At 38.9% G+C, this 239,570-nt stretch overlaps 12 protein-coding genes, 2 non-coding genes and 2 pseudogenes across 16 annotated transcripts; 12 read left to right on the top strand and 4 right to left on the bottom strand.

Annotated features, from left to right (window-relative positions):
- Positions 1-1,327: 1,327 nt before the first annotated feature.
- On the top strand, positions 1,328-4,148 carry LOC132149118 (fibroblast growth factor 21-like). Its single transcript, XM_059558064.1, has 4 exons — positions 1,328-2,167; positions 2,496-2,573; positions 2,869-2,972; positions 3,579-4,148. Exons 1-4 carry the CDS (start codon positions 2,041-2,043, stop codon positions 3,888-3,890), a joined length of 621 nt encoding a protein of 206 aa, XP_059414047.1. The 5' UTR covers positions 1,328-2,040; the 3' UTR covers positions 3,891-4,148.
- A 19-nt stretch (positions 4,149-4,167) lies between these two features.
- Positions 4,168-10,482, bottom strand: LOC132149114 (potassium voltage-gated channel subfamily A member 7-like). Of its 2 annotated transcripts, none has more exons than XM_059558060.1 (3): positions 10,274-10,482; positions 8,628-9,332; positions 4,168-5,847 (listed from the first exon to the last, which is right to left on the bottom strand). In XM_059558060.1, the coding sequence occupies exons 2-3, from the start codon at positions 9,312-9,314 to the stop codon at positions 4,936-4,938; spliced, it is 1,599 nt and encodes a 532-aa protein (XP_059414043.1). In that variant the 5' UTR covers positions 9,315-9,332; positions 10,274-10,482; the 3' UTR covers positions 4,168-4,935. The 2 variants fall into 2 exon arrangements, with proteins under 2 accessions (XP_059414043.1, XP_059414042.1); XM_059558059.1 differs by having other exon boundaries at positions 10,278-10,481.
- A 3,238-nt stretch (positions 10,483-13,720) lies between these two features.
- LOC132149112 (17-beta-hydroxysteroid dehydrogenase 14-like) lies at positions 13,721-16,641 on the top strand. Its single transcript, XM_059558055.1, has 9 exons — positions 13,721-14,201; positions 14,305-14,343; positions 14,437-14,540; positions 14,927-14,993; positions 15,189-15,280; positions 15,378-15,482; positions 15,567-15,634; positions 15,765-15,861; positions 15,944-16,641. Exons 1-9 carry the CDS (start codon positions 14,114-14,116, stop codon positions 16,085-16,087), a joined length of 804 nt encoding a protein of 267 aa, XP_059414038.1. The 5' UTR covers positions 13,721-14,113; the 3' UTR covers positions 16,088-16,641.
- Positions 16,642-17,564: 923 nt separating this feature from the next.
- On the top strand, positions 17,565-33,273 carry bcat2 (branched chain amino-acid transaminase 2, mitochondrial). Its single transcript, XM_059558062.1, has 11 exons — positions 17,565-17,767; positions 19,246-19,320; positions 19,808-20,008; positions 23,627-23,737; positions 23,885-24,004; positions 24,090-24,253; positions 25,407-25,549; positions 31,270-31,355; positions 31,659-31,799; positions 31,918-31,992; positions 32,106-33,273. The coding sequence occupies exons 1-11, from the start codon at positions 17,750-17,752 to the stop codon at positions 32,145-32,147; spliced, it is 1,176 nt and encodes a 391-aa protein (XP_059414045.1). The 5' UTR covers positions 17,565-17,749; the 3' UTR covers positions 32,148-33,273.
- Positions 33,274-34,627: 1,354 nt separating this feature from the next.
- LOC132149111 (interferon-induced 35 kDa protein homolog) lies at positions 34,628-40,834 on the bottom strand. The gene is made up of 10 exons (XM_059558053.1): positions 40,717-40,834; positions 40,202-40,230; positions 40,040-40,111; positions 39,801-39,959; positions 39,595-39,711; positions 39,228-39,372; positions 35,749-35,855; positions 35,447-35,633; positions 35,254-35,360; positions 34,628-35,168 (listed from the first exon to the last, which is right to left on the bottom strand). The coding sequence occupies exons 2-10, from the start codon at positions 40,211-40,213 to the stop codon at positions 34,968-34,970; spliced, it is 1,107 nt and encodes a 368-aa protein (XP_059414036.1). The 5' UTR covers positions 40,214-40,230; positions 40,717-40,834; the 3' UTR covers positions 34,628-34,967.
- A 2,757-nt stretch (positions 40,835-43,591) lies between these two features.
- Positions 43,592-50,005, top strand: LOC132148589 (progranulin-like; annotated as a pseudogene).
- Positions 50,006-55,213: 5,208 nt separating this feature from the next.
- Positions 55,214-59,891, top strand: LOC132149110 (RUN domain-containing protein 1-like). Its single transcript, XM_059558052.1, has 5 exons — positions 55,214-55,871; positions 57,333-57,491; positions 57,622-57,820; positions 58,779-58,874; positions 58,942-59,891. Exons 1-5 carry the CDS (start codon positions 55,491-55,493, stop codon positions 59,811-59,813), a joined length of 1,707 nt encoding a protein of 568 aa, XP_059414035.1. The 5' UTR covers positions 55,214-55,490; the 3' UTR covers positions 59,814-59,891.
- A 2,375-nt stretch (positions 59,892-62,266) lies between these two features.
- Positions 62,267-64,546, top strand: LOC132149109 (large ribosomal subunit protein eL27-like). Its single transcript, XM_059558051.1, has 5 exons — positions 62,267-62,336; positions 62,904-62,986; positions 63,085-63,254; positions 64,037-64,147; positions 64,459-64,546. Exons 2-5 carry the CDS (start codon positions 62,906-62,908, stop codon positions 64,505-64,507), a joined length of 411 nt encoding a protein of 136 aa, XP_059414034.1. The 5' UTR covers positions 62,267-62,336; positions 62,904-62,905; the 3' UTR covers positions 64,508-64,546.
- Positions 64,547-82,125: 17,579 nt separating this feature from the next.
- On the top strand, positions 82,126-92,613 carry LOC132149106 (probable mitochondrial glutathione transporter SLC25A39). 2 transcript variants are annotated; one of them, XM_059558049.1, is made up of 11 exons: positions 82,126-82,307; positions 82,748-82,807; positions 85,497-85,547; positions 86,787-86,896; positions 86,985-87,052; positions 87,604-87,728; positions 89,601-89,774; positions 89,868-89,977; positions 90,550-90,631; positions 90,826-90,906; positions 91,692-92,613. In XM_059558049.1, the coding sequence occupies exons 1-11, from the start codon at positions 82,223-82,225 to the stop codon at positions 91,808-91,810; spliced, it is 1,065 nt and encodes a 354-aa protein (XP_059414032.1). In that variant the 5' UTR covers positions 82,126-82,222; the 3' UTR covers positions 91,811-92,613. The 2 variants fall into 2 exon arrangements, with proteins under 2 accessions (XP_059414032.1, XP_059414031.1); XM_059558048.1 differs by having other exon boundaries at positions 82,131-82,307; positions 90,823-90,906.
- An 833-nt stretch (positions 92,614-93,446) lies between these two features.
- On the top strand, positions 93,447-97,383 carry LOC132149105 (large ribosomal subunit protein uL3). Its single transcript, XM_059558047.1, has 9 exons — positions 93,447-93,589; positions 94,347-94,539; positions 94,754-94,922; positions 95,263-95,398; positions 95,927-96,113; positions 96,332-96,492; positions 96,591-96,692; positions 96,806-97,021; positions 97,280-97,383. The coding sequence occupies exons 1-9, from the start codon at positions 93,587-93,589 to the stop codon at positions 97,319-97,321; spliced, it is 1,209 nt and encodes a 402-aa protein (XP_059414030.1). The 5' UTR covers positions 93,447-93,586; the 3' UTR covers positions 97,322-97,383.
- Positions 96,169-96,266, top strand: LOC132150857 (small nucleolar RNA U83B). Its single transcript, XR_009436034.1, has one exon. It is a non-coding gene; the product is annotated as a small nucleolar RNA U83B (small nucleolar RNA).
- On the top strand, positions 97,076-97,211 carry LOC132150854 (small nucleolar RNA SNORA54). Its single transcript, XR_009436031.1, has one exon. It is a non-coding gene; the product is annotated as a small nucleolar RNA SNORA54 (small nucleolar RNA).
- Positions 97,384-109,607: 12,224 nt separating the features above from the next.
- LOC132149107 (voltage-dependent calcium channel gamma-2 subunit-like) lies at positions 109,608-187,107 on the bottom strand. The gene is made up of 4 exons (XM_059558050.1): positions 185,537-187,107; positions 135,280-135,363; positions 112,726-112,866; positions 109,608-110,645 (listed from the first exon to the last, which is right to left on the bottom strand). The coding sequence occupies exons 1-4, from the start codon at positions 185,760-185,762 to the stop codon at positions 110,101-110,103; spliced, it is 996 nt and encodes a 331-aa protein (XP_059414033.1). The 5' UTR covers positions 185,763-187,107; the 3' UTR covers positions 109,608-110,100.
- An 18,648-nt stretch (positions 187,108-205,755) lies between these two features.
- Positions 205,756-220,058, top strand: LOC132149104 (apolipoprotein L4-like; annotated as a pseudogene).
- A 5,698-nt stretch (positions 220,059-225,756) lies between these two features.
- Positions 225,757-228,306, top strand: LOC132148587 (amine sulfotransferase-like). Its single transcript, XM_059557287.1, has 6 exons — positions 225,757-225,926; positions 227,015-227,220; positions 227,369-227,495; positions 227,622-227,716; positions 227,823-227,997; positions 228,086-228,306. The coding sequence occupies exons 1-6, from the start codon at positions 225,785-225,787 to the stop codon at positions 228,211-228,213; spliced, it is 873 nt and encodes a 290-aa protein (XP_059413270.1). The 5' UTR covers positions 225,757-225,784; the 3' UTR covers positions 228,214-228,306.
- A 2,414-nt stretch (positions 228,307-230,720) lies between these two features.
- On the bottom strand, positions 230,721-239,135 carry LOC132149103 (eukaryotic translation initiation factor 3 subunit D). The gene is made up of 16 exons (XM_059558046.1): positions 238,989-239,135; positions 238,026-238,151; positions 237,870-237,915; positions 237,597-237,733; positions 237,401-237,486; positions 237,244-237,316; positions 235,872-235,993; positions 235,649-235,781; positions 235,366-235,513; positions 233,936-234,066; positions 233,739-233,824; positions 231,817-231,946; positions 231,595-231,737; positions 231,314-231,506; positions 230,910-231,003; positions 230,721-230,810 (listed from the first exon to the last, which is right to left on the bottom strand). The coding sequence occupies exons 2-16, from the start codon at positions 238,146-238,148 to the stop codon at positions 230,797-230,799; spliced, it is 1,659 nt and encodes a 552-aa protein (XP_059414029.1). The 5' UTR covers positions 238,149-238,151; positions 238,989-239,135; the 3' UTR covers positions 230,721-230,796.
- Between the last annotated feature and the right edge of the window lie 435 nt (positions 239,136-239,570).

Genomic DNA, 239,570 nt, shown 5'->3' with positions numbered 1-239,570 from the left:
GTGTTATGTTTCCACAAAAGTATTAAACTGCACAACCATTTAAAAACATTAATAATAATAATCAAGTTTCTTGAGCAGAAAATCAGGATATTTGAATGATTTCTGAAGAATGGAGTAATGATGCTGTTGTAAAAATTTAATAATATTTCCCAATATTAGTGTTTTTACTTTATCTTTGATTAAATAAATACAGCCTTGGTGTGCATTAGAGACTTAGAAAACATTGAAAATCTTACCGACCCCTAACGTTTGATTGGTAGTGTAATACGATAAAACAGAAAAGATTGATATCTTAATAGTGTCTCCTTTGAAATAAAATAAAGAGCAAATAGAGACTTTTGCTGAAGTCAGGAAAAATAAGAGCCGAATTTATTGTAAAGAGTTTCGGACCACATCCTACAATGTCTCAAATTGTGCTCAGATTTGCCATGATCCCAAAGTCTACAATCAAGCGTCTCAGATTTCAGTATGAATTCTCAATTCCTCATCAAATCCTTCCCCAATCATAAGCAATGGATATTATAGCTCTGTAATCTTACTGTACATCAGCAATCTCATTTACTGTTCATTTGTTTGGGTTAGTATTGCTGAGACAGTTCTAAAAACTCTCTCTTAAGCTATAAAAATAACAAAATTTTCCTTCCTTTACCATTCTTGAATTATTTTGATGTTAATATTGTTGTCATTTGCTATTATGGAGTATCTTTATTGTCTAGTGTTGCACTTGAACTAGTAAAAATTAGCGTGTGTTTTGTCTGACTTATGTATTCATGTATGAAAGACTTCATTTCCCATGAATTCTGCTGCTGTCTATGGGGTTGATAATAAAATCTTAACGATTTATTTAACTTATTGAGTGGTTTGTCCTTTAATGCCTTTTGTGTAAGAGTCGATGTCTACCATGAGGCACGTTTAAATCCCATCTCGCTCCACTGGGCGAATAGAAATCCCTACATGCACACAGAGTCAAAGTTTCCCCACACAATGATGAGACAAAGACATCAAAACACTTAATCCGCTCAAAGAAGAGTGAGGGAGAGAGCGGCAGATGGCCAGAAAGACGTCAGTCCTCCTCATTCGTCCCAGGACAACAGTGAGGCGGGAGACAGATGATTACAAGGGACCCTGGACGTCACAGAGACTGAATGCGAAAGCTTAAAGGAGTTGTATTAGGATGAAAGAGCAAAATGGCAATTGGGGAAAAGGATGTGAGTTTTTCAGGGACTCTGATTCTATGATAAAAGACATCAGTCAACACTTGATGGAGTCAACCTGTCTAATTACACCTCAGTATTAACTGTCTTGAATCATTTACATCTAACAAAGATTGAGAGACCGGGTTAGCATGAGTGTGCTAACTTTTGTTAAGATAAGACTTGCACTCTTTTTCTGATCCTTACTTGATGCCACACTGCCCTCTCTAGCTGGCGGGACGGTAGTGTCCTCACGTCCGCACAGATGAGCACGAAACCCCCTTTGAGTGCTTTTTATTGTCTCTTATCTGTTCTGTTTAAACTGCCACCTCCACTCCCATTTCCTCTTAATACTGGGAAATAAATTAAGGACTTTATATGAAATAAACAGTGAATAATCTGCAATATGCAAACTAATTTACTGTATGTTCTCCTCTTGATCCAGAAGTCGGGTTCCCTGTCCTCTGAGATCAAAGACGTGACTGACATAGCCGTGTGAAGATTTACCATCAGTTTATCCTCCTTCATTTCCTGAAAACAAGTTTGTTATCATTTTTCCTTTTCGTACTGGAGTGACTCATGTATTTTCTGTCGCTCTCTCGTATAAATACGAGTTTACAGGGACATGTCTTCGGTGTAGACCATCTCAGCATCTGGAGGGCTTGGAGATATCGCTACTCAAGTGTTTTTTTTTCACAAATGGGAGTTATCCTCTTTGTTTTTATATATCATTTACATTTTAAGTCAGTTTTAAGGTTTATTATTACAGTATATTATATTTGATGATATTTTTACTTTTGGATCCCACCTGTTTGTATTGAAGCCCACCTGGTCGGTTCGGTCAATCATGCTTTTTACCAGTTTTTTCCTTTTTTTTGCTCTGTTTCCTCCTCTTCATTGGTGTATGTATGTTCCTGAACATAACGTGCTTCTGCCGTTCAGCACACAAGTCAGGGAACGCTTGCTCTACACAGGTAATCTTCACCTTTAACCTATTTCAGTAGCTGCAGATTAGTTTCTGCTTCTTTTTGTTTGAGCTGCACTGTTAAGATGTTAGGATCCGCTTATTGTGGATAACTGTGACATGTGGTGCTTTCTTCTGTCAACATGGCTATCTGGAATCAGTCAATCCTTTTTACTTGGTGTGGTGATGTGACAATAAAACCTTTTACTTCAGGGAACTTATTTTGCACTGCAACTGTACTATGGTTTTTTATTCCTAAAGAGCAAAGACTGCCTTGAGGTAAAGGCAATAAGTGTGTTCATGTTTCTATGTGTGTGTGTGTTTTTTGTCCATTTTAGAGAACAGAAAGCATGGGCTGTTCCTTGAAATGAAGCCTGATGGCTCCGTCCGAGGGTCCCCAGCAAAGAAGCGCAACTGTAAGCAAGTGCTGAAAACATGAGTTATAGAGCACAGTTTACTGTAAGAGTAGTATTGTAATCATGTAACCATCATTATAGCCTTACTTCTCAGAACACCTTATCAGAAAAGATAACGATTCACAATACCTGTGATAGCAAGGGTTATGCCAATAATAACAATAATAGTTTCCCTTTTGGTTAGATGTTATGAAAATATTTTATAGTGGCAGTGGTTGTTAATATAGAGGGCCAAAGGTGATGTGTGAATGCTCACAGCGCTGACTGAAGTGTGGTGTTGTTTGCCGCTCTGCAGGTGTGCTGAACCTGCGCTCGGTCAAAGCGGGTGAGACGGTCATCCAGAGTGAGGCTACATCTCTCTTCCTCTGCGTGGATGATAAAGACAACTTGAAAGGACAGGTCTGAACATACTAACGTCTTCATAGATTTAAAATATCCAATAGATTATGCTTCTTTTTAAGAAGAAATAAATCTGAAAATATGACAATTAGTTAAAAAGACACCATTCTAGTGTAGCAGAAAGCAGTGTATACATAAAATGGATGCTAGTATTTACTATGTTTCCATTTAAAAGCAAACTGTACAAGCAAAATATGAAATTTTATAATATAGAATTGTATTAAAAATAATTGAGCAAATTATTTATACCTTAAATAGTTAAGGTTTTTAAGAAAATTAATACCTTTATTTAGCAGTGAGGCATTTAATTGATCAAAAGTGACATTTATAATATTACAAAAAATATTTCCAATAAATGTTTTTTTATTATTATTATTATTATTATTATTCAAAATATCCTGAAAAAATTTATCATGGTTTTTACAAAAAAATATGCTGTTTTCAAAATTTATAATAATTATCAGATAATGATACTGAAAATGTTGCTTTAACCATCACAGAAACAAACTGCATTTTTTAAATTATAAAAAAATTATATAAAATTATGATATAACAAATTGACCAATCAAATGCAACCTTGGTACTGAGTTTTTTTTTTTTTTCCAGCTGCATTACTCTGAAGGAGACTGCACCTTTCACGAAGTGCTACTGGAGGATGGATATTCTTATTTTCTTTCTCCACACTCTGATCGTCCTGTGTCGCTCCACTCAAAGCAGTCTGGGCAGAAACACAGTGCCCCACTTTCTCGGTTCCTCCCTGTTATGGATTATCTGTTGGCAGTGAGAGAGGTCGGCCACATACAGGAGGTGAAACATTATATTAAGGACATAAATCTGGACTCTGATGACCCACTAGGAATGGGACATCAGTCTCAAATCCAGACTGTCTTCAGTCCCAGTCTGCATACTAAGAAGTGAGGTCTGGAGAACATTGGTTATGGAGGCATGCTTTACATTAACACTGGACTGCCAGATTTAAAATGTTTTGTTACTGTATTTTTTTTTCCCGAAACTGTATTTATTTGAACTTATTTATTTATTTGTTATGGTCTAAAATTATTAAAATTACCTTAAATATTGTTATATGAAACAGCATATGATTAATTAAAATATGACTCTTTTAAAGACATGAGATAGCAGCTGGAGAAGATTCCACTTTCAGTTTGTTTGTTCGTTTTGTAGATCACTGCGCAACTTCTTTATGATTTTTGTGTGATTACAAATTTTAATAAATAGTACACAAACATGGCTCAGCGTTATACAATTCATAGAGCACACACAAATTATATATTACATGTTTTCCTAAAAGGTTTTTGAACACACACACTCACGTCATTTATTCACAGCATTTCAACAATGTCAGAACAGCAGTAACACAAAACTGTTCCAGATGAATGATGCTTAAGACTTTATCCATTCATTGCACAAAAAATCCCTGGTACATTCATGGCTGCAACCCGGGTGACAAAGTTCATGCCATTTAAGTGACACCGCATGGCTCTTCTTCCTACGAATAAGTCCGATATATATGTCGACAATTCCAGTAAGCAAAGGTTCAAATGCTTTTATTGCACAACACAGCTCAGCTTATCCTCAGCTATTTTTTCAAATGCACTGAGAGGCGCTCTCTGAATAGATACAAATAGTTTCACAAATAAATACATTCAATGATTTAAGGTTTAAGATCGTGCAGTCAAAATAAAAGTTTGGTTCCCAGAAACTTAGGAAACATTTCATAGATGTTTTATAGATAGGCAATGTTTTTTGTAACTTCTTCATACCTTTCATTTGGAAGCTGCATCTGCATCTTCTTCTCAGCCTCTTTTTCGGTCGTTTTCTGATTCTTGCATTTATTCCTTCCCATCATCCCCATATATTCAGTGAGTCACAGCGAGGCAGTGTCCTTTAAACATGGCACAGGACCACCTCCATCTCTCATTCCTCTTCTTTGATCTCTAGTCTCTCAGACTTGAGTGACCAGCGGGTAAACGCTCCCTACACTTTGTACTCCGGTCGGACCCACACAAAGCCCAGCCAGGAGAGTCCCATTTAGAGGGGCACAGATCCCCCTATAGGCCATGCCTCCTTCGAGAGGAACGCGGTCTCCCTGTTCCCCAGGCCCTTCCTCAGCATCTTCTCCTTCTTCCCCACCTTCTTCCTCCTCCCAAAGGGATGTGCTGACGTGTGTGTATTCCTGGTTGTCCTCACACTCCATTTCACGGTGGTAGAAGTAGCTGAAGTTGGAAACAATGACGGGAACGGGAAGTGAGATGGTCAGCACTCCGGCGATGGCGCACATGGAGCCCACCAGCTTTCCGCCCACCGTCATCGGGTACATGTCGCCGTACCCCACTGTCGTCATCGAGACCACAGCCCACCAGAAGGCTTCTGGGATACTGGTGAAGGCCGTTCCAGGGTTGTCCACCTCAGCAAAGTACACGGCCGAGGAGAACAGGATGACTCCGATGAAGAGGAAAAAGATGAGCAGCGCCAGCTCTCTCAAGCTGGCCTTCAGCGTCTGGCCCAGGATCTGAAGGCCTTTGGAGTGGCGAGACAGCTTGAAGATCCGGAAGACTCGAACCAGACGGATGACCCTAATGATCGCCAGGGACATGGACGGCGTCGCTCCCTTAGACTTGGCCAGCTCTGTGCCGAGCGTGACGAAGTAGGGAATGATTGCGAAGAAGTCTATGATGTTCATCACATCTTTGAAGAAGGACATCTTACTGGGAGAACAGGAGAAACGCATCATTAGCTCAAACGAGAACCAGCAGATACACATGGTCTCCACCAGGAAGAATGGATCTTGAAAGGGAGAGGACATTAGGCTGTGCAAGGTACTGTTTCCAGCCAGGATAGCCTGGTATGACGCTTGCTGCAAAAGAGACAGAGAAAAGAAAAAAGATAAGGATGTAAAATTAGATATGGAAATTGGATAGAAATTATGACATTGAAAAACATATTAAGCACAGCCAGAGTATAAAGTGCATTTTGTGTATTCAAGGTATGTTAAGGTATAATCCTTAAACGTGTAATAAAATAAAAGATAAAACAAATAAATAAATAAACAAGCAAAGAGGAAGCAACAGAGTTTGTAATAAAACCTGAATCAATATTGGCTTGGCTTTTCAGAGGTGCGAGAACTCACAGGGTTAAAACTTGACCCAGAGATTTATTATTATTATTTTTTATTTTATTATTATTAGTTAATCTCACCTAACAGTTAAGAATCTCTATCGAAAAGATAGACATACACGTAGCTCTCTAACAGTAGGGTGAATTCGTTATAACGCAATCCTGCCCACTGTCTAGTGTTTACAACTTGTAATGTTTGTAACTTTTATTACATCATTTATTTAAAAACAGCAGTGTTTGCAATAAGTCAAAACAACAGCATAATTATGAGGACTTGTTTATCTTAGTTTATTCAATGTAGATTTTAATGCTTCCTCCACGAACCACATTCACTCAGAGGAGCAGAGCATGCAGCTTTATTTATTTTTAGTGTTACATACTGTAGCTTTAAGTTAATAAAAATGTTTAATAGAAAGCTAATTTCTGAAACTACTTTTAAGGCCAAACATGTTTTGCCTAACAAGTGCCTGACTGAAACAAATTGTTTGCCCATTTGACACCCATTCTTGAGTGAAGCTGAATGTCCCAGTACATGACCTTTCACTCAAAGGTCAATCATTTTTTATCTTTATCACTCTGACTCCATAAAAAAATGTAAAAGGGTAAAAGGTAACCATAGTAGGGGCATTTTCAATGCATCCATAAACACATATAACCTAACTTACGTTTCCAGTCGTATAACAAAGCTAAACGTGTTTGGATGGAAAACAGATTTTTAAATAGTAAGACAGGAGATTAGAAGATATGACATGTGAGATGTGAGCTCGTATGATCGTGTGGTGGGTAATCTTGTCTCTGGCTAGCTGGCTAGTAAATGTTCCCTATCGTAGCGCTTACTTAGATTTAGCTGAAGTCATCATAAGTTGTGAAAGTGTGTTTCCATTCCTATTTCAGCATTTGAGGGTGTCTGTTTATTAATACAAGCTCCTGTGTCTGTGTTAAAATGCTCTGAAGGGGTGTCCTTACTCTAAAAATAACGCCTTAGATCTCTAAGGTGAAACTTGAGAATGTACCATCTCTCTCTCATCTGCTTTAGTTTACTGGTCTGAGCCATGCAGAATTACTGAGCTGATTTGGCAGTATGTTGAGGTTGCAGTCTTGTGCCGAAGCCGTTGGGAAACTAATTTGATACTCTTTACTAACTTTCCCTCATTGCTCCCAACCCACACTGTGTCTCTCTATATCCCCTCACTCGATCAAGCACAGACGCTCTTTCATACTGTCACCTGTCATCTGGTCATTTCTCATCTCCTTCCCTTTTTTTCTATCTGTGTAGGCCAGTTGCATCTCTCCAAGGACACGTCACTTGACTTTTTTCCAACCCCCCCAGTGTCTTTACTCCAAATCTGTGTATCAGATTTAACGACACGTCTAAAATAATCTCAGCAATAAACCTACACTCTCTTCTGCTCCTGAACTTTTCATCTGCTGTTTTCTTTTTATGCAACCTCTCACATTTTAAACTTCCCTTATTTGTGTGATTTGAAATGTGTGCACATTTTTTTGTATTTGTATATGAAACTATATGTAGTCAGTAAGAATGCCTTTGTGTTCAAAATAGTTTAGCGTTCAGCATTAAGCATTGTTTTTACATTTGTTAGAGATTCAGTATGCAGTGTACATTTACACAGCACACTACTTGGATTCATTTTTGCACTAAAATTCAATGTGGCAACAGAACAAGTCAACCATTAAACATGTAAACATCTCAGTCAAGTACATTGAGAATATTAAAGAAGGTGCAGACACTTTAGCAAAATATCGCTGGAATTCACAGAACAACAGTAAATGTGACCACACATATAGGCTTTAAATTAAAATAGTTATTGATATATTTTAATAGTATAGTAATAGTAAAAATATAATAAATGTTGTAATATTAAAGTTGCAACATAACGGAAGTAGCAAAAGACCCTTCCTTCCATATTGTGATGTACATCTAATTTAAATGGATTAACTAGAAAAAAAAAACATGTTGGGGACTTCTGTTAGCTGGTTGTTGATTGGACGAAGGCGGATCTTAATGAGGTCAGTAATTAAAAAGTTCAGGATTTATGTGGACTTAATAACTGGAGAAATACATCACCAGAGAGAAGTCTTTAGTTTTTCCCCAAGTTATAAAATTTTGATTAAAAAATTAAGTCAAAAAAAAAGAAAGAAAAAAAGAAACATATCATAGATTAATCGATTCACAGTAAGATCAATGACATGCACTCTAATAACATTCTTAGCAAAGAGATAGGGTGAATTTTCTTTTCATGCTAACTTTAAATAATATATTAATATTAATACATTTGGTTTATGCTCATTCATCTTTATATGCGCAGCAACCCATCTGCTTCATGCTAACAGCCATTCTAACATTATTTCATATTAATGTTTTGTGCATTATGTGTACTTTTTAATGAAAAAAATAAATCCTGCATTTTCTGTATGGAAATATGAGCTGATAACAGTTTGCTAGTGCAGACACATGGTCAAACACTGTAATACTGCCATGTCTTTTACTGCTCTTCTCACCTCTCTCAGCTCCTTCTCTACTCTGAAGTCAGGCAGCGTCTCCAAACAGAAGATGAGGATAGAGACCACAATCACCATCACGCTGATGATGGCGATGATACGGGCACCTCCAGAGGACTCGGGGTGCTCAAAGAGCATCCACAGCTTGCGCTGGATCTCATTGTCTGGCAGGGGCCGAGGCTCCTCCTTGGGGAAGCCCTCATCCTCTTTGAAGCGAGCCATGATATCCTCTCCCAGCTCATAAAAGCGCAGTTCATCCATGAAGACGTCCAGAGGCACACTGGCAGGCCGCCGTAACCGACCTCCAGACTGATAGAAGTAAAGGATGGCATCAAAGCAGAATCGGTTGCGGTCCAGGAAGATCTCGTTTCGGAGTGGGTCAAAGTAGCGCAGACGCCGCTGAGGGTCACCGAGCAGAGAGTCAGGGAACTGGGCCAGGGTTCGAATCTGTGTCTCGTAGCGCATGCCTGACACATTGATGGCCAGACGTTCAGACAGGGCCCAACCTCCCTTCCACATTGAACCAGATCTTCGATTCTCTCTCTTCCTCTCACCCTTCTCTTTGTCACCCTTTTCTGCCTTGTTGCGCTGGTCCTTGAGGTTCTTGTCAATTTCACTGATCTCTTCCTCTTCTTGTTTTTTGCCCTCTGTTTCCCTGTCTGGTTCTTCTCCTTCTCCTTTGTCCATCTTTCTTGTTCACTCAGTCTGTTTTATTGAGTAGAAACACAATATTTTCAGCCAATCATGAACCCAGCGGTCAAAGGTTTGTTAAATTGGTGTTTGATCGAAACTATCATTCAATCAATCAATCAATCATATTAATCAATCAATCAATCAATCAATCAATCTAGTATATGCATATTTAAATGAAATGTAATTTACATTGTATTAATTGCATTACACTCGGAAATTGCTAAAAAATGGGAATAATTACAAATAACAAAAAACATGTTGAATTTTATAAGTAGAAAAACTGAAAAACATACTCCAATATTTTTTTTCATTTACAACTAAATAATATTTACAGATTATGTGTAATGCAATTTAATTTAATACATTTAAATAAAAAAACACATTTATAATGCTAAATACTTTTATCTATTTTCAAATTGGTATAGTTGAATTAAAGTGTGTAATAGACTGTGTAATAGAAAAATAATCTGCTCTACAACAAGACATGTATACAGTCCCGTTCCAGTTATGTAACTGAAGATGATACTTCTCCTGCCGTTCCATGAAATCATATACAAACATTTCATGTACTCTATCAGAACCCTGTGTTAACTCCCAGAGACAGATCCATTACCACTTTGAACCTCACCCTAAGAATAAGACTACAAGACTTCAGACAAATAAATAAAATAAAATATTAATCAATAATTAAATAAATACATTTGTCAAAAAAATAAAAAATCAAGACTATTAAACCATCCCTGTTAACAGAACCAGTTTATGTGAGGACACCAAAACATCCTTTCAGTATAAAACAAGTGTAAAACAAGACTTAAATGGAGGTAAGGGGCAAAAATGTTCAATAAAAGTGTCACATTCCCTTGCAAGTAAATATCTCAGAAAAATCTGAAATTTGGTATTGAGGTTTGGTTCTCTGAAAAGTTTCTGAGAAGACACCCTGTTTGTCCCTCCACTTACCCTCTGCCACTAGTGTCCGTAAATCCAGAAAAGTTACCCCACGCTATCCGTGATTCTTCCCTACCTTCACCACACCATGAGCTGTTTATCTAGTGTCCCCCCTTTCTGCCAGACGGTCTACCCTATGAGTCCAACAGGAGGTGTTTTCTCCTGTACCCGGTCCTCCGCTCAGTCAGTGCTCTAAGGATACTTAAACCTGTTTGTAGGTCACTGTCTTCACTCCCTCTCATGCTCACTGCAGCACTGGGGAATGCTGTCGTGCTGAAATTCAATACAGAGCCCCTCGTGCCCTCATCAGCTCACTGTCTGAAACATCTTAAAATGCCTGTCTCTCTCATTTTATCTCTTTTATATTTGTTATTCTTATATTTATTTATTTTTACTTATGAATGACAGGTTTTTGCATTTTGTTATTTTATCCCTCCCAAGCAATTCTGCCAGGAAACAAAATAATGAATTATTCAGAATATAAAAAAACCTACAAATATTATTATACATAATAATGACCAAAATTAAGGTTTATATTTAAAACGTGTATTGGAAAGGATGTGTGGATTAGTGTATCCTAATAAAAAAAAGAAAAAAATGAAAGGTTTTCAAGTCACTTGTGTATTTTTTTTATAGTACATTAGTCATTCCGTTCATGATTATGAATAAAAATATATATGTAAGGGATAATCAATGGTTTGCCGTGCATTAAAAGATTTTAAATAAAGATTTTAAAAAAAGGCCAAGAATCACCCGATGTGTAGCAATCTGCAATCCCCGACCTCTCTCTCTCTCACTGTGTTTATGTGCGCGTGGTGTGTGTATCATTTAAAGCAGCGCATTGATATAGAACGGTGATTAAACTGACTTGGAACTACCTGTTCATTAAGTAAGGAATAATGTACATCCAGCCGGTTGTTCTTGCAGAATAGACCCCGACAGAGTGATCAGGACCCCGATGCGAAGCGTATCCGATGCTCTAGCCACCTCAGCTGGCTCCTCTCGATGTGGAGGAGCAGTGGCTCTACTCTGAGCACCTCCTGAGTGGCCGAGCTCCTCACCCTATCTAAAAGGGAGCACCAAGCCACCCTACGGAGAAAGCACATTTCGGCCGACTCATGATAATAGGTGAGAGTAGGAACGTAGATCGACTGGTAAATCGAGAGCTTCGCCTTGAAGCTCAGCTCCTTCTTTACCACGACAGACAGGTACATCAACCGCATCACTGCAGAAACTGCACCTATCCACCTGTCAATCTCCCGCCCCATCCTTCCCTCACTCGTGAACAAGATCCCAAGATACTAGAACTCCTCCACTTGAGGCAGGAGCTCTCCACCAAGCCACCCTTTTCCAGCTGAGAATCATGGCCTTGGACTTGGAGGTGCTGATTCTCATCCCAGCCACTTCACACTCGGCTGCAAACTGTGCCAGCACACGCTGAAGGTCCTGGTCTGATGAAGCCAACATGACAACATCATCAGCAAAAAGCAGAGATGAAATCATGTGGTCCCCAAACTGGACACCCTCCAGCCCCTGGCTGCGCCTAGAAATCCTGTCCATAAAAATAATGAAGAGGACCGGTGATAAAGGGCAGTCCTGCCAGAGTCCAACATGTCTAACTTACTGCCGACAATGCGAACCAAGCTCCTGCTCCGGGCATACAGGGACAGATGTGGGGGCAGGGGCAGCTGTGGACCTGTAGAGAGTTGGACCTGTAACCCGAAGGTCACAGGTTCGAGTCTCGGTGCTGGCAGGAGTTGTATGGGGGGGGGGGGGTGAATGAACAGCGCTCTCTTCCACCCTCAAAACCCTTGAGCAGGGCACTGAGCCCCCAGTTGATTACTGGGCGCTGGATCTATAGCTGCCCACTGCTCCGGGTGTGTGTTCACTTCTCACTACTGTGTGTGTGCACTTGGATGGGTACTCCCGGAGCACCCCCATAGGAGGCCGCAAGGGACATGGTCGAATGCCTTCTCCAAATCCACAAAACACATGTGGATTGGTTGGGCAAACTCCCATGAACCCTCCAGCACACCGGCGAGGGTATAAAGCTGGTCCAGTGTTCCACGACTGGGACGAAAACCCACAATGTTCTTCCTGAATCCATGGTTTGACTATCGGCCGAATTCTCCTCTCCAGTACCCTGGCATAGACTTTCCCAGGAAGGCTAAGGAGTGTGATCCCCCTGTAGTTGGAACACACCCTCCGGTCCCCCTTCTTAAAAATAGGGACCACCACCTCAGTCTGCCATTCCAGAGGCACTGTCCCCGACCACCATGCATTGCTGCAGAGGTGTGTCAGTCAAGACAGCCCTCGGCTTCTGCTTCCTCAATGGATGACATGTCGGTGCGGTTGAGGAGATCTTCAAAGTATTCCTTCCACCGTCCCAGTTGAGGTCAACAGTGTTGGCAGGGCACTGCTTTTGCCTCGTGAGGCACCATACAGTTTGCCAGAATCTCTTCGAGTCTTTCTCCATGGCCTTACCAAACTCCTCCCAGACCCGAGTTTTTGCCTCCACAACCACCCGAGCTGATACCCATCAGCTGCCTCAGGAGTCCCACAAGCCAGCCAAGCCCGGTAGGACTCCTTCTTTAGCTTGACGGCATCCCTTACTTCTGGTGTCCACCACCGGATTTGGGGATTGCCTCCTTGACAGGCACCAGAGACCTTACGGCCACAGATCAGAGTGGCTGCATTGACAGTGGAGAACATGGTCCACTCGGACTCAATGTCTCCAGTCTCCCTCAGAATTTGGTCGAAGCTCTGCCAGAGGTGGGAGTTGAAAACCCTACCGGGGGCATATAGCCCTGGACAACATAGCTCTTAGGATCATTCGGGTACTCAAACCCTCCACCACGATAAGGTTGCCGTTCAAGGAGGAGATAATAATTAGCAACAGTATAAAAAATACATAGATTTAAATAGCTTTAGCAGTTTAATGGTTCAGTTTGTTCCATATTTGAAAAGGTTTCCATATTAAAATTGACATCAGCATTATAAATACTAATGTAGCTATTTTTGTGCTATTTTGTGAATAATAATAATTATTTATTTAAAAAATGTATAATTTTAATTATGATTTAGCCTGGTACTTTTCATTAGCCTATATGATACATAGAGACTTTCAAAACAAATATGTCACAGTTTTAAATGTATTATTTATTAGTATTTCAGATTTTCCCTAGCTGGTGTTCCATAGGGAGCGGCGGTACTTTGAATATCAATATGATGTAATAGAAGAATAATGCACACATATTTGAATTGGATATTTCCAAATATTTAATTTTTTCTTTAATAATTTTTATTCTTCATGATACTTGTATGACTGGGTATTTAAAAAATGTAATTGAATAAGTCTGAATGAAAACTTACTCGTAAACTAAGATCTGGGGGTTCGAACATTGCGACACGCGCACGTGATTGGCCAAAAGTGAGGTTTCGTTTTTCGCTGATCACGTGATTCTCTGAAAACAACACGCGCTCCGGCACAGAGCTTCCTGAGAAATTGCGCTGCTTGCTTTGAAGCTTCAGTGTCATATGGACCAAAGAATTGGGAAACCCGGAATTGGATCATATTACAGACGATTCAATCGGACTTGGCGAACTGGTTCCTCAAGTTGACTGAATAGCTTCAAAATAACGATTCGTCCAGGAAGAGATCATCTCTAGTTGACACACACTCACGACATCGGTAACTTACTACTCTATCAGATGACTTCAGTACATTAGGAACCGCTTACTCGAGCAGACTTGTTAGTCCCGTGCAGAAATCTGACATTATCTTCATTTGCTGCATAAGTAACTTACACATAATTGAGCGTATAACGTAACGTTACAGCAGTAGTAGCATGGCTTGTGCTCAGCGTTATGTCAACAAAGTTGTCATCGTTACTGGGGGCACTAGAGGCATCGGAAGGGGCATCGTTAAAGTGTTTGGTAAGGGTTTTTAATATTTATCTTTATATTTAATATTATATTATATAATAATATTTAAAGAAAATGGAGAGTAAGTAAAATTAAATTCGTGTTTGCTTTGCAGTGCAAAACGGAGCCAAAGTTGTGTTCTGCGCACAAGAGAGTATGTGATATGATTTAAATAGCCTTTTACGTTTCTTTCACCAGTAAATGCAATAACGTTTCCTTTTCTTTTCCTTTTTTTTGTAATCGTCAGCACAATTGTCAGCTGGTCAGTCTCTTGAGTCTGTGCTGAATAAGGAAGGACCGGGATCGTGCTCGTTTGTGTCATGTGACGTGACAAAAGAGGATGACATCAAGGTATCCTCAGGCGTTCATAATAACACTTTTATCTTTCCCTTTTCTTCTTAAACTTGTGTTTACATGAGAGCAAATACATAATTGAGAGGAAACGGATACAATAATAGTAATACTTAACTAATAAGTAATTAACAATTGAACTTTTAAGGTTTTTTTTTATTTTTGAAAAGGTCTCCATATAAAACTTGAGATCTGTATTATTTAAAAATATAATAATGTAAAAACCTTTTTTGTGCTGTTTTGTGGGTTAGGCTTAAAAAAAATAATTAGAATTACAATGTTTTTTTAATTTTATTTTTATTATACATAAGGACTTTCAAAAAAAATTTGTCATAATTCTAAATGTATTGTTTCATTCATTTTAATTGTCATATCTTATCTTGAAGCGATTAATCAATGTGACAATTGAGAGATTTGGACAATTAGACTGTTTGGTGAACAATGCTGGGTGGCGTAAGTCAAAAAAAATTTTTTTGTACTTTGAACTTTTTATTTGATTTATTTTATTTTAACCACAGACTTTTAGATTTATTTGGAGAAAATTCATATTATTTATTTGGTTTTTTTTAAATAGAAATAATTTTCTTTCTAAATAAACTGTCTAATAAATTAATAAAGAAAGTGATTTTTATTGAAATCCTCCATCAGACCCCCCTCACAAGACCACAGATGAAACCACTGCAGAGGAGTTTAGAGACCTGCTTAATCTGAACCTCATCAGTTACTTCCTTGCTTCAAAGGTAAGGAAGTTATGTAAAAAAAAACTTTGGTCTATTTACTCATGCAGAATGACAGATTTTTTTTCTTTTTTATCCTCTTTTCATTACCTTGGGTCAGTATGCACTGCCGTATCTGCGTAAAACACAAGGAAACATCATCAATTTGTCCAGCCTTGTCGCCTCAATAGGTCAGAAAGACGCGGCTCCCTATGTGGCAACTAAGGTGAGTTTCTTTGCTTGTCTTGAGTGCTTTACTTGTTCATCTCACAAGTTGGAAGTAACAGTAATGCTTACATATATCCACAAGGGGGCCATCACTGCCATGACTAAAGCAATGGCTGTGGACGAGAGTCGCTATCAAGTGAGAGTGAACTGGTGAGTGCCAGTCCCCCTGACATCTAAAGCTCTCCCTTACTACTTTTTTTTATATCTTATCTATTTTTTTTAATCCAATTGAATTTCTGTCTGTGAACATGCTGTTTACTAACATTCAAACTCATTATAGCATCTCTCCAAGCAATATAATGACGCCTCTGTGGGAGGAGCTTGCAGGCAACACAGAAGATGCTGCTGCCACTGTTAAGGGAGGAGAAAACGCTCAGGTAAGTGTTCATGAGGCTAAATGAGCAATTGAAGAATAGTGTTCTGCTGAATATGTTACAGTAACATACTTCTACTCAACAGCTGATTGGTCGAATGGGAACGGAGACTGAGAGTGGATTAGCTGCCCTCTTCTTGGCAGCTGATGCCACTTTCTGTACTGGGATAGATTTGTTTCTAAGTGGAGGAGCCGAACTGAACTACGGCTTCAAAAGCCAAATACCATAACAAGACCGTGATGGAAAGGTCCATGAAATGACTTTGCAGATTTTTCTAAATCATTGCACCATTTCAAATCATTGTGCAAACTGATCTGCACAACTTTTATTTGAACAAGTTTAAGCTTAATGTTAAACAATCACACAAGTTTACTTAAATTCTAAGCCATTAAAAAAATATATTTTTCTTGCCATTTCATACATTCATGCTGCTTCATGATCAGGTAAATGGTGCAATAATTGTTCAATTTAAATTTAAGCCAGTTGTTTGTATATCTAATAGCAATATAGCTTAAGTCTTAATTAATTAATCTAAATGCTGAGTTTTTCATTTTTTTAATGCAAATATTATTTCAATATTATATGAAAGGGAAATGAAAATGAAAGTGCAAAGACTTACTGATGTTTACATGTAAACATTCCCTGGACAGTTTGTTGGACAATGATCCAATCTGAACTGTGACGTGATGATTTTTCAAATCTTTAATGATTCTTGACAGGTTGTGATATGCTTCATACATTGTATTTCTAAAATGATTTCTATTAATTAAAAAGCTTAATTTACATTGTTGTCTGATTATTTAATATTAGCTATTTAGAAAAGTATGTCAGAACTTCTTTAAAAAGCAATCTATGGGGTTTATTCTGAGATAATAATATAAGCCAAAACGTGCAGTGTTGATACTGTTGTGAATCTTTTGATATCTAAATGTTGTTGCCATTAAAAGTCCTTAACTGTATTAGACGGCTGGAAATGTGCTGCTTTTTTTATGGTATATGCAAGTTAAAAGACAGTAAATAATAATTACTGGAGAGCTTATATTATCCAATAATAAAGACTGATGAAAATTTAGATTCGAGTCAGAAAATTTAATTCAAAGAAAAAATATACTAAATCCATTAAATATGCAAATGGTAAACTAGGTTTCTGTGCAATCTAAAGCTACACAGGCTTGTTTACAATAGCGACCAACACCGGTGACAGGCTATTTTTATTTTCATCAGCTCAAGGTATTGACATAAAACATATTTCTTCAAATGTCCAAAAGCCAATCATTTAACAGGATCGGACCAACGCCTCATAAACTGGCCAATGAATGGAGTATTTCCTCATAACCTTGTTTAACCCGTTTAACCCCGCTGATTGCGTAGATTTGACCCCTACTCTTTTATCCAATCAGATGCGAGATCTCCGTCACGCCTACCCTTCGGGTTTATTTTTAACCCTTTGATGGATGGGAATAGTTTTGTTTGTAACATTAATGACCTTTAAAATTCATATAAAGACGATAAATATTATGATATGTAAACCGACTTTTAATTAAACCATATCATATGAGTGTTGAGAAAATATCTTACCAATTTTAGAAAGCCTGTGTAGTTTCCAGCATTTAAACTTTTAAGGCTATATACCTGACATAATAACATTTAAGATATTCCAAACGAACCTTCTGATGCAAATATCACTCTGGCCTGTGTTGAAAATTATGCGAATGGGCTTACATGAAAATTGAAGAAACTTTAATCGATTCAAACCCTGAGCACATTGCTTCTATTTTCTTAAAGGGTTCAATCCGGAACGCGGAGCTCATCGAGTCCCAGGCTGTTGCTCCCACTCGGACTAGTTTACCATTCATCTCATCTCATCTCATCTCAGCACAGCACAGCAGCGATGGCAGCGGTCAGGACGGTGAGTTCAAAGATCATTTGGCTTATCCCCCCTGCCACATCTCCAAATTCTTCTGTCAATAATTAACGGCTCTGTCTTAATTCTCTCGACGTAGATGGAGTTTATTTAACAGAACGGAATTAAGCAGCTTTAACCTGCATATCATCGTCGTTGCAAATCGACAACTCGCAAATTTCAATGATCACACGAGCAGGATGCATATTTCTAAGGGTTGGATTTTATATATGGATAAAACATCAGAGGGTCATGTGTTGATTGTGACTCTGAATTGCTGTTCATACGCAAATCTGCCTGTTAATAATCAGTAACTCGGATTAACGCTTGCGTCGTAAACGAGAGCAGCATTCCACGTATTTCCGTACAAACGCACGAGCCTATGGCAGGCCGTTGTAACAACAATTCATAAAAATATACTAAATATATATTTTTTAATGTTTCCAGACCAAAAAAACTTACAAAAATATATGATTAATCATTATTAATAATACTACTATAATGACTAGTTGGGTTTAACTTTCACTTGCAGCAAGATACTAGTATTCTTTCCAGTAATAGTATTCAATGTTAATGAGTCACTAGCTGGTTACTGTTTGCAAATATAATCAGTAGAGATCTGTGATATTAACTCACTTCTGCATAATCCAGTTGTTGCTGATACATATTTTTGTTTCACTTGTAACTTGTCATGCAATGTTTGTACTATAAAATGTTGATTAGTCATTACATATGTTAGTGAAAAGCCATTGTAAATTATGAGATAAAAACATCAGTTTCATAGTAGTGTCCTAATACTAAAAATACGTAAGAACTACTAAAATGATAGTTACTGGTAATTCTGGAATGCTACTTGGAAGTGAATTGTTGCAGCTTTTGTCTTTGAACTCTTTTCAGATTTAAGTTTTCTACCAGCGACTTTGGCAGTGGTTAGTAGCCAAGAGATAACTGAATGAATAATTATTATAGTGAAGTTGAAAATGATACTAGTCACTACTTAATAATAATTAAAATAATACTAGTAGCAAAATTATATGCTAGTTAGGTTTTCAGGAACTAATGGTTAAACATCTTGCCATAAGATATTTTTGCCTCCCAAATTATGCCAGAGTTTTGGCAAGGTCTCCTGACAGAGCTATCCTGTAGCCCTGTTATATTATTTATTTTGTAAACAAATGTCTAATAAAGCACGAAAACGAAACCGTAATAAGAGTAGGACTACTGTGTCTTAGAGTAAAAGAGGCAAACACACATTTCCTTTCATGCTTTACATATTCACTCAGAGTTTTATAGCTGTTAAAAGCACTGCTACTGTGAGAGGCAGCTGTCTCCTTGTGCACAAATGCAGGTATGTATGGCTTGTACATACTCAACCTTCACATCTCACGAGGGCTAAACAACAGCTGTCAAGAAGAACGTGTTCTGTGTCTGATTGGGTTATGAAAGGAAAAGGTTGAAGTCACCCCCTGTTTCTGTGTTTTAAGGCACTGAATGGACGCTTTCTTCAGCCTCTCTCCCGGTCATGTGGGTCGTTGCGGTTCGTCAGCTCTTCCTTTAAGGTATTGAAACAAACCTGTTGTGCCAGGTTTATGCACCGCTTTTTTTCCATGCCACCACAGGTCAGCCTGGGCCTTCAGGTCTTGTGATTATGTGTGTTTGTTTCAGTTGGCTCAGAGTTTACGGTTACAGTTTTGGGGCAATGCAGGTCTTCCAGACCTGTGAAGTTGCATTTTCTGAAGTGTTAAGTAGGCCACGGTGTCACTTTTTGGGATCTGACATCTCTTTTCCTTGTGCTTTTGCCTTCTTGCATGCTTTCTTTTTTCCAACACCCCCTTCCCCTCTCACCGCAATTTTAATTCAATTCAATTCAGTTTCAATAAGAGGTTGACTGGCACGATGAATCCAGATTAATTTTTCAAATGCATGTGCAATCAGTGATAATGAATAAACTCCTCTCCACGTGCCCGCTTTACTCCCCGCCCCTCTCTGTCTGTCCATTTTCCCTTCCTCTTTTTCTGTCTTTCTCTCCCGGTTTGTTTGTGTCAGGCTGCAGATCTTACCATAGAGAGGAACCCTGTACTGAAGCCAAAGCCAGACCCCTCGACCCTCGTGTTCGGCAAGCAGTTTTCAGACCACATGCTGACAGTCAGCTGGTCTGCAGCAGGAGGATGGGAGGCACCTCAGATCAAGCCCTTCCAGAATCTGTCCCTTCACCCTGCTTCCTCAGCCCTGCATTACTCCATAGAGGTGAGCCTCATGGTTCCTAGCATCTTTTTTTCTCATTTAAGTTGACTTTATTTCCCAAGTATGCTTTTTTATTTTTTTTAATCTGAATTCTGTCAGATGCTGCGCCCCAGCAAACTGTGGAAATCTAGAAATGAAGTGTCTGCACTATATACTATATACATCTCCTTGATATTGTGATTGCAATTAATAATTTCTTAAAATACTGTATAAAATTATTAATATTTTATGTATGTATGTATATGTTGTTTAGAATTCTTAATCTTATACATTTGTATAATGTTAATTTTAAATTATATTAATCTTGATGAATATGTAGTTAATTATGAAGCTTTACAGTGATTTTTTTTATGCAATATTGCTGGGATCAGTCATTTTATTTTTGTTGAAATAAATTAATGAAGAATGTAAAACATTGGTCAACTAAAAAAAATATTTCAGATAGATGCTGTTCTTTTCTATATTTACTACATTTTTTAGGAATCCTGAACAACAACAATAAAAAAGTTTCCACAAAAATATTAAGCAGCACAACTATTTTCAACAATTTGAGCCCCAAATCAGTATATTAGAATGATGTCTGAAGGATCATGTGACACTGAGTCATAAAAATCAGTTTTCCATCACAGGAATACATTTTAAAATGTAAAGTCGTGGCCAAAAGTTTTGAGAATTACATAAATATTAGTTTTTAAAAAGTTTGCTGCTAAACTGCTTTTAGATCTTTGTTTCAGTTGTTTCTGTGATGTACTGAAATATAATTACAAGCACTTCATACGTTTCAAAGGCGTTTATCGACAATTACATGACATTTATGCAAAGAGTCAGTATTTGCAGTGTTGGCCCTTCTTTTTCAGGACCTCTGCAATTCGACTGGGCATGCTCTCAATCAACTTCTGGACCAAATCCTGACTGATAGCAACCCATTCTTTCATAATCACTTCTTGGAGTTTGTCAGAATTAGTGGGTTTTTGTTTGTCCACCCGCCTCTTGAGGATTGACCACAAGTTCCCAATGGGATTAAGATCTGGGGAGTTTCCAGGCCATGGACCCAAAATTTGAACATTCTGGTCCCCGAGCCACTTAGTTATCACTTTTGCCTTATGGCACGGTGCTCCATCCTGGTGGAAAATGCATTGTTCTTCACCAAACTGTTGTTGGATTGTTGGAAGAAGTTGCTGTTGGAGGGTGTTTTGGTACCATTCTTTATTCATGGCTGTGTTTTTGGGCAGAATTGTGAGTGAGCCCACTCCCTTGGATGAGAAGCAACCCCACACATGAATGGTGTCAGGATGCTTTACTGTTGGCATGACACAGGACTGATGGTAGCGCTCACCTTTTCTTCTCCGGACAAGCCTTTTTCCAGATGCCCCAAACAATGGGAAAGGGGCTTCATCTGAGAATATGACTTTGCCCCAGTCCTCAGCAGTCCATTCACTATACTTTCTGCAGAAGATCAATCTGTCCCTGATGTTTTTTTTGGAGAGAAGTGGCTTCTTTGCTGCCCTTCTTGACACCAGGCCATCTTCCAAAAGTCTTCGCCTCACTGTACGTGCAGATGCGCTCACACCTTCCTGCTGCCATTCCTGAGCAAGCTCTGCACTGGTGGCACTCCGATCCCGCAGCTGAATCCTCTTTAGGAGATGATCCTGGCGCTTGCTGGACTTTCTTGGACGCCCTGAAGCCTTCTTTACAAGAATTGAATCTCTTTTCTTGAAGTTCTTGATGATACTATAAATTGTTGATTTAGGTGCAATCTTAGTAGCCACAATATCCTTGCCTGTGAAGCCATTTTTATGCAACGCAATGATGGCTGCACGCTAGGGCTGGGACAACACGTCGAGGTCATCAATGACGTCGACGCAAAAAATACGTAGACGCAAATTATGCGAATCGATTCGTCGACCTGTTTTTATTTTTCTAAAAAACGTTTGCAAAATGTTTATGCTGAATATACGCGATGGCCGGATCAACATTCTGTCCAACGTTATATAACCAATCCAGGGGTTTTTCTGCATTGATCTTTTTTTTTGGCGGCTGTCAAAGCCTTATTTGATCGGTGAGTGATGTAGAATAGAATGACTGTGCTGCGCCTGACAGGGCGCGTACGAGAGCGAGCCCCGGCTGTGCGCGCGCACTCACAGTCTTCAAACAACACAAGCGCTTCTTGCTCTCTCTCTCCCTTGTGCATATTAATCAAAATCATTAAACACGATAGAAAAAGGGCGAAACACCAAAGTTTCACGCGCGCTCGCGCACTCACAGTCTTCAAACTACACGAGCGCTGTCTTGCTCTCTCTCTCTCTCTCTCTCTCTCTCTCTCTCTCCCTCGTGCATATTAACCAAAATCATTAGACACGATAGAAAAAGGGCGGAACGCCAAAGTTTCACGTGGAGCATTCAGAGATTTTTTTTTTCTACATGACAGGCTGCTGGCTCCCACTGTTAATTTTTATTTTTTATTTTTTGGAAAAGCACTCTCTGTATTAGCTTAAAGCCCTCAAGTTTACATTTTTTACTGTATTCTTTCAATTGCTCTAAACAAGTATTTTGGGTGAACTTTTTTATTGAATGCTAGACATCAAGTTGTTGTTATTTTCATCTGAAAGAAGAACTGTTTTTCAGTAAGCTAGGCCCTATGTGTTCAGTAAGCTTGTTTCAGTAAGCTATGTGTTTTCAAGGCTTCAAGGTTTTATTGAATGCTATCTCTATACAAGTGCAAAGTAATGCATTCTTAGTCAGTCTTTTATTTCGTAATTTTAAGAGCAATAAACATATATTGCAATGTTAAGGAATTCCATGTTTTTTTTCATTCAGATATGTAAATCAACATGTATAAATTGTTAGTAGTCAATTAATGGGGAGATAATCGAAATCGAATCGGTCCGATAAAATTAATCGTTAGATTAATCGATGCATCGAAAAAATAATAGCTAGATTAATCGTTTAAAAAAAGAATCGTTTATCCCAGCCCTACTGCACGCGTTTCTTTGCAGGTCACCATGGTTAACAATGGAAGAACAATGATTTCAAGCATCACCCTCCTTTTAACATGTCAAGTCTGCCATTCTAACCCAATCAGCCTGACATAATGATCTCCAGCCTTGTGCTCGTCAACATTCTCACCTGAGTTAACAAGACGATTACTGAAATGATCTCAGCAGGTCCTTTAATGACAGCAATGAAATGCAGTGGAAAGGTTTTTTGGGATTAAGTTAATTTTCATGGCAAAGAAGGACTATGCAATTCATCTGATCACTCTTCATAACATTCTGGAGTATATGCAAATTGCTATTATAAAAACTTAAGCAGCAACTTTTCCAATTTCCAATATTTATGTAATTCTCAAAACTTTTGGCCACAACTGTGTTCAAATAGAAACAGCTATTTTAAAATATAATAATAAGCTTGTTAAGGCTGAGTAATCTTATTGGCACAGCTAGTATTTTCATGAATGTTCTGCAGTTATTTGACCTTGTCTTAATATAGGTTTATTTAATAAGATCCATTTTAAACGGAAGGGAACTATAGATCTTGCTGATAATGTTTAAGACTAATTTCCAAAGTTTATGCATTTCTTTTATTAAATAATTTTTGTCTGATATTCTGTTTTATTCTCAGCTATTTGAGGGCATGAAGGCATTCCGGGGAGTAGATAACCGTATCCGTCTTTTCAGGCCGATGCTGAATATGGAGCGCATGTACCGGAGCACGGAGAGGAGCTGCCTGCCTGTTAGTCTTTATCTTATTCCTATGGGCATTACTTCAGCTTATTGACTGATGCTCTGGGATATTATCACATTTCCACTTAGACAATCTGTGTGCAGTATCCTCTCCCATCTCCATCAGCATATTCTCTCTCTCTTTCATCTCTCTTAGTTGTTTGAGAAGGACGAACTGATAAAGTGTATCAATAAGCTGATTGAGGTCGACCAAGAATGGGTTCCTTACTCCACAGACGCCAGCCTGTACATCAGACCAACCTTTATAGGAACTGAAGTAAGAGACTCTAGATATTAAAATATCATTTGTTGAATGATTTTGATCTTTTTATCTTTATTGGTGACCCGTCTTGTTTTTGCAGCCTTCTCTAGGTGTGTCTCGAGCGGGTCATTCTTTGCTCTTTGTCATCATTGGGCCCGTTGGACCTTATTTTGCCACTGGAGGCTTTAGTCCAGTGTCGTTGCTGGCAGATCCTCGATATGTCCGGGCCTGGAGGGGCGGTGTTGGAGAATACAAGATGGGAGGGTGAGTTTTCACAAAAGCTTGGTCACATTCTATTGCACACATTTTAAGTGTTCTACAATAATAATTATAATGAAAATATTTTTTACTGTTGGCAAATAAAGTCCCCTTGAATCTCAAATTTAAATTATTATTATAAATTTTTTTTTTTACTGTTTTTTTTTTTTTTTTTTTTCTCTTTTTTGTGCTTGTTCATACAATGGCAGTGAATAGCAACCACAGTAAATAAAACAGTGTTTTTTTGTTTTGTTTTTTTAGTTGCAAATGTGTCACCGATTGGTCACATGTGACACATGCTACATATTCCAAGTGTTATGGGGTTATACAACAGGGTTTGGTGGGAAAAACTAACTGAAATGTAAAAATCCTGACTTTGGCAGTTGGTCTTCTGTGCATTCATGAGCATTCATCTATTAGCACTGCAGTTCAATCCAACTTGCCCAGAGATCCAAACTTTGTCTGGTTTACCCCAAAAAATTAAAACAGAAACATAAACTCTAATTCTTTAGAACCATTTTGTCTGTTATATAGTTTTCATAAGGGTATACCATTAATCGTTCTGTAGTATTGCAAGTGTTTTTTGAGCATTTCATTGGTATCCTGTTGCAGGATAGTGATGCATTTTAATGGTGAGATCATGAATGTCAGAAGAGCATTTAAACTTCTGCTTTATTTGTTTGTCACACTATTGACCTTTGAATGCCATTTTTTCTTACCATTATTGTGCCACTTTGGAGTCTTATGAGCAGCTTTTCACATTCTGGTTATTCAGAGAAATTCAGTACTTTGCACAGGCTGCAGTAGGCTGGTCATGTTGCAACTTGTGATCATGGTAAAGTCTTTGCGATCTACTAAACCCTTTACACTTATGCAGCTCTGGTTTCTGTTTATGTGCCGTATCTCTTCCTACTCTCTTATCAGTCCTTATCTTACTCTCACATTATGCATTTAAAGCTCACTTCAGCAAAGCTTGTGCTGCTGTCCTGAGGGTTCAGATTATCTGATATCTGTTTATATTATGAATTGAAGTGCTTTCGCTGTTCATTATAAATCTCTTCCTTTAAAATGTTTGGTTTCAGTGTAATAATCCAGGTTTTCCATGCCAGTGTTTTATCACCTGAATGCAACTCTGTGATTGTGGCTGTATGTTTCTTAGTAACTATGGGCCGACGATTGCTGTTCAGAGCGAGGCGGCCAGGCAGGGCTGCCAGCAGGTCCTCTGGCTGTACGGAGAGAATGAGGAGATCACGGAGGTCGGAACCATGAATCTCTTCATCTACTGGACCACAGAGAACGGAGGTGAGAGGGGGAGTAGCTTCTAGAAACTTTGAACTAAAAGCTTCTGCTTCTGTGTGTTTTAGGTGAAAAACTGTGTGGTAGGACCAAAAATGTGCTTCTTTAAAGGTACACTTTGTAACTGTTGGCACTGTAGCGGATAGTAAACAAAACTGCATGTGCCTTGTGGAAAAAACATTGTAGCCAGAGCTACTTCTCTCTTTTCATGGATATGACGATCACTCAGGCACTTGGCTTCTCCGCAGTGGTTGTCGTCCCAATAGATCTAAAATAGTCTGAATATAAACCCTTATCATAGGCATACTGACGTGATTCAGGATAAGATAAAAACACAGTTTGAAAGATGGATTCATGATGTACTTGCTCGTTATGTTAATGTAGTAAATTTGGAACTAATATAAAAAGAACCCGAATGTAGGGATCCTTTAAGTGCCTTTGTTTACACAAATAGATGTTGTGGTTCTTGTTTCTGTAGACAGTATTTTTTACAAGGGTTATGTTATTTTTTAGGAATAAAACAGCAGCATGCTATTTTTGTGTGTAAAAATACCTCTCAGCGTATTTTTTCTGCAGTCATGAAACAATTGACAATATGAGAGAATCGTGATTTGCAGGCCTAAAAATGTCTTGAACAACATTTTAAGCTATGCAAATTTCAAACATGAACAATTCTGTAAAGTATTTAATATTTTTATTTTTTTTGTGTGTGTGTGTGTGTAGCCTCTATTAAGTGATTTTAAAAAATCCTTATTTGATAATCATGAAGGAATAAAAAAGTTATGGAAAATGAAAAATGAATAATCCATGAATAATGACTGTCTCCCTCTGCTGGTGATAAAATGCATTTTAATGCATCTTATTGTTCATTAGATATAGAAAAGAATCACCTCCCCACTCTTAAAATAATCACATTTTGTTGCTTTGCAGCCAGAAATTAAGACAGACACAGTTTTTGTTTCATCCTGCTGTATTAACTCACTGCAACTTATACCATCCAAGTGAAAGATATAACATCAAAATGTCAAAAAAATAAATACAGAATCACTGAGTTAGAAAAAGGATAACCCCACTCCTAAGAATGACTCAGTCAGGTGTAGATATGGCACACTTGCATAATGGCACACAAAGCTGTGTTCATTGTGATCAGCTCAACATGAAAAGAGTTTTCCTGGAGCTTTTCAGTCCTTGTTACTGCAGCTGAAGCAAACAATGGGTGGCAAGACCTTGTCAAAAGATCTCCAGAATAAAGTTGTGGACAGGCACAAGTAAGGAGACGGGTATACAAAAATTTTTTCAAAGGCTTTATTATTGCCTAGAAGCACAGTGAAGTCTATTATTAAGAAGTGGAAAATATTTGTTATAACACAGACCCTCCATGGATCAGGACGTCACTCCAAACTGAATGAAAGAGCAGGAGGAAACTGGTCAGAGAGGCGACCAAGAGGCCAACAGCAACTGAAGAGTGGTCATTGTGTGCATGTGACAACAATATCACAAATTCTGCACAAATGTGGCTTGTATGAGACTACAGTCGTGGCCAAAAGTTTTGAGAATTACATAAATATTGGAAATTGGAAAAGTTGCTGCTTAAGTTTTTATAATAGCAATTTGCATATACTCCAGAATGTTATGAAGAGTGATCAGATGAATTGCATAGTCCTCCTTTGCCATGAAAATTAACTTAATCCCAAAAAAACCTTTCCACTGCATTTTATTGCTGTCATTAAAGGACCTGCTGAGATCATTTCAGTAATCGTCTTGTTAACTCAGGTGAGAATGTTGACGAGCACAAGGCTGGAGATCATTATGTCAGGCTGATTGGGTTAGAATGGCAGACTTGACATGTTAAAAGGAGGGTGATGCTTGAAATCATTGTTCTTCCATTGTTAACCATGGTGACCTGCAAAGAAACGCGTGCAGCCATCATTGCGTTGCATAAAAATGGCTTCACAGGCAAGGATATTGTGGCTACTAAGATTGCACCTAAATCAACAATTTATAGGATCATCAAGAACTTCAAGGAAAGAGGTTCAATTCTTGTAAAGAAGGCTTCAGGGCGTCCAAGAAAGTCCAGCAAGCGCCAGGATCATCTCCTAAAGAGGATTCAGCTGCGGGATCGGAGTGCCACCAGTGCAGAGCTTGCTCAGGAATGGCAGCAGGAAGGTGTGAGCGCATCTGCACGTACAGTGAGGCGAAGACTTTTGGAAGATGGCCTGGTGTCAAGAAGGGCAGCAAAGAAGCCACTGCTCTCCAAAAAAAACATCAGGGACAGATTGATCTTCTGCAGAAAATATAGTGAATGGACTGCTGAGGACTGGGGCAAAGTCATATTCTCCGATGAAGCCCCTTTCCGATTGTTTGGGGCATCTGGAAAAAGGCTTGTCCGGAGAAGAAAAGGTGAGCGCTACCATCAGTCCTGTGTCATGCCAACAGTAAAGCATCCTGACACCATTCATGTGTGGGGTTGCTTCTCATCCAAGGGAGTGGGCTCACTCACAATTCTGCCCCAAAACACAGCCATGAATAAAGAATGGTACCAAAACACCCTCCAACAGCAACTTCTTCCAACAATCCAACAACAGTTTGGTGAAGAACAATGCATTTTCCAGCACGATGGAGCAAAAGTGATAACTAAGTGGCTCGGGGACCAGAATGTTGAAATTTTGGGTCCATGGCCTGGAAACTCCCCAGATCTTAATCCCATTGAGAACTTGTGGTCAATCCTCAAGAGGCGGGTGGACAAACAAAAACCCACTAATTCTGACAAACTCCAAGAAGTGATTATGAAAGAATGGGTTGCTATCAGTCAGGATTTGGCCCAGAAGTTGATTGAGAGCATGCCCAGTCGAATTGCAGATGTCCTGAAAAAGAAGGGCCAAGAAGGGTCGATAAAAGCCTTTGAAATGTATGAAGTGCTTGTAATTATATTTCAGTACATCACAGAAACAACTGAAACAAAGATCTAAAAGCAGTTTAGCAGCAAACTTTTTGAAAACTAATATTTATTTAATTCTCAAAACTTTTGGCCACGACTGTACACTTAAATTATTTGGCCTCAACACCAAAATATATGTCTGACGGAAATCAATACAGCTTATCATCCAAATAACAGCATTACTATGGTTAAGCAAAATACTGATACAAGTGTTTTTTTGTTTTTACGTTTACCTTTATTTAACCATGTTAATCGGTTGAGAACAGGTTCTCATTTGCAACCGCGACCTGGCCAAGATAAGACGCAGGGTACAAGGCAACATGAAGTTACACATAACATACTGACATTCAAATACACATTCATAAATATAGAAGACATTCAGATTCAGTTAAAAGTACTGGACAATGCATAAAAATAAAAATGTAAAAACTTAATAGTTTAAAAATATAAAAATGGCAGTGCAAGAAAAATAGCAGTAGGATAATAGTATAGTCCAACATGGGTAAATTAATAATGTGCAAATAAATGCAATGACAGCCATTCAGTTGAATATGTGCAAAAAATACTTAAGGCTTTGTTCACAAAGAGAATCAACATGTACAGTGGTCTGTCAGTAAATTTGAGAGTAAAACTTTAAAAGTAGTGATCGAAACAGTAGATTCTAATTTGAGAGACTTTTGTAAAGTGTTCCAATCATTTGCAGCAGAAAATTTAAAAGAAGAGCGGCCAAAAGAGGTGCGGGCTTTTGCAGGGTCTAGAGAGATATATTTACTCTAACGCAGGTTAAATGCAGGCACTGATATGGTTATTAGAGTACTTAGGTAAGATGGTGTTTTGCCTAATATGGACTTGTAAATTAACTGATACCAGTGATTTAGGCGCTGGTTGTGTAACGAAGGCCATCCAACTACTGAGTAAAGAGTGCAGTGGTGGGTGTTGTATGGGGCTTTAGTAATAAAGCTAATAGCACTGTGGTTAAAAACGTCCAATTTCTTGAGTAAAGAATTAGAAGCAGTTCTGTAGACAACATCACTAAAGTCAAGCATTGGGATGATGGTCATTTTCACAAGGGCCTGTTTTGCAGGAAGTGTAAATGAAGCTTTATTTAGAAATGGAACCCCAATCCTGGACTTGATCTTTGACTGGAGATGGTTTATGTGGGTTTAAAAGGAAAGCGAGGGGTCTAGCCAGACCCCTAGGTATTTGTATTTCTCCACATATTCCAGCTTAGACCCATTCAGGGTGGTGATGTTTATTGGACATGAAGATACAGAATTTGTCCGATTATAAATCATGCATTTTGTTTTACTAGAGTTTAAAGACAATTGAAGATCACAGAAGGCTAATTGAATGTCTTCAAAACTCTTTTGGAGTTTTTCTAAAACATTTTCCAGTGTTGAGCCTGAAGTGTACAGAACGCTGTCGTCTGCGTAGAGATGAATAAGAGAGTTGCCCGCAGCACGAGTGACATCATTAATATAAACCGAGAATACCATCGGGCTAAGAATCGAGCCCTGGGGCACCCCCATAGATACAGCCAGAGGCTCAGATAGCAGACCCCTCAGATTTAACACACTGAAATCTATCATTGAAATAATTAGAAAGCCAAGAAAGGCACGTGTTTGAGAAACCCAGGGCCTTAAGTTTTCCAATAAGAATACTGTGATTGACAGAATCAAAAGCTTTGGCAAAGTCCATAAAAACAGCAGCACAATGTTGTTTTTGGTCAAGAGCTGTTATAACATCGTTTAGGACCTTTAGTGCTGCTGAGGTGCACCCACCTCTGAAGCCAGATTGCATATCAGAGAGGAAATGATGTGACTCAAAAAAAAGAAGGGGTCCAAATTGTCAAGTCCAGCTGATTTGTTTGGGTCGAGGTTTTGTAGCTCTCAAGACCTCTTCAGTTTGTATTTCAGCAAAAGAGAATTGTCGGTGGTTAGAACCAGGTGATAACATAGGTGCTGTTACTGCTGTATAGTTGGGCCATAGTGAAGTGCTTATTGAATCCCTCTGTTATAGTGGACTTGTTGGTGGTGATGATGTCTCCTAGCTTTAAAGCCGTGGGCAGTTGGGTGGAGGTGTTCTTGTTCTCCATTAATTTGACTGTGTCCCAAAACTTTTTAGAATAATTACTGCAAGAAGCAAATTTATGTTTATAGAAGCTAACCTTAGCTTCCCTCACTGCCCGTGTGTATCGGTTTCTGGTTTCCTTAAAAAGCTGCATATCATGAGGATTAATTGAGGCAAGTGCAGTCCGCCATAGAATGTTTTTGTGCCTGCTGTGGGCAGACAATTCTGGAGTAAACCAAGGACTATATCTGTTTTTAGTTCTGAACTTTTTAAAAGGAGCATGCTTTTTCAGGATAGAAATAAAAGCATCCTTAAAAAAGAACCAGGCATCTTCCACATATGGTATCAGGTCAATGTCCTTCCAGGATACCTGGGCAAGATCTATTAAAAAGGCTTGCTCACTGAAGTGCTTTAGAGAGCATTTGATGGTGATAAGAGGAGGTCTTTTAACTGCAGACCCATTACGAACATTACTAGTGGGTGATCTTTTTCCAACTCAGTGATTCAGGTTTTTATTTTTTATTTTTATTTTTTTTTGACATGTTATATCTTTCACTTGGATGTTATAAATTGCAGCGAGTAAATGCAGCTGGATAAAACAAAAACTCTGTCCATCTTCATATCAGGCTGTAAGGCAACAAAATTTGATTATTTTAAATGGGGGCGATTTATTTTCTATACCCACTGTATTTACTGACATAAGCGTGTGTCTTTGTAGAGAAAGAGTTGGTCACCCCTCCACTTGATGGCGTCATTCTTCCAGGAGTCACCAGACAGTCACTTCTAGACCTTGCCAGAGAATGGGTGAGAAATAATAATGGAAAAGGGGAAGTTTCTCAACTCTTAACTTCATGTGTTCTCTAAAACATTAATATCTATCTAAGGTTTGCTAGACTGCAGAACCATATTTGTATGTTAATATTCAAATAAATGACATGACAGTGACACATTAAGGACATAGCATTCTTTTTAATACCATGTGAGGCTATGGTAAATGAAAACGGTAATTGTGCAATAATGTGTTACACATCAAGTACCAAGATGTCTGTTGCCATGCCTGTTTTACAGTTCTGCCATAGTACTGTAAGAGTTGTGTGTCTTCTTCAGGGGGACTTCAAAGTGACAGAGCGCAGAGTTTTAATGAAGGAGCTGATAGACGCTTTAGATGACGGACGGATTCTGGAGGTGTTCGGTTCGGGCACTGCATGTGTGGTGTGTCCAGTTGGCAGTCTGCTCTACAGAGGACAGGTAACCAGGAAATGCACACTTTGCTTCTCTAATGCAAATGTCATCTGATAGCATCTTGCAATAAGCATTTGTAAATTTATTGAAAACACTGCTCTTTTTATTTGTTTAAATCATCTAGACTTACCAAATTCCCACAATGAAGAATGGTCCGGACCTTGCTAAGAGATTCCATAAGGAGCTCACTGACATCCAGGTAGAGAAGGTTTTTGAATGGCCCTTGAATTCATATTAAATTATTTTTTTTAATTTTCCTTTCGTTCCATCATCACACTGTCTTATCCCTCTGTCCTGTTTCTCTGTGTACAGTATGGACGCACTCAGAGGGACTGGGCACCTGTGATCGTCTAACCGATCTGAAGCTGGTTTCATGTTTAACCTCATCTCAAGTGTTTGTGTGTAGACTAAATAGATGGGTGTTATTCTACAGTAACAACCTTTCTAAACAGAAAACCACCTATTACATGTATGCAGTCTTTCTAAATGACCTTACATACTTGCTTGCATATTCATATGGTACAATTTTAGCACTAGAGATCGTCCTTAAACCTGAGCACAAGCGTCATAAGCAAATATGTCCTTGCAATAGTTACTGATTCAATCTTTAAACTTTTTTTTATCTTGTTTTACCAAAAAGTCTTGCTGTTTCCCTTTTGTCTCCTAAAATGTTATTTTCCTACAACTTTCATGTGTATTAACATTTCAAATTTCATATAGCGGGAATGGTGCTATGAAATCAGGCCGTTGAGAAGGATCAGACTTCTGCACATAATCATTTTAATGTAAATGTTCATTGATGTTCATGAGCTGCTTGTTTGTGTAACGCAAGAGAACAGATGTCATAATTTTCTTTCTTACTAGCAAGAGGACAGACATTCATTCATTTTGCATCAATTTTAAACGGTTGTTTTTTTTAAAAGACACTAAATTGATTTGAAATTATTGTCCATGTAGGGAAGTACAAGGACAGTGTGTTATCACCAGATATAGATGATTTAAAACCATGAGCTGAACTTATGCATGCACAAAGGGGCTTCAGGACGGCCCGGACCTAGTACCTCTAGAGACCACTAGAAAAGTCTTGATGTGATCGTTACTCTGCTCTGTGTGTGTTATCTATATGATATATTTGGAACAACAATGTGACCTATATGTACATGTGTTTGTGAAATATTGAATGTTCACTGAACATGTAGAATGTATCGGTTTTAACTTATTCCTGGTGTTGTTTTAATGGCTAGAATAGCTATCAGCTCATGAACCCTCCTTGTTTCGTTTTGTTCCCTTCATGCACTCCACATCTCTTCTGTCTAAGTGCCTGATGGAGTTGGCTTTATCTTTCACATTTGTCTTTATTGTGGTGAGGGGGCTGCTGCTGCACACATGATTGGTTTGTTTTATTCGAAGGGTTTTCAAAGTAGATGTCTTTACTTTTTCTGTTACTGTATTTTTTCAAATAAATTCAGTTTGCATCCAATATGTAATATGCTTTTGCTTCAATCACCTATAAAGGTCTAGTTTGCTTTCATGTGTGGTTATTAAAGGGTTAGTTCACCGAAAAATGTAAATTATGTCATTAATGACTCATCGTTCCAAACCCGTGAGACCTCCGTTCATCTTCAGAACACAGTTTAAGATATTTTAGATTTAGTCCGAGAGCTCTCAGTCCCTCCATTGAAGCTGTGTGTACGGTATACTGTCCATGTCCAGAAAGGTAAGAACAACATCATCAAAGTAGTCCATGTGACATCAGAGGGTCAGTTAGAAATTTTTGAAGCATCGAAAATACATTTTGGTCCAAAAATAGCAAAAAGCTACGACTTTATTCAGCATTGTCTTCTTTTCCGTGTCTGTTGTAAGCGTGTTCAAAACACTGCAGTTTAGTGATATCCGGTTCGCGGATGAATCACTCGATGTAACCGGATCTTCTTGAACGTGTTCATCTTCATTTCTCTCTTCACAGCAGTTCAGTCAGTGTACTGTTTGAGTAAATGTATTACTCCGGGATATTGGTTTGAACTCTGAGGGAGTGTCAGCCACATTGAAAAAGTTAACAGCTTAAGTCATTTGTGGATTAATGCGTACTGGAGACACTAACCGTTTCAACCGATTCAGTTCGATTTGGTGAACTGGTTCAAGAAGATCCGGTTACATAGAGTGATTTGTTCGCGAACCGGATATCAACTAAACTGCAGTGTTTTGAACGCGCTCGCAACAGACACGGAAGAGAAGTCGTAGTTTTTGCTATTTTTGGACCAAAATGTATTTTCGATGCTTCAACAAATCCTAACTGACCCTCTGATGTCACATGGACTACTTTGATGATGTTGTTCTTACCTTTCTGGACATGGACAGTATACCATACACACTGCTTCAATGGAGGGACTGAGAGCTCTCGGACTAAATCTAAAATATCTTAAACTGTGTTCTGAAGATAAACAGAGGTCTCACGGGTTTGGAACAACATGAGGGTGAGTTATTAATGACATAATTTTTCATTTTTGGGTGAACTATCCCTTTAAGAATACATTTTGATCATCATGATAGTGTTTTTTGAATAAAATATCAAATTTTAATTTATTTTAATATATTTATAATAATCTCTAAATATAAATTATAACTTAAAACTATTTTGCTACAATAATGAGATTCACCAGTGACCATGACTGACCAAAATAAAAGCATATTGAAAACAAATATGCTTAAGGGTCATGTAAAAAAAAGACATTCTTAAACATAACCTTCTCTTTCATTGTACAGAATATCTTTTCTTTTGTGTTTGGATTAAGCTTCATAAGATTCCTATTAGTGTATCATAAACATCATAATGATAGTTTTGATTACCATTTATTGAAGACTTCGTTCTCTATAAGTCATAACCCAATATGACCAGATCTTTCATCATCAAAAGTCAAGAAATACAGCTAAGAATTGTAAATAATAAAAATTTGTATCCATTAAGTATAATAATATATAAAGTACATTCGATAATAGGTAAAGAAGTCACGATTACAGAAAATAAGAGGTGAAGGGATCTTTATACTATATAACTTTCTGACAATAGACCCAAATCAGGAGTTCTATAGAGTCTGTTAAGAATGAATGATCTGTTTAATTGAAGGCAGCATTCAATTTCTGGGCTGTAGAGGTTTTGTAGCATCCTCACACACTCTAGCTGTCTTTAGGAGAGTCCTCATCAAACAAAGCCAGGGTGGTGTGACCTGGAGGGTTGTAGATGATGCCTTCCACCTCTCCGCCACCATTGGCGCTCTTCTGGAAGTGGATCTCCAGGTTGTCCTGCAGGTTGTCTTTGTCCATGATGTCAGGGATGCCCGTCAGCAGCACTGTGCGCAGGCACACTGAGTCACAGATCTGAAAGGGAGCAACAGTCAGTTCACATCATAAACAACCCAGTATTAATGGTTTAAAGTATTGTGACATACTCTATTCTTCTTACACTCATTTGTGAAATCTCGCCATTGAGGAATGGAGTGACCTTCACCCTGTACTTCCTCTTACCAAAGTCTACCTCATGATCTTGTTTGTCGGAGAGACCTTTGGCAACTGAAGACAAATGAAAACAGAATTTTGAAACACTTCAAGCATCTTGCACTGAGATGTGTCAGACTGAATGTATTTAGTTGACTTACTATTATCATCTACAAAAGTAATGACCACAGTGCCAGAGTCGTGCAGCATGTCCTTGTCCTCCACCTCACCGCCCCCATTCCTTGTCCGAGAGAAATGGATGTCCAGTTTGTCTAGTACTTTCTCCTCAGGTTCTTCCTTTGGCAGGTTGGAGACTAGGATTCTGCGTGGGCACACCTGTGTTTCCATCTAACAGATGGAGAGAGAAACAGAGTGTTGTTTTATATCCTGTTAGTCCATAGGAACACAATGCAATGCATACACAATCCATCTTTGTAAACGGATGTCAGCTTGTCTCTATTACCTCAACATATTCGGGTACCAGGAACTGAATGGGTTTAGCCTGGACGGTGATGGTACAGTCCCCGAGTTGCACCGAATGATCCTTTAGGTTCAAGATTTTCTGAGCCACTAAGATGTAGTATCAGAAGAGATTTGAAGAGAAGTTAATAAAGCAATAAGCTATACAAGAAGCCCTGATAGGCCTATGTGTTACAGTCATTTAAATGATACTGAAAAGTGTCTCGGTGTAAAAATCAATGGAAGTGATTCATAAGCCAAGAAACCCTCTAGGGGTCCTCAGATAATTTTCTTATTTTATTACAACCTCTAAACAACATCTTTTCTTCTTGGAGGAACCAAGGTTTCTACAGAAAGAAGGTTTCTACTTGGGATATATGAGACAGCCTAATTTAAAAACTGTGATTTCTACAGTTGATAAATAATTATTGATAAAATCTTAAAAAGTGATGGGCATTTTTAAATGTATAAACATTTTTCTGTCTATGCTCTAAAATGTTTAATCAGGTAGAAATCCTGAGCAAAAAAATATTTTAATAAATTTAGAAGTGTTTTTTTCTTTTTTTTCTATACTTCTATACTTTACAAACAACTGGAAGAGTCATGTACATGCACTGGTTCAAAAGAATGGGATCCCTGAAGACCAGTGGCCTGTAGCACAAAGCCGGTTTCAGTTTTAAACCAGGTAAGTTTGCATTTAGTTTGAGAAGAGTTTTCGGGCTCAAGAAGGTGGACTGGTTTGAGTGGGTTTCGTCACCACGGTAACGTTGTACTTGGTGAAATCATCCACTCCGGTGTTAATCACAAACTCTGGATCAAACTCTGAGTTGACTGAGAGCATTTATATCAAGCTTTATGAGCCTGCTGAACCAGGGGCCTGTTCTTCATACGTCGCGTAATACATCCGAGATGAAATGACACATCCAAGATGATATCATCGCACTAATCAGGACCTGGCTAATTCAGTTCTTCGAACGCATCTGTTGTTGATGATTAGTATGGCTGAATTAAGTTATCTGAGATTACTGCGCATTCATGGGTTGGTTTAAAAGGGGCTATATGTCAATACTCGAAACCACGATCAGCAGTGCAGCCATTGGCTGGCGGCAGGATACTTGCCAATACTTGCCAAATTTCTTTTATAAGGACTTTTATAAGGAAACAGCACATACAGTACATAAATGTTATAATAGATAAATGAAATGTGCACTGTTTTTATTTTATTACATTTTTTACATGATTTCCAATTATTTATATTCACGATTTCTAATATTTGTACAGACTTTATATTTTTATTTCAATGTAGCAATTAGTATTTCATTTAATTTTATCTTTGAAACAGGTTTGTTATGTGAGAGCATTAATTAAAGTTTCAAGGGTCAAGATCCTTTTGTCTGCATCTTGATGATGCGCTCCATCAAGCCACTCCCATAATAGCTTTCAGCACTCAAATTGATGCACGACTCTACATTATATGTATAGCATGTTTGTAAGACTAATACAGTTATGTAATTGTAATTATTTTTTTTATGACAAATAAATATTTCACTTAGTAAAACTGGCTGTGTTTATAGTATTATAGACTTTACAATGTTATTAGCCTATATTACATTTAAATTAATTTTTTAATTATTATTTTATTATTATTATTGTTCCTGGATCAGTAGGATGCTCCTTGCAACAAAGTAGCGGTGGCTGGGACAAATTTTAAGTATCTATTCTGCTTAAAAAGATGCATTATAATACTGTTTACATGAAATAAGCCTGCTCCCGAGCTGTTGCTATGACAGCAACTCCAGGATGAGCTTCGAAGAACCAACCAATCCAAGATCAAGCCAAATCAACAACAATCAAATCCAGCTAACTGAGTTAGTGACATACAAAAATTGGCCCCTGATCTAAACCAGGGGCCCGTTCTTCGTACGTTGCTTATTACAGCCGAGATCAAATGACACATCCAAGATGATATCATCGTGCTAATCATGATCCGGCTAATTGGGTTCTTCGAACACACCTGTCGTGTATGATTAGTATCGCTGGATTGAGTTATCTGAGATAATTGCGCGTTCATGTGTTGGGTTAAAAGGGGATATGTATCGATACTCGAAACCATGATCAGCAGTGCAGCGATTGGCTGGTGGCAAGACGGCAATGTAATGACGTCATATAATTTAAAATGACACCCGACGAAAAACTTGACAAATTTCTGGACTTTTATAAGGAAACAGCCAAGCAAACAAAACTACATAAATGTTATAATAGTTACATGAAACAGATAATAGATGCATGTTTTTATTTTATTAGAATTTTTTTCATGATTCCCAATGATTTATATTCGCAATTTATAATAGTTGTACAGTCTTTACATTTTTATTTCAATGTAGAAATTATCTATTAATTTCATTTTATATTTGGACAGATTTGTTACGTGACAGCATTAATGAAAGTTTCTTAAGGGTCAATATCATGTTATCTGCATCTCCTGCACTCCATCAAGCCACTCTTATAATAGCAGTCATCACTCAAAATAATGCACGACTCTATTATCTGTATAGCATGTGTGTAAGACTCACATTATGAAGTAATAATTTTATGACAAATAAATATTTCAGTGAGTAAAACTGGCCGTGTCTATAGTAGGCTGTTATGGACTACACAGCATTTTTATATTATTTTTAAATAATTTTTTTAATGATTATTATTTTAAATTATTGTGCCTGGATCAGTACGATACTCTTGTAATAAAGTAGCGGTGGTAGCAGACTTATTTTGAGGATCAGTTCTGGTTGAAAAGAAGCGATCTAATCCTGTTTACATGAAATAAGCCTGCTCCCGAGAAGGTTTAAGCTTACGGACCTGTTGCTATGACAGCAGCTCCGGGATGAGCTTCGAAGAACCAAATGATCCAAGATCACGCCAAATCGTCAACAATCAAATCCAGCTAACTGAGTTAGCGACGTACGAAGAACGGGCCCCAGGTTAGATTTGTTTGGTTTTGTCAACTCTAAACTTACTTCGAAACTCTGAGTTTGTTCATTTTGCTTCGTGCTACTGGCCACAGGTCCTAAAACTTAAATAAAAATATTACATTTTTACATTTTAATTCAGTTATTTCAGTTACTTTTAGTTATTAATTTAAAGAAACAATGATATATTAAAATAAGTTAAGATGGGGACCTTAACTTATAGGGTTAGGAAGTATCAATATCTTGTGGACACTGCAGTAGCTTGAGGTCAATGTTGTTTCTGGTGCCAAAGACTTTGTTAAACTTATATTCTATTTTGTTCATGTTTTCATTGTGTTTTGGTTCTGTCTTCTTTGTTTTACCATTTGACCTCTGTTAAATTACTCATTTCATTCACCTGTTGTTTAGTTGATCATCTCCTTTGTTTCAGTGTATTTAAGCCCTTTAAGAGTTCTCTGAACCTTTAAGCACCTTTGATGATGTTTCTGTGATGATGCTAGTTTGGATCATTACATACCATCCTCTTCTTCAAAGGTGATCAGTGCTGTCCCACCCTCCATTGGATAAACTATGCGGGGCTTCACATCAAAACTCACAGCATGCGCTCCCTCTTTTGTATTTCCTCGAAACACAACCCTCCTCTCAGGCACCGCTGTAGAGATCTGTGGAGTCAGTGTGGAGCCTTGTTAATCCCACAGTTGCTAATGTGTCCCAATTAAGCATTGAAATTAAGCAAGTTCAAATTTATATGAATAAAAGGGAAAATGTTTAAAATGTTTAGATTATTATTAAAAAGTATTTCAACATGTATTGAACTGATATATTGTAGAGCCAGTAACTGAAGCTAAGATAAGCATGAATATATATATTTTGACTCTGTAAACCTCAGTTTGCTTTTTCAGACTTGTGTTTCTTTGGTCCAGGTTATGCAATTCCTCCTTCACTTTCAGGATCTCCGTCTGCAGGTCTGCGTTCTCGTCCTGTACAGCTTTGCACTTCACCTGCACACAGGGACCGAATACAACCGATTGTTTTTTAAGTCTATAGATTAGGATATAAAATGATTGTCTGTATTTTTACTTATACATACTTTCTCTTTCTGAATTATCATATTACGTTTCTTTTTTTCATCCTCAAATGACGATTTCCTCTCATCAGAACGTTTTTTAAATTGCTTGGCAAAGTTGTTGTTATTATCTATGCCATCTCTCAGTATTTTTTGTTCTGCCAGCAATGCTTCATGCTGTGTCTGGACAGATGAGAGGACATAAGGATTAATGGTTTGTATCCTGGTTGACAAGTATCCCGGTTTACGAGCCACTCACACACCTTGTATTTGCTGATCTCCCTCAGTACATGGTCCAGACATCTCAAAGACTCACCATCCACAAGGCTATAATCCTGAGTGGACAGACAAAATGACAAACAGGGTCATTGTACTGAATAGAGAATCGAATGAAAAAAAAGTCTTCGCCAGAATACTTCCTTTACCTCAGTAGACATTATACCTACGCAAGAACCTGTGAACAGACAACACTGTTTTAGACAGAAATCAGACATAACATGTCTTTGCAACCAATGTAAAAACCTTTAAGAGCTGGTTTTCATCAGATCTTGGACATTTCATTCGTGTAAATTGAGCTAGTTAATTCACTTTAGCGTGTTAAACATGACCGCTTGAGTTGTTAACGTCGCAAAAAGTTGCTTTATAGAAAAAATATTAAACCATGTATTAAAGCCAGCAGACAAGTTTTTGTTGTGTTTACTATTTGTTTTGTTCGTTTTGTAAAATGTTGAGGAAAATGTTGACTTTAAACACTTTCACTTGTCATATAGCCTACCTTGCGTCTGTCACAACTTTTTTAACAACAAACCACTTTAACAACAAACCATAAAGCGACTTCCGTGACTATAACTTTTAGTAGCAACCACTTTATACTTTTTTGTTTTGTCATGTTCATTTATTTCCAAATATTACTAAATTAACAGATGAGACAAATACATACCGTGACGAAGCAACACGTAGCCTACTTAATACGTTTCGCTTTCGTTTCAAGTATGATGTGATCTATTTACTAGGTCTATATGTTCACAGTGGTGGCGTCGATAGTAGCCATAAGGCACAGTTTCTTTAACACACGTTGGGTTTCCATGTTTTATGGGGACATAAGGCTACACTGTAAATTGTATTTTCTATCCCTTACCCTACCCCTAAACCTACCGCACACAAAACTTTCTGCAATTTTTGATTCCCAAAAAAGAATATTCTGTATGATTTATAAGCTTATTTCCTCACTGGGACCAATAAATAATGTCCTCACAATTATGTATTCAGTCATTTACATTTCAAACATCGTCATTTTGCTCGGGCTACATGCAGTCCTCTTCTCTGCAGCGGGTCAATGGCAGGTTCGTGCAGGTGATCGGGACTCTGGGCATCTTCTGGTATTTTTCGGAGTCAGAAAAATCTGTCTTAAAGGCCGTGTTGCAAGGTTAATTTTTTAACAAATTTGTGCAATTTGCTTGTTGGTAATAAACATTTAAACTGTTATCCATTGTATTTTATGTTGTTGGGTATCACAAAACGGAATATAATACGAAAAAGTAGGTACTATCTTACAGCGGTCTCCTTTCCCCTACAATGCATTGCATTACGTCACGTTGGGGAGAGAATTTACCAAAGCCGCCTTGAGAGCATTGAGAGTGACTAGAGAGACGAGTAGTAGACGTGAGTATTCAGATAGCGCAGATTATAGATAAATAGATAAATACATAGATATATATATATAGATAGATAGACTACATATATAGATAGATAAACAGACAGATAGATGGAGAGATATCGACCAACAGCGACCCAAACACACTCACTTCCCTACAGCACAAGCTTTTCAGCGCAGTTTCCATGGGACGACACCGCCCACACAAGCACCTGCCAAACACAGCGACACACACGCGGCTACGTTTGCAACAACATTTTCACCGGAGGACGAGATAAACGCTTAGAAACGTCCATATAGCAAACATGATGCCTTGTATTTCTAGATGACAAAGACAAAGTTTACCAGTACTACGACACTATGAAAAAGGTTACCGGTACTTATCTGAACTAACGTCATGATCACTGCCACTAGATATAAAGAATTTTTTTTTTACTCGGTGCTACTCAATGACAGTAAAAAATAAACACAATTATATATATATATATATATATATGTGTGTGTGTGTGTGTCGTTATTGTGCACTGCTGCTCGTAGACTAGCTCCAGTGCTCATTGCTGCGATGCTAAATGATAGCAACTCACCAGGACACTTCACCAACTCTCCACTAATTCTCCTCGGACCATGCATAGGCTTTGACGGACATCAGTTCTTGGCAATTCCTCATTTGCCCTCATTTGGCTCGATCGAAATTACACGGCTGCGGATCATACATGTTGGCTCTTGCCACCTCTTCGCTGCGTTCCAGGCAGGTTTTTGAGCTCGTAATCACTAACTACTAACGACTTTGTACCGTTCCAGGCAAGTTACGCCAAACTTTCTGAGCGAAAGGAATTGTAACTAGATTTTATTTATTTTATTGCAACGTTGCATTGACCTAAAATCGTTTTTTCAACGTGTACCACTTGCATAAACACTGCATCCGTAGGCAGTATTATCCGTAGGGGCTGTCATCGTTGTTTCGCGTGCTGTGTGACCTCGGAACTCGGAGTACATCGATCTAGTACGAGACACGAGTTCATGGGTGGGAAGTCACGGGTTTGATTGCCGTTCCATTGCACTTTTTTTTCGGGTTTAAGGTTGGGGAAACACGGGTTACGGGCTGCCTGGAACGCGGCATCATACTAGACTGAGCTGAGGCTACCTTTCCTCGACTTCTCCCCAACGTGACGTCATCACCGTGTTGGGTAAAAAACCCGTTAATACCAAAAACTTAAAAAATAGGTATTTAAGACCATTTTTGAGACAATTTAAAAATGATATACATATCTTGAGTGATTTATGTACCCATTAATCGAAAGTGAGTGGTGGTTAACCTGCAACATGGCCTTTAAATTATGCCTAACCTAACTCTGAGACCTAAATCTTAAGGACAGTTTAGCAGGTGCATGCATGACCAATACGTGGGCCTACTTATATTCTGATTGTTCTTTAATACAGTATCTTGGAGAAAGGGACGTTTCATTTTTGTCTTTTGTTTTTACTATGGCGCCAAAAGTCGAATATTAGTGTTTTCTACGGGACTGTAGGTTATCCAAAACGTTGTTTCAGCAATGTGTTCAGGTGCCAGGTTTCCATTTTTTCATATTCAGAAATGTATAAAAAGCTTTTTGACATATTATACAATTTTCATATACTAATGGTCAGAAGACGTTTTTATTCAAAGTGACTTTAGACTATATATATATATATATAAATTATTATTATTTATTTATTTTCTGACGGAAAAAGATTCCATTACATTTCCAGGGAATCCAACACGGATGACGCCTCGTATTAACGGACAGTTACATTATCCAAAGGCTTTCCTCTAATGTAGGCGGAGTTTGAGAGAACTCTTTATTTAAGAGGCAAACATATTAACTCCAGCAGTTCAAGAAAGTTTCAAGGGAGCACGGTAGGTCTTGTATTTCCATAATTCGTTTCAGACGCCCTTTATGCATTTTCAAACAGCATGGAAGTTATGTGCAAAAGTGCTTTGCTCATTGTGTATCATTTTTACGTGTCACTTCATAGAAGATTTTTTTTCTTATAATGAACTAACTCACTTTTATGTTGTGCATTTAATGTTAATAAACTGTAAAAGAGAATTAAATGGAATGATGCATTTAATAAATTTCTCAATTATTTTATTTTGATCTAAAACGTTCTTTTGACAGATTTGTAATTTGGAGCCCACGGATCCACAAATCCACCTGTTCATTAAACATTTCAGAGTAAGTTGAATTGAAGTGCATCCTCTCTATTTCTTTTACTTTAGAAGAGGTTTATTGTTTCTGACATGAATTAATTTGAGCATTATTCTCAGTTGGAAATAGCTACAAAATTAATCAGTGAGTAAAAAAAAAAAAAGTTAAAGTACCACACTCACAGTTACCCCTTTTTGTGAAATGGAAGTTTAGGTGCTAAAACCAGTCTATCAGTCACAATGTGGCTTGGCATTCATAAGGAAACGGCACACTTTAAATTAACTGGTGCCCTTGGTGTGCCCTCAGTCAGAAATAAGAAAATAAGACACTCTCCAACTGTATAACAACAGTTTTTTTGCTGGCTTTGAAACTCTTTTTTTCTCAAACATTTATAAACCTGAGTTTTAGTTATTGTTTCTGGGGTCAGCGTAGTTTATCTGGTAAGCTTTTGCTTCAAATTTCTATATGTGGAAGAGGAAGTGGTACACTAAGTAAAATCATAAACTTGCACTGTTGTAGCTCAACAATACAGTGATTTATACATCTGAAAAGGTTTGTTAAATTGTGACCCTGCATCCGAGACGTGAAGGTCTGATGCTTACAGTATTCCAAATTAATGAAAGTTAGAATTTGCATTTTCTGCTTAAACACATCAAACACTTTTCACATAACTCTCTCTCGTTCCATCCAGATGTTGAAAGTGACATTAGGCCTCGCTCTGGTGACTCTGGTTGCTTGCTCGCAGTGCCCCAACAATGAAGTCTGTGACGTGGGCCAGACATGCTGCCAGGATCCCACCGGAGACTTCAGCTGCTGTCCTTACCATCACGTGAGCAACTAAACTAGTGACAGAAACATAAAGACAGTTTCATTTCAGACTATAGTGCCAGGTATTCTTCTATAAATATAATAAAGGTCGTAGAAAGTAGATCAGACAAGACAAGAGAAGGTAAATTGTACACTGATATGGAAGACTGTTCCGCGGTCACTGGTTTTTTATGCTCTGTCAGATATTCCTCAATAGCACCCTTTTTTTTAGACACATTCACACTGTAAGTTCATGTAATAAGCGTTATGATAAGGCACTTGTAGTATCAACATGCAAATTGCTATATGATGACTTTGCTATTCAAAGAGCTCAAAGAAATGAATCCAGGAGGTTGTGTCAAATGTCCAGTTTCAGTATTGGTCAATGAACTGTTTACAGTATGTTTGTGTGAATAATCAGCTCATACATGTAGGCCTGTCACGTTAACAACTTTTTGTTGTGCGATATATTGCCCCAAAAATAATAGCAATAAGCGATATTATTGTCTTTTTAAAGACCATTTTATGCCACTAAATAAATAATCATCATGTAACAGCATAATAATGCAAGAAGGCCTACACACTTAAAAATGACAACCAACTTTTAATTTTTAAGAATATTTAGATCATGGACATTAAGTATCAAAATACTAGATACCTTATAAAACCTGAATAAATAGTAAGTAAACATTTTCTAACAAAAATAGCAAAGTAACAAGTAGAAAAAAAGAAAAAATGCATTGAATGAGAACTTGAATGGAGATTTATCCATCTACAGATTTTACCCTGATCTTCTTTTCTCTGTAAATTAAGGGTGCACACTTTTGCTGAAAAACACAATAACTACTCACAGCAGATGTCTATGCACAAAGGCACAGGACCCTAAACAAGACCATATCTGCAGATTAAACTTTTTGTTTTGTAGAAGCATTTTTTTTATTTGAACTAGCACCTCACTCATGACTATAACATGCTTTGTACAAGAAGCTGCAAAAGTCACAGGCAAAAGTGGAATGTCCAAAACATGATGAAAAATGTTTAAGTAAATATAATGGGCAATGTATTGTGTCACCCAAAATTATTGATGTCATGTACATATATCGCGTGATAAGTCGATATATTGATTATTGCGACAGGCATACATACATGTGTATAATTATTTGTGTGTGTGTGTGTGTGTGTGTAGGGTGAGTGCTGTGAGGACCACCTGCACTGCTGTCCTGAAAGCATGCTGTGTAGTGTTGTGGACTCCACGTGTATAAACAGCACACATACACTGCCATTAGTGGAGAGGATACCGGCTAAACGGACCGACCTTCCCAAAGTGAGAAATTATAAAAAGAGTCTAAATAATAGTACTTGTAGTAGTGGTTTGTTATGATATAAAGTTCACCCAAAAATGGAAAATTCTGTAATAATTAACCCCCCCCCCTTCATTTTGTTCAAAATCTGAAAGGAGATATTTTGAAGAATGTTGGTAACTAAACCAATGTGGTAGCCATTGAGTATTTTTTTCCATACTATGAAAAATGAGGGTGAGTAAATGATATTTTGGGTGAATTGTCCCTTGTTCCTCAGTCGTTCAGAATGATTCCCTCATTACCTGCAAGTGAAGACGACATCACCTGTCCTGATGGCTCCTTCTGTCCTGCTGAGTTCTCCTGTCTGCTGATGGCTTCATCATATGGCTGTTGTCCTGTAGCACAGGTAAGTTACATTATCACAGGAATATGGGCCCAAACCACCAGCTTCTTGTCCATGACACGGTGTATTGAATGACCTCTCACCTGGTCACAAAAGAAGTGTGATGCTGCTAAAACATAGACCCTTAGAGATGTATACTTTTCTATACTTTTTTTGGTATAAGAATATATACTATGTTCTTCTCTTTTTCAGGGCCTTGTGTGCTCAGACGGGAAACACTGCTGCCCAAAAGACCACGAATGCAGTGCAGACAGCAGTTTGTGTGTCAAACTAAAAGGTATGGAAGAGACTGAAGGAATGAACGCGGACTAGAGACTTTCATTCCTTTATTTAAAGGAGATCCCATATAAATGTATTACCGGTTTACAGTAGTAACACTAACTGTATTCATTATGATAGGATATACATGTAGTTCATGGTGTTGGCCTGTGATTGTTCTTAGAACCAGTCGAGACTGTTCTTTGTGGAAATGGGACCTCAGAGTGTCCCGTGGACACCACATGCTGTGAGACAGAAGATGGTCAGTGGGCATGCTGCCCCATGCCAAAGGTAGTGGCACAGTTCAAATACAGTAATATGTGCAGAGACATGCAGACACTGAGTTCTCAGTTCAGAAAATGAAGCTGTTTTTTTCACAATCGAAGAAATATTTAAATCAATATGCATTTTTGAAACTGAATTTCTTCTATATTTGGAATATTTATCCATTTATTTAAAAATAAATAAATAAATATTATATAAATTTATATATATATATATATATATATATATTGATCAAATTATGGAATCCTTGTTGAATAAAATTATTATTTTCTTAATTTGTTTATGAATATATTGACTTGCATTCCTCTTTGTGCCATTTGTGTTTTCTGTAGGCTGTCTGTTGTGATGATAAAATCCACTGTTGTCCAGAGGACAGTGTCTGTGATGTTGAAGGCTCCAAATGTATGTCCACCAATCAGGAGCTGCCAATGTGGGCCAAGTTCCCTGCTCGTCTTAGAGCTGAATGGGAAGATCACAAACGTAGGCTATTGTCCGAGGGAGTTATTCATTTTCTTAAAACCTTCACTGATATAATTCAGCATTTTCTTTCTTTGTCCCTATTCTTCAAAAGCTGCAGAAATAAGGGCTGAAGCTGAACTCACTACAAACAGACAAATCACTACTGCTGGCATCCAAATGACTACACTGGCTGGTGCACTCCCCGAGAGTATGTGCATATTTGTACATACATACATGTTTTTTATGTGCATATAAATAATAACACTTCTTAAATGGTTTTTGTTATTGCCTTCTGTTCATTCAGCCTGTGATGTTCTGTGCAATGACACTGCAGCCTGTCAAGATGGAAGCACATGCTGTATAACTCAAGAAGGAGAATGGGCCTGCTGTCCTCTGCCACAGGTAAGTCACCCACTGACACTAACCAACCCTGATGCAGAGTTGTGTTTTGAGTTAAGTTAAAGCTGTGTGTTAATTTTCTCTGTAGGCCGTGTGTTGTGAAGACTTCATCCACTGCTGTCCTCATGGTACGACATGTAATGTTTCTGCCGGGTCTTGTGATGGGTCTTCAGGCTCTAAGCCTTGGCTGGAGAAGGTGCCTGCTCTCCCTAAAGCAGGTCAGAGGTCACCTGGGAACGTGAAGTGTGACTCTAGCCACGTTTGTCCTGACTCCAGCACTTGCTGTAAGAACACCGATGGAGACTGGAGCTGCTGTCCTTTGCCTGAGGTACAGTATATCTCAGAGATATCTCATATGTTTCTATCTAATCTTGCATGAGTAACCAAATGAGAAAATACACACTGCACTTACAACTTTGAATTTTATTACTCTGGTGATATCCCTCAGTCCCTCTTTCACAATGATGTCCTTCAAGTGTTCAGCAAAATTTTATTGAGAAACCCAACTGTGTAAGACCTCTTATCAGACAATTACCCTATTGCCTCTTTTACTCAGAAAGGATGCCTTTATTTGATCAAAAGTAAGTAAAACAGTACTATTGTGAAATATTAATTATAGAATAAAATTATAAAATTTTAAATAACTGTTTATTTAATTTTATTTTGATATACAGTAATTTAAAATGTCATTTATTCCTGTTATGGCAAAGCTGAATTTTCCAGGCATCAGCGTCACATGGTCCTTCAGAAATCATATTAATATGTGGATTTGGCACTTTAGAAATATTTGTGCTACTTAATATTTTTATGGAAACCAATGATAAAATATTTAAAGGATCCTTTGAATAGAAAGTCCAAAAAAAAGCAGCATTTATTTGAAACAGAAAATTTTAGTAACAGTATAAATTTATTTCCTGACACTTTGGTCAATTTAATGCATCCTTGCTGAATGGAAATTAATTTCTTAAAAAAAAATTTACTCTAAACTTTTAAACAGTGGTGTATGTAATTAAGTTAATTTTTGTCTTTTTTTTTCAAATGGTATTAAATTTGTTTTGCAATTTTTAAACAAATCTAGTTTTAAAGGAGCATGTTGTGAAGTTCAGATACCCCATAAGTTTTCAGCTCGTATCTTTTTCTCTTTTTTTTTTTTCCACAGGCTGTATGTTGCACAGATGGTGAACACTGCTGTCCAGTTAACTATAAGTGTGATGTGACCAGGGTGTCTTGCATCAAGGGAGATGTGGTGATCCCCTGGTACAATAAAGTTTCTGCTCTAAGCACACCAGCTCCAAGCTTGAATCTCGGTGCTGTTGAGTGCGACGAGGAGTCAAGCTGCTCTGCAGATTCAACCTGCTGTTATCTATCCATGGCAGAATGGGGCTGCTGCCCTCTTCCTGAGGTAAGAATATGTGTAAGTGGACTGGCTACAAAAAATCTATTAACATTAAATATATTTAATACACCTCTTATATGCCATAGGCTGTTTGCTGCCCAGACCAGGAGCATTGCTGTCCCAAAGGCTACAAGTGTGATCTGCGTAGACGCTCCTGCATTAAAACCACCTGGCTGCATGTGGAAATAGTCCCATTTGCCCACATTGGCAGCCAAACACTACAGTCGAGCATCTCAGAAAAAGACATTCAGTGTGGAGAGGGATATAGTTGCAAAGACAGTGAGACCTGTTGTCCAACCTCCCAGACCACCTGGGGCTGTTGCCCATCTCCAAAGGTAATGCATTAAACCTTAAAACAATACTTCACCCAAAAATTACAAATTTATTCTCAATTACTTAATGTTATAATACTTATATGGATAGAAAGGAAAAAATGTGTCATCATTTACTTGCATCCATGTTGTTCCAAAGTTTCTTTCAGCTGTGGAACACGAAAGAAGAAGAATTTTCTTTCTGTCTGTATTTTTTTATTCATACAATAAAAACCATTGGGGTATCTTTTTTAATCGTGCATGTTTGAAACAACATAAGGATGAGTAAATAATGACAGAATTTACATTTCTGAGTGAACTATCACTTTAAATCTTACATGTAACGCTATATCCTCAAAGTTTAAATTCATGGAAATGGTTTAAAGATGTTCCAGTGCATAAAAGCTGCATCAAACAATACATTTCCTTTGAATATGTTAATGTAAATGGCCACACTGTCTTGTGATCTTAGTTCTATTGACTTTTCTGTATATTCAAATGACAGTCAAATTGTAAATGTTTATCTTAGTCAGGTTCCAGTTTTTGTTCTTGTACTTTCCCTCACTCCTCTCTTCCCTTTGTTATTGCTCTCTGTGAAGGCGGAGTGCTGTGATGATATCAAACACTGCTGCCCTGCTGGATACAAATGCGGCGAGGGCGGAATTTGTACTTCAGTCTTAGGCTTTAACTGGAACAACTGGAACAACTGGAGGGCGTTCTTCTCCAAGAAGAAACGAGCTAGTACTCTGTAAAAAAAAAAAAAAACACCTGGGTTGTTCCCACTCAGTGGGGTAAATGGCCAAAACTACCCAACGTGTCAGATTTTAAGAAGAAATTTAATTTATCAAAGTACTAATCAGAAACACTCAGATGTTTAATTTGCATGAGAAAGTTTCATTAGGGCTGTATGTGATGGTTAATATCTGTTCCCATTGTCTATCATCAGTAATACCAACTACATTTTATCTACTGAGCCATTTTACACTGTACATTTACACTAATACTTTCCATTTTAAGAAGGGATAATTATAAGTGTAAACTGTTCATCATTTTTTTTGGTTTTGGTAACTGTTCGGTTTATCTGAAGAATAATTTGACTATGGAATGATGAAAATATGAAACACATATGCATAGATTATCTCTAGTCTTAACACACTTCTGTCATTTTAACTTGTCATGTACAAATATCACTGGCCTCTCTCTATGGTTTACAGGTTACATATTTTCAGACTTGATCTTGTGTCTCGTGATTATGAGCACATATTAAATTGGTCTCTTCAGATAACAAACATTACCTTTTCTATGTAACTTCCTTATTGCAGCTCTTTACCATTAGTTGTGTAATTGTCTTCTTTATTGATTTAAGTGCTGGTTTTTCAACAGTTATGTTGATTATGTTGAGACCATTGTGAAAGACAACTAAAAGATATCTTAAGTAAAAATGTGACCAATCTGAAACCTTGACAGCTCTAAAAAAGAAATAAATGAGAGAAATGAAAATGGTCTGTCTTTTGAACCTTCTTTTCACTTTCAAATTGATCCAAATTCAAATGTATTAAATGCATTTCAAATTTATATATTGAGAGAGCTATATATATTGTTTACAATAGTTAGAAAAAGTAATATTTATTTTATAAAGATATATAATAATTGCAAATAGGTTTTTTTTCTTCCAAAAATGAAGGTATGTTTATCATTTTTGTATATAAGAAAGTAGAAATTTTATGTGTTGGTAATCTTGAACATACATCAGCATGCTAAGAACTTCCTAAGATGACAGAAAATGTCTTTGGGAAAAGAAGAAAATACATTTGAAGTGTAATTTGACTGATTAGTTTGTCTCAGGTCAGGTCCCATTACATTACATGGAGAGGCCTTCTCTTTTTAGGACACACTTGTGTCAGAGACACTAGTCACAGGCAGAGGGCAGCAGAACACAAGATAACAGACTAAAGAACCCTTCAAACTGTTGCTGCAGCCAAGTAGGGCTCGCTGCAGCCTGCGGTGGACATCCAACCCCGCCCACATCCAAGCGTGACGTCAGATACCCCGCCCACATCCAAAGACGTCACATATCCAACCCTGCCCACCCGGATGTGCCATCATAAACCGCGCCTATATCCGTCTACGTCACGTTCTCATTAAATTTCAAACAGGAAGAAGCGTCGAGAAGACTGAACTGAAGAAGTTTGTGATGTTTTTAATCGGTAAAAGAAGGAAATATTGTTTTGCGATCGCCAGAAAGAAGAAGAAGTTGTTGTTATCTGTATTTGCCAGTTGCCCAGAAGAGGAAGAAGTTATCTGCCATGGCTGTAAGTAATGAAAAATTCGGTTTTTAGCCCAAAAGTGTTTGTCACACTCACTGTATGTCTCTGCTTAACGTTAATAGTTAAAATGGTAAAATGTACACATTAAATTATCAATTAATATTTTGTTAGACATGAAGTGAAACGATAGCACACAGGCACGTTATAAGGCTACCAACACTGCTGTGTTTACTTTCATAATGTCTATAATGCTCCTAACTGTATCCTGATAAAATGTATGTGCATTGATTCATCCTTCATGTTTTTTTTTTTATATCCCTGACACATAATACTGATCTCTCTCTCACACACACACACACACACTCACACTTCACCTCTCTCACATACATGTACTCCCCTGGCCCCATGCAAAACACATGGAATATATTTAATGATATACACTGACAACTCTTGCACAATAACTTGTTTGAGCAACCACACAATTCACTATGTCTTACTATGTCTCTGTTCGTGGCAAATCTTTGTATCCTTCTATATACACATAATATTTATCATGTTTTACAGGATCCTACACCTCTGCAGTCCAAACCTGATCCAGAACAGTTCTGCCGTGATGGGGGGGTTTGAATGTCCCTGCTGCAGTTTCACCACTGAAGAGAAGTTATTTTTTACACTTCACCTTCTAGAGAACCACATAAGTCATGCAGTGGACCATGGAGGTATGGTGAGAGCATGTCTTTAGATAATGATTGGTTTTTGTGTTTTTAAATCATATATGCATGTATATGTATGTTGTATAATCTAAATATGTATGTGAATCTCAAAGAACAACAAGATGAACTGTAGTTTCTTGGGAACCACTAAAGTGATGAGAATATTGTTGTTATTTATCTATGTGTGTTTTGTAACTTGCTGTGTACACTCTACACTTTTGTTAATTTTTTTTTCTACAGGTTACTTCATCTTAAAATGAATGGCCCGTGGAAGATCATTATAACCAAGGTACGAGAATGCAATCATCAGTTTTTTTTTTCAGTCCTTGTTCTGTAGTTTTATGTATAAAAAAAAAAAATAATTATACATTTAAATATTTGATAGAATATTCCAACCCAGAGAGAGGGACTGGATTGTGGTCTGTTCATGCTGATGGTAAGCAGTGAATTACAGATTCTGAGCAGTTATGGGGATGGCAGAAGTTTAGTTTAGTTTACATGCAGTATTTAGATGAATACGGTCTAGTGTTATCTGTACGTTACAGTAAATTGGTGTCAGTTAATTTCAATATTTGAATTTTCTCAATGGTATTTGTTGTCTGTTTCAGTATGCACTCTATATGGCCCTGGACTGGACATTTGACTTTAGCCAGGTGATGACCTCAAATTTTCTTTTGGAAGGTTTTCCTTTTTTATTTATTTATTTTTTCCAGAAGTTTTTTCAAATGCATTCTCAGTTTTTTATTTTGGGTTTTATCTGTTAGGATGACATCCCTCAGCTCCGAAGGTGGTGGTGTAGTTTGCTCTTGCAAAACATGTCCCATCCAAGGTACACACAACTGGTTAATGAAATGAAATTGAATCTTCTGCATTCAAACTACCCAGACACACTAAATGTTTCCTCCTAGAATGTTAGGCACTGCAGTAGCAAAACTTTGGAGAGGCCACAATGTTGAATGTTTAGAAATGTGTTGAATGCTTTGAGTGGTTGGAAATACTAAAAAGATGCTCTACAAATGGTCCATTTACCTAACCTTTGAGTCTGTCTTTAGGTTGTCAGAGTCCACCATCACCAAACAGCCAGCTAGTACGGAAACTGTGATGGGTCAAGATGACAGTGATGAGGTAAAAACATTTTTTTTTTTTGTGAAAATAATTATAGTAATTTTAGATTTACCCCACAAACACAGTTTATTTTTTACTTTCAACAGAAGATCGAAGAGGAACTGAAGAGGAAGTTCATAAGGGACATTGGTGTAGCATGGTGCTGGGTTCAGAGCCACTGTGAGCTGTTCCATGGAGAGGTGACAGAGCCTGAATTTCTCCAGATGGACGAAGAAAAACAGTCTAATATAATCAAAGACTACCTGAAAAGAGAGACTGAGAAAGCAAGGGATGCCTGTGTGTTTGTCTTTGACAATCGCGAGGATATGGAAACGTTCTTATTAAAATGTGTTGATGAACAGGGGCTGAAAGTCAATAAAATGTTTCTGGGAGTTATTTAATTTATAATAATTTATTTACTCTACATTGTTGAATATTATTGTTTTGTGAAATAAATATAACAATACCCAAGGGATGTCTTTTTATTGATCTTTATGCATCCGTAGGACTTGGACACATTTTTATATATATTTGTGTTGATGGAAAAAGGCCCAAAAGTCAATGCCATGTTACTTACATAATCTATCAAAGCAACCAATGACTTAAGCCTATGTATGTGTAGCTTAGTCTATATAGAGAACCGTCAATCCTATCATGCAAATGTAGTTGCTCTTTTTTGCGAGGTGATACATTTTTTTTTTCCATGCTATAAAAAATATTAGTGTGTAGATCATAATTGTTCTTGTATATAATTAAAAGGAAAACAAAAATACTTAAAACCAAATGAAGTATATAAATTTGCCAATTTCAGCAACATTTTTTTTTTATTTAAAATGAAAGAAATTTGAAAAATAAACACATTTAAAAAAAAGCAAAGAGGGGAGGATTCCAGTTATTGCATAACACCCATATTTATCCTTAAAATAGTGATATGATCACTAACATTCCTACCTTATAAGTGAAACATATTTTTAGAGAATTAGATAAATAAAAATGCTTTAAACAAAATTGTCTACTTAACTTTCATATTGTCTAAGGTATGTTACAATCGATCATAAAATATGTGAATTTGTCATTTACATAATCGAACAGCGGAAGGTATAAATATTATATTAATTTACCTAAGTATAATCAACCAATGCAGGCGTTTTACCGGCTGTTTGGATGAATTTACTTCCATACATTAGAGATGTGGCCTAGGTTTAATTTGTACTATTTAAATTTATTTAATACAAGTTATTTAACCTGTATTAGTAAAACGAAAGATAACATTATTTAATTTGATCCCCGAAACAATATACTTCCGATAAAATTGATTCAATTTTGTTTACGTCTTAAAATTGTACTTTGACAAAATGTTAATAAAAAAAAAAAAAAAAAAAAAAAAAACATACTTCCGCCATTTTTGCACATGCGCACAACACATGAGTTGTCACCTGGCATCACCCGATGACGTATTTTTACGTATGGCATAGGCGTGGCGTCTGACGTCACACTTGGATGTGGGCGGGGTTGGATGTCCACCGCAAGCTGCAGCGAGACGCTCCTCGCTGCAGCTGGGATCTCCCAAATCAACATAGGATGCGTTTCCCAAAAGCAAAACTGATAGTTTACCAATATAATTCAATAGAACTTGCAACCATAGTTATCTAACAATGCTTTTAAGAAAAGTAGCCCTGGTCGATAGTGCTAATACAAATCTCTGCTGGGACAGAACAGTCCAATGGTGTGTTTTTGGCACGCAGTCCAAGCCACTGACACTTACGGTAAACATAAAACAAACACACAGAGAACGGAAGGAAGCGTAAATATGTACAGAAACGCTTAACAAACTGTAAAGCCGTCGATTTAACTGAGCGTTTCTCTGACGTCATTACGCAGTAACGTAAACATCCTGCCCACACATTCGTTGATACATAGAACATTTTGATGGAACGCACGTTTGTTGGTATTGTGGTGCGTTGGTTCCATCTTATCTCAAGATCTTAGTCGTTTCTATTACGTTGCAATGTTTTCTGAAGGCGCAAGTGCTACTCTGCGCTGCACCTGCTAAAGCTGTTGTTGCGTACATTCTGAGTTCACGTTAAAACAATTGCGCATCGGTTGAGTCGGTCGAGGTTGTTTTCAGTTAAAGGACAGCCAGGCTGTCTGCCTCAGCTACCAATCACATGTCGACGGAGGATCTGTCCACTTCCGACAGCGAGGCTGCCATCGCGGGAGCCGGGGAGCGCTGGGCGCCGGTGGGAGCCGTGGCCAGCCCGGATGATGAGCAGTGGAAGAGGGGCACGCGAGCTGGCTCTGTCTCGTCCAGCGATCCAGACCTGGTATCCAGGCTGAGGAAGCTGCAGGATGAGCAGGAGCAGCTGAACTCGTCGCTCCTCGCCTTAACGTCTCACTTCGCTCAAGTGCAGTTTCGGCTGAAACAGATCGTCCACGCGCAGAGCGACGAGAAAGAGAGGATGCTGCTGGAGCTGGAAGAGTTTGCCTTCAAAGGATGTCCTCATGTTATAGGCTGCAGGGCACAGGATGCTCAGATGATGGAAAACTCTGTGAGTTTCATTGTTTTCTGTAGTAGTGATCTCTACCCTGCAGGGAATAATAATAATAATATAAAAAACATAGTAAACCAACCAAGATCTCCCAAGAACCAGCTGGCAATCCATCTAAATACCAGCCTGGCCACACTGAGGTCCAGCTAAGATATGACTCTAAACAAGTGCTTGTAGGAGAGTGGCATGAAACCCTTTCTAATACATGTAATATACAGGAGGGCTTTTCAATCTTTTAGACACCATGGGCCCTAAATATGATCATCCTTGTGTTAGGGACCCCATCCTAAATTTGAAAGACATTTATGTCATCTCCTGTATAAAGACCCAAATTACACTGTGGACAAATTATTATTATAAATGTGTCTAAGTTATTATTTGGGAAAATATTTATTTTCTATTACGTTACATTATAATTTTTTTCCTACTTGTTATAGTACTGTACTGTTATATTTATTTATTTACTTATTTTTATCTATTCTAATCTAGTTTTTAGTTATTTATTTGTTATCTTATTTTTTTTATTAATTATACATTTTCACATTTTTTACACTGTTTTTCTGAACTTTTCAGTGGACCCCAGTTTGAAAACCTCTGATCTACAGGGTCATCAGTGTTATTTTGTTTTCAGTAGGCCTGCTTCAACAGTCTTCAATAGTTCCTGTAACAATATGCACCTGTGACACCCACCCATTATAACACAAACCCCCTTTCATTTACACATGATCAGCCTATACAATATATCTCCGTGATGCCCTCGGGAATCATTTCTATTGTTGAAAGGCATTTTTTGTGACATTCAAGTAACTTATCAACACCCTCTTAAAAATTATCAACACAGTATAGTGACACAAATTACAGTAAACACTATACAAGTAACATCTGAAAGTCACTCTTTCCCTGTATTTCTTCCTGCTGGAGTATCTTGTTGCTGTCATTAAAATGCATTAATTTCCTCTTCTTTCCTCCTCTGCACTCTTTGCTTTCAGGATGAATTGGTGAGTACCATGACCCTTGTTAAGTATTCCTGATATGACTGAGTTCATACTTGATTTGGTTTTGTTCGGTCTCTTTTTCTTTTTTATATTAATCGGTTACATTTGTGTTTCCCAGAGTCTATTAAATATAAAATCTTTGCAAAAATATAGTCAAACTATAACCATGTTGTGTGTATAGCAATGTCTATCCTGAATTGCTTTGCATTTCAATAATAATATAAGCAAAGCTAAACCAAATGAAGCAAACTTATCTTTCACCAGAGCATATGCAAATATGTGGATATTTTAAGTTTGGCTTAAGGTTTTTTAAGTTTATTTATTATTTATTTATTTGTTTGTTTATTTGTACAGGGACAATGCACAACAACAGTGTTGTGCCAGAGTTAGCTATAAAGCTAATTTGCATCTGCAGTCCCTGGGTTCTGTTCATTTGATTGTCTGTTTGTGCTTTTATAATATGCAGAGTGAAAGAGAGAAGAGGGAACGCTTGGAAGCTCAGAGAAACAAGCAGAAGGAGCTGATTCTCCAGCTGAAGTCTCAGCTTGATGACCTGGAGCGCTTCGCCTACCAGGAGGGCAGCTATGACTCCCTGCCTCAGTCTGTGGTCATGGAGAGACAAAGGGTACATCTGATAATATACTCTCGTGCTGTTGACATTAGTCTGAAAGTCATTTAAAGATGTACTGGTCTAATTACCCTTAAAACCATTGTTGGGGCATTTGATTTAGTGTCTGTCCACCTCAAATCTGTAGGTGATCATTGATGAGCTGATTAAAAAGCTGGATGTGAATCTGAATGAAGACATTGGGAACCTCACTCCAGAGGAGCTGCGACAGAGAGTGGACGCTGCTATAGCTCAGATAGTCAACCCGGCTCGAGTCAAAGAGCAGCTGGTGGAGCAGCTCAAGACCCAAATCAGAGACCTGGAGATGTTCATTAACTTCATACAGTGTGAGGAGCTCTGCTTATGGGTCAATGATGGGATGCACTATCATTCAAACATTTGGATTCTGTAAGATTAAAGATGTTTTTGAAAAAAATAATTTTATTCTCACCAAGGCTGCATTTATTTGATCAAATACACTTAATGTGATGTTATTCCAATTTAACAGTTACTGTTTGTTTTATTATGTTTTAAAATGTAATTTATTCCTGTGATGTCAAAGCTGAATTGCAGCTTTACTCCAGTCTTTAGTCAAGTCTTATGTATTAAATAGTACTTTATGCAATACAGATTGTTTCAAAGCAGCTTCACAGTAATAAACAGGAAAATAACAGTGTTAATGTTCATTAATTATGGAGCACATTCAGCTTCAGTTCTAATTCAGCTCTACAGCAGATAATAGTGTCATTGTCCAGCTTTATTCAGGTTCAGTGTTGAATCAATTCAGTTTAATAACAATGACAAGTGTTGCAAAGTTCATCAATTATGAAACGCCTCAGCTGTTTGTGTTCTTACCTGATAGTGTATGTACAGTCAAATCAGTAAAAGTTTCTGAATATAAATTGGCGTGATCCTTCAGAAGTCATTCTTAAATGCTGATTTGGTGCTCTGGAAACATATTATTATGTTATATTATTAATTATTATTATTAATTTTTTTTGTGTGAAAAACGATGCATTTTATTACAGGATTCTTTATTAAATAGTAAGTTTTTTTGTTTGTTTTTTAAATCAATTTAATGTATCGTTGCTGAATAAAAGTGTCAGTATAATAAAAAAAAAATGTCTTTTAGAAAAATCTTACTAACCCCAAACTTTTGAACAGTAGTGGTTATCAGTGATAGGCCACTATCTGCAGAGCCCAGTGTACTAGTTTACTGTGCACAATATCTCATCTGTCACCTTTGAGTTTGAAGTTTTGAGTTTAAATATATTTAGATTACCATCCTGTTCTTGCTCATCTCAGATGAAGTGGGGAACCCTCTGTTAAATGATGGTGTGAAGAGCCAGCAGGCCCATGCTGCCGGACCAAACACTGGAGCCACAGGAGGGATGAAGCGAGGTAATTATGCTTCATAATACCTTTTTTTCTTGGATTTTATAGCTAAATCCCTTCTCTCTGTCCAAAGTGGATCCCGAACAGGCCCAGAGGATGCGGGAAACCGGGCTTCAGCTGATCCAGAAAGCCTTAGCAGTGCTCCAGATCTTTGCACTGAGTCAGTTCGGTTGTGCTGCGGGCCACATGCCCCAGAACCTGTGGTCTCAGGGTGGGGAGGCTCAAGACTACACCCCCTTGCTGCAGAAACTCGAAGGAGCCGTGGAGCACGTACGTCTGCAAGCCTCCTGCCAGCAGCCCAACTCTCAGGAGGAACACGTGGTCAGTTACTCTGCCTGCCTGTCGCCTGGAGGACCTCGGGATGAACTCACCTCTTCTGTGCGTAAAGAACTGGCTTTGGCACTCCGGGACCTGTTGGCCCATGGACTGTACGCTCCTTCCCAGGGTATGAGCTTGGTCCTTGCCCCCATTTCCTGCCTCCTGCCCTTCAGCTCTTCTCCGCAGACTCTGCATCCCTGGGAACTTTTCATCAACTACTATCATTCCAAAAATGGCCAGGCATTTGTAGAATCGCCCGCTCGGCAGCTCTCGCAATCCTTCAGTTTACCTGTAGGGGACGGTCCTGTGACGGTCACGCCCAAGCAGTCTCTGTTATGGGCCATCCATACAGTTCTCAAAGAGCATGCACGATTCAAGCGTAGCGCGGACTCTGAGTTTAAGGCCTTAGTGTGCATGGCACTCAATGAGCAGAGGCTTGTGTCCTGGCTCAACCTGCTGTGTAAGTCTGGGACGCTCATCCACTCACACTACCAGCCCTGGAGCTACATGGCCCAAACAGGCTTTGAAGGTGCCCTACGCATCCTGGGCCACCTCAGCCATCTCAAATTCAGCCTTCCTGTAGACCTGGCTGTCAGGCAGCTTAAAAATATCCAAGATGCTTTCTAAACAAGATGAAAATATGGCCATTTTAGCAGGTTGAGGAAAAAAGGGAACCCTCCCAATCCTCATAATCTCAAAAATTGGGATAGAAAAAAAAACTATAATTACAATATAATACTAATATAAAGCTTCACACAAAGTTTAAATCAAATTAAAAGATACTCCAAAATCAACAAGTCCACTGGAATTAAAAAATCTGAAATGAGGCAACTCCTGCACTTTCTAGAGACTGTTGGGTCTTGTCTCTAAACTGAAGAGGATGATGATGAGCCTTTTCAGGTTTTAATATGCTGCACTGGTCACAACTTAAAGGAAATGTGCTCAGTTTAGTGACCCTGAGCGTGTAACTGCCTCCACATAACCTTTGAGGGGATTTGTCCTCTTAAGCTTTTACCAAAATCAACCACTATGTAGAAAAATGATTTATTACTTGAAATCTTTTCAAGGGCCATTGCATTTGATTGAGATGCGCTACTATATAGTTATAAAACATTGACATAATGGTTTACTTGCATTATTTGTTATAAACCTATGTAGCCAAGTGCACTCATTTTCTGAGCTTGCTCTACATTATTGTACAGCGGTTTACAGACAAATCAAAAGGTGTTTTTTGTTTAAGATATTTATTAAGGGTCATTACATTTCAAACACTGGGACATAGTGCATATCATGTCCTGTTCTGTGCTGCTCTGTGCATTTGTATCGCTTTCTGAGGAGAACATGCATGCTGGTGAGACCTCACTTAGGTCAGTCAACACACTCAGGTCATTCTGAACAAACAAAGACATGCTTATTGGTGTTAGTAAACCACTGGAAAACCACTTCTCTCCTCTAACTCCTTTCCACAGACAGTTGACACCTTAAAAATGATTGTAGAATACTGTATCTTGTGTAAGTGCTGCTCATTCGCTGCTGCTGCAGAAGGAAATGAACAGCGAGTGAACTGAATTAAATTGAGGTCATTCAGCATATTTGCTGAATATGAGTTTGATATGCTGTGCATCGGCACTGACTGAATTATTTATGGCCTGTTATGCTATGCCAGCGTTCAGAGGCTCTGCTTGAATACCTGCTGTTTCCGTCTTGTCGATCCTTGTTTACTGCTCTGAAATATTGAATGTACAATCCCTGAAATTGTATCCTGCTACTGTACCTGTTCTGATTCCTTAAACCACCCTGAATACTGATTGACTGAAACCTTCATCCAGTAAGAATGGACTGTTTGTTACTACATCATGGAAATGGATTCAGCAATCAGTGTATTTCTCTGCAACATTAGAACATGGAGGAATGGTTATGATGCATTTATTAGCCCTTATTTAATGTATTTTTTTTTCTCACTTGCTTTTTTCTTTTATATTAATATATCATTTTATTATATATATATATATGCTTGGCATATTTTGATGTCCATTTGTTTGTTTTGTCCTATCTTATCTATTTAAGAAATTATTATTTTCTTTGTACCTCTTCTTGGAAAGAAAAAGACTTTCAGTTATTTCAGTGGTGATTTCAAATCAGTGTCAATAACATTCCTTTTTATAAAATTTGTGCCATCATTTTTGGATGTAATGATGGTCTCACTTCAGTGATTTCATGGATTAAATATACTGGATGGTCTGTGTATCTAAAGCAGTCATATTTTCTCACTTCTCATCAGCTCTTTCTTTTAAACAATGTAATTTAATATATGTATGATTTACAGAATAGTTGTAGTCATTATAGTAATAGCTGTAAATTTAGATAGAGAAATATCTTCTATCAAATTGAATTCCATTTCAGTTTTTGAATTTCTGAAAACTGTAAATTGAATGTAAACTTAAGGAATTAGAATGAAGGGAAATTCCGATTTCAGTTCTGAATTTGAATTGTGGTAGCACAATGCAGAACTTTAAATTGAGTTTAAAATGAAGCAGCTATAATTAAAATAGAATAAAATGACAAGAAATTCACAAAAGTACATTCTAGCGTATAAAAAAGTAAAAATGCTTAATAATTACATTTTTATTATAAATAGTCCATACACTTTATCATAAACATAAGGTATTTCCAGATTCAATAAATTACAGTAAAACAATTCCATTTAAAAAATAATTACATTTTTCTGAAAATATTATGATGGGTATATTGGTGCATTGAGAAACACTTTTGTTATGTTTTATTTAATTTTATTTATTTATTATTTTTTGTTGAAGTCGTCCGAATTTAAACTTAATTACTGAATGTATTTTTCTGTCATTTTAAAGCACAAACGAACTACAAGGAAGACATTATTTTCTTCTTTTCCAATGTATTTATTTATTTATTTGCCAAACCTGAATACACGTGACCGCATATGTGAAACTTCCACGCGTTGCTCACAGACTCTGCAGTAGAGGGGTACATTCCATAGACATTATGTCTATGGTACATTCAATAAATTGTCTACTAACAAATTGACGGAAATACGTCACTGGCTGTCAGTGCCAAGGGTCACGGCTCGCTCTTTCTACTTCCTTTCCCGTTATCGTCGGCCATTGAGCACCATCAGTAAGTTTCACACACGAGAAAATAATCCATGAACATCGATAAAGAAATAAGGCTTGCTGGATTCCTTTCATGTTGCTTACAGAGAAAATACCCCTGACGACTATCTAAAGTGTTTATTGTCTGACTATGTCCTCTGTTTTGAAAGATAATGGGTTTATAGTTCGCTCCATGTCTGTTTGCGACGTGAAAGTTTTCCTGTTCGTCCACGATAGATGAGGAGCTACGGTTATTATTATAAGTGTGCAAGAAACAGTAATATGTTAATAAAGATCAAATAAAGTTCCGTTGTGGAAGGGCTAGGATATTTATTCCGACTTGAACGTTATAATACAGCGGTATAATTACGAGTTAGCACAGTGCTATGCCTAGATGGATCTTGTTTAATAAACGTGCTGCCCAGAAGAAACAACTTAAAATATATCGCTTCCTTTTAACTACGACAAGTTATTATGTTGCGTTATTGTTTTTCTCACTGTAAGAGGTTAATTGCGTGTATTGTGCTACTGGTGTCTTGTATTCTGGTTTTGTTTTTGGAGCTAATGTAATGCTCAAACTCGTGTTTTTCAGAGATGGGCAAGTTTATGAAACCTGGTAAGGTGGTGATGGTCCTGGCTGGACGTTATGCCGGACGCAAGGCTGTGATTGTCAAGGTACTGTTCATGTTAAACAGTATCAAGGAGAAGATGTTTGAGTATAACACGTTGAGTGTTTTTATATTGACCGTGTTGTGCTGTGTTTGTTTCTTCAGAACATTGATGATGGCACCTCGGACCGTCCTTACAGCCACGCTCTGGTCGCAGGCATCGATCGCTATCCTCGTAAAGTCACCACAACCATGGGCAAGAAGAAGATTGCCAAGAGGTCCAAGATCAAGGCATTTGTGAAGGTGTTCAACTACAACCATCTGATGCCAACCAGGTATGCAGAGCCTGAACAGTCGGAGAGCAGGAATTAATTCAGGGTCTCTCTTGTTATTGACTAATGTTTTCAGAGGAAACATTTGCTGTCTATTAACACAAGTCCTCTTATGTTCACCAAGGCTGCATTTATTTGATCAGAAATGCAGTATAAATGTCAATATTGTGAAATACTGCTAAAATGTAAAAGAACTGTTTACTACTGTAACATTTTAAAATACAATATAATTCTTTGATGGTAAATTTTTTATCTTTAGCATCATTACTCCAGTCTTCAGTGTCACATGATTGTTTAGAAATCAGTTTGCTGCTCATGAAACAATTCTTGTTAGTTTTGGAAATAGTTGTGCAGTTTTTTTTTTCGGATTTGTTTGATGAATGGAAAGTAAGCAGTATTTGTTTGAAATAAATCTTTCGTAATATTATGAAGGTCTTTACTGTGATTGGATCAATTGAGAACATGGAGAATAAAATCACTTTTCCAAAGAACGCCCTGCTGACCCTTAATTTTTGTACAGTAGTGGATATAGACACAAATTTTGATGACTGATTCAGATTGAATTATGGTTATACTTGTCTTATGATACCCAGAGTGACACAGTTTTGTGCATGGGGTGCTTTCTTGATGGAACTTATCCAGTTGCAGATACTAATTAATAGATGCTTATTGGGTGCCCTGTATTGATTTTTGTTTTTATAAATTTAGGGTTTAATTTGACCACTTTAAAAAAAGCAGGGTTTAATTATGTACATTTGTCTAATAAGTGCATCATCTTTTCTCAGATACTCTGTTGACATTCCTCTCGACAAAACTGTTGTCAACAAGGATATGTTCAGAGATCCTGCTCTGAAGCGCAAGGCCAGGAGAGAGGCCAAGGTTAAGTTCGAGGAGAGGTATGTTTTTGTCACCAGATCTCAACTACTTCATTTTACAATTAAATGCTACGTTATTGATTGTAAATGATTACATGTTATGTTAAAAGCCAGATTATAATGTGTTTTTAGTGTAGTACTAAATTTGATGCAGATTGTGTTGTGGAAAGTTTACTCAGTCTTGCTGACTTCAGCTTCTGTTTAGAGATGACTGTAGTAAAAGTTTGATCTTGTTGGGCACTGGAAATTTTCTTTGATGCACTCAATAAGAAAAGCATGTATTGTCCTACATGTGGTGATACATTGATGAAAGTGAATGTTTTCTTTTATAGGTACAAGACAGGCAAGAACAAATGGTTCTTCCAGAAGCTCCGATTCTAAGCTTTCATTGTTTGCGCAAATAAATCTGTAAAAATCTCACTAGGTAGTCCTTGCCTTATTTCTGTTGGCTTTGGTATCTTATCTTTTATTATTACTTGAGACATCATATTAATTTTTGAATTGATATCATCACTCATTTTCCACCCATTTGTAAACCGTATTAGCAACTGTATAAGTGCTACAATAAACAGCCAAGAGGTACTGCAGACCCAGACGGTTAAAGGGATAGTTCACCCAATAATCAAAATTGTCATTAATAACTCACCCTCATGTCGTTGCAAACCAGTAAGACCTTCGTTCATCTTCGAAACACAGTTTAAGATATTTTAGATTTAGTCAGAGAGCTCTCAGTCCCTCCATTGAAACTGTGTGTACGGTCTACTGTAACATCATCAGAGTAGTCCATGTGAATTTTTTGAAGCATTGAAAAAAATTTTTTGTCCAAAAATAGCAAAAACTACGACTTTATTCAGCATTGTCTTCTCTTCCGTGTCTGTTGTGAGATTTCAAAACACTTTAGTGATCTCCGGTTCACGAACGAATCACTCGATGTAACCGGATCTTCTTGAACCAGTTCACCAAATCGAACTGAATTGTTTTAAATGGTTCGTGTCTCCAATAAGCATTAATCTACAAATGACTTAAGCTGTTAACTTTTTTAATGTGGCTGACACTCCCTCTGAGTTAAAACAAACCAATATCCCGGAGTAATACATTTACTCAAACAGTACACTGACTGAACTGCTGTGAAGAGAGAACTGAAGATGAACACCGAGCCGAGCCAGATAATGAATGAAAGATTGACTCGGTTTTTTTTTACCATATACTAAAAAAAAAGATCTGCAAATGGGCTTGCAACATCATCAAGGACACCACCCAATCCATCTAAAATGAAGCTGATTACTGTATGGAATGGAAGGGTAGTTCGAGATATATGCCATAACCACCACCACAGCTGTTAAATTAACTTGGCCATCTTTATTTCCTGCAAAAACAGTACATAAGCAACAGTTATAATTTTTTTCAGTTGGATTTTAATATTCTTTCAATACTTGGTATTGTGTCCTTTTTCTGTTCTTCATTATTTTGCTAAGTCTTCTTGCTATTGGTTGAGTTTAAGTCAAATGTTAATTTCATTACTCTAAGATACAACGATGAAAGAGATCCTCGTCAAAATACAGCTCAAAGTCTTATACAATTTATTGCTCAGAGGTCACAAAAATATTTGTAAAGAAGTTTGTATGTGTGTATTACTCTGTAATTAATTATCTGTGTATTAATTATGAAATGCAACAGTTTGGATTGGAGAATGTTTATGCGAAAATAGCTTGAAGCTTCCTCATTGAATTATGTTTTTATATTTAAATTTTTCTGCAGCCACATTCTATTTTAATTTATTTTTCCTGTAGGATACCATTAGTTCGATAACTTACCATTCTGCCAGTTTTCATCTCTGATATTATAACGGTGATTAAGAATTAAAGTTACATATTGAATCAGAAGTATGCAGTCTTTTTGTTGGGTGCTGTCAAAGTCCTTCAAGTGTATTGTATATAGTCTTTGGTGTTGTTGCCATGGTTAATTGTAATTTCAGAGCTCCGCTGATGATGGCTTTTCATAGTCGTGGTTAACTCCCAAGTCAGTCTACTCAGAGTTGAATGAACTAATGCTGTTCTTAAACTGAAAACTCAGAGTAAGTCTACTCTGAGTTCAAGTTTTATCTCAGAGTATATTAAACCTCCTTTCTGGAATACACCCCTGTATTGTGATTGCTCTCTGTGTGTAAAAACAAGACAAGCTTATAATGTTAATGAGTTTACTGCATGCTACTGTGAGGGAAGTGATCTTTCAGGACTTTAGAGGGAAACCTGTTAATAAACCTCTTGAGGTTACATGGCTGAAAACAAGCCTTTGTTTCTGTTCTGTGTATTTTGATGGGTTGTAACTGAATTATAATATCAAAGTCCACTTATGCTATTCTGTATGCTTAGTATGCATTTTTTCCCCTTCCTGTTATCTTAAGTGTTTTTCCATTGTTTTAATTTGAGTTTTAGTGTAACACTATAATACCATTAATATTTTTACTTTTTTATATATATAATTTAAAGAATAACCCAATCCGATGTATGGTTGGCATTTGAGGCTTAATACTATAGAAAAGCACAAAAAAAAAAATAAGTTAGACTGTTTTCAGCTTGTTTATTCAAAAATATGGCATGCAGTTGTTTTAAACAATGATACAAACATTGTTACATGTAAATTGTGATAATTGTAATTAATAATTACAATTACAATTTCAAGGGAAAATAAACAATTATGAATTTTGTCATAATCGTGCAGCCCTACTTTGAATTGCCAGTGAATAAAAATATGTAGTTTTTACTAGACTAAAGTTTTGACAACCTTGGTCTGGGATGGCATTGGTCTCCTTGAAAAATCTGAAGTGGGGTGCCAGATTTCATCAGAGGGATATGGAAAGGCAAACAACATTTAAAGAAAACTATTAAGGATTTTTCCAACAAAATAATGTATTAACAAAGCCATGAATCTCACAGTTTGGTCATTTATTTCTTGTGTTTGGGGAAACTGCTAGGAGGAAGCATATTATATTTCCCTATTAAGCTAAGGGCTGCATTTATCATGAGACTCACGGGTCACACTTTATTTTAAGGTCCAGTTCTCACCATTAACCAACCATTTCATGACTTTTGCTCAATAAACTCCTATTTTGCAGCTTATTAATAGTAACGTAGTTGTTAGATTTAGGTTTTGGGTAGGATTAAGGATGTAGAATATGGTCATGCAGAATGTGCTATAAGTACTAATAAACAAACAATATTTTAATAATAGGCATACTAATAAGCAGGAAAAAAAGTAAAAATAAGCATGTGAAAAGCACCCTCAAATAAATCAAGAGCACCCTCAGTTGAAACTAATAACATGATACTGGCAAAACAGATTTGGTAAATGACAGTGCTTATTTGCATTTTAGCTCCTGAAAGCATCAAAAGTGTCTATTTACAATGTGTTTTGCACTGTTGAGAATTATAGCCAATCGCACACGGACATATCTGTTGATTTCTTGACCTCTGATTGGCCAATTCACTCACCCCTCAAAACGGCAGATATTTCTCCTGCACATTTGTAAATCCTCTTATTGTAACAAAGTGTAAACATAGGCTACGTTCACACTGCAGGCTGAACGGGTCACTTCTGGGTCATTTCACGTTCACACAGGAGATCACAAAAGATCGCATTTAATTGGAAATGTGAACGGCCTTGCAAAAAAATCGCATTTTTTCAAAAAATCGGAATTGAGCATTAAGCCCTGCAGTGTAAACGTAGCCATAGACACGATGCAAATAATAGATTTATTGTGCGGTGTTTCACTGATTATTGTAATGGAACTTTGCGAGATCGTGATAAACTGAAGCGCCTTGCTTCATGCCTTGAATTTGGGCCTAACGACTGCAGAGTTGTCCTCAAACCAAGACACGGCTATGTGCAAACTCTGTTTAGAGCAAGTCATCCCTCTTATAGCTCTTCCCAATACAGAGGAAGAGCATTTTCCCAAACCACTCTGCCCGGTGCGGACTCTGAGTGTATGCCGAGTGCTACTGCTCTGGCCTGTTTAGACACTCATTTTCTTTGTGTGCAGCTCTAAAGAGCTGTCGGTTACGAAACAACCAAACACCTCAGTGGGCCTATAGTATTGGGAACTATCTATCTGTCTGTCTGTCTGTCTGTCTGTCTGTCTGTCTGTCTGTCTATCTATCTATAGTGCTGTCAAATCGAGTAATCACATCCAAAATAAGTTTGGGTTTACATAATACAGTCTTGGCCAAAAGTTTTGAGAATTACATAAATATTAGTTTTCAAAAAGTTTGCTGCTAAACTGCTTTTAGATCTTTCTTTCAGTTGTTTCTGTGATGTACTGAAATATAATTACAAGCACTTCATACGTTTCAAAGGCTTTTATCGACTGGGCATGCTCTCAATCAACTTCTGGACCAAATCCTGACTGATAGCAACCCATTCTTTCATAATCACTTCTTGGAGTTTGTTAGAATTAGTGGGTTTTTGTTTGTCCACCCGCCTCTTGAGGATTGACCACAAGTTCTCAATGGGATTAAGATCTGGGGAGTTTCCAGGCCATGGACCCAAAATTTCAACATTCTGGTCCCCAAGCCACTTAGTTATCACTTTTGCTCCATCGTGCTGGAAAATGCATTGTTCTTCACCAAACTGTTGTTGGATTGTTGGAAGAAGTTGCTGTTGGAGGGTGTTTTGGTACCATTCTTTATTCATGGCTGTGTTTTTGGGCAGAATTGTGAGTGAGCCCACTCCCTTGGTTGAGAAGCAACCCCACACATGAATGGTGTCAGGATGCTTTACTGTTGGCATGACACAGGACTGATGGTAGCGCTCACCTTTTCTTCTCTGGACAAGCCTTTTTCCAGATGCCCCAAACAATCCGGAAAGGGGCTTCATCGGAGAATATGACTTTGCCCCAGTCCTCAGCAGTCCATTCACTATACTTTCTGCAGAAGATCAATCTGTCCCTGATGTTTTTTTTGGAGAGAAGTGGCTTCTTTGCTGCCCTTCTTGACACCAGGCCATCTTCCAAAAGTCTTCGCCTCACTGTACGTGCAGATGCGCTCACACCTTCCTGCTGCCATTCCTGAGCAAGCTCTGCACTGGTGGCTCTCCGATCCCGCAGCTGAATCCTCTTTAGGAGACGATCCTGGCGCTTGCTGGACTTTCTTGGACGCCCTGAAGCCTTCTTTACAAGAACTGAACCTCTTTCCTTGAAGTTCTTGATGATCCTATAAATTGTTGATTTAGGTGCAATCTTAGTAGCCACAATTAAGGATGGCTGAAGCGAAACAGTCGTTCCGAAGCTTTGCGAGATCCCGAAGCGCAGATGTGTCGAAACACTGATCCGAAGCGTGATTCGAAACACCCATGTCACGTGACTATGACCAAACGAAGCCTCGAAGTGTTTCACTAATTGTTTCATCAGGTGTGGTCCGCCGAATCAGCGTTTGATTGGAACGGTCGGGAACAGACCACACAATCGCACATCTGTATAAAAGTGAAACAAATGCATTTTGACCTCGTGGGTTTTTGTGAGAGGAGTTTGACTTTGAGATAGCGGATTTTTGGTGATATAGTGACATAGTGCGATTTGATTAGTTATAGGCAATTTAGACTTACATTTAAATTTACACAACACATTGACTGAGAGGCTAGAGACAGACAGAGTATACATATAGTGACACATTAATAGATACATAGATATAAATATATATAGACAGCTAGATTAATAGATAGATACATATATAGATAGATTACAGATACATATATAAATACATATATTATAGATAGATACATACATATATAGATAGATTATAGATACATATATAAATACATATATTATAGATAGATACATATATAGATACATAGATTATAGATACATATCTAGATACATAGATCGATTCATATATAGATAGATAGATTTGGATAGATAGATAAAATGGAAGCTCCCCAGAAGAGATGCCGTACATCTGTGGTGTGGGAGCATTTCCATTTAGAAACCCCAAATAAAGTGAGATGTGTGTATTGTGATCGGCAGCTAGCCTACTGCAACAATACATCATCCATGATGCGCCATTTGAGGAGCACTCATCCTGCCATTTTGCAGGGTGCAGAGGATGGCATTCCCCCTGTACCTAGGCCTGCTACTGACACTGCTGGGCCATCTAAGCAAGGTATGCATTGTTTGGGATATAATTATAATTGAAATATAATTACAACCTTTTGGGACACTGTTTATAAAGTTTATAAGTTATATAAAGCACTGATTATAAACACTGGAAGGTTTCCAAATAATGAACCAGTAGGCTATACTTTTAATAGATGTGCACTAATTGAAGCTGTATTTTTCCAATGTATTTGTCTGAAAGTATGTTTTGTCTTCTCTTTTAAAAGTCAGACAGAGGGAATTGGATGAGGCTCTTATAAACATGGTGGTGAAGGATCTGCAGCCCTTCACCATCGTGGACGATGAGGGATTCAGGGCATTTGTGAACAAGCTTGATCCAAGCTATGTCCTCCCATCCCAGAAGGTGCTTAAAATAATGGTCAGCGAAAAGTACAACAAAGCCAAGGAGAAGACAATGGAGGACCTACAAAAGGCCGAATTTGTTAGCCTTACAGCTGACATGTGGTCCTCCATTAATATGGATGGATATCTTGGCGTGACTTGCCATTACATAACACCAGAGGCAAAAAGTGGCAACTGTTGTACTGGGTGTAAGGAGGTTTTACCAAACCCACACAGCCCAGCATCTCATGGAGGCTAAAGCCTTGCTAATGGCTGAGTGGGGAATAACCTCCAAAGTTCAGTGCATGGTGACTGACAATGCATCTAACATGATCCTAAGTGCCCAGCTACTCCACCTTCGCCATGTCCCATGTTTTGCTCATACTTTAAATTTGATTGTGAAAAAGGCACTAGATCAAACCCCAGTCATCAATGAAATACGCCAGAAGGCCAGAAAGATAGTGGGGTTGTTCAGATCCAGCTGCAAAGCAAAGGACAAGCTTGTGGAGATGCAGAGCTTGATGGGAAGACCAACTCTGAAACTGATACAGGAGGTTGATACGAGATGGAACAGCACATTTGACATGCTACAGCGCTTGTATGACCAACGTGAACCAGTGGCTGCTGCACTTTCCAACTTAAACAATGATACTGCTCCCCTGACAAGTATTGATTATGACATTATTGAACAATCATTGTCAATACTGCAACCATTCAAACTCGCAACAACAGAGATGTCAGAGGAAAAGAGAGTGTCTGCTTCAAAGCTTATACCACTGTACAGGATGTTGCAGCACAAGCTTGCACAGAAAAAAGGAAATGCAACGCAGGAATCAACTGTTCAATAAGGTAGGCCACAATGACCATACTACCCATGTGATTGGCCATAACTGTCATATTATTGTCATTATTATAAATATGTGTTTCTCCTGTTTTGGCTCATAGGCTCACATCTGCAAGAAGGTCTGCACTCCAGATGTGGAGGTTATGAGAGTTTTAGAGCCTTGGCACTGGCTACACTGCTGGACCCAAGGTTCAAAAATGTGGCATTTGGAAATGCTGCCAAAGCCCAGGAAGCTGAAAAGCATATCACACTGGAGTGTGCTTCACTGATGCGTTCAAACACAAATCCTGGTGAGCAGTTTCAGTCTGTGTTATGTTATGTAATCTGAATCATGTAATATAATATATCCTTCATATATGCCGTCAGTTTAGGATTTGTTACTAATTGCTGTTTTCATTTTTATTCAGACCCAGAAATGTCAACATCACACCCATCATCATCATCATCACCATCAACATCAACACCAGTAGAAACACAGGACAGTTTATGGGAACTTTTTGATACTCGCATCCATCAAACCAAGATGATACACAATGCTACAGCTGATGCCACAGTGGAAGTGAAAAAATACATCAACGATGCGTATTTGCCCAGAACTCATGATCCACTAACTTACTGGAAAGAGAGAGCAGTAATCTTTCCTCATTTGTATGTCCTTGCAAAAAAATATCTTTGTATGCCAGCAACAAGTGTCCCTTGTGAGAGGATTTTTTCAAAGGCTGGAGAAATTATCTGTAAAAAAAAGAAGTAGGCTAAGTCCTTCCACAGCAGATAAATTAATATTTTTGAATAAAAATCTCTAAAAAAGTGAGACATTGTGGCTTGATTTCTTTTATTAATATTCATTTTTCATGACCAAAATAACATTATGCACAGTGAGGAGCCTATAGGTTACAAGCTTCACATATTAGAACATTATAATAATAAAAAAACACATTTTTTTAATGGCTCGTCAAGGTTGTTTCAGATCAACACCTGCAAGTGACCACTAGGTGTCACCGTTGAGACGGGTGTCGGATTGATTCGAAGCCTCGAAACAATATGGCACATTTGGTTCAACTGTTTCATTGGTTCACGAGGCCTCGATTTTGCCATCACTAGCCACAATATCCTTGCCTGTGAAGCCATTTTTATGCAACGCAATGATGGCTGCACGCGTTTCTTTGCAGGTCACCATGGTTAACAATGGAAGAACAATGATTTCAAGCATCACCCTCCTTTTAACATGTCAAGTCTGCCATTCTAACCCAATCAGCCTGACATAATGATCTCCAGCCTTGTGCTCGTCAGCATTCTCACCTGAGTTAACAAGACGATTACTGAAATGATCTCAGCAGGTCCTTTAATGAGAGCAATGAAATGCAGTGGAAAGGTTTTTTTGGGATTAAGTTAATTTTCATGGCAAAGGAGGACTATGCAATTCACCTGATCACTCTTCATAACATTCTGGAGTATATGCAAATTGCTATTATAAAAATTTAAGCGGCAACTTTTCCAATTTCCAATATTTATGTAATTCTCAAAACTTTTGGCCACGACTGTATATGTGTGTACTATGTGTGTACTGTGTGTGTGTGTGTGTGTGTGTGTGTGTGTGTGTGTATATATATATATATATATATATATATATATATATATATATATATATCATGTTTCTGTGTATGCTGTCTTTTTTCAGTTGATACATCCTGATACATCCCGAAATTGAAATAAGTGCATTAAAATTAACGCCTAACCACAACAAAGCCCAAATGCCCTTAATCATCCATCACAATGAGAAAAACCAAAGAATATATTTCTGATGTACAGCAAAAGATAATTGAGCTTCACAAATTAGAAAGTGACTTTCACAAATGAGCTAGAGCAGTGAAAATTCCCATTTCCAACATCAAGGCAATTATTAAGAATTTACAATCAACAGAAAATGTTATGAATCTGCCTGGAAGAGGATGTGTGTCTATATCGTCCTTATGCATGGTGAGAAGGAGAGTTTGAGTGGCTAAAGACTTTCCAAGGGTCACAGCTGGAGAATTGCATAAAAAAGTTGAGTCTTGGGCTCAGAAAAAAAAAAATTGTCAAACAGCACCTACATCACCACATGTTGTTTAGGAGGGTTACAAGAAAAATTATCCTAGCTCATCCAAAAACAAACTAAAGCATATTCATTTATAAGACACGACTGGAACTTCAAATGGGACTGGCTTCTATGGTCAGATGAAACTAAAAATGTAGCTTTTTAGCAGCAAACACTCAAGATGGGTTTGGTGAACACAGAGATAAAAAGTAACCCATGTGTACCCAATGAAATATACTGCTGTATTTTTGATGTTGTGGGCCTATATATCTGCTGGAGGTCCTGGACATCTTGTTTAGATACATGGCATCTTTAATTATATGAAATACCAACATATAAAAAATCAAAAAGTGACTGACTCTGTTAGAAATCTTATAATGGACCATGTTTGGATCTTGGACCATGTTTTGAATGGACCAACCGTACAATAATCCAAACACAAACCTCAAAAACAACACAAAAATGGGTCACTGAGCTCAAAACCAAGCTTCTGCTATAGCCATTCCAGTCCTCTGACCGGAACCCTATAGAAAATGAGAGGAGTGAACTGAAGAGGAGAAGCACCAACAAGCTGAGGAAGCTGGGAATCTAAAGGGTCTGGAGTGATTCTGGATGAAGGAATGGTCTCTGATCTCTTGTGAGGTGTTCTCTAACCTCATCAGGCATTATAGGAGAACATTTAGACCTGTTAAACTGGCAAATGGAGGTTTAAAAAAGAATTCAATAAAAAGGTGTCCTTAATTGTGGCCAATGTGTATTAGAGAAAAACATTTATTTCATAATGATATGTCCCCCATTTTAAATTATTATTATTCAATGAAAGGTTAGAATTTTTTGCATGTTTGAAATAAAAGATCAAAAGGATTGATAATGCAGATTAATTTTCACAGCCTTCTTTGATCATATTTACCAAGGGTGTCCATATTGCCAATTTTTACCTCAAAGTTCTTAATTATTTTAGCTATTTTTACTCAAATAAGGGTTTTGCAAGCAATAATGAGTACTCAATTCATTTATTTTTAATTCATACTCGTCGCCGGAGGGCGCCCCTCGCGCAGAAACTCCACAAGTGAGACTCACTGATGAAGTTCCAGGAAACATCTCGGTTACGTATGTAACCTTGGTTCCCTGAATAGGGAACGAGATGCTGCGGTGACGTCACTACGTATGGGAACACCTTCGATGTGACGAATGTCTGAAGCCCTATACCATCCCGCCAATCTTATTAGCCAAATAGCGCGTGGCACCGCCCAGCATGCGTAAGCATACATATACCTGGTGCCGCGCGCCATTTACCTCAGATTTCATGACGAAGAAGAAGAAGAAAACTATCTAGGTATGGCACGGCCAGAACCGCATCATCTCGTTCCCTATTCAGGGAACCAAGGTTACATACGTAACCGAGATGTTCCCTTTCATAGGTCACTTCGATGCTGCGGTGACGTCACCACGTATGGGAACGCTATACCATCACGCCTGACGTACCTGATAGCTTGGATCCAAGGAAGCATCTGCTCAAGCGGAGAGAACCCGGGATCCAGGAGCCATCCTCACATCCAGACTGTAAGACCTGATAAAAGTGCTCGGTGAGGACCAGCCTGCCGCAGCACAGATATCATCCATAGAAGATCCACTGAGAAAGGCTTGAGAAGAAGCCACTGCTCTCGTGGAATGACCTTTTACTCCTAAGGGCGAAGCGAGCCCGCCCGCCTCATAGGCCAAGGAAATAGCCTCCACCAGCCAATGGGACATGCGCTGTTTTGTAACTGCATGGCCTTATTCTTATGTCCAAAACAGACAAACAGCTGGTCAGACTCACGCCATGGGGCAGTACGATCCACATAAGTCTTTAACGCTCTCACAGGGCAAAGACTTAGATCTCCAGACTCCGCCGCAGCAGGAGAAAAAGCCTCCAGGACCACCTGCTGAAAGCCAAAGGGATAGATGCGACCTAGGGACATAATTAGGCCTTGGTCGCAACAACACTTCCACAGAGTCTGTGCTATAAAAGTCAGGATTTATCCGGAACAAATTCCAAGGGCTCAAACAGATGCCCTGATAAACCATGCAACACAATGGAAAAACCATGAAGGAACCCACAGGGGGCGGAAAGGCCTCAGCCGTCGCGCACCCTGTATGAACGAGAAACAGTGGATGACGGCCCACTGAGGCACCATTTATATATTCGTGGTAAGCTGAATGGCTGCCACGTAAACCTTAGGGTAGCTGGTGTCACTCCATCCGAAAAACGTTCCTGAAGGAACTCCAGTACTGACGCCACTGGGCAGTAAACTGGATCCATATTATGAGTTTCACACCAGGCCGTAAACCGTCTCCACTTGAAAGCATATAAGCGTCTCGTAGAAGCTGCTCTAGAATTCAGTATAGTCTCGGTAGTTTCAGCAGAAAGACCGGGACATATGAACTCACTCCGCTCAGAGGCCTCGCCCACAGATTCCATAGATCTGGCCTCGGGTGGCAAATCAGTCCCTGTGCTTGTGATAATAAATCCTGTCTGAGGGGAATCTCCCATGGAGAGCCCGCTAACAGATTGATCAGATCCACAAACCACGGCTGTGTGTGTGCCACCGCGGAGCCACCAGCAGCAGCTGTTCCACCCTGTCCACCCGTATTCTGCATAATACCGCCGAAATCAGACAGATTGGGGAAAAACGCATACAAACTGGTCCTGGGACAGTTGTGGGCTAATGCATCCAAGCCCAGGGGGGCTGGAGGGCATAGGGAGAACAAAAGCGGGTAATGCGTAGTCGTGTTTGACGCAAACAATTCCACTTTGCTTCCCCGAAAATCTGCCATAGGAGACTCACCGTTTGGGGGTGCAATCCCCACTCCGCTTGCTCCAGAGTCTGCCTGGATAGCAATTAGCTCCAAAGTCCAACAACCAGGGACATGAACAGCTCGGATCGATAGAATTTAGTTCTGAAATCAAAGAACATGTTTCGCCAGCCTGCACAGGGGGCGAGAGCATAATCCTCTCTGATGATTCAGGTATGACACAACCGCTGTGTTGTCTGATCTGAGCAGCACATGACGGCCGATCAGCAGATTCGAGAAATACTGGAGAGCCAGAAAAACAGCCAGTAATTCCAACCTGTTTATGTGCCAACTCCCTTGACAAACAGCTCCCCAGTCGGTCAAAGAAGCATCCGTCGTGACAGTCTCTCGGGAAGCGCAAATCCCCAGCCGGACTCCGGTCAGGAGAATTCGGTTGACATACATAGTTTTAGCGACATCACACATCGCCGTGTCACCGGAATCGTCCGATGCGGAGACAACGGGGTGAAACATTCCATGCGTAAGCCCAGGCTGTTAAATGATTCAGCACAAGATCCCCATGAGAGTGTGCTTGAGTCTGCGATTGCGCTAAACACCAGCCAATCGCCTAAAATAGTTCAAACACGAACGCCCTGTGGCCGCAACGGGGCCAGAGATCCATCCATGCACTTTGAGAAGTACTGATACGCTTTGCTCTCTAAAGCGAATCTGAGGAACTTCCTGAGTCTCCTGATGATCATTAAAATCTTGAATTTCCTCAGCCTGAGTGCAAGATTCAGATGGTGTAAATCCAGAATGGGTCGTAATCCGCCGTGTTTTTTTTTTTTTTTTACCACAAAATGACGGCTGTAAAAACCCCCGCTTCCATCTGAGAGGGGTGTACTTCCTCTATAGCCCCTTTGCTCAGCAGAGTTGACATCTCCTGTCGCAGCACCGCGTGACAAATCGTGCGTAACACCCATAGAGAAATGTCGGTCAAGCATTCACACACGGCCCGAGACCATACTAGCGGTCTCAAAATTGTCGCTTCCTGCAACGCTGTCATACATGTTAAAATGTCCGGGCACGAAAAGCTTGTGGCGTTCGTGCACAGGGGAAGTGTATGTATAAGAGCCGTTGCGTCTCGTTGTGTATAATCCTGAAACGTGTCCACGGCAGGAATTAGGCCAACAGATTGAACATCGGGCTTTGCCGCTAGCGAAAAACGGCGGCTGTGCGAGCCGTCATAAATGGGTCGTCTGTGCAGGACCCTTGAATCGCCCCTCGAATTCTGAAAGCTGGATTGCGCAGAGTGTCTGAGGGAACGTTTGGCATTACAGCTCAATCCAATGCTGCTCGAAGCACCGTTTGCTGCGAGGCAGACAATGTAGAGTGTGGGGACTGCAGTGAAAGGGTTAGATGTGCATAGCAATCCAACAGCACTCTCTGGTGGACGGCACAGTCCCTGGCAAACATTAAGGAAAACGCATGCGTCAAACTTGCTGCGTTTCGTTGTGTATAATCCTGAAGCGTATCCACGGCAGGATTTAATCCAACAAGATAACCATTGGGCCACGCTGCTAGCGAGAACGCGGCAGCTGTGTGAGCCGTCATACACTGGCCATCTTTGCCAGCCTCCGCGCCGTCCCTCAAACTCTGAAGGCTGAATTGTGCAGAGTGTCTGAGGGGGTGCGCGAATGAGAGCTCAGTTTCCATGACGCTCAAGGTGCCTTTGCTGCGAGACAGTCAATGTTAGAGAACATGAAGGAAAACGCATGCATCAAACTCGCTGCGTTTCGTTGTGTATAATCCTGAAGCGTATCCACGGCAGGATATAATCCAACAAGATAAACATCGAGCCACGCCGCTAGCGAGAACGCGGCGGCTGTGTGAACCATATACGCTGGCCATCTTTGCCAGCCTCCGCGCCGTCCCTCAAACTCTCAAGGCTGGATTATGCAGAGTGTCTGAGGGGGCGCGCGAATGAGAGCTTAGTTCAATGACGCTCGAGGTGCCTTTGCTGCGAGACAGTCAATGTTAAAGAACATGAAGGAAACGCATGCATCAAACTCGCTGCGTTTCGTTGTGTATAATCCTGAAGCGTATCCACGGCAGGATTTAATCCAACAAGATAAACATCTTTCCACGCCGCTAGCGAGAACGCGGCGGCTGTGTGAACCGTTATACGCTGGCCATCTTTGCCAGCCTCCGCGCCGTCCCTCAAACTCTGAAGGCTGGATTGTGCGGAGTGTCTGAGGGGGTGCTCAAATGATAGCTCAGTTAAATGACTCTCGAGGTGCCCTTGCTGCGAGACAGTCAAATGTTAGAGTGTGGAAACTGCAGTGAGAGGCTTAGATGTGCATTAGCAGTCCAACAGCGCTCTCTGGAGGCGGGCACAGTCCTAGGCAAACATGAAGGAAAAAATGCATGCGTCACATTCGCTGCGTTTCGTTGTGTATAATCCTGAAGCGTATCCACGGCAGGATTTAATCCAACAAGATAAACATCGGGCCACGCCGCTAGCGAGAACGCGGCGGCTGTGTGAACCGTCATACGCTGGCCATCTTTGCCAGCCTCCGCGCCGTCCCTCAAACTATGAAGACTGGATTGTGCAGAGTGTCTGAGGGGGCGCGCGAATGATAGCTCAGTTCAATGACGCTTGAGGTGCCCTTGCTGCGAGACAGTCAAAGTTAGAGTATGGGGACTGCAGTGAGAGGGTAGATGTGCATTAGCAGTCTAACAGCACTCTCAGTGAAGGGCATAGTCCCTGGCATATCAACATGAAGAAAAGCGTGTGCGTCAAACTCGCTGCGTTTCGTTGTATATAATCCTGAAGCGTATCCACGGCAGGATTCAATCCAACAAGATAACATCGGGCCAAGCCGCTAGCGAAAACGCGGCGGCTGTGTGAGCCGTAATCCACCATATGAAGAGCAAAACTGTTGATTAACGCGCTCGAGTGGGGGAGAGCGAGCACATGGAACTCCAGTGCATCACTGTATTCATAGTCAAGCCGCACATATCGCCCCTAACCAACACCTCGTGCGGGGCCTCGGCGACCGCAGAAGCTAAATGGTGGGGGTTAGACGCGAGGCGACTTAAGAAATACACTCCAGAGCGCGGATACTTCCTATTGGCGTTAGTGCACGGGGGAAGTGTATGCATATTTTACTGTAGCCATAGGCTATCAAGGAGAGAACCTGTAGAGAGGCTGCAACAAACCTCTCATAAGTGCCTCCTCGTGATAACCCATCATACGGCTCCTACCTTTCGTTGACTCATCGCGTCCGCGGAGAGGAGTATACTGCTCGTAGATGATCGCTGAGAACGCGAGATAATAGGGCACAGAAGATTCGCTTCGTACTGAAGGAATGAAATCTGAGGTAAATGGCGCGCGGCACCAGGTATATGTATGCTTACGCATGCTGGGCGGTGCCACGCGCTATTTGGCCAATAAGATTGGCGGGATGGTATAGGGCTTCAGACATTCGTCACACCGAAGGTGTTCCCATACGTGGTGACGTCACCGCAGCATCGAAGTGACCTATGAAAGGGAACTCAGCTTTCGCTGTAGATGTAGCTGAATGACATTCAGATAGACATTTTACTGCTGAAACTCGATACCGGTACTTATTCATTAGATACTAGTTCTTATTTAATAGATACTAGTAGTTATTCATTAGGTACTAGTTCTTATTCTTAAGACACTAGTACCTTTTTTAATCACTACTAGTAACTATTCTTATCTTACTAGTCAGATCTGCTTTTTTACTCATCTTATGTTATGAATAGTCCAAATGGCTACAGTAGAGTTCAACAAAAAAATTACTAGTAAAATAAAAAATCATACTAGTAACATTTAGAATAAGTACTAGTATCTAATAAATGTGTACTAGTATCTATTAAATAAGTACTAGTATCTATTTAATAGGTACTAGTATCTAATGAATGATAACTAGTTTTTAATAAATAAGCACTAGTACCTAATGAATAAGTACTAGTATCTAATGAATAAGTACTACCTAATAAATAAGCACTAGTATCTAATGAATAAGTACTAGTATCTAATGATAAAGTACCTAATGAATAACTACTAGTACATAAAAATTAAGTACTAGTCACTAGTGAAATACATACTAGTCAAAACTCAATAGTTGATATCTCAATGACGGATCCCCATAGAATTCAATAGCAAAAATTTTGAATTTGTTACTAGTAACAATATAAAAGTTACTAGTCAATATTGAATTAAGTACTAGTATCTAATGAATAAGTACTAGTGTCTAATAAATAAATACAAGTATCTAATTAATAAGTTATAGTATTTAATCAATAAGTACTAGTATCTAATTATAAATACTAGTACCTAATAAATAAGCACTAGTATCTAATGATTAAGTACTAGTATCTAATGAATAAGTACTAGTAACTTTACAAAAGACACTAGTACATAAAGAATAAGCACTAGTACCTAAAAAATAAGCACTAGTAGTTAATGAATAAGTACTAGTACTTAATGGAAAAGATACTAGTATCTAAAAAATAATTACTAGTAACTTGAAAAAAGATACTAGTACAGCTTATAGATTAAATGCATAGATTAAAAAGGCTTTCCATAGTCACTTGTTTCCATAGACTGCTTGTTTCTCTCTTCATGACAAAAACAACCGTTTGTTCTCAGATCGGCCGCCAGGGGCGCAGTGTTTTTGATGTAGTCCCGCTGCTACACGCTTGGGCATTGAGACGCTCTGCTCAGCGGAGGAGAGTCTCACTTCACAATGAAACGAACACAACCGATGCACGAAAAACCTCCGGTTTAGACGAAAGGTGAGTTATCTGCCCTATTACTGCTTAATTACCCTACCCTTTCTGCTCCATTAGCCTCAAAAGCACCGAATTTATATCACTGCTCCTTATACAATGTGCCTTCTTTGCGCCATGCGTTAAACGATCAGCGTACAGCTAATGAAACTAGACTGATGGCAGAGAGTCGTTACCGCACAGGTAATCGAGGGATATCTGATCACCATGTTGTACAATCGTTTGATTTTATTTGTAACTTATAGTAGTAACCAGGCCAGTTATTTTCTGTTTTTCTGGACAGGCAAAATTGTAGCTACCCATGATTTGATCAACTTCCGTCACTAGTGTTTGACAGCACGTTTTGTTCTTTGTTTTTGAATTTTTGCTGTTTTTCTTGGCTTAAAGATAGTAGTCATAACATTTTCATGCATATAATTATTCCTAACAATTTTTTTAAGTTATCTAATATGCCTGAAATGTTATTTAGCAAAATATTTTGATGTAAATTAGAGGATAAGGGAAAAAAAGGTTAGAAATTATGATTAGACATTTAGGACTATTACCATTAGCCTAACTGGCCAAGGCATTGTCTGAATTAACCAAAGTTAAGATTGTCATGATTTAGTAAGTGATTATTTTCAAAGTGGATATGGTAAAAAAAATCACTTAATCCCCCCCACCCCCATGTCTCAGAAATCCTGTTTTTATGTATATGTTTTATGCATATACTGAATGCATCCAAACTGCACTCGGTGTTGGTCAGTCTCACGCTGAATTGTTTCTTGTAAAGTAGTTTGCTGGCTTCTGCAGGACTAGTGTAGGGTACGGGGAGGGTGACCCACCCACAGCTGGTGGTCAATAGATAAGATATCAGAACGCTGTGCTTAGCCATTATGATCATCACCACCTCTAGCGGTTGCTTTCTTTTAATATCTGCATCCATGTTTGCATAAATGTCATTATTTAAGAGCAGATGACTTTAGGTTGTTATTCGGATGCTCGAGGTGGTCAGCAGGTCTCACTGGTGAAAGTAATTCTGACCTAGACATCTGTGTCTATACTGATGTCTGCAGTAGACCTGTTTTTTTTCTGTTTTTCAGGTGGACCGGCAGGATGGGGGAAGGGCCTTCAGCTGCTATTACACCTGTGCAGCAGATGCTTGCGTCTGGCACCGGGGCTGTACTAACATCTCTTTTTGGTGAGGAAAAAAATCAGCACCATCATTTCTCTATTCAGTATTAATTCTAAAAATTTTGTGATATCTTTCCTGCATTTGTGTGATTTTAGCATACTGTTCTTTTTTTGTGTGGGGGGGGGGGGGACAAATAATGTGATTCTTTTTAATGCACACACACTACCCTTCAAGTATGGGGTTAATCAGTTGTTTTCATCAAAGATGGATTTAAATTTAAATGTTTTCTTGAGTTGTTTTAAATTGTATTAATATTTCACAATATTATTGTTTTTAATATTGTTTTATTTGGTAAGCTTAAGTGATGACTTTCAAAAACATAAAAAAATACTTACTGACCTCAAACTTTGGTATGATACTGAATGTCAGGAATATAATTATGTGATCATAAAGTAACTGAGTTTAATTTGACATTGGAAAATGTGTCTCTTTCTCTCTCTCTTCAGTCACACCACTGGATGTAGTGAAGATCAGACTTCAAGCCCAGCAAACTTCCCTCTATCAAGGTAAAGTAGGCTTGTGACGCTGAGGACATTTTCCCACTGGTTAATTGATGTGTGACAAGACCGGTAATACTGGTATCACCGTGGGGGTGGGGGCGTTCCCTCTTTTCATTTCCGGATTAACGGCAGTAGTGTTGTCACGGTACCAAAATTTCAGTATTCGGTACCGATACCAGTGAAAATCCATGGTTCTCGGTACCAATTTCGGTACCAAAGCAAAACTAATTAAAAAAACATAACTTTTTAACACTAAAAATAAAACCAATGCCATTCTTTATACTTATTTACAATTGTGTTTAAAGTTTTTCTACAAGTTATATAATTATGAAAAACAGTAAACAAGTTCACCCAAATTTAATTTGTCTTTTAATTTATGAAATTTAAACACATTTTACTTTTGGTAAATAAAGGGGATTTGCTATTAAAATCAAAACATGGAAGAAATATTGTGATTTATTTCAACAGTAGTAGCAGTATCACATACATTTTACTAAATAATAGTAATATTTCTAGCACAATGCCTTTATGTAAAAATTAACTTTTAGGCCTAATGAATGCATATTTGTCATTTTTACTGAACTTAAGACTGGTGGTGATGCTTAAGATATTTTTGGTCATTGAGGGTTTCTGTAAAAAAAAATAGTAATAGATCATATTAATTATTATTAAAAGATAATACTACTAATAATTCTACTATCATACCAATGTATATACAATGCACTATGAATTGATGAGCTGCTGGGTTCATGAATATTAATCACGTTGTCTGCGTTCGGTCAAAATGATTTGCTGAAATCAAAACAGCGCGGTAAGAGATCAGCGCCAGCCAAGGAAATTGCCATTTGCGCTTTAGCTCCGCCCACTACCGGAGAAACCGGTATGTCTTCTGCTTGTTCGAAAATGAATATGAATAATTCTAAATGAACTCCATTATTTTGACAGGAGAAGACAACAAAGAATAGTTTACATATGGCATGTCGATTCAGCGTGGTAAGACTATCGCTCTCTCTCTCTTTGCATGTGTGAGAAACAGCGCTATCAGTAAAGCGACGGTGAGTCGTGCGCCTTCACAAAGAGTTTACAGAGCATCAAATACAGGTGCGCTGTGCGTCCATTGAGATGAACTGAAAAGTTCAGATCGCTTGATGGAGAGAGAACTCTGAAGCTCAGATGCTGAAATTAATGCAAGCGTCATGCGCTTCAGTCTATGTAGTAAACAAACCCGCACATCTCTGCCATTCATTAATTAACACAGAGACGTGCAGAACATGGATTCATATTTCAAACAAATTTTGCGGCTTAACGTTTACAGATACTGGTCCATATGGAGATTTGATTTGATTAATTTATGCTAACTTTGACAAATTCCATGACTGTCCATATTAAAATGTAAGTTTCATTGCCAAACAGGTGCTTTTGCATTTAGTTTTAAAACGAAATGATCCTGCATGTTCTTGTCTGTCTTACCTCACTCTTCTCCTCACTGGAGAAATGATCAAAACGAGGTTGGGGCTCGGTGCTGCGGTGGGCAAGTGACGTAACCAGTGTTGTGGCTTAACACCGGTATCACCGTCAGCACCATCTATCGCCACAAGCCTATGGTACAGATATTCAATTCTTCAGATTTCACAGACAGAATGACAGATGATTGAACAGTGAACATCTTGCATTTATCCTAGACATGATACAAGTCTCACCAGTTCAACATCCTTGTTTTTTTTCCTGCTCCCATTAAGTTTTTAGCTGAAATATGTCTCTTGAAGGTAAAATGAAGATTTTTTTTTTTTGTGCTAATAACATCACCAGAATAGTTTCTTAAAAACACCCTTGTTTTCCAGTGCTTCCACTAAACGTATCGCACTAGTTGTGTCTTGAGTTGCTCAATATCCAAGCAAAGCAAAGTTTTGATGGCACTACAGTGTTTAAATGTTTTTGGGACATTGACGTACACCTTTGAATAATTTGACCTATTTTAGCTGTAATACCAGCAAGAATGAAGATATACTGTCATTCAGATTCTTAAGATGTTTTTAATGTATTTGAAAGAAGTCTCAACAAGGCTGTATTTATTTGATACATTTTTTTTTTACGAAACAGTAATATTGTGAAATATTTGTATAGTTTAGTGTATCGGTTTATATATATATATATATATATATATATATATATATATATTATTATTATTATTATTATTATTATTATTATTTTATTTTTTTCTCTGATGGCAAAGCTTAATTTGTCAGGCTTTAGAGCCACATGATCCTTCAGAAATCATTCTAATATGCTGCTTTGGTGCTGAAATAACATTGATTATCATATTATAAATTTTGAAAAGAGTTTAATATTTAAGTGGAAATCATATTTATTTTTTAAGGATTCTTTGGTGAATAAAAAACTTAATTTTTCAAATAGATTTTCAAACAGAAATCTTTCAGAACATTATGTCTTTACTGTCACTTTTGGTCAATTTAACGCGTCCTTTATGGATAAGCAGTTTAATTTCTCATTTTCTTCATCTCAAATAACCATTTGTTTATTTTTTAATGAAGTGTACTGACCCCAAGCATTTGAATGGTAGTTTATATCTAATAACCTGCTGTAAGCTTTTGATTACACACATAGCAAATGCAAAATGTAGCACGAGACCTATGAGCTCTCTCTCTCTCTCTCTCTCTCTCTCTCTCTCTCGTAGCCCTAGCACCAGAGTCAAGGCCCTGGGCTGCGGTCATCCGCCCTTCAAAATGTGAGTATGTGAACTGCATGAACTGTCATCTGAGCTCATAGTCCCCATCCAAAACCGAGATGTTCGCTTCATTAACACTCACTAACTACCACTCAAAGTATTACAAACACATTCTGCAAAACAACTAAGTCACATAGTGTGGACAACATCTTGGCTCATGTCTCTGAAGGGCTAAACACAAGGTCACATTTCAAACAGACATGACAAATGTGCACTAAACACCACAAGTTGAAAAAATGCTTTCAGTAAATGCATTTCAGAGGTCTGCTCTGCTGTATATAAATATTTATTCAGCATGTTTATAGCAGACAACCATTGAAAGAGCTCATTGGGACAAACTAAAATCCATGCCAGGTAGACCTACCTTGAACCTGTCTTGTGTACTATCCAGAAATAGTAAGAAGACTGCTTGTTTATGCCAAAGCTGGATTCACAGCACGGTCAATGCCATGGTCACTAATATTTATAGAAGCTCTTATCTAAGACCTCCTAGAAGTCCTAATCACTAAATCCTTTTAAATTATTGGAAAAACCCCGATGTCAAAGCATCACATGGTTGCTATACTGTTGGTGTGTAAAAACAACAATCCAAGATTATTAAGGGTGCAATTTGTTTCTTTTTCCTTTTGCTTTTTGAAACCATATTGTGGTAGTGTTGCAAGCTAACAGAAGTAGTGATGGATCTTTTTCTTTCTGTATTGTGACATGTAGGGCGGTGACTATTCATTGCCTGTTCATCGGTTTTTGATTAGATGGAGGCAGATCTGAATGCAAGCTTTCTGTGTAAGAAAGGGACAGGGCTTACAAGAGGACTACATGATCTGAGAAAACTAGCCCTAACCCACCAAAGAGAAAACTGGTGCTTCTCTGGAAGATTATATAACAATTTGTGTTTAAAAAGGCACTTATGCATGGATGAATTGTTCACAGATCAATATCAAATCAGATCAATAAAATGCATTAAGAACATATATGAATTTGTCATTTTATGCTGACTTTAACCCACACAATTTGTATAGGGTACAACTTTAACCTATTCTATTATAATCAATTGCAAGGTTTAAAAAAAAAAAAGTGTTTTGAAATCGAAAATAAAAGTTCACAAAGAAATTGTCTTTTTTTTCACAATTGATCACTGCAGTCAATTACGTAATTTGAGTGCTTGTTGGCATTGATAAAAAAATGTGAAAAAACAATACATATTAGAATAGTGCTACTGCATTTTGTCTGTCTTTTTAGGGAAATGCTTCCTCTATTGTAACGGGCTGATGGACCACATCTATGTGTGTCAGAATATGTCAAGCTGCTCCAGCTGGTATAAAACCTCTACCCACTTCAGCGGGACCGTGGTGAGAAATCATTCGCATCTTTTCAAACTGTGAATCCAAGTTTTTGTAATCACACAAACTGATTATAAACTCACTTTTTGTTTGTCAGGATGCATTTGTAAAGATTACTCGTAATGAGGGGCTCAGGTCTCTGTGGAGCGGACTTCCTCCCACACTGTAAGTCCAGCATCATAATGCCAGTGTACAATTACATAAAAAAACTGTGCTGTCATAACAGGTGCTAACAGATCTAGTCTAGTCCTTTTATGTGTGTGTCTGTTAAGAAGTGTGCACTGTAACTCTCGACTTTGATTCTGCACTCAAGTGCAGCGTTTTTCTGAAAGTAATGACTTTTAGATCATTAAGTTATTTGATAGATTCAAAGATCACTCACTGATTGAAGGATTCGATAGACTGATTCAGACAGATGACTCAAGTGTATTGAAGCGATCTATCGCATATGGGTCATTATATGTAAATAAGAAAACAGTAGCCATGCTGTTTACTGTCCAAGCAAATGACCCTTTGTCTTTGTAAATGTATAAATAACATGTTAATGATTGAACGTCTGGATCAAGTTCACTGTAATCTTTTTTTTGGGGTCAGATCACTTGAGCGCATGGCCTGACAAAACGGCAAATGGGAATAAATGGGAATCTTTGAAAAGACACACATTTGTAATTGGTGCAAAATCAAAAGTTATTTTCAATTCACCCTTGTGTTTGAAGGGTGATGGCGGTTCCTGCCACAGTCATATATTTCACCTGTTATGACCAGCTGCGAGACTTCCTGCGTTACAGCATGGGCTATCAGGGGGACTATATCCCCCTCATAGCGGGAGGGTTAGCAAGATGTGAGTATTAACTTATACGTCCTGTCTCATCCAAGCATCTTTTACAAAACTGCTGCATTGTACTTTGTATTATGAAGATCTTATAATAATATTACGTGTCCCTAAACATAACTCTGAAAAACAACAGAATACATGGATACTATATTGGTTATTGGCGGAAAGTAGAGGTGTTTAATTTAATGTATCACTCAGTTTTGGATATTAATTGGGTTCTCGTTTCTCCTGATTTGACATGTACATTTGCTGCCATCTAACACTCATTTGAAGACATATTATATATTATATTAACATTTTTAGCTAGTACATAAATACACAAACATTTGGGGTTGGAAAGATATCTTAATATTTTTGAAAGAAATCTCTAATGATCACTGAAGCTGCATTTATTTGAACAAAAAATCATTAAAGCAGTAATTAATTATGTAAAATTATTATATTTTAAAACATTTCACTTTTGCATTTTGATTGCTTTCATTGTCCTCATTTGTAAGTCACTTTAATTTATTCATGTGATGACAAATTTTTTGCAGTCATTTCTCCAGTCTTCAGTGTCACATGATCCTTCAGAAATCATTCTAATATACTATGGCTGGGTATCGATTCAGATTGATTTCGATTCACAAGCTCTAAAATTGATTCGATCTCGATTCGATTCTCGATTCGATTTTCTATACTCGATTCTCGATTCAACTCAATGAATATAGATTTAATACAAATACTATATTTATAAAAAAGAACAGTGAACATAAGTTTACAAGTGGGTAATTAATAAAAATAAATTAAGAGCCACAAAACTGTATATTAAACTCTTTTATTTTAGGTCCACTTGGGTACATTAAAACAGAACCCATTTCTATTTTTCAAATTCATACTATTATGTTAAATAAATACAATACAAATTGATTGCAAGATGAAAAATGTATGCTGAAAAAAGTCAGAACAGTCGCATTCCTTGATCAAACAGGATCAAGTTATTTTATTTTTTAGATAAGACAGCATTTCACCTCTGCATTACAAATCACGCAAATAGATTTGTTCTTGTCCACAACACTATCGTGGTCGTCTTGCTTGCGAAATCTAAAATGCTTCCATACCTCTGACTTTTTATGTGAAGGTGGCATCAACGCCGACAAAGCACCTGAAACGCCATTTTAAACACAGAATGAATGAATGACAGGTTCGCCTCTCACTCCTTGGTAACATCGCGCAAGGCAAATAAGAGGGTGTCATCTAGTGGATAGGACTAGTAATTAGATTAATGTTAATCTTACGTTCAATGTTTGCAGAAATAAATATGGAAAAAAATCGATTCGTGGCTTTTGAGAATCGATTTTGAATCGACCACATTTTAAAAAACGATTAATCGAAAAATCTATTTTTTTTACCCAGCCCTATAATATACTGACATGTTTAAAATAGTTGTGCTGCTTCGTTTTTTGGAAACAATTGAATACTGAATAGAAAGGTGAAAAGAACATAATTTATCATTCTTTTTTTATATTATTAATGTCTTTACTGTCACTTTTGATCAAAAAGTATTCAGAATGAATTTCTTTCAAGAAAAATCTTACTGACCCTTAACTTTCGAACGGTTGTGTATACACTGTTTATTGTAATCTTTTGCAAATCTCAAAATGAAAATATTTTTTTCTTACTGTACATACATTATAATACTGTGATGCCTAAATTCACTTCTAGTATTTGGAAAGATTGATTTAAATGTTATTTTAAATGCATTTAGACAAAAAATGCTAAATGTTAATATCAGTGCATCCATACTTTTGTTGTACTTTTCCCAGTGTACTGTTCGATTGTTTCTGCTGTGGTGTGATCTCTGTTGTCAAGTTATTGAAGTCTCTCTGTGCTGCTCAGTGGGAGCGGTGTCTGTGATCAGCCCTCTGGAGTTAGTTCGGACTAAGATGCAGTCCCGCAAGCTACCGTACAGCGAGCTGATGGTGTGTATCCGCTCGGCTGTGGCTCAGGACGGCTGGTTATCTCTTTGGAGAGGCTGGGGACCCACTGTTCTTCGGGACGTGCCCTTTTCCGGTCAGTGACCCGTACACACTCTGGCGGCGTGATGGTGAACTGATGTTCCCCAGATGCAATGTTTGACTGTTTTTGTGTTTTCTTTCCCCTCAGCCTTGTACTGGTTTAACTATGAGCTAGTGAAGGCACAGCTGTGTGAGCAGTACAGGGCACCACAGACCTCATTCAGCATCAGTTTTACAGCAGGGGCCATCTCAGGAGCAGTGAGTAGCCTATACTCTCAAAAGCCAAATATGACTGATGACTTTTACTTTAAGTGATGCATTAAAAGAAGGAATTTGATGGCTTTAAATTAATATAGAGGAGTTTATGAATGATTACATAACGCTATGGTTAGAAAAAACAGTATGAACAAACAGAGCGTGATACCTTATCTGGCCTGACTGATTATCAAAAAGGCCATTGTGCATGAGAACAAATGCTGGGTCAGCTTCTATCCCAGATGAATGTAGGACATGAGTAGAATTGAGCCGATATCTTACTAATGGTCAAGTTGCTTTCTGGATATTCTTACTACATAACATTACTGCGTTATTAAAATGTATTGGTTTTGCAGTGAAAATAGAATTAATTTGTGAATATAAAACAACTGAATAATTAAGTGTATAATTAATTATATATAGAATGTTTAAGGACAGTTTTTGTTTGTTTTATAGGACATTATGCATGTATTTACTTAAAAAAAAAAGTATTAATAAAAAAAAAGAATGTCTTTTAATACCATCCTGGGTTATCAGAAATATATATAAAAAAAATATATATTTTTTTTTGACAGATTGCTGCAATTCTGACCCTGCCATTTGATGTGGTGAAAACACGCAAGCAAATCCAGTTAGGAGAAATGGAGGCTCTTGGAGGTACAGCAGCTTCTGTAGTTTCACCTGTTAACACGTCAGAAAGAGTGGAGTAATACAACCTGCATGTTGAGTGACATATGATGTCATTAGGTGACGGCTCACTGTTAAAAACAATTCGGAGCTGATCACTTAAGCTAGATTTAATTACATTTATCAGGCATCAAATTTCATGACATTTTGACCTTTGGCAGGAGTCTCTGTGAAGAAACCATCCTCCACATGGAACATGATGAGGAATATCTGGATTGACATGGGATATAGGGGTTTGTTTGCAGGTAAGCTCTAATATCTAGTTATAGTGACGTCAGAGTAGTTATGTAACTTCAGCTTGCCAAACTAGAGATTGACATCAGTTAAAAGAGGCCTGTTTGTTATGGCCAGGATTAGGGCTGCACGATACATTTAAATAAAATCTATATATATATTGTGATATATTTGACAATATTGTGATTGTCAAATCGCACAGACTGCTATTTCAGTAAACATATGCACTACTGGTTTCAGAGTGAAGTGCGGCATTTATACTCATGCAATTCATGTTCAGCAGTGCCTTCTGGAGCTGGCCGCATATATTTTTGTTTGTTCATTTTCAAATGGTTAGCCATCAAGCTTATAATTTGGACAGAAATACAAATTAAAACGTAACTAGTATTGTAAATGTACAGTAAAGTGTAGTGGTATGTTTTTATGCACTCCCCAAATAATCACCATAGTCATTCTTGAATTATTCTTTCCAAATATAACTACTACCGTCATCTGGTGAAAATTCCTGTACCTTTACATATCACAATATAGCACAGAAAATCTTAATATTGTGATGTCAGTTTTTCTTATATCATGCAGTCTTAGTCTGGATTAATAAACGCAATAGTTTATTGTCATATAATAATATAGTTTATGGTAATCTTTTGAACATATAATATATTGCATGCATAGAACGTTGTTTTAAGATTTGTGTAGGACCAAGCTGGATCTGAAATGACAGACTACAGCTTTTTTATTGTTTAAACAGTCAGGAGTAATGTTGTATACATTCAGGTAACAGCTTTGCCTTTTTCAGGTTTTCTTCCAAGAGTGATCAAAGTTGCTCCCGCCTGTGCTGTCATGATCAGCACTTATGAGTTCGGGAAGACTTTCTTTCAGGAGCGTAATCTGAATCAGGCCAGATGTGGACTTTGAGATGAGCGGGAGGACCAGAGGTTTGTCCAGGATGAAGAGGAAGCTGAGAGAGACTCCTTGCCAACACCGAGGACTTTAGCAAAGCTTTGAGTTAGCTCTCTGAAAAAAAAAGAAACTAGAATTGTTGGGTGAGGTGTCCACTGTCTGGCACAAGGAATAAAAGCTGTGAGACGTAAACCACTACTTTGCATCTGAGATGAAAGACTTCCGTTATGATGCATCAATAAATGCACAGTTTCCCCACAAACCCTGTGATGCCTTAATGAACAGTACCAAAGCATGCTGGCAGAAACACTACCTCCCCATAATGCCCCACTCAGTGAAATGGCTGCCGGTTGACCGTGACATCCAGGTTGTAGTATCTGCAGTGCATGACTTGAGTCCCTTTTATTAAAGACACAGTGCTGCCCTCTGCTGTTCATGTTGAAGAAACCTCAGAATGGATAAACTGCTCAAAACTGAGCTTTACTGTCTTCATTTTCAGCAAGTAACAAAAAAAAGATTAGTTTTATTTTATTCAATTGTGTTCTTTTTTGCAAATAGTTGATTCACCTAAAGTATACGACTTGTCATTTGTGTGGCCACTGAACTTAGGAAAAGCCATTTTTATTTTAAGTTTTGTGCCTTGAGAATGTAATGCCCCTGATTGTTCTAGTCAAGTCTTGTCCTGTTAGCTACACATGTTCACTGCATTTAGTTCAGATATGAACTGCTGTAAAACTTAATGCTGACTTGAAATTATTAGACAGTTCTCAGATTTTATTAAATATAAGACATTTAAAAAAGATCTTCATCTTAGAAGTTTAATTTTAAGACCGCTTAATGTACATCACCACATTATACAGAAATAAGTTGCAAACTTTTTTGTTTGATTGATTGTTTGTAATTATTTGTAATATTACATGCTATGATTTATTTGTTTATATATATTTTATAACACTTGAAAGTAAGGAACATTTAAATAAATATTATATAAACATCAGCATGCATATATCTTATTCTTGGTTTGGTGGGTTACATTTTATAACTTATTTTAACTTGCATATTATTTACTGATTCGATTCTGTGTTCAGCTGTGTCATTCATTATCAATAATTATAATAATAAGAAAAATGTTAATAGAAAAGAGACATTAAGATTAAAATGACTTCTAGTTAACTTACACATCTTAGATTTACAGAAGTATTTTACACATGTACCTGACATTAATCTTGAAACAGTGGAAGATTTCATATTTAATGTCTTCAGCTACATGTGGAGTACAATCATTAGTGCACGTGTTAATGCACAGATCCAATCTTCTGACCATATCCGATTTTTTGGCCCGTCTGTTTACCTTCAATTTAGACATGATTGGTATCCGGCGATAGCTGTTTTTGCATAATTCTCGACCAAAATGATTGTGAGTGATCCTTGGGTTTTGAATTGCCGTGCTATTAAAATTATTTATATAATTCACGTCGAGTGTCTATTTGTTTTGTAGCTCAAAATCTTACTGAACGGATAAATGACGGGAAATTTTTATTTGGTATGCTATTTTATACAGCTTGTTAGAGGTAGAATACTTTAGTGAAGTAAAGTAGGGCCAAGATTATATTTGTTAGATTAATTCAAATGAATTAACGAGATAGAGAAAAAGAAAGAGTACGAGATCGAATGGAGGGCGACGCCACTACAGGATCATAACGTACGTGTGACGTGTGCAATGACGCGCATACTGCTTTAAAACGAAGCGCCGCCTTTCAGTCGCTCTCTTTCAATCGGTCTGGGGACAAAATGGTGAGTGGTCGACTCTCTTTCACAATCCAATCTAAATCAGAGTCATCCATATGATTTTAGACGTATCGTAATCTGTATGTTAGGCATAGATGGTAAACAAGTGTTTTGCTGTGGTTATGGAGTGTAACCGCCGCGCCTGAGTATTTAACGCATGGCGTGGGAGAAAATGGCAACGTTCTGCTCGGCTTTGAAATCTTAACACACACAAACGATTTAAATACACTTTAGAAAACACAAAGATCGAAATAAGATATTATATCCATCATGGCTGTAAACTGTGCTTTTTGTTTTCGTGTTTAGTAGCGCTGTGAACGATATCTGCTTGCACGTATTTTTACGGCCTATCAAGTGAAGCGTAGGAAGGTAAACTTTATACTAGAATTGAACGCTAGAAAAAGGGCCAATGTTAGTAGTTTTTATGCTGTCCGATATGTTTTCCCATGTGGCGACCCGTTTAACGGTAAATTAACTGTAGTTATTTTTGGTCAAAGTTACTGATAAAACTAACTTACTCGTGCAAGAAAAGTAACGTTAGGCGATTTAAGTAATAGAATAACTTAACCGCTTAACCTTTTTTTGGTACTTTTTTTGTTTATTCGTGTTGTTTTTTTTTGTTAGGAGTTGCAATTTGAATATTTTTTGTTGTTGGTTACAAAGCTGTGGGTTAATGTGAAGTTATCAAGTTTTTACATTACACCATTAATATTACATTGTTACAAAAGATAAGTAGATTAATAATCTGAAACTGTGTGTGTAGTCTCACCGTAAATTTTCGGCCCCACGCCACGGCTCTCTGGGCTTCCTGCCCCGCAAGAGGTGCAAACGCCATCGTGGCAAGGTGAAGAGTTTCCCTAAAGATGATCCCAGCAAGCCCGTTCACCTGACTGCTTTCCTTGGCTACAAGGCTGGCATGACCCACATTGTCCGTGAGGTTGACAGACCTGGCTCAAGTAAGTTAAAGTTTTAAGCGTTCTGATTTTGTTGCATGTAGAAATTATAAATCTATAAGTTTAGTGTCTGTCAGTGATGATATTCTCGACGGGCGGACATATTTGGGCCTTTAGCCCTTGCTGAATGTCGAGTTCTGAGTGCAGTTTCATAAGTTCCTGGTCCTAAACCTGCATTCTGGTTTTTATTCTAACTTGTGCTGCTTGTGCTTAACAGAGGTCAACAAAAAGGAGGTGGTTGAGGCTGTGACCGTTGTGGAGACTCCTCCCATGATTGTGGTGGGTGTTGTTGGTTATGTCATGACTCCTCGTGGCCTGCGCTCTTTCAAGACCATTTTTGCTGAGCACATTAGTGATGAGTGCAAGCGTCGCTTCTATAAGAACTGGTAAGGCCTGGTTTTGATGACTTGTGATTGGTTGCATGTTTAGTCTGGAGCTGATAGTTGCTGGCCAGATTGAACTCCTTTTTCTCTGAGCCAGTCTAACGTGTCGGTGTGGTGCAGCTCCGCTCAGGTGCCTAGTGCCCTGATGAGCTCCGGGCTCCTCTGGCTGGTGGAAAGGGCTCCTTAGAAACCATGCCATGAGCCGAAATTACCTTGTGCTGTTGACGCCTCCCCTTTCCCGTGAGGATGGGCAAGCAGCCATGCCCAGTCTCTTTCCACTGGCCCGCTGGGCTATGAAGGAACTGTGCAAACCTTTCTTTGTGCCCCTGTCTACCAATTTAAGGTACAAATCCAAGAAGAAGGCTTTTACCAAGTACTGCAAGAGGTGGCAAGATGAAGAGGGCAAGAAGCAGCTGGAGAAAGACTTTGCCTCCATGAAGAAGTACTGCCAGATCATTCGCATCATTGCCCACACACAGGTGAGCTTACAAGCTGCATCTCACAGAAGTGTGGGCTTCGGTGACGACTTTGTGTTGAAAAGGCTGGGAGATTATGGATGTCTCTTTCAGAATGTCACTTTATTTGTCTTAGCCGTTAATGAAGCAAGTCCATTCCACGTGTTCTGATGGAAAATTATATGAATGTAAGTGACTTGATTTCAAGTCAACTCAGACTTTGCTTTTAATTTTGGGTCCTGTGAAGAAATTATATTTTTTTTACAGTCCTCTATAAATTTTCTCTGGCTTTACTTTCAGAAACTTTCACAATTACAAATTTATCAAAAAAAGGCTTCTGTAACTTGTCTTATTTCAGTAAAATTCATTGAGACGTTGACAATCTAATAAATACTTTACACTTGCGCTGTCTGGTCATGTAGTGTACAAACAAACTTGTATACAGTATGGTTTATGGATAAATATTGGTTTTATGGCTTGCATATTTCTAATGTATACTTTCTTGGGGCTTTTTTTTTTTAAATAGCTTTACTAACTGTCAACTTTCTGTAGATGCGCCTGCTGCCCCTCAGACAGAAGAAGTCTCACTTGATGGAGATTCAGCTGAATGGAGGCTCTATTGCTGATAAGGTTGACTGGGCAAGAGAGAAGCTTGAGCAGGCAATTCCCATCGTTAACGTCTTTGGTCAGGATGAGATGATTGACGTTATTGGTGTTACCAAGGGTCATGGGTACAAGGGTAAGTGGATGGCTTTTTGTTCAACCCGTCTTTTCTTATGAATCTTGACAAGCATTGTGCACATAATGATGAAAGACATGGATTAATCGCGTCAGGCATGGCGCCCGAAACGCATGAGGAAATTTCCCATGCTGCCTTCCTTCTGACAGCACACTTGCCATATTTTAGTCTAATGTGCTTCTAAGACCACTTTTTGATCAAAAACTTTTTTTCTGTAGGTGTGACAAGCCGTTGGCACACAAAGAAGCTGCCCCGTAAGACCCATCGTGGTCTGCGTAAGGTGGCCTGTATTGGAGCCTGGCACCCTGCTCGTGTAGCTTTCTCTGTGGCTCGTGCTGGTCAGAAGGGCTACCACCACCGCACTGAGATCAACAAGAAGGTGAGGCCTCTGAATTATACTTAAGCTTTCCTGGAAGACTGGTTTTAAGCGTTTCTTTCCTCCTGGAGTCTTGTTTCTCATAATGTTTTGCTTTTTAGATCTACAAGATTGGTGCTGGCTATCACACAAAGGATGGAAAAGTAGTTATGAACAATGCCTCTACTGAATACGATCTGTCCAACAAGAGCATCAACCCCCTGGTGAGTGTGCAGATGCCTACCTTATGTGATTTTTCAGTGACTTCAGGTTGTGTAGTCTTTAAGGTTTTTAATGGACTTGTTGTTTTTTTTTTTTTTTTTTTTCTCCACATTAGGGTGGCTTTGTGCACTATGGTCAAGTGACTAATGACTTCATCATGCTGAAAGGCTGTGTGGTCGGAACCAGGAAGAGGGTTTTGACTCTGCGCAAATCTCTTCTGGTCCAGACCAGTCGCCGTGCCCAGGAGAAGATCGACCTAAAATTCATCGACACTACCTCCAAATTCGGTCATGGACGTTTCCAGACCATCGAGGAAAAGAAAAGCTTCATGGTAAGTGCACTGCTGCTTTGGTGGGTTCTGCCTCCTTGGCTGCGATCCTCCGCAGTGCACTGTTCGTAACCCGTTTCAGCCTGTCGATCTGAGATTTGGGTTCCATTCCAGTGCAAGATCAAAAAAACAGTGAGGCAGGGGAGTGGTGCCTCTCTTGTGCTTTCTCCCTGTTCACTCTCTGATGACATCACTTTTTTTTTTTTTGTGTGCGCGTGTAGTCCGTTAAATTTGTTAGTAACCTATCTTTTCTTTCAACAGGGGCCCCTCAAGAAAGACCGCCTTGCCAAGGAGACTTCATAATTTTACTCTGCCACTGCTCTGTTTGGGGTTGTCATGCAGTACTGTGTTGTGGTTTAATAAAATCAACAAAATGAACTCAATGCAGTCTTTTTTTATTTTATTTTTTTTCCTCTGCATTTCAGAATAGAAGACTGTTCACAATCTCAATGTGTACATTAACTGAAACCAAATTATACAATTAAGTCACCCTAATCTTGGATGTATAGATTCAACCCAAATGGCTTTTGTCAAGAAATGTGGTCTGTGTGCATGACCGCTGTGGAAAGGTTGCTTCAGGAAAGCAATGCTGCAGGAATTGGATCAATGACAGTCTCCTAGATCCCCCTGACTAAGTGAAAATCCTGGCTTTCAGGTGTTTGGTTGATTAATGAAACCTGTATACACTAGTCAACATTTGAAGTGGATCCACACCTTTCATCAGTTCTAAAACAAATGTTTCTTTCACAATTCATGCATATCATGGAGGTGTTATTAGTCAATGTTGTCATTAATGAAATGTCATCCTTATTTATTTATTTTTTGATAGTCATCAGAGACATGATTGTCATTTGGTACCAACTGCCCTGTCAGCACAAGTGTCTGTAATTGAGAACTACACTTTTAAGACTCGGAAAGCTTCACTTGAGGTCAGAAAGTATAGAAAATAGATTTAGTGGGACTGCAGGATTCTGACCTGTTGTAATATGGCAAGATTTTGTGTTTATGGATGACTGTGTCAGCCAATACCAAGGAAGGTTGGTGATCAAGGAGGGCATCTTAAGGATGGAGTGGCCAGCCCGGTCACCTGACTTGAACCCCATTGAACACATTTGGGAGCAGCTACAGTCAAGAGTGCAAGCACGCCAGGTCCCTCAAGAAACCCATGTTGATTTGCAAACCCCAATTCATCCCTCAACAGAATATCCAAAACCTAATTTCAAGCACGCACATGGGATGCCAGTCTGATTAAAGTCAGAGGTGGTAACACTGATTACTGACTTGTCTCCGTGCATAATGTTGTATCTTGTTTATGGCTTGTTTGTTAAACCATGCAATTCATATTAGTTTTACAGTACAAACTCAAGATTTCTGATCTGCTGTAATGTGCAATAACATTGTTTTGTTGAACTGAAAAAGCCTTATCTGTTCTGGGTTCTTCAAGCTCTGGCAATTGACACAAAGTCAGTACAGTACAGTACAGTATCCAGTGCATCACCACATCACCTGGAGGCACTCCAAAGGGAATACACTGCTGCACTGCAGGCAGTAAAGTTTAAGAGGCACTTCTAGTCCATTGTGCCTTCAGGTGAATCACAAAAGTACTGAACAACCAACAGTCTTTTGATGCACACTTGTCTTCACGAATGTGACGACACTTCACACCTTGTGACAAACAATCATGTCTGGGCACCATCAAAAGTGATGAGGCATGAAATTCCATTGATGACAACATTGATTAATAGCAGACTTGCTATTAATTAATTTTGAACAATACCCTTTCTTGTCTTAGGACAACTTTGGTTAACTTTTTCTATAAAACTTCAAATGATTATTACTGTATACCTTAGGTACTGTACATTCACAAGGCTCTTCTAGAGACTTCTAGGGCAAAAGTACATTTCAGAACATTAAAGTCCACCGTAATCTCAAAACGCTTATATGTGCTACTGTTTATTCCACAATTCTCAAATAATATTCTGTTAAATTACTTTATATCTCAAATAGCTCTATTTAGCTCACAATCTGGAGGCAGCTTCATTGTAATGAGGGATGATAGGACTAACAAGGGCAGTGTCAGGAATTCTACCCATTTTCCCTGTTCATGTTCATCCGTCCAACCGCAACACCCCACAGCACTCATGACCAGATGTCCATACCCAAGAAACAGCTGGCTCCACCACTCCCTCTGGCCTCCCGGCCCATCCCACCATTACATCAGAGTTGGACGAGGACCACTGAGGACTTTCATTGCACTCTGCCTGATCTCTTCATGTGTAAATTTTGCTGTAGCAATCTCAAGCAACAATGGTTAAAGCTTCCCAATGCCTCTAGGTTCTGTCTTTGAGTGCCGAGCATCCCTCTGAGCATCGGGGGCATCAAGTTCTGATTGAGGCTTTTGTTTATGATAGTCTGATGGGAACTCACCTAATTAAGATTCTTTGTCCTTACTGACTCATTGCAAAACTGCTTCCCCCATCATTTCACATCGTAAGAACCATTGAAGCTCTTCACACTGTTTAGGCCTTTCTTCCTCCTCGCACTGTAGATAATCCTGCACTCTTGGCAAGAATCCCTTCACCCCTCACCCACCATCCTTCTGGCAATATTCATGAGGATTTATCAAGGATGGTGCCTTAAAAAAAAATTGCAGTGGTGATTGGTCAAAGGGTGCTTCTCAAATGGAAAACTACATTCTAGTGAGATTGCGTCATTCCTAGACCAATAATTCTGAGGCTCAAAGGAATTAAACAGTGTAGTACGTCCACTGGGTACATCATAAAAGTTCCTTCCCCCACAGTCAATGCACAAAAATACAACTCAGTCAAATATATGAAACAACTGTGCATCAATTCAGTGAAAAGGAAAATAGAATTGGTCACGTAGATTCAATAAATTTTAATAATAATTGTGTGTATATATATATACAAAAATAAAAAGGAATCTGCACACCAAACAAATGCAGAGTTCAGGGTCCTTTGAACAAAAATGTATTACTGAAGATTTACATACTTTTATAATGAAATTGGACATTCATTGCCAACTCATTTCCCGCCAAATCTTTTTTCATGAATTGGAATGTGTGTAAAGAATCGTGAGTGATAGGAGGACACAAATTATACACTTGATGCATCCTTCAAAATACTTTGATCAAAGGACAAGAAAACATGGTTGCTTTCCAAGGAAAGGCAGCTGAGGTATGTAGTCTTATTAGATTAGCAAAGATGGTAATTTTTTGTACTTGTGTCATGACAATTTGGATCCCCCCTTGCCATTGGGTTTGCATTACGAGCGATCCCATTGGTTCAAAGAAGAACCTTTTAATAGGTGCAATGTTTAGTCCCTGATTACAATTAAGGTAGATTAACCAGAGATGCTACAGAGATGGAATCTGGGAAACATATTCCAATGGCAAACAAAGTATATGTTCCTGTGATTCAGTGGTAGAGCACAAAAAGGTTGTTGGTTCAATCCCCAGGGAACACACATAATGGTAAAAAAAATAGAGAAGTATAGTCTGAATGAACTGTAAGTTACTTTGGATAAAAGTGTCTAAATGCATAAATGTGTTAGCATCAGATGTCATGCCCATGGACTGTTGGAAAAATGTCGGATTCACATTTTCCACAAAAGTGCAAACAATTCAGGAGTGTTAAAGTCGTCATCAGATTGTTGAATTCTATATAGGATTTCCGGGAGATGTGCATTAAACAATTTTAATAGAGATTTTAATTAATTAACACAGTAGATTGTTAATCCTGTGTAGAGATAGAAATAATTGTTCCTGATATTTGGTATATACATTTTCTTATTGAGATTTCTGTGCTTGTCATTTTTTTCATAATGCTTTTAAAAAAGTTGTGATATTGTGTTTAGCATGAATAAAGTATGGTGAATATAGGCTTTTTCAAGGCCTAATACATATGTCCCAGATTATAAAGTGACCTGTCCCAGATCCCAGGCAGAATTTATATATTTATTAAATGTTTTATTTTATTTATTTATTTATTTTTTGCACAAAATCACTAATAGGTGTGGCATGTGTCAACTGGGTATATTATAAATTTTTTCTTCTGGTGATTAGAAAACATCTTAGGGATTTCAGAAAAGTCTAATGTCTAATCTAATGTGTTAGATAGATACTGAAATAAATCGCAAAAGTCAAAATTGCAAACAGTGTCCCAGATTACCCGAATTTACCCTACATGTATTTACAACAATCTTTAATGCAATTACATGATATTTCAGTTTTTAAAAGAACAATGTAACATTGTTCAATTATAAAAATGGAGTGTGCAGGAAAAGAGAGATTGGAAGGGATTAGAGGGCCGAAGCGGTATGTCATTGTGGCTGAAGGGCGAGTCTGTGTTGGTCTCCTCTCTGTGCTGTGCACTTACATAAAGATCTCTGGCAGGGCATAGCTATTCCCCACACTGTCCTATCTTCTGCTCTCCACCCCTCGTCCATGCTTTCTAAACATGCTACAGTCAGTTAACACACTCACTGATACCATTGCTTCTACAGTGTATGATTCATGCTTAAACATAGGTTATATCTTGGTAATTTTTTTTTTTTTTTTTTTTTTTTTTTTTACATATTATAATATATTTAACAAATGTTAGTCATTGGCTATGTTGTTTTAGGAGGATAATATAATGCCCAAATGCACTTGTCACCTAGTAGCATCATAAAGTGCACAGATGTTTTGTAAAGGACAAGAGCATATGTGCAGAAACAAGCTCTGGACATTTTATGAATTAATAATAATAATAGTAATAATAAAATATTATATTTATGTATTTCTTTATTATTTGTTTGTATTTATAACTCTTATTTGTCTACTATTTTTGTTCATTATTATGTTGTAAATAAATAGAAATATGGAGGAAAAACTAAAATGTAAAGAAAACTGCAATACTATTAAAATAAATGTTTTTATAGTCTAAGGCAGACATTTCTATGTTTATTTATTTATATATTTTTGCATATCCTTTTTAGACTGCATTAAAACACCACAGTATGAACAATAATAAAAAAACTTATGTTGCCATTTATGATTGCAGAAAATAATACACATGCATTGTTTTTTTTTTTGTTTGTTTTTTTGAAGAGAGACAGGGTAGAGACAGCGGACAGTCCTTAGAATCTGCCTGACTGCATCCCTCTGATGCACAAGTGCTGCACTGTGGAATCAGTATTCTGAGCTGGTTCCTATGGACACAGCATTCTAAAAGCCAGCAACAGCATCACCAGACAGACTCCTAAGCCGAAGACAGGCCTATCCCGCGCTTTCTCAACTAACCACTAGAGGGCGAGTGGCGGTGCAGTACATGCCACCGTCTGTCTGCACGTGGAAAGGGGCGCAGGGAAATGGTTGGTCATCGCGCTGAGCAGTGGGTGATACAGCTAATAATTAGCCACGGGCTGGTCAATCTTTGACATTTTTTGTGAGTGAGAGAGCAGAATTTCTTGGTCTTGTGTCCATAATTTACATTCATTACATTGTTAAAGTCTTTTATTACATTAGCCAGTTCAGTTGTCATTCGCAGAGTTTCTTTGCTTCATGGTTTGCGGGGTCATTCTTCAGTTTGGGTGGCAAATGAGAGGCAGAATTTATTTTATTTGTTTTTTTTTCTCTAATAAAATATATTGCTATGCATTTCAAATTACTTTAATGTGATATATCAATTAAAAAAAAAAAAAAAAAGATTTTTAAATGATTTCAATCAAACACTGGTGACACAGCCACTTATGTCTATGTCATTTTGAAGTAACACCACAGACGTAATTATAACACCACAGACTTTATATTGCAAGTTACCATAGGCTCTGTGGTGTTAACAGAAAAGACAGTAACACCAAAGACAAATCCAGCCTAAATCCAGACTTTTCTAAAATGGAGGCTGCCATCATGATGTTTTCAAGATCAGGGGACATTTTGGAAATATTAAGTATGTATTTATCAATTTTCTGATATAAAATATGTAAAAATATGCAAGTTATTAACATAACACCACAGACACTAATCAAGTATGACACCTGAAATTGCCAGAAATTAAGGTTATTAAAGTTAATTAACTTTAAGAAAATTAATAAGACAGAATGTACTCCCCATGCACCCCTCAGATCAACCAGCACCTGCAGTGACCTTTGCACACTGGAAGTAGTCTAAATAGATTTCCCCCTTTTCTTAAAAGGGCAAAATCCATTGTGGTAACACCACAGAAATGAATTTGGGGGACACAACTTTTTTGTTAAATATAACAAAATATGTATTTTTTTTTAATTGAACGTTAAATAAAATCTATATTCACATTATAACCACTATATTTGTGTTATCCATGATACCACTCTAAGGTATGGTGGGAACATGCATATTTTGTTACAAATGCAATCTCCCAAACTTAATTAAATATGTATTTTAAAACTAAAAGTTAACTATTAATAGTGCACAAATTGTGTTGAATATAGACATGTAAACTTTTTATTATTTATTGGTATTTAAAGTTTATTTCAACTGTAGTAAAGTAGAGGGACACCACTTGTCACCGCAATTGAAGAATGACCCTTCATCCAAATGCTTTGCATTAGTCTGCAAGTGCTTTCAGTTTAATTTAAAGTTAAGCAAAAGCTCTTGATAAAGCAGTAAACGATAAAAGGGCGGGTATTTTGTATTATACTACCGGGCCGTTGAAAACCTGAATCTGATCGGCTGACAAATGTTCCATTGCATTATTAGAAAATTAATGCACAGCTAATTCCAAGTAATTTTAAGCACTATTTTATATTAATGAATGTGCTGCTTCTGATGTTTGAGATGGAGCTGCACACACACAGAAACATTAAAGAGCACAGAAACATGTTGACAACGCTGCAACATCTTTAACAGCTTTAACTTGTCAATGCTGTCAAATGACCATGGTATAAGCAGCGCGGAGGGAACCGTGCATTAAAATTACAGGCCTTACACACACACACACACACACACACACACACACACACACACACACACACACACACACACACACACACACACAGCCTATATATATATATATATATATATATATATATAATCACCAATACTTAAAAAAAGCTTCAGTTACAGTTCAAGGCAGTATACCACTCTTTTTTTTCTTTTTCAGACTTCAAGTCTTATTTTATTCTAAATTTTGCCTGACCCGGGTGAACTCAGCTGAGCTCAGATCCCAGGTGAGCATCACAAGCTTGAGATACCCCCAAAAAACAGACACAACACAGCTCTGTGTCGCATCTCATCCCCGCCTACTGTTTGAAAGGATGGTAGAGATACACAGAATTTTATGCTTACTGGACAGTTGGCTATGTGGCCTGGGCTTATATAAGTGTGGTCAGGGGCTGGAGACACAAAGGCAGCAGCTGTGGGATCGGGCCTTTAGTATTCCCAGCCAGAAGGGGACAGCATGTTTCTCAGGTCTCTGAGAAACCAACCACACACACAGTCTCTCTCTCTCTCTCTCTCTCTCTCTCTCTCGTGCTCTCTCTCGTGCTCTCTCTCCACTCTGATCAAACAGCACTGCAGAGAGACACACAAGGCATGTTTGATCACCACAACAGGAGAGAGAGGAAGAGGGAGAGAGAAAGGAAACAGATACGAGTAGAGAGACACACAGACTGATGGGGAATAAGAATGGAGAGAGAGAAGAGACAGAGCAAGGTGTCAAATGGAGAGGTAGGAAAGAGAAGGCTGGAGATGGGTAGACAGACACTGACAGGTACACAGCAAGGGGCTAATACCTTACATCATGTCTCACAGCAAGATGGAGATATTGACACTTGGGTAAGAGAAAGAGAGAGATGGATCCAAAACAGATCTGATGCTAAAGCAATATTTGAAGATTTAATCCTCATTTATACTGACAGTGATTTTATTGCTGGAGGTCACCAAGTCACTGTTGTTTCTTGCTGGAGGGCTGTATAACTGGCCATAGCTTTTGATAACCACAAATGAAGTTTGAGCGACGAATGGAGCTCAAATGTAGTTCAGGCAGAACACGGCATGATTGAAGCATCAGCTGACGCTCAGCTGATCATAACTCCTCCCACTACAATTAATGAGCTATATAAGACCATCCGTACTCACGCTTGCCAGTCTGTCGCACAGACACGCACTAGTCAGCCTTGAGTTCTGTCGCACAGACACACACTTACCCTCCTCCAAACCCAACTACTCCTATGCAGATACATGTTCTCTAACTGCTAGCCCACGGAGATATATCATCTATCCAGCTCATGTTGCTCAGATTGTTCAATATTTAAACAGTACAGATTTACTCTACTGGTATATAACTGTGCATATAAAAATATCTGGAAATTGTTTAGGCTTCGGGGGGGTTCAAACCTCAGTGAGGTTTTGCCTGCGGATAGCTCAGAATCTGAACCCTTCATAGCCAAGCCTTCCACCAAACATAAGGTCATGACCTCTACAATATTCTGACATTAACAAGTGGTCCTGACTGAAAGGAAATTTACTGCTCTTAAATTTTTTTTTTTCTCTGCTAGATATTAACTTTTTGCAGAAAAAACTGTATATAAATTGCAGCAGTGAATAATGCATCATATGATGGAATAGTTGAACAGTTATCATTTTATAAATAAAAATAAAACTTTCTGACATGGTTTCTATATGTTGTCACAATTCCCAGTCGCCAGTCCACAGAGCTGTAAGTGTTTTGAGTAAATGTAATTAATTACTGTACGTGAGTATCTTATTGGATAATATCAAAGATATTAGCCACTTTTACTCTCCTCTCGTTGTTTTAATTAGCATCTGTACTCTTTACTCCACTACATTTGTAATGAGTGTTGATATTACACATACCATTTTGCATGGCACCTAGCTTTTTCTGCAGCAGTTTATTTCAGTTACAAAAGTGATTCATGTGATATCACCGACTGCAGGGCACTGAAGTACAATATCTTGCCCTTATTCAACCAAACTTGTCAACAAGGCTACTTTACAAGAATGCAAGTTCTGAAACCAGTGCAGGAAAACTTTGACTTTCACTATTCTCCTGTATTCTTCTCCTGTTATTTTTTTGTAAAAGTTCAGTAAAAAATCAAGCAATAAATAAATAACATTGTTTTATTTATCTGTTATACTGAAGAGTGATTGATTTACTCACAAATCAACTATTTCTTTTTTTCACTGGCATACTTAAGTATACTTAAGATACTCTAAGACTTTTACTCAAGTTGGTTTGAAATTGGTGACTTGTAACTTGTAATGGAGTAATTTTTACTGTAAGATATCTGTACTCAAGTAAGGTTTGCAGGTACACTTTACACCTCTGCCAGTCCATTCACAGCCCTATCTTTTTTTTTGTCCATTCACTATCCGTCACCAGCCCAGTCCACTGGAAACTACATTTCCCAGCATCCCTTCTGGTCAACACCTGCCATAGATGATCTCTTCAAACCCTGTATAAGGGCAGTTACTCTCCACTTCTACCTTGAGTGGTCTCGTCTCTCCACATGTGAGGACTTACCCGGCCACTTCCTTGGATACTTAATCCAAGTTCACACTACACGACTTTAAACGTTGGCAGATCACTGTGCTGTTCAGACTACATGACTTGCTGTGTGTCTTGAAGTTGTAATGGTGTTCACATTGTGTGACATTATGTAAACGATCTGCAACAGGGGATCACACACTACACGAGCTGACAACAACTATGGCACCCAATGACTCTACATGGTCCCCAAACCATGTTTTGTCACAAAAACACGCACAAGAAGTTGAAAGTGAATGACTAAAAAGAACAAATGAAAAATTAAATGAAATGAAAATGAACGTCAGGAAGAAATTAGTGCTGCAAGCTGTATGTGTGATGATCTGCTCTAAAGTCACATTGCTGCTGCTGATCTTCTTCCACTGATCTCAAACCATGCATTACTCTCTCATCATTGGCTGTAGCTTGTTGAGACACCTGACACCATGTGATGTTGTTTCAGCCGACTGGTCCAGATATTTAGCATGCTAGATATTTGTTTGCCGTCTGCTCTGTGTCTGCGACCCTCTTTGATGCGTCGTTGAGTAGTTCACACATAAAGATTGCTGAGAGCTGATCACCCGCTGATGTTTATTTTTTATTTTTCACAGCCCAACCTGTCGGCGAGCTCATTGACTTGCAAATCGGGCTTAAATCCTGTAGTGTCCAGTCTTCACTAAGATATTAATCCAGTGGTTCTCAAACTTATTGACTCCAAAGCCCCTAACTGTCACCAACAATATTCGACGGCCTCATGACTGTGGTTGTTCAATTAAATTCTGCTGCATCCTTGGATATTTCTTATTCCCCTATTGTATTGCCATTGCATAGTTTGTGAGGCAGCGGCTCATTTAGAGGAAACTAGAAATCTTGATCTCAGGGACAAAGAGACTATTACCTGGTGATTGATTTGTCTGTTTAAATCTGTTGATTTTTTTCCCCCTTTCTCCACAATATTGTAATGAGGAGAGAGGGAGCTGGGGGGTAGAATTTGATTTGTCGGATGAGAAGGATGGGAAAGTTGATGCGAGAGACGTCGGACTGTGGTGAAGGAGAAAAAGGACAGAGCGAGTGATGAATGTGTAATGGAGAGGAGGACAGATGTAGAAGAGAGCGAGAGGAAAAGAAAGAAGCAAGAGCGAAAGATGGGGGGAGGGGTGTAGCATGCAAGTAGATGATTCACAGAGGGAGGGAAAAACGAGAGATTGTGCAGGGGAGGCAAATTAAGGACAAGCATTTTGGCCCAACAAGACGGAGGGAGATGGATGAGGGAATACATGAAGTGGGAGAATGAGGGAAGCATTTTAATTCAGAGAACTGAAAAAGGCATAAAACACTGCTTAAGTGTGGTTGTAATTTCTTACTCTCTCATACTCACAAAATGGCTGTTGCTTATAGACGGCGAGTCAAGATTTCAAAATATTTTAAGAAAGCATGAATCCAATATGCATAGCAGCAAAAACTGCTCAGCCAGAGAAAATTAATTTCTCATAGGAAAGTTTGTTGTTCTAGATTGACATCCTCTTATTGAGCATGAATTTATGCTTATATGAACTAATTCCCAAAGAAAGACTCAACCCCTAAATGCTCTCTGAAGCAATTCTGCCCTACGCATAAATCCGGACCTGTTACATGCAGGTCTTCAGGAAAGAAAGTGATGCTTTTAGTATGCTAGTTGTAGAAGAACACTTGAGTAGGTCACATGTTTTATTACAAACCTGTGTTCTGTTTCTCTGGAACATGGCACACTTTCCCACCACATCCTTTTTTTCCCTCCATTTTTTTGGGTTTGCTCCATCAGAGCAGAGCAAAACATGCCGAGTCACTCACACTCATTATTAGCGCAACAGATACATTACACACTTAAGAGACCGTTTCCCACATATAGATGAGCCTGGAACAGATGAGTAATTACGTGGCCTGTTACTTCACTTCCCTACTGTTACTTACTCACGTGTGACTCATTTGGAAAGCCTCACAACACGACGGCCTGCTTTCCTGCTGGTTTGAATGGTGCTTGAGACTTCGTCAGGTGCGTGAGGGTTTGCAAACACAGAGAAGCAGCGAGTACGTTCCCCCTTGGGTTGGTCTGTTTATTCATCGGGACTTAATGCATCCAAGTTTAGGATCATTCTGTTTTGGCACCTTTAGATTTCATTTCAAATAAAACGAACCAAATAAAATAAAATGAATCCAAAGAAATACGAAATGGCTAAGGCGTGTGATTCTGAGAAAACTGAGTAAAAGAAATACAGGTGGATGCAAAGAAACAACTCAGAATTAAATAAGCAGTTTTGTCATTATTTGTTTGCTTGGTTTATCACCAAAATATATTATTATAATGATTAATTATAATAATCATTAATAGTAATAAAACCCAAAACAGAAAGAGTACACAAAACATTAATATTTAACTTTTTTTCTTAACATTGCTATTCCCTTTATAATTATCATTATCTTTTAAAACTTAAAGTTTCAAGAGCAGGTTTGCTCTAAATTTATAGCATGCATTTAATCTTTGTATTCGTGAGTCACTTAGCTTCGCTTCTTGTAATATTTCGTACTTTATTTGTCGCTTGCATTTTTGCAAGTATTTATTTAGAGTTCAGCATCCTCTTCTTTTCCTCCCCCCTCCTCCCTTTTTTCATCTTGGCAGTCATTTCTGGAGTCTTTCAGTGAACTCTGACCCCTTTTTGTCGCTCGTGCCAGTGAAGGGGTTTGCATTAGTTTTTCTGTTGTTCGCTCTCATGTCAACTGAATGCGAGAGTAGAGAGAAAAAAAGGAAGCAAACAGGGACTGAGAAAAAGATGAGAAGGTTCTTTTAAAAGAATAAAATTTTGTCTAAGGTTGAACGTCTTTGTCAGTCTCGTATTACAGCAGCTTTGCAGTGAAGATTCTCTGTGATTTCGTCCATCGTCTGGCTACAGTCTCAGTTCAGCGACACTGCGACGAGTCTCTTTTCCAACAGATCATTACCCAACAAACAGCGGTTGCACTTTTTGGCCTCAGAAAAGTCTTGATTATTAAGTTAAATTATTTATAAAATTAATATATACATACATACATACATACATATTGTACTTTTTGTAAGAGATTGCAGACCGGGCTATTTCTTACTGAATACCTTGCTGCAGTTGTTCACAGTTTTTTTTTTTAACTCAAATAACAAATGAACAAATAAATAAATACAATGAATATAGTGAAGAGAGGAAGAAGACTTATGAGGGAGCAGTAGCTTGCTGATCCACATTGACCGAAGGGTGGTGAAATGCTTCTTTAACAAAAACATGTCAAATCAATCCCACAAGCTACAGCTCCTGTGTCACGGGCCAAAATAACCCTTCTGCATACCTTTATAGCCTCTCTCAATTAAAAACCAGCCTCATTTTGTCAATGGCAAAATCATGCATACATGTGTAGTCTTTGATTGAAACGTAAAAAATCACCCTGGTTCCTCCAAATCGTGAAAACGCATGGTACATGAAGTTTGATCTGTAATATTTTGGGCCTCTGCCCCCTCTGCCCTCTGCTAACTGTATAGAGGGAGGTTGTGCCTCATACGGGGGTGGTGCGTCGGTTGGCTGTGTTAGAATGAGATGAGTCTTTCAGGTCCTTCTGGATGCAGTTGTGGACCTGCAGGAAGTTGTGGTCCCTCTCTGAATTGTAGGTGGTTGTAGGAGTGCCGTGGCCACCCTTTAGGGTTTCGCCCCCACGGGTGAGTGTGTACATGGAGATCTCGGTGGAAGGCAGAGCCCCGAAACCCTTCAAGCCCACCGGCGAGGCGTCGCGGGAGTGTGAGGGGTCTGTGGAGCGGGATGAGGAGCGGGAGCGGCGCCGGTAGCGGTACCGGTAGCTGGGGATGCGTGTGATAGCTGAGCCCTGCAGGTAATCTGCGGCCCGTGCTCCCACCCGCAGCTCCCGGTGCCGGTCGATGAACATGTGCACGGCCAGCACACCCACCATTTCAGCCATGATAAAGGACAACGCACCAAAGTAGAAACTCCAGCCATACGAGTAGCTGTTCTTCTTGGAGTCGCTCTTTGAAGGATCCCCCGCATTGGCTGATATGTACACGATCATGCCAATGATGTTACTGAGGCCTGTGGGGAAGAGAGGAGATATTTCAATCCCATACTCTTGAAAGGGTACCGCCGCAGTGACAGCTTAAAAAAAAATAAGAAAAAAAATTCAGGGAGTCCAACACGTCATGTGCCTTTTATAAAAATCCCTTCATTTTCCAATTATTAATTGTTTAATATCCTTAAACAAGATGCAATATCATACATGTTTTAAGTCATATAAAGATACATAAATTGTTTTTAGGAAAACATTCAAATACAATACAGTGTGTCTTAGATTAAACCTCTTAAGTTTATCATCAGACTTTATCTTTGTGTGATCTGCACTGTGGATGAAACTGATGAAATTGCTTAATTTAGCTAAATTGAATAAGAAACAAATATATAATTATAGCAAGGAAATACATATTCACAGCTGATTAATTCTCTATTGACTGGCAAAAAGTTCATTTTAGAGCCTGGATGTAGCTGAGGATGACAGAACCTTACTGTCATCTCTATGCCTTACAAAATAAAGTGTAACTGCCCTCTAAATGGTAAGGTTAACACAGCCAGTTTCACAATACCCTTAACCCCTTAGCAATAAACTAAATGCTGAGTGCTTTAATTTGTCAGAGTGAGCAAGTAAATAAGGAGATTGGAGTGAAGAAGTGAGCTTCTAACAGAGACTAGAGTGGGTGACCTCACAGGAACATGATCTGTGGCTCACTGCTGACTTCAGTCACACTCTGGTGAAGTTGTCTGTGACAGAGTGAAACCACCATGATGGATCACTGGGAAAGTGTGTCAGGGACACCATATTTTTAGAGTTTAATCCCAAATGGCCCCTCTAAGCCTAGCAACAGAACCAGGACTGAAGAGATACAGAGAAAAAGAAATTGACTTGCTAACTGGCTACTGTATAGCACTGAGGCAAAAAAAAGTATTGTTCAAGACTAAGTGTGTCTAAGTGATACTGTGCTGATCTGAGCATCAAGGCCAAAGCTGTTGGTTTCAGAAAATGTTTCTTTTACTGAATTGCACTGCTAAACAGTACTGAGACCCAGTAAGAGAGTTTTATGTTAGTTGACTGAACTGTCACTTAATCCTATTGGATCAGCACATCACCTTAATCAGATTGATCATGTGTATGAATTATGTCTTCCAAACCTAAACATCAGGTATTCTTTTGCACTTAGTTGCAAATTCTGATTGTCAACTCATCACCTTGGTAAAACTGACAGGCTAGATGAGGTTACAAATAATTTGGGGTAGCATGAGTAAGACGGGTTTGAAAATGACAAACTAATTGGTTATTCCAGGTATACCATTATTTTCTGACAATGTTTATGAATTTATCTCGGAGTTTCTGTGTAACTGTATAATTTCCAGCAACTAATGCAAACTTTATCTTTAAAGAAAATGATACAAGTAATTAATTTTTTTTATAAGTAATTAATCCTTTTATTCAGCAGGGGTGCATTAGAATTTAAAAAAGTGACAGTAAAGACATTATAATGTTACAAAAGATTTCTATGTTAAATGCTGTTCTTTTGAGCTTTGTTCATCAAAGAATACTGGAAAAAAATGCTTATAGTTTTTACAAAAATATTAAGCAGCAAAGATTTTCAATGTTTATAGTACTACAAAATGAGCACCATATCATCATATTTGAATGATTTCTAAAAGACCATGTGACGCTGAAGACTGGAGTAATGGCTGCTGGAAATTCAGCTTTGCATCACAGAAATAAATTACATTTTAAAATATATTAAAATAAGAAACTGTAATAATATTTCACAATGTTACTAATCATACATCTATATATTTAAAATAAATATTAAAATTTTACATGTAAATGTACAATTATGAATTAGATTCTAATACCAAGTTTCAATTAATAATAATAATAATAATAATAAAGATTATTAAATGGCAGGCAAGGAGAAATTTGCTGGTAAAATACTGCTCAGAAATGATAATAAATCAGAATGCTTTAGAAATCAGGTGTACAAGGTATTTGTATAGCAAACAACAACAACAACAACAACAACAAAAATCTGGGTCTTACATGTTTACTTGGACTTTTGTATCTCTTCCTTCCTTCATTCCATAGACTCACCTGCAGACACAAAGAGGATTCCTGCACTGAGGATGATATTGTGACGGGACTTGTAGAACTCGCTGGCAGCTATACACAGGCCACCCATGAAGAGCAGGATGACGCTGAGGATGGGGAAGATACTAGATGCTCGTACGGCTCCTACAGATGGAGAGAGAGAGAGAGAGAGAGAGAGAGAGAGAAGGTGGGATGAGTATAAGATGTTTTGAATTCCAGACTGTTACTTGTTGAATGAATCTGTGTAAAAGGCAGTGAGAGAGGGAACGAGATGGATGAAGAAAGCTGTCATTTGTGGTGATTGTAGCAGCTGTTCTCCTCTGAGCACATGGAGTACAGCCAATCAACACTTTTCCAGGAAAGTAAACAACTCCCACACCCTTTAAAATGCTTGTGGAAGAGCAATCCCAGGGCAAGAGTCTCACCAAACACTTGTGTACTCCAAGACTAAACAGGACCAGAGACATTTACAGATGCTGCTATTCACACGCTTTAACAAAATATGTTCCTAGTGAGACTTCAAGAAGAGTTGGCTTCATTCAAGCCATGAAATGACAAGTGAACGTGTTAATGAATGTTTTTAGGACAGACTGCCGAGCCTTCAACTCACCAATTAGTTCTTCAACTCGATGTTTGTGTAGCTTAAAGGGATAGTTCACACAAAAATTATAATTCTGTTATAATTTTCTCATCCTCGTGTCTTTCTAGACCTGTTTTCCTTCTTCTGTGGAATACAAAAGGAGATATTGTTGTAAGCAGAATGTTAATGCAGATCTTTTCCATACATTGAAAGCACAGAGTGACTAGAAGGTGTCAAGCTCCAAATTGACATTTTTATATTTACATTAGGCAAGGTATGCATTTTCATGCTTTCTCATGGGAATTGAATTGAACTCATGACATTGGCATATATCACCATGCTCTGCTATTTCCTAGATGTTTCCTGAGCTACAGGAAAGCTGTAATGAAAAATCCATAAAAGTACCACATATGTACCAATCTTCTTACTTTTCCTTTTTATTATTATTATTATTATTATTATTATTATTTTATTCCAATTCTTATAAAGCTATGCAGTAACCTTGTGTGAGTTTGAAATTACAAACACGATTCATTTGCAATCTTTCCTCTGCTATAGTGCTGACATTTGCAAAAACCAGTAGTGTTTATTGGTGTTTAGGATCAAACATGGTGCAGGCTAATGTTTTACTTGGTAGAAATATTCTTCAAATATCTCCTTTTGTGATCAACATCAGATCATTTTGGAATGACATGGGTGAGATTCTATATATATATATATATATATATATATTTTTTATTTTATTTTAATAATTTTTTGAGTGAACTTTCCCATTAATACTGTCAGTATCATATGACTCATAAATGATGCCTATATTCTGGACTGCGATGTTGGAGGGCCATATTATTATTTCTAGTTTGACATGATTAGAGGAATATTTTTAGTAGCTGCTCAAACTTTGGCCTTTTAACTCGTTTCAAAGCAGGAAAGGCTTTTCCAACTATCCACTTCAAGCCTAAAGTGTATGTTACGTAATTTCATCATGGCATAGTGCACCCATACTGTATGTGTGCAGACAGATTTTTCTATCTATAGAAAGAACAACAACAAACTACTAGGAATGGCAACAACAATAGACACCTGCATTGACACAAGTGCCTAAGAGATTCAGAAAAATTTGAAACTTTCCACGTGTCGAGCGCTTGTGTTCGTGGAGAATGGAGAATGCTTTGAAAGGCTGTACACATACGTTGTTCATGTCAAAATTGAAGTACACTTTAAACTTTACTCTGCTCCCATTATATAGTAGTCTCATCATTTTCTTCTGTGCTTTTCCTAATACCAGTCTTTCTCAATTCTTACTGCTTGCTCATCTCTTACCTCTCCTCCTTAATCTCTCTCTTTTTCTTTTAAAATACTTCACATGGAAAGTTATGCTTTCATCAGGCTAGTTAAATTTTCACCACTCCATCAAGTGTGCAAGCTCAGCAGTTTTTTCTCTCCTGCTTTACTCTGTCTTTCCCAGCTGTGCAGTAAACGCTGATGTGTGGACAGCAGGACAGTACTGTGAACTCTTGCTGGCTAAAGTGGGGACAGAAGTTTCCCCCTGAGAGGGTCATCTGCCCTCCTGTCCTGCCCTCACCTCCACCCTAAAACTACAGCACTTGTGCCATTTGCTGCAGATCACATGAGAAGTCAAAGTCAGCTTCCGCAAAAGTGCTTGTTTCATGGCAAAAACAACTATGCTGCATTACAGCCCTGTTAATTTATGAAAATGTTAACTTTGTAAATGCACTGCGCTAAATGACGATATCTCATTTGCTGCATGTTACTGTAGATAAGGTTACTTGCTGCAGTTCTTCTCTTCCTCTCTGTGAAACCTAAATGAAACTTCACTTCAAGTGATGAACAGCATTTTAATTTTCTTGCACTCTGTTACGTCCTCTCCTAACTGTCACTTTCTCTCTGTTTTTCTCTCTATTCACTCAATCTAGACCCTAATTCTCAGCTATCTTTTCCCTCCATGATGTTCCACTAGTAAAACCATATGAGACCAGGAATTGTACATCTAAATCTGTTTGTGATCACTTCCTTTACTACCAAAGCAAAGGTCCATTCTGAGAATGATTTGTTTGTCACAGCTATGCAAGGGAAAATAGTGAATATGGACAGACTGACAAATTTGGTAGAAGTCAGTGATAGACTTATTTTATATATATATACCTTTTTTTCTGAGTGTGTATATATAAACACACACTCAGAAAAAAGGTACAAAGTGCCATATTTGATATTTCTGATATTACTGCTCTGCTACACTACATTATTTATATTTACAGTTTTCCTGGACAGAAATGTATATTTAACATTGTCATGAGAAACATACAAAAATAATAGAACACAATTGTCATAATAATCATTAAAAACAACAACAACATCAAAAAATATATGTAAAAAAATATGCCCATACAAACACCATAACTCACAGAATATATGATACCTCAGTTAAGAGTTTGGTTTAAAACAATCACTGAAAATGGAACATTACTCAATTTTCGGTCGGTCTGCCTCAGTGGTCTATCAGTACTCATCAATGTCAAAATGTATGACATTGCCAATAGACCAATTTCGATAGTTACAAACAATGATGATGTTTTTGTGGGCGGAGCCTATTAGGCTGCAGAAAATGACAGTTTTAGAGTAGCAGTCTATTCAATCCATGAAATAAAATAATAAAAAAGGTAACTTTGAGTTGATATTTAAAAATTCTGACTTTTTTCCCCTCACATTTCCGAGATTATATCTCACGAGATTATATCTCATCATTCTCTCTTTTCCCCTGGGCCCATAATCATTGATATCCCACACTTATGATTTTTTTCCCTTCGGAATTGACAAACTAGCAATTGTTGAGTTAAATTGAGTTATGAAGTCCGAACTTTGAGATGCAAACGTGTATTTGCAAGAAAAAAGTCAGAATTGTGAGATTAACTAGGTAAATGTTATGTAAATTGTTATAGGTTTAAATAGTATTTTATGCTGTAACTGTAGCTAATACAATATGTCCCCAAATGAACTGCATATGTGAATATTATGTAGACCTGTTGTTTAAATCAAATTCATGCCTTAGAAATAGGGTAATCATAGCAGGTTTCATCCATGGTCTGTCCATAGTCTGTGTTTAACTTCAAATGGTGTCTTTGATGACAGTATTCCATAAAAAGTGATTTGCATTCCCATTCCCGTTGCACAATAATTTTTTTCTGTTATTCCAAGGATTGTACCTGTTTCCCACCACTTGTTACTAGTGCCACCACAATGCACATGCAGCTGCAAGTGAGGTGACTGTGACATCTACTCCAAACTGGTCTATCATGTCAAAGAAGGCTGGTGTTACCGTTTACAGAAGTTGAGTCGAGTGCAGTGCTTCAGTGCTAGACTTTTTTTCTCCCCTCAAATTTCATAATTTAAAATTTAAACAATGCTAGGAGAAACATGATTTATTTAAGTCATAACTGAATTTGATGAGACAAGAAATTATTTTGCATTTGTAAAATATTAGATATACAAATAACAATAGTGAACATCTGCATATTTCATATTACTTCCTAAAATTAGTTATCTTCATACCTTCTAGCTTTTGTACTTTTGGGCACCAGTGACCAGCTTTGTACCTTTTTTAGATTAATATAAATATATTGAGTGTATAAACTTGTGTATAAATACTCTGTAATATTTATTGTAAATTTTACTTCTATGCCAAAATGATGTAATGCTTTTAAATTGCCTTCATTTGGATGCTTAGGCTTAGCAAATATCACTATATGCAATTAACTGTGATTGATTTGATAAACCCATCAGGATATTATTTTATTAATCCAGTTGCATTGATTACAGTTTCAATCAGTTGACAGCATTTGAATTTCATGGCTGGTAAATTTTCTCTATTCCGCTGCCATTGGCAGAAAGGTTAATTTTGGACCCTATCTGCAACTAAATAAAGGTGGATTTTTTTAGATGGATGTCCTTGCGAGTTCTCTTGATCCTGTCTTCCTCTCTTTTTCTCATCCCTCTCTCTGTAGGGTGTAGAGTTGCTGGGAATGGTCTGATTAAATATTAAGGTGTGCTGGGGGCTGACCCCGGTCCTCTTGCCCTCTAACAACCTTCTCGCAAATCTCTCTCTTTCTCTCTTACAAACACACACATTCTCCCCAATCTAACTGATACTTGATACATGACCAGTCACAGCACACCACTCCTCATCCATCAGTTTCATTCACAGAGACACCACAAGGCAAGAGGGAAGGAGGCAGGAAAGGATATAAGAGTGGGAAAGGAATAGATAATAACTTAAATCTATTGTTTGTTAACACAAGCATTTAAAACGACAGGCTTGAAGGGGACAGAAGCGTCCTCAGAGACCAGAATGCTGTGTTGATTTTCATCTGCTGTGAATGAGAGTCTCAGCTATCATTTTCATGCTTTAAGGTGACAGATATTTTCAATAGACAGAATATGCTTTACATAAATACCAGAATACTTATTATAATCTGTAATATGTTCTTAGAGTAAGACATCTGTACAGTCAGTGGCAGGCCGAGATGGACAGGTTGCAGATGTTCCTAGAAATGGAGTGAATCTCGCACACAGACTTCATACATTCTTAATCAGCCCTGTGGACACACGTGGGCACATAGAGACATGCTTTCACTCATAAAAATCTCAGCCGGCACACTCGCAGCTCTGTGACCTTGGCTTTGACCTCTCAGATCAGGCAGCAGCGCTGTATCCCTGGCTTTAGCAGATTCTCCCCGGGCTCCCTGCACTGATCACAGCCGCAGACTCACCAGCCTGAGGGCTTTTCACACAGAGACCGAACATTTGTTGGCAAATTTACACTGCAAACAAGATACTGAATAGATACAATGGGTTTATATACTACATAATGCACAAATATTCATCAGTCATGAAACGTTTTTAGGGGGTTAGTCCATTAAAGAAAAAAGACTGACCAATGAAATATGAGCTTTTGATGTAGAACAGTTGCAACTGACTTTCTGCTAGATTTCATGAACGCTTTGTAAACCTGGTTTCTTTTCAAAGTTTGCTAATATACACTACCAGTCAATAATAATAAAAAAAAAACCTTTTTTTTTTCTTATTCAGCAAGGAGCTAAATTGATCAAAAGTGAAAGTAAAGACTTTACATTGTTACAAAAAAATCTATTGCAAATAAATACTGTTCTCAAATTTCTATTAATCAAATACTGGAAAAATCTATGGATAATAATAAGAAATGTTTCCTGAGCAGCAAATCAGTATATTAGAATGATTTCTGAAGGATCATGTGACACTGGAGTAATTAAGTTTTGCCATTACACAAATAAATTACATTTTAAAATATATTAGAGTTAGAAGTTCTATAAAATTGTAATAACTGATATTACAATATTACAGTTTTTACTGTCAAATAAATGCAGCCTTAGTGAGAATAACTAAGAGTGTTAGAAAAACATTAGAGTGTTAAAAATTATTACCAACCCCAAGCTTTTAAATGGTATATATACAGTATGTGTAAATAATAAATGTACTTGAATTAAAAAATACCAGACAGAGGTGTTTCCTGCAAGTGCTCATGTTCCCCTGCATAGTAAGTGTATATCTGCAGCAATTAAGATAATCAGTTTTCCAGCAATTTATGGAGGTAATCTGACATATTTTTCACAGGTATTAAAAGAATTCCATTAGGCATGTTAATGTTTGCTTTGAAATTCCCTATGCTGAAAGGTGCATGTACATGTTGTATGACAAAATTTATTTTTGCATCAGTGCCACCTTGTTTAAAGGAGTGGATTTCATTACAATTTAGCCCTGTGAATATTTGTTAAATCTTGGTAATGCATATATTTTTTTGTCTGTGATCCACTGCATGTTTCACATTTGTTGTGGCTTTGGCTCCAGTCTGTAATATGTCATCAAGTGCATAGGCTTCTCAGTTTACAGTATGTATGAATATGTGCATTTTCTTTGTCATCTACACTCTGCATGTGAGTCTGTGAGGCTATTGTGAACCGAGGGCTTTAGGATGGAGGTTTCTTGGGGAGCTGGACTGATAATGATGCCCCAGGGTAAGCGTGTCTCTTTCGGCAATCTGCCCAGACTCCCCAGGCATGATACTGGCAAGGAGCACAAGGAAATTTTCACACAAGCCCTGTGTAGCGTTTGAGGGTCTGTCAGGGGCAGAAACACTGCCTGCGGGGTTGTTATTAACATGGTGGAATAGGCAAAGAGAAGAGAGGAGTCAGGGGCAAGTCAAGCCTGAAGCAAAGAAAAGAGAGGAAATGTGTTTTTTGTTAAGCTGTCTTCTATTAGCGCTCTGTGTTGGTGAACTGGGGCTTTTATCAGAGGCTGTTCTCAGTCTCAGAGCTGCTATTGCTTAAGTTAAATTACCAGTCCATTTTCTTTAATTTATGCTTTTCAAAGAGGTCACTGTAAAAATGAATCGACACTTATAAAAAAAGTACTGGGCCTGTGTGCTATTAGAAAATACCACGGTGACCATCTATCTGCCTGTCCACCTGTCTAATAAACCTTCAATCCAGCCTCAATTTTTTTTTTTTTACTTTCAAACAAGGATTTCAAATACAATTTATTTTCAATTCAGTTTCAATTTCATTTCAGTTAAATTCCGAATGTCACATAACAGTCTAATAAAATGTGTTTTTTGTAAAGTAGCCCTTTTTCAAAAAGACAACCCTCATGCTTTCAGCAGTGACACTGTAGGGCACAGTGTATGGAGAATGTCTGGTCACTCCCAGAGTCTCTGCCACAGTTAAAAATGTCCCGGGCCAAATTACAGTAGCACTCTCACCTCTTGCCCTGCTAATGGCTAGTGAGGATGAGAGGGTGTGAACAGAAGTTCTTGTCCCATATCAGTCAAGAGAGGGAGATCTGATCAGAGACATGACTAACACATGATGATGAGCGGCTTTTTAAGCACAGGACTTCAGGTTTAACTTTCTGTTTTGAAAGCTATTTGATAACATTCCCATTCATATCAAGGTCTGATAGTTTACAAGGGTAAACTGGGCTATGCTGAACAATCAAACTTTTATCCCTTGAATGCAGCTTAACCGGCCAGCTCACGGATATGATTTCATAATGCTGCACGTATGAAATATGTGTCCAACTGCTTGAGCTGCTACACATGGGGCATATACAGTGCTCTCTCACACTCACATGAATGCACACACTTTATTCTTGACAGTGGCTGTCTTTGAATTTTCATTATGTCCGTTGCTCTCGGTCTTTCCTTCACTCTCTCTCTCATGCTCATTGACAGCATTGTGGAAGAAAATTAGCATTCACACTTAATCAGCCTCCCACAGGCTTGAATGTGCTGATGTGCAGGCAAGGTCATGCTAATCAGGTGCTTTAGCTTGCAGGCACATTGACTGAATACTACAAACGCTTATTAATCCACCCCTGCCCCAGCATCTTGCCCTCTCACCACAAACACACACACACACACACACATACACATTGCAGCGCTATCGTCACCCATCTACCTATTAACGATGAGCAAAATGACATATTTTTCAAAACTAGTCTGTGGGTTGTCTAAAAACTAGTTAATGAATCAGTCTTAAGGCAGCACTCTATAATTAGGTAGATTTTGGGTTCATCTGAACCTAAATGGGCCTGAATGGTTTGCATTCAGTAGCATCTAGAAAGGTTACAGTAGAAGGGAACATAAAGCATGGATTTTGTGACTGGATTTTAAAAGGACTGTTTTTAACTTGAAATAGCCTGCAACGTCTGTGGCATGACACTCAAAAACAAAAACAAACAAACAAAAAATGTTAAGATTTGTTTGCTTGCACATTTAGAGAAGCTAAGATAGATGAGTCATGTTGGTTGTATACTTAGTCTATTTTGATATTATTTTGATATTTAAGATGTGCTGCTTTTAATGTGCATATTGTGCTTTTGCTTTTATGTACTTTGCACATAAAACTCTTTAAATCTTTCAGTTAATGTGAAATATATTAAATTTCCTGCACCAATCCAACCCAACATTTTCAGTCTCTTTATAGTTCTACTATATATATATATATATATATATATATATATATATATTTATATATTATATATATATTATATATATATATTTATATATTATATATATATTATATATATATATATAATATATATATATATATATATATATATATATATATATATATATATATATATATATATATATATATATATATATTTATATGCTGTCACGATATTCGATTTTTCATATCACGGTTATTGTGTCCATAAGAATTCACAATATCGATATATTGTGATATCTATAGAAACCTTGGGTTTTAGTTTATATATATTTATATATATTTATATATATATATATATATATATATATATATATATATATATATACAGTACAGACCAAAAGTTTGGGCACACCTTCTCATTCAAAGAGTTTTCTTTATTTTCATGACTATGAAAATTGTAGATTCACACTGAAGGCATCAAAACTATGAATTAACACATGTGGAATTATATACATAACAAAAAAGTGTGAAACAACTGAAAATATGTCATATTCTAGGTTCTTCAAAGTAGCCACCTTTTGCTTTGATTACTGCTTTACACACTCTTGGCATTCTCTTGATGAGCTTCAAGAGGTAGTCACCTGAAATGGTCTTCCAACAGTCTTGAAGGAGTTCCCCGAGAGATGCTTAGCACTTGTTGGCCTTTTTGCCTTCACTCTGCGGTCCAGCTCACCCCTAAACCATCTCGATTGGGTTCAGGTCCAGTGACTGTGGAGGCCAGGTCATCTGGCGCAGCACCCCATCACTCTCCTTCTTGGTCAAAAAGCCCTTGATGCCTTCAGTGTGACTCTACAATTTTCATAGTCATGAAAATAAAGAAAACTCTTTGAATGAGAATGTGTGTCCAAACTTTTGGTCTGTACTGTATATAGAAAAAAATCTCTTGTCATTGAAAGTGCAATTTGTCTCAACACAGCTTAAGCTCTTGTCACAATTATTTCTGAGTAAGTGCGAATAGACACAATCACACTGACAGTACTTGTGCATTAAAGGAGTCCACACTTCAGTTCATTTTAAGCAAGCGGTGAGAATTGCTTTCAAGAAAGCACAATTATAGTGAAAACCCTTTAGGAACTATCTCAATTATGAGCTTGCAAGACAGCCCACTACACACTGCACATGAGGGTAAAAGCTCCAGAAGCTGGTCCACAATCTACTGGTCCCTGCCAGTAGTACCAAAAATATCAATAAATGCTATTAAAATGTGCTTCATGCATGGTCATTTTCAGGAAACTGTGCTCCATGCAAATATAATTAATTGTATTTTCAACTTTCACGTTACTGGATAAATTTGACTGTTTGGTAATGTTCTCAAAATAATTTTACAAAATAATTTAAAATAATAAAATGTATGTTATTTTCAGACACAAATTTTCAGCAAAATACCAGAGTTTGATTTGATGCATTGTCAGTGACATTAACAATAAAATATTTTGGAAGCAGTTTCTTCTTCCTTTTGAAAGCCTATTTATGTTGTCATATGGTAGCTATATTATATTATTTGCATTTAGCATTATTTTCCCCCAGCTATTCTATGAAAACAGAGCTGTGATCCATGTTTGGGTCACAAGCCACCAGCTGAGAACCACTAAGAAGTAGTTTGTATGTGAATACAGGTCTTCAGTTTAAGCTGTACTTGTAGTTTAAATAATTTAAACATGCTTTTATGGGTTTTGCTACTACTGGTACAATAGTGCCTTTTGTACGGTGTCCGCGAGAGCTCAATTCACTGCAACTGCAGAAAACACATGGAAATTAAAAAAAAGCCCAAGCAAATTAAGAAAACATCTTCATCAGTTTGACAGCACATGGGCTGCAAATACTCGCAACACAATCAAATACAAAAACACACTGCAAATGCTCACAACACAACCAAATACAGAAACGCAAGTACAGACCACAACGGGAGAGGACCCCAACAAAATGAAAATTAACCTTGTTTTTTTTTTATTAATTACCATTTGTATAACCACAGTTGTATAACAATAGTAACCTTTTTTTTTTTTACATAATAAATGTATTTATTAATTAATTTTAATAGTAAAACAATATGGTTAATTTTTGTAAGGGAAGTTGTAAAGTTAGCCAGCTTACATGCTTTCACAGTTACAGTAATTGTGTATTTCTCAGCTTATTTAGGCAAATAATAATAATAAATAATAAAAGAAGCAAAGGAATCTTATGATCAGGATGTTAAAATAAACACTCACCTTTCAGAGCAAACAATTACTAAATAGGTCCCAGCCATGTTCATCACTTTGCAGTTCTCTAAAACATTTCCAGTGTGGTCTGTGCCGATGTGATTTGAAGCACGTTTCTTTATTTGTTTGCGTTGTGAGCATTTGCAGCATGTGTGTTGTCAAATTGTTGAAGATGTTTTCATAATTTGCAGGTGTTTTTTCTATTTGCATGTGTTTTTTCATTTCAACGCATTGCGTTTCTTTATTTGGTTGTGCGGTGAATATTTGCAGTAGGTTTCTTTATTTGTTTGTGTTGTAAGCATTTGCAGCGCGTGTGTTGTCAAATTGATGAAGATTTTCTATATGGATGTGTTTTTTAATTTGCAATGCGTTGAGCTCTCTCAGTCACCATACTTTTTTTTCTCTCTTCATGCATATGGTGACTGTGAATCACAGTAGACTTCCCCTACATACTTTTATGGTGAAATTGCTCCTCTTTTGTCAACCATGTTTATTTTGACCATGAGCAATGCACTGTCACTTTAATTCAGCATAAACAGGCCAGCAAAAATAGACTGCACTGAAAAAATGTGCTGCTCACATGGCTAGTGTGAAACGGGCCCTAAAGAACTTTTTTCTTCTTCTCATTACTAGCCTAGAATTCATTCAATTAATATATAAACTTGGAATTACTTTAAGTCCCTGTCACAATCATATCCTGTGTGTTTACCTCTTTCAGTTACAATAAAGTGTTTTATCTGTCCATCCAAGACCTTTACATATCTGCTTATGATTTACAACACCAATATCATTTCAAATTGCTCACTATACATAATTTAAGTCTCCTTTACAAAACCAGTTTTTTCACCTGTTTCCATTGAGCTCCACTGATCTGTATCACAATATGCAGGATTGTCCTATATTTCACCCCTCTCAAGCTTAGTGAGCGGCTACTGTACAGTATGGCGAGCGTGATTTCACCAAGTACAACATGTTCCTGGATCAACATCCTTGTTGAACCTGGAACAACATTCCAATCAACCAATCAGAATTGAGATGTAACTTTTCAGAAAATATCTGTTTTAGGCTTGAAACCAGGATTAGGTGCTTCAACAACCTTGTTAATCAGCTATAATTTCCCTCTGATTTTAGGAATGAATTATGGGTAGGGTTAGGTTTAGGGGTAGGGATTGGGTTAAATCTGTATTTTTGGACAGTAATGTTGATCCAGGATCATCAAAAGATGCTGTTCCAGGAACAGGTCTTGCTTAGCAAAATCACAGCAACCTGTACAGTACACAGTGATGTAATTCACATGAACTACAGGACAACTGTGGTCTAAATATATCAATAATGCAGAGCATGACCTTTGCTATTATGATCGTGGGCCATTCGGCTGGGTGTGTGGCCTCTCTATAGGCTAAGCGATGTCATATCAGGTGACACAGTTAGTGGCCTGGACTCTCATTTGTGTGTTTGTGTGTATGTGCTTTATCCCTACTGCCTCAGGCTTCAGTGGCATGTGACCCACCCCCTGCCAGCCCTATGATGGATTGTCATGTTTGGAGTAAGAAAATGAGAGAGAGAGATAGTGACTGGAAGAGAGAGTGGCTGAACAAGAGGTGGCGAGGGACTGATGATTCACTAAATCCCCGCTTGTCCCAGCAATCAGGCTATACGCTGTGATGCCAGACGGTGTCTTGCTCTTTTATTGCTGTCTACTATCGCATCAGTCCACCCTCTGCCTTGAGCTAACCTCCTGCAGCCTCTGCACATGCAAACCCGTTGCTGTTCGGCCAGCCTCATTGATTTTATCGGCCAGCGTTTCGGAATGTGTGCATCTGTGTGTGTGTGTGTGTGTCATCCATTCACAGCCAGTTTTGGCCACCCCGCGTGCCCGTGAGGGCAAGAGCCGTACAGACACTGATACTCCAGAGCACCTGGTTATAGTCGACATGTAGTTCAGAGCTCACCATCTATGACAACTACAAAACACTTTGTTTCTGAAACTTGCAAACTCTTTGTCTTTATGAAATGTTTGTGTCTCTTTTGTGAACTTCTGTAGTGTACTGCTGTTGTGATACATTGAAATATTTCAGTCAGTGAATTTTAATGCAGAAGTGTCATTCTCATTCAAACTGCTGATACATGGCTTTGAATATATACATATAATTCTTGCATTCTGTCTTTGTTTAAGTCAGAGCAGGTGTTTTCAAACTTTAAAACAGTTTATCTGAGATGAACACACACACACACACACACACACACACACACACACACACACACACACACACACACACACACACACACACACACACACTACAGTTCAGAACTCAGTTCAGGGGTTGGGAACATTTTTAAATGTTTTTGAAAAGTCTTCTATGCTCACCAAGGCTACACTGTAAAAAAAAGAAAAAAAAGAATTATATATATATATACGTATTAAATTTGCGTGTTACATCGGGTAGACCTAAAAATATATTTTACATTTTAAAAAAAAAATCATTACACACTGGTCAGGGTCAGTGTTTGTTAATAGTGTATTTTAAAAGCGAATTGCTAATGTTGTGGCTCCCATTAGCTGGATGAAGGCAAAACAAAATTGCAGTGATAAAGAGGAAAGGAACAAATAAAGGGCATAATAATAATAAAAATACATGTGAAATGAATTCAGCTATTATCTCTTTTATCGTTTTTACCCTTATTGTCCCAACGTCTTTCTCTTCCAACATATTCCTTCTACCAGCTGGGTCTCTTTTTAAAATTTCTCTCTATCTCATTCTCTCAGTCCCTCTTATTCCTGCTTTTTCATCCTCCCCTCCCCCTCTCCCAGCGTTGTTTCGACCTCAGTAGCTCTGTGGAAGATTTCAACTCTGACACGGCATGATCTCAAAACCCACTGACGCTTCAGAATGCTTCAGCACTCTTATATAACTGTGTGTGGATGTGTGAACTGCCTGATTCAACCCGTGATCACTCCAGCAAAGAGAAGCCTTCCACTGATAGGGCCTGTGTGAATGTGTGTGCATGCATGTGTGTTTGTGCATGCAGATAATGTGCTGTTACTACTTCACATCTATTTCTTTTCATATATAACCCTCTGTGAGCGAATGCCTTTGGGTGCTTGAGAATCAGCGTGCAATTTCCTTTATAATCGAATGTGCATGAATCCATACAGTAATTTTGCATGCAAGTATGCAAATGTTTGGGTCTAAAAATACAGGCATGAATATACATACCCTTTTATGTGCAGTTGTTAGAACGGATGTAAATGCTGACCTGTTTTTATTTCCCCTGGTTTTTCCTGTATCTTCATTAGAGTGGTGTGTATTTCCAATATACGTCAATTCTTTGGTGTATCTCTGAACTGTATGACGCTCTCTATGACATCTCTTATGTGTCACTTCCGAGCGCCAACCTCCCGCTCTCTCTCGTGAGGCCAATAAGGAAGTGACTAAAACTGCAATTCATCGACTGGCCGCTTGAGGCTGGCTGCAAAAGGGAGTCAGTCCCATAGACTCCCCATGTTAAAATGCCCAACTTTACAGCAGGAAAAAACATGTTTACAGCCTGGTTCAAAAAAAGATTTTGGTCTAAATAGCTAATTTTGTGAAAACTGTGAGTGGGGTGAATTTTTTTATAACTCATCCGTTTAAATTATATTAAGACTTAAAGTTCTGCATAATTAAGGGCGTGGCCACTTGAGTGACAGGGAGATTGCCGCTGCTGACACTGCCGTCGCGCTAGGTGGGCGTGGCTACAGCAACTAGCTCCCGCCTTTTTGCCCATTTTTGATTGTCCGGGAGAGTCGCGCGGTGACGCGCTGCCAAGATGGCGATGGCCCGCTCTATACACTTTAGGCTTCAAAAACTCTCTTCAGTAGTCTACGGGTGACGTCACGGACACTACGTCTATATTTTTATACAGTCTATGGTCACTTCACTAATGTGGCTCCTCGGTCGAGGCTCAGATTTCTTACATAACTGTTTTACTGGTGGTGGAGATGAGAGCATCAAAACCACAGTGTCTACTAAAGCATGATACTAGCATATATGTGAGGTGCATATAAACCACTCCTATTCAGAATTAGTCTGAAAGCTCCAGCCTTTCTTTGTATATTTGCTCATAGGCGTACTGTAGATCCCCAAATGTATGCAAGAGGGGGTTTTGTTGACAAGACTTTTATATGAGATGGCGTTCTCCCCCTCAAAGGCATATTCCTTTTTCTCTATTGGCTGACGCAACTTTTTATGGATACTTGCTTTGGTGCATGATTAGAAATGACAGAAAATCACTTAAACTTGAATTCTGGCTGAATTGTATAGTACTCTTACTATGTCTGCCATTGTGTCTTGTACTACAAATATTGTTGGAGCTTATGACAAATTGTTTGTTATGTTTCTCATTTGTAAGTCACTTTGAATAAAAGTGTCTACTAAATGTAAGTGTAAATATTGCAGAATCAAGAATAGTAATGTGCTATTCCGAATTCAGCCATAAACCCTATTCGCATGGGATTAGTATTATCTTGGGACCTTGTGTGACTTTGAAATTACCCCCCCACATCTGAATTTCATGTGGTGCATTCGCACAGGACAAGCGAAGCCTGTGATTTTACTCGATTTTACTGACTTATCTCCCGGATACCCAGATGTCAAGGCTTTAAGAGTCCGTTCTATGTTCCCGTTAGATGGATTGAAAAAATAAACTAATATAGCCTCGTGCGCTGTGTCATTTACTTTTCACCAGGTTTAAATGATATCTCAAGCTTTATGCTTGATTTATTTGTAATACATGAACCTAAAAACCTTTTCAGCTTTCTCTTTCTGCAAGTTGTATGGTGTAGCGATATGACAGCACCCAAAATACTATCAAACGCTACAATGCAGCTCCATTCTTCGCGAAAGATGGATAAAAATATATACAAAAACTGGCCAAATCACAGAGATATCGATTCGCATGGGACTAATATTATCACAGGACCTCTGTGTTCGGTGAAAAATGGTAGGTCATTTGCGGGGGAATTTTTACTTTACAAATTACAGACATGGCCGATTTGCACGGGATTAAAATCACAGACAACCTCCGCAATTACAAATGACTGGAGGTCACCAGGTAATACTAATCCCGTGGGAATAGGGCTTTAGACTTAAACATGAGAAAAAGTTAACTATTAATGTCTTTTAAATTACATATATTATATTGCAAAAGCTAAAAATTACCTAATTAAACATTTCCCTTTGTGTTTTCAGTTAGAAAAGTTAAGGTAGCAAGTTAACAGCTTATAGTCTATGTGTGTAGCACAGTGCTAACTGATTAAAAAAAGAGGGAAGAGGAAAGGATTTTACATGACACTGTTAAATGAAATCTTTCGAATATCTGCATTGTGTTACAACATATCCATAAACATCAGAATTGGGATTCAATTTCACATATACACTATCATTCAGAAGTTTGATGTCAGTGCTTTTGTTTTTTATTATAACTCTATTATAACAAGCAAATATCATTAATGTTGCACTTGTGTGTTGTGCTGCATATTCAGCTGTATTTACTCAGTGCAACTTCTAACATCCAAGTGAAAGATAGAACACCAACATGTCAGAAAAACAAAAAACAAAACAGAATCACTGAGTTGGAAAAAAGATCACCCCTTGTGTCAGTATTTGTTGAAATACTGGGATATGTCTCTACTATCTTTACACATCTAGACTGCTTTATTTGCTCACTCTTCTTTGCAGAACTGCTCAAATTCAGGTAAATTTGATGAGCGTTTGTGGACCGCAGTCTCCCACAGATTTTCTATTAGAGTTTGAGTCTGGGCTATGACTAGGTCATGCAAGGACATTCACCTTTTCTCCTTCGACCACTGTGTGATCTGTTTTGCTGTGTGCTTTGGCTCTTTGTCATGTTGGAAGTTAAACCTTCTTCCCATTGACAACTTTCTGGCAGATTTAGCAGATTCAGTCATGTCTGCACATGGTCTTTCTTGAGGAGTGGCTTTTTTCATTCAATCCTCACATACAAGCCACATTTATGGAGAATTTGTGATGTTGTCATATGCACACATTGATAAAGCCTTTGAAAATTTTTTGTATCCATCTCCTGACTTGTGCCTATCCACTACTTTATCCTGGAGATCTTTTGTCAGTCTCTTGCCACCCATAGTTGATTGTTTGCTTCAGTTGCACTACCAAGGACTGAAATGCTCCAGGAAAACTCTTTTCATGCTGTGCTGATCAAAATGAACACAGATGATCACAGTTGAGAGTCAAATGGCTTTGTGTGCCATTGAGAATGTGATTAGCTACACCTGATTGAGTTTACAAGTCATTTTTAGGAGCTGATCCTTTTTCTAACTCAGTGATTCTGTTTTTTTATTTTTTTTATGACATGTTGGTGTTATATCTTTCACTTGCATGTTCTAAGTTGTACTGGGTAAATACAGCTGGATAAAACAAAAACTGTTAAAACTGTTATTTATTTATTTATTTATTTATTGATGCATGACATCCCATTGAAACCTATGTGACTCTATCTGCTCACTCCTCAGATCTCCCATCACTCTAATTTAACCTGGAACACAGTTGGTGACCAAGGTATTACAGAACAGATGTCTGAGAGGATAAGACATGCAAGGAGAAGAGAAGTAGGAAGAAGAGGAGAAAAGCTGACCTATATAAGAAAGAGGCTGAAATATTTATGGAAGTGAATGTCCTAATTTACAAGCCACTGGGAGCGTTTTGGCCTATTCGTCCAATCGCAGCTCAGGAAAAGGACAAACACACATTCATTCATATATGTGCGCACACACTTAAATTGTGAGGTTTGCGGTAGTTCTATGACCTGGCTAGTCTACTAGTCCCAGTGTTGGACCCTTTCTCTGGGTGTCATTCTCTGAGCAGTTTGAACTTGTTACTATAGCCGTCTTTACTGCTGCATATGCGAGTGCTCAAAGCATCAAGACCCACTGGCAAGGCTTTATCTGTGGAGTTTGCACGCAATGTAACCAGCTCAGCACCCACCTAGCAGCCCAAATTGTGAGAAACACTTGAACAGCTCCGACTCAGTCGTTCAGACTGAGGCCTGGGTGCTCAGAAATCAAATGCATCATAATGACAGTGCCAATTAACAATGAACCGCTATGGGGTCAGTGCTGCCACATAACTGCATAACCTTCGCTGTTTAACCATGTGAGATATAATCACAGACTCAGTGAATAGTCTATTACAGCAGGTCAGCCACCTGTTTGGGGTGATGCAAGAAGCTTCAGTACTGAAGAAGTGTCTGTACTGGGATAATTGTACGGTCTTTTATCTGATATCATCAGTAGTTTAAATGGTTCTGACGGTGGGCAAATGCTTTGAAGGATAAGCCTGATTCCTTAGCTATGATTCTAAGACTTTTGGCTGAACATATTACTGATAAATGTTAAAGTCTGAGTTGATTCAATCTCTTTAACATCTCAAATATTTATCCTAAACAGAAATTAGGTTACTTTAAGATTGAATGGAGTTTTAGCTTGAGTCTCTTGCTTCTCAAACTTGTCTCCCGAGACAAAATCTCTAAAAATCTCACAATGGTCTCCTTTAAAGCTTTAAAAGAGATCTCAAAAACATCACTTTTGGCACTTTTTTCACTGCGTGGTGCGACTTGGCTCAGTACGGTATGGCACAGCATGGCTCGACTTGGCTAGTTTTTCGTTTCCACTGCTGTTTAGTACCGCATTAGAGTGGGCGGGATTAGTCATATGTCTTTACAGTTGCACTGCCTCTTTTTCAAAACTTTTTCATTCCCCATCGCCCTATTAAGCTCTCACTGGATCCGCTCCTCTGCTATCAACGAGAGGAATGTCTGTACTTTCTCAACAGACAACGACAGCCATTTTCAGGTTGTTAAAAAAGGTGCGCTCTTCAAAAGAGTTGCGTTCGATCCTGCTGGCTGTGCTGATTTAAACCTAGTGGTTCTTTTGTGTCTTTGTTGCAAGTTCAGTGACGTAGGTAGTGATGATTCTTTCCGGCCAATCCGTGATCAGAAGCAGAAATGCAAACTGAGCTGAGTCGTGCCGTGCCAAACCAAGTCATATGACGCAGTGAAAAAGCACCATTGGAACCTCAAACGAGGTGGTAACTAAAAAAAGTACCAGGTACTGTACCCAGTGGAAAACCCCCAAAGGTGAACCGTACCGAACCGTACCGGTAGACTATTATTTATTTTCATGCTGCTAAGAGGACCGACATATCCACCTTTTTCTTGTCGTAAAAATGGATATGGGTCTGGCTTCCGGTCTTATCTGCGTCCACTCCGTCCAGCTAGTTAGCTGAACAAAACAGTTAGTTTTGCTGCTTGATATTGAAAGTTGGTGTGTCTTATCATATTATTTTAATTAGGTCTGGTAATTTAACGTGTTAATTCGATTAATTAATTATGGAGAAAAATAACGTGTTAAAATTATTAACGCACTTGCCCCGTCCCAGACCTATGTGGATCATCTGCCATTTCATACAGTCGATTGATGACTAACATGAGGCAGGACAACAACTTACTGCGTGATAGAGCCTAGAAAATGTCCCTAAAATTCAAGATATGGGGCAAAACACCAGTTTGAAATTGTGTCATAACCGAGCATCACACGGCGGAATTTCATTTCTTAATGCACGTTTTGAACGAATTTGGTGATCCTTTTTGTGTGTTGAACCATTGGCAGTTTGGCGTTTTCTTTGAAGTGGCGCTGCACAGACCGATCGGTGTATGACATCAAATTACCACGAGAGCGATTCAAAAGCACAAGGAGTTGTCTGCTCTGCTTGCGGTACTTTGATGTCACACATCGATCGGTCTGATGGTGATGACCTGCTTCAAGTTGACCAAGCCTAATGATTCAATGAACCATTCATAAAGAACCATTTACTTCACTCCTGAATGAATCAGGCATTTGAACGAATCAAATGAATTAATAAATGACTCTATGACTTAATCAATAAGACATTTAACACCACCTACTGGCAGTTTTAGTTTATTATTTAGAGTATCATTTCATTAAAGAAATAATTTTATATGTTCATAGGAATAATAATAAAATTAAGAAAATAAATGATTAAAGTTATAGTTCACCAAACCAAAAATTACAGTTCTGTCATCATTTACTCACATGGTCCAAAAAAGTATGTAATACATTTTATCAAACAAAATATTTCTTGATGAACCTACTTTTTGTAATCTCTGTTTGATGCTTTGCACAACAATGACTTTAAATGATCTTTTCAGAGTAATTTCTCCAAATTTGATGTGCGATTAATTAGATTAATTAATCACCACATCATGTAATTAATTAGATAAAACATTTGTTTTTGCCCGAATTTTAATATATGATCTTAATGATGAGCACACTGGTTTGTAGTGCAAACCGTTCTACTGTTTACTGCATGTTGTTATTCTCCTCGTTATTTACCTAGAGCGACTAATGAACCGGAAGTTTTACCCATAGGCTTACTTCCACATTGAAGAAAAAAGTGGATATGTTTTATTTAAAAATCGAGGAATTATTATCATGATGCATTGTCATTTTTTTTGTCTTCATTATTGTTTCGCAGTCATTTCACTGATGACATTAACACAGCTGCAGTAAGTTTTTAAGCAATCCATTTTTTTCCTTCGCAATGGTTTCAGAATCTTTAATTACTGTTGATTGTTACCTTGTTGTATCTGGTCAATTCAGGCCTTTGTATTGATGACAGTAACTGATAGTCCTGCTTGTGAGTTTAGGACTGATGCATGTGACTTGTTTGACACTCACTTCCCGGTTCTGCTTGCGCAGACGAAAAAAGAGTGGAAATCAATGCTATGTGTTTATGAGAGAGCCAGTGTACTGTAATCAGGCCTAGTTGAGCTGTACTGTACGAGCTAGAGAGTCTGCCGCTGTCTAAACAGAGAGAGGAAACATTCACACCCTCCCGCAGAGACAACAGACCATCCTTACACAGCTGAACAGTGTGAGAAAACCAAAGATAGGTTGAACAAAGTAAAGACTAGGGGATTACTTTAAATACAGCTCTGTTGTATTCATTTAGTGTAAGAGTTTTTTTTAAATTCCTTTATTCTTTTTGCTTTTTTTTTTTGAGAAAATCTGCTGAATTTTCTAAAAAGAATTTATAGTAAACATTGTAAAATGTGTATAAAATCTCATTCTTATTCTTATTTCATATTTTTAATTATTAATACAATACTTATATTACATTTTCAAGCACTAAACATAAACAGCACTACATTTTTATTGGTAGTTAAAATCTAAAAATACCCACAATATTTAGTATTTTTAATTATTATTAAAATTTGTATATTTGATGTTTTACATAAAAAAGTAAAGAATAACTATTCATTTAAACAGTGGTTAGAGTATTACATTTTAGATTTGTAACTGATAGCTAAAACAATCCACAATATCATTATTTTTTATATTTTAATAATTGATTGCATTTTTAATTAAAGATTAAATTGCAATGTCATGGTTTTCACAGAAACATGACTACACAGAGATGGACCCAATAATGCTATTGAGCTAGCCAGACGCTACACGCTCCGGGCAGATAGTACAGCACATGACTCCGGCAAGACCAGAGGCGGCAGATTGTGCGTTTATGTCAACAAAGCTTGCTAACCTAGAGTTTCTCTTGGTTAAGTGTAGACCTGTTTATCTGCCGCGGGAGTTCACTTCCACCATTATTACTGCGGGCTAACCTGAGAAGCTGCAACAAAAAGGCCAAGTACTGCTACAAGCTAAAAGTAGAGGAACACTTTTCCAACTTTAATATCGATGCATATGGCAGAGCATCCAGGTCATAAATGACTACAAGTCAAGCAACTCCACTCCAACGGTCTCAGACGTCTCCTTCCTTAACAGGCTAAATTACTTTTATGCTCGCTTCAACAGTGACAGCAAGGAGAGGGCCACCAATATCACACTCTCAGCAGACCACCAACCCCTAAAAAACACCTTCACAGATGTCTACACTGCATTGAGCCGGAACAACGCATGCAAGGCTGCTGGCCTCGACGGCATTCCTGAGTGTGAAAAATGTATTTGTGACATGATGCAACAGTGCTCACATCCAATATAGATATGTTAGGAAAAGAAAGGCAATTCAAAGACTATTTTTCCCAACTTACACTACACAGTGTATTGTAATCTTGTAATGTCATCTGTATGGTTCTGTTGATGAAGTTATCCTGTGTTTGCCTCTAGTATTTCCCCTCCTTTTACTGGCGTGTATCAGTGGGTGGAGCTAAAGAGGCAGTGATGCAGAAGCAGGCTCTTCTCCTGTGGAGGTGGAGCTTAGCCACACTATCATGTTATAATGTGGCACATTTCAAAATGTTTTCTGAGCTTGGTTTCAATAAAAGCTGCTTTTAAACTAATGAGAAAGTTTTGAGTTTCGAAAATTACAGGATGTTTTTTTAGAACACTGACTATTATATGTCAAAAGATCAAGGGACAATTTATATCTCAGTTCATGACCCTTTTTATATTCTAATTATTAGCAAAGAATATGTATAACTTTATGAATAAAGATATATCTGCAGGCCTGGTGATGACCTTATCCAAACTGTTTCAGCAGTAACACCACTTGGGCAAAAATAGCATATCTGGTACTACTTGAAATGCCTCACAGATTGAACAAGAAAGAACAAGATGGTGAGAACATGAATACTGTCACAGAAACACTAAGGAGGCACTCACGTAAGAAGTACTCTGAGGCATCTGCTTCATAATCTGTGTCTTCTGGAAAGTGATCTATCTGCTTACACATTCCTTTGAAGTTTCCTGTAACAGAGAAACATAGTTGCAGAGTTAGGTTTGTGAATTCAAACACTACATTTCCACATTCTTCTTAGAGGATAAGACATGCAAGGAGGCCACTCCACCAGCAAGCGGTGGCTTGTAAACAAGAGTTCCGAATGCTGTTGTTATGAGAAGCTCATCTCCTAACGTTCATTCATTAGGTGTACTGGAGTTCTAATTCCCAGGTTCACACACTTCTTGGCCTGCTCAGTGAGGAATGCCATCCTCCAGCACTGCTCTGGCCTGTGGCATACAACAGGCCAGGCAAGGTGAACTGGAGATGTGGGCCCACAAACAGCAGCGATTACTGCAGCCTTTGATGTGTGTGGACATGAACAATGGGCACGACACCAGGATCGCAGTGCCAAGCTTATGAACTTGTTCATCCCTCCCCCGTTACCTCTTTGCTCTCCCACTCTCTCTTTTACATCCTCCCATGTCTTTCTCTAATGATTTAATTAGTTTTTTTCTGCTTCATGGTGCCAGGTGTTGCTAGGGATATTTTGGCTGGGAGGCAGAACATTAGTGGCATGCTTGTGGAGATGAGATGAGAGTAGAGGCCTATCAAAGACACTTTCATGTAGGAGACAGATTTACACTAGTCTCTCTGCTCCATGCAGTCTGTTTCACCAGGCAAGCAGTACCCTCTGCTTTTATTGGGCTAGTCTATTAGGGGTCTCTTTTTTGGCTGTCATTTTTGGTTTCCATTTTGTTGTTCAAGATGACAGCTTTGGCTTAAAGAAAATAGAATAATGCATTGTAAAAGAATACTTAGAGGTGAAGTGTGTAATTTCTGTGCCAAGCATAATGACTGTTGTCAAAATGAACAGATCTGTGATACCTTGAGAAAGCAATCCATTAGCATTGCTGTTCATCTCAATGGTAGCTTATCAGCTGGAGCTGAAAGTTTCCGATTTAAAATCTGCAAAAACAATTGCATCCCGAACTGAGCAGGCATGAGCAATCACTTAAGTTTTAAAATGTCATGTGACTAATCACAGTAGAACTGAAAAAAAAACAAAAAAAACAAAAGAAAAACAACAACAGCAACAACAACAACAACAACAACAACAAAAAAAACTTCATGACCATGCTGATTGGCTGATGGCAGCACAAGAATGTGCACAGTCACATATCCTTTACTAGTGACTGTCCTGAGTGGTGAAGTCCTTCAAAAATAATTGGTCACTGGTTAAACACTGACTATAGCTACAGAGTTTTGTTTCTTTTCTCATTTTTCTAATTTTAATGTGGTTGTCATTGCTATAACATTGTTTTCCTTACTTTGTTTACCGTGGTAAACGTGTCCTGAAGTTATGTTTTTTCTCGAATGTATTGCGTCACTTCCCGATTTTGGTTTGCTAAGCATTAAGTCTTGGCCTGCTGAATTCAATAACGAATTATCAGGTGAGTATATAATTGGTTAGTAAGTATCACCGTGGTAGCCTTCGTGCGAAGCCGTCCCCGTGTGGAGACCGACAAGTGTAAAGACCAGCGACTCTACCTGCACGACTCAACCTAGCAAGGACACAGAAAAGACACTCTCTCCCTCTCGCCTATTCTCACTTCCTCCATCCTCTCAGTTTTTAGCACTGGAAACTAACACTAACATGCTACTGACACTCTTTGCTCCACTCTAACATCTTGCTTGGATAACTTTTGCCACCTTTCATCCAGACTAGCACACACCAAACCTCTGCCCCCTCGGTGTCCAATGTTTTCTGTGAACATGGCTCTAGGCTCAGGACTGCAGAGAGGAAGTGGTGCAAATAAAAAAACTCTACTGACCTTAGTTTGTATCAATTACTCCTCTCTTCTTTCTCTGCAAATTTCTCTAAATGACAAACTACCACAGCAAAATTGCTCTGACTCTTGCACACTTTTCAAAACCTTCTCTTCTTTGTCCTCCTCCCTCCCTCCTTCATCAACTCTTACAGCTTAAGACTTTGCAATATTCTTCATAAATAAAACAAGAACCATCAGTGGCCAACTGTCCACACCACAAACTGACAAACACATCATAGCAATAAATACACACACTCTCCTCTCTTTCTGTCCACTCCCAGAGCCAGATGTTTCCAATCTTATCCTTTTCAAAAATCCTACCACCTGTCCTCTTGATTCTATCCCCACTCATGTCCTTCAGACCATTTCTTCTTCAGTTATACACACTTCACACTGGTACATTTCCCACAGCATTTAATTAAGCAGGATTGGGTAAACTCACTACTTAATAAACCCTCTCTAAATTGCTGTCCCTTCTTCCATTCATTGCAAAGACACTTGAACATGTGGTGTTCACCCAATTATCTATGTTTCTCACACAGTACAACCTCCTGGTTTCTACTGTAAGTCACAACTTCTTTCTAGTGGCGTTTCTCAGGGCTCAGTGCTTGGACCACTTCTCTTCTCCATCTACATGCCATCATTAGGATCTGTCATTCAGAAACATGGCTTTTCCTATCACTGCTATGCTGATGATACTCAAATCTACTTTTTATTCCAACCAGATGATTTGAGGGTAGCTGTTCACATTGCAGCCTGTCTGATAGACATATCTGGCTAGATGAAGGACCATCACCTTAAAATTTACCTTGCTAAGATAGAACTGCTCATGGTCTTAGCCAACCTAGTACTTCATCACAACTTCTTTATACAGCTAGGTTCTTCAACCATAACTCCTTACAGGGCAGCCAGGAACCTTTTCAAGTTCAAGTCTGCTTTATTGTCAATTTCCACATGCGACATACATACAGAGAATCGAAATTGCGTTAATCTCAGACCCCGGTGCATACAGATAACATTAACATTAAAGCCTAAAAAAATCTAGATCAAATATAAAATGTAGATACAACTATACAATAAGGGAATGTAAAAACAAAAAGGCATATAATAAAATTAAAAATAAAGTTAAATAAAGCAGCGCAAGGCAAATGACAGATATAGTGCAAATCAATGAAGTGAACAACAGTGCAGATAAAAGATTTTTAGTGCAAAAAAATCACTTATTAAAAAATACCTTAAGTCTGAGTAAAGTGACAAGTGACAAAGGGCTCAAGAGCAGTTATTTTATTTAACTGACTGATGAGGTAGTGGAATGACGCCAGTTCCATGCCGAATGAGGTAGTGAGCAGACCAATGCTGCACAAAGTGACTTGTGCATGCCATCATATAATTAGTGTGTGTGTGTGTGTGTGTGTGTGGGGGGGGGGGGGGTTCATAGTTCAGTGGTGCCTGGGGAAGAAGAGGGGAGGGGGGGCAAGTTCGGGAGGGAGTTCAGCTTCCTGACAGCCTGATGGATGAAGCTGTCCTTCAGTCTGCTGGTCCTGGCCTGGAGACTCCGTAGTCTCCTCCCTGATGGCAGCAGACTGAAGAAGCTGTGTGATGGGTGAGTGGGATCACCTGTGATGCAGAGGGTTTTGCGGGTGAGACGTGTTCCATAAATGTCCTGGAGGGAGGGGAGAGAGACACCAATGATCTTCTCAGCTGCTCTCACAATGCGTTGCAGAGTCTTTCGGCAGGACGCGTTGCAGGCACCGTACCACACAGTGATGCAGCTCATCAGGATGCTCTCGATGGTGCCTCTGTAGAAGGTGTACATGATGGGGGCCGGGGCTCTGGCTCTCCTCAGTTTGCGGAGGAAGTAGAGACGCTATTGAGATTTCTTGGCCAGTGCTGCTGTGTTTTGTAGTTGTGATTGATGATAATTTAAGCCTCACAGATCATATTGCTACAACGGCCCGGTCCTGTAGATTTCCCTTATGCAACAATAGGAAGATCAAACCCTTACTATTAGAGCAGGCCACACAACTATTTGTTCAAGCTCTTGTTCTTTCCAGACTGGACTATTCTAATGCTCTCTTGGGAGGCATTCCGGCATGTACTATCAAGCATTTACAACTGATCCAGAATGCAGCAGTGAGAGTGGTATTCAACGAGCTAAAGAAAGCCCATGTCACACCTCACTTCAACAGTTTGCACTGGCTGTCAATAGCAACTCACATTAAATTCAAGGTTCTGATGTTTGGTACTCACTAGTTCAGACTTATTCGTCCTCCAGAAGCTTATGCTCTGCATGTGAACAACGCCTCTTGGTGCCATCCCATAGAGAAACAAAATCACTCTCACTGAACTTTTCCTGGACATCTCAATTTGAGATAAATACTTATATTATTTTAACAGCACATGGCCAGTTAATACAATGATTACCTATTCTATTCTATAATGATTGTTTTTTCTTATTTATTTTTAAAAAAGTTTCTGCACTGTGTTAGACTAACTAACTGCAATAAGATGATATGTAAGTCGTTCTTAACCTTTTTGACCCCTCCCCTCCAATATTCAAAAGCAATTTTTATAAATAGAAACTGGGAAACTTGAGGGGAAAATAATGAAATAATAGGTTTTATGCTTTTTTTGGGGCATTTTCCAGCCTCTTTTACTCTGTTGAATTTGTTAGTTATTTTTTAGTCAAAGCCATTTGGGGTTCACTTTAAGGCAATAAATGAATAATATGTATGATCATATATAGTTAATGGCATTATGGTCAGACTGATTCGGGGCTTTAGTCATGGGATCTGTGGGAAGCCCAATACACAGTGTTGTGTGAGACACCTCTTAATCATTCGAGGAACAGAAACAACCTACAGAGAGGTTGTTTTAGGTTATCCATGGAAAATTACAACTGTTAAGACTGTGTAACCTTGAAACAGCAAAGGGATATAAGGTGGAGGACTGCCCTCTTCCTGGGTCGGTTTCACTCTGCAGGAACTCAGTGTTGCTGTATGACTGTCTGACCTTCTTTGCAAAGAATAAAAGCTTTCTTTTTAATTATAGCTGAGAATGAGTCTGTCTCTTATGCTGATGAGAGTTGATTTAAATTTTGCCACGACATTCTGTACTGTAGGTTCTTTGTGCCCAAATACATATAATAATATAGTTCCATTATATTCAAATTCCATGACTTTAATATCAGAAGAGAAACTTGAAAGTTTTAAAACATTTTCATATTTTCCAATTCAGTTATTCAGCTAAGAGATTGTATCTTTCACATAGAGAAATGTTCACTTAAAAAACTGTTGTACCTGTTTTCCAGTGCAAATATCTAAACTTAAATCAAGTGTAGTGGATCTGACCCGAATCAGACAAATAAAAGAGTCGATCAGGACTGTGGTTGAAACATGAGCCAAATTCCTCAGGAAGGCAACTGGAGGTCATAAATCAGTCCTAATGCCACAAGTCAGAAACAAGTTAACCAACCAACCAACCCTTTCACAGAACAGCTTTCGACATTAACACCATTAGAACAATTATTGACAATTTCAATTCGGAGAAGAGATTGTCAAATTTGGGGCAAGTAATTGAGATGCAACACCGGACATCACATGTAAACCCATGAGAGTACTACACAAGATCCTTTGGATTGACTTCCCCCAGCAGAACCAGACTGAAATTCCTAAGGGGGGGCCTTTTAACCTCTGGTCTCCACAGAAATCTTGGTCAGGAGAATGGCACAGAAACTGTCTTTTCTACATATATATGGACCAAAATTAACTCAAAAAGACTTATAAATGAATCTCAGTCCATCGCTTCACTCCATATTCATTTATATGTAACCCACACATTTGACTATCATGTTATAATCACTTATTGTGTATGTCTTTTAATAACTATTTGATAGCTTAAGGATACATATTCATGTCTAGTATGTATGTTTTCGAATCTGTTAGCTTGAAACAGTCCTGACCGTCAGTTATTTGTCAAATGTATCATATTCTTGTTCTAGGAATCATGTCCAAAATTATACCCTGTAATAATTTTGTAATTTTTTGTGTTCTTATTTATTATGGTTTTTTTTTTGGAGCTTTGTTTCTTATTAGCTGGGTTGAATTATGACCTTTACCCAAAACAAAGGAAATACAATTCAAACAACAGATTACTTCAAGAAAAAAAAATAACAACTTAACTGAAAATAATACAATACTTGACAGTAATTCAGTAGATAAACAGTTCTCAGTCGATGGAACAATCGTGTGTTTGTGTGCAAAACTGTCTGTAGTGCAGTAATTGTCTCTTTATGATACTCAGTGTTGAGGTAATTGCTGAGAAATACCAGGATGAATTCCACTTGTGACGTCAGATAAGGCACTCAACGAATCACAGGATTTCTTGTTTCTTTTTAGGACTTTTCAGCTGGGTGGCTCGCCATCTCAGGATCACAGCTTATTTCGGAATCTCAAAAAAAACCTGACCTGTTTATACAAACAGCGCCATAACCATCATAAACATCATAGACAATTAGTATGACTTTTAAACTCAATATATATTTCATATATTAACTAAACCAAGTGGAAAATACTATTTGAGCACTTTTGTTACTCAAAGCATAACAAATAATTCTCATAAATGATATAACTCTGCTTATTTAGCATTTGTAAGGTCTTCAACAATACAACACATTCAGTTACATCACATTACACATACCATCTGAACACTAAATGCATATAAACCCATATAAAACACTTCAGAACGTAAATTAACTCATTAACGCTTCATTTGAGATAATTGGATATTATATTATCATCCGGGGGATTTCAATAAACAATTAATCAGTCACATCGGATTCTCAGGGCTCGCAATCGGTTATCATCCACTCCAAAATCAATCAATCATCACACTAAAATGGCCCAAATAAGATTAATATAAGGGTTACAACAACATATAACTTATTATTTATGTTTATTAAGCAAGGATGATTGTTATATTTGCCTTTTGATCCAGTTTGAATTCACTCGCGATCTGTGAAACTTGTGCTCTCTCTGCAATTATGCGTCTCATTACAGTGACGTCATACACAGCGCCCGTCTTATGACAAACGTCACGCTTTAATTATTATAGTTAAATTAATTATTTTAATGTTCAAGATACAGCAGAACGACTTTGGCAACACATCTTGTTACTTGTTTAAACATTTCGAGTGAGAATATAATTATTATAAATTATATTTATTTTTCTGATCAGCTCAATTTTGACCTGGGTTACACAGGCAATGTACCTTCAGACATTTGTACTGGTGTATCTAATATAATTTTAACCTCATTGAGGAACTCAATGCGAGGGTTAATTAAGTGATTGATGGCTGTTCATGTCTATGCAATTTAACGTATTGCTGTAAACTTGGGATTCCACATTTCCATTCTCTTAAACTCATCTTTCCCTAACTTTTGATCTTCCTGCAACTTGTGTGAATGTGTGAGTGCGTGCGTTTATGTGCTAGATTAGTTTATATATCTTAAAATTATCTTATAAAGCCTTATTCATATTGAAAAGAGAAGTATCTTGTGTTTTGTGCTTAAGTTAATGTCTTAAACTGCCGATCTTGTTACTGTGCTAATTGATAGTGTTTACACTATTCTTTGGATATTAATATCCAGCGCAGATTTGATGTTAAACGGCTCGTTTAGTGAATCGCAGGGCATCTCAGTGATCAGCCGTGAAACAGTGATTCTGTTCAAATTCCCTTAAAAATCTTAAATGATTCCCTTTGAGCTAAATTGACCTGTTTCCCTTACATAAGTTTGTTAAATCAAGATATATTTGAGAAACAAAATGACACAATATATTAAATCTTGTTTTCTGTCAAACGTTAAGCTCAAAATAAGAATGTCAATGGGGTCACATTAATAAACTTCCTTTCCCTTTGAATTAAATTTATTTTTCTAACCCCTTTAGCAGTAAATTTTCTTTCTTATTTTAAGCTTAATTCATTTTAAGTCATTTTGCTTTTGTCTTTATCGATGAATGTTTAGACATGTTTAGACATGTTTTTGCAGTACTGGAGTATAATGACAAATGGGGAAATTCATGAAATGGTTTCACCACTTTTGCATATGGTATGCCAACTATAAATATCTGCATCTTATTTACATGCCACTCATAGTGCTATTACTATGTCCTGAAAATGCACTGTGGTCTATTTAAATTAAGTCATTGTATTCAAGGCAAACACACCCATTTTGTGCATAAATTAGGCACATTAAAGACTGTGACTTCACAAAATACACAATCAAAGTTTTATAAATTATATTTGCTATTTGCCTGGTGCAATTAATATTGTATGCAGAAAACTGTTGTGTGCATGTTTACTGATCATTGTAGCAGTTATTGATCAAATAATATTCAAATAAAATGAAAAGATTTGTAACTTGACATATATGCAGATGCAGTCAAGCACACTTGACTTTTACAAGACCTGATTCGGATGCAGATGCAGTCAAGACCTAATTCAGATGCCTTAATTGCACAATCCTTACGTGCCACCCATATTTCTTTTAGCGAAAAACATCATGAACAGTTTTAACAGAAACTTACTTTTCTATGCCTATATCATCCATACCTACACCCATCAAATGGACAACAGCCATCCTTGTGTGTGTGTCTCAAAGACAACATGAAGACTTCATAAAATGATACTGACATTACAGTCATGATTTAAACATCTATCATTAGTAAATACATTATATGTATGTTCCTGTAGCTCAACTGGTAGAGCTGGGGGTTTGAATCCCGGGGAACACATGATAGTAGAAAATTGTTAGCCTGAATGCAATGTAAGTCGCTTTGGATAAAAGCGTCTGCTAAATGCATACATATAGTAAAGTAAAGTTGAATCTATTCACCTTCCTGTATCAAGGGCTGAAGAAGCCCATAATCTGCATCACTGATATAGGGAAAGAGTCTGTCTTATTTAATCACTGTAATGGCTGAGAGGGTTTGTCATACCCATCCCATCACGTGACATGTAGATGAGCTATGCATTGCCCTCCTGTTTCAGTTCCTCATAAAGTATGCAATTATCATTATGCTTAAGGAGAGGGGGGTCAGGAATGAAGGGAGGAGAGAGAGAGGGATTGGTATGGAGGGGAGACAGCAAATTTATGAGTCTTTGTGCGGCAGAAACCCCCGCTCAGCCCACACACCAGGCTTTCCCAGTCGCCATCAGTCGATGAACCTCCATGTCTTGTGTTCTCTATTTCCTAGCTATTTCTCTCTGTTCATATCAGTGGATATTCGGTTTCCATAGACACTGCCTGAGAACTGAGGCTGCTTGGGTACAATCACATGTATGTGGGTGTTTCTTCAACTGCATGCACTTTTATGTCCCAGAGGTGGATTTATATTACAATATCAGATATTTTGTAACAGTAACCATCTTGAAAACTTCATCATGCATTTATTTATTTATTATTTTCCAAATGCATTTTATATATAGAAATTATTTATTTTACTCTTGTCCCAGACCCACAATTTAAGCCTTAAATATGAGTTTCCAATTTTAAAGAAGTATTACATAATTATATATTGCCTCATTATTAAATTTTTCAAATTATAATAAGCGAAACAAAATGTTAAATACAAATATTCCATCTATCCATCCATGAAAAATTTGTCCCAGTTTTATTTTTCTATTGTATTGAAATATTATTAGATTAAATGAATAAAATAAAAATTTGGGAGATTATAATTTGTGGACACTGTTGTTTTATTGTGTAGATTTGTGCAGATTTCCAGTCTAACTACATGTTCCCAAATTGTACAAAAAAATTGCAATTATAGTTTTATTTAGGATACACAAAAAGCTAGCTGTGAAATTAGCTTTAGCAATACAAAAATGTCTGCCAATTTAATCCAGTTTTTTAATCCAAAATCCATAATTTGCTAATCGAAAAAAAAAGAAAAAGAAAATTCTCCTGTGATGTTCTATTCACATCAACTATTGGATATTGCTAGTGGACAAATTAAACTTAACTAGTGAAAGTGTAAAAGGCATTTTTAGGGTACACAGGATCAGGGCCGATAGCTGAAGAAACACACATAAATGAAATTAGTTTTGGATGTCAAAAAAGAGATGAAGAGATTATGCATTTTTATTAATGAACACAGTTGATGTTGAGATGTGAAGTTAATTCCCTACAGCAATGTTTTCATTCTGTGCTCAGGCCATTGGAGCATTTACGCACCTTCCCCCCAGTCTTCTCTCATCCGTCTCTCTGAGTAAGTGCTGGATTGTAAGGCTGTGCTGCGTGGGATTTACTGCTGGTTAAAGTGGGACAATTTCTCCCTGCTGAAACTCCTCGCTATTCATTTCTTTACTTTTTCTTCCCCTTTCTCTCAGTTATACTCATTTAATTCAAAACAAGCCCTCAGTTCAATTCAGTTCAAAATAAAGGTTTACAGATTGCTTAAAAATGTACATATATATTTTAAATGTTCATTGCCAACATGGCCAATGCTAGGCAGTTTTGCTTGAGAAGACCAGTATGGTCTGATATGACCTGGTATGCTTCTTAAGCCTTAAGGCATTTATATGACATCTTTGGTCAACCAGTATCATTTGTAAAGCCATGTTGATAAACCAGCTTACCCAACTAAGTATTGCCACATGTTGGACCATCACTAACCAACATTAACCAGATTTAAGCTGGTCTTTTCAGGATGTCTACTGAAAAAATATCAAGTCAGTAACTATGGCTACGTTCACACTGCAGGCTGAAACGACCCAATTCTGATTTTTTTGCCCCTATGCGACCTGTATCTGATCTTTTCATGACAGTCTGAACGACACAGATCCGATCTTTTCAAATGTGACCCAGGCCACTTGGGTATGTTGTCCTGAATCCGATACGTATCCGATCTTTGAAATGCGACCTCCGTCTGAACGGCCAGGCCACATGTATTCGACCCGTACGTCATTGATACGCTACAAACGTCATAATTCTGCGTTGAAGTAGGCGGGAACGAGAAGATAAACTGATGAATTCTGTATTAGTGAAGTCACTCACATCAGTATCCCACCACTCCTGGCTGCGACTCCGCACCCACATGTTTCTCTGTACCGACGTTGCTAACACTGCTCCACAAAACGCCATGGCCAAAAACCTTGCTCTCCTCCTTCTTTTCAATTTTCTTCTTAAAACGAGAAGATTGTAATTGTGCTGGCTCCGTTGGGAAAATAACTTTAATATTGCAAAAAGAGCTCCGCTGTTGACTACACTGTTGTTGACATCCATGTTTAACGTTAGCTACTTCCGCAAACAACGAGTGACCTCGTTGAGCGTTGAGTACTCTTCTGCGCATGCGGGTCACTTCTGGGTCATTTTACGTTCACACAGGAGATCACAAAAGGTCGTATTTAATTGGAAATGTGAATGGCCTTGCAAAAAAATCTAATTTTTTCAAAAAATCAGAATTGAGCATTAAGCCTTGCAGTGTGAACGTAGCCTATATGTATATCTATAGTAGATGTCAGTGTTGGGTAAGTAATGCACTACAAATGATTAATTACTACTTTAAAATTGTAAATTGATTACATTACTGATTATGGCGTTTAACAAGTAATTAGATTACTAATTACTTTACTTTCATTTTATTTTTTAATTTTTAAAAATATATCAAACTTAAAAATATACTGTGAAGCGAAACTCATAATTCCTTCAGTAATTTAATATTGACAGAAAAATGACATATCAAAACAGCAACTTCAACGATTACATTTTTTACTGATATCAGCAAAAAGAATCTAAAATGTATTGTCATTTTTGATCATACAGTACAGATAAGAGTAATATATCATTTGAAACGGTAAAAGGTCTGCTTTTATTTGAGTACAATCACACAATCAACAAAATGTTGTGCTTTTGTAAAATAAAGAAAACATCTATAATGGCAGACTAAAATATGTGTAATCGAGTAAAACATTTTGAAATATAATAGGCAACATTTCATTGCATCTAAATGTTCTTCGACTCGTCTGCATTTTAGCTTGCATTCTCTGGTGATTTGATTATGTCAAGGACATATTGACGTGCAAAACATGAATTAAAATCCCTTTACTTCATATTTCTTTCTTAACACTGCATTTGTATTTTAAGTACCATAATTTTATTGACATCAGTAGCCCTAACTGTAATCAAATTACATAAATTAAAAATTTAACGCATTACATTACTGCATTATCAGGAAAAGTAATTAGAATCTTTTGGCCTCATTATTTCATTCTCCCTTTTATTTCTTTCAGCTTCTCAGAGATGAATGACCACAGAAAAACCATAAAGCTCATTGCCTAACGATGGCAGATTACTGCATGGGGAAAAATTAGATTTTTACTTTCACTGTAATCTTTATCTTCCCATGCTTTTACCTTCCGCACAATTTCCATTCAGTGTGAAAGATTACAGAGGGATTATTAAAAATAATTGGGAGCATTCTCCTGCAGTCCTCCTCCCTTCTCGTCTCCACCCTTCATGCAGCTTATCTGAAGTCGCCTTCCCTATTAAGTCGGTGTCACTACACAGCCCTTCTCGCTTACGCTATGTGAGCATGTATGCGTTAATGGTTGGAAAAACAATAACTGACCCCTTTCACAGCTCTTTTTCTCTCTTGCTGGACAAGGATATTCACACAGTCCCCAATCCCTCTGCGGCCATTGTCCTATCATTGTCCACTCAACTAAAGACAGGCATGTGAGCAACTGCCCACATGCTGCTCCCCTGTAACAGTGATGTCATCCCTTCAGCTCAAGAGAAAATCAATGCTGTTGCCCACACAGTTAAAGACAGAGCTGAAGAGGGTTCATGTGTGTATGTATTTGATGTATTTGTGTGTGTGTGTGTGTGTGTAGGGGGTGTCGATCAGCTCAGTTCAGCTCCGTGGAGGAGTAGGCAAGATTTTTTTCTCTGTAAGAGGGAAAGATTGGCTTTTCCAGCAAACTCCTCCCAATCGCATCATTTTTACTAGCCTGCTGCAGGTGGGTGTAATAGATTCAGAAAGTTTACCAGCAGCCTCGTGAGCCATGCATTATTAGTTTCCATGGTTACAGTTTAGGCCTATTGGATGGTTATATCAAATGGATGTATAAGCCTAACATGAGAAAAAACAGATGTCCCATATAAATAATGAAATTCTATATATATATATTTATATATAAATTTAAAATAAGCCGCAGGCTTTTAAAAAGAAAAATATAAAAGATAAAAAAAGAAGAATTATAATTAGGAAGAATCAATAAATTATGAATTATTTATTGCTATCGTGTCAATATTATGCAATCACATAATTGTAGTCTGATAATTATTTTAAAATGTAATATAACCTAATTACAAGTATTACAATTTTGGGAATCTGATTATGTAATGCAGATTACATGTAATCAGTTACTACCCAGCACTGTCTTATACAGGTCAAGCTAGGGTTATTCTTCCAAACTAGTATTTATCATGTATAGCTGGCTCTCAGCCTGTCTACAACCTTCAAAACTAACCAGCATGCCCAGGCAGGTAGACCATCTTACCATCTTAGGCTGGTTTGAGGTTGTTTTTTTCAGCAGGGAAGCTACTGAACAATTTTAAATAGTGTGTTGTTTTGGCTAAAGTGCCTCTAATGTTGGTACTTTGTCTTTATAACCACATACTTTATACCAAAAGCACAATGAGGTGTAGAGAAAAATTTGTGGTTACTGTTGCCCTCAGTGATGGGGATGGATGGGTATGGGGTTAGTATCTGCCGGTGGTGTGCTTATGATTTGGCCTTAATTAACGATAGTGGCAGCATAAGGCACAACAGACATAATCGGTGTATTCATTTTAATAATCATAGGTTATCAATCTCAACAATCTTGCTGTTGAGGTGCACGCTGGAGTACATCGCCAGGAGAGCTCTGCTCACACCATTCTCAGCAGGTGTTCTGTATGTGTGTGCATGAGCGCTGGCATAACTAATGATGCTAGATTGGTGTAAAGGTGGTGTGTGTTTTGGCCCGTACAAGGGTTAGGTGTAACAGCTTCAAAAACTGGATGCTCAATAAAAGCAGCTTCAGTAAAACGCGGCTTCTGATCAACCAGCTAGTTAAAACTAATAATTTATGGTCATTTTTTATTAGCTTGTCCAACTTGATTTAGGTGGTTGATTAGATGGACTACCATCCAGTGGGGCTGGGATCAACCTGGTTATACCTTGACAAAGATTGTAGAGATCGGGTGAGTTAGTTAACTAGGTTACAGAACAGAGCTTAAACTTTCTTAAACTAGACTTCAGACAGGGCATCATGTTGTATTCCTATATATTTTTCTCTAAATTGTTCATCTATGCATACATGCAAATTGACATCTTTGGCCACTGTAGCAAGTTTCATGTTCTTTTTGTTTTGTGAAAAGTGGGGACATCCCATAGGCGTAATGTTTCTTATACTGTACAAACTGTATATTCTATCGCCCTTCACCAACCCTACACCTAACCCTAACCCTCACAGGAAACTTTGTGCATTTTTACTCTCTCAAAAAACTCATTCTGTATGATTTATAGAGATGATCCTTCACTCTTTCCCTCCACTGGAGAGCTAATCTAAGACTCCAGACCGGTTACCAAGAACCAGGTCATCAGAACTGACAGGATGGCCAGAGAATGAGAGATTGAAAGAATGTTTACGAGAAGAGTATGCTAGACTGGAGGGCAGAGAGCAAAAGACAAAGTGGGAAAAGTAAAAAAGATCTCACAAATGAAAGGTGACAATCAGTGTCAAGGGAGTAGTCAACTGTAGTCATTCCCACATAAACTGGCAGGATGTGCCCAAATACATCATATTTTTTACTTGTATAATAAAATTATATAACACACAGTTTTATAATAATAATAATAATATATCTCTGTATTGTATATTATAAATAAATATTAAATTATATTTTTTTATTATCATAAATATTTCATTAATATATCTTTTAAATTAATTATAATTTAAACAAATGAACAAATGATATAGTACATTTGTTGTTGTTATTAATACAATGTACTGTGTGTACATATATTATATAAAAAAACAATAATATAAATGTTTATTTTATTATATTATAAAAACATGTTTTTAAGATGGAGTTTAAATTGGGTTTGCTTGCTTGCTATGAACAGTCGTTCTTTTAGGGTAAAACTCTAGTGGTACAGTGTGTTTTTTTAAAAGTGATTTTTCCATGTCTCCTCTCATGTAGGGTACCAAGTGAGCCAGGGTGGTCACTGGTGCCCCTCAAAAATAGGCACATGATCTGTGTCACTGGTCAGTGACTCCTAAGCCAGCTTATTTCTTTCTGTTTCTTCTGAACATAAATAAAAATGAGGGAAGTGGGAACTGTGAGTAGCTTACACTTTAGATGTCACAATGCCTATTTACCGCACATGGTGTCACTAGTAGGACAACAGTTGTTCTTATCCTAGTTTCCAGGCAAACTTTTTTTTGGGTCATCCTCGATTAATTTTTCACCTTCAAGAAAAGCGCAGAGAACAGAACAGAACTCCAAATGAATGATATGGACAGATTCTTTAAACAAAGGACCACTGGACCCACACATGTGAATGAGACCGAATAAAAGGTAAAGTAGTGCAAAAGTTTGTTTCCTTGACAGCACATGGAAAGAGGGCAGTAGGCATTGACTATAATGGTTCTTCAACAAACTATGGGAAAGACAATACACAGTAAAACAGGGTGAGGGGTGATGGGGTTAAAACATGTGAATGAGCACATGGAGAGAGAGGAAAGGAGGATAGAGAGGTGAGGAATGAGGACTGGAGGGCGTTCTAAAAACAGCTGGTCAAAGATCTGCATGTGCTGTTCTTTTCTCGCCTCTCTCTTCTCTTTCTCCTTCTCTCAGTATCTATATCAGACTGCGGCACACCATGTTCATGTCGCCTGAAAGGTGTTTAATCCCACATACACACTAGAAAAACAATCTTTTCTTAATCTGTATTTTTGTCTTGTATTCCAGTAAACACATCTAAACCTCCTTAAAACAAAATACATTTGGTTGAAACTAAATCTTGAGCTAAGTTTATTTTTCTTTCTCCAAAGGAATTTTTTTTTCTTGTTTTAAGAATAAATCACACTCATTTTCTTAGATTTATGCAAATGCATGCAAATATCTCATCCAGCTTTGCTTTTGATGCTGATTAAGAATTTTTTCTTTTTTTTTTGCAGCACATTACACAAGTCCTGATTCATCATATTTCTGAATTTTGACTGTGCCAACAAGAAGAATGATGTGACAAGTCATGTAGGCTTTAATTTATCAAACTTTAAATCTGTACTTGATCAATGATCACATATCTATGAAAATCATAATGCAAAAAAAAAAGAAAAAGAGAAAAAGCTATTTTTACATTTCCTTGAGGAGTACCTTACTTTTAGGTAGTTTGTTTTAGGTTCTGGTTCTGCATCATTTACTTACCCTTATATTCAAAGCCTTTAGGACTTTACTTTCTTTTGAAAAACACACACACAAAAAACTAAAACATTTGTTGGACCAGTTCAGTTCAGACCAGACCAAACCTTCACAGAATAAGGAAAATCACATATTTTTAGAATCCTGCGATTAAATGTGAAGTGATATACAGCCAAGTATAGGGACCCATACTCAGAATTCGTCCTTTGCATTTAACCCATCCAAAGTACACACACACCATGAACAAGCACCCAGAGCAGTGGGCAGCCATTTATGCTGCAGCACCCGGGGAGCAGTTGGGGGTTCAATGTCTTGTTTAAGGGCACCTCAGTCATGGCATTGCTGGTCCAAGACTCAAACCCACAACCTTAGGGTTATTTTCATTTTTGGGTGCACTGTCCCTTTAATATGGCAGTCCATTTCCGCTATAGGATAATAAATAAATAAATAGATAGATAGATAGATAGATAGATAGATAGATAGATAGATAAGTAAATAAACAAACAAACAAATAAATAAATAAGGTAATTGCAACTTTTTATCTCACAATTCTCACCTTTTTCCCACATAGATCTGAGAATTATTCTTAGAATTAAGAATTGTGAGATATGAAATTGCACTTATCTTATTTATTTATTCACCTCACAACAGAGTAAAAAATTAAAAATGTCATTGCGACTTTTTGTCTCACAACAATGGCGTTTTTTCTCTCGCAATTGTGAGATTATATCTCACAATTCTGACTTTATATTTCACATTTTTACAAGGTAAAAACTCTTAACTTTGAGATACCAACTCCGAATTGCTAAAAAAAAAAAAGAGTCTGAAAAGTGAGATAAGTAATTTTAGGTATTTTAAGTTTATGTTATGTATTTTTTATACATTTTTTATGAGGAATCAGCTTCTATACTTTAAGCATACAAATAGCAGTAGAATAAAAGACTAACAGGAATTCAGTATGGCAATATTATGGTGACCAACTCTGTTGGCTACATTTTAAATGTCTACTATCAATAATCTGTCAATACATCTTAAATAGTATAAAATTTATGGAAAAATTTAAACAGAAAAAGGCAAAAATCTGCTATGAAACAAAAGTCTCTTTGAAAAATGGCCTGAATTAATTGAAGTTTCACACTTCACACAACTCTTACCAGAATGTTTGATGAATATAAATACAGTACTATCTTACACTCACTGATATTTGAACACAACACTATCTATTCTTATTCTACAGAAACATGTAATATTATATTTTTGTAATGCAAATGTTAGGCAGTCAAAGAGAAAACACACACATGCTTAGCTCTGCAAATACTGTACACGGTTCATGGTGGGGGGGGGGGGGGTGTTCACACTTCCATTGCACGGTATGTGTGCACGTGTGTAGGCTCACTGTGGTGCATGCTTTGTAAAACCCACAGAGTTACTGAGGCTAGGCTGCTCTCATTAACACAGCCACTGTCCAGCCAAAAACCCTCACCAACCAGGTGCTAATTTGATTTAGCTCACAGCGGCCATTCCTGTACCACTGAGACACAGGCCGTCAAACCTGCTCCTCTATTCTAATATCACAAATACACATATAAAATATGCTTATACATTTACAGACCTGAATAAATAACACCTATTATAATGGCCTCCCTTTTTAACTTTTTCTAACAAGAAAATATCCAGTGTTAGGGGAAAGTTACTTTTAAAAGTAATGCATTACAGTGTTGTGTTACTGTGTTTGTGTTAGTGTTGTGTAAAAAAGTAACAAATTACATTACTTGCAGTAGTTACTTTTTATGGAAAGTAATGCATTACATTATTTTGTGTTATTTTTGCATTATTTGTTTTATATGAGCAGGGCGTGATTGTAATAAAAAAGCAGAACGACTGTTTTCAACATTGATAATTCTAATAATCATGTGACACTGAAGATTATGCTTTGCCTTCACAGAAATGAATTACATTTTAAAATATATTCAAGTAGAAAATGACAGGACTATTAAAATATTACTGTGGCGAGTCGGGCGGGGCTGAAAGCCGTGGGAACGGAGTGAGTCCAGTGGAGTGATTGTAAATGAATGACACCTGTGACACTCACCGGTCTCGAGTCCCATGGAGGAGATTGGAAGGATACAAAAGAGGAGCGACGACAGTGAAGGATGAGAGAGGACCAGGCCTGGGCTTTATTTTGTGTTTGGTTTTTATTTGTGCGCGACGGTCATCTGCAAGGGGCTGTCATGCTGTTTTGTGTTTATTTTATAATTAAAATTGTTATCTGAATGTCCGCCGGTTCCCGGGTTTCGGCACCAGTGTAACGCAGTACAAACTTCATGATCATCGGGAAGAAGGAGGCGGGAACCGGCAGACAATCAAACAAAGACTTAAAATAACCACAAAGAGTGCGACAGCCCCTCGCGGATGACAAATAAAAACCAAACACAAAAAAAAGCCCAGGCCTGGTCCTCTCTCGTCCTTCACTGTCGTCGCTCCTCTTTTGTATCCTTCCAATCTCCTCCGTGGGACTCGAGACCAGTGAGTGTCGCAGGTGTCGTTCATTTCCAATCACTCCACCAGCCTTGCTCCGTTCCCACGGCTCTCAGCCCGCCCCACTCGTCACAATAATATTTCACAATATTACTGTTTTTAATGTATTTTTGGTCAAATAAATGCAGCCATGATGAACACAAACATCATAAACATCTTCTTTCAAAAATCTAAAAAAAAATCTAACCAACCTATTGGGAATGCATTGTTTGGTTTCAGTTTCTCCCAGTTACACTAGTTCCCTTTCAAATGGTTTTTCCATTGCTTTGACGAAGAAGATAATAATGCTGATAATAACTGTGGGACACACTACACTATTTATATTTATATACACTACACTTTTTATCCAACACACATACTTAGCGTACACGTAAATCTTTTGCACATAATATACATGTACATACATGTAACACACTATACTACTTATATTTATATTTATATACACATACACTTATTTATCCAAACACACATACTTAGCGTACAGTTACAATTTTTCCACATAATATACATGTACATACATAAATGCTCTTTTTAATATACCTGCCATACATTGTCAATTTGTATATTGTCAATCCTTACCCACCTATTTGTATTTTTTTGTATTTTTTATTCCTTATTGTGTTTTTTGTTCTGTCGCTGTTATGTTGCACTGCGGAGCTCTGTCACGAAAACAAATTCCTCGTATGTGTGAACATACCTGGCAATAAAGCTCATTCTGATTCTGATTCTGAAGAAAGAAGCTCAGGTCAGCCTGCTGCTCGTTGCCATAGAAGGAAGCCCTGGCAGGGGAAAAAGTCAGAAGCCTTCCCCTGCAGCCATCCGACACACCTAAGACCAATTTCTGAGCAAATTTCCAGCGAAGTTGCTGCAACTGTTGCAGCGTGAGTGTGGCTTGTGGAGGGAACCCCTGTACGATGCAGACGGGGACAGTGAGTGCATCACCTGTCTGGGCAGCATCCATGAAGTGGCTGCGCTCACTGAGATGACATGAGATCTCACTGTGAGAGCATGAGTCTCGCCTCCTCACTTTGCTCTCCCATTTCCCAACAGCAGAGCAGCAGGGTTTTAACAACAGGCTAGAGTAAACTCAGGTCGGCGCAGCTCCCACATGCTTCACTCTCTCTGAAGACTGGAGTCATCTAGTCGGCGTGTTCAAACAAAGAGCCCGAAACCATGCCTCTGACACAAACAACATGGCTCAACGTAGACAGTGAGCTGATTCATGTTGTATCTCGGCCTCGACCTCAGCTCCGGAAGAGCCCATCCATGGCCTTCTAGATGAGTGGTACCAAAAGGGATGATGTCAACATTCGTCCCACCAATGGCCCGCTCCATTCCTGCCAGTAAATCACGAGCAACTCACCAGGACGTGGCACACCCCCTACTCGGTGTGTTAATCCCTCTACTCTCACCACTGTTGATGGCACTGAAAAATAGTTTATAGCAAGCCCCCCCCTCTGGAAGAGCAACAGGAGACCGTTCAAAAGGGAATGCTCCAGTTACTAACGTAATGTTGGTTCTCTGAGATAATGGAACAAGGATTGCGTAGGCTGCTATAAGGCTGCACGCAAATCGATGACTGTCGCTTTAGTTGAAATATTTGGACAAAATGCCACTCAGAGCCAACTTATATACCGGTCAGCTCCTAACGTTTTGGTGGGTTGAAGCACCATTGGTTCATGCAGCTACATGAATGTGATCAAATCAGAGTAAACAGGAGTTTGCCTGTAAGAATGTCAACACAACACTCATTCCCTTATCTCAGGGAACTGAGATTACATTAGTAACCAGAGTGTTTTTATTTTCATTTCAGTACAATAACACTGATTGTCCTGCAATGGAGAAGAGATTGAGTACCTAATGCTCCATTCATTAACATCAGCCTCTGAAAGCATTTCCATACAGTGCTGGAAGCATTAGGACTCTCTGCGGCCATTACAAATATTGATATACACCATCTTGGTGAGGAATAGCTTGAGCTATCATCGTTAAAATGTGCACAGTTAGCACAGGCACCAACTTTGTCCCATAAATTGCCATTTCAAACAGCCATCCTTGGATCACACAGAGGACTCTACTCATATGTAAATCAGCTGGATATCTAGCCCTCTAGTGACCATAAAAGATCACAAATCAAAGGCAATCGATGTGGCTTTGTCCCTAGATTATAAAGATTACTGTAAAAGTAGATGCCCAGAGAAAAAGAGGATTAGAGGGAAAAAGGGCAAAGGGAAAAATCATGCAAGTGTGAATGAGAAAGAAAGGAGGGAGGGCAAGAGAGGAATCAATAATATCTGCTCTTATGCCTCCTTTGCAATTCTCTCAGGTAGAATACCTAATTTGCCATCTGTCACTTTTACACCACAGTGCTTTTAAAGTTGAATGTGTTTAACTTTGTCACATACAATTGCTGAATCCTGTGAGGTTGTGTATTAATTATAATTAATTACATTAGTGTACATTCACTACAAACACACACGTTTCACAAAAGTTACTTTTTTTTTAGCAGTAATTCACTCACTGATATGAGCCTGGAGTTCTAACTTACAGATACAAATGTGCAAGAAAGTTCTAATCAATTCAAAAGCTCATTAAATCATATCCTATAAATGAACTTGTGCAAGGACAGGACCACTGCCAGTAAAGCAGCAACACAAATTAAGAGTCCTCCTCTTGTAGAGCAGACATTGATTATAGTACTATACATCACAATATATACATATCCTCAGTAAAACCAACAGCTGTGGTTGCCAGAACTTCACTGTTGCAGCATTTTAAACTTTACAGGTTGTCCTTAAATTTACAGTAAAAAAAGTATATTTCATTACCTCACAACCTCATTAAAACACAGGTGGTGAAGACAGACACATGATTAATCAAATGCATAACCAGCTTTTCCACAAGCTATCATGATAACACACGTGACATTAAAATAATGCAATAAAAATGAATATAACAGCATAAAACAACGTATCATATAACATAAAACCCTAGTGTATATGTACAATAACAACCACAATAATCATTCATTCATTCCTATTCAAAACCATAAATTTGTCAGTTTATGATTCCTCGTTAAAAAAACTTCCCTAAACTGTACATTTAACCACATTTTACTGTAAAATGTACTGTACAATTTTACAGTGTCTACACACAGATATGAGTGTTGTATGGTGTCACTCATTTAGTAATACCCATAAATAATATCTATATTAAAATGAATATATAAATAATATTTGTTTCTGTATGTAGTATTCCAGCAAAAAAGTAAATAAATATAGTAAAAAAAATATATAGTTCATGGGTTCACAAACAGGGATAAAAAATAGATGATGATGAGAAATAAATGCTGGATGTATTGACTGGAAAATTTGTTCTATAATAATAATAATAATATATCATAATAACTCATCATCTCTTTTTTTATCCCTGTGTGAACCCATTGATGATGATGATGATGCTAATAATAATAATGATAATAATAATACAATTATTATTATTGTTGTTGTTGTTTTTATGTTTGGAGTTACGCAGAAGTGAAAATAGAGTAAACCTGTAATGCTTTGTGTTCACAAAGCACATTATGAGCATCCCGCACATGTGGGCTGTGGACAGAAGTTAAAGTGTTCACATACACATACAAGCCAAAATTCTTGCAAACTGCTCTGAAACTAATCAAGTGTCGCCCACAACCTGACAGAAACTATAAGTGGGATATGACTTTTTACTCTGATTATGACAGTGGAAGCACAATGAATCTGGCAGTGAAGATATGAATGTTTCCGTTTATCATCTCATTCTCTCCACACACACTCTACATTAACAGACTTACCAGAAACAGCAAAGGCCAGTAATGTTGCATGGTATATGATAAGTATGATGACTCTTTTCTGGATGACTAGTAAAAATTATTAGTTGTGGAAACCTTACCTGCCATATACTTATATAATACCCCCCCCCACCCCACCCCACCCACATCACTTCTGAAAACCAACAACAAGCCTAAGATGTTTTTTTTTGTTGTTTTTTTTTGACTTAGTTGTTTTAGGCTGGTCTTAGGCTGGTCCCACACAGCACTCTCAGGAAAAAATAAAAGATCAACTGCAAATATTATTACCATTGGGGTACAACAGCTTGTCACTGAAGCCGTTTTCTTAAAGGGAAAGCATTGTACCTTATTTAACACTAAAATATTCATAATAGTACCTTATGGTTACATATTTCTACATTGTAAAATTGTTTTTATTGAAGTTGTAAATAAAACATTATTGGAGTACATTTCAAAAGAAAATATGGTAACACTTTCTATGAAGCCTTTATTTATAATACATTATAAAGGTATTCTTAAGACATTATAATGAATGCATAATGTATTATAAAAAAAATCTTATAATATTTTATATCAACTCATGAAATATTCATAAGAACAGTTTTAATATATTATAATATTTACTTATTTGTGGTTATAGCTTTTAAGAGTATGATGATTTATAACACAATGAACACGTTGCATCCACTTTTACAATGGATAATACTTTTCATTATTATAATGTATTATAAGTCTCATATCTTGCCATTTTTCTGATACTACTTTACTTAAAGCGGTCAAAGACCACTTATAAGTAGTAATAATAATAATACAAAATTCTCTCAAACAGGCATAAGATCAGATATCAGATCAGATGAATGTGTAATATGAAACATTTGCTTTGAACTATTTTTATAGTAATATTAGTTTGATTATTCTGATGGTAGCCTTTAGACAGCTGTTAAGTAACTCTGCAACTACATATCAACTAGCGGTCATCAGAGTATTGCTACTGTAAATATATGCTAACACTTTATTTTGATGGTCAACCAACAGATGAACAGATGAAGTGTCTTTACAAGTACTTCAGCTTATTCTACCGAACTAGATTCAAAGATTCTAGAGCATACTAATACTCCAATGAGAGTTAGTTAGCATGTAGTTGAAAGTTGCTTATAGTCGATTGATTAAGGGGACCATCAAAATAAAATGTAACCATTTTTTGCATTTTTTTCAGTTGGGGTATTAAGCTCACATTAATTTAATTAACATTAGCTTCACAGAAACACTCAAATAACACTCAACATCTAACCACTGACAAGCTGTAGTAAGATCTTAAACAATGTCAAGATATGATACAGTCCATTATACTGTATATGAAGTAGACTTAATATGGCGTTCATTGTGTGTTATAAATAATCATACTCTTAAACTTATAACCACATACATATATAAGTATTATGATGTATTATAATTGTTGTTATGATTATTCATGAGTTGATAAAACATATTATAAGGTTTTTTATAATGCATTATGCATTCATTATGATGCCTTAAGAATACCCTTATAATATATTATAAATACAGGATTCATAGAAAGTGTTACCGAAAATACTACTTCAGTCATTTTATTTCAAAATTACTTGCAAATTTACTTGCAGTTTCTTTCTAATTACTTATGATATTTACTAGTCATTTTTAAATGAAAAACACAAAAGCTAGTTTCCGCCACAGGTATTTGCCCCTTTTTATCTCACAATTAAGATTTTTTTTCAATCAGAATTCTGCATTTACATTTCAAAGTCCCCCCTCCCAAGACCACGGGATATAAAACAAAAAAAAGTAATAGTGGCATTTTATTTCACAGTTCTGACATTTTTCTCTCCTCAGAATTGCGAGTTTATATCTTGTTTAGTTTATATCTCATTTACTTAAAACTGGCTTTCAAAATTTTGATTTTATAGTTTGCCAATTATGAGATTATATCCATTTCTTTTAACCAGTGTACATTAAGTTAATGTGCACCTTTTAGGGGTAGATAAGTTGTAAGGTTGTATTTTAAGAGTACTGCCAACTTGTGCCAAGTGACAAGCTGTCAAGCTGTATTTGCACCCTTTTTTAATTTATTTATTATTATTTTATTTTTTTTCTATGCTCAAACTAGTCTCCTAAACTGGCTAGCCAAAACCCCCTCTAAAAATTTGCAGATCAGACCAAACTGGGAAATAAGCAAACAAAAAACAAAGTATCCTTATGTCCTTTTCTACAGGTTCCTGTAATTTGTAAATAATGCCGACTGACATGATCTGAACAGAACAAGAAAAATGAGCTCAATAACAAAACACCACAGCAAGCAAAATAACCATTAGGGTAACAGTATCAGTTCCACCCCCAATATGAAAGAATGTTGGTTTAGCCAAAAGGAGAACTTAAATCAAATGTCAGAACATGTGCTACTTACAAATTTTCCTCAGCAACACACACTCACTCACTCAATCACATGCACACCTCTCCAACCCTCCCCCTTTCTACTGGATTGCCTTAGGCAGAATGATTAATTTGTTGCTATTGATTTCTCTTCCTGAGCCGAGAGAGCGACCAAGGGAGCACATAGAGTCTGTATGCATGTATGTGAGGGAGGCAGAGAAACAGACAGTGACTCGAGAATGACTGACAAGTTAAAGACAGACTGTGTGTGAGATGTACAGGTATGAGAAGATAATGGAGATATCAAAGGGATAGTTAACTCAAAAAGGAAAATTCTATCAGCTTTATGTCATCCAAAGTCATATCAATTTCTTTTTTAGTTTTTCTTGCAATAAAAGTGACCACTTTAACCACCATGACTGTGCCTGTTCCCTTTCATTCAGTCACGTTCGATGTTAAGTCAGACTGATTCAACAGGATCTCGCTAGAGATGAATCACCTTTAAGTGTTAACAAAACAAGCAAATGAATGAAATTGCGCACCCTGCCCTGCGGCGCGGGTATATAGGTAGAGCATGTGCAGTCGCACATTCAGCTTTTTGCTTCATAGCTGAGCCGTTCAGCTGCCAAGCAAGAGTGTTTTCAAGACAGCCAAGTGAACTGTGAGTGTTGATATTACGGCACGTAACGGCGTGCTGTAACTTCCCATACTGCGGTCATCCTGCAACTCCTCTTGGGCACTTCAACACTTCAGTGTTTTCACTAAAAGAGCAATTATCTAAAATAGCTTTTAAAGATGGACTTCCACTCATGCATTTCTGGGTGTGGTAGTTTTCTGGCTTCATCTGATGGTCACGACCGCTGCATCACGTGCCTGGGCCTCGAGCACATGGAGGCAGTGTTCATGGATGAATCATGTTCTCCCTGCGGGAATATGACCATTGTGATGTTGTGATCATGGCTCCTCTTCATCAAACGAGGAGAAGTCCCCCTCCCCATGCCCCAGACTACTTTGGCTCATGACCATGCTGATCTGAGGATTACAGTGAGGGCTTCGAGATGTCGATCACTGCATTGGGGGACGAGCTAGGCTCTGGAGGTGAGGATTTGGGGGGTGATTCCTGGGGGTGTCGCACGCTGATCGCTAGCAGCCACCTCCGGTTCCATGCTTCCCGGAAGTGCATGAGGAGGTTACTAGGTCCTGGAGGGCAGATCTAGTGCCTCCTCCATCCTCACTACCCTCAATGGCAGGATGGCTAAGGAGTAGTTGGAGATCCCCCCAGTCGAGCGTACTATTGCGATGCAGCTTTGCCCGCAGAATGCCGCGGCCTATAGGGGTAATCCGCGGCTCCCATTCAGGGCCTGTAAGTTCTCGTCCACTCTGACGGCCAAGGCTTAAGGAGCTGCTGGACAAGCCCCCTCTGCCCTGCATGCCATGGCCCTCCTGCAGGTCTACCAGGCCAAGGCACTAAAGCAGTTGCACAAGGGTAGTTCTGACCCAGGTGTGATGCAGGAGCTGTGCACTGCGACGGACCTTGTCATGGGTCAGACGATGTCTGCCTTGGTGGTCCAGGAATGCCACCTCTAGCTTACCTTGCCAGATATGAGGGAGTCCGACAAGCTTCTTCGGCGATGCTGTGGAGAGCTTTGCCCAACAGTTCTCTGCCACACAGAAGTAGACGGGGGCAATTAAGCACATCCTGCCCCAGCGGCCCGCTTCTGCCGTCACCTCGCCGCCAGCTGCAGCCCCTCTGCCTTCTCATCACTGAGGGCACCCTCCTACTGCCTCCACCTACACCTCCGCTCCAGCCCAGCCACAGCAGCAGCCTTCAGACTAGCTATGGCGTGGAGCTAGCACCAGGAAAGCGGCGCAGCCCGTAAAAGTGCCAGCAGTGCCCCTGAGACGGGCGACCCGGAGACTGAGGAGGGCAGTGTGGGGAGTCTTGTGTTTCCTTTTAGTTTTGTTTTGGGGAGCCAGCGGTAACAAATTATTCAGTAAAAGAGCAGTTTCCTGTTTCTATGGGTCTCAAGAAGGCCAGGATGGCAGTGCACAAGGCACAGCCTCAACAGTCCCTCAGAACCCACTCCGGGATGCTGTGCCTTCCTGGTTGAGTCCCTGTGCTACACCTCGCTAGCACTCCCCAAACTGTCTTGCTGGCTCACGAGAACCCTCAGACTCGGCTATGCGATTCAGTTCGCCCAGCATCCTCCCAAGCTCAGGGGTATCCAGTTCACCTCTGTGCTGGACAAAGATGCTCCCATCTTGCGAACAGAAATTGCAGTCCTGCTGGCGAAGGACGCGACAGAGCCGGTCCCTCCAGCAGAGATGAAGTCCGGGTTTTACAGCCCCTACTTCATTGTTCATTGAGGGAAGGAGGCATTCGCATTCTCAACTTCCTCTGCGACTGGCTCATATTGGCCCGGTCCCAAGCTCAGTTATGCGAACACAGGGATGTGGTACTCAGTCATCTCAGCCGATTGGGGCTTCAGGTCAACTGGGAAAAGAGCAAACTCTCCCCTGTGCAGATGATCTCTTTTCTCGGTATGGAGTTGGACTTGGTCAACCTGACAGTGTATCTCTCGTTAGAGCGCGCTCAAACGATGCTGAATGATGAGAAGTTTCTGTCACTAAAGACACACCGTCACGGTTCCTTAGTGTAAAACTGAATGTGCGACTGCATGCGCTCTCCTTATATACCCGCGCTGCAGGGCGGGGTGTGTGATGCAAATCTTGAACACCAACATTCTTTGGCTTGTTTTTTTAACACTCGAAGGTGATTTATCTCTCTAGTGAGATCCCAATTCGTCAGTCACTGACGTAATGTCTCCGTTCCCTCTTTCAGGGAATGAGGGTTACCATACATAACTGAGACGATCCCAATTCCTTTGTAAGGTGGGTCATCTTTGCTAGATGAAAATCTTGGATCATTGTGCTCATAACTGTTGCAGTGTCTCACAAAGGAAACAGTTTTCCAAAAGTTCTCAAGTTACAAGTTAAACTTTTGCTTTTGGATTTATATTTTTCCATTCCACTGTCACGTGTATCATGTTTTTAAATGAAAAACACGATTTGTGTGAATGGCCTAAATAATCATAATAGAACCTCATAAGTAATATATGAAGCACTCTACATAGGCACCAACAGGGGTGCCGTAAGCATTTTTGGGCCCTATGAAAGAAAATAAAGGTTGGGCCCCTACCACACCCATTCCGCACAAAAATGCACATGCAATCCAACCTAGTTAACCAAAATCTTTGTCTGCAATTAATAATTCGGACCTTATCTAATCTAATTTGCAGAGTTAGAACTTGCACATGAAGCATGTTACTTGCATCAGGTTATTCATTATTCATTATTTAGACATTATTAAAAACTACATTTATTTAAAGTTTAAATTTAAATGTTAATTTGAAGTATCAGTTATTATTATTGTAGTCAAATCTGGACAGAACAGATTTTTTTAGGCAAGTCATACTAACTACAGCATGATCAGTCACACAAAAGTCATCAGAATAAATGTTGGCTCGGTGTGACCAGGGTAATTTTCCTAGAAATTAAGAAATAAGCAGTGATATTGTTTCGTGGGTAGAAACATTTTTTTTTTTTCAAATTTTTCAAATTTTACAACAAAATTTTTTGCATTACTACTAGTGATTTTACTGCTAATAAAACAGATTGTGTAGAAACAGAAAGTGCATGGGACCTTAGAGTTGTCCTAACTTTCCCCCCCCTTAGCAGCACACCTGGGCATGATATGATATATGATCAAGTTGCCTAAAATGTGATTATTATGCCTAAAAATACACAGTGCACACATTAGGTAACACAATCAGTCTCAGTTACACTGAACTATTTCACACCTTTCAGTAAGTATTTAAATGAGAGCTATTTTTTTCCCTGAGTGCATCGCAATCCACTCTAGGACTGAATTCTGCATTAAAGTGGCATGCTTTTGATTCACTTAAAAGAACTTGCTCAGATTTTTTGCCTGTTAGAATTGACAGATTTCATAGAAAATTATGCAAGACTGTTTGCTATGTTTGGAACAACTCTGGAATGAAATCTGATAGGTTGCAATCACTTATTGTGCATGATGTCAGTTTTTCTTTGTAACCATTTCTAAAGTTGGCAAGTGTATGATGCTTAGTGTTTTAAAATATGTTCTTAACATAATTTGATTTGGCCTTAGAAATTGGTCTAAACAAGCTTAATCTTACTAGCTTGCATATTTAAGCAGCTCACTAGGATTTCAAACAGAGCCATAAAGATAACCATTTGAAATGACATGAGGGTGGGTAAATGATGACAGAATTTTCACTTTTTTTTATTGAACTATCTCTTTAAGGAGTGTGTAAAGAGAAATAGGGGGCTTAAAGAACAAGACAAAAACAGTGTCAAAGAAATGAAAATGTTAGTCATGACAGTAGATGGATGTGAAGAATGAATACAAGTACAGAGAGATGAATGTATCCAGGATTCAGAGCACTGATTCGCTGCAGTTTTTTTTTTCCTTTGATCCCCAATGAAGAAAAAAGCCAATTGTTGCAGTCTGGATGCGTCAAACCACCTCCCCTCTGCCTTTCTCTTCTCCACTCCACTTTCTCCTACCTCCTTTTATCCATATTTCCCCTTTGAACACTCTTTTTTGGCAACTGGAAATTCTTAGATTGCATATAATCGTCTACACCAACAGTGCAAAAGTCATCTGCAAATTGTTGAGCCTATGTCAATAGGCAATAAACCTCACTACATTTGGCTAGATTAATGCTGAATACAAGCAAAAAAAACTATTTGCTAATGTGGTTTAAATTTTTTATATATATTCTAAGATTTAAAAAAATATGTCAACACATTAACACAGATATTTATAATAGTTTAATATCATACAGTACAGACCAAAAGTTTGGGCACACCTTCTCATTCAAAGAGTTTTCTTTATTTTCATGACTATGAAAATTGTAGATTCACACTGAAGGCATCAAAACTATGAATTAACACATGTGGAATTATATATGGAATTATATACATAACAAAAAAGTGTGAAACAACTGAAAATATGTCATATTCTAGGTTCTTCAAAGTAGCCACATTTTGCTTTGATTACTGCTTTGCACACTCTTGGCATTCTCTTGATGAGCTTCAAGAGGTAGTCACCTGAAATGGTCTTCAACAGTCTTGAAGGAGTTCCCCGAGAGATGCTTAGCACTTGTTGGCCTTTTTGCCTTCTGTCTGCGGTCCAGCTCACCCCTAAACCATCTAGATTGGGTTCAGGTCCAGTGACTGTGGAGGCCAGGTCATCTGGCGCAGCACCCCATCACTCTCCTTCTTGGTCAAATAGCCCTTGATGCCTTCAGTGTGACTCTACAATTTTCATAGTCATGAAAATAAAGAAAACTCTTTGAATGAGAAGGTGTGTCCAAACTTTTGGTCTGTACTGTATATCCACCTTTTTCCTGACATGGAATTCTCAACTGATTTATACTGGAACGATCCTTTACATTTCCGGTCTCTGATGTTTCTAGTCAAATAAACATATTTTCCAAGCGATAATATAATGAACACAGATTGATTTGCTAGTTATAACCTTTATTTTATACCTGGAAAAGAAGCCCACTGAGATTAAAAATCTATTTTACAAGAGCGTCCTGACCAAGATTGACAGCAACACATCTCACGTGGGTTTAAAAGATAACATCCATCCATACGTTTACACGCAAGGAAGTTAAAAACAAATTTCAAAATAAATTATTCAATGAAAAAGGAATATCAAAACATAACTAGTCAGAACATCTGCAACCTGATGTTTCTGTCTACAAATCGTTTAAAATCTTTTAAAAGATGTCCAATGAAACTAGCTCCCTAAGATGCAACTTAACTTGCAAATTATTCCAGGCAAAGGAAGTAAAGAATTGAAATGCCTTTTTCCCCCAATTCAGTGCACAAAATAAGTACTTTATGGGAATTCCTTAGGCTTATAGCTGTTACTGGGACAGCCACCAACAGCACAGTTTACCATGCGCACATTTTTATATTTAGTTATATTTAAAAGGTTTCAGTTTAATTAATTAATTCAATCTTTTTACCCCGTTTTAACATGGATTTCTATGGAGACCAGAACATGACAGCATCCAAATGGAAGTCAGAATCCATCATGCCAGCGCTCATCGGTTACTCAGGAGAAAGGTGGATATAATAACTGTAATAATAATTTTAATATTAGATAAGATATTAGACTTTAAAAATAATAGTTCAGTATTATAAAATGCAGTGATTTTAATGTGGTAACACTTTATAATGAGGTTTCATCTGTTATCATTAGTTAAAAATACTTCTAAAATATGAATTAATTTTCATTTATATTAATTTGGAAATTTTACTAATACTTTATTAAAATAAAAGATATATCTGTTAATAACATTAAAATACCAGTAGTAACATTATTTAATGCTTTAAGCAACATAAACTAATGGGACCTTATTGTAAATTGTTACATTTATTTTTTAACTTCCCATCACAAGTATGTCTGCAAGATGTCTGTTAAGATCACTTCATCTGGAAATAATCTGCTGTGTAAAAACATCTGATAAATCCCTTTAAGATGTCAGTATTACATCCATTCTAAATCATAAACATCTTAAAGACATTTTCTAGCTGTCTGTTTAACGTCTGACAGGACATGTCTTATAGACGTACTGCAGATGAGCAAATGCTCTAAAAAATACATCTTGCAGATGTCAAATAGACGTCTCTCTGATGTACGTGTGTTATCAGGATTTAAACATTTGTTTTATATAATTATTAAAATGATTATGACAGTGAACTATTTTATGAGAGTTTAATTTCTTAATATGTAACAATTTTAATGTTGTATATAATTATTTATTTTGAAATTACACTAAATCATAATAGATCTGCACTAAATTGACCTTGTTTTAAGGATATTTTTACTGGAAACCAAGGAAAAAAAAGTATAGATTTTGCAGCAAAGACATGACACAACAACAACACTGATTATTCAGGCATTTCTGTGTTGCATTGCATACATATATTTGCATTGCAAAAAGCCACCCCACTGCTGTAAAATTTTCTACACTACTATCAATATGCATGTTTCATCCATCATTACACTGTGTTTCAATCTCCCTCTCTCTTTCTTTGTGGCTGTCTGCTTTTCTGCAGTCTTAATAGGCTGCTGCCGTTAAAGGTGTTAATTCATTCTCACACCATCTTCCCCACTCCCTTTCTCCCTCTCTCCCCACTTCCCTCCTCTCTCTGTCCCTCTTCTTGCTGTTGCTATGAGCCCATGACTTGTGATGCTGTCATCTCATCTTATCACTTCCTGATAGTGACACAAAGCAGCTTGACTTAGTGTGTCTACCATTGGTCCCCCCAAACACAGAGACACAATGTCTAAGTCATGCAGAGACACACACGCACAGAAACTGAGTATTGAGATTAGAATGTGTTGTGTCAGTGTCACTGTGACCCTCAGAGCATTTGTGTCTGGGTCCATGTGTACGGCTGTGGGGCTGCGAGAGATTGAGCAAATATGAGAGTGTAATAGAGAAATATATGAATCCAAGATGGCTGCCTGTCTCTCAAGCCTAAGTGCCCAACACTCCACTACACCACCTGACATTTCTATGGATGTGTTCATGTTCGATTTGTAAAAAATTCACTCAGAGTGCCCAAAAAACGCTTTTAACCCAAAACAACCTGATTTCAGTGAAGCAGCGGTTCACTTAGCTTAAGTATCCATGCTAGCTCTGGTCACTCTACAGGACCCCAGGGAGTTGCTGGTGGAGGTGTGTGTGATCTCAGCAAAATTCTGCTGATTAATTGCTGTAATTAGGTTCATGCAGGGCTGAGCAGAGATGCACTGCATCTAGAAGCACCTGTGGACAGTCAGAGGTCAGTGTCCCTGGACCCCTGTTACTTCTGCCTCTGACTTCCTATTCGTCTCCCAGCACAGATTGACAAAAGCCTTTCAGAAGTAGCTAGATTCTGCACCCCTAAAAATAATAATAATGACTGTTCCCAAATAGGTTTTCCAGACACCTTCAATTGTTTTGACAAACCAGTATATGGTCAAGACAGATGTCAGAGTGGGGTAAACAATCTTAATAGTAAAAAAAAAAAAAAAGAAAAAAAAATCTTTTGAATTTCCTATTTATTAAAAAATCATGATAAATGCATCAACATTTCCTCAAAAACATTAAGCAGCACAACTGTTTTCAGCACTGATAATAATAAGCATTGTTTCTTGAGCAGCAAATCCGCATATTGCAATGATTTAATGAGGATCTTGGGACACTGAAGACTCAAAATTTCAGCTTTGAAATAGGTTGTGCTGGTCCCGCTATGTGCTCGTTGAATATCTTTCATCTTTTATTTAACATTTTTAAATACTTTTCAAATTTGCATCAAATGTTGTGGTATTTGCTTGTTATTGAAGTTTTTGAAATGCCTCTGGAGAAAAATACCCTATTGTGCTCTATACTTCTGAGCCACTGTATTTATATTTTTCAGGAAATCAGTATACGAATGGCTTATAGCTGACTCTGCAAATTGAACCAGGATAGTTGAATGTATTATGGCATGCCTCAAATTTAAGATCCACAGTCTGTGTTGACTCTTGAGCTTGTGAATGCATTCACATATGCATTCACATACATACAGGCAATGTGAAGATTAGAGACTCCTTGTCCTGGAAAGTGATCTGAGAGAGTAAAGAGAAGCCATGCTGCTCTTCATTAAAAATGTATATTGTTCCTTATTACGCTAAGAAAAAGACAGGAACACACACACACAAAGGCCTATTCCAAGTTCAGAACCCAGCAGAGATCCAAGACGGGTGGAGAAACGTGGGCGTAGAGGGCGAAGAATGACACAGCTGATAGATGTAGAATGAGCTCCATGACCCAAACTGAATATCTTATTGTATCTACTTATTATAACAGCAGTCTCTTTTTACATCTCATGCAACCTGTTCCTGAGGTTATCTTCAGAAGACAAGTTTCTGGTCAGCTATTTTGGGAAGCATTAACCTTTGTGTCCTGGCACATACGGAGCACTGAATACTTTTTTACACATGAATTATTTGCAAAATGATGATGCCAGGTGCACATCATTTCCTGCTATAAACTCAGAACAGCTTCTGATTTCAGAGTGACATCAAATGAATGTTCTGCATGCCAATTAACTGTTTATTTTCTGATTGCATGGTGTTGGATTTATAGTCTTATAATATATAAGACTATAAATCTTATATATTATAGATTTATAATATATAAGATTTATAGTCTTATATATAAATCTATAAATCACACACACACACACACACACACACACAAACACACACACACACACACACACACAAACACACATATAAACACACATACTGTATATGTAAAATAAAAAAAAATAAAATAAAGATTGGGGCTTATAAAGTTCCTCTTCAGGAACTCGAGCTGCATCAAATGCGCTTTGGGGAACGCGCTTAGCGTGAGCGACTCTGAATATCGAGTGTAATCAGTCCAATGGAAGAGTGTGACGTCACAGGCGGGGTGACGTAAGCAACCAGGAAGCTATAAAAGCACGTGCCGCGCAGCTGGTGTCAGCTTTGCGTCTTTCAGCAAGCGCTCTGTGTGTGAATGTCACTTGTTTGTCTTGTGAGTCTTATTTACTGTTGTCTGTCCAGTTAGAGCTCCTAGACATGTCGAAGAGCAAGGCGAAATCTAAGCATTCTGATGGCGATACCAAATCGCGCTATAGGTTGTGTGTTCCTCCCTGCCCGCGATATATAACGGGTGGGGATACACACAGCTTATGCGTGGTTTGCCTGGGAGCGAAGCACGCTGAGTCGGCTCTCGAGGGGGCCGACTGTCCGCACTGTGAGCGAATGTCGTTCCCTGAGGGCCCTCTTCGAGGAGGGGGCCTTCGCCAGCGTTCCCCGCGGTGCTGGTCCCGCTTCTGCCGAGGCAGAACGGCGGCTGCACTCGTGGGGTTCGCAAGTGGATTTGGTGGAGGGAATGGAGACGGGCCAGTCCCTATCTCCTTCCACTTCCGCATGCCCTGCGGTTCCTTCCACCCAGGGAGAGGGATCGACGCTCCGCCTCTCTTCCTCCGAGGAGGTTCATGTGGAGTTGGTCGACAGGGATTCACCGCAATATGAGGAGCTCTTGGAGGTGGTTACTCGTGCGGTGGCCAAATTAAGTATTGAGTGGCCCGCCGAAAAAACAACTGAACTCCAGCGAACCAAGCTTGATGAACGCTTCCTGCGCGCGAGTCAGCCACCTCCCAGCCGGGGCCTTCCATTCTTTCCCAACCTGCATGATGAGATCGCCAGGTCGTGGAAACGCCCATTCTCGGCCCGCCTCTACATCCCCTCGTCTGATTACTATGGGAATGTGGTGGGGATGGGAGAGCACGGCTATAGAGCGATGCCCCGGGTGGAACAGAGGCTCACGAGCTATCTGTCCCCCGGTGCGGCATCGTCTCTGAAGGCCCCGGCACTGCCCTCAAAGCCACTCGGAACAACATTGGCTTTGGTAGGCAAAGGGTATGCGGCTGCAGGTCAGGCTGGTGCGTGTCTGCACACCATGTCGGTTTTACAGGTGTACCAAGCCGACCTGCTTAAGGAGCTAGACGAGGGAGAGGAGATCAAGTCACATGATATATCTGAGTTAAGAAGGACCGCTGATCTCTCCCTCCGCGCCACCAAGGAGACCGCCAGAGCGATTGGGCGGTCCATGGCAGCTATGGTGGCCATGGAGAGGCACTTATGGTTGACCCTGTCCGATATGAAAGAGCGGGACAGGGTCTGCCTCATCGACGCCCCGATTCAGCCGACTGGCCTGTTCGGCGACGCAGTCAATTCTGTCGTCGACAGGTTTCAGGAGGCCCGAAAACAAGCGGCAGCGTTCCATAAGTTCCTCCCTCATCGCTCTTTTGGGGCATCTGGGCGGGAGATGCCCCAGCCGCACCCTAGCTCCTCGTATCGCGAGGCCCAGAAACAGAGCGTCACCGATGCTCTCGGCCGAGGTCTTCTAAGCTTAAAGATCTTAGGGCAGTCATAGAAGCTAAGAAGTCCTCGGCCAAGAAACCCTGACGCCAAAAGCCCAGGGTTTCAGAGGGCAGCCTCTGCTGGGGTAGAGCGGTACACACCGCAGTACACGGTGCCCGTCTCGCCTAAGCGTCCTCTGGGGTCCGATCTGCCAACAATGCCAGTGTTCCAGGGCGCAGCGATCCCCAGCGAGCATCGGTCTCAGTATCCTCCGCCCGTGCGTGTAGCGGGGCTGAGACGCTCGCCGCCCCTGTGGGGGCCTCTTACACCAGAGGTCAGTCTCGAGAGACTGATTCCCTTAGTAGATTATTTAGCAGCGTGGAAACTACTGCCAAATGTATCTCAATGGGTCCTGCACACAGTAGAAAAAGCTACCGTATTCAGTTTGGCTCTGCGCCGCCAATATTCAACGGGGTCATCCCGACGATAGTCGGCCCCAGGCAGGGTCTGGTTATGGAACAGGAAGTGAAAACCCTATTAGAGAAGGAGGCCATCGAGGTGGTCCCTCCTCAAGACAGGGAGTCCGGATTTTACAGCCGGTATTTCATAGTTCCAAAGAAGGATGGGGGGTTGTGTCCGATTATAGACTTGAGGGTCTTAAATCGTTCAGTTATGAGATTGAAGTTCAAAATGCTCACAATCAAGCATGTTGTAGCTCAGATCAGGCCCGAGGACTGGTTTGTCACAATAGATCTCAAAGATGCATACTTCCACATATCCATCCTTCCACAACACAGGAAGTTTCTGAGGTTCGCTTTCGGGGGCAAAGCTTACCAATATCGAGTACTTCCCTTCGGCCTTGCACTCTCACCCCGCACGTTCACAAAATGTGTAGACGCGGCTCTGGTCCCCCTGCACATGCAGGGCATCCGCATTCTCAACTATATCGATGATTGGTTGATTTTAGTTCAGTCAGAGCAGGTTGCGGCTCGGCATCGAGATGTCGTTCTCGCACATATGGGGGAGCTAGGTTTGAGACTGAACGCCAAGAAGAGTGTACTTTCTCCGGTTCAGAGAACCACCTATCTAGGCGTAGTATGGGATTCGACCACGATGCATGCACGATTGTCCCCTGCTCGTATCGTCTCGATCCTCATCTCAGTCGAGAGAGTCAGAGAAGGCCAGTCACTTACTGTCAAACAATTTCAGAGATTGTTGGGTCTGATGGCAGCTGCGTCCAACGTGATACCTCTTGGCCTGTTGTACATGAGACCCCTATAGTGGTGGCTCAAGACCAAAGAATTTTCCCCGAGGGGCAATCTACTTCAACACTATCAAGTTCACGCGGCGCTGCCTCCGTGCCTTAGACATGTGGAAGAAACCTTGGTTCTTGAATCAGGGCCCGGTGCTGGGAGCTCCTTGTCGCCGTATAATACTAGCGACGGACACATCTCTCACCGGCTGGGGTGCAGTCATGAGTGGCCACCCTGCCCGTGGTCTGTGGAGTGGTCACCATCTGACATGGCATATCAATTGTCTAGAAATGCTAGCAGTTTATCGTGCACTGAAGCACTTCCTCCCAGACCTAAGGGGTCGCCATGTGTTGGTGCGCACCGACAACACATCGGTGGTCTCTTACATCAACCACCAGGGAGGTTTGCGTTCGCGCCCTTTGTACAAGCTGGCACACCAGATCCTGTTGTGGTCCCAGAGCAAACTCCTCTCATTAAGAGCAGTATATATTCCTGGGAAACTAAATATGGGAGCAAACATACTGTCGAGGCAGGGGCCGAGGCCCGGGGAATGGAGGCTTCACCCAGAGGTGGTGAAGCAGATATGGAGAGTATTTGGCAGGGCTCAAGTAGACCTTTTTGCGACTCAAGAGACATCTCAATGTCCCCTTTGGTTCTCTCTAGTTCATACAGCTCCTCTGGGACTGGACGCTATGGTACAGACCTGGCCGAGGCTTCGTCTGTACGCTTTTCCCCCTATTGCTCTGCTCCCGGGAGTTCTGGCGAGCGTACGTCGGGACGGGGTCCGTCTGTTGTTAGTAGCCCCGTTCTGGCCGGGCTGAGTATGGTTCGCAGACCTGGTCTCGCTCCTCGACGGCTCTCCATGGGAGATACCGATCAGGACAGACCTACTCTCACAGGCGCAGGGCACGATAATTCACCCTCGCCCAGAGTTGTGGAAGCTGTGGGTGTGGCCCCTGAGGGGGCACAACTATTAGCAGCTGGTCTCTCAACCGAGGTTGTTGAGACCCTCCTCCAATCCAGAGCTCCCTCAACGCGGAAACTGTACGCCCTGAGGTGGAAACTCTTCACCTCATGGTGCAGAGACCGCCAGCTAGACCCAGCAAACTGCCCAGTTGGTACAGTTCTGGAGTTTCTACAGGCCAGGCTCTCTGCAGGGTTGACCCACTCCACACTGAAGGTTTACGTGGTGGCCATTGCGGCCTACCACGCCCTTCTCGATTGTCAGTCTTTGGGAAAACACCCCCTAGTTACACGTTTCCTCCACGGTGCGCTGAGGCTGAGACCTCCAGTACGGTCCCGTATTCCCCCGTGGGACTTGGTTGTGGTGTTAGAGGCAATGTGCAAACCCCCGTTTGAACCCATTCAAGATATTTCAGACTGACAATCTTACGCTTAAAACATCCTTTCTGTTGGCTATCACCTCTCTGCGGTGAGTAGGAGATCTTCAGGCCCTCTCTGTAGCCCCTACTTTTCTCGAGTTTGCACCTGGCATGACCAAAGCGTTCATATACCCTTGAGCGGGATATGTTCCAAAGGTTCCCTCTGTTACACCACAACCTGTAGTGCTGCAGGCCTTCTGTCCTCCTCCCTTTCAGGAGCCCGACCAAGCGAAGCTAAATTGTATGTGTCCAGTTCGAGCGCTGGACACATACTTCCACAGAGCTGCCCTGTGGAGAAAAACTGACCAATTGCTTGTATGCTACGGTTCCCCCAAGAGGGGTTCTCCTGCTACTAAGCAGACTATTAGTCGTTGGATAGTCGAGGCTATCAATGCCACCTATGTGTCCTCTGGTCGTCCCCCGCTGTTGGGAGCCAAGGCTCACTTTACTCGGGGTATGGCGGCCTCCAAGGCCTTCCTAGCAGGTGTATCCATGCTGGACATCTGCAGTGCTGTGGGGTGGTCCACGCCCTCTACGTTTGTTAAATTCTATGGCCTACATATGCCAGTCACTCCAGGCGCTTCTGTCCTCTTGTCCTAAGCTGTGCTCTTCGGATACACACTAGGCAGGGGTTTGGTAGTCTGGCGGCGTTGGTACTCGTTCCCCAAAGAGCATTTAACGCAGGTTGAGTTCCTGAAGAGGAACGTCCCTAGGTTACGTATATAACCCTAGTTCCTCGAGGGAAAGAGACGCTGCGTCTCGGAGCCATACCCCCGGCACCCCTGCCGGTGCTTGCTGGTACTCGAAGCTGACGCCAGCTGCGCGGAACGTGCTTTTATAGCTTCCTGGTCGCTTACGTCACCCCGCCTGTGACGTCACGCTCTTCCATTGGACTGATTACACACGATATTCAGAGTCGCTCACGCTAAGCGTTTTCCCCAAAGCGCATTTGACGCATCGTCTCGTTCCCTCGAGGAACTAGGGTTACATACGTAACCTAGAGACGTTTTTTTGACATATGTCTACATCATGCAAAGATGCATAAATACTCAGAGCACCTTAGAAACCAAATTAAACCTGTTAAAAACACCCCAAAAAGCCTTAGCAACAATACCGAAATGCTGTTAAATCACTTGAAACTCCTTAGCAACTACATAAAAACACCCAGAAAGCCTTAGTAACCACATAGAAACATTCTAAACCACTCAGAACACCTAAGCAACCACACAGAATTACTCAAAAACACCATAAAAGTTTAGCAACCACATATAAATTTACGAAAATCATTCAGAACAAAAGAAATACTACAACAGCAACATGTTCAATGCAACTCAAACTTCCATACCAATTACAAATACAGTATATATATATATATAGGAAATATATATATATATATATGGCATCAGGGCGGTGATGTTTCGTATGGTCAAAATGCACTTGGATATTCTTCTGAAAACCTTCAGTCTAAAGATATAAGCTTGATTTTTAGGCTGAGCATTGAAATATATAGTGCACCGCAAGACTTTGGCTTCCCTGAGATAGCCAGTCTTGATGAATTCTTCCAGATGAAGTTGACAGTGGGAGTTTCCTGACAGCAGTATGTTTAGCCAACAGCACCATTTGCTGTGACTGGAGGCTTTGCCAGCACTGGTGCCTGATGTAAACACAGCCATCTGATCAGCTCTGCTCAACCACAGCACTGCTTTGCCCCTTTGGACCCAGATCACCATACAATGGCTTTGAGAAGTGCTACTAAAATTGGGTGCGAATTTTCAGCCTGAATTGGGTGTTATTACCCGAGAGAAAAAGACAATGTGGGACACACACACTCACACACACACACACACACACACACACACACTCAAAAAACGATGAGGGAGGAGATGCTCGTACCATCAGAATGAGACACAGGGCACCATTTACTTCTCATCAATAGTCTTCAAAGTCCCTAACAGAGCTGGAATCAATACAGACACAATGTGAACCGTTATACCTGATCTCCCAAATAGAGAAGGAAAGGAAATATGAGTAAGATGACTATATATTTGTATGAAACCAGATACTATTGCGCATCTTGTAGTTTTGGTAATTCATGCAAAACAAGCGCATAATTTAACTAAGTGCACTTAAATGGTCATGTGGTTTCAGATTCAAGAGGGACATGGGAATACAACGTGTAGCTCAATGCACATATCGTGAAAGCCAACTAATAAAATTTACTTAATGAGCGCTGCTGCTCTGTACCTAATAAACTAAAATACAAATTGAGCTAATGTTGTCTTTTGGGATTTTCCTTTCTTACTTTAGAAATCACTTTCATTACTGCTTCTCTTCTACAGTTCGCTGGACTGTTATTGTTACTGTTACCTCAGCAGCTAGGTGAGCCACAAATCGAGGGTCTGCAGAGGTTAAAACATCTCAGTACATCCTCCACAGAGCCATAGCCTCAACAAGAAGACACATGCTCATTATGTGAGGACCCATGATGCGAAATAAGATCATAAATAAATTAACATGACATTACAGACGATAATGTTTAGGAACATCTAAATGGACTGTCGGAGTGTTGTTCTATATGAAACATTACACTTGAGACCTGTAATATATCAGGACTGAAGCAAACGCTAAGCAGCATGTGCTAAGATATGATCTTCTCCAAGGTGAGACTCACCCATAGGATAGAAAAAAAGATCTCATTAACTTCTCAATTGACAGCAATGAGATTCAACGGCAATAAGAGAAAATGGAGAGCAAATGGAGTCTACTGCTTCTTAAATTGCTCTCTTGAGTAAAAGACTCAAGTAATCTCACATCTCCTTTAGAGACTCACAAGAGATTTAAATGTCACACACTGTGCTGAGATTGTCACGCGCACGCATATACATATACACAAAATAGAAAATAGAAAAAAACAATTGTTAAATGCAATAACAAAATATGAGTATTTTGTGTATATAAGTATGGACGGATGGATGAACAAGACAAAAATTTAGAAAAATAGTGCTCAGCAGATAATATGCATATGTATATATAGCAGCATCTGCTGAGCACTATATATGCATACATAAAAATGAATCAGCATATAACAATGATTTCTGAAGGATCATGTGACACTGAAGACTGGAGTAATGGCTGCTGAAAATGTAATAAAAAGAAAACAAAATTATAATAATATAAAAGTTTTAACTGTGGTTTAGTAATATATTTTTGATCAAATAAATGCAGCCTCGTTGAGCATAAATAATTATATTCAAAACATTAAAAAAACCTACTTTACAGACCATACAGTTTTTAAGTGTACTGTAAATATATGGAGTATACTCTCTCTATAGTATATATTGTATATATATGTATATGTATATATCACTTGTTTCCTAAAGTCAAAGACAAAGGTGATAGATGATGGATCAATTAAATCTCCATTAAATTTCCTAAGCTATAAATGAGTGACTTTTTGAGCATTTTTTTTTTTAATTTATTCTATATATTTCACAATTCCTTTAAACAGTTCTGGCCTAATTTCGACATACTTTATAAAAACAAATTGAAATTCAAAAGTGTTTTGCAAATCGATGTTATGTGCACTGTTAAAAATGTGTTGTTTTTTTTACAGGAAACTCCTGGCAACTAATTGCCGTGAATTTACAGCGAGTAATATACAAGAAACATACTGTTGATTTAATACAATAAAATTCTGTGTTTATACAGCAGTGTTGCTGTGATTACAGTAGCATTAATACAATAAAATGTTGTATTTTGTATTGTTGTCGTACAATCCTCAACAGTGGTGACAATCCCAAAAAACAGAATTGCAGCAATGCATGCTGGGAGCCATGAACATGTTTTGTATGCTGGCATGAAACATGTCACCATTGTTGGGTTTCATATGCCAAATGTTGATGTCTGTGAGTTTATAAATAACCTAAAACATGTTTTAAACAAAAAGTTAGCAAAGACAATATTTATACACTGTTAAACATCAGTGTACGAACCACAACAGTGTTTTAAATTACTTATTTTTATATCAGTTGGTTCACTGAAACCATTTTAGTGCAGTCAGTAGGTTGCTATTAAAACAGACTTGCTGATCTGCTTTATATATGCAGAGATGTTTTGTGAAAACAACGGCAACTGCTGCAGAAAAAAAAGTATTGCAGCAAAAGTTGAGGGCCAAGAGCACAACTGAAGCAAACCCTGATCTCTATGATGGTGATCTCAAAAAAACATTTTCAATAAGACATCAACATCTTAACCTCTGTGAATTCTCAATAAGAACTTCTGTAGATGCATGACAGAAATAAAATCATTCTGGTTAGTATGACTATAAGTGAAGCTGGTAATGCTGTTTGTGGAGTTGTGGCTGAAGAAAGTTGTAGTTTGTGTTCTTATTTCTCTTTCTTTCTTGCTTGTTCACAGCAGATGTTTGAATGACTGAGAGAATGTTGCAGGAACATTTTACTAACCTTAAAATAACATTATACTAATATGGAAACTGGACTTTTTTTATGTTAGAAAGAATATGAAAGTACCAGTTTTAATGCTATCCCACAATGTTTTGTGGTGTCTGTAAAACAATGCTTCTACAGTGTAGTTACAATAATATTACAGGACTGTCCATCAATTTCCCATCATGCATTTGCATTTACAATAAAAACCATGAATACAGTGTATTGTTGTAAAATGTACTGTAAAATTACATCAATTGGTAACAGTGTGGGTGTAAGCTGGGGTATCTGATCGCATCCCCTCACTTTACTGATGCATGGTGTTTGGGTTCCTCTCTGACACAAAGCTAATGCGCTGTAATGGATTGCAAATGAACTGTGCCAAGGACACCACCAATTCATCACACCTGAGAGGGCCGCAGATTCCACTGCTGCTTTCAGGGGAAAAACAGCAAAACGCTTTGACTTAAAATGAATGGAGCAGATATAGAGTTAATCAGCATTCATGGTGGGATTTCATCTCGCTGCTTTAAATCTGCAAAATGGCCATCAGAGAAAGGGGCATGGGGGATAAATGAATGATCCCCTTTAAACGTTATCACAGAATTGGCCTAATGCCGACTGCACAGTCTACAACAGTGGAAATGAGATCTATTCTATATAATTGGTTTTTCTCATTATAATAGTATGACAGAGATTTTGCCACTGCATGTGAGAGTACAGAGTGAATTTCTAAATCACCACAGACCTCTTTGTGTAGATGTGCATGTTGAGTTTTGCATTTTTTCATTTTGATTTGATTTTTCTTCAGTACATCATATAAGAAGGAAGTTCATGATGCTCTATTCCATACAATTATTAGAAGGAGACCAAAGGCTCTTAATCTCTGGTTCTTTACAAAAAGTACCATTAAAATAATCTATATAATTTATATTCCAGGTCTTCTGAAGTGATGAGATCAGTGATGAACACACAGACAAATCTTCTCTTACACCTTTGGGCTTAAATCTCAATGTCTAGTTCTAAAAGCATCATAAGATGTTTTGATGCACCACATTAGAATATATTTTAATGCTTTAAAAAGAAGCATAACTAGATTAAATATAGACTACCATTCAGAAGTTTTGCTTCAGTAAGATTTTATTGTTTCAAGGAAATTAATAATTATACTAACCAAGGATGCATTCAATTAATTAATAGTAAGTAAAGACTTTACAACGTTAAAATAATTTATATTTCAAATAAATTATGAACGTTCTATTCATCAAATCCTAAAATGTGTAGTTTTCACAAAAAAAACAGCAGCCTCAAAACTCTGCTAAACATCTCCTTTTGTGTTGCACAGAGGAAAGAAAGGCATATATGCTATGTAGCTCAAAATGTTATATGTTGAACATCTCTTGTGTGCCTCCACTTATCTGTGGTTGCATTCATTCATCAGTTATAATCAGTGATGTTACACTATAGTGTGTGCCTTCCCACACACAGATCCTGGGAGCATCCTCTATTGATCTGTTTCCTGGGTCAAAGTGCAGATAAATCACATAGTGCACCAGGACCGAAAGCAACCAGGAAGCCTGTGTCACTCAATCATTCCCCTGATGAAGGCAGCCTGCAGCTCTGGAGAAGATGATTGGAGGAATGATGAATAACACCACTCGGCTCTTCCTAACCCCGACAGGACTGTCAAAGAGTTACATTTATGATCCTTTCTAATTTCACCACGCCATGTATAGTTTATTTCAGGGACGCTGTGATCATTTAGCATTCCCTTAGAGTTTGCAAAGAAGGAACCAAAATAAAAGTAATGCAGAAAAGCTCTTAAAAAGGCTATTACTAATGCAGATGTGCATCCCCAGTAGAGGGTCAACTGAGTGGAGGAGACAGAAGCTCCAGAATAGCAAGAGTACTCCTACACACACCTGCCAGCGTTCAGGTTGAAAGAAGGAAAAGCTGGAGAAAGAAAGAAAGCGATAGAGAAGAGAGAAGGTGAGAAATGAGATGTGGAACAGACTGTTCTGTTGCACTCTGATCACTGCCGTCACATTCAACCTGCTTTCAGAGCTGAATCAGAATGAGGATGATTCAAGTGGTATTCCACCTGGGCCTTCTCCCAATCCAATATTAATATGTCCCTGAGACCCTCATTATGTTCCTTCCTGTCTGAGCTGCAGAGCAGAATTTTGTCCTCTGATTCTGGCAGAGGTTGTCTAGATGTCTCAAAAAACAAAACAAATTCTGCTGTTTTGAGTACATGTCCTGCATTTGAGAAGTTCAAAATGAGAACCGGCTTGCCAGTACATTAGCTCTAAATTATATCATTATTCTTCCAAATAAATGGCTTCTATCATTGCTTAAATGGACAGTGCACCCAAAAAATTAAAGGTCTGTCATCATTTACTCACTCTTATGTCACCCATATGACTTTCTTTTTTCTGTGGAACTCAAAAAGAGATATTTATAGCAGAATGTTCAAGCTGCACTTCCATAATAACTAAACAAATAAATGCAAATGTAAACCATCATCTGGCTTCAAAAGAATTGGAACATACTGCACAAGTTATTTGAAACTGATATAATATTGTGAAATAGTCTTACTGATTTCTATTGTAATGTTTAAAAATGTAATTCATTCCTGTAAAGCTGAATTTTCAGTAGCCATTATTGCAGGCTTCAGTGTCACATGATCCTAGAACAACATAAATGTCTTCAATGTAAATGTCTTTTCTGTATCACACTGTTCAATTCAACAAATCCTTGCTATCTTCTGTGAACTTCCAGTGATAACTTTTATTATTTTATCAACTATCATCATTTATTCACTTTGAAAATCCCTTTAATATCACAGCTGAATATATCAAGCAAGAATTATGACACCTCAAAACTCTAATGATCATCTGGCAAGGCAATGAATAAAGGCATTGAATGAAGCCGCTCCTCTGTTATAGGTTAACCTGACAGGGTGTTTTGGCAGTGTATATGCTGGCTTCCAGGATGTTTTTGGTTCCTTGCTGTTCATCACATCCCTGGTGTTTATAGGATAAGTGGATCATACTGTAGTATTAAAGGGATATAGAGAGTGGGTATGCCAAAGAAAAAATGGTTGGATTTTTCCTTTGGTAAGTGTGGAGCTGAACTGAGATGATTGTTTTGCGGCCAGAGGCCTGTGTGATTGAACATGCAGTAGTGTTGTAATACTGTGCAATGCCACTCTGGACTTGTGTCATTAGCTGGACAGATCCATGCCAGGCTGGTAATCCTTATCTGATCAGTTTATGAGCGTAATCCATCTCTATACAGACACGACTAAGACCCACAGCTTGTCTGTCTATTTCACACATATATAAAAATATCACATTTTAAACCAAAAAGTCTCACATGTAATCATTTTGATCACACAGGTTCCCAAAATATGATTTACAAATAGCAGCACAATGCTGCCACACTGGTTCAGTCGAACTGGATGAATGCCAGGTATGAGACCTCACACACACTTGATTACAAAGAGCAGATTTGCAAGCATGAACTAGCGAGAGGTGAGAAAAATGCAAGAGTATTTTTCACCCCTCCTGCTGAGACAGCGCTGGTTATCTCTTCAAACACACGCTTTGGCCACATTCAAATGGCAAACTTGCACAGGAAGTTCATTCATTAGAAGCAGCCCGTCGTGGCCCAGAAAGTATTCACAACGACTCAAAGCATTCAGAAGAAAATGATCTGTGTTGTTAGGAAAGTTGCTGTCACAGAGATTCAGAATGATAAGTGTTGGGTGTGCGAGGAATATAACTGCATCTCCTTTGTCACTGTACTTTGCTGCGCTGTTGCTGTGCTCTTGCTGTGCTGTACCCTAACATTCATTGTTAGCGTAATGAAGATTTAAAACACAAATTACCTGTAGTTCTGCTGAAGTACTCTTGGGTCTGAGTCACTACGGTTATGCCCGCCCACCTTATACCTGCTTGTGTTCTATCATGGCAGTGTTTGTTCTTGTGTACATGCATGTACTGCAATGTCATGCTGATTCATATTTGCTTCCACTCACTAAAGGAGCACATTCTAATCTGCAGTGGCACTATAATTGCTCTGTGGGTGTCCAGAACAAGACCTTAACAAGCTGTCATCTTTCACTAAGAGGAGCGATAAAAGCAAGTGCATTGTGCTTTGCTTTTGTGTTGTAAAATTTTTTAGAAACTTTGCCCTAATTATCTGGTTAATTTTTTTTTCCCTTTGTGATTGAGAATGGAAATAAAAAAGTCCTAAGTTAAAAATTTGCAGTGGCCATTAAGCCTGGTTTAAAAGTTTATGAATTGTATTAGATAACAAGATGTCAAACTAAGTGGCATCTGCAAACAAATGATGCTTTTTTGCAGGAATAACTTCTAATTTCTTACTATAAAAAAATTACTTTTAATCAGCTGGTTTCATGGTGATTTATAATTTTTCTCTCAGTTTAGCTCAAGAGTAACCACGGGTATAGTTCATTACATTAACTATAAACATAATCCACTTAGTTTGACATCTAAGCTTTGACACTCTAAAGAAAAGGCCCATTGTACCCTGTAAATAAAGGAAATCTTAATGGAAAATGTACTGGTAATTTTCTAACAGGATATTAATAATTTCTCTGCAGTGTACATTTGTGTCTGTCTTAAAGTTTACATATGCTATTTATTTTAATAAATGCCTCTTTGTTTGTTTGTTTTATAGAATGGCATCCATTTGTTTTTAAGTGTGGTTTTAAGATGTTCAAACAGTCTTTTTGTAGGTGTGATTCTCTGGATTGGTCTATAGTGTACTTCATACGTGGGTGGGTGCGAGAGTAGATCTTAAATATCTGAAGCATTGCTAATATTGCTGAGAACAGTCCAGTGAGGGTGTTTTCCCTCTCTCATCAGTTTGGAGCACTCCAGGGACATGCATGCTGTAAATCTATTCCTCCCCAGCAAATCATCTTCTGCACAGACCACTGAGATTTACATCCTGGCCTGCCAACACGCTATGAGTCTATGAGATGGCAGTGCAAGACGGGCTCTGAGAGGCAGCACCTGGTTGATAGATATAACCGTGTAGGTTGAGGGATAAGTGTTATTTACTGTTGCAGCTAATTGCTTTTGTCATAGTCTGAGCGTGAGATCTGTGTGAGCCTGAACTGATAACAGGAGGAATAGATGTTTCACATTTAAGCAGCACAGTCCTCTTCTAATTAAAACCTATCATAGATCTACACCTAATTCTGCAAAAGAGCTGGCTGTAATCGACAATTTAAGTTTAAGTTCTATTATTTAAGTGTGGTGTTTATCCAGTGATCATTTTTCCTGTTCATAAACTGTTAGATTTATTTTGTGACACACAAAGAGGCAAATGTTTCATTCTTCAGGGTTTAATTCTACTAGCGTACTATCAGTTTATTAGCTGAACCGAATTAAACCACATTGCTATTCCAAAGAATTTGACCTCGGTCTGCTTTATCTGTGTAACTGAGAGCTAAAATGAATCACAAATTACAAATGACTGACTAATATGTGGAATTTTGTGGTGCCAATGACACACAGGGGCACTACAAAAGAAGCTATTAAGAGCTATTTTACATGGAAATGTTCATCAGGCCCCACTTGGATGGTTCTCATGAAGCACCTTTTGATCCAAAAGATTCCTGCACATTAAGGTTGTAAGCCTTGAGCCTTTCAGGTCATTTTGGCAGTCAAACCTTAAACTGACAGACAAAATGAAAGAGCAGATGTTAAGGATACGCTCACAGATGTGGTCAGTCACTCATCTTGCCTTAGTCAACATATGGCTATGAGAACTCATGTTGTCATAATGAGGATCAAGGTTAACATCCAGTCTCTCTTGTCTATATGCCTTGTAGTTTAACTCACTTGACTGTATATAATGCTACATAGATTTTCTTCCATAAGTCTTCTTGTGCTTTAGATTCAGCAAAGGATGTTTATAGATAGCATATGGCCGTGTGCCTCAGAGACCCAGGCCATCTTGTATGTTATGCTCTGTGACCTCACAAGGTGACATTGCTAGGCCAAATTCAACAGTCAGTGCAGCCACTGAGGCATGACAGGCAATCAACAGTCAGTGTATGTTGACCTGACAGAGAGCCTTTCTGAACATGGTGCATATACGAGTAGCGATTTTCCCCAGGTTTCCCCCAGTGGAGGTTCCAGTAGTGCACACCTGCATTTATCTGCTTTTACATCCAACTTTCCCCTGCGGTAAAATCTATCTTAAAGTGGTAGTTAACTTCTATGTAATTTTTGCCATCATTTACTCATCCATTCTTAAAAATAATGGTTCCAATAGGGGGTTTTCACAGCAATGCCCTAGAAGAACCCCACACCCATATTCTTCATGGAACCATAGATGCCAATAAAATACTTTGTTTTTTTATGTTCATTTTAAACCTGTATGAATGACTGACCTCTGAAGAAGACAAAATAATATATTTTGAAAAAGTACTTTTTGTCCATACAAATAGCATATGTGTTGCCACTGAATGGACACAGTATGGACAAAAAAATTTTCAAAATATATTTTGTGTTTCACAGACCTGAGGGTGAGCATGAAAATGTTTTTATTTTTGGTTGAACCCAAAAAAGCTGGTATTCCTGGAAGATGGTTTCTAGCTGGTCCAAGTTGGTCATGAGCAGCAGCAGGAATATATACAACAAGCTAATATGATTTAATACTATAGATTAATGCGTTCAAACCGGCTTTTAGAAAATGGGCTTCTTAGACAAACAAGAAATCTGTTAATTAGTTCTGTCTTATTACAAAACATCCTGTGTCCTTGTGTTTGGACTATCTGGCAAAGTACGCATGAGTTGTATTATTGTGCGCCGCTGTCGCTGTCCGTGGTCCTGAATGCGGAGCCGCTAAACCCTTATGAGAGCAGCAGGCCTAAGTTGCGTTTCCGTATCAACCGACAGGAACACGTGTGCACATGCTGAGATGGACCCTCTGATGCAAATGGGGGACCGCTTAATGTCATTGGGTGAATGAAAGAGAGCATGAGACTCGTCTTACCTTCCAAGCAACATGTCCTCCACAGTCCCGAATGGGTCATCACCTCTTCGTTTTTCTTGCTGGTCTCGTTCTCGTTGTTGCTCTTGATCTTACACACGCCGCGCGAGTACAGCCAGTAGTCCGTGCCCACCGCGATGGTCATGAGACTGAAGGCGGCGAACGCGCCCACCGTGGTCAATAGCATCTGAACTCCGCGGTCAAACACACCCATGTTGCCGCATTCCATGAAAGGGGGACCCCCTTTCCTCTTGATGTATAGGAAATAAATATTTGAAAATTTACGGGACCAAACCAAATTTAAAAAATGGGATATACTTGAGCGAAAGGAGGGGGAAGAGGGAGGATGCGGTAGGAACCTTATGGTTGCGTTTGGGTAAGAACCAATTAAGGAAGAAATAGGTGAGCCTTTCTGGCTTTTTCGGTTGTTTTCGAAGTGGAACGGTACGCTTTCCGCACTGTTCCAACAAAGAGCAATTTACCGTTCTAAATCGTTTGTCCTCGTCTTTTTTTCTTTTCTTTTCTTTTCTAAACGAGGTAAGATATGCAGCAGCTAGTGCTACAGCTTAAACTTAACGAACATTCACGCTGCAAAGCCACTAATTAAAGATAATTAATTGCCGAGGCCTTTAATACCTGAGCATGTCATTCAAACGCCACAGCTATTTAGCCAACGTAAAACAATACTCGGTTTTGATTATGACAATTTAGGCGCTTAGATTTGATGTGTTAGGAAATGAGGATACATACTGGTTTAGGAAGAATGTGAGATTCAGACTGGTATTGATGGAGTAATGGAAGGCTTTGCTTCGGATCGTAATATATATATATAATATATATCAATTCAATGTGTTACAACAACTGTTGACCTACGTAGCTGCTTTACAAACAAGATGTCCTCTCTTAATATGGCTAAGAAAACCCTAGTCTGTTATAATCAACGTAGAGAGAGGGGGGGTTGGGGACAAGAAAAGCTCTATTAAAGTGCAGGAGCAGAAAAAATATAGGATAGATGGATGGATGGCCAGGATAGTCCAGTTTAAAACCAACAAAAAGAATGTCCAGGTGAATCTAAATCTGCTGCCGCTCTCGCATCAATTTGAAAAATCAAGTCAGTCACGATGGAATGAGAAAACTAATCGAGAATGAAAAATAAATTAGCAAGATGGTATAATAAAATAAAGCACTACTATATATCCTTTTTCCTAAAATTCTGATCCCCAGTTTCCATATGTATATCCTAGCTCTATGAAGGTCTCTTCCGAAAATGGCAATCTGCTGTTGAATATGGTGCCGTCGAATATCCGGTTAGAGCAGGGAGCTTCCAGCAGAACGAGCCGACCATTACTCGACATAGAGCCGGCTAGAAGAGACCGAGAAGGCGGAGGCGCCGGAACTGCTGTGTTCTACACCCGCCACTGATGCTCGCTTATCCAGATCCGCGCTGGCTTTCTCGCACCCAGAACCGTTCCGCTTGCAGAGCACTTGCGCCATGTAAAAGACAAAAAGACAAAAAGACCTGAGAATGAGGAACGTGCTGTGCTGGGAAAGGAGGATACGGGTCTGCTTCTGTCTCCTTTGCTTGTGTGCTAGTGAAGATTTGGGAGATGGATGTAGGCAGGCGTGCGGTGGCTGAGAGAGAGAGAGAGAGAGAGAGAGAGAGAGAGAATTATACAACAGGGAAGGGATGTGCGGCTACAGAAAAGGGTGCAGTTTAAAACTCTTATTTGAACAGAGCGAAACATACAGATATTAACTCATGTTGTACGAATATCGTGGTTCGAATCGATGAAATGCTGACTAAAGGCGCTGGGTTGTTTCAGAATACATGTTATGTGGATTATGTAATCAAGTTTTTGACAGAAATCAAGGTTTTTTCTTTCTTTCTTTCTTTCTTTCTTTCTTTCTTTCTTTCTTTCTTTCTTTCTTTCTTTCTTTCTTTCTTTCTTTCTTTCTTTCTTTCTTTCTTTCTTTCTTTCTTTTTTATTGTAATAGGCCACGTTGCATTTTAAAATAGCCTGCAGGAAATCTACACAAGATCACGTTGCTAATTGTCAACTATCATTAAGTTGACGTTTTAAAAACAGATTTTTGTATTTGTAAATAATATTGAACAAAGTAAATAAATCTTAAGAAAAACGTACTGTTGCTGTGGTTACCACCTCAGACGATCAAGTTCTGCACGAAAGCGTCACCGCGCTCTTTTAGCATTTTAGCATTGCATTTTAACGTATTTGCACTTTTAATGCAGTACACACAATTATTATTATAACCCCCCCCCCCCCCCCCCCCTTTTTTTTTTTGATGCAGTCGCCCCCTGCAACTCTGCTGAAAAAAAATAGCATATGCTGGTTAGGTATGTTTTGACGCTGGGATGCTGGTCCTTTGCTGGTTTATGCTTGTTCTTTGCTGGTTTATGCTTGTCCTTTTGCAGGTTTATGCTGGTCCTTTGCTGGTTTATGCTGGTCCGTTACTGGTTTATGCTTGTTCTTTGCTGGTTTATGCTTGTCCTTTTTCTGGTTTATGCTGGTCCTTTGCCAGCACATGACCAGCATAAACCAGCATGCCAGCATCAAAACATACCTAACCAGCATATGCTGTTTTTTAATAGGGAATACATTTTTATTGGCTTATTTGCTATTCATGTTGATTGTATGATCTTAATATGTCCTTATTCATCTTTCCATTGCCCACTTACATGTCTCTCCTTCCATCAGTTAAATGGTTAAATTAATTATAGATTAAAATAATATACAATATCGATATAGCTTAAAAAAAACAAAAGTGAGAAAAAGGCCAATTCCCTAATATGCAGTGCAAAGGCATGCAAAACCACATAAAACAGTATGGTACAATCATAGAGCCTCCTTTAGAGTCCTTTTAAGTTTCATGCATACAGCAACCGACTCTACCGTCCCCTTCTCCTGACCAAAGGACATGATTAAAATTCTAGTCTGGTACAGTGCTGGACCACTCCGAATTCAAAGTGCAGAAAACAGATGAGGAGAGCACACTGACAAATACAGAGAGGAAGGGGACAGGAATATATAGGGTAGTAAATTTACTGAAGCATGGAATTGGGTAGTGTGATTTCAGATTTGCAGAGAAAAAATTTAACCTATAGGACATTTATTTGTGTTCACAAGCATAAATCATAATAATAGTTATAATAATAATATAAACCTGCATATTAATGCATCCAAATCTATTATTATCAACGGGGGCAGAAGGATGGGTGTAAATAGGTGAAGATCATCCAGTAGACCCTAACTTGCCAGTGCATACCAACATCATAATATGCACAGATTAATATAGGGGGCAAACACGATAGAGGTGGTGTCAGAGCGTGAGAAAGTTGTGCAGACTGCTGGTCTCCATCATTAGTCTCTGTATGTTTGCTGAATCTGTTCCTGCACGCTTATCCAGCCTCTATTAGCTGTGTCATGATCACTGGAATGAACAACGAGCAAACAGGAGTTCTGGCTTTGGACACTGAGCCTGAGTGTGTGATCTACTGTGAACCAGCTGGGAATGATTAAATGGACATAAGTGAATGGGTATTTTAGAGACAGAGGTGTGTAAGTAATGCTGTAGCATATTGGTGTGTAGTGTCAATGTATGATATGAAATCCCAGTCATGTTAGTGTCGTAGAAATTTGCCTGAAGTGAACCTATTGTAGGCAACAGATTTACTGACAAATATTACCTGAGCTACCGCTGTGTCTATTATCAGTTTACGGCTAATGTTTTTAGGTGCATGGAGTTTACTATCAGAGATTTTAAAGTGATACTGAAATTCAACACGATTCGATTATCCCTGAGCACTGGACACCCGTGGTGTGGTTTTGGAGTTGCTGCCAAAATGGCTCTCTGATGGTGTGGCTCCGGCTGGTTTGGGCCCCGCTGGCACATGGAAAACTCTGGAATTCATTCCCTACGATTGAGGACTGTTTACAGCACAAACTTCCCACATGGAATTTTAATGTCAGCTAAAAATTAACTTGCAAAATACCAGCACTAATCAACTGCTTGTTAAAACACCCCTTGAGCACTGGCTTAAGCAATGCTTAAAGTGAATTGTGCCCTGGAGAACAGAGAGAGAGAGAGAGAATGAATGAGTCATGGAAACAAAGGATAAGGTAGCTCTTTGAACTGCCTCCTTTTTTGTGGTTTTGTTAATTGGATGTGATTATGTGGAGTCACTTGGTAAAACTCGCCTCAGGGCACACTCTGTCTTAGGGGTAGACACTATTTCCCTCTGCTGAAGGTCCCGTAGATAACTGATACACTGGTTTGAATACACATTTTCTTTGTGTAGTCGTGCTTTTGTTCTAACACAGGAGTCTAGATCTAGTTTTTTGAGGTCTGAATAAATCACTCATCCTAAGTGGCTGCATAATGACACATCCTTCATTTCATGTATGCAACATGGATGTAAAAAAAAATGCAGGTTTTGGTTGGCTAAAATGACAATTTTGCAGCCTACATGAACCTTACACATTCTTACTTGGATTTCTGCTAAAATATTTTGAAAATTAGATTTTTGAATAATGATGTCTGAAGTCCTTATTGTAAAATGTGAAAGGAACTGTTCAACTAAAATAAAAAATCTGTCAACATAAACCTGTATCACATTATTTCTTCTGTGGATCACAAAAGACTTTGTAATCTTTGTATAGTTTTTTGATAGTAGTTTGTTTTCTTTGTATTTATTTTTATATATTTATTTTTGTTTTGTGAAAGCCATTGGGGGTTCTATGATGTTGTATTCTTCAAAATATGTACTTCTGTGTTTGTGGAAGAAATACATTTAAGTACAGGTTGGAGATGATGTGAGGGTGGGTAAATGATGGCAGAATTGTGTGTGTGTGTTTGTGTGTGTGTGTGTGTGTGTGTGTGTGTGTGTGTCAATTAAACTATCCCTTTAAATTACACAAATATGTTTAAAATACACAACATTTACTTTTAATGATTATTTTCATTTTCCAAAAATTTTATGTTTTATTATTTATAAAATATTTCTGTTTCTATTTGGTATTATATCTAACAAGATTACTTGTGTTATGTAATATATCTTTTGGTGCTTTTGTGTGCTTTACTGTTTTATTAAGTAGCATTCATCTGAAACTTGACAACAATTAACAAATTACTAATGTGAAACTCCAGTGCACAGCCTGAAACCAACAAACATTCAACTATTCTGTGGCAGTATTTTAAGTGCATGGCTCCATCAACAGGCTGTGTTTGGTGTCTTTAGCTTGTTGCCTAACACATTGACACCAGCTACATGGAGACACCAGCACCTGGTGTGTATTTCTGACAGCAATGCCCTGAAGCAGTTCTTAACATATTTGCTCTGAGATATAATGCTTTATTCAGTTCTTTTATTAAATAAATGAATTCAAATCATATGCTACAAAAAAAAAAACACTTTTCTTGTCATTGGAATCCTGAGGATTGTAGAGTTGTGATACACTGCTCTGGATGAGGAAGCTATTGTATTGCCTGAGGGGAGACACTGACATACAACACAGACAGTGTATGACTGCATTTGACAGCTTCACACTTCTGACTTACCATCTGCCTTCACCAATTCTGCTCTTATTTTGGTGCTTGTACCCAGACACAAAAACATACACATTGGACTAACTCAAACTAGTTTGCTGTAACTACTTCCCTTAACGTCAGTACAGTGGACTAGAAATCCCTCTTTTCATTTCATGCGAGGCAAAATTTAGCTGGATGAACAGGCAGAGCTATTTCCCTGTCTAGTTTTGATTCAACCCAAACTTTTAATAGAAAAATCCTTGCCATTTATTTTTCAGAACAAAAAAGTCCAGTTACATGATGTAATCTCCTTCCCTCTCTCTATTCCATATTCTCTCAATTCTCCCACCAACCCCTCTTTCCTGCTCCCTGTTACCTTGTGTGTGAATCTTCATCCTTGTTCTCAGGCTAGGGAGAATGGAGCGGAGGGAGAATCAATATGTTTTCAATTTGCAGCAGCGACTTGCTCCCTCGCATTCTAATTACAGCTTCTGCTCTTTCTAAGTCTTTCGGCAAGAGAAGGAGGGAGAGAGACGCCACACTGCCACCACCGTTCACTGCATCTCTGAAAACATCAGAGGCATCTCTGAAAACACAGATTCATGCTGAATATGAAGTCATAACTGCAGTATGTAATTAATATCACTATGAAAGACGGGAAAAATGCTAAATCTATCTATCTATCTATCTATCTATCTATCTATCTATCTATCTATCTATCTATCTATCTATCTATCTATCTATCTATCTATGTCAATGTCAATGTCACCTTTATTTATATAGCGCTTTAAACAAAATACATTGCGTCAAAGCAACTGAACAACATTCATTAGGAAAACAGTGTCAATAATGCAAAGATGATAGTTAAAGGCAGTTCATCATTGGATTCAGTTATGTCATCTCTGTTCAGTTAAATAGTGTCTGTCCATTTATTTGCAATCAAGTCAACGATATCGCTGTAGATGAAGTGTCCCCAACTAAGCAAGCCAGAGGCGACAGCGGCAAGGAACCGAAACTCCATCGGTGACAGAATGGAGAAAAAAACCTTGGGAGAAACCAGGCAAAGTTGGGGGGCCAGTTCTCCTCTGACCAGACGAAACCAGTAGTTCAATTCCAGGCTGCAGCAAAGTCAGATTGTGCAGAAGAATCATCTGTTTCCTGTGGTCTTGTCCTGGTGCTCCTCTGAGACAAGGTCTTTACAGGGGATCTGTATCTGGGGCTCTAGTTGTCCTGGTCTCCGCTGTCTTTCAGGGATGTAGAGGTCCTTTCTAGGTGCTGATCCAGCATCTGGTCTGGATACGTACTGGATCCGGGTGACTGCAGTGACCCTCTGATCTGGACACAGACTGGATCTGGTGGCCACGGTGACCTCGGAACAAGAGAGAAACAGACAAATATTAGCGTAAATGCCATTCTTCTAATGATGTAGCAAGTACATAGGTTGTTATGGGAAGTGTTTCCGGTTCCGGTTTACCTAATTAATGCAGCCTAAAAATCCTTTAACGGATTTGGATAATAAAAGCATATTAGTATGTTATGTGTATGCCAGGTTAAAGAGATGGGTCTTTAATCTAGATTTAAACTGCAAGAGTGTGTCTGCCTCCCGAACAATGTTAGGTAGGTTATTCCAGAGTTTGGGCGCCAAATAGGAAAAGGATCTGCCGCCTGCAGTTGATTTTGATATTCTAGGTATTATCAAATTGCCTGAGTTTTGAGAACGTAGCGGACGTAGAGGATTATAATGTAAAAGGAGCTCATTCAAATACTGAGGTGCTAAACCATTCAGGGCTTTATAAGTAATAAGCAATATTTTAAAATCTATGCGATGCTTGATAGGGAGCCAGTGCAGTGTTGACAGGACCGGGCTAATATGGTCATACTTCCTGGTTCTAGTAAGAACTCTTGCTGCTGCATTTTGGACTAGCTGTAGTTTGTTTACTAAGCGTGCAGAACAACCACCCAATAAAGCATTACAATAATCTAACCTTGAGGTCATAAATGCATGGATTAACATTTCTGCATTTGACATTGAGAGCATAGGCCGTAATTTAGATATATTTTTGAGATGGAAAAATGCAGTTTTACAAATGCTAGAAACGTGGCTTTCTAAGGAAAGATTGCGATCAAGTAGCACACCTAGGTTCCTAACTGATGACGAAGAATTGACAGAGCAACCATCAAGTCTTAGACAGTGTTCTAGGTTATTACAAGCAGAGTTTTTAGGTCCTATAATTAACACCTCTGTTTTTTCAGAATTTAGCAGTAAGAAATTACTCGTCATCCAGATTTTTATATCGACTATGCAATCCATTAGTTTTTCAAATTGGTGTGTTTCACCGGGCTGCGAAGAAATATAGAGCTGAGTATCATCAGCATAACAGTGAAAGCTAACACCATGTTTCCTGATGATATCTCCCAAGGGTAACATATAAAGCGTGAAGAGTAGCGGCCCTAGTACTGAGCCTTGAGGTACTCCATACTGCACTTGTGATCGATAGGATACATCTTCATTCACTGCTACGAACTGATGGCGGTCATATAAGTACGATTTAAACCATGCTAATGCACTTCCACTGATGCCAACAAAGTATTCAAGTCTATGCAAAAGAATGTTGTGGTCAATTGTGTCAAACGCAGCACTAAGATCCAATAAAACTAATAGAGAGATACACCCACGATCAGATGATAAGAGCAGATCATTTGTAACTCTAAGAAGAGCAGTCTCAGTACTATGATATGGTCTAAATCCTGACTGGAAATCCTCACATATACCATTTTTCTCTAAGAAGGAATATAATTGTGTGGATACCACCTTTTCTAGTATCTTGGACAGAAAAGGGAGATTCGAGATTGGTCTATAATTAACTAGTTCTTTGGGGTCAAGTTGTGGTTTTTTGATGAGAGGCTTAATAACAGCCAGTTTGAAGGTTTTGGGGACATGTCCTAATGACAATGAGGAATTAATAATAGTCAGAAAAGGATATATGACTTCTGGAAGCACCTCTTTCAGGAGCTTAGATGGTATAGGGTCTAACATACATGTTGTTGGTTTAGATGATTTAACAAGTTTATACAATTCTTCCTCTCCTATGGTAGAGAATGAGTGGAACTGTTCCTCAGGGGGTCTATAGTGCACTGTCTGATGTGATACTGTAGCTGACGGCTGAATGGTTGCAATTTTATCTCTAATAGTATCGATTTTAGAAGTAAAGTAGTTCATAAACTCATTACTGCTGTGGTGTTGGGAAATGTCAACACTTGTTGAGGCTTTATTTTTCGTTAATTTAGCCACTGTATTGAATAAATACCTGGGGTTATGTTTGTTTTCTTCTAAAAGAGAAGAAAAGTAATCGGATCTAGCAGTTTTTAATGCTTTTCTGTAGGATATGTTACTTTCCCGCCAAGCAATACGAAATACCTCTAGTTTTGTTTTCCTCCAGCTGCGCTCCATTTTTCGGGCTGCTCTCTTTAGGGTGCGAGTATGCTCATTATACCATGGTGTCAAACTGTTTTCCTTAACCTTCCTTAAGCGTAAAGGAGCAGCTTTATTTAAAGTGCTAGAAAAGAGAGAGTCCATAGTTTCTGTTACATCATCAAGTTGTTCTGAGGTTTTGGATATGCTAAGGAATTTGGATACATCAGGAAGATAACTTAAAAAGCTGTCTTTTGTGTTAGAAATGATGGTTCTTCCATACTTGTAACAAGAAGTAGAATTTACAATTTTGGCTATATGAATTTTGCAAAGAACTAAATAATGATCTGAGATATCATCACTTGGCTGAATAATTTCAACACCATCAACATCAATTCCATGTGACAGTATTAAATCTAGAGTATGATTTCGACAATAAGTAGGTCCTGAAACGTGTTGTCTAACACCAATAGAGTTCAGAATGTCTATAAATGCTGATCCCAATGCATCGTTTTCATTATCAACATGGATATTAAAATCACCAACTATTAAAACTTTATCTGCAGCCAGAACTAACTCAGATGTAAAATCACCAAACTCTTTAATAAAGTCTGTATGGTGCCCTGGTGGCCTGTATACAGTAGCCAGTACAAACATAACAGGGGATTTATCATTAACATTTGTTTCTTTGGATAATGTTATATGAAGTACCATTACTTCAAACGAGTTATACTTGTAGCCTGCCCTCTGAGAAATCCTGAAAACGTTGTTATAAATTGAAGCAACACCTCCACCTTTGCCTTTTAGACGTGGCTCATGTTTATAACAGTAATCTTGGGGGGTGGACTCATTTAAAATCATCAGGTTTTAGCCAGGTTTCTGTCAAACAGAGTACATCTATATTATGATCAGTGATCATATTATTTACAAAAAGTGTTTTCGTAGAAAGGGATCTGATATTCAATAAGCCAAGCTTTATCATTTGTTTATCCATATTGCTTCTGTTTTTTATTTGTTGAACCTCAATTAAATTGTTAATCTTAATCTGGTTTGGACGTTTTTTGTTTTTTCTAGTTCGGGGAACAGACACAGTCTCTATAGTGTGATATCTAGGTGAAAAAGTCTCTATGTGCTGAGAATTAACTGACCTCTGTGACGGGAGGCAGCTAGCAGACGGTCGGTTTAGCCAGTCTGTCTGCTTCCTGACCTGGGCCCCAGTTAGTCAAGTATAAACACTAAGACTATTTGCCATATTTCTAGAGAGAAGAGTGGCGCCACCCCAGGAGGGATGAAGACCATCTCTTTTAAACAGGTCAGGTCTGCCCCAAAAGCTCGTCCAATTGTCTATGAAACCTATGTTATTCTGTGGGCACCACTTAGACATCCAGCCATTGAGTGATGACAATCTGCTATGCATCTCATCACCACGGTAAGCAGGGAGGGGACCAGAGCATATTACAGTGTCTGACATCGTGCTTGCAAGTTCACACACCTCTTTAATGTTATTTTTAGTGATCTCCGACTGGCGAAGTCGAACATCATTAGCGCCGGCATGAATAACAATCTTACTGTATTTACGTTTAGCATTAGCCAGCACTTTTAAATTTGCCAAGATGTCAGGCGCTCTGGCTCCCGGTAAACATTTGACTATGGTGGCTGGTGTCTCTATATTCACGTTCCGTACAATAGAATCACCAATAACTAGAGCACTTTCATCAGGTTTCTCAGTGGGTGCATCACTGAGTGGGGAGAACCTGTTTAATGTTTTGATCGGAACAGAAGAGCGGTGTTTTGACCCACGACTACGCTGCCTCACCGTCACCCAGTTGCCCTGCTGCTGGGGCTCTGTTTCCGGAACCGAACAATGTACAGGAATCCCTGAGCTAGACGCATCCAAAGCCGTATCTAGAGCCCTAACATTTTTACTATCCTCAATTAAAGTTTGGATGCGTGTCTCTAATTCTGAAATCTTCTCTGTCAGCCTAACTATTTCCCTGCATTTATCACATGTGAATCCCTCATCAGTGACAGAGATAGATAAACTGTACATGTGGCAAGAGGTGCAAGAAACAATGATAGGAGAAGCCATTACTCACCGTGCTTGATGAAAATTCTTACTGCGGTTGTTTGATGAACTTGTGAAAAACTGGAGCGAGGGAGAGGAGAAAAGAAAACAGCGATAGGTTCGAATGAAGACGCTAATGACCTATCTATCTATCTATCTATCTATCTATCTATCTATCTATCTATCTATCTATCTATCTATCTATCTATCTATCTATCTATCTATCTATCTATCTATCTATCTATCTTGCTATCAAATACCTAGCAACCACACAGAACATCATTGCAACACCATAGTAACCACTCAAAATATCTTAACAACCACCTGGCAGCTTCCTTTTTCAGTCACTCAGAATAGCATAGCATAACAACTCCCTAGCAACCACCCAAGATCCTTAGCATACATCTAGAAACCACCCAGAACACATTAGCACTGTGTTGCTAAACTTTGTATGGGCAACCACTATTTACATTTTCTTCTGAAAAAAATAAACTCTCTTCTTCTCCCAATGTATCTTATAAATCCATACATACTGTCTACTGTTGATTCTTTGAACCAGTGTGGAAAGAAAGGAACAAAAAAGCCCAATAAGGAATAAAGTTACTTGTGGTGCTGTGATGTGATCTGTATGAATGAGAGAGAGAGAGAGAGAGAGAGAGAGAGAGAGAGAGAGAGAGAGAGAGAGAGAGAGAGAGAGAGAGAGAGAGAGAGAGAGAGAGAGAGAGAGAGAGAGAGAGAGAGAGATCAGTGGAACAAAGAAATAAAGCATTGGTATAGGCAAAATTTACACAGGGGCTCTGTTTCCATGGCAATGGCAGACATAACCTTACCCCTCCATGCACGCACACACATACACACACACACACACACACACACTCACACAGACACTGATAAATACCAGTTATTACATGCTTCTTTTTCATGTGTGTATCATAAAGCTCACCCCGAGTAAGGATCTCTTCATTCTTCTACTTGAATCTCATTGATGCCCCAAGAGACAATATCTTTTTGGCTGTGCAAAATGACTGTACAAGTGTTTCATCATGGTATAAATGATGCCACTTGTTTATGGTATGAGACTAACAGTGGCTTTGCAAGATGAATTAGGCTTTGCAATTTACAATTGCGTCCTTCCTGCTGTCTCCTTGTTTTTATTAAGTCGACTAAATTGATTAAACTGACCCCCATTGCTCTACAATATGCAGAAACATGAGGTTGGATGTTTAATAAAGCCTCCACGCTCTTGTCCATCTGCAACGCTGTCTCTGCTTTGAAACAAATGTGGACTTGCCATCATTTACCATCTGCCACAACAAGAAAGAAAGAAAGAAAGAAAGAAAGAAAGAAAGAAAGAAAGAAAGAAAGAAAGAAAGAAAGAAAGAAAGAAAGAAAGAAAAAGATGGATGGATGCTCAATACCCATTTATCTCTGTAAATGAAAGCGAGATATTGATGATGCAGTGATCCAAAATTCATACAGCTAATATAACACTACTGCACTACTGCTGATATTCTTTGTTTATTCTCATATTATTAATAAGGTTGAAGAAGAGAGAGAGAGAGAAAGAGAAACAGGAGAGAGAGAGAGAGAGAGAGAGAGAGAGAGAGAGAGAGAGAGAAGAGAAGAGTGTAGGGGTTTTGTGGTGGTGTTAACATGCACACAGGCTTGCGCCCAATCAAATTCTGCTTGCTTCAGTGATATTGGAATACTTTACCTTCCCAAATACTCCTTTCCCAGGAAGACTTCTCAATCCAATCCAATTAGTCTAACAGTGTTTCACCACTACACCAGCTCTGAGTACTATAAACACACAGTGGGAGGCCTCACACACATATAGCCAATCATTCACATGAATAATTCATTGAGTTTAAGTGTAATTCACGTTTTAAAAAAACATCAAGTTTTCAATGTTTCTCTGTCATGTCTCTTTTTGGTTGATTCTAATTTATGAATTCTCAGAGAGTTAGTGAGCTTTTGTAAATTCTGGACATCAAGGGTTTAAGAAGAAAAAAATATATAACAGTGAGTTTTTAACGAATACAATTACAAATGTATACTATCTGAATATGTATCCCGTATTGAAATATTGAACTCCAAAGAAGTTGTTTTATAATTGTGCTGCTACATAGCTGTTATATAGCGCCATCATGTGGCCCCTATTTTACAGGTCAGAACACATGCAGAAAACAAATGACAGACAAATCAAATAACTCCAAACAGAGATGCATCTGAATTATGACTGTATTATATGAATTATATATTGATCTGTATTTTTAATCGAAATACAGGTGCTTCTCAATAAATTAGAATGTCAAGGAAAAGTTCATTTATTTCAGTAATTCAACTCTTAAATTATGAAACTCATGTAGGCTATTAAATAAATTCAGTTCACACGGACTGAAGTAGTTTAAATCTCTGGTTCTTTTAATTGTGATGATTTTGGCTCACATTGAACAAAAACACACCAATTCACGATATCAACGAATTAGAATATGGTGACATCATCAACTAATCAACTCAAAACACCTGCAAAAGTTTCCTGAGCCTTCAAAATGGTCTCTGACAATCATTGACACCCTTCACAAGGAGTGTAGGTCACAAAAATGAGTTGCCAATAAGCTGGCTGTTCACGGAGTGCTGTATCCAAGCATGTTAACAGAAAGTTTAGTGGAAGGAAAAAGTGTGTAAGAAAAAGAAGCACAACCAACCGAGAGAACCGCAGCCTTATGAGGATCGTCAAGCAAACTGCTTTCAAGAATTTGAGTGAACTTCACAAGGAATGGACTGAGGCTGGGATCAAGGCATCAAGAGCCACCACACACAGACATGTCAAGGAATTTGGCTACAGTTGTCGTATTCCTCTTGTTAAGCCAGTCCTGAACCACAGACAACATCACAGGTGTATTACCTGGGCTAAGGAGAAGAAGAACTGGACTGTTACCCAGTGGTCCAAAGTCCTCTTTTCAGATGAGAGAAAGTTTTGTATTTCATTTGGAAACCAAGGTCCTAGAGTCTGGAGGAAGGGTGGAGAAGTTCATAGCCCAAGTTGCTTGAAGTCCAGTGATAAGTTTCCACAGTCTGTGATGATTTGGGGTGCAAAGTTATCTGCTAGTGTTGGTTCATTGTGTTTTTTGAAAACCAAAGTCACTGCACCCGTTTACCAAGAAATCTTGGAGCACTTCGTGCTTCCTTCTGCTGTCCAGCTTTTTGAAGATGCTGATTTAATTTTCCAGCAGGATTTGGCACCTGCCCAAACTTGGGCTTCTATACCACCTCAGCAGTGCCACAAACTGATCACCTCTATGCCACGCCGAATTGAGGCAGTTATTAAAGCAAAAGGAGCCCCTACCAAGTATTGGGTACATGTACAGTAAATGAAAAAACTTTCCAGAAGGACAAAACAATTCACTAAAAATTATTATTATTTTATTTATTTATTGGTCTTATGAAGTATTCTAATTTGTTGAGATTGTGAATTAGTGGGCTTTTGTTAAATGTGAGACAAAATTATCACAATTAAAAGAACCAAAGACAAACTACTTCAGTCTGTGTGCATTGGATTTATTTAAGTTTCGGCATCTGACTATTTAAGGTCTAACAGCTGAAAATGCATATCAGTGGGGAAAAAAATCAGGAGGTTGAAAGAACTGCCTTCTGAGCTTAGAAAAAGGATTGTGTCAAGGCACATATCTGTGGAAAGTCTGTTTAAATCACTTCTTAAGAGTTGTTAGATGGAGTGCCCATGAACTTCATTAGAGGGCACTCCACTCAGGACCATTCCACCCATCAACCACCAGATGTCACTTGGACACTAGCACCTCTCATACTGTTGCACCACACCCGAACTACTTTACCCATGAGTCACTGCATCACAATCACCCTGCCACACCTGCACCTCATTCATCAGCCAATTTCCTTGCCACACCTGCACCTCATTTACACACACACATAAAAGCGGCACACTCACTCTCACTCAAGGCGAAGTCTTGTTTAGCCAGTCTGACATTTCCGAGCGTTTTTCCCTGTGTTTGTTATTCCTGTGTTTTGACCTTTGGACTGTGTATTCCGACTCTGATTCTCTGCTGCCTGTCCCGATCTCTGCTTGTTTTTGGTTACGATTCTGGTTATCCCTGACACACCTGACGCCATTCCTGATCTCTGCCTGTATTACCATTCTGTGGAATAAATGCTGCATATGGATCCGAACGCCTCCGACTTCTTGTTACAGAAGACTTCGCCATACCAGGATCCAGCAGCCCGGTATCCCCTTGTCACTGAGGTATCGGTTCCTGTTTCAATGTCAGCATATCACCAATCCAGCCTAACCACAGATCCAGTTGACCTGCTATTAGATCTTAAGCAAGGAGATCGATCTATTGAGGACTATGTTCAACAGTTCTGTGAATTGGTTTATCGAGTTCCTCTAGACGATGAAGTCTGGTTTAAGGATTTATTCCGTTTTGGACTCAATGAACCAGTAAAATCATGGTTGCCTAGAGGGGAGTTTAATTGCAGCTTAAGGGACACAATGGACTATGCACTCTTGTTATGTGGTTCTCCTTTCACGGTGGGAGAGGCAGAGGACTTTAAAGCCCCAAAACTGCTGCACAAGATGGCCGCCAGCCCAGCGCCGCTGCACAAGATGGCCGCCAGCCCAGCGCCGCTGCACAAGATGGCCGCCAGCCCAACACCGCTGCACAAGATGGCCGCCTCAGTTGAATTTCCAGAGTCAAGTCAGGTCCCCGTCGACTTTCCAGAGTCAGGTCAAGTCTCCACTGACCGTCCAGAACAAGGTCAGGTCACCATTAACACCCAAGAGTCAAGTGAAACAACAGTTAAACCTTATGAGTCAAGTCCGGTCTCTGTTGATTTCCCAGAGTCTAATCAGGTCACTGTTGACCATCCAGAGTCAGGTCAAGTCTTCGCTGACCTTCCAGAGTCAGGGTTAGTTCCTGTTGGCCTTCCAGAGTCGAGTCAGTTGACCGTTGAATTTTCAGAGTCGAGTCAGGTTCCAGTGAACTCTCCAGAGTCGAGTCAGGTTCCAGTGAACTCTCCAGAGTCGAGTCAGGTTCCAGTGAACTCTCCAGAGTCGAGTCAGGTTCCAGTGAACTCTCCAGAGTCAGGGCTAGTCACCGTTGACCTTCCGGAATCAGGGCTAGTCACCGTGGACTTTCCAGAGCCAGGGCTAGTCACCGTGGACTTTCCAGAGCCAGGGCTAGTCACCATGGACTTTCCAGAGCCAGGGCTAGTCACCATGGACTTTCCAGAGCCAGGGCTAGTCACCATGGACTTTCCAGAGCCAAGTCAAGTCAATGGTGATCTTCAAGGACCGAGTCAAGTCACCGGTGATCTTCAAGGATCGAGTCAAGTCACCGGTGATCTTCAAGGACCGAGTCAAGTCACCAACGATCTTCATGAGCAAAGTCAAGTCACAATTGATCCTCAGGAACCAAGTCAAGTCACAGTTGATCCTCAGGAACCAAGTCAAGTCACCGTTGATCTTCATGAGCAAAGTCAAGTCACCGTTGATCTTCATGAGCAAAGTCAAATCACTATTAACCTCCATGAACTAACTCAAATCACAGTTGATCCTCAGGAACCAAGTCAAGTCACCAACGATCTTCATGAGCAAAGTCTAGTCATCAATGATCTTCATGAGCAAAGTCAAGTCACCATTAACCTCCATGAACTAAGTCAAGTCACAGTTGATCCTCAGGAACCAAGTCAAGTCACCAACGATCTTCATGAGCAAAGTCAAGTCACAGTTGATCCTCAGGAACCAAGTCAAGTCACCAACGATCTTCATGGGCACAGTCAAGTCACAGCTGATCTTCATGAACCCAATCAAATCACCACAGATCTACCAGAGCCTCGTCACATCTCAGCCGAACTCCCAGAGCCTCGTCACATCTCAGAGCTCTCGTCCTATCCTGTCACGGCCAGGGAGGCCGTCAATGAGCTCTCATTCATTCAGGTCTGGGCTACGGAGACCATCCACCAACTCTCTGTCTGTCCTGTCATGGCCACGGAGGTCCTCCATGAACTAACCGCCTGCCCTGTAATGGCCAAGGAGGCCAGCTACCATCTCATGACGGCCACGGAGGCCGCTATTAACCTGTCAATGTTCTCTGTTTCAGTCCCACCTGAGCAGACTTGCGGTCCGGTGCCATCGACTCCACTGTGGTGGTCCTCTGCTTCGCCCTGGTGGGCTTCTGTCCCGTCTGCTTGGCTGTGGTGGTCCTCTGCTCCGCCCAGGTGGGCTTCTGTCCCATCTGCTCGGCTGTGGTGGTCCTCTGCTCTGCCCTGGTGGGCTTCTGTCCTGTCTGCTCGGCTGTGGTGGTCCTCTGCTCCGCCCTGGTGGGCTTCTGTCCCGTCTGCTCGGCTGTGGTGGTCCTCTGCACTGCCCTGGTGGGCTTCTGTCTCATCTGCTCGGCTGTGGTGGTCCTCTGCACCGCCCTGGTGGGCTTCTGTCCCGTCTTCTCAGCTGTGGTGGTCCTCTGCTCCGCCCTGGTGGGCTCCAGCTCCACCTGCTCCACTCTGGTGGGCTGCCACGCCACCTGCTCTGCCTTGGTGGACCCTTGTTCCAGAGTAAGGCCCATGGCGGGCTCCCGTTCCCGAGTTAAGCCCATGGCGGGCCCCTGTTTCCTATGCCAGGCCCAGGAGGGGCTCCTGTTTTCCTGAGTTAGGCCCAGGAAGGGCTCCAGTTCCACCTGCTCTGCCCCAGTCCACTGCACTTCCTCATGGACCTGGCCCTCCATCCCTCCCCCTGTTCCACCTCCGCTCCACCGCCCTCCTAGATTGTTTTGAGCGTCTGGAAGCCGCTCCTTTGGGGGTGGGCTATGTCACGATTATTAGATGGAGTGCCCATGAACTTCATTAGAGGGCACTCCACTCAGGACCATTCCACCCATCAACCACCAGATGTCACTTGGACACTAGCACCTCTCATACTGTTGCACCACACCCGAACTACTTTACCCATGAGTCACTGCATCACAATCACCCTGCCACACCTGCACCTCATTCATCAGCCAATTTCCTTGCCACACCTGCACCTCATTTACACACACACATAAAAGCGGCACACTCACTCTCACTCAAGGCGAAGTCTTGTTTAGCCAGTCTGACATTTCCGAGCGTTTTTCCCTGTGTTTGTTATTCCTGTGTTTTGACCTTTTGACTGTGTATTCCGACTCTGATTCTCTGCTGCCTGTCCCGATCTCTGCTTGTTTTTGGTTACGATTCTGGTTATCCCTGACACACCTGACGCCATTCCTGATCTCTGCCTGTATTACCATTCTGTGGAATAAATGCTGCATATGGATCCGAACGCCTCCGACTCCTTGTTACAAGAGTGTTTGTTTTAAAAGCTTTTAATTTACAAACAGGTTGAATTTAGGTAAAGGCAGTGGTGGAAAACAATTCAGGGTTCAATATTTTTCTTTTTTCTGGGGCGGGAAATAATATTTTTCTAAATGCGCTATCGTGCAGAAACCGAGCGGCAAAATCCCTCTCTCTCTCGTGAAGCCAACAAGGAAGTGACTAAAACTGTAATTCATCGACTGGCCGCTTGAGGCTGGCCGCAATAGGGAGTCAGTCCCATAGCCAATGTAATATAGCTAGTCCAAACGATTTAGGCAAGGAACCGGTTATTATTTGTATTGGCTGCCACGTCCAAATCATGCACACATTCTTGCTTTTCTGTTTAATTTAACAGTGTTTTTGTGACCATATATATACTTTATTTACAAATAATTGCAACACTTTACAATAAGGTTCGATTAGGTTACATTACTTAAAAGGTTAGTTCACCCAAATAGCAAAATTATGTCATTAATAATTTACCCTCATGTTGTTCCAAACCTGTAAGACCTCCGTTTATTTTTGGAACACAGTTTAAGATATTTTAGATTTAGTCCGAGAGCTCTCAGTCCCTCCATTGAAACTGTGTGTACGGTATACTGTCCATGTCCAGAAAGGTAAGAAAAACATCATCAAAGTAGTCCATGTGACATCAGAGGGTCAGTTAGAATATTTTGAAGCATCGAAAATACATTTTGGTCCAAAAATAGCAAAAACTGCGACTTTATTCAGTGTTGTCTTCTCTTCCGTGTCTGTTGTGAGAGAGTTCAAATCAAAGCAGTTGGTCATATCCATTTCGCGAACGAATCATTCGATGTAACCGGATCTTTTTGAACCAGTTCACCAAATCGAACTGAATCGTTTTAAACGGTTCACGTCTGCAATATGCATTAATCCATAAATGACTTGAAGCTGTTAACTTTTTTTAATGTGGCTGACACTCGCAAATTGCACAAATTCGTTGAAAAATTAACCTTGCAACACGGCCTTTAATGTAAGCTATTAATGTGTATTAACGTGTTAATTATTGTAAAGTAGGCTACTACCTAAATAATGTATTTCTAGCATTCATCTGAAAAATATTAACAGAATACCCCCCACAGAACACAGAATGTAGCTCCACAAAGTTTCTAAGATTGAAGAATGCTGTAGAGTATAGGACATTAGCCTACTGCAGTTCCACTAGCTATTACTACAGATATAGCCTATGTGATTTGACTAAAGCATTTGTGTGTGTGTGTGTGTGTGTGTGTGTGTGTGTGTGTGTGTGTGTGTGTTTGTGTGTGTGTGTGTGTGTGTGTGTGAATAAAGAGTTGTTTAGTAGCCTAGTTTTCTACTCGGTTATCTGGATAACTGTTGCTATGTTAAATACAGCCATCCATTTAAATGCACCTATCAACTGTTCTCGATATATAAAATAACTTTTTAAAGCAGGGGATTTAAACATTTTAGGATATTAGTATAATTTCACTCGCTCCCGAAGTGAGCGCCGATAGCGTAGACATGAGTTTACTGCGTCCTCGTGTGGACGGAACAAACACTTCATTGTCCCAAAAGGCATGTGAGAGCTGTGGAATGCGTCAGTGTCATCAGAACATACAGAGCAGAGCTGGAAAGTCCAGGTTTAGAAAGTAAAAGTCCTCCTCAGTTTTTTGTTCCAGTCTCTTGGATTTTGCTAATTAGCACCGTTTTTCAGCCGGGAGGTAGAACTATAGTGAAATCAGCTGGTTGAGTTCATGAGTGGTATAAACATATGGCAGGACTTCTACTTTCTGACCCCTGGGCTTCCCCCCTCTGCTACAGAGCTAACGTGAGTGCTTTTCACGAGGGTAGCATTTCTGCTTCGAGTATTGTTTTGAACCCTTGTACCTGTGGCTACGGGCGGAGCAACAAAATTTAGAAATGAAAGCGAAACTTAAACTTCAGTCCAGAGCAAAAACAAAAGATTCCTCTCTAGGTTTCTCACCTCAGTTTGACAAGTGCCAATATCACAACTTTCCATTTCATCCGCAGACTACTCTGAAAAACGATGGACACCAGGTGGGTATTATTTGTAATACTTAAATCAGTAGTTTTTTTTTTCTATTCTTATAGTCAAACAAAGTTAGCCTAAATGAAAAGTAAAAACCCAAGTCGGAAGCCATATTTCTCAGGGAGAGAGAGAGAGAGCGTGTGTAACAACGTTAAAGCTCTAAAATACGTTTTAACAAATTAAGATCAGTCTGGCGAAGTGTAAAGATTTAAAAAAAAAAATACATTTGCACGGGAGCGCGCATATCAGTCGCTGAACTAGAATGATTAGCGTCAGAGGAGCTGAGCGATGCTGTAAAATGTTTTCTTTTAATAGAGAAAACATCCATTGGACAAACTAGATATTGTCACGAGCATCTAAATACTTATATAGAAAATAATTAAACATTAATGCTGCTGTCTGCTAATATTTTGGCCTACTACAGGGCTCTATTATTTGAGAGCAGTGGCACCAGCGCACTAAGTTCTGCAGATGGTGCTCCAGGAGCAGATTGGTAGCTCTGGGTGTGGTGTGTGGTGTTTGCAAAATAAGAATCATTTAATCATAAAATTACCATTATTTGCACTAATAAGTGCATTTACTAATAATATTTAATGTTCATTTCTTGTTTATTGTTTATAAAGCACTAAGCTTGAGTTAAGATGCATACAAAATTTACTTTTATTGACAATCGTAACAGATGCAAGATCTACTTTTCATATACATAAAATTTACCATTATTTTTCTAGCATATGGAATTGACCAACTTCAGTGATTATGTGAGATTTAGTAGGAAACTGAAGAATTTCCCCCAGACGAGAGCCAATAATGACTTTAATAATTATAAATAATAAACTTTTTCTCATTTTATTTGTATTATCCTTGTAGTATATTTTTATTGTTATAATAAGTACGTTTTGGGCTAAAGTAATTATTTAGGGACTCTCTTTTAGTTATTTTCCCGCTTTTTTAAGTTAACAAATATTTGTTATTTTCTTTATGAACTGGCTTATAAAAATGCGGTGGACTGAGTCATTTCTGGTTGAATTGGACAGGCGATTTGAAGCGATGGGCTTCAGTGTGGCGTGTGATGCAGTATGAAGTTAAAGCACATGCGCAATTCACCCTCGGCTTGTGACAGCTGAAGTGGATCTTGTGAAATGTGCGATCGCATCGCCGATTAGTCTTGAAAGACTGTGTGTGCAAAATAATTTATCAGTCTTTTGCATCCCAAAGTCAATTTCTGCATATAGCTACATATTACGCCAAACAGAAGCCGAAAATCGTGCTATATTTAATCATGAGATCGGTTTGGCCAACAACATTGGTTGGCTATTTTACAAATGGGACTACAACGAATTCATGACAATGTTTTACATTCAATACCCCTAAAAAATATAGAGAAACGTAGGCTACTTTAAACGCGTCTGGAATGCAATAAAGCATTTTTAAAAGCTGCTTTAAAGCATTTGCTGCATGGATTATACTTTTTAAAAAAGGATAATAGTTCACATTAGACAAAATTGCGTTGCAGCAAATCCTTTATATTTTAAGGTATTCAGAACATAGCAACATAAAATTCAGAAAATATTATTTTAATTATTACAGGTCAAAGTTTTACAAATATGCCCTATATATATATATATATATATATATATATATATATATATATATATATATAGGGCATAGTCTATATAAAAAAGTGAACCCTACCTCAATCATAACTCATCTATAACTATTCAACTTTTCTAGGAATACTGAGATACATGAGAGTATCTCAGCAAAATACAATATATGTTTTAATATTTAATGCCAACATAAATGTAAAACAAAAATAGTTTGATCAATAAGTCATCAACTCTTAAAAAAAGTATGTTAATTTTAAATATAATTTGGTGTGTTTTGTGTTAAATGTGTTAAAAAGTAAAAAAATACAACACAATGTATCCAATACGTGTTATTTATCAGCCAATCACATTGCTGCTTGCATCACTTCCTGGGCCATCATTCTGCTCAAGATTGGACTGCAATTGAGAACCGCTGTCTTATAGGCTTCGGCTATGCTCTAGGGTTGTTGTGAAGGTAGGGGCGGAGCATAGAGACTATGCCGTTTCTCGTTTGTTACTCTAGAGTAGACCAATTCACTTTGAGGCATACTGCCCCCATCTGGTATGGATTGTGGAGTATGACTTGATTTTTTTGCCAGACATGACAGATGGCACCTTTAAGGGAACACTTAGATAATTAAGGGGAAAAACTTAATAACAGCCTTAAGTTCCTTAAGGAAACCCTTAGGGTTTTTTCTTGCAACCCAAGTTTCACTAAGGGTACCCTTAACCTTATATCTAAGGGATTTCTTAGCTTAAGGAGTTTCATGCAACCTGGCACAGATATTTAGCGTTCAAAATATTTAGCGGGCGTCGGCGATTCCCTTAGATTGTGCCTTTGACAGTTCAAACTGCGTGATTGGCCAAGTTCTCGACTGCGTCGCCAAAGAAGCCGGTCTGGGACACAGGGGCATTGAGAAACTGGACCTTGTCGGTGTTCCTCATGTCTACCAGACCCAGCCAGAGATGGCACTCCTGACCCTGACAAAAAATGCCTTGACCCCCCATTTGACCCCCCACCCTCTTCCTGATTTTTATATATATATATATATATATGTATATATGTATATATATATATATATATATATATGTATGTATGTGTATTCGGGATGAATATAAAAAAAATTATCTTCAAACTGCGCAGAATAATAATAATTATTTCTATAAATATAAATATTATTTATTCGTACACTGAACGAGAACCGTTTCTGTCGGACACGTCCGATTCGAGAACCGAGGAGCTGATGATACTGCATGTGTGATTCAGTGTGAAGCAGACTGACTCACAGCTCGTCTGAACCTAACTGATTCTTTTGATGATTGAATTTGAACTGATTCTGTGCTAGTGTTATGAGCGCGGGTAAACCGAAGGCTTGAATGAAGGGCAGTCATCGCAAATGACATTACATCGAGCGCAAAAGAACCGTTGAACCATTTTTTTTTCAACTGGTTTTATTTGATCGAACTGTCCGAAAGAACCGGTTCACTTGAGCACCTGCTCCTTTGCCCCTTAAGTGCCCTTTTGTCAAAGCAAAATTTCCTAAAATTTTTTTTGTAATAACATTCCCTTTTGTGAATGCCTGCCCACGCCCAATCATAATATTAGTACAATTTATGAATAATAATTTAATAATAATAACCACTTTAGCCTGTAAACTCAATAATATCTCTCTGGAAATGTAAAAATATCAATGTCAATAAAAAATACATAATATACCTGACATCAAAGTGCAGTGTGAAGGATATGAATAACAAATGTAGCCTGTCATTTGTTTACATTGCAAAGGTGTTCGATTTTAGACAACAACAACAACTACAACAGTAATAATAATATGAATCATTATATTCCATTGTATCAGTTTTTTATGTTTTGTATCAATATTTAAGGTGGACTTATTGATTAGGTGCAAGAGTAGTAGTGATGGTTAAAATAATAGATTAATGCTGAAATAGTAAATTGAGCCTTGTTCCTAGATGGACAGAGAGTGGAAAGTAATAGATCAAATGAGGAGATGGAGAAAGAGGAAGAAAAAGAGGGAAATGTAGAGGCACAAATGACAGAAAGAGAGCAGGTAACAGCAAGCCAGGAGACAGAGGCTGGTGAGAAAGAGGCACAAGTGTTTTCTATAATTTTTACTATAACCACTGTTCTTAATTATTCTGTAGAACAGAGAAGAAAAAGCCATCAAGTTGGGACAATTTAAGACATTTCAGTTTATAATCCCAGAGCTATTATTATTTTAAACTTAAAATTGTCTTCTCTATTGTTTCTTTTTCAAAACTGCATCAAAGCATTTGCTGCTGTATCAATACATAACCATCCATATTTATACGTGAATCAGCAAGGAATGCATCAAAAAATATTGCTGTATTGATATTTTGAACAGCGCCATTTAAAGCCTTGTTCCATGTGCCCCTTTTATACTTTGAGCACCTGCCCCTCCAAAGGTCTCTCCACGGCCCTGTTCAGAGGGAGTGTCAGCCACGTTAAAAAAGTTAACCGCTTAAGTCATTGTGGATTAATGTGTATTGGTGACGCGAACCATTTAAAGCGCCAACCCTTTAAAGTTTGAGCATATTGTTTGCAAACTGCAAATGATTAATTAAAAACAAAGTAGTTGATATGCTGTTTTGTTTTTGTTGTTTAGTAGCAGTAATATGCAGTTATTAGCCGTGTCCACTGTATTTTTTGTTGGTTTTCATGAGACCCCGCTTGAAATGACCAGGACCCCCTATTGCCCCCCCCCAATCAAAAATCAAAAAAAGCGAACTCGCGGTGACCTTCGTCGCTTGAAGCGCAAGGTCAGTGGCGGTTCGGAGTTCTTCCAGAAGCGCTGGATCGTGACCACCCTCGTGCAGGTCCTTCAGTGCCTTAGCCTGGTGCACCTGCAGTAACGCCATAGCGTGTAAGGCAGAAGCAGGAGGCGGCGGACTTAGGACACAATTGCATCGCTACCGCCCGCTCCATCGACGGGATTCCTGAATACCCCTTCGCTGCACCGCCACTGCCACATTAATATAAAAATTTTAAGCTCTTTTAGAGAAATTTGCTCTTTACGAATTGCTCTTTTAGTGCTGAGGCGCACAAGGGAATTGGCCGCTTGCAACATGACAGGGGTAGTGCAGCCTGAAGTGTGCAATCCATTCGACACAGGAATGACCGCCGCTGAAGCGCTGTCTCGCCAACACACGAAGCTTCCGAGAGCATGCTGAACTCGTAGTTCACAGCAGACACAGTTGGGCAGAGCGATACTAACGTTCGGCTCTGAAGCGAATAGTTGGTATGCATTGCACCTGCTGCCCTCTTATACTCACGCAGTGATCAGCGGCAGCTGGATGCCATAATTGCATGCCAATGTGCATTGGCTCATTTAGTTTTCACTCGAAGTAGATTGGTCTATCAAAGCGATATCCCATATTCGTCGGTCACCGACGTGGTGTTGAGAGTGACCGACTGAAAGGGAACTATAGTTTGACGTTACGAATGGGATCTCGCCCGAGAGCCCATTCACCTTCGAGTGGTACAAAACGAGCCAATGGTACACAAAGTACCTTGGTCTGTGGGATTTGCATCGCGAGCTCCGCCCCACAGAGCGGGTATATAAGGCGCAACTCGCATTCAAGCTTTCGCTTCGGAGCCGAGCACATCGTGTGCTGCTTTCACTGGAGTGCTACAAGCAAGAGCTGGTGTTGGTGTGACGGTGCGATTCAGCGGTTCGTCTGAGTTTCCTGCGACAGCCCCGCGTTCCCCTGAGCGCTTCAACACCTCTGAAAGAGCAAATTTCTTTCACAAAAGAGATACGGCCGATTTGCATCTTTTTAAAGATGTCATTTCGCCCGTGTGTTTCTGTGTGCGGTCGATACATCGCTCCTCGTGACAGCCAGGATCGTTGTGTCACGTGTCTGGGCTTCCAGCACGCTGAGACTGCGTTCGTGGATGGCTCATGTTCTCATTGTGGGGACATGACCATCTCGATGTTGAGATCGAGACTCGATTACCTTAAAAGGTATAGAGTCCCCTCTGCCACACCCCGTTCTAGCTCTTCTCGTAAGAGGGCTACTTCGGCTGGTGGCCAGGGTGATCTGAGGGTTACTGTGTGGGCTTCCCCGATGAGCCAACCTCCTCGGGCCACACCCCCTCACATACGTCGCAGCCGGTCGAGTTTCCGGATGAGTTTGCTGGACCCTCTCAGGCTCCTGACATCTCATTCGGGGCTCGCGAAGAGGACCGTATGTTGATTGCCGCATCACAAGGCGGGCTTGAGTCCTCGGGAGATGAGGATTCGGCTGCATTGCCTCCCTCGGGAGTGCCAGCGTTGTCCGAGTCTGATCCCGAGCTGACGGCCGTGCTTTCCCGGGCAGCGGAGAGCATCGGGCTTGAGTGGAATCCTGCGCCCTGTCCCGAGCGCTCGAGGCTGGATGATTGGTTCCTGGGGGCTGCTCATGCGGATCGCCAGCACCCACCTCTGGTTCCTTTCTTCCCGGAAGTGCACCAGGAAGTAACCAGTTCATGGAAGGCATCTTTAACTGCCCGAAACCGTTCTGCTACTTCCTCCGCCTTCACTGCCCTCGATGGTGGGGCGGCCAAGGAGTATGCTGGGATTCCCCTGGTGGAGCGTTCTGTTGCGATGCAACTGGGTCCACACAGCGCCTCAGCTTGGCGTGGCGGTCCCAAGCTGCCCTCCAAGGCCTGTAAGTTCTCATCCACGCTTGTGGCCAAGGCTTACAGAGCTGCGGGCCAGGCCGCTTCTGCCCTGCATGCCATGGCCTCACTTCAGGTCTATCAGGCCAAGCTGCTTCGGAAGCTGCACGAGGGCAGTGCTGACCCAGGGGTTTTGCAAGAGGCGCGCACTGCTACCGACCTCGCTCTCCGGGCGACGAAGGTCACTGCGCGCTCCTTGGGTCAGGTGATGCCCACTTTGGTGGTCCAGGAGCGCCACCTATGGCTGAACCTGGCAGACATGAGGGAGTCTGATCGGGCTCAGCTCCTCATCTCCCCGGTCTCCCAGGATGGCCTCTTCGGCGACGCGGTAGAGAGCTTTGCCCAGCAGTTCTCTGCAGTCCAGAAGCAGTCTGAGACCATCAGACACATCCTGCCCCGGCAGCCCACTGCTGCCTCCACCCCGCCGCCGGCGCAGCCGTCTCAGCCTGCTCGTTGCCGAGGGCGCCCCCTACGGCCTCCTCCACTCCCGCTCGGCCACAGCAGCAGCCTTCACCCCAGCCGCAGCGAGGAGAGGGCCGCAGAAGGGCGGTGCAACCTGTCTCTGCCCATAAGCCTGCCAAACGCAAGGCCAGGCGGCGTTCCTGAGATGAGCGACCCGGAGTTGGAGACGTCAGCTCATCAGGAGATGGTAGCAGGACCACTCCTTCCCCCGGAGGAGGGCCGGGGGAGAATCCTTTGTTCTCATTTTTTTTTTGTTCCGCCACTGGCCCTGCGGCCGGTGGTACCCAAGCCTTCACTAAAAGAGCTGTTTCCTCTACCTCTGGGTCCCAAGAGGCCACGAACGACAGTTGGCGACGTGCTTCCTTGCCGCTCTCGTTCTCCTCTCCCCTTGCCAGTTTCAATGCAAAGCCGGCTCAAGAATGCTTCGCCTTCTCATGCCCTCTTTGCTACTTGGAGTCAGACGAGTGCCCGCACTCCGCCCCCGCTAAGGGACGCTATGCCTCCCATGCCGGGGCTGTCTGCTCCACCACGCTGCCCCACTGTGGGTACGCCTGTAGTCCCCTTGACCCCGCTGGTTTGGTTCCTGGGAGCCTGGCTAGAGCTCCCCAGGCCTTCCCGCTGGCTCATCCGGACGCTCAGGCTCGGCTACGCGATTCAGTTCGCCCGGCGTCCCCCCAGGTTTCGGGGTGTCCATGCGACGATGGTGGGCAAAGATGCTCCTGTCATGCGCGCGGAGGTCGCGACCCTGCTGGCAAAGGGGGCGATAGAGCCGGTCCCTCCAGCTGTCATGAAGTCCGGCTTTTACAGCCCTTACTTCATAGTACTCAAGAAGACAGGTGGGTTTGCTTTCGAGGGGCAGGCATATCAGTACAAGGTTCTCCCATTCGGGTTGGCCCTGGCTCCTCTCAGGGAACAAGGTGTCCGTATCCTCAACTACCTTGACGACTGGCTGATCCTAGCTCACTCTTGAGAGCGGTTGTGCGAGCACAGGGATCTGGTGCTCAGACACCTTGCCCGACTGGGTCTTCAGGTCAACTGGGAAAAGAGCAAGCTCTCCCCTGTGCAGAGGATCTCTTTTCTCTGTATGGAAATAGACTCGGACGCCATGTTCGCGCGGCTTAAGGCGATCGCACACCGGTAGAGAAGCGCCGCGTCGCTTCGCGCCACATGTAGGACAGCTCGAGGTATCGCACACCGCTCGAGGTATCGCACACCGGACGCGCACATTCTGCTGGAGCTCAATATTGAATCAAGTTCTGAGCAGCAAGATGAAGATGAGTTTTAATTCATTTATTATTATTATTTTAAATATATTATTTTAATTGATCATTGGTGAGTTTTGAACGTTAATTAATGAAAAGAATCTGTGTTATAATTTAGTCTAGATTATCACTAGCTACTAGATTGCCATTAATAAATTGTTTTGTATTATTATAAGCAATTTTCAACATTTCTAATGCTGTAGCTACTAATACTGATTTGTTTGCTCAATAAAAACAAAGAAGCTAAAAAAAATTATATAGGTATGCTTATATCTTAACGTTTCTAAGGACTGTCACTGAACATTTTACCTCAGATCGAAAATTAGACATTCTTACCTGAAAAACCGATGACAAACGCGATCTTCCTCCACGTTTATGTTCCTCGTGTTGTCTTTGAATATTTGAATCCGGGTATTTCTTTATGTCCTTGATTAGTTTGTCGTCTTTTGCGGCCCGCTACTCCGCTATTTAAATGACCTGAAGTGTGTTGTGATGGTTGGGACCTTGTAAATCCACTAGGTGGCTGCCATTGAGACTGAATGTAATCACGACAGGCAAATACTGTAATATTTTGCGTAGCCTATGTAAAATATGTCTCAAGAGAAAAATAAAAGATTAAAATGACTACGTTTATTATACATTTAATTATATAAGTTTACATTTTATTCAAGCTGTACAACTAATGTAGGTAGCCTAGTATTTTGCAGCAGTGGTATCTTGGTATAATGTATAAACAACGGTTTGAAACAAATATGATGTTATTTAATATAAAACTATGCAGATGGCGCTCTGTGGCGCGGCAGGAATTTGAACAGAGTTCTGAGTCATAGCTGGGCGCCGCGGACAGACGCCGAATGGCGCCGCCGGTGTGTGTACACTCATTGAGAATAATGTGTTCGAATTATAAATACGTGGCGCGACGCGACGCGGCGCTGCGCTTCTCATCCGGTGTGCGACCCCCTTTACGAACGAGCGCGCGCAGTCACTGCTGAATTGCCTGAGACAATTTGAGGGCAAGAGGCTCCTGGGGCATATGGCATCCGCGGCGGCGGTCATACCACTCGGGCTACTCCATATGAGACCGCTTCAGCACTGGCTTCACGACCGAGTCCCGAGATGGGCATGGCAACAGGGCACGCTCCGAGTGACCATCACTCCGGCCTGCCGCTGATACTTCACCCCGTGGTTGGACCCCTCATTTCTACGGGCCGGCGTGCCCCTAGAACCGGTGTCCAGACATGTTGTTGTGTCAACAGATGCCTCTGCCACGGGCTGGGGTGCCATGTGCAATGGGCATGCTACGTCAGGGCTCCTGGACAGGACCCCGACTTCAGTGGCATGTCAATTGCCTCGAGTTGCTAGCAGTACGGCTTGCTCTGCACCGCTTCAGGGCCCTGCTGAAGGACAAGCACGTTCTGGTCCGTACGGACAACACTGCAAACGTAGCGTACATCAACCGTCAGGGTGGTCTACTCTCCCGCCGCATGTCACAACTCACTCGCCATCTCCTCTTGTGGAGTCACAAGCATCTGAGGTCTCTTCGTGCCATTCACATTCCGGGCAGGCTCAATCGTGCAGCCGACGAGCTCTCACGGCAGCAGTCTTGCCCCGGGGAATGGAGACTCCACCCCCAGTCGGTTCAGCTTATTTGGGAACAATTCGGAGACGCTCAGGTAGACCTGTTTGCCTCTCCAGAAAATTCCCACTGCCAGTTGTTTTTCTCCCTGACCGAGGGCACTCTCGGCACGGACCCCCTGGCACACAGCTGGCCGCTGGGCCTGCGCAAGTATCCGTTTCCCCCAGTGAGCCTACATGCACAGACGTTGTGCAAAATCAGGGAGGACGAGGAGCAGGTCCTCATGGTTGCGCCTTTTTGGCCCGGCCGGACCTGGTTCCCCGAACTTGTACTCCTCGCGACAGCCCCTCCTTGGCCAATTCCTCTGAGGAACGACCTTCTTTCTCAGAGACGGGGCACCCTCTGGCACCCATGTCCCGATCTGTGGAACCTACATGTGTGGGTCCTGGACGGGTCACGGAAGGTTTTAGGTACCTTGCCACCACAGGTGGTAGCTACCATCACTTCAGCTAGAGCCATGTCCACCAGACATGCCTATGCTTTGAAGTGGAACCTCTTCGTCACTTGGTGTTTTCACGGCGTGAGGACCCCTGGAAATGTCCGATTGGGTCAGTGCTTTCCTTTCTTCAGGAGGGGTTGGAACGAAGGCTGTCTCCTTCCACCCTCAAGGTCTATGTGGCCGCCATTTCGGCTCACCATGACCCTGTTGAAGGTAAGTCTCTGGTGAGGCATGATCTGATCATCAGGTTCCTGAGAGGAGCAAGGAGGCTCAATCCGCCTCGCCCTCAGCAAGTCCCCTCTTGGGACCTCGCAGTGGTTCTATCAGCACTGCAGAGGGCTCCCTTCGAACCCTTGCTCTCAGTTGAGCTAAAGTTTTTATCTTTGAAAACTGTGCTCCTGACGGCTTTGGCTTCGGTGAAGAGGGTCGGGGACCTGCAGGCATTTTCAGTTGATGAAGCGTGCCTGGAATTCGGGCCGGCTAACTCTCACGTTATCTTGAGACCCCGGCCTGGGTACGTGCCCAAAGTTCCCACCACTCCTTTTAGGGATCAAGTGGTGAACTTGCAAGCGCTGCCCCTGGAGGAGGCAGACCCAGCCCTGGCGCTGCTCTGTCTTCGGGCCAGTAAGGACCTGCTCGATGTCAATCCGCTTGCTGCGCCATTCCACTCCACGGACTGGATGCGTGCGCTATTCCCCTCAGGTGAGTTCCTCAGTCAGAACCCTGGGTTCCTCCAGCACTGTTGTCCAATGTCCAACACTTGTGTACATGCCCTTTGGTCAGCCTTTCTGGGCAATCCCACATGTGTATGTCCATAGTAAGTCTCTCCACAGCATGTGTCTTTCCCTTGGCAAGCCCCTTGCAAGCTCTGTCGTTGAAACTTCCACCCTGCGGGCTGGGTACCTCAGAGTTTTTATGTATCACCACCTGGGTGGATACCTGCCTTCTGTAAGTCCTCCCACGGGCAGGCAGCCTGCTAGCATATGTCCAGCTGGAATATGCTACCCAGTGTATTCTGTGTAAGTTATGGGCCCTCACTCGTGCTGGCCTCACGACAGGGTGCTATCACTCACACGGGTCGCTGGAAGACAGCCATGTGGCATTTTGTAAGGGACCCCATTCGTAACGTCGAACGTGACCGACTGAAAGGGAACGTCTTGGTTACGTATGTAACCCTCGTTCCCTGAAGGAGGGAACGGAGACGTTACGTCCCCTTGCCACATTGCTGTTCCACTGAACGGCCGGGTCACTGGCTCGGTTCCTCAGCGAAGACTTGAATGCGAGTTGCTCGCGTTGCTCCTTATATACCCGCTCTGCGGGGCGGAGCTCGCGATGCAAATCCCGCAGACCAAGGTACTTTGTGTACCATTGGCTCGTTTTGTACCACTCGAAGGTGATTGGGCTCTCAGGTGAGATCCCATTCGTAACGCCTCCGTTCCCTCCTTCATGGAACGAGGGTTACATACGTAACCAAGATGTTAAATGCATTAATCATTTTATTCAGAGAAGAAATACTATTGTTACTAACTAAACTCCTCTGTTTTTATTCTCAGGGAACAACTACAGGAGCTCCTGTCAGAGTATGTAGAGGACACACTCATCTGCATTTCCACAGTGAGGGACTTCTGTGACAAACAACAAAAATGGACCCTTCAGAGAGAGACAGAGCTGGATAACATCAGAGACATCAAGGACAGAGCAGACCAAGTCAGTCTTAAGTTTGACCATGTTCAGCGCTCCAAGAGCAAGGCCAAGGCTTTTGGGCGATTCCTGTGGAGTGGTTTAACTCAAGTCACCGCTGACTCCAGATATCAGGAGCTGGAGAAGGAACTGGGCGCTGTCCTGAAGGACACACTTGAGGGGCTGGAGAAACTTCACCACTTCCTGGATGCAGTGGAGAAGCTCACAGTCACCTCACTGTTTGTCTTCACTGGACGGAGCTTCTTGCCAAAAGGAGAGAGTCCTGAAAGTGTGCGGTCGGTCATCACAGCTGCCAGAATGGCCTCTCCTCTCCTCATCCACTTTAAACGACATGCAGAAACCTTCTTCCTTCCTTCACTTAATAACCTGGACGTCCTGGCCTTTCAACTAGACAAATATATGCGTATCACTGCACAGATCTGTGAGAAGATGGAGAAGAAGTTAGTTTCTTATGTTCTTGCAATGTTGATTTTAAAAAGATCACCCATCTAAGTGGTATTTACTTAATTTTCTCTAAGGATTAGTTCCATAATTCCATTTATTTATTCATTTATATATTTCTTTTCTCAAAGATCTAAGAGTGTTTTTTGGTCCAGCGATATCCATAGGTAAGTAATACTTTAAAGATGTAGTTTTTATATATAAAAATTAGTGTGTGTGTGTGTGTGTGTGTGGTGTGTGTGTGTGTGTGTGTGTGTGTGTGTGTATATATATATATATATATATATATATATATATATATATATATATATACACATTTTTATAATGATATCAGATGCATTATTTATTCTGCCAAAATGTAATAAATTCATGATTTTAATGATAGTAACTAAATTAGCAAATGTTTAAATTTATTTCCCTCATTAATATATTGGCTGATGCATTCACACTTTAAGAAGGCATTTTCCCTCATCTCTTGTGAAATTTGTGGGACAGTAGGAAAACTGGTGTGTGTTTGTTAATCATAGTGAAACTCTTTACGGATTTAAGAAGGGTGAGCCTATAGTGAAGTTCAGCTTGAACTTACGTGAGGACTCCATGAAAAAAATGCTTAATCATTTGAAGCAGTTGTGCAAAATAAGGTGAGACCTTTCATTTCTTTTTTTTTCAGCAGTTTTTACTCTCAGGTGCATTGTCAATGGTGGCTTTAAACCCATCTTTTGTATTATCTAGGATGGACCTGCACACCAGGCTGTCCTTAATTTTTCAGGAACATGCTCTGCACTTCATTGGTGTGTTCAGTCAGCGTCGCTCTAGAATGGAGCAGTTCCTGTCGGATCTCGAGGAGAGTGCAGTTCAGCTGGACAGGATGAAGATGGGGGCCAGTATCTCCACTGTGGCTGGCAGTTCAGTTGGGATAGCAGGCGGTGTCTTGTCCATCGTTGGTCTTGCTCTTGCCCCCGTCACTGCAGGAGTGTCCCTGGCTCTGACACTGACCGGTGTTGGTCTGGGGGTGACCAGTGGTGTCAATAGTGTCGTCACAGGCATCACTGAGGCAGCAGTCAACAGCCACCATGGGAAAAATGCACAGAACATTTTCCAGAGATACATGAATGATGTGGGGAAGATTCTAGACTGTCTGGAGCAGGCAAGTCGTCAGGAGCGTTTAGTAGGGTTTGATGTTGTAGATATGATGATTGGAGCAGGAAAGTTGATAGCTCGTGCTGGTGGAGTGGCCAAAAGTATTGATGCCCTGGTAGATGCAGCCTCAGCTTTTAAAGTTCTCAAAAGTGAGGAGGTGATTGCAACTGCAGCGAAGGTTGGGCTCCAGGAGGCACAAAGTGCACGCAGCATTCCCAAACTCGCTGCAGACCTGCCCGACATTGGACAGCTGGCAAAAGGGACGCCACTAGCGCTCTCTAAGTCTGCTAGAGCAGGATTCATCACTCTAAATGCCCTCTTTATTGGCATAGATGTCCTGTTTATTTGCAAAGATAGTATAAGTCTGGCCAGAGGGAGCAAGAGTGAGGCTTCTCAGCTCATCCGCTCCAGAGCAGCTCTGTGGAAATCTGAGCTGGAGGCCTGGCAGAAGATCCATGATTCCTTATGCATAGGAATATGGAGGTTTAGGAAGAGCCAGGAAGTGTTGGAGCAACTGTTTCTGCCTTAAATTTGTTTGAGTAATTTGCTACTAAAGTACTTATCAAGATTCAAGAAGAGTTGAGATGAACAAGAAATATTTGTATTTAAATGAATGAATGCAACTATTACAGTTAGATATTCTGTCCTGTAACACTAACCACTTATCAATACTTGTGTTATTTCAAGCTGACTAACTTGTTAATAATTCATGTTAGTAAAATGTAAGCTTTATAGAGACCTGCTCAGATTTTTCAACTTGAAGAAAAAAAAAAGTCATTACATACTGGTCAAAGCTACGTCCAAGTTCAAAAATCTGTTTATTCTATACATTTGTACATTTTACATGTCAAAAAAACATTTGTATATAACTGATTTAAAAAAAACATTGCATTAATGGGTGTCTTCTGGTCTGGTTAGATCTCACCTGTAGAGAGTAAATGCATTTGCTGTTTATTGTCTGTTTGCTCTTAGGGTGGTGTCTGAGTTTTAGTTGCTTAGTTAAACACTGACAGATCAAGTGATGTGATAACATGGGTGTAAGCATAAAGGGAAATTCTTAAAAGCACAGACGGATTCCAGCCGACATATGATTTTTTTTTTTTACACTTCCTAAAAGACTAGCAGCAAAACAGAAACAGGCTACTTTTGCATATTACAGGAATTTGTTTAATTATAAGATACAGCTTCACTACTAAAATGTTGCAAAACATAAAATAAAATCTGGTTTATTTGAGCATACAAATCTGAGACTCCTTTTTTTTTTGTAATTTCAAACATTTTAAATGGTTTTTGAAAACCCAAAGCAGAATGTTGTGTATGTCAAACACGTCATGAGACTCGTGACATTTGCCAAGTATGGTAACCCATATTCAGAATTGGTAATAAGTTTGAATACAAAACATTGCAACAATATATTATGACCGAGCTTTGGTCATAGAAATCATTAACAATAAATGAAGTTAATAAGTTCAGTTAAGTTCATTTTCCTAATTTATAAGCTGCTTTGATGTCATCACTCTGGTGACTGATCCCATAGAAGAATATTCAGGATTTTTTTCAAAAGCAACTGCAAATTGTATTTTCAATTGCGTTTTCCACATGTGGATGCATCAGGTACAGATGTGAAGTTATGATGGCCTCTGGTGGTGAGTTGTTGATGCTGCAGAGGTGGATGTTTTTAATGAGGTCCTCCCATAGACAGTAAAAGAAGGGTCCTCCTGACCCTTTCCAGCTACTTCTGCCACCGAGAGGCTGGTCAGTGCTGTTCTTGTACCTAGCTGAGCATTTCTGTTCCTCTTAAAAACAAGGTTGTGAGGGTCAGACTTAAAGCCTTTACAGTGGCACGCACTGTATAAAGGATCAAGTAATTTTAACACAACTCTCAAAACGGTCTAATGGAGTTTTTATTTTATATTTTACTCGGAAAAGACGTTTTATCAGCTGAACAATTGGTGTTGTTAAAAATAAAATCCATTTAACTGTACGTAGGCTATCTACAGTGTTGTGGGTAACGTGTTACAAAGTAACGCGTTAGAGTAATCTAATTACTTTTTTCCTGAAATGTGTAACTTAACGCGTTAGTTTTGTGCGTAAGTAATCAGTAACTTCGTTATTTTTTAAAAAAAGTAATCCGTTATTTTAAGGAAAGGAAAATCCCGACTGCAGCCTGCTTTTTGTCAGACAGTAGGCCTAGGTCTACTGTGCCACCTGCGGATGTATCAGCGGAGCCGAAGCTCTGTGATCGTAAAGTCAATGGCTGTGATACGTCTGCCCTGCGCCTGACCCTGTGTGTGTGGTTTTTTTTTTTCGAACTCCCGGCAAGATGGCAGAGAGGACAGCGTTTCGTTTATGGACTGTGTTAAAGCGAATTTAGGCTTGTGACTGTGAGTGACACTTTAATAATAATTAGTTCGGCTATTAAGCGATTTGTCATTTGCCTGTGTGGCAGTGAAGGATTTAATTCGGTTTGTTATCATTTTTGTTTGACAGGCAGCTGTTAATTTCTTTTAGATCGTTGGCTGGCTGGCTGTTCATCATTTCTAAATGGATTTAAATCTGCAAGCCTGTTTAAGGTTGTGTTTACAAGTAAGCATACTTGTACTTTGATAACTGCATTATTTAAAGTTTAAGAAAAATCAGGAGTTATCTTGTGGTGCTCATAATATACAGTAGCCTAGGCTACCTGGGTTGGGTAGGTGCGAATTTTGATATGTTCTGTGATAAATCAATAAAACGCCATGTGGAATAGCCTATTGCTGACTGTCTTTCCTGTTATTGTTATCCTGCAGTGTTAATTTAGTCGGATGACTGACGTTATTCATTGTCGGGAGTCACGACTTCTAGGTGCATTTAAAGGGGCCGGGGGCTGTGTCTGTCATGTGTGAGCCGCTGCAAACGGCTTTTAATTTTTGGTAACGCATGAGTACTCTAACGCGTTACTTTTATGAATAGGTAACGCTGTATCATAACTGATTACTTTTAATTGATGGTAACGTTGTAACCTAACTAACTAGGGGAGAGCTGGGTCGAAAGTAACGTGGGACGAAAGTAACAAAGCGATTTTCTCAGAGCCTATTACTGCATTTGCATTCCCAGCTATGACGGTATATTCAGCATTCAATCCTTGATGGAGCTGAGAAATATCACGTGATTTCCTCATCATTTCCCGCAGTTAGGTCGGTAAAACTGTTTTCAAGTACAAAAAGTAAATTATTGAAGCGGTAACTTTTTTAATTAGTTGTGTTGTTTTTTTTGTTTCATGTGTCACAGTAATGATCAATCTACAGGTTATTTAGTGCTTTAACACATCCTAAAGTTTGTATTATCAAAGTTTTTTAGTATAAAAATAAATCAGGTTTAAATGCCAGGAGTTTCTGTCGGGACGAAAGTAACAGTTGTTACTTTTGTCCCGCTACAGTGACAAGAAGCATTTATTTTGTTCCGGTACATACTATTCTGTGAATTTCTGTCTCTTGCATCATTTATTAAAATGTTTATGTCATATTATACCAAAAGAATATGTCTGAGTGAGGGTCAGAAAGACAAACAGTGGTCTGGTTTTATCCAGATGTTTATGAGAGAGCGTTTCTGGACATAGAGGAACATCTGGGCAGCTCCTACCTCGCATTTACCTTAGTTATATTTAGGCTTTAGCCATACTTTAGCTTTTACACCTCCAGCTATGAATTTGCAGTGTTTCCAGATGTTTTAATGCACATTTTGAATTTATGCATAAAAACAACTGGATGGAAACATGAATAGGCCTACTGTTACATTATGTTTAGAATTTATATTATGCCAATGTAATTTAATTATTATATTGTTCATTCTGTTGAAAAAATGTTTTATAAAAATACACTGAAATAAAAAAAATAAAAAATAAAAAAATAAAGTTTGTACAGTCGGGTTTTGAGACATTTGATGAAACTTAAATTTAAAATAAAAATATAAATATGTAATAATTTTTTTTGCAAAAATAAAAGACAGAATATGTTTGCAGTTACATATTAACAAGGTCATAGTCAGGTATACTTAATAAAAATAAGAATAACAGAAAATAAATCTAGCTTATATTGTTGTGTTACTTTTAACCCACCTGTGTGTTACTTTCGTCCCAACCGATGGGGTCAAAAGTAACAATGTGCAACTTATGTTCAAATTGAAATTATACTGAAGCCTTTCTACATTTTTACAAAATACCACCTGGTATTGATAGACCACACTTATGAGTTACTGACCACAGCAGAAATATATCTCTGTCTACAACATTATCTTTTAAAATGATGTTTTTCTGAAAAATGGTACTTTCGCCCCTGCTCTCCCCTACTTTCCAAAGTAACTATACCCAACACTGGCTCTCTATAGAAAATACTTATTTTTCAATTAAAGACAGCTTATTTAACATGGGCTGCTTTTGGTGTTTGACACCTTTATATTGGTCATTTTGTTGTTCAAGAATAAGGTCCTTTCTAGAACAGTTATGTTCACGATTACTGATTTACTTTACTTTCTGCTTGAGGAGGGCTGTGATCGGATTCGAGCACCAAGCTATGTATTATTTTCAACGTGTTTATTGTTGTTTTTATATTAAGTTTAGTGTGACAGAATAGATGCACAGCCGTAATTCACGTCAGTGCATCTGGTTGTCATGACAACCTCACGCCCTTCCTGTTACTGCTCTGAGTAATCAGTGTAAATTTTCTATAGTAAAACTAAAATGTGTATAAAAGTGTGTCTGACCAAATCGTCAGGCTCGGGTTTGCCGTGAATGCTGTAATAAGCCGCAATTTTATTTTATTTGTAACTCTTTGGTAAAAACATTTATACTTTCTATTACTGTTACTACTAATAAAACAGATCTATGGGGGCCCCAAAAGTGTGTAATATTCAATAAAACATAAGTGAGATTCACAAAAAAATATAGGCCTACTGCCATAATTTTAATTTCAAAATGCATTAATTCAACTTGTGTAGAATGAACACAGATTTGTTCAAAACAATGAAATGTTTGGATTAATTGATGATAAATATATAAACCTGGTTATTGTGCATTTAAAACACATGCAGTTTAGTTGTAGTAATACAGAAATCTTACCGTCTTTATTAATATATCACTGACAACTATGAATCAAGTTAATTAGCTTAACATTTTTATATTTAATTCAGATAATACTAAATTTAGGTTTCAAATCTTAATGTCTATATGATAACATGACAGGGGATAGCCAAAATAATTGTAATACTATTTTAGAAAACTGTAAGCATAAATAATCTTCTATCACCTCCCATACGAGCAGTTTCATTTACCATAAGTTACATTACAACTTTGTGTTGCTTGGTCTGAATTGGTACCAGTAAAGACAGCAATAAAAGGCTGTATTGAATATCAGCTGCTGGATGTTGAAATTATTGCTCCCTCGATAATAGTATTATATAATAAGCACACACCAGATTGGTCTGTAGACACTAATTGCTTCTTTAAATTTTTTTTATCGATTGAAGTTTATTATAGGTCTTTTTCTTTAAGTGTCTCATCTAATTTAATTAACATCTGATGAATGTAACTTTGGCTTTATTTTACTACCATGACTCCTTATATTGACGTCAGAGCATTAGGTAAAATTTAATAACACTAATCAAAATCTCTGATCAATCCCTTTAGAAAATTTAGTAAAATTAGCAAGTACTGTAACATTAAATAAAAACGCTTTGGTTAGGAAAGTGAGGGAATTTTAGTTTTATCTGTGGTAGTTATAGTCTTCTTTCTAAATTACACAACAAACACATAATCTGCACTACAAAACCCGGCTACATTGAACAAACAATTTTAATCTGTGGTTACAATGTTCTAATGACAATTAACACAGTCTAACTCATTACTATCTCAGTAACTTGTACATTTAATAAAGGACAGCCTATCCAGAAGAGTGTACTGACCATGACTCTTCTGATATCTCATCCATTCTGATCCAGTCTGTTCACCGTTTCATTGGTCAAATCTGCTGCTATACTTACAAAACTTTCTTTATTTTCTAACTCTATTGTCTGTTACAGCTGAAACAATTTGACTGCACTCTTGTGTAAATGTTGTTTTCAGTTCCAATCAGGCTTCGTATAGTACAAATGGAAACTATGAAGACCCCACCTCTTGCTTACTAACTTTTATGCTGTTTAAGAATTTATATATGCTTTAATTTCAAATTAGTTATATTAATTATCATTTCTAAAATATAAAGTCACACTTGTGATCATGTTCTTCTGTGCTGATGTAAATATGCCTTTTTAGTTATAATAATATAATAGGCTAAATAAAGTCTAATATGTGACATGGATTCTATATTACTCTGTATTATTACAATTAATGATTAACATCCAGCCCAGGCTGTCACTTTTTGCACACTGAATTCTTTTTCCACGCTGATTCCAAAGGTCTTCACACTGCGGGTGGATAGAAGTGCAGCATAATGGAAAGTCTTAACAACTATCTATTAAAATATAAGGGCTATGTTTTCGCAAAAGGTGAAACCACCGGGGAGTACATTGACTCTCTTCAACATTTTGAGATTCGTGACAGTGATATTTTTTTGGTGACGTATCCCAAATCAGGTAAGATGATTAAGAAATATTTTAACGTTTCAGTTTAAAAATGTGTTTTTCTTTACATGAATTAATTTATTATACTAGGTTTCATCGAGGGGGCATGGTTATTGATTCTGTTAACAGGACCATATATAGCGGATGTTTCACATTTTACTGTAAAAACTTCTAAGGGTATACAGTCATTCGTCTATATTGGCTCATGTTAATGTTATGGACAAAAAAATCAGTAAAGGGGGTTTTATGACTCGCGATCCAAATGGTGGCACTACATGGTGCTAAAGTAGATTAGAGACTCAAAATCTAATAAATGCTAAGATACTGTACCAATAGCAAACACCACAAATAACCAGTGTTGGGGGTAACGCATTGCAAGTAACTCGAGTAACGTAATCAGATTACTTTTTTCAAGTAACTAGTAACTATTACTAGTAAATTACTTCTTAATTTACAAGAGAATATCTGAGTTACTTTTTTAAATCAGTAAAGCAAGTTACTTTATTTACAAATTTATTGACAGCTCTACTGTCCCCATGTTGAGAGAAATCATATGTTACTGTAGTTCTAAAATAAATATGAATATGCATTAATTCATCTCACTCAAAAAAACAACAACAACAAACAGATTCAGTATTCCTCAAATTAATGAAAATAATGCAACTCAGAATATGACGAAAACCTGCAATAATTAAATGTTAAACCACACAAATATCCTTTATGTATTTAATCCCATTCTATAAAACAGTGTCTTTGCTTCTGACCTCCGATGATCCAGTTCAACCATACTAAAAAGCAAAAAATAACTAGACAAACATTTGTGTGTATTTTTTTATTGCTGAAGTGTGTTGAAATGTTTTCTTCTGCATTATACTGTACGTACGTAAAATTACTTTCCCTTCAACCATTTTATGGAGTAATGCAATATTGTACCGCATTACTTTTAAAAGTAACTTTTCCCAACACTGCAAAAAACTTGCATGACATCTGGTCCCAGTCTCCCTTATTAAGACTTATATGCTAACTGAGTGTGTGTGTGTGTGTGTGTGTGTGTGTGTGTGTTGTCTTTGGTTGTAACATACCGAACCATATTTTTGCAGGTACAATATGGACACAGAACATTATAAATTTAATTTGTGAGGACGCTACAGATAAAACAAAATTTCCCAACAATCTTGAGAAGATGCCTTGGTTAGAGTACCGTGAAGGTCGACCGGACTATTCCTTGCGCCCGTCTCCACGGTTATTTGCCACCCATCTCACACCCACACTGATGCCACCAGGCCTTAGGGACAAAAGAGGAAAGGTAAGTATTAAATGAATAACTACTTCAATGAGTATTATTTTGTGTGAGCAAATTCTATATAAGCCACTTGTTTGGTGATAAAATCTTATTTTAAATCAAATTTTGTTTGGTCTAAGCCTCAATGCTCTTCATGTCTTTTAAATAACAGATAGTGTACGTGCTTAGAAATCCAAAAGACAATGCAGTGTCGTATTATCACTTTAGCCTCGTCTGGGCCAAGCTTGAGACACCCAAGAGCTTTGAAGACTTTCTGCAGCAGTATCTAGCAGGAAATGGTAAGCAATACAGCACATTAGAATATTTTTAACCTGTTAAATGTAAACACCAAATTCAGGACAAATAATTTTTGTACAATAGGTTTCACTTTAAACAGAATTATCAAGTCATACCTCATGTTTTAGTTGGCGGTTCATCTTGGTTTGATCATGTCCGAGAATGGTACAGTAAAAGAGACCAGTACAGCATCCTTTTCCTGTCATACGAGGACATGGTCATGGTGAGTAATCACAGTCTCAAAATGTCAAAACCACTTACAGGATGCTAAATATTAAAGATTTATTTTTATACCTTCCTCACACTGATGAATTTGGCACCACATTCAGGATCTCAGGACAGCGGTGGAGAAAATCTGCAAGTTCTTGGAGAAAAATCTGGATGACGCTGCTATCGCACATATTGTGGAGAAGGCCACTTTTAGAAACATGAAGAAGGACCCAAGGGCAAACTATGAATTCATTCCTGGTGATCTACTGCTTAAGCCCCAGTTCATGCGCAAAGGTCAGTGTTCAAAGGTTATAATCTTTTAAAGTGTAGATAAGATGAATCCTTCACTTCCACGGTTGTTATAATGGGTCTGATGTTGCAGGCACAGTAGGAGACTGGAAGAACACATTCACTGTGGCACAAAATGAGATGTTTGACCAGATCTTTGAAGAAAGAATGAAAAACGTACCGCTGCACTTCATTTGGGACTTTGACAATAAAACAAATTGAAACTATTCACAAAAAAAGAGAACCAGCATGTTTTGCCATTGGACCTTAAACACTATTTACTGGTAAATCTAATATTAAAAACTTCCAAATAATCGTTTCTGAAGGTTTTTATTTATTTATTTATTTCTTATAAAGAAATTAATACTTTTATTCGGCAAGGATGCATTGAATTGATTTAAAGCAGGGGTCCTAGACTCATGGACCTCGAGACCACTTTTCTGCAGAGTTTAGCTCCAAGCCTAATAAAGCCTGAGCAAACTAATCAAGGTTTTCAAGATAACTAGTTTTAGGTAGGTGTGTTTAATCCAAATTGGAGTTAAAAAGTGGATCACAATGTCCAGAGTTGACGATCACTGATATAAAGTGATTGTAAATGCTGTTCTATTGAACTTTCTTCATAAAATAATCCTACATAATGTATCTTGATTTCCAAAATGAATAATGAATATAGTCAAAACTTTGCTAAACAATGGTTAAACAGTATCCATTGCATGCTTTCTACCATCTGATTATACTTTTTTAGAAAGTAAAAGGCCTTTTAGTATAATTCTAGTTTAGTATACATTTCATCAGCATGTTTCTTCTCTGGTAATCAAACCCATGATCTTGGCATTTCTAAAACAATGTTTCATCAATTAAAATTAAATAAGATTTATCAGCATTTATCTTAAAGTTCTTAAACAGGGTTTCTGTAGGAGTTTTAAGATCAAATTTAAGACTTTAAGAACTGTAAAAATCAAAGTAATACCATATGAGCGGGGTAGGGCAATGTCTATAGTACCATATTTAACTGTTAAATTACTGTAAAAAGCATAATTTACAGTTCAGATAAGTTTTCACAAAAAACGTTTTATGAAATGATCAACTTTTCAAACATTTCAGCCTTTAAACTATTGTTAAATAGTTATTGTTGAATGGATGAGTCAAAAGTGTTAATTATGATATTAATTTAAACAATTATTATCAAATTATTACATCAAACAAATCAGGGGTGTGCCATATTGACAAAAAACTATATCTCAATAATATTCAGGGATTTTATCGAAAACGATTATTAGACAATATTTTGACAATCTCATTGTGCTGATATCTTAAGGACTACCGTGGACAGCTGACTCCTCACATTTTCTTCATATTCTGTGTGGTCAGTTCACAGCATTAATATAAATAAATAATTTCTGACAAGTTTCTCGGGCATTTTTACCTTTAAACCATTTTTTCTAAAAGTGTGCACCATCTTTTGAGTCAAATTCTTGCATTTGGGTTGTTACCAAGCAAATTAAATCAGTATCGACAAAATGTATCTCTGAAATGCAGATGAAACACAGAAGCTGCATTAGAAGTGTTATTTAGATGTATTTACACACTGTTTAATGCAGCTCTGAGGGACATTATATACTTTGATCTGCAATTACAAATGCATAAATAATGTTTTGATATTTTAAACATAAAACATTGAAAACTAGATGTTTGAAATTATATATATATATATATAAATATATATATATATAAATATATATATACACATACATACATACACATATATATATATATATATATATATATATATAAATGAAATGGTACATTACACGTGAAAAAAAAACTGCCAGCATGCGGAAGCAAATCACTGTTAAATTAGTGAGTCATTGCGTTTGAACCGAATCATTTAAACAGGTAATTCATTCAGGAACAAAACGGTGTCCTGTTGCTCAGACGCAAAACAGCGCTGTGGCTGTGTTTGGAATTATTTTTTGTTAGAGAAATATAGCAAAAACAAGAAATATAGCGTCTAAAAACGTTAAATATCTTAATATTAACTACTTGTTAACTGAACGGTTGTATAAAATCTATATCACATCTGTGATCATGCTTATTACCTTATTAAATTATATAAATACATTTTCTGGCCCCTTGCCTTAAAGTATGTTATAATTTTTTATGCATTTTAATAGACTGATTCATGCAGTGAAATAACACTCTACATACTAGACTTCATCACCTTCATGTATGCATGCACTCTGTAGGTGTTTTGTTTGCTTTTTGTGATATAATCATATCAAATCACACATTGTTCATATTATTGCAGACCATACATATTGCACACCCCTATGTTTAAATATTTGTATTACATTGTCCTCTTATCGATCCCGAAGTTCAAATTTAAAGTTCCGCGTGTTTGCAGAGAAAAAACATGGGTCGACAGTTTTATTGAAAATAAATATTTATGAATATACTCGTGTATATTCAATGAAATCATAGCCTTCTGAAATTTAATCGTCACATTCATCCATATCGAAATTCTGGTCTATCTTGTACAATTTAAGACTTTTTAAGGCCTTAAATTTGATATAACTAAATTTAAGACCCTGCGGAAACCCTGTTAAATGAAGGGCCATCTATATTGCCCTTAAGATCCAGAACCTAATCTATAATGAGTAAAATAGGAAAGGCAGTCAAACCTGAATGTGCCCATTTTTAAACAGACAGAGACATCACCATAGTAAATGAATAATCAATTATCTTTATTCAGCTTTGACAGCATTGAAACACATAATGCCAGCAGCTGTGGTAGGTAATGATGCCTTAATTGTCTTCATCTGTTGGGAAAAAATTCAAAATGCATCGGAAACCAAGGTAACCAGATAAAAACAAAATAGTATGGAAAAAGACAAAGTGAGAAACAATGTTATCCTTACCCTCTTCATCTTCTTCCTCATCCTCATCATCCTCCTCTTCATCTTCATCTGAGCTGAAGGTTCCATCAGGCAGACTGTAAACCCTAATTACTTGCTGTTAGGGACACACACACACACACACACGAGAGTTATATATTTATTATGTTGTTTGCAGAAAAATACTTTGAAGTTGCCAAGGTGATTCCTGCTGGCACAGTATTGCAGCTAAAATTAACACCACCGATACCACACAGGTGTGTTAAACAGTGTATTTATTTTTTCTACTCAAGGTTTGCTCATAATAAAGAATGCTTAGATGGGTTTTATAAATGAATAAAACAAAACTACTCAAGTAGATTTGGAGCATCAAATATCTAAATTCTCCAATGCAGCAGACTAGAAACCCAGCACATCTTCCTCCTTGCCTTATTAGGGTCTTTGAGGATGAGGTATTTGCCTTCCTCCAGCTTGCGACAGATGTCGATCACACAGCGCAGGATGCCCCAGGCGTTCTCCATGCTCAGGTTAATTTGGCTGGCAAACTCATTGGGCTTGAACTGCTGTGTGCCCAAGACGACATGCCTAGATGAGTCCTTGACATGATAACGGGAGACGTACCTACAGAGCCAAGGATGTGCAGTGAGAAATCAGATAGGAAATGACTGGAAAATTCAACATCACATAGAAACGGTTCTATGGTACTCACCCTAATTTGAGGTACTCAGATCCCGCGAGAATAGCACAGCAGGTCCAACGGGCCAATTTGTAACTGTTGTTCTTCAGCTCTGTGGCAAGCACCGCTCCTCTCTGGGAATCCAGTTTCTGTCTCCAGTCCACTCCATTGCAGTACTGTCGAGAGCACAGAATTATATCACCCTCATCTCTGAAACTCCAAATACAATTATCCAGCTCTCTTTCTGTGTCTTACTCGGGAGTCCCACTCGTTCAGGGTCTTGACATTGATGAAAGAGACTTCTCCGTTGGCGCCAGTCATCACTCCATCATGCTCACAGCGTACAATGAGGTCAATGTCATCCCCCAGCATCCACCTCCGGTACCTGAGAATCAGTCAGGTATAGAGCTGCAACTAACGATTATTTTTTTTCGATTAGTCGACTACTCTAACGATTATTTTTATTACAATAAATAATTAATCTAATGTTCTTTTTTTGATTAGCTAATGAATCCTTTGGATAACTTTACAAAAAAATATAAGTACAACTTCTAATATAATATTTCAACCTTTATTCATTTTCAACCAATGTGGTTGAAGTTTTTACAGTATACAAAAATAAAGAGGCAAAGAAAACTATTTTACTATGGTAAATATGAGTTTACGATAGCAACCACATAATTAAACCACAGTAGCCACAAATTTACAGTTGTCTGAGACGTCATGAAATGTTCTTTAGCATCACAAACCATAAAATGTAGTCAGGGTTCTGCTATGGTTTAGCATGGTTTCCAGATCTGGAGCTGATTCGGGGTAGCTCGGTGGTTTGTGGCTTGTCTCGCGGCGTGCTGTCTTTTAAGGGGCCGTTCACATATCGCGTCTTTTGCGTGCTCAAGTTCGTTATTTCCAATGTAGGCGAAAACAGGCGCGTCCGCACCGCATCGAGTTAAAAACGGCTCAACTTTTCAGAATGCCGCATGCGCACTGCCGGTCATGTGACAAGAACTAACCAATCAGCTTCATCCTTTCCTGTAACAACGTTGAAAGCTCAGCTAAGATGAAGGAACTGCTGATCATAGCTGTATATGGATTGCCATTTTGAAATAAATTTAGTAGCAGAGCTACTGCAAGCGATTTTTAGTGCTGCACATCCATTTATCCTTTGCTGAAATTTCTGCATCTTCATGGAGAGAGCGCGTCATGGTTGCTTAGCAACGGCAGACGCCCCAGGGCGCAACTGCCCGAGCGCTTTGGAAAGAAGGAGAAAGCGGCGTGACTAGCGTTTTCCACGCGTTTTAGGCGCGATATGTGAACGGCCCCTAACGAGTGTTCGAAACCCTGCGCCAACACAGACTTACTTTATTTTTTATTTTATCCTTACTTCAGCCGCTACGGGTGATCATACCAATAACTTGTAATCTTGACAAGAATATCAGAATCATGCGTAAGCAAGTCTGCGTTTATTAGACACTTAATAATATCACATCAGTTTGTTCCATCACATCTGCAGCAGAGACCTGAACCAGGAAGTTGGTCGCCAGATCACACGGTAACCAGTTAAACCGTAACACCGGAGAGCGCCAGGATGTTTTCCTCTGAGGTGCTCGTGCATCGCAGTTGTGCTGCCGTGGTACACCATATCGGTTTTTACAAAGGGAAAAAAGGGCCATTTTATTTGGCCTCTGTTTAAAGTATTCCCATACTTTTGATAACAGTGGTCTCTGTTTTTGTGATAGAATGCAACTTTCTCCATTCCCAGTATGCCATTAAGCGAGATGTAAACAGTGTGACGCGTCGACGCATTTCACGTACGTCGATGTATTTTTATAGTCGACGTAATCGATGACGCCGACGCGTCGTTGCAGCACTAGTCAGGTAAGATCACTACTTCCAATTTTATATACTTTGTTAGCAATTAATAATCCCTTATAGTATATTTATTCATCATTCTAAGGCTGTTCAAACAGCACTCAAGTACAACAAATTTTTTGGCACAAACACCATGTATATTCTGTTACAAAATGAAAGTCAAATCTAATTTTAAAACACATATGGAAACAAAAAAAAGGCAAAAAATAGATGAGGAAATTGAAAAAGATTTTTTTCAGCCTAAATTGGTAAATTGTGCAAAAAAACAAAAATTATATATATATGTGTGTGTGTGCCCGCGTACAAACCTGTAGGCAACAGATGCCACCTCACTCTTCTCCATGTCCTCCTCAACAAATGGGTTAGGATTGGGAAACTTGTACCTCTCTCCTCCCTGACATCAAAGCAACAAAAAACATTCACACAAATTTATTTTTCTGAAATAGAATATGGATGTTCATGAATTGTGTTAATGGCTGTTTTGTGTGGAGAAACACAGGCGTACCATTTTGAGACACTGCTGGCTGAAGTTGTGATTGATGTAGGTGGCCTCCATGGCCAGGTTTCGGGGGGAGTTAAGGGAACTGCCCTCGTCCTGAGGAGGCTCATTGGCAGTCTCACTCACAGTAAGCAGGTCTACAAGGGAGAAAAGGTTTAAGCTTTAAAACTGCGCAGATACTACTTTATGCAGCAAAAACATAAATAACTGGATTATCAGGGCTTTACAGTAAGGATGTAAAGTCAATGACTCAACCAACAACAACAAAGGAAATTATCAAAAAAATAATTTTGATCTCTGGCACGATTTTGAGGTCCGAGATAAATATGTTTTTCATTCAATGTTACAGGTTAGAGTTAATAAACGTGTTATAATTTTTTTATAAATCTTCAATGAAATAAAAGTTCTATAATTTCCAGCTTTCATTCCAGATTAACATAACACCATATTGACAGTTGTACTGATTCACTGATTCTTACATTTAGTATCTTTAATAACTGAAAGTCTATAAAGACTATAAAAAAAACTTTACTTTGGTGACATTTAAATCTTCAGGATCTGCAAGAAGATTGCTCAAAAACAAATAATGCATAAATATTATTGTAAATAAATGCAGCCCAAAACACTACATCTAATCTCCAAACAGGCAGAAATTAATTTCAAGATTAAGTTTGAAGTTCGTTGTTAAAAAAAAGGAAAAAAAAAGAAAGGACGAATGGAAAGATAAAGGATGATCTATATTATAGCTCTCTATATGAACCATACAGACTTTATTCAAGCAACAAATATACAAAAATTTTGCTGAAAGATGCACAACAAACAATCTTCCAGACTAGGGTGAATCCATTATGTACATTAACAACAATCTGGGATAAATATAATGTAATTCAATGGAAAATGATATGAGTGGCACAGCAGCATTTTGACAGCCTGAGCCTGACAAGCCTGTGTTGTTGACGCCGAATGGCACACACCAGTCTGTGTACACATAGAAAACAATGGCCTGGTTTCAGGACAGGGCAGACACTAAACCACAATTAAGTCATAGTTCAATTAGAACATTTGAGTATTTTTATAGATGTGCCTTACAAAAAAACATTACTGGTGTCCCTCTTGACACAAAATAAAGGCATTGATTTATTTTAAGATCAATCAGTGCAAGTTTCTTTCAGTTGAACCAGCTCAGATTTACATTTTAATCTGGGGCTAGGTTTAAGCCTTGTCTGTAAAATTGGGGGAATGTGTTGTAAAAATGTGGCAAGGTGTGAAATTGTGATTCTCATCTGGTGTGCCACCCCCTTCACGCAATCCCTTTTTGAGCCCTTCATATCAATACAAAAGGAAACGCAAGCGCCCTCGAGTTAAATAAGAATATGGCCAGCATAAGACTTGGACATCCATCAAAATGAGGCACACTCATTGAAGCACATGCTTACCAAAATCAGAGTTGTCTCTCTTGTCAAAAAAGAGCTTGTTGCCCACACGCTGAACGATGATATCCCAGGAGTTGACTGAGCGTGTGCAGCACATCAGAGTTGCCAGGATGGCATCAGTGGCAAACACATTGCCTTGGGTTTTTGCCAACTGTGGATGTCATTTTCAGAACAAAATAAATGAGCATTGCCCTTTATATTAGAAAAAAAAAAACATCTATGAGATTGCCAGACACAAGCAGCAATGACAACTGAAGTGGCCGTGTGTGAGTGTGCGTTGGAGTACCTTGCGGATCACAGGGTCATCAGTGGTGGTAACGGTGTGGAAGATCCTCTTGATGCTCTTGAGTGGTTTTTCGTTGCGTGTAGTGACGCGATCAAAAGCCTTGTCATAGTGCTCAAGAGCTCCACAGCACTCACTGAGAAAAAGAAACTCAATCAAGGACTCGCTCAAGAGCAACTCCTGCAAAATTATCTGTCAGTGACATCGGTAATGTCAGAGTGCTTACATGTCAGCCGGGTCGGCAACATCCATGTATCTCATTTTCATGAGCCTGGGGAAGTCCATCTCCTCCTTCACCTCCCAGTCACTGCGCACCTCCACAGAGGAGTCCCTGGGCTTCAGCTGGGCCTGAGGCCACCGGAGAAGAGAGTCCAAATTAATGTAGAATGATATTTAGCCATTGAAGGAGCAGGAAAGTGAAAAGCGAGAGTTTTGTACCCAGTTGATACAGAAACTCAATACTAAAACTAGAGGTGGCCAATATGACCAAAAACTTATATCATAAAAGGAGTCATTTTATTTCAAAATAACATTATCACAATATAGTTATTTTTGCTTGAATGAAGTTGTTTCATCTAAAATGTCTTATTAATTTCATTTGTAAATGGGTGCAAAAACATCATAGCAACAACTAATGCTAGACTAACTAAAGCAGATTTAAAAGTTCAGTTTTACAGAAGACAAATAGAAATTAATAAAATTAGAACAAAAACTGTACCAACAGAAACTAATTATGAGCAACAGAACAAAGAAATACAATAGAAGAAAGATACAAATGAAACGGTACTTTGACAATATTCAGGTAAGTCTAGCTATTAGAAATATCAAATATTTCATAAATAATATCATCAAATTTAAAAACAAAACAATAATCTTCATTGTATTAATTAAATATAGATTCATTTTTATTAAATCTACAAGTCTTTTGTTAGATTATTTATTATTCTGTCACATTTAGACCTAATGCACAGCTCTAATATACTGACACACATCTGATTCTAACCAACTGTGTTTACATACACACACATTCAAAGACAGCAATTTTGACATTTTAAAGCACAATAAGCTATTTCAGAACTCAAATGTTGTGTGAACAGCTTCCTTGTGCATGTGAAACAAATAGAGTTCTTTTTCATTGCTTATTGAGCTTCACCTATTTCAAAATTGCTTGCTTGTTTTTTTTAAAACACAAGAAAATGAACTACAACGTCATATGAGCATAACCACTATAGAAATTACTGATTATACAGTCTCTTATGGATAATACAGAATCTTAATAAAGTATATATGTTAACAGTCAGTAAAATGTAAAAGGATATGAAAAAGGTCAAGATCTCCATACAAAATATCTGACAATAAATTTGGAAAAATGACTATTTAATGGAGAAACATTTAAAGGCGCTATGCTATTTTAACTCAGTTTCACTGTGGGATGAATGAAAAGTCAAATGCTGAAAAAAGATGTGGAAAACGTGATTGGAAGTAACAGTGTGCATCAAAATTTAAACCAAAATAAGAAAATGAAAGTGGAGGTGTAATGCTGTTGTGCTGGAGATCAAAGAAAAGATGATAAGAGATGAAACGGATGCATTTCATACCTGCGACTTCTGATCCCACTTTTGCCGAACCCCAAATTGCTTCTGGAATTTCTTCTGCAAGCGCATACGGTCCCTTTTCAGAGAAAGATGAGGGTAAGTTTGTGTTAACAGGTTCACAACTGAATTTAGCAGAATTAAGTGGTTAAGCAGAACTCACCTTTCCTTCTGCTTGGCGCTCTTAGGCAGGGTCTGCATGTTGAACTGAGTAAGGGTCCTGCGGTCTTTATCTCTCCGAAGATTCCTCTGTAGAACAGAAGCACAGAATATGATAAAGACTTAGAAATGAGAGAACAGCGGAGGTTAGAAGAGAAGTTGGAGTAAGAAAGCAAGCATGTACATGTTCAGAAACCTACCTGAGCGAACCGCATGCGGTTCTTCTGATAGGCGGTCTTCTGAGTCTTGGCAGTGTCCACCAACTGGAAGCTGGTCTCATCCTCCTCATGGAAATAAGCATACTGACTGCCACCTCCAAACTGAGAGGAGTATTTATCTAAACAGAACAGAGAACAACCATTATGATTATGAATTACAACGGACTATACCAAAACAGGAAGGATATTTCTCTCACATTCATAGCAGCTGCTGTTGGAGCAAATGCAAATAAAAATAAATGTGCAAACACTCACTTGTGTATCTCTTATCCTGGTATGTTGCACCAGTCCAGTCTGCTACCTGTGTACAAAAATAATTGCAATTAATTTTTTTTTTTCAATTATGATCATCCACCTTTCAGAGTCTAACAACATAATGGAATTGGCCAGGGAATATTTAAGAGGATTTACCTTTCCCAGTCGGTCTCCCTTACTAAAAGGCTGGTAGGGCATGTCCTTAAACTTCTCAGGAACAGCACAAGGACCCCATCCTGATGGGTTGTCCTGGATCACAGGTGCATGGAACTTTGCCATTGCCTTAAAGATGATGTACATAATTAGCAGTATAACATAAGGCGCCACTTAAGTCATTTCCATGTATTATATTTTATGATATATACTTCTATTATGTCTTGTCTCTTATTTTTGAGCACTGGCTTTAGAGTAAACATTACTAGCATAAGTAGTGAATTAACAGCAAAAATGTAATGCAATGCAAGTAAAAGAAATTGCATTGTTTTATCATTTGAGAAAAAAAAAACTGCAATACCCAACACAATCACTATACTTTTTAATTCAGATTATATCTATGTAAAAGCCGGTTCCGGACACATGACCTAAAGATGTGTTCTCATTGGTCAGGGAGTATTCTTTGACTGACGAAACAAGAAAAATCGATATGCAGCACGAAAAGAATGCTATTGAATGAATTCGACAAAAAGAACAAATTCGTTAGAATGTTTTGTCGCAAAAAAAAAATAGCACGTGGGATGACCAGGACTGCGGATGCTCGCATCTATGATCACTGTGGAGGACAATTTTCAACGACAGAGATTTTACGAGCGGCCATGATGAAAAGCCTCACCGCAAAAAAAATAACACACAAGAACCCTTCCGTGGTCATTTCACAAAATTCACATTTGTAAAGGCATAGGTTATTACTCTACGGAAGTCGCTGACAGTGTGTCGACAATGGAGTCTGAGTGATGAACAGCAGCGCGGAAGAATTGAGCGCGTGATCGTTAGCAGCGCACATGCGTCCTCTCATTACACGAGAACGAACTGATCTCAGGAATATTCTTCGTGCTTCAGTTTTTCGCCTTTGTTCTTGATTGTTATAATACACCATCTGAGATCATTTCAAGCAAAACCTACCTTTTCTAGAGTTCAAGAATTCGTATTTATTGAAGGTTGCACGACTACTCCCGGACGGTGTGGTGAGAGCCCGTGCCGTAAAGGAACGCGTGACTCCAAATTTACGACACTTCACAAATAAAATAAAAGTCTGCAGTATTTGAGAACGTATCATAAACAAAAGCGCACATACGTCCACAACAAATATAAAAAAAACCTTTAGATTGAAAACACAAACAAGCAATTCACTTTAAAGAATAAATGGATCATAGGTCTATACATTTAAACCATCTTTATTATATGTTTAATGCCAGTGTACCTGACTTATTTTTGTGGGATAAATAAAGGAACTAATTTTAAAACGATAAAAAGATTTATGAAGATCTATTGAGAGAGGTATTGCATTACAGTGAGATGAATTTTACACTTGCTAAGACATTTTCTAAGCTGTGAGAAGCTCTGTCTGTCTGTCTAATTGTTTTTACATTTTTATTTATTTATTTTTCACCTTTGTCATTCCTGTTAGTCAGTGCCTTTTGTGTCCCTAGTCTTGCCTAATTTCTTTTTTTTTATTTTAAAACTATTTTAAAGAATAATGAAGCC

This window comes from Carassius carassius, chromosome 9, assembly GCF_963082965.1.
Source record: "Carassius carassius chromosome 9, fCarCar2.1, whole genome shotgun sequence".
Classification (NCBI taxonomy): Eukaryota; Metazoa; Chordata; class Actinopteri; order Cypriniformes; family Cyprinidae; genus Carassius; species Carassius carassius.
The sequence above is the reverse complement of the archived record's forward strand: the minus strand, read 5'-3'. Positions and strand labels throughout refer to the sequence as shown.

Bases quoted from the DNA above. Each gene is read 5' to 3' on its own strand.
- LOC132149118 (XM_059558064.1), top strand. From the start codon at position 2,041: ATGCTTTTTACCAGTTTTTTCCTTTTTTTTGCTCTGTTTCCTCCTCTT. The intron at 2,168-2,495 runs GTAATCTTCACC...TGTCCATTTTAG, and splicing joins GGAACGCTTGCTCTACACAG to AGAACAGAAAGCATGGGCTG. The intron at 2,574-2,868 runs GTAAGCAAGTGC...GCCGCTCTGCAG, and splicing joins CCCAGCAAAGAAGCGCAACT to GTGTGCTGAACCTGCGCTCG.
- LOC132149114 (XM_059558060.1), bottom strand. From the start codon at position 9,314: ATGGACAAAGGAGAAGGAGAAGAACCAGACAGGGAAACAGAGGGCAAA. The intron at 5,848-8,627 runs GTGAGAAGAGCA...TCTCTTTTGCAG, and splicing joins TAGAGAAGGAGCTGAGAGAG to CAAGCGTCATACCAGGCTAT.
- LOC132149112 (XM_059558055.1), top strand. From the start codon at position 14,114: ATGGCTTGTGCTCAGCGTTATGTCAACAAAGTTGTCATCGTTACTGGG. The intron at 14,541-14,926 runs GTATCCTCAGGC...CTTATCTTGAAG, and splicing joins CAAAAGAGGATGACATCAAG to CGATTAATCAATGTGACAAT. The intron at 15,635-15,764 runs GTGAGTGCCAGT...AACTCATTATAG, and splicing joins TATCAAGTGAGAGTGAACTG to CATCTCTCCAAGCAATATAA.
- bcat2 (XM_059558062.1), top strand. The intron at 23,738-23,884 runs GTTAGTCTTTAT...CATCTCTCTTAG, and splicing joins CGGAGAGGAGCTGCCTGCCT to TTGTTTGAGAAGGACGAACT. The intron at 24,005-24,089 runs GTAAGAGACTCT...TTGTTTTTGCAG, and splicing joins CAACCTTTATAGGAACTGAA to CCTTCTCTAGGTGTGTCTCG.
- LOC132149111 (XM_059558053.1), bottom strand. The intron at 39,960-40,039 runs GTGTGTGAGTGG...TCATCTGTCCAG, and splicing joins GGGAGATCAGCAAATACAAG to ACACAGCATGAAGCATTGCT. The intron at 39,373-39,594 runs GTTTACAGAGTC...CTGACTCCACAG, and splicing joins GTCTGAAAAAGCAAACTGAG to ATCTCTACAGCGGTGCCTGA.
- LOC132149110 (XM_059558052.1), top strand. From the start codon at position 55,491: ATGTCGACGGAGGATCTGTCCACTTCCGACAGCGAGGCTGCCATCGCG. The intron at 57,492-57,621 runs GTACATCTGATA...TCAAATCTGTAG, and splicing joins TGGTCATGGAGAGACAAAGG to GTGATCATTGATGAGCTGAT. The intron at 57,821-58,778 runs GTGAGGAGCTCT...TGCTCATCTCAG, and splicing joins GTTCATTAACTTCATACAGT to ATGAAGTGGGGAACCCTCTG.
- LOC132149109 (XM_059558051.1), top strand. From the start codon at position 62,906: ATGGGCAAGTTTATGAAACCTGGTAAGGTGGTGATGGTCCTGGCTGGA. The intron at 62,987-63,084 runs GTACTGTTCATG...TTGTTTCTTCAG, and splicing joins GCAAGGCTGTGATTGTCAAG to AACATTGATGATGGCACCTC. The intron at 64,148-64,458 runs GTATGTTTTTGT...TTTCTTTTATAG, and splicing joins AAGGTTAAGTTCGAGGAGAG to GTACAAGACAGGCAAGAACA.
- LOC132149106 (XM_059558048.1), top strand. From the start codon at position 82,223: ATGGGGGAAGGGCCTTCAGCTGCTATTACACCTGTGCAGCAGATGCTT. The intron at 89,978-90,549 runs GTGAGTAGCCTA...TTTTTTTGACAG, and splicing joins CAGGGGCCATCTCAGGAGCA to ATTGCTGCAATTCTGACCCT. The intron at 90,632-90,822 runs GTACAGCAGCTT...GACCTTTGGCAG, and splicing joins AGAAATGGAGGCTCTTGGAG to GAGTCTCTGTGAAGAAACCA.
- LOC132149105 (XM_059558047.1), top strand. The intron at 94,923-95,262 runs GTAAGGCCTGGT...TACCAATTTAAG, and splicing joins CGTCGCTTCTATAAGAACTG to GTACAAATCCAAGAAGAAGG. The intron at 96,114-96,331 runs GTAAGTGGATGG...TTTTTTCTGTAG, and splicing joins CAAGGGTCATGGGTACAAGG to GTGTGACAAGCCGTTGGCAC.
- LOC132149107 (XM_059558050.1), bottom strand. From the start codon at position 185,762: ATGGAATGCGGCAACATGGGTGTGTTTGACCGCGGAGTTCAGATGCTA. The intron at 112,867-135,279 runs GTGAGTGCCTCC...CTCCATCTGTAG, and splicing joins TGCCTCAGAGTACTTCTTAC to GAGCCGTACGAGCATCTAGT. The intron at 110,646-112,725 runs GTGAGTCTATGG...TCTTCCCCACAG, and splicing joins AATCCTCTTTGTGTCTGCAG to GCCTCAGTAACATCATTGGC.
- LOC132148587 (XM_059557287.1), top strand. From the start codon at position 225,785: ATGGAAAGTCTTAACAACTATCTATTAAAATATAAGGGCTATGTTTTC. The intron at 227,221-227,368 runs GTAAGTATTAAA...TTTAAATAACAG, and splicing joins TTAGGGACAAAAGAGGAAAG to ATAGTGTACGTGCTTAGAAA. The intron at 227,998-228,085 runs GTCAGTGTTCAA...CTGATGTTGCAG, and splicing joins GCCCCAGTTCATGCGCAAAG to GCACAGTAGGAGACTGGAAG.
- LOC132149103 (XM_059558046.1), bottom strand. From the start codon at position 238,148: ATGGCAAAGTTCCATGCACCTGTGATCCAGGACAACCCATCAGGATGG. The intron at 237,317-237,400 runs GTGAGTTCTGCT...TTCTCTGAAAAG, and splicing joins AGCGCCAAGCAGAAGGAAAG to GGACCGTATGCGCTTGCAGA. The intron at 231,004-231,313 runs GCAAGGAGGAAG...TGTCCCTAACAG, and splicing joins TCCTCAAAGACCCTAATAAG to CAAGTAATTAGGGTTTACAG.